A 288,358-nucleotide genomic window follows, 5' to 3' on the forward strand; every position below is an offset into this window, starting at 1 on the left:
AGTAAGCATGCTGGAAAAACTTGGGTATGTACTTTTTCAAGTTCATAAAATATATATATGCATGTGTAAAATACATATGTATATATATATACAGTCATGTAGCCCGCCAGGCTCCTCGGTCCATGGGATTCTCCAGGCAAGGACACTGGCGTGGGTTGCCATTTCCTCCTCCAGGGGGTCTTCCTGACCCGGGGGTTGAACCAGGGTCTCCTGCATCTCCTGGGTTGGCAGGAAGATTCTTTACCATTGAGCCACCTGGGAAGCCCTACACAGAACAAGTATTTCTAATTAAAATTTGCACCTGAATTGAGATGTGGTCTAAGTGTAAAACATATGTTGGATTTCAAAGACTTAGTATAAAAAGAATGTAGAATATCTTATTAATAGCTTTATATAGATTGTATGTTGAAATATTGCTTTAAGTAAAATATATTATTAAAATTAATTTCAGTTGTTTCTTTTCACCATTTTAAAATGTGGCTACTTGGAAATTAAAAATTACATATGTGGTTCACATTATATTTCTATTGGTTAGCCTTGGTTAGGAAGATCAGTTTCTCATTATCAATGAGTGCACTGATGGATTTGAAGTACTAAAATGCCTGTGTTCAAAATAAAACAAATTTTGTAAAAGGTGACCTCTTATTCTGAAAAGAAACAAAATACATTGAAATAAAATCATAATGCTATCCCTCTGTTGACAGTAAGGAAGGAGTGAAAGAAACGAGAGAAAAGGTACAAAAGTAAATCACCCTTAGATTGAAGAGGTATTGAAAAGAATAAAGGTACTAACCAGTCAGCTAAATATGTTTCCAGCAAGGAATCTTAGAATAGAAAACCTTCTGTTTGGAAGTTAGAAAGTCTGTGATGTTTGCTAAGAACTGGTTTCACTGCAATTCAGTGGACCTCATGGGTGGATCTCCATTTGGTCAGGGCTGTTTCGTATTTTCAAATAAAGTGTTTTCCAACACATCACTTAGGCTTTTTTCCTTCTTTTTGGTTGTAAGAAACACCTGGTGGCTCAGTGGTAAAGAATCCGCTGCCAGTGCAGGAGACAGTCTCGATCCCTGGGTGGGGACGATCCCCTGGAGGAGGGCATGGCAGCCCACGTCAGTATTCTTGCCTGGAGAATCCCATGGACAGAGGCGCCTGGCGAGCTACAGCCGGTGGGGTCGCAAAGAGTCAGACCCGACTGAAGCACCTGAGCCTGCATGCATGCACCACATCCAGCATAACTTAAGAGACAAACTCGGATTTTCTGGAAGTGACTTGGATAGTTCCCATAATCAAAGAAAATGCTGGAAATGCAAATCAGAGGAATGTTAGCAACCAGAGGCTCTGGAGCTCAGACTAAGGGACTCCATCTTCTCAGTCCCCCACAGCAAGGAAAGGGAAGCTGCGACCATTGTGAAGAAGCTGTTATTCTGTTCAGGATCAAATTTCAAAGCCAGAATATTTGATTGGCCAAGCTCCCTGGACGCTCAAGAGCTGAGAAGCAGGAAGGGAGGTCTGCTAAAGCGTAGTCAAGGTTCTTTTACCTAAAGAAGACAGAATGGATGTTGGCCTTCTAAATCTAAAATACTACCTCAAATAGCAAATGCCCACTCACCCACTGAGAATGATTAAGTTTGAACCACAGCATTTCCTCCTTCTTGGCAAACACTGGGTCTGAGCACTGATTTATTTAGTAGAAACTGGAGTAATAGATGCTTTACACACCACAATTGTATAGGTCTTACTAAAACAAACTGAATAATTGTTAAAGTTAGGAGTCCAAGCAAGAAGAAAGAAAGAGAGAAAGGAAAAATTCCAGAGAAGCTAGGACCGATAAGGATACCTTGGTAGCATTACAGTACAGCCCAGTGGAGCCAACCTGTGAACTGCTGGTCCAAGTCTAGTTCATGCCTCCACTTCTTCTCGTTTCTTCAGTTTAAGATACATACTGATGTTCTGCTGGAGAAAGTATTTCTTGTAGTTGTTCAGTCGCTAAGTAATGTCTGACTCTTTTTGACCCGGACTTGGCATGCCAGGCTCCTCTGGCGTGCTCCGCCAGGCTCCTCCGTGCTCCTCTGGCCTCCACTACCTCCCAGAGTTTGTTCAGAATCATGTCCATTGAGTTGGTGATGCCATCCAACCATCTCATCCTCTGTCGTCCCCTTCTCCTCCTGCCTTCAATCTTGCCCAGCATCAGGGTCTTTTCTAATAAGTCACTCTTTCCAACAGCTGGCCAAAGTATTGAAGCTTCAGCTTTAGCAATAGTCCTTCCAATAAATATTCAGGGTTGATTTCTTTTAGGATTGAATGGTTTGACCTCCTTGCTGTCCAAGGGACTCTTAAGAGCCTTCTGCACCTCAATTTGAAAGCATCAATTCTTCAGCATTCAGCCTTCTAATTTATGGTCTAACTCTCACATCCGTACATGACTACTGGAAAAACCATTGTTTTGACTATAGGGATCTTTGCAGTAAAGTAATGTCTCTGCTTTTTAATATGTTGTCCAGGTTTGTCATAGCTTTCGCTCCAAGGAACAAATGTTTTTTAATTTCACTGCTACAGTTACCATCTGCAATGATTTTGGAGCTCAAGAAAATAAAATCTGTCACTGCTTCCACTTTTTCCCCTTCTGTTTGCTATTAAGTGATGGGACTGGATGCCATGATCTAAGTTTTTTGAGTGTTGAGTTGTAAGCCAGCTTTTTCACTCTCCTCTTTCACCTTCATCAAGAGGCTCTTTAGTTCCTTTTTGCTTTCTGCCATTAGAGTGGTATCACTTGTGCTTGTGGTTGTTGATATTTCTCTGGGAAATCTTAATTCCAGCCTGTGATTCATGCAACTTGGCATTTTGCATGATGCATTCTGCATATAGTGGGCTTCTCAGATGGCTTAGCAGCTAAGAATCTGCCTGCAATGCAGGAGTGGTAGGAGTCTCAGGTTCGATCCTTGGGTTGGGAAGATTCCCTGGAGGAGGGCATGGCAACCCCCTCCAGTATTCTTGCCTGGAGAATCCCACGGGCAGAGGAGCCTGGTGAGCTACAGTCCATGGGGTTGCAAAGAGTAGGACACGACTGAGGGACTTGGCAGGCACTCTGCATATCAATTAAATAGGCAGGTGACAGTACACAGCCTGGTCATCCTCCTTTCCCAATTTTGAACCAGTCAGTTGTTCCATGTCCGGTTCTAACTGTTGCTTCCTGACCTACATATAGTTTTCTCAGGAGACAAATAAGGTGGTTGGGTATTCCCATCTCTTCATGAATTTTCCAGTTTGTCGTGATCCACAGCATTTCTTAAATTAGCTAAAATACTCCAACTTCAAATTTACTTTACCTCATTTGTTTCCTGGCTGATCAGAAGTTTTATTGCACTTTACAAGACATTGGAGCTATTGTTTTGGAAAAAAAAGACAGTATATATTGACGGAGTACAGACAGGACAAAACAGTAACACTGTTATTCGGAAGAGAGATGTTCGAACACTGAGCAAGTAGGCAATGCCTCTGATTATGAATCATTCTCCTGAACATTTCTGATATTCACAGGCTACTGAAGGCTATCTATACACTATTACTTATGCTATCAGGAGGGTTAAATGTTCCTTTTCAGCATCTAGAAAAAGTCTCCAATTCAGGCTTCTCTGTGAAGCACTGAAAGGGTGGCATGCATGTGGCATGATTTTATGTAGTATGTTTATTTTTATGAAATGTGTCTAAGTGGATCATACATGCTTATGTATAAATTATACACGTGTGTTAAGACATGTATAGGTGCAGTCGTGTCTGACTCTTTGTGACCCCATGGACTGTAGCCCACCAGGCTCCCCTGTCCATGGGATTCTCCAGGCAAGAATGCTGGAGCAGGCCACCATCTCCTTCTCCAGCAATCACACTTACTCTGCATTAATTCAGGATGTTTGTGTCCTGTACTCGTTGGAAAGTCTGCTGCATCTCGCCCTCCACAATTCTCCTGTGCTCCCTCCGTCCCAGCTCTTGCATCTGTTTCTCTTTGGAGGGCGGTCTTCTTCCTGACTCATAAATGTGAGTCTTTCCCAGATTTTTAATAATTCAGCTATTTGCTCTCTCTTTTCTATACTATTCATAGGTATCATTTTAAATTATAGCTTCAACTATCCTTTCTATGAGAGAATGACTGAAACTGCTCATATAAATTTATTCATTCAGTCATCTAATATTCATTACACACTGTCCTCTGAGCTCCGAGCTAGTGTGGGGATGAAAGCTGAAGCCGGCCCACTGTCGTGTATTTCTGGCCGTGACCTCTATCCCAAGCTCTGGGCAACTAGAGGCTAGAGGTTTACTTTAGTTTTCTTGCCATCACTTCCACATCAACATCTTTATCTTAAAGTCTACTTTGTCTGGTGTTTGTATAGCTACTCTCAGCTCTCTTTTGATTACATTTTGCATGGAGTATCTTTTCCCATCTTTTTATTCTCAATCTATATTTGTGCTTTAATCTACTGTGAGTCTTTTGTAGATAGCATAAAATTAGATATTTCTTTTTTTAATCCATTCCCCAATCTCTGCCTTTTAATTGGAGAAGTTAATCGTTCGTATGTAATGTACTTACTGTATTTGCCATTTTGGTGCTTGTTTTCTACAATATATGGCTATGTCTTTTTTCCCTTAATTTCTCCATTACTTCCTTCTTTCAAAATGTTAATAAATAAATAGCAAATAAATACAGTCTAGTGTACTATTTTAATTCCCTTGCAGCTTCTTTCACTACGTAATTTATTTTCTTAGTGATTTCCTTGGGATTACAAATAACACTTTAATTATAACCAACTAGTTCAAATTAATACAAACAACTTCAATATTATATAAAACTTGGCTTCTGTATATCTCCTACCCCCTTTATAGTGCATAAACTACATCTTTAGGCGTGTGTGCCCGTAAACACAGACTTATAGTGATTACACTTGTCTTTTATTTTTATTTTTTTATAAATTTATTTATTTTAGTTGGGGGCTAATTACTTTACAATATTGTAATAGTTTTTGCCATACATTGACATGAATCAGCCATGGGTTTACATGTGTTCCCCCTCCTGGACCCCCCACCCACCTCCCTCCCCATCTCATCCCTTTGGGTCATCCCATTGCCCCGGCCCTGAGCATTTGTCTCATGCATCGAACATGGAATGGTGTTCTGTTTCACATATGATAATATATATGTTTCAATGCTATTCTCCCAGAACGTCCCACCCTCACCTTCTCCCTCAGAGTCCATAAGATTGTTCTATGCATCTGTGTCTCTTATTCTGTCTCACAAATAGGGTTATCGTTACCATCTTTCAAATTCCATATATATGCATTAGTATACTGTATTGTTGTTTTTCCTTCTGGCTTACTTCACTCTGTATAATGGGCTCCAGTTTCATCCATCTCAGTAGAACCGATTCAAATGTATTGTTTTTAATGGCTGAGTAATATTCCATTGTGTATATGTACCACAGCTTCCTTATCCATTCGTCTGCTGATGGACATCTAGGTTGCTTCCATGTCCTGGCTATTGTAAACAGTGCTGCGATGAACATTGGGGTACACGCGTCTCTTTCAGTTCTGGTTTCCTCGGTGTGTATGCCCAGCAGTGGGATTGCTGGGTCATATGGCAGTTCTATTCCCAGTTTTTTAAGGAATCTCCACACTGTTCTCCATAGTGGCTGTACTAGTTTGCATTCCCACCAACAGTGTAAGAGGGTTCCCTTTTCTCCACACCCTCTCCAGCATTTATTGCTTGTAGACTTTTGGATAGCAGCCATTCTGACTGGTGTGAAATGATACCTCATTGTGGTTTTGATTTGCATTTCTCTAATAATGAGTGATGTTGAGCATCTTTTCATGTGTTTGTTAGCCATCTGTATGTCTTCTTTGGAGAAATGTCTGTTTAGTTCTTTGGCCCATTTTTTGATTGGGTCGTTTATTTGTCTGGAATTCAGCTGCAGAAGTTGCTTGTATATTTTTGAGATTAATTGTTTGTCTGTTGCTTCGTTTGCTATTATTTTCTCCCATTCTGAAGGCTGTCTTTTCACCTTGCTTATAGCTTCCTTTGTTGTGCAAAAGCTTTTAATTTTAATTAGGTCCCATTTGTTTATTTTTGCTTTTATTTCCAATATTCTGGGAGGTGGGTCATGGAGGATCCTGCTGTGATTTATGTCGGAGAGTGTTTTGCCTATGTTCTCTTCTAGGAGTTTTATAGTTTCTGATCTTACGTTTAGATCTTTAATCCATTTTGAGTTTATTTTTGTGTATGGTGTTAGGAAGTGTTCTAGTTTCATTCTTTTACAAGTGGTTGACCAGTTTTCCCAGCACCACTTGTTAAAGAGATTGTCTTTTCTCCATTGTATATTCTTGCCTCCTTTGTCGAAGATAAGTTGTCCATAGGTGCGTGGGTTTATCTCTGGGCTTTCTATTTTGTTCCATTGATCTATATTTCTATCTTTGTGCCAGTACCATACTTTCTTGATGACTGTGGCTTTGTAGTAGAGCCTGAAGTCAGGCAGGTTGATTCCTCCAGTCCCATTCTTCTTCCTCAAGATTGCTTTGGCTATTCGAGGTTTCTTATATTTCCATACAAATTGTGAGATGATTTGTTCTAGTTCTGTGAAAAATACCATTGGTAGCTTGATAGGGATTGCATTGAATCTATGGATTGCTTTGGGTAGTATACTCATTTTCACTATATTAATTCTTCCAATCCATGAACACGGTATATTTCTCCATCTGTTTGTGTCCTCTTTGATTTCTTTCATCAGTGTTTTATAGTTTTCTATATATAAGTCTTTTGTTTCTTTAGGTTACACTTGTCTTTTAAATAACATGGAAAAAAGAGGAGTTACAACTAAAAATACTCATACTGGTTAACATTTACCTATGTAGCTACCTTTACTGCTATTCTTTATTATTGTGTTGGTTCAAATTACTGTCTGGTGTCCTTTCATTACCGCTTGAAGGTCTCCTTTTAGCAAGTCTTGTGAGGCAGGTCTACTACCAATGAATTCTTTCAGTTTTTCTTTATTAGGGAGTTCTTAATTTCTCCTTCATTTTTTTAAAGAATAGTTTTGCTAGTTAAAAATTTTGGATAACAATTTTTTTCTCCTAAAAATCTGAATATGCTACTTTTTTCTGGGCACCATGGTTTTTGATGAGAAAACAGCTGTTAATCTTATGGAGGATTCTTTGTTTGTGATGAGTCTCTTCTGTCTTGCTACTTTAAAGATTCTTTGTCTTTTGACAATTGGATTAAAATGTGTATAGACGTTTTGAGTTTTTCCAACTTGAGTTTCACTGAGCTTCTTCGATTTGTTGATTCATATCTTTCATCAAAGTTGGGAAGTATTTGTCATTATTTTTTCAAATATTCTTTCTGCCCCTTCCTCTTCCTCTCTCTGTCTCTTTCTCTTCCCTCAGGCATCCAATTACACGTTACACTGCTTGGTGGGCTCACACAGGTCAAACGCTCTGTTCATTTTTTCCCCATTTTTCCTTTCAGACTAGATAATCTTAGTTGATCTGTCTTCAAGTCCACTGATTCCTTCTCTCTGCCTGCTCGTTTGCTGCTGATTTTCTCTAGTGAATTTTCATTTCAGTTATTATATTGTGCTTTTCAACTTTAGAATTTCTATTTAGGTCTTTTTTCATGAATTCTCTCTCTTCATTGATATTTCCTTTTGGTGAGAAATTATTCTCATGCTTTCCTTTAGTATTTTAGAAATGGTTTGTTTTAGCTGTTTGAAGATATTTTTAAATAGTCAATTTAAAATATTTGTCTAATAAGTCCAACATCTGGTTTGTTTTAGGGATAGTTTCTACTGATTGCTTTCCCCTTGTGTTTGGAGCGTACTGTCTGACTTATTTGTGTGTGTCATATTGTTTTGTTGTTGCTGAAAACAGGACATTTTGAATGTCATGTATGTGAATGTTATAATCCTTCCCTTAGCATTTGCTGTTTCTTGAACTTGTTTGCTTGCTTAGTTACTTTTCTGAACTAATTTTTCTGTCTGTAGTCTTCGTTGTGTGTGTCCAGTGAAGTCTCTGTTCCATTAGTAGTCAGTTAATAATTGAACACAGATTTCCTTAAGTACTTGGAACTAAAATATGTTGTATAAAACAAAATGTCCTGCACAAAGTGGTGTGCAGCACTCTCTGTGCCTTTTATGAAAGCATAATAACAGTCTACCTGATTGGTTAACATTTCAGCAAGCCTCCTGTTTCCTTGAGGGAGACATATGTACAGTCCGCACTACATGGGAAATAAGGTTCATATTTACTTTATACGTTCCCCAAATTATTCATTTTTTCATATATTCTTTCACCAAAGGCTACTTGATGATAGATATGTGAGCTTAAGCAAGACACAGATCCTGCTCTTAGGGGGGTCACAGTCCAGCTCTGTGACCTTGGGAAAGTTTCGTAACTTCTCTGAGGCTGAAATACCTTTATGACATAACAGGAAGACTATATCCTTGACATCACTGGATTATCACGAGGATTAAACAGGAATATATATGTAAAACTAGTACAGTACCTGGTACAAAATTAATGCTTAATAATTACTTTCTTCCTCCTCTTGCCAATTCTCAAAGCAACAGAGGCAATTTAGGTAACAATTGTCACCATCTGTCATGTGCTAATTCTATGCCAACTGAGTGCAAAAGGTCTTACTCAGTATTTCACTAGTTTGTAAAACATGGCTTTGAATTAGATATTAATTAATTAATATATGTAGTCATTAATAAATCTGAATGTGGCTCAAAAAGATGAAACAACTTTCTGAGGTCATACCATTGCTAATTAGGATGAAGAATTTGAAATCAAGTTTCCTTGGTGGCTCAGACGGTAAAGAATCTTCCTGCAATGTAGGAGACGTAGGTTCCATCCCAGGGTTGGGAAGATCCCCTGGAGGAGGGCATGGCACCCCACTCCAGTGTTCTTGCCTGGAGAATCCCATGGACAGAGGAGCCTGTCAGGCTACAGTACATGGGGCTGCAAAGACTTGGACATAACTGAGCGACTAACACTTTCACTTAGTTCAATACCTATATCCTTAACTTCTTCCCTGTATTTCTGCTGATACAAGTGCTTACTTCACAAGATGACACGGGCGTAAAATCCTTTAAAAAAAAAAAAAAAAAAAAGTTCCAGGCAAGTAGAACCTCAGAAAAGACTGTTCTTTGTCTTTCCTTGGCTGTAGAGGGCAGCAGAGGTCCGGACAGTGAACAAGGTGCGTGCGTCCTCCTAGTGTATCTCCTGGAAGGTTATTTTGTCCGCAAAGAGTCAGACACGACTTAGCAACTGAACAACAAGAACAAGATTATTTTACTTCGGGCAATGCAAAATCACAAAATTACATAAGCCTAAAACTGTATCAGAAGCTCCTGGGAAATTGGGCCAAATTGGTTGCATTTCTAATTAATTATTTTTCTGACTGAGTTTTTATTTTAATGAACATGTATGCTTTTTGCAGAGAAAGAAAGCAAACTTTAGCCAATAAAACTGAGCCAATATTAGCTCGAACGCTGACTCCCCTGAGTCCCTATTGGAAAATATAGCCCTTCTGTAGTTCTTGGTCAAGATTGACAAGTTCAAGATTATGTTTTCAAACGAAAGCTCAAAGGCACTTGAGTTGCTTTCCCTCTGACTTCGTTCCTGAAGATGCCTGGGGGCAGGACCTGGGGCATCGCCACGGCTTCTGACGACTGCAGCTCGCGAAGTCACGCAGTGCGGGTTACAGCGGGCAAGAGAGGACGTGTGTGACACGCACGCCCTCCACCCCAGGGTCAGCGCTGAGCTCTCTCTCCTTCTCTTAAAACACTTCATTTTCAATGGCTTTAAAGATATTTAGTAAAATAACATCAGTAAGACTTGGATCAGGCTTGTTATTTAAGGAGGAGAAATGTAACTGCTAAATTTTTGAGTTTCTAAAAACACTGATAAAGAAAACAAAGTCTAACATTAGATGGTTTTGGTATTGCTTGAAGCAACTAAATTGACCATTTCTAACCTGATCCTAAAGTCATGAGTTTAGATCATTTGCCTGCCCCTTCGAGGCAGCAGACTTGATTGTGAGGGTCCTGAGGGCAGAACTGTCAACAAATGATCCTAAGCAACCAAGCCAAAACACAGAGGGAAAGCTGACTGTTGAACACCTGTGCTGAGTACCAGGGATACAAAGAAAAGAGGGGCTTGTTTATCACAGGAGGGGTGCAGTCCAGGGCGCCACAAGCAGAGCCGCTGGTCTGCTCCAAGGGATCCATCATTTACTGCCTGCCAGACTCCTCCTGGAGAGCTTCCCTGGGAAGTTGACTCGGAAAAGAACACAGGAAGCTTAATGAGGATGACGTTCCGGCATCAAGGCCCCAGGAAGAGATTAGACAGAGAGAGAAGCTGAGAGGCAGTGCGGTCTCACGGGAGGCCTTGCTGACCCCACAAGAGCACCAAGAAGCGGCACCTCAGTGGGGGCGACCCCACAGCACCCACTCAGAGTGCGGCTGCCTGGCAGGGGGCATGGCCCTGGGGTGAGGAGTGCCACAGGCAATGCTGCCAGGACGTGAGCCCGTAAGTCCTCTGCTGAAGGGGATTTGGAAGTTACGTTATAGCTTCCACCGCAGTGACCTTCCATAATTGAACTTTGTTGATCTTCATTTTCTTCATGTCAGATTAAGTATTTAAGATATCTTTACATGGTCAACATTGGGATTAAATATAACAACACAGGCAACATCCATGCTGTGCCCGGCACATGAGAAGTTGCAAAAATTCTCCAGTATCACCTTGCTCACAACTTCTCCAGTGTATATAACAACCACTCTGGAGGGCACTGGGTTTTCAGAAACGGGTGAGCACAGCTTCTTGCCCTCAAGAAGTCTGGTCAGGGGAGGCTGGCACACCCAGCGCAGTACAGTGTGATGTGTAAGGGTTCCAGCGTGGCTTGGCTGCCTTGGGCTGGCCTTCCGGACCAGCTGTTGCCTGGTTAAGTACTGAAGGGTCTAGTCGGCGCTGCCTATGGGCAAGGCATCCTGAAAGAGAACGCTGGGCTCCAGGGGGAGCGGCACTCTGGGAGGGAAGCTTAGAGACGGCACGTGGGGAGAGATGAGGCTCCTGGGAGCAGGCGCTGAAGGCCTCAGATGCCTTAGGACAGGGTTTGGGTCACGTGGAAGGCACTTGGAAGGCAAGGGAAGATTTTTAAGTGCTGATCAATTCGCGGTTTACAAAGTGCAGCCTGTCACAAAAGCAGAGACACAACTGGAGAGGGGCAGAGTGAACAGAGGAGATCCACTGCGGGCTTCGTGAACTGAGCGCACGGCAGTGGGGTTTGCATGCAGAGGGAGGCCAGAAGGGACCAAGGGGTCAGATACGCTCACCTTCCAGTTCAGAGGCTCGGCGGACGCGGGGACCCTTTCCTGTGGGCGAGGGTACCAGGAGGCGGGCGGACCCGGGGGTGGGGCGGAGACCGGTTTGGGTTGGGCCATCCACACCGGGGTTTGGTGCCTGTCGGTGACCTCAGGGCTGCAGAGGGTGATCTGTAGAAGGGTCAGAGGCTGCAGCTAGTGATTGCAGCCGTGGAGAGAAGGCGGCGGGCTGGGAGAGGACCCGCTAACAGCCCGGGTGGGAATCGCAGCGGAGGAGGGAGTGGGTGCAGGGAAAGTCCAGGAGGCTTTCTGGCTTCTGCCCTATGTTTGCACAATCTGGAAAACCGTCCTACTTCCATCCAGTCAGGAAGCAGCCTTCCGTCTTTTAATTATTTGAGCAAAGCCATTTCTGTCTGAATATCAACCTCTCCTTCAAAAGGAAGAAATGGGGTAAAGAGGAAGAATTTCATTTTTTCAAAATAAGGTGACAAAAGCTATCAAGCATACAACGTTTAGAAAACTAGCTAAAGCGAAAAAGGAGCTAAAGCCCAAGAAAAGTTTTGAAAACGAAATGAAGAGAATGTGAGAAAAAGGTAATATAGAGAGTAGAATTATGAAAAACTTTTAGAAACAGGCCATTTTCAACCTTGTGTAGGGGCATCCTAAGTGAAAAATAGGTGAAATAATATGAACGGATACATTGAAGTTCGCTACAATGAAAAAGTAGTTGATAATGACTTTTGGAATTTCAGATACATAAGTAAGGCAAAAGTCAATTTTATGTTCCTACCTTGTAAAGGTAACAATTCACCAAAAATTCTATAGCAAATGAAATGCCTTCCTCTTTCTGCTCTTGGAGATCTGGATGGGATGATGGTAGCCTAGTTTTCTCAGGTGAGACAGTCACTCTAGAGAAGCCTCCTGGGCTTTACCTCCTTTCGGTCAGACAGACCCTGGAACTGCAGCCCGGCCCAGACCGCGGACCTCGGTTCACGGCCCCCGGAGACTCCGCTCGCCTCCCCGGGAGCCGCGATGCTGTCCCAGCCGCCTGCGCCCCTCACACCGTCGTCCCGCCCACCAGCGCCCTTCCCACCGCCCTCCCTCAAATAATATTTACTTTCAAACATTTTAAAATTAAAAACTCTCTATGCAATTGAGTGAGGCCTCGACCAAGGCACAAGGCATACTGTCTGTTTGGTCACGATGGCCGTTCTGTACCTTGAAAATAAATTTAGGAAGTGACTTCTGTATCAGCTTTTTATGCCTTGACAGCACACTGAATCAATAGTATTCCTCTGACATATTTGAGAGGTGAAACGAAACTAAAAGAAAAATGCTTCCAAGAATGTTTGAAGGGATTTGATACCTGACAACAAATACATCAACTCTTCTCATTTTCCTGTTTCTTTGTGTCCTCAAACCATATGCCTATTTGCTTTCCGTATTTACATTTACATTTTAAATTTCAATGTTTATAGAACAGTTTGTAAGCATCACTCATAAAACAAGACTTACTGGACAGACTGCAGAAGCAGGCAGTTGAGGTTTGCGTAGGTTTTGGCTTTATTCTTCTATTGAAAGACAGTGTAACAATAATGTTGTCTGTGAAGGTTTGGGGTGGGAAGGGAGAACACTGCAGGTGCTGAAAAGGCTAGTATGACTAAGAAGCGGGAAGCAGAGCGGGAGATGACCGCAGACTAACGGTCAGCTAGGGTGCCTTAAACGTGTGTGTGCACGAACATACTCAAACAGAGATCCCACCATCACCAGAGAAAACTATGAATGGTAGGAATATGGCTAGTTCAGCATTTCAGGGAGCTGTCTCTCCTCCTCTTAAGTCTCCGGGCTGTGGCTGAACAGTGCCCTCTCAGGGACACAGCTTGGTGGGCGCTGGTGAGGCGGGAGTGCCCGAGGGCGCACAGCCTCTCCTGCCACTGGGCGCCCGTGCCAGCCCCCTGCTGCCCGGGGCTCGGCTGCCGTTCCTAAGCCACGGGTGATGCCAGGGCCACAGCTGCGCGCTCGACACACCCTCTCAGTGTCCTCCTTTCAACAAAACAAGCTGGTGAGCACTCTCATTATGTCTATTTCAAATGAGTACTGAGGCTCAGAGAGGCAAGGTAACTTGCTTTACTTACAAGAAGCAAGAACCCAAGCTTGCTGCTGCTGCTGCTAAGTCATTTCAGTTGTGTCCAACTCTGTGTGACCCCATAGATGGCAGCCCACCAGGCTCCCAAGTCCCTGGGATTCTCCAGGCAAGAACACTGGAGTGGGTTGCCATTTCCTTCTCCAATGCATGAAAGTGGAAAGTGAAAAAAAAAAAAAAAAGAAAGTGGAAAGTGAAAGTGAAGTCACTCAGTCGTGTCTGACTCTTAGCGACCCCATGGACGGAAGCCTGCCAGGCTCCTCCGTCCATGGGATTTTCCAGGCAAAAGAGTATTGGAGTGGGGTGCCATTGCCTTCTCCAGAACCCAAGCTTAGGTCTGTTTAATTTTAAAGTATATTCTTAACTAGCTTCAGATGAAGAGGTAAGTGAACCTGGAAGGTTCTGGGGTTCCAAGAACTGGAGAAAATAAGGAAACATTCTGTAGATATGACATATTCAGAAAAGTAAACGCCACAGATTTTTACACAATATTTTGAGGATGGCATTATGAATATATCCACGTAAACTATATCAGGAGCTTCCCTGGTGGCTCAGATGGTAAAGAATCTGCCTGCAGTGCAGGAGACCTGGGTTCAATCCCTGGGCAGGAAGATCCTCTGGAGAAGCAAATGGCAACCCACTCCAGTATTCTGGCCCAGAGAATTCCATGGAGAGAGAAGCCTGGTGAGCTACAGTCCATTGGGTTGCAAAGAGTCAGACACGACTGAGTGACTAACACACACACACACACACACACACACACACACACACACACAATCTCTGTCAACCACAAAGGTTCCTCCATAAAGGAGAAATTAATGTATTATCTACCTAAAAAATGAAAGACATTTCTAAACATATTTTTATCTTTCAACACATAGAGTAAAATCTTACTTTGAACATAAAGCTGTTCACGTAAAATCAATTTCTCCAAGATCTGCTAAATAAATCATTGATGGAGTATCTAAAGGATTGAGGTCTGAAACTGAATTATCAGCCTTCCACGCTGAGTGCCTTCCTGTTTTTGTCTGTTCCACTTCTATCCACCGTATTTATCTGCTCATCTTTCCTTCATTTCTGGAGCATGAGCCCAGACGCTGTTGTAAGTTGCTCTTCTTTATTATGCGTACTTTCGTTAGTTCAACTATGGGCCATCTTTCACTTCTTCCTCTGTCTTCCAATTCCTGTCCATTTATCATAAGTAAATCATTATTAATCCGTTTTAAGCAAAAGCACAGCCCTTACTTTGATTAATGAGTTTAAAATTAGAGCTGGAGATTGATAGTCTTTTGTGAAACATGAATGCACGAAGACATTAAAAAAATAAAACTGTCAGGTAATCGTGGCACTGCAAGGGGTTCCACTGTATGGCGGTAGGCGGGTTGACATGGTTCCACGTCAGCTGACGGGCGAACACAGGGTGGGAACCAGTGGTTTCTCTGCTTCCGTGACTCCATGCAGGTGTTGCCCCGAGTGTGCAGCATGCGTCACCAGACTGGAGGCTGGCCTTGGAAGCGATCCTGTATCCTTCTGGCCAACCGTCTGCACTGCTTGTGGGCCCATTTAGGGTGGTTGAGGTGGTCCGACCTGTCATTTTTGAGCAGACTCCAAATCTGTATCATCTCTTTGTGTTTGGCCTGGCTCACTTGGAAATCTCCCAGTAGACTCTTTACAAAAGTCTCCACTTACCTTTCATCTTTAACTAATCTGCTTTCCTGAAGCCCTGTGCGTGGGTGCTAAATCACTGTCATGTCCAACTCTTTGCGACCCCCATGGACTGTAGCCCACCAGGCTCCTCTGTCCATGGGATTCTCCAGGCGGGAATACTGGAGTGGGTTGCCATACCTCCTCCAGGGGATCCTCCTGACCCAGGAATCGAACCTGAGTCTCTTTTTTCTCCGGTGTTGGCAGGTGGGTTCTTTACCACTAGCGCCACCTGGGAAGCCTCCTGAAGCCCTGTATGTCCACACAAATATTTGTTTTAAATTATTCTTGCTTAATCACCAGTTCAAACTTTATAAATTGTCCCATTGCAATCATTATGCAGATTTCCATTATCTTATATATTGAAAAGGAATTTTAAGATTAATCTGAGAGACCATCGTCTACCCCAGGTTGCGCTAATGATAGTCCACCTGCCAACACAGGAGACAGGAGAGGTGGGTTCGATCCCTGGTCGGGAAGAGCCCCTGGAGGTGAGCAGGGCACCCCACTCCAGTGTTTTTGCCTGGGGAATCCCACGGACAGAGGGGCCTGGCGGCTACAGGCCATGGGGTCACAGAGAGTCGGACACGACTGAAAGGACTGAGCACATGATAGACAGGGCTACCCAGATGGTGCTAGTGGTAAAGAACCCACCTGCCAAGGCACGAGACATAAGAGACACGGATTCGATCCCTGGTCGGGAAGAGCCCCTGGAGGACGGCATGGCAGCCCACCCACTCCAGGGTTCCTGCCTGCAGAATCCCACGGACAGAGGGGCCTGGCGGCTACAGGCCATGGGGTTGCAGAGAGGGGACACAACTGAACGACCGAACATGCAGTCTCAATGGATCACGTTATGGCGAAGCGTGGTTAAACAAAAACCATCTGTAAACCAGACAGAGCCTACTCGCGCTTTCAAAATGTAAAGTACAGGGTAAATGATGGAGTAACAAGGTTAGTTACTGAGTGACAGTCAGTCCGACCGCCACCGTCAGTTCAGTGAAGGGTTTTGTGCTCTTCCTGTTCACAGGCACACTCCTGAAGGGCCACAGTATGCTGTTCGGTGCGGGGGGTCGTCTGTCAGAGTCTGTTCATCTGCAAGTGCCTACTATGGGACAGGCCGAGTTGGGGATTTTCACACTCCATTTGGACCACCATAGTGCCATAGTTTGGATGGCACTGTCTACCTGTGATAGGAGTGAAGTAGATGAAGGAATCTGCCTTGAGTCAAACACACTGTAGATGGTGGGGTAATACACATACAAATTACTATTAGTTTAAACATAATTTAAAAATTACAAAGACTTTTTTCAGTACACGCTTATTATAAAAGAGTTAGAGAATACAGATTCATGACAGGAAGGAAATAAGATTCTTTCATAATTCCATCAAGTGGATAACTATGACTATGATTTAATTTTTTCTGTATACAAATGCATAAATGTTGTACACCTTTTTACTTCTAAAAGCGAGATAATACTATCTTGAAGTCTGCTTCTTTAAATTATATCATGAATATCTTTAAATCTTCTGTAACATTGCTTTATTGGGTACAGAACAGTCCACTTTTTATCTATCATAAAATATTTGACAAAATCCCCTCAGTACTGGAAACTGGCTGACGTGTTCAAGATAAATGTGATGTATATCCTTTAAGCAAAATTTTTAAACATTATATATATTTCTTTTGTACAAGTTCCTCAGAGTGTAATTGCTAGATTGAAGGCTATGAACATTTTTAGTAGTTTTGCTGTATGTAGTCAAATCAACTCCAGAAATGCTATTCTTGAACCAGTTCACACTCATACCAGCAATACACAGATTTCATTGTTCCAACTCTAGTGAAAACACATTAAGAAAAAATAGCAACTATATTTGATTACTAGTGAGGTTGAAGGATTTAACTTTATTGTATATTTGAGTTTTTCTTAACCTTTAAATGCTGAACATTAAATTAGCCAAAACAAGACAAAACTGTGGTACGGTGCTCTTATTGTATCCCCTCTAAAGGAAGAAGAGAAACACGGTTCTCTGATTACAAATTACTTTTGGAATGAAAAACACATTAACTGGATAAGACACCAGGGCCCATTAAGCATGTTTCTGACGCTTGTCCCAGCAGGACACCTGGGCTCAGGAGTTTCTGGTGCCCATTTTAGTGCTGCTAACGAGGAGGCCCTGATGGGTTTCAGATCAGTGTAGAATAGGCAACGGATGTGAAGAACAACGAATCCTTAGGAATCTGACCTCTGGACGACTGCGTCCAAATGCGAGAGAGCTCCACGTGGACGCCCCGTCGTCCTTCATGTCCAGTGTGTCCCAGGCTGGATGCAGCCCCCAGCCTCCCTCTTCCTGCATTATTCTCTTCTCAGTTGGCAGCGCAACAACCCATAGAGCATCAGTCCCCAAGACTTATGTTTTCCTTTCAAAGACCTCTATTTTCCTAACTTAGGCCTTTATAATCTTAATTATTCAATAAATATTCTGAGCTTCTGCCATTTCTTTCTAAGCTTGGTAGTTGTGGGGCAGGCAGGGATTAGATGAAATAGGCAAAGCCTTGCCTTTTGGGGCATGCTCTGGGGAGGCAGGCAAGTGGAACAGATAATAAGAAAATTGAAATCGAAGTGACTGTTTTGAGGACTATTTTAGGTTGCCTGAAGAGGTAACATTTAACCTGAGACGTGGAGAAGAAGAGCCAATTAGGACTTGGGGTATGGCTTTCTAGACAGTGGTTATGGAAAGGTCAGGCAGCAGGCCTTAACCGCGTCAAGGAACATAAGGTGGCCCGTGGGTGGGCGCTAAGGAGAGGAGTTGGTAGAGTGGAACCATGTTTGGAGACCATAGAGAGAAGTTTGGGTGTTATAATATTAAAACTGATGAGGAATCTTTGAAATTTTTTAGGTAGAGAAAAAAACATGGTATGATTAATGTTTTTCAAAAAGAACAGGAAGGCTATCATGGGAGACTGGATTAAAGTGGGGCAAAGGTGGAAGCTGACAGACCCTACCACCGCTGTATTTAATGAGGTATTTTTGGGATTTGCGTCAGGGTGATGGCAGCGAAGATGGAGAGAACTGGACAGATTCAAGGCACAAGATAAGCGATCCGCCATCACCTCCAAGCTCAGAGTACAGACATAATTTACCCGCTGAAGTTTTCCATGTTCTCTATAGAATAGGCTCACCAACACCCATGATAAGCTGAATGTTCATGGCTGACTGACTGCTAAGAACACCTGCACCCCTGTGTGATTGATTACCAAACTATCAGTTTTGTTTTCAAGATTGTGTGTATCAGCCGTACTTAAACTAAGTTTAAATACATTTATTAATAGTATATGCTATGCTAAGTAGCTTCAGTCGTGTCCGACTCTGTGCGACCCCAAAGACGGCAGCTCACCAGGCTCTGCCATCCCTAGGATTCTCCAGGCAAGAATACTGGAGTGGGTTGCCATTTCTTTCCCCAGTGCATGAAAGGGAAAAGTGAAAGTGAAGTCGCTCAGTCGTGTCCGACTCTTAGCGACCCCATAGACTGTAGCCTACCAGGCTCCTCCGTCCATGGGATTTTCCAGGCAAGAGTACTGGAGTCGTACTTAAACTAAGTTTAAATACATTTATTAATAGTATATAGAACAGTGAAATATGAGAATTATTTCTAGGAAAAACCAGGTCAGATGACACTTGGTAAAACAAAGGCAAAATAACAGCACAGGATTGAAAAAAAAAAAAACAGTAAGAAAATATGTTTCACGTCACAGATTCCTTCATACACGTCTTATGACTTCATTCTACAGGAACCAAAGCTAAGATTCAGACAAAGCGCTAAAGGTGTGGCTTATCAAGAGAGAACCAGAAACTCTCATACTAGTGAAACTATACCAAGTAAAAGTTTGAACCGCTGTTAGAACGTTGGTAAATGGATATACAGTATGTGCCCTACATTAACAGAGCCGGACACAACTGAAGCGACTTAGCAGCAGCAGCAGCAGCAGCCCTACATTAAAACATTTACTGTGTGTGTTGCTGTATGTCTCTGGTTACCTCAGGGAAGCAGACTTTTGCATTTTGGAGCTATCTCTGAGGCACGGGAAGAGGGGAGCATTAGGGCCAGTAATACTTGGGTCTTGTGTCGGCTGCAGCCGACTCTTCTGCTCGGGGTGCCCCTGTGTGCCACTTTAAAAAGCAGCTGAGCGCTGGACTCCACTGCTTGTCACGATTTGCCCCTTTCCAGTCCTCTCACTCCCGTAGTTCATCACGAGTATCTCTATTACCACGTTTACCTCATGCCGCTATAGATCACATCAAAAACTCCATTCACTCTAAACTCCTGGAAGGGATCATATACTTCTCAACAATTTTTATAACCCAGAGCAGATACACAGTAGATACTCAGTGTTGTTGAATGAACAAATGAAATAGGCTGGTTTTTTTTAGTCTCCTTTTATCTTTTGAACTGAGAAAAATCTTTGTAGACATTTAATGATGTCACATTCATTCAATACTGTTAGGGACTGAATGCTCATTTTCTCCCCAAATTCATATATTGAATCCTACCTCCCGAGTGTTGCCTGTGTTTGTAAATGGAGCCTCTGGCTTCTGAAGTGGCTCAGCAGCAAAGAATCCGCCTGCAATGCAGGAGCTGCGGGCTCAATCCCTGAATTGGGAAGATCCCCTGGAGCAGAAAGCGGCAATGCACTCCGGTACTCTTGGCTGGGAAATCCCATGGACAGAGGAGCCTGGTGGGCTATAGTCCAGGGGGCGCACAAAGAGTCAGACACGACTGAGCACACGCATGCATCCTCACAAGGGAGTAACTAAGGTTGAACCAGGTCACAAGGGTAGGGCCCTGATCCAACAGGACGACTACACCTATGAGACACACCCTAGGGAAGGGCCACGGGAGGCCACAGTGAGAAGGCAGCTGACCGCAACCCCAGGGGCAGTCTTCACCAGACGTCAACCCTGCTGGCACCTAGACCTTGGTGCCCAGCCTCCAGAACTGTACACTCGTTGTTTCAGCCATCCAGTCTGTGGTATTGTTTTAGTTACCTGACCAGACTAATATCTATACATAGTATAACAGATCTTTGCATTCATATTTGATTTGTCAGAAGGAGCCTCAAATGTAAAGTGACCTTTGATATGTCTAATAGATTTCTTATCTTCCCTCTAGCTTTCAAAACTTTTTTCTCCTTTTTTTCTTTGGTGACATACAGTATCATCACAGGAGGGCCTTTTACTTTCTCCTGAAGCTTACAATCTATAATCCAAATTTAAGATAAACTTTTATCTTGGCAAAAGTAGGAAGTCATGAAACACCTGGAGTAACAGGCAAATTTGGCATTGGAGTACAGAATGAAGCAGGGCAAAGGCTAATAGAGTTTTGCCAAGAGCACACACTGGTCATAGCAAACACCCTCTTCCAACAACACAAGAGTCTACACATGGACATCACCAGATGGTCAACATCGAAATCATATTGATTATATTCCTTGCAGCCAAAGATGGAGAAGCTCTATACAGTCAGCAAAAACAAGACCAGGAGCTGACTGTGGATCAGATCATGAACTCCTTATTGCCAAATTCAGACTGAAATTGAAGAAAGTGGAGAAAACCACTAGACCATTCAGGTATGACCTAAATCAAATCCCTTATGACTATACAGTAGAAGTGAGCAATAGATTTAAAGGACTAGATCTGATAGACAGAATACCTGATGAACTACGGATGGAGGTTCGTGACATTGTACAGGAGATAGGAATCAAGACCATCCCCAAGAAAAAGAAATGCAAAAAAGCAAAATGGCTGTCTGAGGAGGCCTTACAAATAGCTGTGAAAAGACGGGAAGCGAAAAGCAAAGGAGAAAAGGAAAGATATAACCATTTGAATGCAGAGTTCCAAAGAATAGCAAGGAGAGATAAAAAAAGCCTTCCTCAGCAATCAATGCAAAGAAATAGAGGAAAACAACAGAATAGGAAAGACTAGAGATCTTTTCAAGAAAATTAGGGATACCAAGGGAACATTTCATGCAAAGATGGGCTCAATAAAGGACAGAAATGGTAGGGACCTAACAGAAGCAGAAGATATTAAGAAGAGGTGGCAAGAATACACAGAAGAACTGTACAAAAAAGATCTTCACGACCCAGATAATCACGATGGTGTGATCACTCACCTAGAGCCAGACATCCTGGAATGTGAAGTCAAGTGGGCCTCAGGAAGCATCACTACAAACAAAGCTAGTAGAGGTGATGGAATTCCAGTTGAGCTATTTCAAATCCTAAAAGATGACGCTGTGAAAGTGCTGCACTCAATATGCCAGCAAATTTGGAAAACTCAGCAGTGGCCACAGGACTGGAAAAGGTCAGTTTTCATTCCAATCCCAAAGAAAGGCAATGCCAAAGAATGCTCAAACTCCGCACAACTGCACTCATCTCACACGCTAGTAAAGTAATGCTCAAAATTCTCCAAGCCAGGCTTCAGCAATACGTGAACCGTGAACTTCCAGATGTTCAAGCTGGTTTTAGAAAAGGCAGAGGAACCAGAGATCAAATTGCTAACATTCACTGGATCATCGAAAAAGCAAGAGAGTACCAGAAAAACATCTATTTCTGCTTTATTAACTATGCCAAAGCCTTTGACTGTGTGGATCACAATAAACTGTGGAAAATTCTTAAAGAGATGGGAATACCAGATCACCTGACCTGCCTCTTGAGAAACCTGTATGCAGGTCAGGAAGCAACTGTTAGAACTGTACATGGAAAAACAGACTGGTTCCAAATAGGAAAAGGAGTACGTCAAGGCTGTATATTGTCACCCTGCTTATTTAACTTATATGCAGAGTACATCACGAGAAACGCTGGGCCGGAGGAAGCACAAGCCGGAATCAAGATTGCCAGGAGAAATATCAATAACCTCAGATATGCAGATGACAACACCCTTATGGCAGAAGGTGAAGAGGAACTAAAGAGCCTCTTGATGAAAGTGAAAGTGGAGGGTGAAAAAGTTGGTTTAAAGCTCAACGTTCAGAAAACTAAGATCATGGCATCCGGTCCCATCACTTCATGGCAAATAGATGGGGAAACAGTGGAAACAGTGGCTGACTTTATTTTTCTGGGCTCCAAAAATCACTGCAGATGGTGATTGCAGCCATGAAATTAAAAGACGCTTACTCCTTGGAAGGAAAGTTATGACCAGCCTAGATAGCATATTAAAAAGCAGAGACATCACTTTGCCAACAAAGGTCTGTCTAGTCAAGGCTATGGTTTTTCCAGTGGTCATGTATGGATGTGAGAGTTGGACTATAAAGAAAGCTGAGCACCGAAGAATTGATGCTTTTGAACTATGGTGTTGGAGAAGACTCTTGAGAGTCCCTTGGACTGCAAGGAGATCCAACCAGTCCATCCTAAAGGAGATCAGTTCTGGGTGTTCACTGGAAGGACTGATGTTGAAGCTGAAACTCCAATACTTTGGCCACCTGATGCAAACAGCTGACTCATTGGAAAAGACCCTGATGCTGGGAAAGATTGAGGGCAGGAGGAGAAGGGGACGACAGAGGATGAGATGGCTGGATGGCATCACTGACTCGATGGACATGGGTTTGGGTGGACTTAGGGAGTTAGTGATGGACAGGGAGGCCTGGTGTGCTGCGGTTCATGGGGTCGCAAAGAGTCAGACATGACTGAGTGACTGAACTGAACTGAATTAACAAAAAAGCTACAACTCAAGAGTGGTTTGACAAGTAGCTGGAGTCTCTGTGATTCTCCTCCTCTTCCCCCATGCTTGTCAGACACCTCATTTGCAACATGGTTTTCGTGATACCTCTGGATAGCACCTGAGGTCAAAACAGGAGGGAGGTGGAGAGGCTAGGTCAGTAACACATTTACCTTCTTACAAGAAAAGCGAGACATCTCCCAGGAGCTACCAGCAAACGCCCGTTTGTGTCACTGACTATCTGTGTCACAGGCTCAAACGGAGCTGCAAGGGAGCTGAGACAAGTTTCTCCAATTCTTATTTTGGAGGTGGCGAAGAAGAGGAACGGAAATACCTGTTGGGTTAGTCATTACATATTTGTTATATAGGAAACTGGAAAACTAGACTGGCGGATCAGGTCATTCTTGAGTTCTCTGCTCATGAGCTTAATCACCCCAAGACGGTCTTTGTATTTCACACCGCAGCAAAGGATTTCAGGTACTAACACTAGTAACCCTTTGATTACAATTAGCTGGGTTGCAAGCATTACATGAGGACGTGGGAAGTCTATTCCTAATCTTCCCTGTATCTAAAATGCTACCTTTCATCTACTGAGTAGACATTGGATGTATTTTTAATAATTTATCTGGAGATAACACAACACTGTCCTATTGGGTTAGCCAAAAATTTCCTTCAGGTTTTTCTGTAACATCTTATGGAAAAGATCACTTTTGTCACTTTCTGATATTTATCACTTTCCTGTCAGTGAGAAATATCAAAATGGTAAGTACCAGCTGCTCTAATTTGAGGCAATGGTTAAAACCATAAGTTGAGTTTATTAATATTGTGCTCTGGCCAAGAAGCTACCAATAGCTTACCACTAGACAGCATTTTTAAATTTGCACTCATGTTTACTGATTTCACTTAAAGGCACCTTTTAAAGTAATTTGTATAATTACTGGCATTACTTAAGGGTGCAGTAATTGTTTCAGTGCAGGCTATGGCAAGTTCTTACCTAATGTAGTCTAAAATATTCAGATCTGAGACTTTATTGGAACAAAAATACATCTGCTCTAATTGAATAAGATAAATAGTGAAGAAAATTGGAGTTAAGAGAAAATGAGAGAAAAATAACGTCATTATTTACTACACAAAAGCATAACTCATAAGGTTCTATAGAGTAGCTATAGGTGAACTACAATTTGGCTTAGGGCTGCCCAGAAAACAAAACAAGACAGTAATACAGTCTTTAAGATAAAATCAAATCACTTGTTTAGGAGAAGCACAGGTTTTACTGGAACTGAGACCTAAGAGAATTTTCTCCTGTGAGTTCTCATAAAGGGTACACAATGTGATAGAGAAGACATCAGTTTTAAACACACATGTATTGAAAATACAAGTTTTGGTGACCATTTTTGCCAGTACAAGCCAACAGCATCGAAACAAATAGCAACAGAATAAAGCTACTTCTATGAAGAATCAAAATGTGGACTAAATATGTAGCTCTTCGAAAATCTGCCAGAAAATTTAGATTCCTTTCTTTACTAGCTGGGAATACAAACTTGTTTTAACATCACTGTAAGTAATAAAAACCCATTTCAAAACCAGACTAATTATTCTTAGACCTAAGGCAACTGTCCCTTCTAATCTCACAGACATGTGCAGTAAACTACATGCTTTACCTCAGGACCACGTTTTCTTCCTTTAAACAAACATTTGTTGATCTTTTAAACATAACTGTCTTTACTGATTTGGCAGGGGTGCGTCTCAGTGGTGGAAGGTGGAGTCTTTTAGTTGTGGCGAGTGGGGGGCTAGCTCCCTCCCCAGGGACTGAACGCAGGACCCACCACTGGAGGGCGGAGTCACAGCCACTGGGCATCTATTCACAGAGACTTAAAATGACCAGCAATATCAAGTATAAACTTAAAAAGAATATCACAGACTCAGTCCCCATCTGGGAAATGCGGCAGACGCAGCTACCAGCAAACGTCCATCTGTGTCACTGACTACCTGTGTCACAGGCTCAAACCTGGCTGCAAGGGGAGCTGAGAAAACAAGTTTCCCCAATTCTTATTTTGGAGGTGGCAAAGATGAGGAACGGAAATGCCTGTTGGGTCAGTCACTACAGTCCACTACAAGTCAATTTACAGTAATGTAAGGGACAACAAGAAGAACACAGAAACTGGAGGGGAAAAATGGCATTCATGATCTGACCAAGACAGCTGCTATTTACTGAAAAAATAATTTATTAAATGAATATAATACTGGGAATAAAATGCATTATAAAAGTAAAAAAATTAAATTCTAAATATATATAAATAATAGTGGTTTCCCTAATTAACAAGAGTCTTTCTTCACCCATTTAAGTTTTAAATACAATCTTCTGAAAGGCCAGATTTTGAAAGTGTATGGTTCACTTTAAAACAGACATATATGTAGCACTATAATACCTGAAATTTATTATCGTGTTTTACTAGACTAAAAATGATATTAATTTAAATGATTGTTCTCTTTAAGCCTTTTTAAACATTTTGAAATGAACAAGTAGACCATTTTATTATACTCTTTCTGTTTCCCAGGACAGCAAACATATTTCTAATACAATTTGTGGAAAATATTCTGAGATAAAGCATACCTGCTCATTTTGATGAAAACTTTAAAAAGTTTTTGGTACTTTGGTAAAAAGCAGCCTCCTTTTTAGGTCAAAGATTAACAATAACCATTGTATCTGTTTATCTATGTCAGCAGAATTTTAAACAACAGCATCTTAATATGCTGTATATTAAGACACTGATCAACTTTTAGATAGAGGAGAGAAAAAATGGAGATTGTTATTCTAATTCCCCGATAAATTTCCTTCAGTTTTTAGAAAGCATATGCAGTTCAATATACCAACTGGAACTTCAAAATGCTTACAATGCTTATTAACAGCAATATGCAAAACAGTAGAAATAAAAAATAAAATGAGTAACTTCATACTATAAAATGAAACAAGGCACTTTCGACAACTATATGCAAAGCTGAAATAAACATCTTCTTCATAAAACAGACTCACAGGACTCGAGGAGACTTTTGTAAAAGGTGAGATAGTGAAGGCACTATGTAATTCTTTTTCCTAACTCCACTTACTAAAGAAATTCACCAATTAAACTTGGCACAAAGGAGTTTAATTACCATAAAGTGCATCACTTAGCTAAATATATTAAGAAGAAAATCAGCATCAAGACATTATAGCAACATGTTTACATACACAGAAATAAAAATGCAATGCCAGGAGTTGACATAGAACTCTGCAGGATATATGGCTTTTTCTCTTTTATTTTTTCGTATAACTGCCTATTTGCTTAGAATCTATATTTTCAAGAGTAGGCCCTGATTAGCTAAAAGAGGTAGTGTTTTGAAAAAGGCAAACCCATTGATTCTATAGGTAGATATTTAAGATATAGATTACGTGGAAAATAAACAAGTATAACATATAATACACTGGTATACTTATTACAGTATTTGAATATTAATGAACTTGCTTTTCAAATCAAAGCTATTTTATCACTTTAGCTATGTTATTACAGCTCTTTCAGAGTTTTGCTTTGGTACTAAGAAGTTTTCTTCTTCTTGTAAATAGTAACATTCCAAATAAGCAACTTTCATTTAGAGATGATAAACATGTCAATATTTAAAATTCATTTTTACCACTCATTTAAACCATTAATAAAAATATATCAGGTCAGAGACACTAGGAAGTATATATTCAGCAGACAGCAACATGCAATTTAGTCCACTTAACTAATACAACTGGTGATTTAAACACATACATACAAAGTGTGCTCACCCATGTTAGTCTGGATCAATATATTGGCAAAATACCAAAATAATTTATGCACAGTATTTAAGGATGTGGGCCTTGATGACAGAACTCTTAACTAGATTTTTTTTTAGTGTATTAAATACAAAGTTTGTCTAAAAGACAATTTAAAGCAACAGTGAATATATTTCCTACACCAATAACTTAAATTTTCCGTTATGTAAACTTCATACATGTGCAATCTGGCTGCTTAATGTAGATGCTTCAGTCTCTTTTTCTTTTTAAATATTTGTCACTCTATTCTAAATTCACAGGAACTGAAGGAACCGTGGGAGTTGCATTAGTCTTCTGCATTATATGCCACTTCTGCTACTTCTATGTCTGATATGGAATTTTTAGGTTCACTAAAACTTGAGTATTGCTTATTATCAGCTCTGCAAAAAAAGAGAAACACAATGAAGAGAGCAGATGCACGCTATTTCACCTCTTACCTTATAATTTTTTTTACCTCATGTAAAGAATATTTAATGGAAAAATACTCAACAAAAAAGAATATCTAAATATTCAACCAGAAATTTAATAAAGTTATCATTGCCAGATAACACCTTTGGGGATGTATTTTTAACTCTTGCAGCTTTCTGAACTACTATTTTTCAATAAAAATCTAGTTTGTAATGACCTTTACCAATATAAAATTTGTTCGCATAGCTTAACGACCATCACTGAAGTATTAATGATGACCTTGGATTTACATGCAATAAAAATTCTATGTGTGTTCAAATCTACTATCTATTGATCATTCCTCTTATGTAGACAGGGTAGATGCTATTACAGTGTCCCACTTTTTGCCGGAAAAGACTGACACTGAGAGAGATTAAAGTGATTTGTCAAGGTTACAAAATTAATGAATTAACTGAGTCACACCCCTGTTAATTCAGACTATCTTCAAAACAAGTAATAAAATGTGTACCCTGGATGTCAAAGATTCATTTTTAGGGACAGCCTAGAATATGTGGAGTCTCCTTGTGTTTGCTCATCAGATTCACGATACAATGATACCAAATTCATAAAAACATACTCCATAAAGCATAATAACTATTTCCCGCCAGTTACTCAGATGATTAGGCTATAGTAACCCAAACATTATGTACCTGGATTCTTCATCCAGGACACCCTGATCAACCTCAAGCGCAGAGGGCTCCACCTTCAGGGTCTGTCTACCTTCTGTTTCTGACGTGAGCAGCGATTCTTCAGGTTTCAAAGATAATGTCCTAGAGGTAAAGTACAGTAACATGCTGTTTCTATGAGTAAAACAGGTATGTATTTATTGCTGCCAATGCCTGTGGCTTTAGCAGCTTTTGGCTGCTCTAAGTGGAGTCACATACTTAAACTGCTGACTCCAAGTGTCAACAGTGAAATCAGTACTTATGATTAATTTAAAATGGTTTTAACATCAATTTGCTATATGCTGACAAGAAGGCAAACCAGAAGTTTCAATATGTGAAAAGCTGGTATAATGACTAGAAACAAACATATCATTTAAATAGGTTAAAATAAATAATGTTTGCCTTGGTGAACAGCTAGTTTTATTTTCCTGTATTTCCTATCCTTCAAATTTTTGCCTTCTAAATAAATAATCAGACAACAATTTTCCCCATCTATGAGGATGTACACCATGAGTCTAAGACTTCTGGAGTCAGAAATTTCCTAAATTATATTAATGGACAAAAGGTATTTAGTCCAGAGTATTGAGCTGAACTTGTCGGACTGAAAATGCAGGGACCACAGCACATACCTGACTCTGTTTTCTAGAGTGTCTATAAGAAGTTGCTTCTCCCTGAGCAGTTTCTTCAGTGATTCCAACTCTCTTTGTTTTTCAAGTAGTTCTTTTTGAAAGCGGTAGTTAGTCTCTTCTAAAGTTTCACAGAAGGCCTTAAAACAAACAGCAAATAAACATCACATGCAGAAAGAGGACAACGTGAACTACTTATGCAGTACACTTCTGAGGAGTGTAACTGAAGAGTTCAGAACACAGATAATCAAAATAATATGGATACAACCCAGGTGATTCGTTCTCCACTCGCATCTTTTCAGGTCTCTGCTACCTTCGCTCTCACTTACTGGGGAAATCATAAATAAATACAAGTCCCTTTTCCTGAGAATTATTAAATAGTAAGTCAAGGTGCCAGAAATGAATACGTGATATGTCTTCAGTGTACAACTGGGAAAAAATTACCAGTAACCACTGTTTTAGTTTCTATTTTCCGTAGTCTGCTTTTGCCCACTCTGAGATGATTATACTTAAAAAACAAAACGGAAACAAACTGTGGTTACTGATTCCATTTGTGTTAGCTCAGAAGACATATCCAATAATCAGAATTTTCATCATAGTACCTTCAGTATTATTTCCCCTTGCTTCTCCTTTCACGATATTCAGGCAAGGACATTTTATCCTTTATACCAGGAAGTTAAACTACTGAAATAAAAACTAAAATCATACTGACATGAAGAATGATGTCATGAAAAAATATGGGTCACTTACCAGGCTGAGGTTTTCAGTATTGCTGATCAATTCTTTGAATGATCTCTTGTTATCTATCATTCCCTGTCTCCTGTATGACTGTCTGAACCCTTCATTCCTGCAAACTCCCTACAGTATGTTACTCCTGGTTATCCCAAGCCCAGCAGACGATCTTTATTCCCATCCCAGAAAAAAAATGCTTCCCTCCCAGAATCCTCACTGCATTTGTATCCCATTCCTGTCCTCAGGAAAATGTGCCTCTTCAAGCGAAGCCCCGTCTCCTCTGGAAGCCTGTCCCGTCCCATACACTCGCTCTTAAACTTTCAACTTGCTCCTCTCTTTTGGCTCTTAAGTTTATTTAATCAACTTGACTGGAACTGATTAAGCAAACTCTAAAAATCTCTCCACCGGAAAACAGCCATATTCACCACTCTCCTGATACGAGGCTCTCTAGCTACTCATTTTGTTCTTTTCAAAATAAAAAAAGATTGCCACAGAAAAAGTTTTTATCATCCAAATTTACCCCCTCCCTCCCATCCCTATCCATGGCTAAATTCACTAAGAGTTTTACTCTCTTTTCTATACTAACTGTGCTCAGGCAAATGTTAATAATGACTTCTAATTGTTAAATCCAAAATGCTGCTTTTCTCAACTACACAGCATGTCACTACACTTAAAAAGTAAGTAAAAAAAAAAAAAAAAAATTATTGGCATCTGTGAAACTCTGTGGTTCTCCTAACTTTACAGTGAGATTTCTACTTGTTCTTTGCATGTGGGCATTCAGAGTTTTGTCCTTGATTATATATTCTCTTGCTCTATATGACATCCTTGGGCAATTACTGTTACCACTTCAACTATAACCTATGCTATTTGCTATCAACTTCCTTTTTTTTCCTGCTAATCTCCAGCTCAGACCTTTCCTGAGTACATAGATGTCATTCATATGCCTATTGGTCCTCTTCCATCGGATGGACCAACAGTAGGTTAGAATGTGCTCCAAGGAAACATCTGCTCTACCTCCTAACCCCTGATCACCAAATCCAGCGGGCAGGCCTCTTAGATCACTGCATTCCACTCCTTTCTAGGACCCAGGCACTTTCCTCTTCTCCTCCTCCCCCGCTGTCTCATTAACATCTCTTATGTCTTTGTCATTCACTCCTGACACTCATTTCTACTGTGCAGTAGAAGGCAGCATAAGGATAACTGGCAGCATAAGGATAACTAATGAGATCAACGAAAGAAGAGTCCAGAAGTGAACCCTGTTCTTTACATTCACTTGACTTCTGATCAAGGTGTCAATATAACTCAACACAGGGCACCGACAATTAAATATTTATAGAAACTCAAGATCATTACTTCACACCTTATACAAAATTAGCTCAGGATGGATATAAGAGTTAAAACTATAAAGCTTCTAGAAAAAAAAATAGGAGAAAATACTTGTGGTCATATGTTAGGTAGTTCTTGTGATACAATACCAAAAGCATAAGCCATAAGAGAAAAGTGATAAAACTAATTTTTTAATAATTAAAAACATTTACTTCAAAATATACCTTTAAGAAGATAAAAAGACACATACAGACTATGAGAAAATATATGCAAAACATGTATTTGATGAAGGACTTGTATCGAAGGAATTCTCACAACTCAGTAAGACAAACAATCCAACTAAAAAAATAAGCAAAAAGCTTCATCAAGAAAAACATACAAATGGCATAAAGAGCACATGAAAAAGCAATTAACATGAAAATCATTATGGAAATAAAATTAAAAGTTTAATGAAATACCATGACATATCTACAAGAAAGGCTATAATCCAAAAGACAGATAATATCTAATGCCTGTGAGAATCTGGAGAAACTGGAACTCTCATACATGACAAGTGGGAACATAAAATGGTACAGCCACTTGAGAAAACTGTGTTTCTTAAAAACAGTTAACATAAATGTTTGGTTATATGGCAAACATAATTTGCCATATAACCAGACATTCTACTCTCAGGAACCAACCTAAGAGAAAAGAAAACATATGTCCACATAAAGTCTTCTTGAAATTGTTCATAGCTGCCTTATTCATAATAGTACAAAATTGGAAATAATCTAAATATCCCTCAGCTGGTGATTGGATAAACAAAATGTGGTATATGTATACAATGGAAAACCCTTCAATAATAAAAAGTAATGAAATACTGAGACACTGTAACAGGGATGGGCTTCCCAGGTAGCACTAGTGGTAAAGAACTTGCCTGCCAATGCAGGAGATGCAAGAGACCTGGGTTCAATCCCTGTGTTGGGAAGATCCCTGGAGTAGAAAATGGCTACCTGCTCCAGCATTTCTGCCTGAAAAATTCCACGGACAGAGGAGCCTGGTGGGCTACAGTCCATGGGGTCGCAAAGAGTTTGATGTGACTGAGAGGCTGAGCATGTTGTTAGCACACATAATATGGATGATGCTCAAAAACATTGTTAAAGAAAAAAGCCAAGATTTTATATACAACCTTTTATGTTATACATATTGTACATATGGTATTATGTATTTATACAGACACATATACATTTACATGCACCTGAGTTGGTGATGGACAGGGAAGCCTGGTATGCTGCAGTTCATGCGGTCGTAAAGAGTCGGACACGACTGAGTGACTGAACTGAAACATACTTATGTACACATGTGTGTGCTAAGTTGCTTCAGTCATGTCCGATTCTTTGCAACCCCGTGGACTGTGGCTGCCACGCTCTTCTGTCCATGGGATTCTCCAATCAAGAATACTGGAATGGGTTGCTATGCCCTCCTCCAGGGGATATTCCCCATTCAGGGATTGAACCTGTATCTCCTGCATTGCAAGCAGATTCTTTACCGCTGAGCCACTGGGGAAGCCCTATATACACACAGTAGGATTCTATCTATAGGAAATTCCCAGAAAAGAAATTCGCAGACTGAGAGCAGAACAGCAGTCGTCTGAGGCTGGCAGTGAGGAATGACTGCAAAATGGCTTGTAGAATTTTTAAGCTTGTGGAAATTTCTAAAATTGGAGTATGTTAATGAAGGCACAGCTTTACAAATTTACTATAAGTTATTAAATTGTACATTTACAATGAAATAGCAAATAACAAATTTTATGGATGAAAATGTTACTTCAATAAAGCTGTTTTTAAAAGCTATGGCATTCTTCTAACACAAAAACTGACTCAGTTTAACTGAACACATTAACAATTAAATCCGTTCCACTTAAAAGTCATTACACATTTGGGGAAAAACTTGTATAAAATCCTAGCTAATCTATTATTACCAAATCTGTGAATCTAGCCAATTTCTTCAAGAAATAGGCCACTTTAAACGTCAATTAGCGTAATTTGAGTAGCATCAAGCTTGAGCTGAACTGATAACAAGATAGTAACTTCAACTTCTGGAGATTAGTTTTTTGAATTTGATTTTAAATGTAGTTTCCTAACTTTGATATTTGGATGGAAGAAAATTCAACAAACTCATAATACTTTTGAATGTAAAATAAATTTCCAAGTAATTTTTTTGGTTTGCTGAAATGGTAAAAACATAAGAGAATAAATGCAGGATATAATTTTAGAGCTTCACTGACTATATGACATGTACGAATTTTTATTTTTTTCACTGAATTAGGTCCATGTACTTCAATGAAAGAAAGCTTTGACTCAAACATTAAAAGCTTTCTATGCAAAACTACCAGTCTGAAATTATAATTTTGCTGTTTGCTATTCCATTCAAGAAACAATGTAGTTATTGTACGGTATTATTTGTTCCTCTTTTCATGTGATATATAATACAGCACTTACCCTGCTTTCTTCTAAGCTATCAAATGGACCTGGTGGATCATCCAGACAAAGAAAGTCTCTCACTGCAAGGCTTTCAAAGGAAAAAAAAAAAACAGCTGTGGTACAAATAAATTTACAAAAGACAGCAGAAAGCAGAAGTTATTCTGAAGCTATGGTGTTTTAAGCAAGTTGGTTCTTCTGATAAGCAAGAAAATAAGCAAGATGGCTTATGTGTTTTTATACAAGTAACAAAATACAAATATAAAATCGATAGAAGATACAAAGATTTTAGGTTATTTCTAAGATCCTATGAACATAAATAGAGATTCTGAATTTGTTATATAGTCTATATGACATAAAACATAAATCTGAATAATGGTACAAGAGATAAACGTAAATGGTGAACAGGCATAGTATTACTTTCAGAGAAATGTTAATTTGAACTAGTCTAAAGAAGTCATTATCTTGTTATGAAGAAATACAATTTCTAATTTATACATATTGTTTCCTCTTCAGGAGATGATTCTAAAGTAATTACAACTTAAAGATTTTTCTTGCAATTATGTTTATTATAATAATTTACTTAAATATTTTCTCTAGAGAGTTCAAGAGAAAGAATTCTGACCATCCCATTTATGAATTACCAAAAATTTCAAAATAATATGATATTGTTATACTTATACTTTTCAATGATCAGAAACAGGTTGAGAAGGTAAAACATGAACTTCCTTGTTACACCACATTCCTCTTTCTAAAAAGTAGTTTGGGATCGAGAGACAGTTCTATGTGTGTGTTAAAAATGCGGATACTTAAAGTATGACTGGGCTTCCCCAGTGGCTCAGCAATAGAGAACTCGGCTGCAATTCAGGAGACGGTCAGGAAGATCCCCTGGAGAAGGAAATGACAATCCACTCCAATATTCTTACCTGGGAAATCCCCTGGACAAAGGAGCCTGGTGGGCTCTAATCCATGGGGTCACAAAGAGTTGGACATGACTTAGCGACTAAACAACACGAGTTCTACTCAAATGAAGTCCAATGGATCCTCTAATTTTTTTTTTTTCACTATAATTTCAAGGTTATATTCTATGCCCACTTTGTTTAATCTGTGGCATAAGAATGAAATTTAAAACTGGCATCACAACTATAATTTACAAAACACATTTTTAAGAGGTTCAATACATTTCTTCTGTTTCAATAGGACTCAGCTGATGGAGGAAGAAAGTTAACACTCTCAAGCTTTTTTTCTTATCCAAGAAAAGGGGCAGACAAGAATGTCTAACAGAGGGTAGTGTTTGAGAAAACTGCTTTATCAAAAATTCTGATACTTTTTACCTGTCTAGAAAATCAAGCTCTTACCCCTTCCTGAGAATCACTGACTAGAGAACTTTACTTAGATTTGATAAATATTTGATTGCCTGTATGTGCGATGGCCTGCTCAGTGATGTCTTATATATTATCAATATATGATTTATAAACAAATCAAGTAAATTCAAATAAAGCAGAAGTACCAAAGAGTCTATATTATTAAATGACCTATGGATTAAATAAAAGTCAATTCTTTTAAAAAAGTTTTACTTGTTCACTGGTAAGTTCAATACAACCCCTAATCTCTCTTCTGTATTCAATGCTTAATACTTTTCATTTGATCATGGTAACAAAGGTAAGAAAAATATCAGGACAGGAGAGAAAACTATCTAAGAGAAAATCCAATACTTTGGAATTAAAAGGTAAGAAAAGACTACCTTTCTGCTCTTTGGTACCTAGAGTTAACTTTTAGAGTGGTCGGGAAATCCCTATTTTAAATTTGTGATCAATTGCTGACTTAACATGCCCAACGATAAGGAAACCAGAGATGGTATCCTTCAGCATTGCTTTTATCAGAGCAAATTTGCCCTGTAACTTAGACTCTTCCTTGAGTCTCCTGAAAAAGTTTCCTTTAAAAGAGTTTCACTGTAATTTTCAAACTTATTAAAAAACTATTTCACTCAGTGAATCTTCACCTCGTATTTCATAATATATCTTTTTTTCTTTCATGGGTATGTATTTGTTTACATTCCAGTTTTCTAACAGACCAGTCAGTAGTCATGTATGGATGTGAGAGTTGGACTGTGAAGAAAGCTGAGTGCCGAAGAATTGATGCTTTTGAACTATGGTGTTGGAGAAGACTCTTGAGAGTCCCTTGGTCTGCAAGGAGATCCAACCAGTCCATCCTAAAGGAGATCAGTCCTGGGTGTTCATTGGAAGGACTGATGCTGAAGCTGAAACTCCAATACTCTGGCCACCTGATGTGAAGAGCTGACACATTTGAAGAGACCTTGATGCTGGGAAAGATTGAAGGCGGGAGAAGAAGGGGACGACAGAAGATGAGATGGTTGGATGGCATCACTGACTCAATGGACATGAGTTTGAGTAAACTCTGGGAGTTGGTGATGGACAGGGAGGCCTGGTGCGCTGCAGCCCATGGGGTGGCAAAGAGTCGGACATGACTGAGTGACTGAACTGAACTGTGCTCTTTATCTCAAAATTTATATTAAAAAAAGGCTAAAACTAATGCCTACAATTCATTAAAAAGTCAATAAAGAGCTAAGTAAAAAAATGTACTAAAATTCTAGATACGAATTCTGTCAAAACCAAATTAAGCACAAAAAGTCGTTGCATGAAAAAGTAATGAGGGATTTCAGATAGAAATGTTTTATCAGTTACTACTTCTCTTCAGTATTCTCAACTGGTAAAAAGAAAATAACAACATTTGATATTAACTATAGCCTTGAGGACAGGGACTCACAAGGCTGGTGGCAGTGAGGGTCGTGGTGCAGGAGCTGGGTTGGTGGGTGTGAGGCTGAAGGGCTCACGCTTCTGTTCCTGTGGCGGATGTCTGGGCCTGGTTGTGGGGCCTGGTTTACACCTTGATTATGTCTCACCTGGTTACTTGCAGCTCATTTGTGTCCTGACCTTCAGTTTTATTCCTTCTAATACAAAATGCTTCAAGAACAAATGTTTTATGTCAAACCCACCTTAAAATCCATCTGTGCCTCCTCTAACAAGAGGGAACAAAGCTGAGGTCTTGGTGTTGGCATAAAGTACCTGTGTACATTCAAACTTGAACTGCTTTCTTTATTTGACACTTCAGAAATAGTACCTCCTCCTGTCTGCTGTGTTGTTTCATGCCTGCCGCCCACCTCCCCTCTTCACTTGGCAGATTCATACCTAACCGTCGCGTCCCCTCACAGTCTTCTCTGACTAAACCCCTCTCCTCTACACTCGACCAGGTCCAGCGCTCTTACGCGCGTTACCGCACCACCCTGAAGAGAGCCTTTTCACAGGACTTGCACACGGTCTCATCAGTATTATCTGTTTAACCAAGCAGTCTTCAGCTTCACCAAAACGTAGAGGACACATTCCAGGACTGTACAAAATCTGCGCCAATTAGCACAGCACAGAGTTAAGTATTCAAAAATAATGAATTTATTTGTAAGAGCTATGCAATTAGGAAAAAAAAAAAGTAATGAAACTGTTAAGAGCATCAGAAGAAACTTCTAACCACTCTTGTAGATAAATAATATAGCAGAACTCTCAAATTTGAGATGGATTTTAGTTTTCAGCAGATATTCCTACTTTCATGAGAAAGTAAGCTTAGACAGCAAAATGTAAGACCAAAAGTCTCAAGAGTTCCAGGAAGGGGAACACATGTAAACCCATGGCTGATTCATGTCAATGTATGGCAAAAACTATTACAATATTGTAAAGTAATTAGCCCCCAACTAAAATAAATAAATTTATTAAAAAAAAAAAAAAAAAGAAGGTTAGAATCTGGTTGTTTCCGATGGTGTGACTTCAAGATTTATAAAGAAGCACAACAAAAAGAATAAGAAACTTAGACCTAAAAGGGGATATTTTTAGAGAACATTTAGTCTAATTACTTCATTTTCTAATTGGAGACATTGATTAAAATCAGTTAAGTAATTGCTTAAAATTATTTCACTACCAAGCTCAGAAAACTGAATTTTGCATAAGATCTTTGAGACTCAATTAGGTAAGAGTTTACATGTATCTGAATACAACAAACTTAGCTTTACTGCATTAAAAAGAAAACTATCTATAATTAAATGTCTACCAAACTAATATTTTGTGTAAAAATCATCCAACCAACCTTAGCAATGATGTGTTCTTTCTCATGAGCTGGCATTATATAAGCTATTGCTTATATATAAGTTATTGCTTATATAACTGAATTCTTTCATTTATAAAAATACTAAGGCTAACTCAACCTCTCTTGACAGTCTTCTTCACATATAAAGACAACTTAGACACATGAGATACGAAAATGTATAAAAAAGTTTTACATATTCTTGCTAAACAATTATAGATTTATTGAATTTTTACAACTAGAAGAGACCCCTAAGAAGTCATTAATTCAATATATCCCATGTAATAATTCCCTCTTTAATACCACTGATAGTTACCTAGCCTAGTCTCTTCTAACACTTAAGGTAAACTCACTTACTCAAAAGGCAGTACACATTTTCATACCAGACAGCTTGAAATGACATGTAACTTTTTTATCTGAGTTTAGGGGGGCTTCCTCTAACTTCTCATTTGTTCTACGTTTTACATGTTAGTCTTGCTATTCAAAAATGAGGTCCTAGGCCAGCGGCTTCAGCATCACCGAGAAACCCATTAGAAATGCTGCGTCTCCACTCCAGACCTTGCTAATTCAGAATCTGCGTTTGAACATGATGTGTGTGACAGTGGAGAAGCATGGCTTTAAAGCTAACTATCATTTGATTAATTCTTTTCTGAATGTTTATTTACTTATTTTTGTCTGTGCTTGGTCCTCACTGCTGCGTGGTACTTAGCTGTGGGGAGCAGGGGCTCCAGGCGCGGGGCTTTCTCTCGTGGAGCACCGGCTCTGGGGCACGTGGGCTTCAGCGGTTGCAGCTCCCAGGCTCCAGGCTCCACAGTCGTAGTGCAGGGACTGAGTCGCTGCGAGGAGTGTGGGATCTTCCCGGATCAGGAATGGAACCCGTGTCTCCTGCATTGGCAGGAGGTTCTTTACCACTGAGCCACCAGGGAAGTCCTCATTTGATTAACTCTTTTCCCCATCACAAGCTTTCAAACACTGGAATATGGTTATCATGTCTCTCCAAGTAAGTTTTCTTTTCAAAGGGTAAAGATTCTCATTTGTTTCAATTGATTCCTCATGTAAAATGTTTGGATAGTATTTTTTTTTAATCATGAGCTTCCATTAATCCAGATGTACCTGGACTTTTTTTCTTTTAAAACAGATGTAGAATTTAAAACACTGAATTCTGGCACTGAACCCTTTATAGATGAATGGTAATATAAGGAAAATATATATAATTTTAACCCTTGCATTTTAAAGCATTAAGAAGAAAAATCTGGTAAATCAGGATATACATGTAGTAATTCTGAAAACATGGAGTAGTAAGACATTTGCTGTGCTGATTAAATGATGCAATTATTTCTAAATAGCAGAAGCCGGAATAAAACAATAGCTATATTTTAACTATACAGCTACGAGAGCCCTTCCCCTTCCATCTGTCTCTACGCATTTGACAAGCTAAGTTAGATGCTGTTTCAGGTACAGGACTGTGCCTGCTTGCTTCTGCATTTTGATGTAATATTCCTTCTCATTTGGAAAGTCCTTCTTTACTTTCTCTCTGTCAGTTCAAATATCAGTAATTCTTTAAAACCCAGCTTAAATACCACCGTCTAGGAGGCCGCCTCTAACTCCTCCAGCTAAAAGTTCTCTCTTTTCTTCTTCCCCTTCTGAAAAAGACAGATATCCAACCTTCAGTTTTTTGGTGAGTCTTCTTCCTGTTTTGTTTTCTTAAATGAAGGATTAGAATCTAATGCACCTTTGTGTAGCTGCAATACCTTATATACCGCAAAAGACCTAAATAAACATTTACTGAACAAACAAAACCAATAAGAAATTCTATCATGAAAATATTAACATTTTCGTTTTATTTTGTATTTTCTAAATGTATCTGAAAATAATATTCTCTTAAAACACTTATAGCAACAATTCTTAATATCCCTTGGATCTCAACTGCGTTGTGAGGTGCTAAGGAATCAAAAAGCAACATGAAAGAACTGCATAAAAATTTAATATCAAACAATTATTTGGCCACATAAAGATAGTAACTTTCTGTGCTGCCATTCCAACTGTAACAGGATGCTAGCAGGCACACCAATAGGTAATGTAAATTAACTGACACTTTCAATAGTGATTCTTAGATATGCAATTTCATGTTTTTATAAAGAAGAGTTGGAATTCTGTCTTTTCCCTTTCCTCCCTTAGAAGAAACTCACGGATGGACCTGCAATCCTAAGCTACCATTCATGGTTCTCAAACCCCACTCCCTACTTCCAGGATTGTTTGGTTCACTGCAAACAGGACTGATCTTCCCCTTCGCTGAATTCCTTTTACTTTTACCATCTGTATCATGTCAAGTAGAATTTTATAATCCCCCTTATTTTGTTAGAAGAGAAACCTAATGTCTTCAAACGAATTAAGATTAGTAAATAGATCCTCAATTTGTTATACCCTTCTTAGTATGAAAAGGAACAAATGCTTAAGATATAGATTAATAACTCTTCCCTCTGCCAAGTCATGTTTTAAATAATAATTAAGAAACTGCTTAAAATGTGAAATAAAAAATACTACTCATCACTCATGAAAAAGATAGAACAAAACATACAGAAAGATAGAACAAAAAAAAGAATAGAACAAAACATACCCTAGAACAAATATAAGGTTTCTACGCTCACCTAACTTCCACGGGGTTGCAAAGAGTTGGACATGAATTAGCGACTGAACACCACCACCACATACATCATTTAGAGTTCTATTTAAGTTATCTTACTGAATTCCTTCAGTATCTGAGATACATGACAAAAATACACAGGCAAGTAAGCGTGAGGCACACTACAGGTTTTTGTGCAAGACTTTTTAGAACCTTTAATATTCTAGGAATGTCAAATGAAACCTTTCCCCAACTTATTTGATCAAGAAATCTTTCTTTTCCTGAAAACATCTATCTGTGAACTGAACAAGACCACTATCACTGTTCTAAGGACAGTTTTAGAAACTGTTTTAGAAACAGGATCTTGAATGTTTACTCTACAGAGATCTAGTCCCAATAATTAAAAAAAAGATACAGCTCAAACAAGATACACTGTTAATGTTTTAAAAAAATCAATAAATCATGAGTTTATCAATGTGGTTCAACTATATTTCATTAAATAAAAAGAGGATGTAGTCATTTATAGAATAAATTCAATTTTAATTTGCCATATTTTCAATACAAACATATAAAGGTTTACTGAATAAGGAGTAAGAGAAAAGGGACAGGATTTGTTGATTTCTTAGAGATGAAAGTCTTTTATGGTATGGTATAAAATATATTTTCTTCAAGATTTTCTCTATGATTTTAGAATTTGTTGGCTTTTATTCCTGCTTTGTATATCTGAACTAACACTAATATTATTTTTTCCCTTTGGAGAGATAAAAAAAAACCAAAACAAAACAGAAAAGTAGGGAGCATCCATCTTCCCACCACCCAGACAAGAACACACAACTGCTAAGTTTGATCATATTTGTTTCAGCCTTTTTCTTATAAACAGTATAATAACAACTATCAACAGTTCTGCCATTCATTCCACAAGGACTTTTTGACATGGACTGTTGCATTATGCTAATAGGCCCTGCACACGGCATGGTGGGTGAAAGAGCCACATGACCTACTCCTGTGTAAGTACCTTTCAGCCTGGTGGGAGAACACAATCAAATAATCACAGAAATAGTTACAAACTGAAATGCTACTAAAGTAAAGTTCCAACCAGCCTTTTTCAGCTGGGATTCCACATGAGGATTAAATCCTATTGCCAACGATATGAGTGACTATTTTCTCAATTCTCTTAAGACTGGTGGTATATAGCTAGTATCATCCTAGAGGGAAGTTAGTTACGTGCAGTGGGTGTCTTAAGGCATTAGGAACTGACTTTCAGAACCAGTAGAGAAGATACTATGAGAAAGACTTGACCTAATTTTTAGTGGTGGTGATGGATGAGGGGTTGGTCAGGATACCAACCTAAGAAAGTGAAGTCTGCCTGAAACCTGAAGGAGTCACCTAGGCCGGGGCTGGGGAGCAAGGGCAGTGCCTTTCTAGGAACAGCTTATTAAAAAAGGAACAGCTGACTCTGAAAAAGTACAAGGTCAGTTATATATGATGTAAAGAGAGTGGGGGCTGGGAGGAATAATGAAACATAAAGTTGGAAAGATAGACACGTAGGCAGGGACCAGAAATTGTATTAAATATTAATGTAAATTGCATTACAAAAGGTCACTGTGGCTCCAATGGGCTACAGAAATAGGAGTGGATGAGTAAGATAGAGGTGGGAAAGGAGTAATTTAAGTGAGAGGCAGCTGCTTAGACTAGAGTGGCAATGGCAGGGATGGAGAAAAGCTGACAGATTTGAGTAGTATTTAAAGTATAAAGGCAGGGATGTGTCCAGATGACTGGGTTTTGGGTAGACAACGATGCTGAACATTGGGGGAAAAGTGAGAGAACGAGCTGTGAAGTCTCGTCTAGGTTTGAGGTCACACTGAGATGTCTGAAGGAGATGGCAAGGAGGCAACTGCAGCAGTGAATCTGGAAACGGGAGGAGGGGTCCGGCTTGCACTTACCTTATTAGGGAAAGTGAGGAGGGATGGCAGAGATCTCAAGCAGTCACTGAGCTTAGCACACATTAAGAAGCAAGATGTAAATGTACAGGACATGTATTGTGTGTAATATAAGGGGATATAAATAAAAGACTAAGAAAAAAGGGTGAAGAAAGTGAGAGCGGTTTTGTTTTCCATTTTTATGTGAAAAATTGCCAAAGATGGTTACAAAAGTAGGTCTCTACATAACATGCTACTGCTGCACTGTAAACGCTCTCTGCTGTTGTTCAGTCACGAAGTCGTGTCTGACTCTGCGACCCCATGGACTGCGGCCCGCCAGGCTCCCCTGTCCGTGGGATTTTCCAGCCAAGAACACTGGAGTGGGCTGCCATTTCCTACTCCAGGGGATCTTCCTGACCCAGGGATCCAACTCCTGTCTCATATACTGGCAGGTGGATTCTTTACCACCGAGGCACCTGGGAAGCTATAAATGCTCTCTAATTTTTTTCAAAATGGTTCTAATTTATCTGATAATGTAAGTTCCAAGATTAGATACCCAGATGCAATCAGATCATACAGCAATTTTCTTGTAAATATATTCAGATACAAAAAATAAAGGATATAGATCCTTTCTTTCCCTTTCTAATAGTTTCTGGTATTTTTACTTCATTCTCTGTATAAATCAACCTGATTTCACGATTTTTGTATTTCTGTATTACTTTGGAGAATTAAAAATATTGTCAAAATCATATAGTGTCATATTTACCAAAAATCTACCAATGTTAGCTACTGTTTTAAGTTATTACTAAAATACTAAAATCAAGTTTATAGCTCGGTGGGTGGTTTGACTATATGGCACACTGAATTTTTAACTTTGCTAGACTTTTTGGAAGTGTTAATATAAATCAAACACCAAATAAGTCCTTACTGAAAAAAGCCAAGAAAATCACAGTTATTGCTTTTAGACAGGATAAGTAATTATACTCCTACCTTATATTTTTTTGTGCTTGAATAAATATGGTCCTAGATTTATTCTCTAGTTTAAGCCAGTTATTGGAATGCATTTATAACTCTTATTCAATTTGTTACATACCAGTTAGCAATGTCCTTGTGAGCTACTAAATTCTGAAGAAACGCTTGTAATCCTAATTGCCTATCTTCTAAAAAGTCGGCATTGTAATTATCTCTAAACCAGCGTTTTGGTGGAAGGGCTAATCGAAAGCCTGGAAACATCTCTTTTAACTGAAAAAGAAGAAAAAGAAAATACAATGTTCAACTAAATTACTTGAATTCCACAAAATCTAACCTGTTGACTCTATGAAACTATTCACAAAACAAGCTTATAATAAAAGATTTAAATTCAAATATGCTTTTTACGCCTTGACTGTTTTCCTTTGATTTCTACCAGCTGTGTGTGCACAGGAGTTAGTCGCTCCTTGTCCCCGCTAACCCTTGGTACTGTCCGTCTGTTTAATGGTAGCCATCCTACCAGGCATGTAGGAGTATTTCACTGTGGCTTTAATCTGCATATCTGTTGACAAATGGTGTTAAGTATCTTCTCATGTGCTTGGATCTATTCATATCTTCTGAACCCTCTGCTTTTCAAAAAACTGGGTACTTGTCTTTGGATTAAGTTGTCAGAGTCCTTTATATAGTCTAGATACAAGGCCTTTGTCAGGTATATGTACAATGAATATATTCTCCCAAACTGTGTTTTGACTTTTCACGTTATTCTTAACAGAGTACATTTAAAAGTCTTTGGTGTTTCCTAACTCATCCTTTTTTTTTTTTTTCCTTTTCTGGTTTATGCTGTTTTAGATACTATCTAAGAAACTTTAGCTCACTCCAGGGCTGTAAAAATTTTCTTCCATGTTTTTTCCTAGATGTTCATAGTTTTAACTTTTACATTTTGGTTTATAATCCATTTTGCATATTTGGCTTAAATTTTACTTTCTTAGGGAAGGCTTTTCCACCTTCTAAGCTGGGTGAGATTTCCCTTTATACACTCTGAGTAACTGACTATATTAATATAACTGGATAACAAGGTACCTCAAAATTCAGTGGTATAAAATAATCATTTATTAGGCCATGGACTCTGTGAGCTGGCAATTCCCACAGGGCATGGTGAGGATGGATCATTTGTTTCACAGTGAATTAGAACTTCAGCTGGACACTTGAGGGCGAGAAGCATCTGAAGTTCACTCCCACATCTTTACACTGGAGTAGGCTGTTTGCTGGCTGAGACCTTAGCTGGGGCTGTCAATCGCAAGCCTGACACGGCCTCTCCATGCATCGTGGACTTTCTCACCGCATAGAGACTGGGTTTCAAAGAGGGAGCATCCCAAGAGGGAAAGCCAGGATGAAGCTGTATACTTCTTATTATCTAGCCTCATTCACACAGCAGCAGTTCCACTGTCCTCTATTAGTTAGATCAGTCATAAGCTCACCAATGTTTGAGGTGGAGAGGGAACAAGATTCTACCCCTTGATGGTAAGTGGCAAGATTCCGGGAGAGCATACGGGACTGAGAATGCTTCTGCAGTCATTTTTGGAAAAGACACTCTGCCACACATTATCAAATCCTTCACTTATTTTTTAAAATGACATTTATCACGAGGCAAATTAAGTAATGTTTACTTAATTTTGGACTCTCCTACCAGACCAGTCGTTCTAAATGTTGGCTGCATACTGGAATCAGCCAAGGAACTTTTGAGTAGGAACTCACAGAGATTCTGAGAGGGCTCCATTGTAGAACAGCTCCCTTTTGTCTGAAGATGATTAATCAGGATTTATATTAATGACTGTGTCCTACCTCTGACATATTTGGATTTTAACTGGTTGGGATATGGCCTGGGCATTGTAATTTTAAAAAGCTTCCCAAGGAAGTGCAAAGTACAGCTAAGATCAAGAACCATTTTACACACAGTTGCACCCCCAAATGCCTAACATAATGCCTGCTACATTACAAGTAGTCAACAATCTACGTTCAATAAATGGACGAATGAAATGGAACCATGTACGGTCACATTCCTTTACTTAAACACAAGACAAAATATTACAACGTAAGAAAAAAGACTAGCAAAGGAGAAAAATTCACAGGGTAAAAAGCTAAATAAAAATATAAAACATTCGTCAATATTTCCATACTGAAAATTCTGATTTGATTTCAAGATGTAAATAGATATTTTGGGCCTTGGAGTCTGATTGTTTACTGTTTGAAAGTAATAAAAGCTGTAAGGATGAAATAAAAATCATTTTTTTAAAAATAATTAATTTTAAGCTTTAAAATTTAAATGTAACTATGTCCACATGCTTGGTTAGATTTTTTTTCCCCTTAAAAAATAATCCTCAGAAAACAGTGAGTTGTTCCCTAATTAGGCCTTCACAAAGTGTTTATAAGTGCTTATTCAAAAACTTTATTTTGAACAAAGTACAATTTGGGAACTATACATTAGCTTGAAATAACTAATAAATGGTAGTTTTTATATTTCATTAAACATTAATAGATTTCTCGTGAAATGACATCAAAATAGGCATTTGATATTTCTATTTATAGCCTTTAAAAAAATGGCACACATGCTGTGGGATTAAGATGGAGAACCGAGCACATCCATCTAATTCTGTCTTTCTGAGTTCTGCTAAAATTACAGTAAAGAGAAAAAAACTTAAGACAACATATTGAAAACTTAAAAAGCACCGAGGAAAGTAGCAATTGACTCAAGAGAGCCAAGAAACCTGAGGTGTAGAAAAACTTACTCCAAGTTTATACTTACAGAGACCTCAAACTGCTCACAAACTGGCAGCATGAGGCAGGAGACTGCAAAACACCTCTGGAGAGTCTGACCACCTCAGCAGGAATGACTTTAAGATCCTGAGATCAGAAGTTCTCCAGCAAAAGCCCACTGTTCCCATTATACAGTGAATCCTGAAGTCAACATAAGACTCTCCCATGAAGAGATTCCAATCAGCTATTAGTACCCAACTTTTAATCATGAGCAGACAACCAAGAATTACTACACACTAGTACTTAACATGGAAGACAAAGACAAATATCACAAGGAGAAAAACAAAGACAACACAGGAGGAAAAAGTATGAATAAAAATACAAACAATCACTAGTACATTCAATGGATTAAGATACTACATTAAGAAATAAGAATAAGATGACCAAAAGAGAGGACATTCAGAGAAAAGATGGTCTTAGAAAGAGAAAAGGAAAATTGCCTTCAAAATAGTGGGGAAAAAAAAAACAAACCAAACAGCAAATAGGGGGAGGAAAAGATCCAGAATCATGTAGAACCAGCCCAAAGGTCTGTTTCACAAGAGAGGTGACAGACAGAACATAGAAGGGAGGAGTTCACTAATGAAGCAATTCAAAAACATTTCTCTGAACTGAAAGACATGGACTGCACACAGTGTCTAGGTTAATACAAGAACCTACAAAAAGTCATTGTGTGTCCCCTTCCTCTTGAACCTCCCCCCCCCCACCCCAGAGGTTGTTAGAGAGCCCTGGTTTGAGTTCCCTGAGTCATACAGCAAATTCCCATTAGCTACTCATGTCGATGTTCGGCAGAAACAAACACAATTCTGTAAAGCAATTATCCTTCAATTAAAAAATAAATTTAGAAGGTGGCAAAAAAAAAAAGTCACTGTGAAATTTCAGATTAATTACACAGAGAAGATTCAGAAGACTTCTAAAGAAGAAAAAAACAGGTAACATGCAAATGATCAGGAGCAAGAACCGCTTTGGACTTCTCAAGGGCAATACACAGCACTAAGAACAAGCTAGAATAGCTTAATGTCTTCAAAATTCTGAAAGAACATTTTCCAACCTAGAATTCTATACCCAGCCCACATTTCAACCAAGTATGAACACGGAGTGAGCATTTTAGACGTGTGGGGTCTGAAAGACACCACTTCCCATGTGGTCTTCCTCAAGAAGCCACTAAAGGGTTAGTTCTGCCAAGAGGAGAGAGTGATCCAAGAAAGACACGACACAAAGGAAACAAACCCCAACAACGGAAAAAGTGAAAAAATCCCAGAAAGACAGTGAAAGGCAGCTGTATAACGGCCTGGTGTCAGTCAGTTTGGGACAGTTCAGGACAGTGTGACCCAAGAGACAGACATGTTGAAGATTACCATGAATTTCTTTTTAGTGGAAGGACTGAATGCTTGGTTGAGCTTAGCCCAGATTTTCATATGAGCTCTGCTTGTCTTGACAGTGGGCTGATAATGGTTCTGCTTCCTCTCTATGCTCTGCTGGGTGGAACCAATTGAGAATAATCATTTTACCTCAGAGAATTACTCAGCTTTAAACTACTTCTGCAAACTGGAAGTAGAAAATAGTGAGTTTTCTAGTAGAAAATAAAGAAAATCCCACTCTCATGGCCACATTTCTGCAAACTATTCATCACCAGTCTGCTCTACAACTCTGCCAGATGTCTCAACTCTGAGAAACTGCGTGTTCCAGATCTTGCTCATGACTTCGCCCTCTGACCTTCTCAGAAGAGGCTCTTAAAACTCCTAGAGAAGCTGAAGCCATATTATAACCCAGGAAATTAAAAAAAAGAGGAAGAAAAAATTTCTCTTTCTAAACAGTGTTATTTTAACTAAAATGATTTTCACATTGTCAACTGGCTATTTTTTTTCTCACTACTATAGAAAAATGGAAAGTGTAAACTCCTCAAAGTTAGAATCAGATCTGTATAGTTTCTATATGATACCAAATTCCTAGCACAGTGATGAACTCATAAACTTCATGATTGGTTTTACAAAATGAAAGATGCTAAGATTTTATTTTAACAATTATAAAAATAATAACTACCATTTAAACTGTGTGGCTGGTGGTGTTTGACACACATTTTTGATTCTTGCCAGTAAAATCAGGTGATGAATGGAGCTCTTTCTGGTACCTAGAAGACTGACATATACACTTATTAATTTTAACTGCCCACTTAGAGTATCAAGGAGATATTTACAAGACTTACATTAAACTTCTATTAACATCTTTTTTCAAAAGCTTAAGAGCAATCTAAATCCCAGCTTGCCAAAGGCAAGAAATATTTTGGCAATAAAGATGAATCTAGAGAGATAAAAGGAAGCAAACTCTAAATAATAGTTGAGTCCTGAGGAGAACAAAAGTCATAAAGGATGAAACAGCTCTGAACTGAAACTGTTAGAAATGAGTCTGTATGAACAAAAATTATAACAATTTCATAAGAAAGCTAAAAATTTCACTTAATTATGTGGTAACTTAATGAGTCACTTTGGTCTTCTTGTGTGTTTTAACCATTTAAAAAGATGAACAGAAGTAAAGAATTACAGGTTTTCAAATCAACAATGTAAAATAAGAACTCAGGAATAGAAAATAAAATTTATATATGACATAAATATCTTAGAAATAATATTAAGTATTTTGACATGTTGCAACAAGTCATCTTAACAACACTTTAATTAAGGATAAAAGAGTTTAGCATTTTACATTTTACCTTTTCATTGAAACTGAGGTTTAAGAATGGTGGAAGCTTTTTGGCATCCTGGCGGTTGCAAAGTTACATAAATGGAACTGCCCATCACCAAACATCTTAAGAACATACCAACTTGAGAAGTTCTGAGAGTCCAAGAAGGCGAGAGGGGAGATGGCGGGTGGGAAAGTAGGACCAACCGTTTCCTCTACTCAACATCTATCAGAATGAGGGAGTAATCCGTGGTCCAAGGTCATCTTACTTGGCCTCTCCGAAGCATGATAAACCACTTACCTCTTTTTCTCTTGGTTTCTTAAATACCAGTTGCCCCTACCTGTCCTACCTGGTTCTCCTCCAGCTCTGTGAACACTTCAGCTGCTGTTTCTCTACTGAATTCTTAGTGCAACTTACTCAATCAATTCCCTAGTGTTAGAAATTTAGGTTGGTTCTAATTTTTAACTTTTTAAAACAAAATAAAAAATGAAAAAAGAGAACAACAATACATAAAAACATCTTGAGAAGTATCCTTAAGGCTACATATCAATATCCATATCAATAATTTATTATATAGGATAAATCCCAGAAATGTAATTATTGTGTCAAATTATGCATAGCTTTAGGATGTCCTCTAGGAAGACTTATGTTTCTAACAATAGATATACCACTTAAAGGCTGTCAACTTGACAGGTGAAAATTAAAAGTTTTTCTTTCTTCTCTTTAACTGTAATTTTATTTATTTATTGGTGGTGCTGGATCTTCGTTGCTGTGCAGACCTTCCTCTAGTTTCAAGAGAGCGGGGGCCACTCTCCAGTGGCAGTGTGTGAACCTCTTGCTGGGGTGGCCTCTCCTGTTGCAGAGCACAGACTCCACAGCACACTGCCTTCAGCAGCTGCAGCACGTGGCCTCAGCAGCTGTGGCTCCCGGGCTATGGGGCACAGGCTCAGTACTTGGGGTGCTCAGGTTCAGCTGCTCATGGCATATGGGATCCTCCCAGACCAGGGACTGAACCCATGTCTGCTGCAATGGCAGGCAGATTCTTTACCACTGATCCACCAGGGAAGCCCAACAGGTGAAAAATAGTGTCTAATTTTCTTTTCTTGGAGTACTTGTGATAGTAAATGGTTTCCAAATTTATTGGTCATTTATATTTCTTCTGTGGATTACACTGTTCATATCACTTGCTGAATTTTCTATTTTGGGGTGGTTTTTGTTACTTATTTTTAAGGGTGCTTAATGTACTGAGGTTTATTATCTTCTTTGTCTGTTTCACATGTGCCGTGGGCACATGTGAATTCTAGATGGCCCCATGACCTTTGCCCCTGGAGTAGCCTCTGTGTTTCCTTGTTACACAGCAAAAAAGATTTTGTACATGCAATTAGGGTTACTATTGAGTTGACCTTAAGACAGGAAAACTATTTACATGAGCCTAATCTTATCACTTGAGCTCTAAAAAGGTAAAGCTTCTTCCTGGCTGGTGACTAAAGAGAAAGTCAGAAATATTCTAGCACAAGAAAAACCTGACCAGCTCTTGCTGACTTTAAAGATGGAAGGGTCATGTGCAAGAGCTGAAGAATAGTATCTATGGGCCAAGAACAACCTTTGGCTGACAACCAGCAAGGAAACAGGGACCTTGTCTCACAATCACAAGAAACCAAACTCTGCCAACAACAATGATACTGAAAGCTGATTCTTTCCCAGAGCCTCCAGATAAGAGGCCAGTCAAGCCAACATTTTGATTTTGACCTTGTCTGACCCTAAGCAGCAAACCCAGCTGAGCACTCCAAATCTCTAAATAACGAACAGGTGTGTTTTAAGCCACAAAGTTTGTGATAATTTGTAATACAGCAAAGAAAACTAACCATAATATGCTAAATTTTTCTTCTTCATTCCTCTACAGTTATATGATTTTGGGGTTCTTATACACATGCGTCTTTTCAAAGTTTTAAGATTATGTAAATAATCAATTATATTTCTGTTGCAAATTTTAAGGTTTTCACATTTTTAATATTAAAAATAATTTTTTGTTTCCAACAAAAGGGAGTTATATGTAGAGATGGGAGTTCAGACTCTTAAAATTAAGTGAAACAGTTGCTAGGAAATAGCAAAGATTTGACTTCACTCAAATAATTAACAAAGGAGAAAAAACAAGTAACAACAGTAGAACTCCAGGAACAGATAATAATTCAAAACTGAAAAATCAGTTTTAGATTTATTAAAGTACTTACTTTATCATTAAGCCTAGAGAAGTCAGTGTATCTTCTAAAAACTACCCAGCTTTCTTCTGGGGTCTTCTTTACTAATATTTTATATACCTATGGAGAGAGTGAGACAGAGAGTTTTAAAATACATTTATGTAAATATTTTAAAATTTAAGCCAAATAATTTTAAAACTTTTACTTGACACGCCAGATGGTAACAACTATTATGTTAAAAAATTCAGAAATTATTTAGGCCATCAAATGTTCAAATAATCAAATGTAGGAACCAAAAGCAAAGATTTTTTTCTCAGGACTGACAAATTTGAGGCAAAATGCTTTTCTGAAGCACACTAATAATAAACAAACTCATCAGCCTCTAAAATATATTTTATGCTAATACATTCTAAAATTAATATGAAAAATAGCCACTACTGTCTTACACAGTCAATTTAATTTTTAAACTCAATAACTGCCAAGCAAAGTTTTCAAATAAATTAGATGTTCTAATCATCAAGGATGAAATACAAGGTAGAAAATGTTGGTATTAGATGAAAGTTTACATTTCTATAATTATGTACAATTTTCTAGGCTACTGAATAGAAAAATTTGGTTGAAGCAAGTCAATATTTTAAAAGGTACTTAAGAAAAAGTTAGATTCTATATTTCCTAAGGATAATTTTAGAATTTATTGTGAGGAAATACTATTTACAACTGAATCTCAGAGAAACATCTCCTGATAGTTTTTGGTATAGTGTTTTGAGCTAAGCTAAATACATGACACACAAAAAGTACTCAATAACTATCTACTGAATGAGTGAAACTCTCTTAAAAAGAGAAACTTTTTTCCTTCAAGTTGGTGTGGAATAACTTTCAATTGTAGCTGTATAGCTGCACTCTAGCTGCAAATGGCTACAGAATACTTGAAATATGACTTTGACACATGTTGTGAGTGTAATATAGACCAGATTCGAAGACTTAGTATGAAAAAAGATGCAAAAATAGTTCATTAAAAAGATTATATATTGGTTACATGTTGAAATGATCTACTTTAAATATATTAAACAAAATACATTACTAAATATAATTTTATCAGTTTCTTTTTACTCTTTTTAACCATGAAATTAAAAGATGCTTACTCCTTGGAAGGAAAGTTATGACCAACCTAGACAGCATATTAAAAAGCAGAGACATCACTTTGCCAAAAAAGGTCCGTCTAGTCAAGGCTATGGTTTTTCCAGTGGTCGTGTTTGGATGTGAGCGCCAAAGAATTGATGGTTTTGAACTGTGGTATTGGAGAAGACTCCTGAGAGTCCCTTGGACTGCAAGAAGATCCAACCAGTCCATCCTATAGGAGATCAGTCCTGGGTGTTCATTGGAAGGGCTGATGTTGAAGCTGAAACTCCAATATTTTGGCCACCTGATGCGAAGAGCTGACTCATTGGAAAAGACCCTGATGTTCAGAAAGATTGAAGGCAGGAGGAGAAGGGGATGACAGAGGATGAGATGATTAGATGGCATCACCGACTCAATGGACACGGGTTTGGGTGGACTCAGGGAGTTGGTGATGGACAGGGAGGCCTGGCGTGCTGCAGTTCATGGGGTCGCAAAGTGTCAGACACGACTGAGCGACTGAACTGCACTGAACACTAAAACTTAGAAAATTTTAAATTACAAGTATGACTCATATTATAATCCTAGTGGATGATCTAGAGACAGTTTATGTTAGGGATTGTTGACCATCCTTACCATTTGATTCTTCTCTCTTACAGACTTCTTTTTCAGCTTTGAAGGGAGAGAATCAGGAAAGGTTAGGTTGGATTCTTTAGTTTTGAAGTAAAAAGTAAATAATTTATCTTTGTAACATATAAAGGTGAGGATGAAGATTATTTGGATACCCTGTAGTCTCCAGAAAGTCCTGATGTAAAATAGTCATGCAGGGGATAAAAAGTAAATATTCTTTTTAGAAGTTACTAATTCAAAAAGGGATAAACTGACTTTAATACTTCTGACTGTGAATAACTGATGCATGATAAAAGTCAACTTCATATGATAATTACTTCAACTATACACAATACATGTTAACTTTATTTTTTCTGTTTTAAAAAATGAGCCCTTTTCTAACTGCTACCCTTCACAGTGGTCTCTAAACACTCCTTTTTTTCTCTAGGAAAAACAGAAGAGATTTTTGCTTTACCTTTTCTAGAAAGCTCTCTTATCTACTTGTTTAAGTAGTACTTTCAATGAAAACTATGTACAGTGCTGATCATTGCTTCCTCCAAGTTCTAATAGCAGTTATTGTCTCTACTCTTTATTTGAAACTTAGTGTATACTACTTTGTACTCTTGTTTTATGTAGTCTCTGTTTTAAGTAAACAAATGTAGACACATATGCTGATCATAAAATACATATACAAAAACACAAAAACTTCTGTTTACAACTTCATGGATTTTCGCAGAGTAAACATACCATGAACCAAGTAACAAGAGGAAGAAACAAAATATTACCAAAGAAGTCTAGCTCATGACTCTTTCTGGAACCTGCTCACCACCTGTCCCAGTTACTTTTTGTTTTTAAACACTTTTCAAAGACGTGACACTCTCTATATAAGACCTTGCCAGTTTTTCCTAAACTTTCTTAAGAGATCAATTCAAAGAAATATACCAAGGTGAAATTATTTGACAAACCTAAGACTCTCAAGTTTGTAACTCTAGCTTAGACCTCTCCCCTAAACTGAACAGTGAATATATATCTATGTGTATATATAAAGAGAGATAAAATACATATACATGTGTACACCCTCATATGTACATACACATAACTGACATTTCCACTTGATGTCTAACGTCTCAAACCTAGCATGTGCAAAAACAAATTCTGGTCTTTCCCTCAAAATCTGCCATTTAACTAAATGGCAACCTTACTTTTCATATTGTTTAGATGAAAAGCTTGGGATCATCTTTGCTTTCTCCATCTCCCACATCCAAAGGCTCTCTCTTCAAAATATATACAGAATTTGATAATTTCTTAGGACCTCTTCCTCCGCCTGGTCCACACCACCATGTCTCCCACGGATTACTGCAAGAACCTAACCGTCTCCTGCCTTTCTTTTTCTCTCACAGAATCTAGTCTCAATTCATCAGCCAGAATAAGTCTTTAAAAAGCTTACGTCAGATCATGTGATTTTCCCTTTTAAAATCTTTCTGAGATTCCCAGCTCAAAATGGGGAAACTCTAAAGGCCTTATAAAGGCTTCTGTGCTCTACTTGATCCGAGGGTCACACTCCCTTGGTGTTACCTCAGTTCCTACATCTCTCCTCACTGATTATTCTGCTGTCAGCCATGAGGGTCTTGGCAGTTACACCACCTGTCTGGGAAGCCCCCTCCCCCCACCAACATCCTGGGAATGGTCATGGCTCATTTTCCCTTCAGTTCAGTGGCTCAATCGCGTCTGACTCTTTGCGACCCAGTGGACTGCAGCACGCCAGGCCTCCCTGTCCATCTCTGTCATTTTCTCTTAGTGCTACATCTCTTCTGTTAGGACATGACTGGCAGTGCCACTTAAATTGCAACTCTGGTTTCAAGAAACTATTTCTTTCCCCTCTTTTATTCTTCTCTATAGCACTTATCACTATATGACAAACTAACATTAAAAATAAAATTGCTTATCTATCTTTCATACGTTCAGTTGAGCTCCTGTACCACTATCATGTGGAAGAGGGCTTGGCACATAACAGGTACTCCAAAAACGCTAAATTAATAAGTAAGTGAATATGACTGATTTTATATATGTCATTTATTTCTTCCTCTGTATTGTCTTGAAAGACTTTATATAAACTTTTCACACACATTACCTCAGTGAATGCTCCTTCTTTCATACAGAAGGTAGGTCACTGTACAGAAATGAGCCACCAATTTATTATAATTTCCAAAAATCACTCACAAAAAGTCAGATCCATGCAGATTTGCCATCCATATCATGTCTTACAATATTTTAACTCTAAAAATTGCCTCTTCATAATTTCAATATTCTTTTTCCTAGAAGATCCTTCCAGACTGTCATTAACTATACAAGATGAAATGTTGAAGTAAATATGCGATTATTACTTCCAGAAGATCCAAGAGAAAGAACAAACATAGTTTCAAAGAAAAAGCTTATAAGTGGATTTAACAAGGTCACTGGATATATAAATATGTAATATATAATAAGGACAAAATAGATTAAACTAGCAATGAACAAACAGAAAACATGAAAAGATGTCGAGAATATCAAACAACATCCATACCCAATAATAAATCTTAGCAAAAGAGGCAAGACTTTTGCCCTGAAAACTACAAAATATTATTTAAAAAAGTTAAAGACTTAAGGACATGGTTTAGGTTCGTAGATTCAAAGACTCGGTACTGTAATTATGTCAGTTCTTCCTAGATAGATTTAATACAATCTCAATGCAAAGGGCCAAGACAACCCTAAAGAGGAACAGCAAAGCTACAGTACTTAGCTACCAGGCCTTAGTAATTAAGACAGGGTGGAACCAGTAAAGAAGGGAAAAATGGAACACAGAATCAGACCCATACATTTATGGTCACCTGATTGTGACATAGGCAACAAAGCAAATGCTAAGGAGATAGAGTTGTCTTTTCAATAAAAACCTGATTTTAGGGAGGAAAAAATGTTCCTTGACTCTTACTTCATACCACGGACGAAAATCAATTCCAGACAGTTTATAGCTCTAACAATGAAAGGTCCAACAATAAAGCTTTTAGAAGAAAACACAGGACAACATACTTGTATCCTAGGAGGAGGCAGATTTTAAAAACGGCTAACTGTAAAAAAAATTTAATGTGTTGGACTATATTAAAACTAAGAACTCTTGATTATCGAATGAACCATTCAGTTCAGTTCAGTCGCTCAGTCGTGTCTGACTCTTTGCGACCCCATGAACCGCAGCACACCAGGCCTCCCTGTCCATCACCAACTCCCTAAGTCCACCCAAACCCATGTCCATTGAGTTGGTGATGCCATCCAGCCACCTCATCCTCTGTCGTCCCCTTCTCCTCCTGCCCCTGATCCTTCCCAGCATCAGGGTCTTTTCCAATGAGTCAGCTCTTCGCATCAGGTGGCCAAAGTATTCAACATCAGCCCTTCCAATGAACATCCAGAACTGATCTCCTTTAGGATGGACTGGTTGGATCTCCTTGCAGTCCAAGGGACTCTCAAGAGTCTTCTCCAACACCACAGCTCAAAAGCATCAATTCTTCGGCACTCAGCTTTCTTTACAGTCCAACTCTCACATCCATACATGACCACTGGAAAAACCATAGCCTTGACTAGACGGACCTTTGTTGGCAAAGTGATGTCTCTGCTTTTTAATATGCTATCTAGGCTGGTCATAACCTTCCTTCCAAGGAGTAAGCGTCTTTTAATTTCATGGCTGCAGTTACCATCTGCAGTGATTTTGGTGCCCAGAAAAATAAAGTCAGCCACTGTTGCCACTGTTTCCCCATCTATCTGCCATGCAGTGATCGGACCGGATGCCATGATCTTAGTTTTCTGAATGTTGAGCTTTAAACCAACTTTTTCACCCTCCACTTTCATCAAGAGGTTCTTTAGATCTTCTTCACTTTCTGCCATAAGGGTGGTGTCATCTGCATATCTGAGGTGATTGATATTTCTCCTGGCAATCTTGATTCCAGCTTGTGCTTCATCCAGCCCAGTGTTTCTCATGATGTATTCTGCATATAAAGTTAAATAAGTAGGGTGACAACATACAGCCTTGACGTACTCCTTTTCCTATTTGGAACCAATGTGTTGTTCCATGTCCAGTTCTAACTGTTGCTTCCTGACCTACATACAGGTTTCTCAAGAGGCATGTCAGGTGGTCTGGTATTCCCATCTCTTTCAGAATTTTCCACAGTTTATTGTGATCCACACAGTCAAAGGCTTTGGCATAGTCAATGAAGCAGAAATAGATGTTTTTCTGGTACTCTCTTGCTTTTTCGATGATCCAGCAGATGTTGGCAATTTGATCTCTGGTTCCTCTGCCTTTTCTAAAACCAGCTTGAATATCTGGAAGTTCACGGTTCACGTATTGTTGAAGCCTGGCTTGGAGAATTTTGAGCATTACTTTACTAGCGTGTGAGACGAGTGCAATTGTGCGGTAGTTTGAGCATTCTTTGGTATTGCCTTTCTTTGGGATTGGAATGAAAATTGATCTTTTCCAGTCAAGGAAGGCAAATCACAGAGTGAGAGAGAATAGTCACAACACATGTTCTGAAAAAGGACTTATGTCCAAAATGCACAGGAAACTATAAATCAAAGTGGAAAAGACCTTCCAAAAGAAAAATGAACAAAAGTCTTGAACAGACATTTCAGAAAAGAGAATACTCAAATGGCAAAAAAAAAAAAAAAGTCTAAAAGGCAAATTAAAACCACAATGTATCATTCTATTCACTACAAAAGCTAAAAAAAAAAAACCAAAAAAACCAACTACATGTTGGGAAGGGGTGGAATAACTAGAATTCTCATACACTGCTTAAAGGAATATAAGTTAGTACAGCCGCTCTGGTACATTGTTCATCAGTATCTTCTAAAGCTAGGCAGATGATCCAGAAACTTTATTCTGAGGACTTTATATCAAAGATAAGTGAGTACATGTGTTTACTGAGGGACAAGTACTAACAGGTTTGCAGCTGTAGTATCCGTAAAAGACCCAAACTGGAAATCATCAAAATGCCCTTCAGCAGTAGAACAGATAAGCTGTAGTATATTCACATAAAGGAGTAACATCAGTAAGAAAAATGAGTTGCCTACAATTACATGCAAGATCAAGGATGAATCTTACAAACGTATGCTGAAGAGACCATACCCAGGAGTAAATACTCCATAATTCCACTAACATGAAGTACAGAAACAGGCAAAATTAATCCAGGCCATCAGGAGAGTGGGTATTGACTGACAGAGCATGAGGGGAAGCTTTCAGGATGTTGTAATGGTCTATTCTTGATTTGTGTGCTAGTTTCACAGCTGTGTCTGGTTTGCAAAAATTCATTAAAGTAAAGCAAAAGTACACCAACAGCATGACAACTTAAGAGGTATAAACCAATAAGACTTTTGTGTTCAAGAAATTACAAGTGCAGGCTAACATCATTCAACACAAGTTTAGAACACAGGTTAATAAATCTTTCATCTAATGATGTATAGCAGAAGTCAATACTCACAGTAAATTTAGCTCTTTCTTCCATCACCTCATAACCCAGGATAATAGGTGTAGAAGGTCTATCTTCCAAATCCACTGTTTCAGGACTTTGTTCTTCACTTTCTCTTGGTCTAGCAGAATACTCAATGGAAGAATCTGCACCGGTAAATTTAGTCCTAATGAGGGGACTGCTACAGACAGATGAAGTGCTTTCCATTTGGTCAGATACACTGGTCTGTTTAAAATTACCCATATTTGAGTCTTCTAACTGGCCTTTGGAAGAGTTTGAGCTTGTTGAGATGCTCCCAAAAGAAGAACTTCTTTGGTTTCTGTTGGTTGCAAAACTGGAAGCAGAGTTCCCTAGGGGCATAGGAACTGGAACATAAGGAGTTGCCATCTTCTTTTGGCTTTTGTAACAAACTTGCACACTTTTGAGTCCGAACAATTAGAGAACAAGTAATAAGCAATGCATTATTTTCTTCTTAGGAATTCACTCTCTAAAAATGAGAGGAACACATGAAAGATTAGTCTTTAATCAGGAGCATTATCCAAAAGAAAACAAAATGCTCATATCCATTTCTTTTAATTTTGTGACACTGTATTATTTTATTTGCAAAGAAAATACACCCTAAACTTCTTTCTTTAATCCCAAAATATCACCTCTAAGAACTCCTGTTTGCAAGATGAGAAGAGCAGAAATATTCTACACTCTTTTTCTTGGTCCTAATATTACATGTTATCCTTTTCCCCCCACTTTCTTTCTTTGTGACGTATTGCTATAAGGGTCATTGTAACCTGACGTCATGGACATAAGGGAGTTGAAAAGAGGAAAAGTGATAAAGATGGTCCTGAAACTTCATTCTCTTTATTATGATCCTGACACTACTACACATCGTACAGGCAGTGGAGGGTAAAGGGAAGGAACAAAAGGGAGAAAAATTATTTATATTTCCTTCTGATTTAACCAGGTACACTAAAAAATTACCCAGAGTAATGACAGTGAACCAGAAACTTAGACAGCTTGTAAGGTAAATAATAAACAGTTCTTAAAGCAACAGTTTATTAAAACCAGGATCAAACGGATTTGGGGGAAAAAAAAGTGGTCAAATTAAATTAATCGAATAAACCGCAATGAACGTTAAACTTATATCGAACAAGATTAAATGATTAAAAGTTTAAACGTTCTTCGTAGTTTCCAGACCATCCCTAATTCTGCTACACCATGAACTGCAGGTACTGAACAAATGTTCAAAACCCATACTCCATAAGCTCTGTTGTCAAAAGGAGGAGTTTATCTTGTCTCATAATTTCACAACGATACAGGAAAAAAGGTTTCCCACTAGAGTGTTAATAAACTAAGAAATGGCAGTGAAATGATCGGGGAAATGGCACACAACGGGTCTGCCTATCCAACTACGTCTACGCAACTCTACCGGTGAGAAAGGTAAGAGACAAGCCGCTCAGGCGCTGAGAGACGCGGAGACAACATTTCTAACCCAGCACGTGGCTCTGGGCACCCTTCCCCATCATCAGAGACTCGGGAAACCCATCTGCTGATTTACCGCCCCTCGGTTCCGCCCGACGGCTTCCCCCCAAAGAAGTAAATAAAAGTGAACTCTCAGCCTCCCGACGGCCGGCGGGGTCGCCCCGCCCTTTGGCCACTCGACCACCTGAGGCCTCAGGGCCGGGGAGCACACGGACCCGGACAGCCTCTGAGCTCGCGAGGCCCTCAGCGCTGCCCGGCGGTAAGACACCAAGCGGGACTCGCGCCGCGGCCTCGACCTGCTCTGAGAAGAACCTCTCCGTCCTCTGGAGGACCGCGGGCAGGTGAGGTGGCCCGAGCCCGAGCAGCACGGCGAGCGAGAGAGGTCGCGGCGTGCGGGCAGCGCAGAGCCGGGACCGCCCAGGACAGTCTGATCGGGTCTGCGCAGGCCAGGGCTCCTCGGCTCGGGGGACGGCGATCCCCCGCTCCCGGGCTCCCCGGGGCCCCAAGACGCCCACCTCCGCCCCGGCGCGCGGCAGAGTCGGCGGCTGCCAGGGCTCTGTAGCACTCCCGGCCCCCCGGGGGAGTCCCCGCGCCTGCCCCGGGGCGCAGGTGTCAGCCGCCGCGCGCTCCCTTCCTCAGCCCACTCCCCACCTCAGCGCGCTCCCTTCCTCAGCCCACTCACCACTTCAGCGCGCTCCCTAACTACCTCAGCCCACTCCCCACTTCAGCGCGCTCCCTACCTACCTCAGCCCGCTCCCCACCTCAGCCCGCTCCCCACCTCAGCGCGCTCCCCACGTCAGCGCGCTCCGTACCTCAGCGCGCCCCCCACCTCAGCGCGCTCCCCACCTCAGCCCGCTCCCCACCTCAGCGCGCCCCCCACCTCAGCGCGCCCCCCACCTCAGCGCGCTCCCCACCTCAGCGCGCTCCCCTCCTCAGCCTGCTCCCTACCTCTGCCTGTTCGGGCGCGCTGCCCCGGGAGGGTTAACTCCGACCCTGCCTCACGGCAGCTTTCCGTCTCCACCCACAGCGCCCGGAGAACTCACGTGACCCCCTTCCCGAAAACAGCGGCTCCCCGCCCGCCTCCGCGCGGGCCACGGGCCCAGAATCCCCTCCAGGCGGAGGGAGGGGCTGGGCCGCCGTTCCCGGAAGTGACGTCAGGCCGAGGGCGCCCGCCTAAGGGGCGTGAGTTGTGGTCTCAGGGGTCCTCGGCTCCTGGGTGGACCCTAGTTTTGTGGTAAGAATTTTACCTTCTTTCCCATAGCTTTATTTTTATCAGTTAACTTTTGAGAAATGGAGGCTACAGTCCCTGGTTTGAACGACAGGTGATGAAAAGACTACAATTCCCGGGAGCAACGACGGCCAATGTGGGCCGGGGCTCGCTTTGCATCATGGGACTCGTAGTCATCCCCTGCGGGGCTGGTTCTACTGGGTTACAGGCTGGTTTCCAGAAAGAGCCGCGTTTCAGGGGAGGACAGCTGATTGTAAAAGGGGGACGCAAAATGCTTCACTGCAGCCTGTTCCTCCTACTGTTCCTCACTATTCCTCCAAGGAGGAGTAATTTCATAGAACTCCTGAAATTGTTCAGTGTGGCAGTGTTTTTTTTTTTTTAATTTTTTATTTATTTTTTATTATCTCGAGAGAAATTTTGCTTCAAATAATATAGTATTAGGCTTGTTAGGGGCTTCCTTGGTGTCTTAGATGGGAAAGAATATGCCTGCAGTGGGGAGACCCTGGTTCTATCCCTGGGTCCCGTGGAGGAAGGCATGACAACCCACTCCAGTATTCTTGCCTGGAGAATCCTATGGACAGAGGAGCTTCGTGGGCTGCAGTCCATGGGGTCGCAAAGAGTCGGCAGGACTGAAACAACTTAGCACACAGGCTTGTTAGACGTGCATGTTTAAAGACCTGAAGATTATCAGAATAATGGTTCTTTGATAGGCAAATACTAAAATTCAGACCCGTCTGCAGGCCTGTTTATCATTAGACTTGAGCAATTTGATACAAAAATCACTCCATGAGTTCTAAGGCGTTGGAATAGTCCCAAGACTGGGACAAATTGATAGTTGTAATTTCAAAGTGAACATGGGAAGATAATCTGGCTTGTGGCATATTGATGGTTTTCAGTTGATAATATTGCTCTTTCAGTATGAATGAGACATAAAAAGAGAATTCTAGGGACTTCCCTGGCAGTGGAGTAGTTAAGACTCTGTGCTTCCAGTGCAGAAGACAAAGTTTCGATCCCTGGGTGAGAAACTAAGATCCCACATGCTGCTTCCTATAGTGGGAAAAATAAATAAAATTAAAAAATAAAAAAGAATTCTGTAGAGATGGTAGACTAAAACATGAGGTAGTTTTCAGGATAGACTTGGCAGCCTTGGCTGAGAGGTGGCAGGTATAGCCTTGAGTTCTGTAAGTTAATAAAGGTGTAGAAAAGAAAAAGGAGCTTTGGAATACTTCCCTCACTTGTCAGGACTGCAGCAAAAGATAAGTTTGAAAATGGAAAATCTTATAATCTAATATCCAGGAAGCAAAGGAATATTAAACTTTCAAGAAGCAAAGTATACACATACCTCAGTTAGGGATAGAGGAAAGATCTAGAAAAGATCATTGAAATTGTCCAAGAAGAACTTTCTTCACAAATTATTTAAAGGAGCATACAGGACATACGTACTATATGTATCCTTTGTCTTCCAGAATATCTGGAATAGATGAATGTCTAGATTTTACTTTTAGAAAATGAACTGAACATTTCTTAAACATATTTTCAATGAGATTCCAATTAACAGTATAAATTATACTAGTTTTAAGTATGCAGCATAATGACTTAATATTTGTACTCATTGTGAAGCAATCGTCATAGTAGTCTAGTTGACATCTGTCACCATACAGTTACAATATTTTTATGTTGAAGATTTTTAAGGTTTACTATGTTAGCAACTATTAAATATGCAATATAGTTTTATTGACTATAGTTACCATGCTGTACATTACATCATCATGACATTTATTTTTTTATAACTGGAAGTTTGTACCTTGTGACCCCCTTCACTCATTTCATCTACACTTCCCTCCTCTGACAACCCTAATCTGTTCTCTGTATTGGTGAGCTTTGTGTTTTTTTTTTTTAATTCTACAAATAAGTGAGATTACATGGTATTTCTTTTTCCCTGTCTGACTTATTTCACTTAACATAATGCCTTCAAGGTCCATTCATATTGTTCGAGAGGGGAGGATTTCATTTTTTATGGCTGCAGAGTATTCCCGTGTGTATCACATCTTATCCATTCATCCATAGATGGGCACTTAGACTGTTTCCATATGTTAGCTTCTGTAAATAATGCCACAATGAACTTGGGGGTGCCTGTATCTTTCTGAATTAGTGTTTTGTTTTCTTTGGATAAATACTCAGAAATGGAATTGTTGGATCGTATGATAGGTCTGTTTTTAAGTTTTTTAAGGAACATCCATACTGTTTTCTACAGTGGCTGCACCAACTTACATTCCCACCAGCAGTGCATGTGTTCCCTTTTCTTCATATCCTTAAACTTGTTATTTCTTATCTTTTTGATAATAGTCATTCTAACAGGTGTGAAGTGATGGCTCATGTGGTTTTGATTTGCATTTTCCTGGTGATTAGTGATATTGAGCATCTTTTAATGTGCTTGTTGGCTATTTGTATGTGTTTTTTGGAAAAATACCTGTTTAGATCCTCTACCCATTTTTAATTGGGTTGTTTGCCTTTTGGCTATTGAGTTGTATGAACTTTTTAAAATACATTTTGGATATTAACCCCTTATCAGATATATTATTTACAAATATTTTCTTTATTTTTTTTGATGGTTTCTTTTGCTGTGTTCAAGCTTTTTAGTTTGATAGCTCCCCTGGTTTATTGTTGCTTCTGTTGCATTTGGAGTCAGATTCCAAAAAATCATTGCCAAGACTCACGTTGAGGAGCTTACTGTCCATGTGTTCTTCTAGAATTTTTAGGGTTTCAGGCCTTACAGTGAAGTATTTAATTCATTTTGAGTTAATTTTGTGGATGGTGTAAGATAGTAGTTTAGTTTTATTCTTTTGCGTGTGGCTATACAGTTTTCCTAGCATCATTTATTGAAGAGACTGTCTTTTCCCTATTATATATTCTTGGCTTATGAACAAAGCTAGTGGAGGTGATGGCATTCTAGCTGAGCTATTTAAAATCATAAAGATAATGCTGTTGAACTGCTGCACTCAATAAGTTAGCAAATTTGGAAAACTCAGCAGTGGCCACAGGACTGGAAAAGGTCAGTTTTCAATCTAATTCCAAAGAAGGGCAATGTCAAAGAATGTTAAAACTACTGTACAGTTGTGCTCATTTCACATGCTAGTGAGGTTATCCTCAAAATCCTTCAAGCTAGGCTTCAGCAGTACATGAGCTGAGAACTCTCAGATGTACAAGTTAGATTTAGAAAAAGCAGAGGAACCACAGATCAAATTGCCAACTTTTGTTGGATCATGGAAAAAGCTAGAGAATTTCAGAAAAATATCTACTTTGCCTCATTGACTATGTTAAACCCTTTGACTGTGTGTATCACAACAAACTGTGGAAAATTCTTAAAGAGATGGGAATACCAGACCACCTTACTTGTCTTCTGAGAAACCTGTATGTGGGTCAAAAAGCAACAATTACGACTGGACATGGAATAAGTGACTGGTTCCAGATTGGAAAAGGAGTATGTCAGGGTTGTATATTGTCACCCTACTGATTTAACTTCTATGCAGAGTACATCATGTGAAATTCTGGGCTGGATGAATCACAAGCTGGAATCAATGTTGCCAGGAGAAATATCAACAACCTCAGATACGCAGATGATACTACTCTAATGGCAGAAAGTGAGGAGGAGCCAAAGAGCTTCTTGATGAAAGTGAAAGAGGAGAGTGAAAAAGCCAGCTTAAAACTCAACATGAAAAAAACTTAGATCATGCCATTCAATCCCATCAATTCATGGCAAATAGAAGGGGAAAAAGTGGAAGCAGTGATAAATTTTTTCTTAGGCTCCAAAATCACTGTGGACAGTGACTACAGCCATGAAATTAAAAGATGCTTGGTCCTTGGAAGGAAATCTATGGCAAACCTAGACAGCATATTAAAAAGCAGAGACATCACTTTGCTGATAAAGGTCCATGTTGTCAAAGCTATGATTTTTCCACTAGTCATGTACAGGTGTAAGAGTTGGACCATAAAGAAGGCTGAGCACTGAAGAATTGATGTTTTCGAATTGTGCTGGGAAGACTCTTTAGAGTCCCTTGGACTGCAAGGAGATCAAACCAGTCAACTCTAAAGGAAATCAACCCTGAATATTCATTGGAAGGACTGATGCTGAAGCTGAAGCTTTAATTCTCTGGCCACCTGATGTGAAGAGCTGACTCACTGGAAAAGACCCTGATGCTGGGAAAGACTGAAGGCAAATGGAGAAGGGGTGACAGAGGAGTCCATGGTTAGACAGCATCACCGATTCGATAGACATGCATTTGAGTGAACTCTGGGAGATAGTGGAGACTGAGGAGCCTGATGTACTGCAGTCCATGGGGTCGCAAAGAGTTGGACATGACTTAGTGACGGAAAAACAACAGTAACAATATTCTTGGCTCCTTTGTTGTAAATTAATTGGCCATATGCATATGGGTTTATTTCTGAGCTCTAGGACATCCTTAACAATCAAGAAAGAATATCGGCGATTGTCAAAATAAAAGTTATATTAACACAGATAGCATCTAATGGCTAGTGTCTGTGTATGGAATATTTAATTTGAGCTATGATGCATTTATACAGTGCACACAATCAAATTCAATTGCATTCATTTTGATTTTTAAAGTAACAGAAGACTCTTTTTCTTCCCTTTCATCATTTTAATTTTGTATAAAACATATACACATAGCAGGACATATGGAGCCCGCTCAAGGTATCATTTTATACAATGATATGTAGATATTGGTACATAGGGGTAGAGAGTTTAAGGGGGAGGGAGAATGAAGGTAAGAAAAAACACAGCAGAATAAAGTATGTGCAAATAGGCAGACATCTCTTGAGGTAGCTTCTTAGATCCCAACATTTCCTCCTTCTCTGAAGTTTGTCCCTCTTCTACAAGGATGGGTCCTCATGGCCATGTTCATAATATGTTACTCTTATAACAAAAGTCTTTTTTGTCATAATTGATTGTGTCTGAACAGGACTTTTGACCCAGTTATGTCCAAATGATACTCTCTTCTTCTCTCTTGTGGGAAGGTGAGCATACAGACTGGAAGTCACAGGAGCTAAAGTCAGATAAAGGAAATTTTGTGTGGAGGTCCATAAAGCCCCACGGCTGAGGTCCCTGGAGTTGGTCTGATTCTTCCCCATTATCCACTTTTTTTGGAGTTCATGACTACCTTAATGTTCTTCCAGTAGATTTGCTTTTTACTTAAATCTAGCTGGAGTTGGTTATTTTGCTTATAACTGAGAGTACAACTAATACGGCACATTGAAATGAGACAAACTGAATGCGCAAAGTGAAAGTTGATAAAATAGAAACAATCCCTTATCAATGATTTGAAATAACTGAAATAACATAAAATGACTCTTTTCCAAGTATTGTTGTTGTTCAGTCGCCCAGCTGTGTCCGACTCCTTGCGACTTCTTGGACTGCAGCACACCAGGCCTCCCTGTCCCTCACCGTCTCCTGGAGTTTGCCCAAGTTCATGTCCATTGTATCAGTGATGCCGTCCAGCCATCTCATCCTCTGACGCCCTCTTCTTCTGCCCTCAATCTTTCCCAGAATCAGGGACTTTTCCAGTGAGTCGTCTGTTCACATCAGATGACCAAAATCCTGGAGCTTCATCTTCAGTATCAGTCCTTCTGGTGAATATTCAGGGTTGATCTCCCTTAAGATTGACTGGCCTGATCTTACCGTTCAAGGGACTTTCAGGAGTCTTCTCCAGCACCACAGTTTGAAGGCATCAGTTCTTTGGTTTTCTGCCTTCTTTATGGTCCAGCTCTCACGACCGTACGTGACCACTGGGGTAACCATATCCTTGACTGTACGGACCTTTATTGGCAGAGTAATGTCTCCGCTTTTCTACACACTGTCTAGGTCTGTCATCACTTTCCTGCCAAGAAGCAGTTGTCTTCTGGTTTCTTGGCTGCAGTCATTACTTTGGTATAATTGCATGGATTCCCTGTTTTCCATAGGCAGTGTTTCTATAATCTTAATAGTCAGGATCTGAACTCCACCTGCCCTCTGTTTTCTCCCTGTCATGAAATTTCAAGAGTTCAGAAAAAGAACTGTAGGTAGTCTGTTCTTAGAGTAACAGGAGGTGACCAAAGTAGCAATGGAGCAACATGATAGCCAACTTTATTACAGTGAATTTGTGACCTGTGGAATGTCCTAAATCCAGGGTAGGAATTATATGGCATTTATAATGGCTCAGAGAAGAGCCTTTCATACTACTAGCATGGATTTCTGATTTTCTACTCCTGTTACATAAGAAAGACTTTGAAAGCATGTGTGAAAATCCTACTGGAAATATAACAAAGAGACCAAGTTGCTTCACAAAATCACAGTTAGTCTTCGGACTGAAAGGGACCATAATGATCTTTAAGATAAGTCTCCATTTTAGAGCCAAGACTCTAAAATGACTCTTCCATTTCCTCAAAACCTGAGGAAAACAGAAGCTAAAAGATCTGCTCGTAATCAGTTCCATTGCCCATGAACTCTTGGTTCTCAAACTGGTAAGCTTCTGATCCGGGATGGTAAGACGCCCTTTTCTGAGCACTTTGCATTTGTGTCCTAAATGCCTGTCACCCTTCCGATAGTGTCTTGCCCTTGGTACATTCTCAGTTAATATTTGATGCCTGGATTTTGTGCGTGAAGAGGACCTACATTGGGCTTAAAGGGTTGCTAGGAATTGAATAAGTAAAGGATGTAGGCAGGGCAAAAAACGAAAATGAAAGTGAAGTCGCTCAGTTGTGTCCGACTCTGTGACCCCCACGGACTGTAACCTACCAGGCTCCTCCATCCATGGGATTCTCCAGGCAAGAATACTGGAGTGGGTTGCCATTTGCTTCTCCAGGGGATCATCCTGATCCAAGGATCGAACCTGGATCTCCTGCATTACGGGCAGACTCTCTATGGTCTGAGCCACCAGGCAGAGCACACTGGGCAAAGTGAAAAACTCGAGAAAGGGCATAACTGTGTGGAGTGTTGTGAGACCCTGAGGACAGCCTGATTGAATCGAAGGGCCTTTGAATGTAGCTGGAGATAGAGATATGAGCTCCTACTCATCCCTCAAGTCCATCTCAGATATAACTTCATTAGTAATATCTTCCTGCTTTCTTCAGATGGAGTTAAGTAAGCACTTATACAAGCCTCTGTGAGCGCCTTGTATTTGGTACATGAGTGGAGGCAGTCATTGCATTATTTGTGAGGATTTCCCTGGTAGCTCAGATGGTGAAGAATCCTCCTGCAATGCAGGAGACCCGGGTTTGATCCCTGGGTTGAGAAGATCCCCTGGAGAAGGAAACGGCAACCCACTCCAGTGTTCTTGCCTGGAGAATCCCATGGACAGAAGAGCCTGGTGGGCTTCAGTCCATGTGGCTGCAAAGAGTCGAATATGACTGAGCAACTAACGCTTTCACTTTCATTAAATGTACAGCATAAGGGCCAGGACTGTGTATTGGACGTCCATGTACTGACCCTATATGGTACCTGACTAAGGCAGGTACTTTGGGCATGGGCTCCATAATAAGTACTTTTTAAAATACCTGGCTCGTCTTACTGGTATACATTTCCTATAATATTCTTCTAGACTTACGCGTTTTCCACTCCTGCTTTAGAGAATAAAATCTAAATTTTTGAGTAGGTCCATGAGCCCCTTCATGTAATGACTTTTATCTCTTTTATGGTCTATTTCCTCTAGATGTATTAATTAGTTAATTAATTCACCAGCTATTTATTGAGTACCTATCATATGCAATGAATCTCAAAGTCCAGCTATATCAATAATTATTTTCCATTCTAAGCTTTTCATTTTTCTGTTTGCTAGCTTTTCGTACAGCTTCTGCCTGGAATTCTGCTTCTCTCATCCCATTGCTGAGACTCAGCTTTAGGTGCCAATCTCTCCAAAGGCTGCTCTGACTCCCTCTCCACCATGTTCTCACAGTCCCTTCTTTAAGCTTCGGTTGTGGCCTTGGTCCCGTTGAATGTGGGTATTGCTGTATGACTGCCTTTCTGACTACAACATGTGCTCTTTGAGGCAGAGATCGTATCTTTTTCTTCTTCACTGGCTCACAGAACCTCCAGCATACGCTGTGGCTAAATCGAGTACATGAATGAAAACGGGCGACTACAGTTTTCTTATTGGATCAACTTGGTAGTTTAATAGAAACAAGCAAAAATACATGCACACATTCTCAGTGGAATTTGGTTTCAAAGAAACAGTAAAGGGAAATTTAGTCTGTGAAACAAAGTGAAACAACTCTGCTTAAAGAGAAAGGATCCCTTCATTTGCACAGAGTAATTTGTCAATCACTGCATTAGATAGATATCTCTAAGGTCCACTTCAGATCTAATGTTTTATGAGTTTATGAGTATCATTTGAAACCTTAAGGAGATACTGAAACAAACATCACAGCCTGGTTCAGATCTATAAAGTGCATTAGGCAGAGCAAAAATCAAATGAAATGCAAAAAAAAGCTGAACTATTGAAATTAAACAGACCAACGAATCAGGTGTTCTTGTTCTTTTAAGTCTTCGTGTTAATTAAGTTTGGGGTATGCTGCAGTTCCTGGGATAAACATAGAGAAGGGATTCTGAGGTCCTAGGGCCAGGTTTCAACATCCCACTGAGCAAGAGATCCTTCCAAAAAAGACAAAAAATGTATTCAAGGAAAAACTATAGCATTGGAAGAAGTAGCAAGTCTCTGGTCCATCGACACCAAGATTCCTGCTCATCTTTCAGGTGAGGTATTAACTTCTTCAGTGAGGGCTTAAATTATCTGGGTTACCCGTGGTCTTTTGTTTGGATTACTTCCAGCTTTTTTTCATCTGTAATGTGTGACAATAATAGTCCTTCCTCATAGGGTTGTTGTGAAAAAAAAAATTGATCTTGGTTGGTAAGTGCTTAGTACAGTACCTGGCAAAAGGAACAATAGATATTATCTGGGGCCAACTGGATAGCTCAACTACTTTAAGAGGGTAGACAGTATGATAGTAATGTGTATAGATATTTGTTGAATGAATGACTGAATAGTAGTTAACTATGAGCAGAGATCTGCACTATTTATTTTATGTACATGAACTTATTTAACCCTCAAAATAATCCCATGAGTCAGATACTGTTGTTATGATTGATTCTTTCCAGACTGAGTCTCTTAAGAGGCCAAACAGCAGCTCTTTATATATGAAAAGTTATTCTCTGAGAAATTATCTTGTTTGGAGGGGAAGGAAATGGCAACCCATTCCAATATTCTTGCCTGGGAAGGCCCATGGACAGAGGAACCTGGTGGGTTATAGTCCATGGGGTTGCAGAGTCAGACATGACTCAGCTACTAAGCCACAACAACAGCCTTGTTTGGAAAGGTTAAAGAACTCAAGCCTGGTTCTGTCTGCCTCAGAAGCCCACGCTCAGATTTCTCCTCCACCATCCTCTCTCTGTCATCTCACGGGTTGAAGCCTTGACCCTCAGAGGCCATACTTGGCAAGACAGAGATTGAAAGCGAAGTCTTTAGACTTAGTTCTAGAAACGCTTGGGGTCTCACTTCATTTAACGCTGTGGTAGTTGACCCAAATGATTTCATTTCTTTTACCTTTCCCTTTGACTCTTACCCAGCTGTAGTATAATTCATGCATCCTGGGTTTGGCTCCTGAAATGATTTGTCTTGATAGACTGATGTTCTCCCGTGCCTGTCCTGTCCTCAGATGCTTTCCTGTTGCTGTCATTTGCTGTTTATATTGGTTCTGAGCCCTTGCTTCTCTCGTCTTCCTTGTTGAAAGATTGGATGGACCAGAAGGGTTGGGAAGGAATTAAGCAGGTCAAGTATGTGTCTGGACAGGAAGTGAGGGGGTGTAGTTGGGAAGAGGAGTATCCTAGGTAGAAAAGGTGTAGAGGATTTTATATAGAGATTTTTTAATAATGAGAGACAAAGTTGTTTGAATTGAAATAAAGACAGACCTGCAGTTTTAATTTTTATGTGATACTAAATAGCCTTAACTCTGAGGAGCCAGCTCTTCCTCTTCATTTGATAGATCTTTGTTGCCTGCCTACCATATGTTCCAGTTATTGTTCTAAGCCTCTAGGAATTTATCAGTAGCAACATATGGAAAACCACTCTTCTCATGGAGTTCACATTTGGTAAATGTTTACGTGGGGACAGACAATAAACGTAACAAGAACTAAGTGTTGAGAATTTATCTAGGTTTATATTCTTTGAAGACAATAAAGTAAGAGTCATATGATCAGAGTCGCTGGGGCAGGGAAAGGTGCAGCAGTTATCCACTGGGGCATCGAAGCAGACCTCTCTGAAAATGTGTCTTGACTGCTGAGATTTGGATGTCCAGAAGAAAACAGCTTTGCAAACCTGAGGGTGTAGGCAGAGCATTCCAGGAAGGCTGCCTCACGTGTTCTGTAGGAGGGAACAGGAAACCACTTAGCTAGAGCACTCCTTTTTCCTTTTCCTAAGAACTCTGGATCCAGGAAATAAGATGCCAGCTGTTTCTCCAGTTTCATATGTGATCCATGTGTTTCTGACACACTGAATTTTAACGTTAACATCCCAATCTTGCTAGTTTCAAGCTCCCATTTCATTTTAAGGAATTCTGGTCTCGTGTCACTTTTCCCTTTTCTGCTCATCCTTAAAGTCCCCAAGAGACATCTTTGCTCCAGGGACTCCGTTTCGGTTATTACTCCCTTGTCACCATGGCTGGGTGAGCTGCTGTCACTGCTTTTGCCGCTGGCAGGATCATGCTTGTATTGACAGCTCCGCAGTAGCATTTCCATGAACAGAGGTGAGACATTCAGTGTCACTTGAGTCAAGCTCTTACACAGACACTAGCTGGAGGACTCCCAGTAGGGCTCCCTGCCCCGGCCGAACGGGAGACCCACCGGGCAGCAGTCTGCTGCCAGCTGAAATGGAGAACTTTCACTTTTGCTTGAGTCCCCAAGTGTTACAGAGTTTGTCGGGCACACCCTTTGAGTTTTGTTCACTGAGTCCTCTTTTCCCCAGGGAGCACCATCCATATGGGTGTCTGAGTTGGCCGCAGCTCCCCGTAACAGCTCTGCAGGGGACCCCATCGGATGCCAACTCTCTGAGTGTCTCTCTGCGTCTAGGGGATTTCTGCCCTGTGAATCTTGGTGAAAGGTCAGACCCACTTTCCACTCTCAAATTCTAGATTGCCGTATCCTTGCTTTCTCAGCCTCATTCCAGCTAGGGTATAGAACATGCCCTCAGCATTACCAATCAGAGGAATCTTCCCACGCCTGCTGTGTTGATTGAAGTACAGGGTCTAATGCTCAGAGTCAGCAGCCTGCTCACAAGACTCATTATATGGTTTGGTTTTGGGCTTGGCCTTCCCAGGTGGCGCAGTGGCAAAGAATCCAGTGCAGGAGATGCAGGAGGTGTGAGTTTGATCCCTGGGTCAGGAAGCTGCCCTCGAGTAGGAAAATGGCAACCCACTCCAGCATTCTTACCTGGAGAATCCTGTGGACAGAGGATCCTGGTGAACTATAGTCCATGGCGTTGCAAGGAGTCGGATATGACTGAGTGACCAACCATGATTTGTTCCTGCAACCCACTCCGGTGTTCTTGCCTGGAGAATCCCATGGGCAGAGGAGCCTGGCGGGCTATGGTCCACAGGGTCACAAAGAGTTGGATACAACTGAGCAACTTAGCATACATGCATGCAATGCCCCTAAGGATTTCAAAGTTCTGTAAGCTAGTCAATATCCTTCAAGTTTTTCTTTTTTCCTACCAACTTATTGACTGTAGAAATATTAGTGCATCTTTTGTTACCCAAACAGTAGTGACTGGGATGTTTCAGTATTTGCTGTATAACCAATCTCCAGCCACAGCTGTTCATTTCCTCAAAAACCCCCCAGTCAGTAATGTGTTAAATTTGACAGGACCACTTTTGAGCTGCTTGCTACATAAGCAAGTGAAGAGGAGGGTGAAGAGAAAGGCCAAGAAAAAGGAATGATTTAAACTGAGGGAGGGGAGTTGATGCCTTTGAACTGTGATGCTAGAGGAGACTCTTGAGAGTCCCTTGGACAGCAAGGAGATCAAACCAGTTAATCCTAAAAGAAACCAGCCTTGAATATTTCTTTTAAAATTAATTAATTAATTTTAATTGGAGGCTAATTACTTTACAATATTGTAGTGGTTTTGCCATACATTGACACGTATAAGCCATGGGCATACATGTGTCCCCCATCCTGAACCCCTCTCTCACTTCCCTCCCCATCCCCTCCCCCGGGTCCTCCCAGTGCACCGGCTTTGAGTGCCCTGTTTCATACATTGAACTTAGACTGGTGATCTATTTCACATATGGTAATATACATGTTTCAGTGCTATCCTCTCAGATCATCCCACTCTCGCCTTCTCCCACAGAGTTCAAAAGTCTGTTCTTTACATCTGTGTCTCTTTTGCTGTTTCACATATAGGGTCATCATTACCATCTTTCTAAATTCCACATATATGCGTTAGTATACTGTATTGGTGTTTTTCTTTCTGACTTACTTCACTCTGTATAATAGGCTCCAGTTTCATCCACCTCATTAGAATTGATTCAAATGCATTGTTTTTAATAGCTAAGTAATATTCCATTGTGTATATGTACCACAGCTTCCTTATCCATTTGTCTGCCGATGGACATCTAGGTTGCTTCCATGTCCCAGCTATTGTAAACAGTGCTGCGATGAACATTGGGGTACACGTGTCTCTTTCAATTCTGAAGAATTTATGTTTTTGAATTGTGCTGGGGAAGACTCTTAAGAGTCCCTTGGACTGCAAGGAGATCCAACCAGTCCATCCTAAAGGAAATCAGTTCTGAATATACATTGGAAGGACTGATGCTGAAGTTGGAGCTCCAATACTTCGGCCACCTGATGGGAAGAACTGACTCATTGGAAAAGACCCTGAGGCTAGGAAGGATTGAAGGCAGGAGGAGAAGGGGATGACAGAGGATGAGATGGTTGGATGGCATCACCGACCCAATGGACATGAGTTTGAGCAGGTTCTGGGGAATAGTGGAGAACAGGGAAGCCTGGTGTGCTGCAGTCCATGGGGTCGCAAAGAGTCAGACATGACTGAGCGACAGAACAACAACAACTTGAGGGGAAATATTCTCTTCTTCTCTGCAGTTGGCTATGAACAAGGAAGTGCAGAGTCCTGACTACCATTACCTGTCATCTTGCAACTGCAAGGGAATCACTTTGGAATGGAGCCAGTATGGGGATGGCAGGGTAGTGAAGCAGGGTAAGCATCCTGATGATGTCACAGCACCTTTGACTTTGCTGTCCCTGAAGTCTGCACTGCTTCTGGTTTTGACGTGGTCTGAGATAATAATTTTCCTTATTGATGAAGCAAGATTAATTGGGATTAATTAAGCAAGATTCATTGTGTCTGCTGAGTGATGAGGAGTGTTTGCCTGTTGTTAATAGTCCAGCTGGAAAAAATGGTAAAGCTGACCCTCACCCCCTGGTTTTTCTTTTCTAGAAGTGAACAAAAAAGGGAGGAACATTCCACTTGGGCTTAGTCCTTGAAGCTGGTTGAATTTCTACTTGAATGTTCCATAAGCGCTTTAAGACCAGTATCTCCATCCTCTCTACTTTCATTGGTGACAGTATTTTCACCAGCCAGATAACTTGAAGCAAAAACTTAAACATTGTCCCAGATTTTCATTTCTCTGTTCCTTCCACCCTGTCAGAAGTAGTCTGTTAGTTGTTTCTAAAAATATCTTTCAAAACTGTTTTCTCTTCACTTATCACTATAAATACCTTCCTCTGGGCATCCATATATATTGCCCTGGACTGAGACAATTGACTCCACATTGGTATTTTTGGCACCAGACTTTCATTCTCCTCTTTTGCTACTAGATTTAGAATTTTGGAACATAGATCTATATGCATCCTAATTCACCTGTTCAGATTCTTTTATTATCACTCATCGCTTAAGAGATAAAATGCAAAACTCTTTTGCTTGACAGCTGGCACCAAAGACTTTGTGATCTGGCTGCTGCCTGCCTCTCTAATCTCCTTGTTTTTGATTTTCTTTTTCTCTCTTTTTAGTCCATATATTGGATGAAGCACTTGTTATAAATGTGACATGTCTCCCTTCCTTGGTCTGCGCTGTTCCTTCTCTCTCTTTGAAAGATTCTGTTCATAGAGCTCACGTTTTAAACCTTTCATGTGTTTTCTCATGAGTTTCCCACGCTTAGTCGGCATTTCTTCCTGTGTGCTTCCACTTGTCCCTCGTGTAAATTTCGGCCTTGATCACACTGCACTGGAATTGTTTTCATATTTGTCTCCCCCTTCATTCAGTCAGCCCACATTTCCAGAGTACTTTGTGTGTGTGAAGCACAGTGCCAAGTGCCAGCCATTTAAAAGTAAACACTTAATGCTGGCCAACTTGATTTAGCGGTTAGATAGAGATAGGCATGTACATAAATAAACAGGAGCGTGTTCTGGATGGCAGGATGGCTCTCTCAGCAGCGCACCTGGCAGCATAAGGAAGAAAGGGGCACTGTTCCTGGAGTTGGGGTGAAAGTGTCAGGTCGTTGATAGTGACAGTCAGTTTACATGTGTTGTCCCATTTATTCTTTTTCACCAATACATATTTAATGAACACTTATGGTTACCATGCTCTGGACCAAGAGATACAATGGTAATTAAATCAGAATTAGTTACTGCCCTCATGGCGTTTTCAGTATAGTTCTAAGGCGGCAGACCAAACAGGCTATTAGAATACAGCATAGCAAGCACCATAATTGGGTAGACAGTTCATACAGAGGAGGTGGGCCAACCCAGGCTGCGGAGTGGGCCATCAGTGAGGACTTCCTGGAGGAAATAGCATCTATTAATAAGGTCAGACCTGAAGGATTATTAAAAGTTAGGCAGGAGAAGGGAATGGGGATTGGAAGTGAGGGAGGAAGACGTTCTAAGCAGGATAGTACTTTCTAAGATCGGGTAGTAAAAACCAGCATGGTCGAGCCAAGTGTCTTGGGGGCAAAACATTATGAGTGTGTGAATACGTACAATTTTCCATGTACCCTAGACCTTAGAGGAGTCAATCTTGCTTCTTAGGTCTTTCGTGTAATATGGTAATAGCCTGATTTTTCAAAAATAATTAAAGCAACCAAGAGGGTAGTTGTGACTGCCCTTCCCAGGAAGTTTCATGGGTGCTTCCTTTCTGAGGACTTGAGGGAATTCTCGGGCTCTGAATCGCTGGGCTGTCTGGCTGCCGTCCGCCATCCTAGGATGGACTCCCTAAGCCAGTGGGCCTGAGTGCCAGGATGGGGACCAAGAGTGCCCGTGGTGGGGGTGGGATGGAGTGGAGGGGGAGCCCCCCGGGGAGGAAGACCTTTGCCAGCTTCAGAGGTCATGGAAAACCCTCGGGGAAAAACGTGTGTAAGGGTAATGCCTAGGCAGCGTTCTGTGAAATTCTGTGTGAAAGTCCTGGGTCACCTCTTTAAGAACGTCACGGTTAAGACCTACCCTGTCCTTCGGCTTCTGGACTTAAGGCTCATGTTTCTGTGGCTGGGACACCACACAGAGACTGGACTGGCAATTCTCTGGATTTCGGAAGGAAGTGCAGGAAGAGAAAGTTCAGAGAACAGATGTCTCAGAGCATAGAGTCAGGGAAGGTTCATGATGAGGCCAGGAAGGTGGAGGACCAGGTCCCAGAGGGCCTTGAAAGCAAGGGTGGGAAACAGAGGAGTTTCCTCTTGGGAGTGGGCAGTGGGAAGACAGACAGACGGTCCCAGGATGACATTTGCATTTCAGACAGATTCCTCTGTCTCTGGCATCCAGAAGAAACAGGTGAGACGCAAGGCAGGGAGGTGACTTGCTAGGGTGTAGAGCGGCCCTTTGAAGGCAAGGGTTATTATTCACCTGGATTTTCCGGGTGAAGAAACAGAGCTCAGGGAGGTGTTTGGCAGTAACCAGGACTAGACTCGGGACTGCTGGACTCCAAAGTCCACAGCTTTTCTCGGTAGGTCACACTGTGTACCGTGACCTACCTGTGTACTTGGCTGTACTCCTCTTTGAAGGAAGAAGCTGGGTCTTCCTAGTGATGAGTTCAGTGCCTGTCCTGGTTACCTATTAGTGAGTGACTGAACATGGCAGAACTTAGTGGCTTAAAATGATAGCGTTTGTTTTGCTCATGCCTCTGGAAAGGGAGCAGGCATGGCTTGGGAAAGACAAGTTGGCTCTGTTCTGCTCAGCAACATCTAGGGCGGCTTGAAGGCGGGTCTGGGGTCACCTGTGGGCTCCTTCACACATATCTGCCAGTTGATGCTCACTGTTGCCTGGAACCTTAGCTGGGGCTCTTGCCCAGGACACCTCCACCCGGACTTCCCTTGTATCTTGTTCCTTGTTTCCTTACAGTATGGCATCTGGGTTCCAAGGGTGAGCATCCTAAGAAAGAGTGGACCATGCTGACGTCGTATTGCTTTTTTAAACTAACCTTGCATTCCTGCTTGTTGGGAACACCTTATTAAGGCTTGCTCATACCAAAAGAAAAGAAAATCCGAATTTTGATGGGAGGAGTGTCAAGGAGTTTGCTGATGTGATTTAAATTAACTACAGTGCCTAATTTTATAGCTAATACTTAAGTACTTAAACTTGGAAAGCGCTCTTTTACTTAGGTTGAGTATTTGATTTTCGTGGTAACCTTGTGTTGGTGAATGGTGGTTTAGTAGCTAAGTCGTGTCTGACTCTTGCAACTCCATGGGTTGTAGCCCGCCAGGCTCCTCTGTCCATAGGATTCCTGTCCAGGCAGGAATACTGGAGTGGTTTGCCATTTCCTTCTCCAGAGGATCTTTCCAACTTAGGGATCAAATCTGGGTCTCCTGCACTGCTTGCAGATTCTTTACTGACTGAGCTACAAAGGAAGCTTACATAGCTTGTATTACTGGACCCATTTCATATGTGAGTAAATATAGGTACATTAAGTTAAGTATTTCTAAGACACAGATAGTTAGGTGGGGGAGACTTCTACTGGAACCTAGACAGTTTGACCCCAGGGTCTATGTTCTGAACCATTCTGTTATGTTGACTATTGCAGAGTCTGGAATGTAGTCAGAACCAATATATAATTGTTGAATGGATGAATGTTTTGTATTGATAATTTGGGCTTCTCTCAAATGCTAGTTAAGACATCCCTTAAGTAAATTATTTCATATCTGACATTTCATATCCTATACCCAACATTGAATTGGAAATATACTCTTGGAAATATACAAGTGAAAAAGGTTAAATCATGGATTTCCATGTCAGTTGCCCTCTCTCCCCCGCCATGAACACACCAAAATCATTGAAAGAGTATGTAGTTGTATATATTTTTCTCCTTTCCCAGACTGGCTTTATTTCAATAGTATTCATTTTAAAAGAACATATAAGAGATAATATATTCTCTATGGAAATTGTGTTTTCAGTGCTACTTACATGATACAGTTAATTTAGAATATAACAAGAGCCACCTTGTGGTAATATTTAGCATTTCACAGTTATATATATATATATATATATATATATATATATACACACACACACACACACATATACACTCAGCAAAAAATTATAAGCAGCTTTTTTTTTTTTTTTTATAAATTTATTTATTTTAGTTGGGGGCTAATTACTTTACTATAAGCAGCTTTAAAAGCAATCACTGGATAGCAAAACAAAAGGTATTTAAATATATATTAATATATATGTTACATGCAAGTCACTTGATATGGTTTCTGGTATATACAGTTTGCTTTTAACATTAGAAAATTTTATCCAAAAATATTTATTGGGAATTCAAAAAGCCTAGAATAATTCATTAGTATATTGCATACAACACTTATGGATTTATATGTAAAATGCTCATTTCAAGGTTTCAGCTATTTCCTAGTATGCTCAGTTTCAACACTGATTTGGACCTTAAAAATGAAACTTTATTATGTATTTTAATATATTTATGTAACATTAGTTGTAATCAAGCATCAGTAATCAAGAATACTAAATTTCCTTGTAGGTTCAATTATTATGTTGACACCTTTGCAGTTTTTGCTAAGTTTCCTTCTTACATCCCAGCAAATCACTGAATTCTCCTTCCTTCCGCTGATCTCACATGTTCATATCTTCCATAAAAATCTTCCCCATTTAACTGAATGTGGTAGGAAAGAGTTTGCAGCTCTCAACGAGTGTTCGTGATGTGTACTGGAGTGTGAATTGCCACACCATTTTGGTAGAGCTTCCTGTCTCTTCTTCCTTCTTCACTGACACTTTGAGAATTTACTGGAAGTTAAGAGGTTACTTTGGCACCTCACTCTCTGTCCTTTCGTCCTCCAGCCTCTTCTGGTTTCCTTTATTCCTGTTCCCCAGATTTCATCTGACCGTCTGAATCCTGTCTGGTAGTGGTGGAGTCGAGATTGCTGGTGATGGCCTGGAAACGTAGCAGGGAGATCTGAAATGTCAAATATCCTAGTCTAGGGGGAAGAGAAGTAGGTGAGCTGGACTGAAAGGAAGAGAAGAGGAAGCCAGTGGCAGGTGCTGCTTTTCCTCCCTAACAAAGCCCTCTCTCCTGACTCTTGCCTCCCTTCTCATTTCCAAGTATATTTATCCCTCTCAGATCTCCAAAGATGTGTGGCTTTTCTTTGGGCTTTTTGTTTGTTTGTTTGTTTATATCTGTTCACTTTTCTGAGTTGCCAGTTCTTCACCTCCAAATCTGGGGTTCAGTTTCAGTTCAGTTGCTCAGTCATGTCCAACTCTTTGCGACCCCATGAACTGCAGCACGCGAGGCCTCCCTGTCCATCACCAACTCCAAGAGTTTACCCAAACCCATGTCCATTGAGTCAGTGATGCTATCCAACCATCTCATCCTCTGTTGTCCCCTTCTCCTCCTGCCCTCAATCTTTCCCGGCATCAGGGTCTTTTCCAATGAGTCAGCTCTTCACATCAGGTGGCCAAAGTATTGAAGTTTCATCTTCAACATCAGTCCTTCCAATGAACACCCAGGACTGATCTCCCTTAGGATGGACTGGTTGGATCTCCTTGCACCCCAAGGGACTCTCAAGAGTCTTCTCCAACACCACAGTTCAAAAGCATCAATTCTTCGGTGCTCAGCTTTCTTTATAGTCCAACTCTCACATCCACACATGACCACTGGAAAAACCATAGCCTTGACTAGACAGACCTTTGTTGGTAAAGTAATGTCTCTGCTTTTTAATATGCTGTCTAGGCTGGGCATAAGTTTCCTTCCAAGGAGTAAGCGTTTTTTAATTTCATGGCTGCAATCACCATCTGCATTGATTTTGGAGCCCAGAAAAATAAAGTCAGCCACTGTTTCCACTGTTTCTCCATCTATTTGCCATGAAGTGATGGGACCGGATGCCATGATCTTAGTTTTCTGAATGTTGAGCCTTAAGCCAACTTTTTCACTCTCCTCTTTTACTTTCGTCAAGAGGCTCTTTAGTTCTTCTTCGCTTTCTGCCATAAGGGTGGTGTCATCTGCATATCTGAGGTTATTGATATTTCTCCCAGCAATCTTGATTCCAGCTTGTGCTTCCTCCAGCCCAGCGTTTCTCATGATGTACTCTGCATATAAGTTAAATAAGCAGGGTGCCGATATACAGCCTTGACGTACTCCTTTTCCTATTTGGAACCAGTCTGTTGTTCCATGTCCAGTTCTAACTGTTGCTTCTTGACCTGCATACAATTTTCTCAAGAGGCAGGTCAGATGGTCTGGTATTCCCATCTCTTTCAGAATTTTCCACAGTTTATTGTGGTCCATACAGTCAAAGGCTTTGGCATAGTCAATGAAACAGAAATAGATGTTTTTCTGGAACTCTCTTGCTTTTTCGATGATCCAGTGGATATTGGCAATTTGATCTCTGGTTCCTCTGCCTTTTCTAAAACCAGCTTGAACATCTGGAAGTTCACGGTTCATGTATTGCTGAAGTCTGGCTTGGAGAATTTTAAGCATTACTTTACTAGCGTGTGAGATGAGTGCAATTGTGCGGTAGTTTGAGCATTCTTTGGCATTGCCTTTCTTTGGGATTGGAATGAAAAGTGACCTTTTCCAGTTGTGTGGCCACTGCTGAGTTTTCCAGATTTGCTGGCATATCGAGTGCAGCACTTTCACAGCATCATCTTTTAGGATTTGAAATAGCTCAACTGGAATTCCATCACCTCCACTAGCTTTGTTCATAGTGATGCTTCCTAAGGCCCACTTGACTTCACATTCCACGTATGAACTATGTGGTAAACCACAAACCAAAATCTGCAATAGGTTCACACGTTCATACATACAAAATAGAAAGGAACCTAAAAAACATAAAAGAAAATTATTCAATCACAAGGGAAAAGATCACAAAAAGAATGGGACAGATATAAACTAAAAACAGTTAACAAAATGACAATAAGTGATACCTGTCAATAACACTTTGAATAACACTTTGAGTGGGATAAACACTCCAGTCAAAGGACAGAGGGTGACTGAATGGATATGCTACCTACAATAGATTCACTCCAGATCTAGAGGCACACAAAGACTGAAAACGAAGGGAAGGAAAAAGATACTCCATGTAAATGGAAATGAGAAGACAGTTGGGGTACCAATATGCATATCAAACAAAATGAACTTTAAAACAAAGACTGTAACAGAAGCAAAGACGGGCGTTAACATAATGATAAAGGAGGTCAAGCCAAGACATGGATATAATATCGGCGAATGGTTATGCATACAGCACAGGAGCACCTAACATATAAAGTGAACAGTGACTTTAGATGTAGCGGGAGAATTTGACTATAATATAGTAATTGTAGGGGACTTTAATACCCCACTTACATCAGTGGATACATCATCCAGACAAAACCTCCGTCAGCAAGCATTGGCCTTAAACAATACATTAGATCAGATGTGTTTAATAATATCTAGAGAATATGCCAGTCAAAAACTTCAGAATCCTATCAGGTGTACATGGAACAGTCTCCTGATTTGATCACGTTAGGCCTCAAAACAAGTCTCAGTAATTTTTTTTTAATTTAAGTATAGTTTATTGATGCTATTAGTTTCAGGTGTACAGCATACTGATTCAGTATTTTTATAGATTATACTCCATCTAAAGTTATTAAAAATCAGTGAGTATATTTCTCTGTGCTGTACATTATACCCTTGTTGCTTATCTATTTTATATATTACTGTATTTGTATTTGTATTTCTTAATGCCATACCACTCTCTTGCCCCGTCTTTCTCCCCACTTTGTTCTGATGAGGAAATTGAGTGTTCTAGTTACTCTACCTTTGTTACAGATTACATCAAAGCAGCCGTTTGTTATGCTCATGGATTTGTGGACAAGAAATTCGGATGGGGATGGCTTATCTCTCCGTTCCACAGTGTCCGAGACCTCAGCTGGAAGCCTTGAAAACAGAGCCTGTGGTCATCCGAAGGCTCGTCCACTGACGAGTTGAGTAGTTGATGCTGATGGATGCTGAGGCCTGTTTTCTAAGAGCGTGGTGGCTGGATTTCAGGGGCGAGGGTTAGGAGTGGAGAGGGAGAGAGGGATGGAGCGGCAGAGAGAGGGCGAGGGGCGAGGGGCGAGGGGCGGAGAGAGGTCGTTGGTGTCAGCAGCCTTGGAAGGAACGGCAGCCTAACTGGTCACGTTCTGCTCCTTGGGGGCTGCCCACTTTCAAGGCGAGGAGACGCTGGCTTTTCCTCTTCAGGGAGAAGCGACAAGGTTCTGAAGAGAAGAGCTGGTGTGGTCACGTTTATGAAATGCAGTTCACCGCACGGAGGAGGCTCGGAGCTTAGGTGACACTCCCAAACAGCCAGTAAGCGGGGCGCCTCAGCAGATCCATGCACTGGTCTCTGAGTTTGTGTGCTTGTCGCTTGGTTCTGTCGCAGAGGAGAGTGTTGTGGGGTCAATACGACCTTAAAAGGACTGCTGTGAGTAAGCAAAGAAAGTGACATGAACAACTTGAATTCCCAGTTTTGACTCTTACAGAAGACCCCTAGGCTTCAAGATTTACACATCACTGAGACAATAGTTTGTATGTGTTTTGGTACCTTTTCAATGTCATCTATTCACTTTTTTCCTCAAATTGCATTCTTTGTGCATATATCTTGTAACTCACCACTTCTCCCTACACGTGCGCTCTGGTTGCTCCTTTTATTCAGGGTAGGATCTTTGTCCGATCTGATTCATCTCTCTACCCTGACAACACATATTATGAGAAGCTGGCTCATAGTAAAGCCTCAATAAATGCTTGTCAAATGAATAAAAATGAGTTTATGTTAGCATAAAATGGCAGAATAGTATAACTGGCTTTTGTCTGCTCTGGGGTACTTTGATTATGGGTATCGGGAGAACTGAGCGAACGTGCTTTTAAATGGTAAACATCAGATGCATTTTACGGTGAATATAGTAGTAGTGGATTCAGTCCTGAAGCGCCAATAGACCCGTGAGGGTAACATTTTAATTCTTGGTTTTCGAAATGTAATGTGGGCTCTTTTCTAGGAATAAAGATAAATCAGGTCACAAGATCTTTGGATGGTAAGAAGGTCTCCTTCTCAATATATCTATTTATCTATCAATATTCTATTTGTAATTTAACATAACTCATAAATAAGATCATGTTACTTGTGATATTCTATTTTTCTTTTACTCTTAAAGATATATCTTAGAGATCTTTTTATGTAAGTACGTGTAGAATTACCATAGTCTTATATTGTTATGTACAATTTTGTGGTGTAGGCACACTTTATGAATGAGATAGTGTGGTGTAGGCACACTTATGAATGAAATAAGGATTTCTGGACAGTAAGGTGAGCTTACATTTTATTTTTGAATATTATAAATAATGTTGCAATGGTATACTTGTGCATAACAGGAATTTCTATAGGATGGGTAAAAGGATACACTTTTTTTATGTTTAAAATTTTCATAGCTACTAACACATTACTCTCTTAAATGACTATCAATATTTTCTTATATCTTTTCAATGCTGACTTCGTTGTACTTTACCCAGGTAAATTATAGTATAGTACATTATAGTACGTTATAGTACATAAAGAATCTTCATGTCAGTAAGGGAAGGATTTTGAATTGATGTCTGGTTTGAAATTTTTACTTTGCCACTATCTGTATGACCTTGGGTAATTTGCTGCCTTTTTTTCTTTTCAGCTTCACTTTCTTCACCCATAAAATAAAGATAGTGATAACAACCTTACTGAACTGTTGAAAAGATTTAATGAGATAACTGCATATGTGAAGTGCTTGGTGAAATTCTTGGAGCTAAGAATTATAGTTAAATTTTTTTCCTGTCCTTTATTAAGTTTTTAATATATTTTAATTTAATTATATTTATTTATTATATAAATAATATATAATAATTTTATTATATATTATAATAAAATATATAATAATATTAATAATATATCATTTATTGTGCATTTATTATTTTAATTTAATATATTTTAATATATTAATATATTTAAAATAAAAACTTGATAAAGGAAAGGAAGAAATTTAACTATAATATATAAGCCCTATTTTGGCCCTTCCACATCTTATTGTAAAGTCCTGCTTGATTACTAAATTTTCAAGAGAGTAGCATTTCTTCTGAACTTATAGCTTAAACACACATACACACACATGCATACACATATGAAGAATACATTTTTATTTTCCTGACTTCAAAAATCCACACACCTGGGATTGTTTTTTTTTTAAACTTTCTTTTAATTGCTCTCTTTGATCATATACCAATCATTGTTTCTTGACAACATTTGTGTCTTACAAAGCATGTTTTAATGGTGCTATATCATGCTAATCCTGGAGAAAAGCTATAGTTTTTCTGAATATTGTTTTTCACTGCAAACGTACTACCCTAGGGAAATATTTTTAAAAGCTGGAGTTTCTACCTGTTAATGTAAAATGTTCCCGAGAAAAAGATAAACTACAAAATTAAAAATTCATGTTTATACTGTAACCCTTGATTGTGTTTCCAGAAATTGCCTGGTCTGAATGAAATTAGTTTATAATGAGTTTTAGAAGAAATGAAGAAAATGGAGATGTTGGAAAATGAAATGTCTCTTAATTGAAAAGCAACTCTGATTGTTTCTTTCCAATCTAAATCGAATTATTATGACAGTGGTTTCAAGCAATTGGACAGAGAAGAACTATTCTCTGGAAATAATGACTTCATTATATAACCTAAAAATATAAATAAAAAACTTTAGTTGTCTTTCTCCTGAAATAAATGATTTAAAAATGAACATGTTTTTATTCCTGTTCCTCTGCAGAATCCATTTTTCAAGTAATACTTATATTACTTTAAGTATATTATATATAATATATCATATTGTATTATATATATCATATTTTAATATTTATATTACCATTAGAAGACAAGTGTCTGGTCCTGTACTGAAATTTTCATTTGGGCTACTAGGAGGTATAAGCTACCTAGGCAAAGGAAGTGAAACTATACATATATATACACTATATATATATCACATATGTATTAGGGTAAATAAAATATATATAGTTTTAATTGAGTTGCTTTCATAGAAGTTTTAACAATTAATTTTTTTTTTTTAATAAATTTATTTATTTTAGTTGGGGGCCAATCACTTCACAACATTGCAATAGTTTTTGCCATACATTGACATGAATCAGCCATGGGTTTACATGTGTTCCCCCTCCTGGACCCCCCACCCACCTCCCTCCCCATCCCATCCTTCTGGATCATCCCATTGCCCCGGCCCTGAGCCCTTGTCTCATGCATCGAACATGGAATGGTGTTCTGTTTCACATATGATAATATACATGTTTCAATGCTATTCTCCCAGAACGTCCCACCCTCGCCTTCTCCCTCAGAGTCCATAAAATTGTTCCATGCATCTGTGTCTCTTATTCTGTCTCGCATATAGGGTTATCGTTACCATCTTTCAAATTCCATATATATATGCATTAGTATACTGTATTGTTGTTTTTCTTTCTGGCTTACTTCACTCTGTATAATGGGCTCCAGTTTCATCCATCTCAGTAGAACCGATTCAAATGTATTTTTTTTAATGGCTGAGTAATATTCCATTGTGTATATGTACCACAGCTTCCTTATCCATTCGTCTGCTGATGGACATCTAGGTCGCTTCCATGTCCTGGCTATTGTAAACAGTGCTGCGATGAACATTGGGGTACACGCGTCTCTTTCAATTCTGGTTTCCTCGGTGTATATGCCCAGCAGTGGGATTGCTGGGTCATATGGCAGTTCTATTCCCAGTTTTTTAAGGAATCTCCACACTGTTCTCCATAGTGGCTGTACTAGTTTGCATTCCCACCAACAGTGTAAGAGGGTTCCCTTTTCTCCACACCCTCTCCAGCATTTATTGCTTGTAGACTTTTGGATAGCAGCCATTCTGACTGGTGTGAAATGATACCTCATTGTGGTTTTGATTTGCATTTCTCTAATAATGAGTGATGTTGAGCATCTTTTCATGTGTTTGTTAGCCATCTGTATGTCTTCTTTGGAGAAATGTCTGTTTAGTTCTTTGGCCCATTTTTTGATTGGGTCGTTTATTTTTCTGGAATTCAGCTGCAGAAGTTGCTTGTATATTTTTGAGATTAATTGTTTGTCTGTTGCTTCATTTGCTATTATTTTCTCCCATTCTGAAGGCTGTCTTTTCACCTTGTTTATAGTTTCCTTTGTTGTGCAAAAGCTTTTAATTTTAATTAGGTCCCATTTATTTATTTTTGCTTTTATTTCCAATATTCTAGGAGGTGGGTCATGGAGGATCCTGCTGTGATTTATGTCAGAGAGTGTTTTGCCTATGTTTTCCTCTAGGAGTTTTATTGTTTCTGGTCTTACATTTAGATCTTTAATCCATTTTGAGTTTATTTTTGTGTACGGTGTTAGGAAATGTTCTAGTTTCATTCTTTTACAAGTGGTTGACCAGTTTTCCCAGCACCACTTGTTAAAGAGATTGTCTTTTCTCCATTGAATATTCTTGCCTCCTTTGTCGAAGATAAGGTGTCCATAGGTGCGTGGGTTTATCTCTGGGCTTTCTATTTTGTTCCATTGATCTATATTTCTATCTTTGTGCCAGTACCATACTGTCTTGATGACTGTGGCTTTGTAGTAGAGCCTGAAGTCAGGCAGGTTGATTCCTCCAGTTCCACTCTTCTTTCTCAAGATTGCTTTGGCTATTTGAGGTTTCTTATATTTCCATACAAATTGTGAGATGATTTGTTCTAGTTCTGTGAAAAATACCATTGGTAGCTTGATAGGGATTGCATTGAATCTATAGATTGCTTTGGGTAGTATACTCATTTTCACTATATTAATTCTTCCAATCCATGAACACGGTATATTTCTCCATCTGTTTGTGTCCTCTTTGATTTCTTTCATCAGTGTTTTATAGTTTTCTATATATAAGTCTTTTGTTTCTTTAGGTAGATATATTCCTAAGTATTTTATTCTTTTTGATGCAATGGTGAATGGTATTGTTTCCTTAATTTCTCTTTCTGTTTTCTCATTATTGGAGTATAGGAATGCAAGGGATTTCTGTGTGTTAATTTTATATCCTGCAACTTTACTATATTCATTGATCAACTCTAGTAATTTTCTAGTAGAGTCTTTAGGGTTTTCTATGTAGAGAATCATGTCGTCTGCAAACAGTGAGAGTTTTACTTCTTCTTTTCCTATCTGTATTCCTTTTATTTCTTTTTCAGCTCTGATTGCTGTGGCCAAAACTTCCAAAACTATGTTGAATAGTAGTGGTGAAAGTGGGCATCCTTGCCTTGTTCCTGACTTTAGGGGAAATGCTTTCAATTTTTCACCATTGAGGATAATGTTTGCTGTGGGTTTGTCATATATAGCTTTTATTATGTTGAGATATGTTCCTTCTATTCCTGCTTTCTGGAGGGTTTTTATCATAAATGGATGCTGAATTTTGTCAAAGGCTTTTTCTGCATCTATTGAGATAACCATATGGTTTTTTTCTTTCAATTTGTTAATGTGGTGTATTACATTGATTGATTTGCGGATGTTAAAAAAAACCTTGCATTCCTGGGATAAAGCCCACTTGGTCATGATGTATGATCTTTTTAATATGATGTTGGATTCTGTTTGCTAGAATTTTATTAAGGATTTTTGCATCTATGTTCATCAGTGATATTGGCCTGTAGTTTTCCTTTTTTGTGACATCTTTGTCTGGTTTTGGAATTAGGGTGATGGTGGCCTCATAGAATGAGTTTGGAAGTTTACCATCTTCTGCAATTTTCTGGAAGAGTTTGAGTAGGATAGGTGTTAGCTCTTCTCTAAATTTTTGGTAGAATTCCGCTGTGAAGCCGTCTGGTCCTGGGCTTTTGTTTGCTGGAAGATTTCTGATTACAGTTTCGATTTCCGTGCTTGTGATGGGTCTGTTAAGATCTTCTATTTCTTCATGGTTCAGTTTTGGAAAGTTATACTTTTCTAAGAATTTGTCCATTTCTTCCAAGTTGTCCATTTTATTGGCATATAGCTGTTGGTAGTAGTCTCTTATGATCCTTTGTATTTCTGTGGAGTCTGTTGTGATCTCTCCATTTTCATTTCTAATTTTGTTGATCTGATTCTTCTCCCTTTGTTTCTTGATGAGTCTGGCTAATGGCTTATCAATTTTGTTTATCTTCTCGAAAAACCAGCTTTTAGTTTTGTTGATTTTTGCTATGGTCTCTTTTGTTTCTTTTGCATTTATTTCTGCCCTAATTTTTAAGATTTCTTTCCTTCTACTGACCCTGGGGTTTTCCATTTCTTCCTTCTCTAGTTGCTTTAGGTGTAGAGTTAGTTGATTTATTTGATTTTTTTCTTGTTTCTTGAGGTACGCCTGTATTGCTATGAACCTTCCCCTTAGTATTGCTTTTACAGTGTCCCATAGGTTTTGGGTTGTTGTGTTTTCATTTTCATTCGTTTCCATGCATAATTTTATTTCTTTTTTGATTTCTTCTGTGATTTGTTGGTTATTCAGAAGCGTGTTGTTTAGCCTCCATATGTTGGAACTTTTAATAGTTTTTTTCCTGTAACTGAGGTCTAATCTTACTGCATTGTGGTCAGAGAAGATGGCTGGGATGATTTCAATTTTTTTGAATTTACCAAGGCTAGATTTATGGCCCAGGATGTGATCTATCCTGGAGAAAGTTCCATGTGCACTTGAGAAAAAGGTAAAATTGATTGTTTTGGGGTGGAAACTCCTGTAAATATCAATTAAATCTAATTTGTCTATTGTATCATTTAAAGTTTGTGTTTCCTTGTTAATTTTCTGTTTAGTTGATCTATCCATATGCGTGAGTGGAGTATTAAAGTCTCCCACTATTATTGTGTTATTGTTAATTTCCCCTTTCATACTTGTTAGTATTTGCCTTATATATTGTGGTGCTCCTATGTTGGGTGCATATATATTTATGATTGTTACGTCTTCTTCTTGAATTGATCCTTTGATCTTTATGTAGTGTCCTTCTTTGTCCCTTTTCACATCCTTTATTTTAAAGTCTATTTTATCTGAAATGAGTATTGCGACTCCTGCTTTCTTTTGGTCTCCGTTTGCATGGAATATGTTTTTCCATCCTTTCACTTTCAGCCTGTGTGTGTCTCTAGTTTTGAGGTGGGTCTCTTGTAGACAGCATATATAGGGGTCTTGTTTTTGTATCCATTCAGCAACCCTTTGTCTTTTGGTTGGGGCATTCAACCCATTTACATTTAAGGTAATTATTGATAAGTATGATCCCGTTGCCATTTACTTTGTTGTTTTGAGTTCGTGTTGAAACATCCTTTCTGTGTTTCCTGTTTAGAGAAGATCCTTTAGCATTTGCTGGAGAGCTGGTTTGGTGGTGCTGAATTCCCTCAGCTCTTGCTTAACAATTAATTTTTAAATTTACTATTTGAGATGAATATAATTTAATTTTTCAGAAATATAATTTTCATTTTATATTATATATACACACACATACACAATCCCAGTACATGAAAAAACACTACATTGGATGTAGCAGGATGCACCAAATGTTGATGCTTATAAAAGAAGCCTGATGAATTCATTTTCCTCACATAGTGAGAGAAAGAATACTTTTGTTTTTTTACCTTTTAGGGAAAATAATCTCCCCAAACTCCAATACTCACTAGATTTTGAATACTGTGAAATACTACCTAATTTTCATCTCAATAACAAATACTAATTGTCCAAATCCAGATGTTAGAAATAATTACTGAAGCCTTCAGTCATTTTCCTTTTCCCATTTACTGGTAAATGGACCATGCAAATCATTATTCAGGCATAGCCCTTAAACTCTTGGAGTCTTGATTGGGTTCTCACATTTTGGAAATTGAGAAATTTGATAAAAAATGTAATAATACTTATCTGACTATTTGCGTGTATGTTCGTTTATCTAGGTAATGTCTACCTACCCTATGAAGGGCTTCGCGGGTGGCGCTAGTGGTAAAGAACCCATCTGCCAATGCAGGAGATATGAGAGAGGCGGGTTTGGTCCCTGGTGGGGAAGGTCCCCTGAAACAGGGCATGGCGACCCAGTGCAGTATTCTTCCCTGGAGAGTCCACATGGACAGAGGATCCTGGTGGGCTACAGTCTAGGGTTGCAGAGAGGCGGACGTGGCTAGAGCGACTGAGTGCGCGTGTTCCTGTGAACCTCTGTCCGTCTCTCACCAGCTTACCTAGTGTGTGTACTATGCGTGTTACTCTTTCTTTACTAGACATTTACTCTGTGTGTGTGTGTGTGTGTGTGTGTGTGTGTGTGTGTGTGCTCTGTCAGTTACATTTCTTTTCTTTCCCATTTTTGTGTGACATTCAGTAGATTGACTTTTAGAATATAGGAATTTGGGAACAAATGCTCATAGAATCACACTTTGGGGAGTTGTAATTTGAAAATTCTTTCTTGTTTTGAACTGGAATTTTGTGCATTGAGCTCACGTTACTAGCAAGCAGCACGCCCAGTCTTTCCTGAAACACTGATCTCATTTCATAGTCCTGCTGTTCCTTTCTCCTTTCATCTTGAACTTAATCCGCTCCTGCAGGGTTTCACACTGGCTTTGGGGCTTTGTCTTAGATATGTATCTCCAAACAAGAAATATTTATATGTTCAAATATCTGTGTATCTCTCTCCCTGGTAAGTTTCTTTTTCTATATTCTGATTGTTAATCTTATTCTCCATAAATCTCAGTTGCAGGCAATTCTTAAAAATGTCACCTATGTTTATATCAGTGTGTAAAGGTAACAAACATAATCAATTAGAGATTATAAACTAGTATGATTAAAACAACCTTTAAGTCTAATTCTTATTCCTTCTGTATGCTTCTCTCAAGGATGAATCTTTTGAAAATAAGACTTGCCCAAATCAATATCTCAAAACTCCTCACCAAGTCTGTACCGTGTAGCGAATGAAGTATGAATGCTGTATTAGGTATTGCAGACCCTTTAATCCATCTTGCCAACTTTATCTACAGCTATTCTCTCATCAAAAACTTGATCAAAATAAATCTGCTCATTATTCCCTGATAGGCAGTGTATTTAGAGAGACCAGATTGTCTGTATTTGATTTCTGCTCTGCTACTTTCTCACTGTATAGCTTGGGTAAATTAATTAAACTATCTGTGTCTCACTAAAAGAGAACTAATAACAGTATCTACTACATAGGGTTATTATGGGGAGTAAAATTTTCTTACATAAAAGTCACAGAAAACCGTACGTGACACACGGAAAGAGTTTAATAGATTATATCATCAAAAATGGCAGATTTGACTGTATTTTCATATGCCACTTCTTTTTCCGAGAATCATTACATTTTTTCTTTATTTCAGCTCTCTTTTGCTTCAAGATACGTTTCAGATCCAATCTCCGTTCTTCAGTGACGTCTACTCTTCTGAACTGGTGTGTTTCTTTCCTTGTCGTTGATGGTGTGCTCAGTTAGAGCAGTTGCATTATTTATTGTTCAAGCTGAGATTGTTTTGATAGTGAAAGTGAGCACTGCCGATAAGTAGGCTGGGACGGCTGGCATAAACGGGGGCTGACCTGGGCAAAGAGACAGACGGTCACCTTCTGAGCGGTGAGCAGTGCAGCCCTCAGTTATCAGCGCTGTTATTATCAAGTCACAGCAAACTATCAGTATATGCAAATTGGTATGGCAGATCTCCCATACATTTATGTGACAGAAAATGAGATTCATTAAAGTGAACCTTTGGAGTCAGACACGACTGAGCAACTAAGCACAGACGTGCCCGCAGTGCCCGCAGCTCTCTCCGGCCGTTCCAGGAGCACCGTTGCCCGACTGCTCAGACCCGAACAGCCCAGTGTCTTCTGCTCAGTCCTCTTCATGAACCAAGCTTGATCCTCAGGTGTCTGCGGCCTTCCTGACCGCTGGTAACTGACGAGACGGCCGCTCCACGCGGTGCTCCTGCATTGCCTGGCCCCTGACTCCCTGCCTTACCCCTCCTGATCCTCTCAGGATGGGGAAGAACTACCCTCGTTCCTGTCATTCCTCCCACAGTGCTTGTACTCGGCCTTCTTAAATGATCCTCAACACAACTGAGACCGTGGTAATTCTTGCTGAGGTTTTATTGATGCACCAGGGTAAAAGAAAGAAGAGTAGGGAGGTTTAAGTTGGAGAATTCCCAACAACCATTGCTTAAACCTGTGCTCACACCTCTGAGCTTATGGCCTCATTCTTTGCCTAGCTCTCAGCCTGTGTCCTCTGACCGGGGACAACTCACGCCTCACTGTTGGAACCACCCCAGAATTCTCAGTCATCTTTGTACATTAGATGCTCCTTCCCAGAAAGAGACTAGTGTCCCTCATACCCAAGTCCCCTACCACCCTCTTCCCATTCCAGCTCTCTGGTTTAACCTCTTTTTCTATGATCAACACAGGAAAACTCCTCTTTTCTGGAAAAACCATCCCAGTACTCAAGGAAGTTGGTTTGGTTCTATTCTCTTATTAAAATAATTCTACTAGCCCAATATTGGTATATTTCCCTAAAACCAGGATATTTGGCTTGCTTCATTATTACCTGTTTTATACTTTTGAACTGTGGTATTGGAGAAGTCCCTTGGACCGCAAGGAGATCCAACCAGTCCATCCTAAAGGAAATCAGTCCTGAATATTCATTGGAAGGACTGATGCTGAAGCTGAAACTCCAATACTTTGGCCACCTGATGTGAAGAACTGACTCAGTGGAAAAGACCCTGATGCTGGGAAAGATTGAACGCAGGAGGAGAAGGGGATGACAGAGGATGAGATGGTTGGATGGCATCACTGACTCGATGGACATGAGTTTGAGCAAGTTCTGGGAGTTGGTGATGGACAGGGAGGCCTGGCGTGCTACAGTCCATGGGGTCACAAAGAGTCGGACACGACTGAATGACTCAACTGACTGACTGACTGACTTGTTATATAGTATCTACTGCTTTATTATGCTGTTTGCCACTTCATAAATATGTTCTGTATCCTCAACTTGACTGTTCCTTGAGAGCAGGTATTTCTGTTGCCTGGCAAAGTTCCTGACACTGAGCTGATGTTGTATGAAAGTTCATGATTGATGAGTGCGGGGTGGTACAGTAATGCAGAACACTCCTCATTCGTGAAATACCCCTTCCTTCCTGAAATACTGTTTTTTCCTTGTTGTTGTCTTTCAGTCTCTTAAGTTGTGTGTGACTCTCTGCGACCCCATGGGCTGCAGCACGCCAGGCTGCCCTGTCCTTCACCATCTCCCAGAGTTTGCTCACATTCATGTCCATGGAGTTGGTGATACAGTCTAACCTTGTCCTCTGCTGGCCCCTTCTCCTTTTGCCTTCAGTCTTTCCCAGCATCAGGGTCTTTTCCAATGAGTCATCTTTCCTTGCAAGATGTAGTTTGTGTGTAGAACAACTTTCCATGAATCTCTGGGTTCTCCTGGCAGAGCCGTGTTGTCTGTCAGTATACTCAGAGGCTTCTCCTTCTGGTCCGGACTGTTTGCGTTGTGACTTACTGTCCCTTCTGGGACAAGTCAGTCTTGTGGTTTTGGTATCAAGCACAGACTGGCTGAAACCGTGGTGAAAAGAGGGTTTGTTCAGGAAGTGAAATCCACCACCAGAGAGATGTGTCACAAAATCACCAATACTAATGCTGGGCTCACGGGGATTCGTGTTAGGAAATTTCCCCACCAGCCTTGTCTTTTTCTCAACAGGGCTGTCGATAGCACTCCAGTGGCCTGCTCTGGCAACTGTTCAGTTGTTTAACCCAGAAGTATTCCTCTCAGGTAGAAATCTTCCTCTTTTGACCTCTCATAGTTTCCACCTAATAGCATATCTTTGTCAGCCAGCACTTACCTGTGTGCTCCACTGGCCATCAAACGTGACACCAAACAAGGAAGGTCTTACTCTCTTATCAGCGCAGTGTTTTTTTCTATCATTGGAGCTGACCTGGTGTCAGCCGCTCTTTCCCCAGACGCCATCATCAGTAATCACAGTTAACCACAGAGATGTACACTCAGATTTTGACCTTTATTCTCCACACTGAGGACAAAGAAGAAGAAACAAAACTGGTAGTTTATCTGAATAGAAAATGATGGAAGACTCAGGAGGGGTAACACTAAGTGAAAAATTCCACCATTTATTTTAATCAGTTTTCAAGGTGGTTTTTAAGAATTACATACTCATTTTGGCTTAATAAATTGAAATCTTCCAAACAATGGTGGATAGATTATTTTTGGTTTTTCCTTGATTGCTATATAATTTAATGCTTTGTGTTTTTGCTGGGAATTATAACATTTACCTTTTTTGTGAAACAAATAATGAAAAAATCACAGCTTAGCTTTTGATAGTGGATGCCTGCTAAGTCACTTCAGTTGTATCCAGCTCTTTGACGCTATGGACTGTAGCCCGCCAGGCTCCTCTGTCCATGGAATTCTTCAGGCAAGAATATTGGGGTGGGTTTCTGAGCCCTCCTCTAGAGGATTTTCCCAACCCAGGGATCAAACCTGCATCTCCTGCATTGGCAGGAGGATTCTTTACCGCTGAGCCCCCGGGGAAAGCCAGTCTTTGATGGTAGGTTAATGATACTAACTTTATTAGTATTCAAGTAGTATAAATGCCAAGAAATTATGTTAGCAAAGTATGGAATTTGGTCTGAGCAACTTTTAACTTTTTTTGAGATCATGGAGGATGACAAATAAATACTACCTCTGTTCTTCAAGGAGCGAGGCAGATGGAAGTCCAAATATTATCTCTGATCTTCATAAAGCTTTTACATCAGAAAATGGCCTATCTTTGTATACTGATGTGTTTCCTCACACTGAATTCCGGAATTAGATCATTGTCCTCCCCAAGTCGTAACTGTCTGGATTAAGGCAGCCTTCTGCACACACAGCGCAAACCGGAGGAGCCGACCAGACTGCCTGCTCACGGTGGGCAGAGGCTTCCTGAAGGAGCGCACGGCCCAGAGGAAGGGTTCATACCCACTTTCTTGTGGACTCACCAGTCACGTGACATCATTTAGGGGGTCGTGAACTGGGGGGACGTGGGTGGAAAGACTCCAGCAGCGTTTCACTAATGAGGCGCCCTCTGCGTCCAGGGAAACATCGGGAGTGGCTGGTAGACTTCTCTCACCGTGAAAACTGCCTAAGCTTTTGCACCTTAATCCATTGGGAAGTGAAAGTGTTAGTCATTCAGTCATGTCTGACTCTTTGTGACCCCATGGACTGTAGCCCACCTGGCTCCTCTGTCCATGGGCTTCTCCAGGCAAGGATACTGGAGTGGTTGCCGTTCCCTCTCCAGGGGATCTGCCTGACCTAGGGATTGAACCCGGGTCTTCTGCATTGCAGGCAGATTCTTTGCCATCTGGGGCTTAACTATTAAATCTTTGGTCAGCTGGAGTCATGGCCCTGTGAGCCGGGAAGGGGAGCGGGCGTCTCTCAGGATGACCCTTCTCCTGAGGCTGCTCTGCAAAGGCTGGTTACTGCTCCTTTCAGTACCTCCTGGGACCACTCGCAGGCAAAACAATAACTAACTAAATTAATTCCTCCAAGACTACTCTGCATTGAAGGCTGAAGTTCACTTATATGTTACTTTGCATCCCAAATGTATCCAACCACATATCCAGAAGGGGCGATCAGAGGTTCTTCAAAGAGAGCAAATGAAAAAGCATAAAATACAGTCCTCTTTTTATTATCAGATTCCCAGGGAGAAATGTAACTTGTCCACTGAATTCCCTGCCAGGCTGTATCCATTAACTTCTAGTAGGAAGCAGATGGCAGCTCAAGCTGGGAAGTAGAGAAGGGTTTAATAAAAGAACTGTTGACTCCATTGGAGACAAGGCGTCTGGAAGTGAAGAAGGATGGGTAGCATCCTGGGGTTATCGGGAGGGAGTACTTGATACCACCCTGGGCCTGAGGGGCCCCGGTGGGGGAGAGCCTCAGACTCCAGAGAAAGGCATTGCATGGAGAGGGCCACCTTACACAGAGAGAGAAAAGGAGCTCCTGGCGACCTGGGAGGACCAGAGGGGATAAGCACGGGCCCCAGGTTCCCTCTTGTCCTGTGGGAGCTTCCCCGGGGGTGAGTTCAGTGGAGAGTCGAGGGCCAGGGGCCTGCGTAGCCTCTGGGGCACGAAGGATACAGAGAGATCTGGAGAGCAGGCAGAAAAGAACCAGCTCATCAATTCAAGTTTAAGACAAAGCGTGAAGGAAATAAAGTCCAAAATCAAATTCTGTTGCCCTTGTGTTGTAGAATGCCAGAGAAATTTAAGTGCAAAATCCATTCTGTTTAACTTAATATTCTGCTCAGTCTCAGCTAGAGTCATTTCTCAGTGCTTGGCAGAGTTGGGTTTCTTTTAAAAGCTGCAGGTTGGACTCTCCTCCTGCAATGGACGTAGATCCTTCAAGAGCCTCAGAAGTTGTATTTGCTTAATGCCAGATGTTTGTTTTACGAGCTGCACTTTTTTTTTTAAAGAGACCAAATTCGCATCAAAAAGTGTCAGCTTTAGGCACATAACAACAAATTGTGAAATGAGCCAATCCCTAGTTCCTAGAACAGTTATACAAGGCAAAATAATATTTCCAGAATCCAGAACCCAAGATCTAGTCTAAAGTAAGTGTTGTTTGTCGAAGACCACAGCATTGACTGAAGGACATGTAAGTGAAGGAACTCAGAAAAAAAATTTTTTTTTTCATTTTTATTAATGTATTTATTTTAAACTATATTCCTCAGAAAATCTCTGAACATCAAAATATCTGAATTTTGAAGCCTTCCCAGAAGATAAAACTGAATCTAGCATTGGAAGTATGAAAAAGAAAGATTTTGACTTAAAAAAAAGCCACACATGTACAAACTGATGTATTTAAAATGGATAACCAGAAAGGCCCTACTGTATAGCACATGGAACTCTGCTCAATGTTAATGTGGTAGCTTGGATGGGAAGGGAGTTTGGAGGAGAATGGATACATGTATATGTATGGCTGAGTCCCTTCTGTGTTCACCTGAAACTATCACATTAATCGCCTTTACCCCAATTCAGGGCTGCCCACGTGGCTCGGTGGTAAAGAATCTGCCTGCCAATGTAGGAGACATGGGTTTGATCCTAGGTCAGGAAGATCCCATCTAGGAGGAAATGGCAACCCACTGCAGTATTCTTGCCTGGAAGATCTCATGGACAGAGGAAGCTGGCGGGCTGCATTTCGCGGGGCCGCAGAGTTGGACACACTGAGTGACTGAGCATGAACACGATACCCCGATAGAAAATTAAAAGGTTTTTTTTTTTTTTTAAAGCTAGAGATTTTTATCAATTAAGAAATAAGGAATGACTTAAGAAGGATTCTTCGTTGGTAGATGTTCCAAATGATAATTTTCTGATGTTATGACTCTTGTCCTGGTGTTTCTTTGACCACTATTTTCTCTAAACTCCTACAGGTTTTATCTCATCCAAAATATAAATTAGCCGTATGTTTCTTAACTGCCTATCACAGAAAATATTCTTGATCGAGCTTTGCTGTAAAGCCAGTCTTGATAGTTGATCCAGAAGTCGTAAACTCAAATGGGAGAAATCAGTAAGAGTTTAATTTTTCCTTTACGTGTACATGGAGCAAAATCCACTTCTGTCTACCGTGTCCTCTTCCAGATCTTGCATTTGAGACATGGCTGCTGTTTTTCAAAGGGCTTCTCTGGTGGCTCAGAGGGTAAAGTGTCTGCCTACAATGTGGGAGACCTGGGTTCCATCCCCGGATCGGGAAGATCCCTTGGAGAAGGAAATGGCAATCCACTCCGGTACTCTTGCCTGGAAAATCCCATGCTGTTTTTCAGAGTTTAGAAACTTTTAATGGCGGACAGAAATTTTCAGACAGAAAATCTCAAGGAGTCTCTCATTTCCATCTCATGGTCACAGCCTCTTGTTTTTGCCTGTCTTCTTTGTACTGTTTATCTGTGGCTGCTGACATTGAAAATCTAAACCTGGAAACTCACTAGTGTAATGTAGCACAGGCAAAACTCGGGTTAGCATGAGGTAAATCCTTTCAGCACAGGGGAGGCAAATGTTCTGTCTCCTGTCCAATTTTAGGGCCTCTGTGTAAAAAGACTGCTTCCTGCAGCTGAGCTTTGCCCCAGCCATGGCTGCCTAGGAAGCCACACCTGTGTGGTCCAAGGAGCCCTCCTGAGCCTGCCGAGTCAGCTGTAGATCATCCTGGATGAAGCCGCAACCCCGCCTTTGTGATGGCCATCATCCTGATAGTCCTGGCGCAGGGGTCACCGCCCTCCCAAAGAGAACGCCTCTGTAAGGGGTGACCAACAGCAAGTGAAAAAGTGCCATCGTGCTTAAAGCTCACAGTCTCTCAGGCCAGGGCAGGAAAAACAGAACAAAACAACGAATGCATAATTGTAGATTCTAAGGTTGATAATTTCTACACAGGGTCAAAGTAAACAAAGAAAAAAGCCTGAAGCCATGGGTCATAGCTTACCCCAGACGCCTTCGTCACTCCTGGTGTATGTCAGTCCCCAAAGATTCATCCTCCTTTCTGTTACAAAGACCCTGGCGCTCTGTACCAGATATTTCCTCCCTGAAAAATAAACACAGGACTCCTTGCCCTCCATAGGGTAGATCTTATGTCCTGACCTGGAGCAGTAAAGTGTCTAACAATTTGTGGGGAGTCTGGTTCCCAAGAAAAGGAGGGGAAGGTGCGAGACAGCACACGCTCACTCTCTCCTGTGCTGAGCAGACGGATGCGGCGCTTGCCTCTTCTGAGGCAGGGAGCGTGATTGACTGCCCCACTTTCTGCCCTTTCTGGAGCCAACTCTGCCACTCTCCCGGGGCTGCTGCCACCCAGGGACTGAGCTGGGCTTGCGGACCAGTGCCACTCCCTCCTCAGGCTTTTTCGTGGGCAGCCTCCCTGTGAGGGCCCCGTTGACCTTGCCCGGCCTCTCAGAATGGCGCTGTGGTCTGAGACCTTTTCTGACTCTCCTTAGGTGCTGTCAGACCCGCACTGCATTATGAAGGCTGTCTTCTGCCTTCCCTGTCTCCTCTGCTCCCAGCCTTAACGGGCATTTCCTCCAGTAACCCCTTGCATGTCTCATCCCATCTTGCATAAGCTTCCGGGAGGACTTGGACTAACACTTTAACATTTTCCAAAGTCAATGACTTGTTAGGTAATCGAGCCCATCTCCCCTAGACTGAGTGAGGGGGAGGAGAAAGATAGGCGTGTGAAGCTGAACCAGTATCCCTTTACATGGAATACGGTATCAGGATTGGAAAATAAGCTGCCTGCCCTATGGTTTCATTACAAGAAGTTAGAGAGGCTAAAGGTCATCCCGTCTTCTGTCTAGCTTGTGTCTCCATCAAACTATGGCTTAATGGTGTTTTCAGGAGCAGAATATTAAACAGGCCCTTTATCGGCTTCATTTGACTTTTCATTGTGATGAGAAAATAGAGTTGATTGGTTCACTAGTTGAATAAAAATTAAACCAGTCAATAATTTAGTTTTCAAATTTTGAGTACTTTCTGTTGTGTCTTACAAATGCTATGATCGCCTGATTCTTTCTTTTTAGTGCATTTCAGTTTGGTTAAAGTTGCCAGGCATCCATTCAGTTGCTCAGCTGAGAAATTTTGATTCAGGTCTTTCTTCATGGTCCATAGTTAATCAGTTGCCAAGGGCTTTAGAAGGTTCTCTTCAAAGGTATCCAGAATCTGCTCCCTCCTTTCTGTTCTTTCTGACAATGTTCTTGTCATCAAGTTTGACCTGTTTAAATAGCCTTGTTATTGTCTCTCTTCAGTCTCTTCATTATTCCAATTGATTCTTTTTTCTAATCTATAAACCAAATTATACTAGTTTCCCACGTAGAAATTGCTTTCCATTACCTGGAAGATGAGGTTAAAACTCTTTTTCATGATGCAAAAGGGTCTTCATAATCTGATCCCAGCTTTCTTTTGAGACTCATGCAGGGAAGCTTCCATTCTTCATGTCCCCTCTTCTAGTCATGCAGCACCGTTGGATGCTCTTGCATTTGTCAGCTGTTACACTTTTTTTGTGTGTGATTGTGCATGTTTTTCCTTAGGTCTTGAGCTTTATTTCTTTCCTTTAATCTGATGACTTCCTCCATATGCCTTGAAGCCTGGCTCAAAATCACCTCTTCTAAAAAAAAAACCTCAAAGGTTTCCCAGGCAGAATTAATAATCTCTAATTCACCCTTAAAATGTTGTATATAGAGATCTACAATGGCACTTTTCAATCACATTTTAATTTTTTCCCCCTTTGTCCTTTTAGACTGTAAATTCCAATCAGGGTGGGCAATTCTGGTTGGCACACAATAAATATTACTGAGTTTAAGTAGAAATTTCAAGATATTATAGAAGAGGGATCTAGGAATAATCAAGATTAAAATGTATTTCTCCTTTAATAAATATATTTCTGTTCAATAAATAGTAAAAATTCTAAATAATGTATAATAAATAATACAAATTGCAGTAGCAGAGCCTTGCTACAACCTACTTTTCCATATTATGAAATTTTAAAGATTTTTGGTCTTCTTCAAAAGGACCGTATGTAACGTACAGAATTACTTAAATTATATTATTGCACCAGAGTGTCTCTTACATATTTCACTCCAAAGAAAAGTTTTAGCTTAGGGCATAGTGAAGCCATATGTCCCAAACTGACTGAATATTTTATATACATTATTTCTTCTTGTTGTCTTTTTTCTTCTTGTTTTATTATCAACAAACAGTAGCAAAAGTAGCTATATCTTACTTAGCAAAAAGAACCTAAATGCAGTTGAGTGTACTTGTCAATATTAAACTAAATTATGAATAAAAAATACTAAAATGTATATGGAGGTGATAAATCATAGGCATATATATTAATGATATAAGCGACATGAATGAAGCATTGATACTGAGTACAGATTCACTTTAGCAGCCTCTTAGTTGTTCTTACTGAACGACAGGAGAAGTGTGACCTCTCTGGGTCTCAGTTTCCTTAGTTGTAAAATAAAAGGGTTGGTCTAGGCTCATTCGTTATTCAGAATGCTTATGTGCCAGATGCTAGTGTTGGAAATACAGAGATGAGCAAGATAGATAGAGTGCTTGTCTTCTACTGATTTAAAAGACTTATGTGAATTTAGGGGTCGCACCGCGCAGACATGGACACGGCGGAGCCTTCCGCGCCCGAGTCGACCCGCGGCGCTAGCTGGTCTGAGGACCAGGCCGCGCAGGACACAGTCCCGCTCCCGACCGGTGTCTTCCAGGTTGCAGAAAGGTTGCAAAAAAGGATATGTGCACTCTGCCCCAAAGACCTCGAGTGTAGTGTCCTGTACTTTGCACAGTCAGAGAATATAGCTGCTCATGAAACTGTTTGCTGTATTCCTCAGCACTTGTGGAATGTGAGGACCATGATACACATAATAATGATAGAAATTTTGACGTGGAATCAGTAAAGAAAGAAATCAAGAGAGGAAGGAAGTTGAAATGCACGTTTTGTGGGAAAAAAGGAGCCACCGTGGGATGTGACTTAAAATCCTGTGCCAAGAATTACCACTTTTTCTGTGCCAAGAATGACCACGCAGTTCTACAAGCTGATGGACGTTCAGGAATTTATAAAGTGTTTTGCCAACAACATGCTGACCCTCAAAATGCCTGCTTTTCAGGAGTGAAAAGAAACAGAGGAAGGAGTAAACGTCTCTCAACAGGCAATCATGTACAGCCACCTGAGAGAATGGCACTGAAGAAGGAAAAGGACGACAGACACACAGATGCAATTGTGAAAGCTGCTTTTCTCAAGAAATGTAAAGAAGCAGGGCTTCTTGATGCTTTATTTGAAGAACTATTAGACAAACTTCATTTGCTTCAGGAAAGACTCATGGATGAGACCACTGCAGAATCAGACTAGGAAGAAATCGGGACTTCACTTTTTGACTGTAGATTGTTTGAAGACACACTTGTAAACTTTCAAGCAGCAATAGAGAATCAAATTCATGAATCTGAAGAGAGCCGACAGCAGCTGAAGGAAGAGATTGAGCTGCTCCAGGACTTAAAACAAACCTTGTGCTCTGGGCTTCAGTCAAGTTCCACTTCAGATTCTTCTGTGTCTTCTTAAGGACCATTTCCTAAGCCAGGAATTGAGCACAGTTGCAGACAGGGTGAAAGCTGGAGACTGGCCTGTGAAAGCCACACACCTTGAGCACCAGGCCCCTGGGGTGTCTCTGGTCCTTGCCCGTTCTTACCTGTTCTTGCTGATGGGCATCTGAAGCCTGTTTACTGCCTCCCCCTCCTTAGTGTCATCTCACTTCTACCTCTCTCCCACTAGTAAAATATTCCTCAGAGTCTACTTGAGTAAATTAGACCATGCTTCCCATGGCTCTTAAAAATCTTTTAGTGGCCTCCTCCCCTCCCCTGAGCTGAGTGGATGCCAGGTGCTCCCGCCCCAGGTCCTTTGCATGTTCTGCTGTGAGGTCTTCACCGAGATTGTCGTTCTCCTCACGTCTCTTCTTGGTGTAAGCCACTGTATTGCACATCAAACCACTAGAGTATAAGCAGCCTGTGGGCAGAAACTCCCATTCCTATGTTTTTATCTTTTGAGACTAGTTCCAGCCCATAATACCTCTTTGATATAATAAATTTAATATTATACATTACCAAAAAAAAAAATAAAAGACTTATGTGAATTTAAAATTCTTTCTCCTTTAGAGTTTCATAAATGTGGCATAATGGTTAATTGAGATGGATAATGAAATATCCATTTTTTTTTATTTAGAAGCATATTTTACTGATGTTCATATGACTAAAAGTTCTCATTAGAAGATATGTCTTAATGGTTAAATAGTGATAAACATATTGTCACTATTTTATAGTAATTGGCCCTTGTTATAATTTTTTTTTTTTGGCCCTTGACTTTAAACAGCAGAAAATTGGTTAATGTATTGATCACACATAAAGACTAGGGTTTAGTCAGACATATGTATTTTAAATCCAAGAATCCGTTATAGAGATTTCACTCTGCACACTGACTCTTATTCAATTCCAGATTGGCATTATTGTCTGTAGCCTTACATATGACTTGGAGATGGGAATAGGAAATTTTTCTGTTGCTTTTTAGTACTGTACAGACGGGACAACTGATTCAAAAATATAAATTATCTTGCCCATTTGAAAAATGGACAATGATGATGGATGCTGCTAAGTCACTTCAGTCGTGTCCGACTCTGTGTGACCCCATGGACTGCAGCCTTCCAGGCTCCTCGGTCCATGGGATTTTCCAGGCAGGAGTACTGGAGTGGGTTGCCATTTCCTTCTCCAATGCATGAAGGTGAAAAGTGAAAGTGAAGTCGCTCAGTCGTGTCCAACTCTTTGCGACCCCATGGACTGCAGCCTACCAGGCTCCTCCGTCCATGGGATTTTCCAGGCAGGAGTACTGGAGTGGGGTGCCATTGCCTTCTCCAATGATGATGGATAAGGAGGACAAAAATAAGCAAATATTCACTGTTTTAGTAAATTTACTCCATGGAAGTTTTAGGAATTACCAGAATGACATAAAGACACTAAGAGGAAGACGCTCTTTGAATCCATATTGTAAATGATTTTCATTTCACCTGCTAATTGTGTATTTATTAATACCATGTGAGATGTCTTCACTCTTATACTCTGATCACATCTAAAGGATATGAAATCCACATTCAAAGGAATCAGAAAACCTGCCAGTGTACTTTTAAAAATATGATCCCAATATGTTGCAATCAGATTATGTCTCCTGAGGGAAACAACTCAGTGGTAAAGCAGGTCCCTTTCTGCTCACTTTTCCATTTAAAGATTAGAAAACTGTAATATTCCATGTTGTAACAGGAATGATATTTTCATGGTATTAAGCCAAAATGGACTTTTTTTCCTAGTAGTTTTATGACTTTCATATGAAGAGCCATGCCTGGGATGTTCAGATTATATTATCTTTTAGTGTAGAGAAGATACCTCTTCTATTATTGAGGCTGGGAACTGAGGTTTCATGTCTCCTGGGAAGGAGTTATCAATAGGTAAAATGAAGAAGTGTTTGCTTGGGAAAAATATATGTAGGATACTCTCCTTTTCTGAACGTGTGGGTTTAGGAAAAGAAAAGAGAGAGAGAGAGATGTGGTCCAGAGGTGAGGCTTTCATGCCCTCATTTTTCTCCTCTTGGAAGTGGAACCCAGTGTCTGTGGCAGAAACATGCATGTGTGTGTGGAAGAATCTGACCACATCAGAGGGTCAAGTAGAAGGGAGCTCAGGGGAGACTGCAGAATTCAGAGAAGATCTCACATATATGGCAAGGGTGAAAACACAAGTGTGGTAAAGGGATGACACAGGCAGCCTTCTCAGTTCCCGGGTATGCCCAGAGTGGGAGGAAATTAAGAAATTTCCTTATCCTCTAGAGAGGAGATGTGGAGGGGCTGATAGTGTCAATGGTCCATCAGAGGGCCAGAGTTGAGACAAAGAGGTCTTTGTGTAAAGGACCTCAGACCTACATACAGGTTTCTCAGGAGACAGGTAAGGTAGTCTGGTATTCCCATCTCTTTTAAGAATTTTCCACAGTTTTTTGTGATCTGCACAATCGAAGTCTTTAGTGTAGTCAATAAAGCAGAAGTAGGTGTTTTCCTGGAGTAGTTCTTTTTCTATCATCCAATGGATGTTGGCACTTTGATTTCTGGTTCCTCTGCCTTTTCTAAATCCAGCTTGTACATCTGGAAGTTCTCAGTTCACATAGTGTTAAAGCCTAGCTTGAAGGATTTTGAACATTACCTTGTTAGCATGTGAAATGAATGCAATTGTATGGTACTTTGAACATTCCTTGGTATTGCCTTTCTTTGAGACTGAAATGAAAACTGAACTTTCCCAGTCCTGTGGCCATTGTTTAGTTTTCCAAATTTGCTTGCATATTGAGTGCAGCACTTTAACAGCATCATCTTTTATGATTTGAAATAGCTCCACTGAAATCCCATCACCTCCACTAGATTTGTTCGTTGTGATGCTTCCTAAGGCCCACTTGACTTCTCACTGCAGGATGTCTGACTGTAGATTAATGACCACACTGTCATGGTTATCCAAGTCATTAAGATCTTTTTTATACAGTTTCTTTGTGTATTCTTGCCACCTTTTCTTGACCTCTACTGCTTCTGTTAGGTCCTTGCCGCTTCTGTCTTTTATTGTGCCCATCTTTGCTTGAAGTGCTCCCTTGGTATCTCCAGTTTTCTTGAAGTGATCTCGAGCTTTTCCCATTCTGTTGTTTTCCTCTATTTCTTTGCCTTGCTCGTTTAATAAGGCTTCCTGTCTTTGGAACTCTGCAGTCAGTTGGGTATGTCTCTTTCCTTTTCTCCTTTGCCTTTCACTTCTCTTCTTTTCTCGGCTAATCGTAAGGCCTCCTCAGTTAACCACCTGCCTTCCTGTATTTCTTTTTCTTGAAGATGGCTTTAGTCAGCACCTTCTGTACATGAGCCTCCATCCATAGTTCTTCAGACACTCTGTCTACCAGATCTAATCCCTGAATCTGCTTGTCGCCTCTGCTGTACAATCATAAGGGATTTGTTTTAGGTCATACCTTAATGGTCTAGTGGGTTCCCCTACTTTCTTCAATTTAAGCCTGAACTTTGCAATAGGAGTTCATTATTTGAGCCATAGTCAGCTCTAGGTCTTGTTTTTGCTGACTTTATAGAGAGAGCTTCTCCATCTTAATTTGCAAAGAATATATAATCAGTTTGATTTCATTATTGATGATCCAGTGATGTCCATTTGTAGTGTCGTCTCTTGTGTTGTTGGAAGAGGGTGTTTGCTATGTGTGTGTTCTCATGGCAAAACCCTGTTAGCCTTTGCCCCGTTTCATATTGTACTCCAAGGCCAAACTCGCCTGTTGTTCCAGATATCTCTTGACTTCCTACTTTGAATTCCAATTCCCTATGATGAAAAGATATCTTTTTTTGGTGTTAGTTCTAGAAGGTGTTGTAGGTCTTCGTAGAACCGTTCAGTGTCAGCTACTTTGGCATTAGTGGTTGGGGCATAGACTTGGATTACTGTGATTTTGCATGGTTTGCCTTGGAAAGGAACCGAGATCATTCTTTTGTTTTTGAGATTGCACCCAAGTACTGCATTTCGAACTTTTTTGTTGACTTTGAGGGCTACTCCATTTCTTCTAAGGGATTCTTGCCCACAGTAGTAGATATAATGGCCATGAATTAAATTCCCCTCTTCTCATCCATTTTAGTTCACTGATTCCTAAAGTATTGATGTTCACTCTTGCCATCTCCTGCTTGACCACATCCAGTTTACCTTGATTCATGGATCTAACATTCCAGGTTTCTGTGCAGTATTGCTTACATCGTTGGACTCCACTTTCATCAGACACAGCAGCTGAGCGTCATTTCCGCTCTGGCCCAGCCTCTTCATTCCGTCTGCAGCTGTTTCTCTGCTCTTCCCCAGAAGCATATTGGACCCCTACTGACTTGCGGGGCTCAGCTTTTGGTGTCCTATCTTTTTTGCCTTTTCATACTGTTAATGGGATTCTTGAGGCAGAACCCCAGAGTGATTTGCCATTGCCTATGCCAGTGGACCACATTTTGTCAGAACTCTCTCCACCATGACCCGTCCGTCTTGGGTGGCGCTGCGTGGCATGGCTCGTAGCTTCATTGTGCTACAGAAGGCTGTGATCCACGCGATCATTTTGGTTAGCTCTCTATGATTGTGTTTTTCATTCTGGAGTCTGTGGGATTGTAGTTCTTGCTTCTTCTATCTGAGATTCCACATATACGTGATACCATATGGTATTTATCTTTCTCTTTCGTACTTACTTTACTTACTGTAATAATCTGTAGGTCTATCCAGGTTGCTAGAAATGGCATTATTTCATTCTTTTTTATGGCTGAGTAGTATTCCACTACAAACACATTTTCTTTATCCATTCATCTGTCAATGGACATTATTTTGCTTTCATGTCCTGGTTATGGTAAATAGTGCCCCTATGAACACTGGGGTGAATATATCACTTCACATTATAGTTTTTTTCTGACTATATGCCCAGGAATGGGATTGCAGGATCATATGGAAACTCTGCTTATTTTTTTTGAGGAACCTCCATACTGTTTTCCAAAGTAGCTGTACAAATTTACATTCCTACCAACAGTGTGAGATGGTTCATTTTCCTCCACACCCTCTTCAGCATTTGTTACTTGTAGACTTTAGTGATAGCCATTATAGCTGGTGTGTGATGGTACCTTATTGTAGTTTTCAAAAATAATTTTTTTTGGTTTGGTTGATTTACCACGTTGTATTAGTTTCAGGGGTACAGCATAGTGAATGAGTTATACATATAGCCACTCATTTTTTAGATTCTTTTCCCATATCAGCTATTACAGAATATTGAGTAGAGTTCCCTGTCCTATACGGTAGGTTCTTATTAGTTATGTGTTTTATAAATAGTAGTGTTATGTGTCAATCCTAGTCTCCCATCTCCCAATTTATCCCCCTCCCTTATTTCCTGGTAACCATAAGTTTAATTTCTACATCTGTTTTGTAACTAAGCTCATTTGTACCCCTTTTCAGATTTCACATATAAGAGATACCATGATATTTGTCTCTGTGTGTCTGACTCTCTTCACTCAGTATGACCATCTCTAGGTCCATCCACATTGCTGCTAATGGCATTATTTCATTATTTTGTTCTTTTTTATGGCTGAGTGATATTTCATTGTATGTGTGTGTGTGTGTGTGTGTGTGTGTGTGTGTGTGTACGCGCGCGCGCGCACAGCACGTCTTCTTTATCCATTCCTCTGTTGGTGGATGTTTAGGTTGTTTCCATGTCCTGGCTGTTGTAAATAGTGCTGCTGTGAACATAGGAGTACATGTGTCTTTTCAAATTAGGGTTTTCTCCAGGTATATGCCCAGAAGTGGGTTTGTTGGATCATAACGTAGTCCTGTTTTTAGTTTTTTGAGGAACCTCCATATTGTTCTGCATAGTAACTGTACCAATTTACATTCCCACCAACAGCAAAAGAGGGTTCCCTTTTCCCCACACCCTCTCTAGCATTTATTGTTGGTAGATTTTTTTTTTTTTTGATGATGGCTGTTCTGAGTGGTGCGAGTTATTATAATTTTGATTTGCATTACTCTAACACTAAGCAATGTTGAACATCGTTTCATGTGCCTATTTGCCATCTGTATATCTTCTTTGGAAAAATTAGGCCCCATTTCTTGATGGAATGTGGTAAGGTCACATTGTAGAAGAGAAGGTGAAATGGGAGATATTCTGATAGTCTTTGGAAAGTACAGGGAGAATCCTTGAACCACAGTTACTTGAAAAGAAATTTTGTATACTACGAGGAGACTAGTTAAACTTGAAATGACTGAGATAGTATTAATTGGAAAGTATAAATTTCCTTGTTACTCAGTGGAATGTGACTCATTGGAAGGATTAGATTTGCTTTCGTTTTCCCATATTGTAGTAATAGAGATTTATTTTGTGATCCTGATATGTTAGCCTAATTGATTTGGGTTTAATTTTAAAACCACTATGTTCTCTGTCAGTGACATTTTGACAGCTAGTCTATATCTCTAGTGCCTAGTATCAGTTTCAACTGTCCGTGAACAAACATTTCTCTCTTGAGCTACAGTCAGTCTTTTGAGTACCTCCAAATGATTGCCTATTTCTTAGGGTGCTCGAAAGTTCTTCACCTTAGATAACAGTCTATAATGTTTTTGAGAATACATGTCTCTTTTCAGTTGTCAGCAAATTCTGATTAAACAGCCTTTTATTCCCTTTTAAAAATGATTTCTTTCCTCACTAGTTTGCAAGTGACTTTTCCTCACCTGCCCCTTGCCTGCAGCCCCAGGTGAATTTTGCATGCGCCATCTCGTCTGTTGGCTGGACTTTCTAGTGTCCCTCCAGGCTTCCCAGGCGGCACAGTGGTAGCGAATTTGTGTGCCAATACAGGAAACGCAGGAGATGTGGGTTTGATCCCTGAGTCAGGAAGATGCCCTGAAGTAGGAGATGGCAACCCACTCTAGTATTGTTGCCTGGAAAATTCCATGGACTGAGGAGCCTGGTGGGCTGCAGTCCAGGGGGTCACAGAGAGTGAACACAACTGAGCACGCTGCCTGAGAGGAGGAGAGTGATTGTCCCTCAGTCTGTTGAAAACCATTCTCTGAAGGTTAGAGATGGTTCCTGTAACAAAGCCTAGAAATGGTAAGGCTGCCAGCATGCCGGTGCCTGAGGAGAGAGCTCAGGCCTCCTCGGGCCAGGCTGGGAGGGACGCCGAGAAGCTGTCTGCCTCCTGGTCATTGTGCCTGAGCTGACAGATGTTCCAAAGATGGAAAATTTTGCAATAAATAGCTAAGCAATTGGCTTAGTATCTGCATGTCATTTTCTCATTTAATGCTTGCTATTTATATTTTTATGTTAATAACTATGCCTATAATCTTCTGGTAAATATATTTAAATAGAACATGTCCTAGGTGCTTTGGTTATTGTTACAGTTTCTGTTGGAGGGTAGGAGTTCATGGAAGGCTGTCTTGACATGCAGCTACAATTCTCTATTATATTTATTGTATGCCATCGTTTATAGTATTCTGTTTTATGATAATGTAATTGAAAGGGCTTTAGATAGAAGACTGTATTTTGGTTATAATTTTTCTGTTAAATAAAAAGTATTTCTCTTTTGGGGGGCTTTAAGTTCGCAATGTTAAACAATAAAACAATATGTTAGATAAAATAATTTCAAAGTTTCTATCCAGTGTTGTCAATCTATTAATTTCCCTTATTTTAAGGAAGTGATGAAGAATAAAAAAAGATCTACATACAGTTTAATTCTGTACAAAACGTTTCTTACAACTCACACATGTTGGTCAGTTCATTTCCGTTCAGTCGCTCAGTCGTGTCCGACTCTTTGCGACCCCAAGAACTGCAGCACTCCAGGCCTCCCTGTCCATCACGAACTCCCAGAGTTTACCCAAACCCATGTCCATCGAGTCGGTGATGCCATCCAGCCATCTCATCCTCTGTCGTCCCCTTCTCCTCCTGCCCACAATCCTTCCCAGCATTAGGGTCTTTTCCAATGAGTCAGCTCTTTGCATGAGGTGGCCAAAGTATTGGAGTTTCAGCTTCAACATCAGTCCTTCCAATGAACACCCAGGACTGATCTCCTTTAGGATGGACTGGTTGGATCTCCTTGCAGTCCAAGGGACTCTCAAGAGTCTTCTCCAACACCACACTTCAAAAGCATCAATTCTTCGGTGCTCAGCTTTCTTTATAGTCCAACTCTCACATCCATACATGACCACTGGAAAAACCATAGCCTTGACTAGACGGACCTTTGTTGGCAAAGTAATGTCTCTGCTTTTTAATATGCTACTGACATTTATGAAGGAATTGTGTTGATGAGATTTTGACTATTTCTTATCTCTGTAACTTTAAATGGAATCTTGATGAAATTACTGAGGTATTTTTCATTATCAAGATGGAAACATTTTTCTATACAATAACATAGCACTTCAAATAAATTTAGAAATACCACAAATGAATAAATGTAAAATTAAATTATCCTTGAACTTCAGGCATATAATGTAATTTAATTTTGTTGTATGATAGGAATGCTTCATTTTTATTCACATAGAATAATAGAAAAATAAACTAATGGAGACAGTAGAATACTTTGGAGAGAAAATAGTCAATTTAAGTGCAAATAACTAAGAAACATTGAGAGGTGTGAAAAACAAAAGAAAAATTTACCTCATTTTGGTGATTATTGTGAAAGGTAATATATTTGTTTAAGGAAAAGGTATCTAAATATCTAGATTTTTTTCAGATTAAAAGTATGACTTAAATGGTTTGTGATATTTGATTACATTTGAGATTTCACTTAATATGAAATTACCAAACTAATAGCTGAACATAATTGAAGCACATTATCTTGGAAACCACTAAAAATAATTATTGTTTTTACAGGGTAAAGACTAGAATTAGATTTTCAATATTTTCCTTTGGTAGAACAGAATTCCATTAGAGGTAATTTACATATTTTTTTAGCTAGAAATTCTTTTTCTCCCCAAAATATTGTATGTAAGACTGTAATTTATGATAGATTTAAAAATTGATTACAATGATGCTTGTGGGCCCAATTCCCTTGGCCATTTAGTTTTCTTACTTTTTTTCACCCAAGTAGACTCCTTACACATCCCAGAACCATGGGCTTCAGGAGAGCAGTTTGAAAATCAATACCTTACTGTGTAAAGTAATTCTATGTTAGTACACAAATGGCAACATTAGTTTGTTACAACATGACCAATATTTAAGAATGAGAGACATTATTGTTGAAATTTCTTCTTTTATGTATATGGAATTCAAATGATTGTTGCCTCATTAATAGATATTAAATCTTTATATCTCAAAGAGATTGGCATGTGAAAGAAGGGTGTGTGCATGCATGCTAAGTCACTTCAGTTGTGTCTGACTCTGTGAACCTATGGGCTATACCCCACCAGGCTCTTCTGTCCGTGGGATTCTTCAGACAAGGAGTGGGTTGCCATACTCTCCTCCAGGGAATCTACCTGAACCAGGGATCAGACCCGTGTCTCTTAGGTCTAACCTGCATTGGTGGGTGGGTTCTTTACCGCTAGCGCCACCTCGGAAGCCTGAAAGAAGGGTAGTCAACTTTAAAATGGTGTTCCAGATCACCTAGAAATAATTAAATTAACTAGGGAGTTTATATATAAGAAATCAACGGGTATCTTCAAATGAATAAAGTAAAATATTGCTTGTAAGCCTGTTCAGATTGCTACACTGAAGTTCTCTCTAGAGTCAGATATTTGTGAAAAACACAATACTATTGATTTATCAAATAGTAGGAAACATACTTTGTTTTGGTGATTTTTATTGAATCTTTTCACTTTTGAAAGGTTTAAAGTGACTGGAGTGTCAGATGTGGATGGTTCTCTGGATGTTAATGAACTCTTCATATTTGCTCAGATGAGGTTAGCAGTGGCTGGAAATCTCTCCAACACATTTTATGGCATTTATATAATGTGTTTGTCTTTGCGAAATGTTTACCACTGAGCATCTTCCTGAGAAGCAGTTGATAAATGTTTGACTGACAGGCCACAGAGCTACTAGGCTGACAGATACTGCTGTTGGCAGGCTCAGGATAGCAAAAGCTGACTTGTCATGGTTTACGGGCTTTCCTAGCTTCCTCAGGTTTCTGTCGCCCTTAGTCATAAACACTGTACCATCTCCTCTGAGTATGTAATCTCAGATTCACCTCACCTTTTTCTCATCTCATATTCCAGCTGTCAGAGAATCAAGAAAAGTTATTATTTCCCCACTCCACAGAACCATGGCCATATTTTTGCTTTTTTGAATTTAATTTTATTTATTGTTTTATTTTTTGACTGCTGGCTCTTTGTTGCTCTGTGGGCTTTCCTCTGGGCGCAGCAAGCATGGACCCTTCTCTAGTTGTGGCGCGTGCGTCTCACTGCAGTAGCTTCTCCTGTTGCAGAGCATGGCTTCTAGGGCACTCAGGCTTCAGTAGCTGTGGCACGTGGGCTCCTTAGTCGCAGCTCCCAGGCTCCAGAGCACAGCTTAGTGGCTGTGGCACACAGGCTTCGTTGCTCTACAGTATGTGGGTTCTTCCTGGACCACGGGTCAAACCCATGTCTCTTGCATTGGAAGGTGGCTTCTTTACCCCTGAGCCACCAGGGACGCCCATAACTGTATTTTTCAACCAAAGTCTCCATGCCCTTGAATCTGAACTGGGTTATCTATGGGAAACTGGGAAAAGGCCTGTTGGTCCTCAGATTAGCTTGTTTTTCTAGAACGGCAAAAACAGCGTCACCCGCTAACTGGAACAGTTTCGCCTTTGGTAATGACATTACACGGGACATCACAAATCCTTGAAAACGTTCAAGGTAGTTTCATATTATAAAAATTGCCCAAGCCTCAGAGAAGTTCTCATGTAGATACTTGTGTTTGTGAGCTAATGGTGTAATTGCATCATGCTAGGAACTGCTAGAGAAAAACCAAACAAGTTCTCTCATTTTAGCAGTTTATAGATAATTGGGGAGGCAGTGCTGTGTTTTGGTTAAGAAAACAGATTCTAGACCCAGACTGCCGGAGTTCAAGTCTGTCACTGTGCAACTTTGGGCAAGTAACTTAACTTTTCTACCCCTTGATTTCCATATGTTTTAAATGAGGGTTATGAAAATCACCATCCCATGGAGTTGTGAGAATTAAATGAATTACTGTAGGTAAGACTTTGTCCCTGATACTTGCTAAGCACTGTGTTCTTGCTGTTATCTTTAGTTGGCAGGGCATTTCTTTGTCTGCTTTTCTCCATTTGGGGCTCATTGAGCTGAACTACAAAAATAATAATGCAAAAAGTGTGTGTGTGTGTGTGTGTGTGTGTGTGTGTTGCATATGAAAGAAAAGGAGCTGAAAATGAAGCCAGTGTTTGGAATCTGTTTCCAAGCAGGCAAATGAACTTGGTTTGAATTGAATTCAGTTCAGTTCAGTTCAATCACTCAGTCGTGTCTGACTCTTTGCGACCCCATGGACTGCAGCACACCAGGCCTCCCTGTCCATCACCAACTCCTGGAGCTTACTCAAACTCATGTCCATTGAGTTGGTGATGCCATCTAACCATCTTATCCTCTGTCGTCCCCTTCTCCTCCTGCCCTCAATCTTTCCCAGCATTGGGATCTTTTCAAATGAGTCAATTCTTCGCATCAGGTGGCCAAAGTATTGGAGTTTCAGCTTCAACATCAGTCCTTCCAATGAATATTCAGGACTGATTTCCTGGGTTTAAATTAGCCGTGTTTAAAGACTTAGCTGAAAGAGATGGGAATACCAGACCATCTGACCTGTCTCTTGAGAAACCTGTATGCAGGTCAGGAAGCAACAGTTAGAACTGGACATGGAACAACAGACTGGTTCCAAATAGGAAAAGGAGTACGTCAAGGCTGTATATTGTCACCCTGCTTATTTAACTTATATGCAGAGTACATCATGAGAAATGCTGGGCTGGAAGAAACACAAGCTGGAATCAAGATTGGCAGGAGAAATATCAATAACCTCAGATATGCGGATGACACCACCCTTATGGCAGAAAGTGAAGAAGAACTAAAGAGCCTCTTGATGAAGGTGAAAGAGGAGAGTGAAAAAGTTGGCTTAAAGCTCAACGTTCAGAAAACTAAGATCATGGCATCTGGTCCCATCACTTCATGGGAAATAGATGGGGAAACAGTGGAAACAGTGTCAGACTTTATTTTTTTGGGCTCCAAGATCACTGCTGATGGTGATTGTAGCCATGAAATTAAAAGACGCTTACTCCTTGGAAGGAAGGTTATGGCCAACCTAGATAGCATATTTAAAAGCAGAGACATTACTTTGCCAACAAAAGTCCGTCTAGTCAAGGCTATGGTTTTTCCAGTGGTCATGTATGGATGTGAGAGTTGGATGGTGAAGAAAGCTGAGCGCCACAGAATTGATGCTTTTGAACTGTGGTGTTGGAGAAGACTCTTGAGAGTCCCTTGGACTGCAAGGAGATCCAATCAATCCATCCTAAAAGATCAATCCTGGGTGTTCATTGGAAGGTCTGATGTTGAAGCTGAAACTCCAATACTTTGGGCACCTCATGCGAAGTGTTGACTCATTGGAAAAGACCCTAATGCTGGGTAGGATCAGGGGCGGGAGGAGAAGGGGACGACAGAGGATGAGATGGTTGGATGGCATCACCGACTCGATGGACATGGGTTTGGGTAGACTCCGGGAGTTGGTGATGGACAGAGAGGCCTGGCGTGCTGCAATTCATGGGGTCGCAAAGAGTCGGACACGACTGAGCAACTGAACTGAACTGAACTGAAAGACTTAGCAGAACGACTGCTCTTACTAAGATGTGGAAAGGTGCCCGGCAAGAGGTGATGGTCAGAAGCTGAGAGGACTCTTGAGCAGGACCTTGTGAACAGCAAACAGAGTTACTTTGGAGTGTTTCAGAAGAGCTTCTAAAGGCTGACTTTATTGATTTACTATCACTTTTTCTATTTCACTCTAGTCTACTTGCCTAGTTCAAGTAAATCAATACCCTTTTAACACTGGGCACTTAAACAAACAAATGAAAAAAAAACCCATTTAGTAAGTGTAGGCCCCAAATAGGAAAACCTAAGGATGAGTCCCGTTCTGCCACTTCTGGCTCCGGCGTGACTCTAGGGAATAAGGCATCCTATCCCTGGTCGTAGATGAATTGGGTGGCTCCAGTGCGGACGGCTTCCCCTGGACCTTGATTGAGTGGCTTGGATCCTCATCTTGCTAGTCCTTGGAGAGTTGGAGAAGGGTCCATTCTGAGGTATGGATGATACCACCTGTAGCAACCTACAGCTCAGACCTTTTGGAGCTTTTTCCCCTGTTGCGTTCTCAGGAACTTCTGCCTGTCACAGCAAAGGCTGAATCTCACTAGTTCCTGTCTCCCCAGCCTGTCATAATGAGCTTATGTCTCATTGGTTTATTTCCCCCTAGTGCGCAGACAAAGAGGGACCTCAACCACTTTAATAAATCAGACTATAGTAGATTCTTATGATTGGCTTCTGTTACCTAGGTGTTTTCAGGAACACTGAATTAGAGAATAGGGATCATTGCCCCGGGGGAAATACAGGGTTAGATGCCCGTGAGCCTGTAGTGACAACATTTTCATCAACCAGTTAGAGCCACTAGGCAGCAGCTCAGCACTGTGCTCGGGGCTGCTTTCAACAGGGACATGACCAACAGAAAGCGCAAGGTGTGAAAAATGCGGCGCTAAATACACTGGGGAAGGACGCTTTTTTAAAAGGACACTGTTTACACTGGGAGAATTAAAACGGGGACGCAGAGTGCCTCTCCGCCTTCCACGCGGAACGTGCGCAGAGGACGCATTTCTCACCGCTCTCCCGTGTCCATGTTGGAGTTACCGCGAAAGCACCGTATGTATGCATTTGGGCGCTACAAATAAACTGTGAGCAAGTGGGCAAATTTGCATATACAGAATCTGCGAATGATGAAGACTTACAGTATTTTTCAGATGGGTACAAAGTTACTTTGATTCAAGAAACTTTTTTGATTCTAAACATGCCCACTACTTGAATCTTAAGCATTTAGAATGGCTTTAGCTCCTCTTTTTACCAGAGGCAGATAAACTAGCTGCAGTAATTCCCATACACTGCCTCATTAAATTAAAAAAAAAGTTGACTCTCAGTTCTCCAACTTAAATTGTCCACCCCCTCCCCCTGCCCCCAGAGTAACTTGACAAATCTTGTCTGCAGTGTGACACGGAGTAGGGGCGGGGCCTCCCCTTTCCCTTAGCACTCTCACTGGTGGCCTCTCTACGCCGGAGTCTTGGCTCAGGCCCCATCGGTCACGGGACGTGGTGGTGGAGCTGGTCTGGAGTTTTCTCAGCGGCCTCACGGGCAGGAAGCACGGATACAGAACAGGACTTTGAGGAGCAGACGTATGGAGTAACTGGTTTCTGGACGATTGTCAGGGCTCTTTGGATGACCCAAAGTAACTGGGGACATTTTAGGAGTACCATTTTTTGGTTAATAAAGCTTGTGGACAGTTGGATCATGATAATTTAAACTTTAAAAGGATATATGGCCTTATTTTGTAGGCCTGTGAATTTATGGGCACTCGGATTACAAAATTCTGATTAACATGCCATAGAAATCCACGTAATAAAATATCCATCATTTATTGAATACCTACTGTATGCTATGCACACTACAAGATGTTTATGTGCATTATTTTATACATTAATGGAATTGCTATCATTTTATAGATGAGAAAATATAGGTTAGAGAAATTAATAAATATATTTAAGCTAGAAAGTTAGGAAACACGAGTTCAAAATTAAGTCTCTCTGACCTCAAACTCCACTCTCTTTCCAGTGTAGGTCTCCTCAAGTACCCTGTCAGAGGGTGAGCAAGCGGAGGTTTGTAGTGGGAACATTTTCTCAAATTGATTAATATATGGAGGAAATGTAGAAGTAAAGTGATAATCCTTTATAATTCTCTACCATAAGATAAAGATTCTTTCTAGGGCCGCATGCCAGTGGTTAATACACATCAACCTTCAACAGTAGTACACAGAGGAGACTGACTGTCAGAAAACGACAGTATTGATCTTTTGGGAAAACTGGAGCACTTTTTAATAAAGTGTGACATTTGAAAAAAGACGTATTTTATAAATTTACTGAACTTATTTTGAGCCTTATTGAACTTAAGAAAAGCAATCTGAATTTTCATCAGTCCAAAATACGTAGTGTTAAAAATCACAGTTTAAAAGCTTACGACCAAGTTCAGGCATTTTCTACATCCCTCCTCTCTACGCCAGATCCTGTCCCTTCAAGGGAGACTGCGTGTCCTTCTCTCTGTCCGTTTCCTGTCATTTCCTTCATATGTCCAAAGAAGCTGTTTCTATTGGTTTATTGATTTTAGATATCTACTAGATCTTGTTACTGTCAGGTTACCTGAAAAGTTGGTTCGGGTTTTTCCGTAAGGTGATATGGAAAACCAAACAAACTTTTTGGCTGGTCAATATTAAAGATTGACCTTACTTACATAAGAGTTCTCCTTCCCACTGTCTCTTGGTGTAATTTTATCACTATTCTTGGTTTTTTCATTTGCTGTCTGTACCTTCCTGTTCTCTTTGTTCTTGTGGGATTATATTTTTCATCCTTTACTGTTAATTTTGAGGGGCTTGGGAGTAGATATAAAATCATGTTAAAGTGAAATTCCTGTTTTATTATTCTTTTATGGCAGTTGTTGGATTGGAGATGTGACTTACAGACTTTACCTCCAGGTGTGAGTAAAAGTCAGAGCTCATTTCTGTCCTTAAGAAATTACTGAGGAAACATATGGCTTTCCTCTTTGAGACAGTCCATGAAGCACCAGTGAACTTTTTAGATTCTGCAATTTGCATTTTCTTGGCATTTCATTGGCTAAAATGTTAAAACTTTTTTCTCAGTTATTTTGAGTTAATTTATTTCTTACTTAAAAAAAAAAAACAACCACATTACTGACTGTTTATAATAGGAGTGATGTAGGTACAAAACAAGGAATATTGGCAGCCACCAGAAACTGGAAAGCAAGATGCATCTGAATGCTTGTCTATTCTGAAGATCTGCTAAATATTTAGAGCAGAAGTTTGTAACATATTCAGATATCACATTACATGGCCAACAAAGGTCTGTCTAGTCAAGCTATGGTTTTTCCAGTGGTCATGTATGGATGTGAGAGTTGGACAATAAAGAAAGCTGAGTGCCGAAGAACTGATACTTTTGAGCTGTGGTGTTGGAGAAGACTCTTGAGAGTCCCTTGGACAGCAAGGAGATCCAACCAGTCCACCCTAAAGGAAATCAGTCCTGAATTGAAATGACTGATGTTGAAGGTGAAACGCCAATACTTTGGCCTCCTGATGCAAAGAACTGACTCATTGGAAAAGACCTTGATACTGGGAAAGATTGAGGGCAGGAGGAGAAGGGGACGACAGAGGATGAGATGGTTGGATGGTATCATCGACTCGATAGACATGGGTTTGGGTGAACTGCTGGAGGTGGTGTTGGACAGGGAGGCCTGGCGTGCTGCGGTTCTTGGGGATTGCAGAGTTGGACATGACTGAGCGACTGAACTTAACTGAACTGAAGATAATAGATGATCCTTATGTCGATTTGTGAGATCTTTTTCTCTGCAGCTTCCTTGTCTACAATATCCAGCGCTTCAAACTTTACTTTCTTCGGCAATCCCTCTGCTGAGTGGTATTGCAGCGCTCTGCTGGACTCCACCTCGTATTGTAATCTGGAAATTTTCCCTGGGGCAGAAATTCAGGGCAATTATGGGACTTCTTGTGTGTATTTCCTTTCTCAGGGATTAGAGTTCAGTGCTGCCTTTTGACCAAGATCTGAAAATACTATTTCATATATTTTGTCAGTTTTATAATCATTTACTATGGGAAGAGTAGTCTGGTACCAGTTAATTTGTTAAACTTAAAATTAGAAATTTTCTCACTGTGAACTTGATATCTTTATTTGAATATTTTTAGGAGAGGGAAAGAGAGAGGGGCAAGATAAGGTAGGAATTGAGAGGTACATGGCATAAATGGTCTCATTTGCAAAGCGGAGATAGAGACACAGGCATAGAGAACATTGCCAGGGAAGCCGCAAGGACACTGGAGTGGGTCGCTGTTCCCCTCTCCAGGGGATCTTCTCTGCTCTGGGATGGAACCCAGGTCTCCTGGATTGCAGGCAGATTCTCTACCGTCTGAGCCACCAGGGAAGGCCAAATATATCGATGCCAAGGGGAAAGGGGGTGGAACTGGGAGATGGGGACTGACACATGGACACTCCTGGGACTATGTATGGAGTAGACATCTCTCGGGAACACGCCTAATGCACCGTGCTGACCTGAACAGGAGCCAGATCCGAAAGGGAGAGGGCATACGGATATGTGTATGTATGGCTGAATCATTCTGCTGTACAGCAGAAACTAGCACAACATTGTAAAGCAACTATTCTCCAATAAAAATTAATTTAAAAATAATAAAAAAATAAAGCCAAAGGATATATTGTATAGCACAAAATATTGGAGATATAACCAATATTTTATAATAACTTTAAATGGACTATAATCTATAAGAATATTGAATCACTATGTTGTACACCTGAAGCTAATACAATATTGTAAATCCACCAACTTCAAATTAAAAAAAGAACAGAAAAAACCAACACACACAAAAGCATTTCAAACGCAGTATGTCTCCCCCTGCCCCCAAATTCATGATTTTCCCTCCTTAAATCTGGTTTAGTGATACAAGACAGAAAGTTAGAAATTACTTTTGACACCTCTTCTTCCTCACCTCCCACATCCAGTGAATCAAGATTCCTAAGTATCTCTGGAATTTATACCTCTTTCCATCTCCACTAGTCACCTGGGAGATCAAGATACATATCTAAATAGCCTCCCAACTGACTGACTTAACTCTTACCTCCTTCTCTCCCTGTCTGTCTCCTCCTTGTAGGCCTAATTTGGTGTAAAGTCAAACCGGATCATGTTTGTTCCCTCCTCACCTCCTGGTTAGAATCCTTAAGTGGATTTTATGGCTGTATGATGCGGGTAAAATTCCTTAGCATAGCCTAATGTCACACTGTGGTCTGTTCTCTACCTACCATTCCAGCTTTATTGATGATCTCATTTACCTTATTCTCTTCACTTCATTCCATGAACTTTGCTCGTGCTGATTCTAAGAATGGTTAACTTCCTCACACCTTTAGGCATCTGTTCAATTCTCTCTTCTCTAGGGAAAATTCCTTAATCTCTTTGACTAGATCACATCTTCAATTAATATGCTCAAATAAATTCATATAAATCAGTTGAAGTTTCACATTTCTGTGATTTTTTTTTTTTATTAATGTCTTTATCCTTTACTAGAGTAAAGGATAAAATGTCATGAAAGCTATTTTGGTGCTAACGTTACTGCTCATATTTAGTAATAAAGGTGAATAAAATAAAAGAAAGAGGTGAAATGGAGGCGACTTGGGAGTATTGGTTGCTTGAATAAGCAAATCTGCTCAAAATGAATAATGCAGTGCAGTGCCCATAGATACATCACTGCCCATAACTGTTATCACTATGAGAATTGTAGGCATCATTTCCATTAGGAAGACAAAGCTCTTCTCTTCTGATTACAGAAGTATCACACCACCAATCTCCAGTTTGAGTGAAAACCCCTTTTCTGTGAATTCTCTTAATATAAAATTATAATGAACATTTTAAATTTTACTGCTATTTCTAGAATCTAAATACTACAGTCTCAAGGGTATGTGTAAGAAGTGTTTCTAAGATCATGCAAGTGTTAAATATACACATAAAATGAATAATATTTAGAGTTCCCGTCAACACTTGTGTACTAGGATTCCAGGTACTTAGGCTAGGTTTCTTTATGCCAGGCTTCAAGTGCTTTACAAAGATTAACTTGGTTAATTTTCAAAACACGTTAGCATTATGTGGTAGGTAGTGTTATTATCCCTATGTTTTAGATGAAGAAGCAGAGGTACATACATATTCAATAATTGTCTAATGTTCAACAGTAGAATCAAGAGTCACACTCAGGTTCTCTGGCTTTAGAGAGCTGAGTATTTGCTTAGATTCTCTTTGTGTGGCCTCTATCATTTAGCCAGTTACTTGAAAGCCATAAGAACTTGAGGGTAAAAGTTTGATGTTTCTTTTTGTTTTTTTAATATGTAGTACACTCTAGGTTTTAAAAATCGACATCTCTTTTTCATCTCAGCAAAGAAGCAGGTGCTAAAAGTGAGTACTCATATGAAGACAGGGAGAGATATCTTGCTAACATTCTCAAAGAGGTGTTTCTCTCACCTCCTACTTTACCTGTAGAAAGGTAGTGTGAATTGCAAAATATTTGTGGAAGCTGTGAAGTCACTGAAACTTAAGAATTTCAATGTGACTCACTAGATTGAATGAGAGAAGCCAGAAAATTAGTTAAAGATACTCAGTTTGCTAAATGGTCTGTCAGGATTTGATTTAAAAAATCCTTTTAAGCAGAGTGTAGCTTTTTGTAGCTTTGGCAAAGTGTCAAAACTTATGAAGTATTTGGAGGTCTCAGTTCAGCAGTGGTCTCAAAATAGATTCTCTTTAATGAAAGTTAAATGTTAAAAGGCAGAACTGAATACAGCCTGCCTTAATGTTTCACAAAACTGCCAGATTGCCAGATGATACTTAATTGGAAGCTCAGAAAATAATGATGAGCAACCTAATCAGGAAAAATCTATTTGGTCTAAATCTCTAGAGAAGGAGGTTGAACAGACAGTAAACAGTAAATTGGTGACATTTAAAGATTAGTCACACGATAAAAAACAAAACCAAACCAGCCCCTCTCAACAAAACCAGGCATAAAAACAACAACAAAAATAGAAAACAGCTGTTTAACTTAATATAGATCTACATTATTTTTGAGGAAGAAAAATTAGATTTTATCTAGCTAAGGAGTTATGAAGAAGGAAAAAGTAGCTCGTGTCTCTTTACGACTCCATGGACTATAGTCCACCAGGCTCCTCTGTCCATGGAATTCTCCAGGCAAGAATACTGCAGTGGGTAGCCATTCGCTTCTCTAGGAGATCTTCCCAACCCAGAGATTGAACCCAGGTCTCCCGCATTGCAGGCAGATTCTTTACAGTCTGAGCCACCAGAGAAGCCTCTATATAATAGTGTCTCTCTGAAATTAGCAGTAGCTGCTAAAAAATCTAATGTCTATGATGTGTGTGTGCATGCTAAGTCACTTCAGTCATGTCCAACTCTTTGCAACCCTATGAACTGTAGCCCGCCAGGCTCCTCTGTTCATGGGATTCTCCAGGCAAGAATACTGGAGTGAGTTGTCATGCTCTCCAGGGGAACTTCCCGACCTAGAGATCAAACCCGTCTCTCCTATTGCTTCTGCATCGCAGGTGGATTCTTTACTGCTGAGCTACCAGGGAAGCCCATAATATGTATGATAGATTTGCTCTATTTAAGAATTAGAGCTTGGAGTGCCATGAGTGCAATTTTGTCAGAACTTGAGGGAGAGAAAACGTATGGTCAATAAAGTGGAAATCTTATGCTGGAAATTCAGAGTTGCATTGATGTAACAACCATCTTAACCCCTGGGTATATTTTATTAGAAGCACAGAGAAAATTCCAGGGGTACTTTAGATCTGTACTACCGAATACAAATGGATATTTAAATGAGAAGTTAAGCTAATTAAATTTAAATGAAATAAAAAAATTCCTCAGTTGCATTAGTTACATTCTAATTGCTCACTAGCTGCTTGTGGCCAGCGGCTACCATGTGAGACAGAAAACACATAGACATTGACCATTTCCATCGTCCTAGAAAGTTCTGTTGCAGAGTCATGCTTTGAGCATTTATACTGGCCATGGTCCTATTCAGTCTGTCTGAAGCCCAAGGTGCTATTAGTTTCCCAAGTGGACATCCTGTAAGAGAAATCTCTTTCACTAGTCACTTCTTAAAACTCAATTTTCTAATCTGTGGAGAGTAAGACTTAACTTTTAGGGTTGTTGTAAGAATTAATGTGAAAATAATATAAGAAAACTGCCTGACATGTAGTAGATTCTCAGTAAACACTAATTTGTATTCTGTATAATGTAGTAATTTTTTCAGTGATAATAGATCTTTATTCTTGGAAAATCAGGAGATGATAGGAGAAATAAATATACTCTGAATCTAGAGAAAGCTTGTTCTGACCTCTATATGACACTCCTCTATTATTCTTTTGTCTTTTTTTTTCTCGTCCTGCCACAGTACGTTTTAGGGCGTACAGTCAAACTACCTAGTCATTTATGCCCTTCTCTAGTCACGGCTTCTATACTTGTCTGCTTACCATCAAAATCGAGCTAGGGAGTAACAAGCATTGTTGAAGGGTGCCAAACATATTTCTCCCTGCCTCCATGGTACGATAGTAGTTTCATCTCTTTCTAATGACCAGCTGCCTCTGCCCCGTCTGGTAACTTCTTGCCTGCTGGTCCTCCGTCATGTGAAGCTTACGGTGCCCATAGCTAAGATACCCATAGCTTAAAGTTCAGTGAGATTTTTGTCATTTCCCCTGGTAGAATTCCTGCTTTGGGAGTCAGGACTTCTCAACCCTTAGAGCCCCAAATTGTGAGGAAAAAGCAAAAATTCTCCAAGTGCTTCCCTGGGAGGGATATAAGTGAGGCTACCTCTTATTTCTGGCTTTCTAGGTGGCTCCGTGGTAAAGAATCTGCCTGCCAATTCAGGAGATGCAGGAGACTCTGGTTCCATCCTTGTATTGGAAAGATCCCAACTCACTCTTTCCTGGATCCCTCCTCCTTCCTGGAGGAGGAAATGTCACCCCACTCCAGTAGTCTTGCCTGGAAAATTCCATGGACAAAGGAGCCTGCTGGGCTACAGTCCATGGAGTCACAAAGAGTCAGACACGACTGAAGCGACTTATCCTGAATGCATCGCTCTACTTCTGGGAACTGTTTATATTCTGCCTATCCCCGGATATGGGTTCCTCACTGCCAGCTGTCCAATAGGTGATTAATTCCAGAATTCACTGGCGATTGCAGGTTGTATTCCCTGGGAGGCCAACTCTGAAATGGAATTGGTGTGAAGGAAATTTACTAGGAAGTACTCTCAGAATTAATACCTGTGGGTAAGGTCGCCAGATTTAGCAAGTAAAAGTAATAGGATGCCCAGTTAAAAATTTCTGGCAAGGGATGAGTTCAGTTCAGTTGCTCAGTCGTGTCTGACTCTTTGCGACCCTAAGCAATGAGTACTTTTTAATTAGAAATGCAGTCTTCAGAACATGATTATCTGAAATTCAGATCTGAGCGTCCTGTATTGTGTGTGAATATTGTGTGTGACGACCCTATGTGAGGAGGAGGGGGAGGGAGTGGACAAAGAGAGGTCGGACGGCTGGTCCACAGCAACCACGGCCTCAGCCTCTCTAGGGAACTGCAGCTGGAATTAAGCCCCATCCAGGTCGAGGCACAGAGACCGGATTTCTATGTCCTTGCATTGACCAGTCATGGGGTGCAGACTGTAGCTGGGAATGAATCGTGACCTTGGGGACGGCAACTCTCTTCTGCGGAGATTCCCTTGCCTTGAGGGTTGTCAGCTCGCTGCCTTCTCAGCAGCCAGGGGACTGCGGTTCTGAGGGGAGCTCCTGTGTGTGTGGGGGCAGGGCGGGTGGGTTAGGGGTGGGGTGGAGAGGTGTCCGTCAGGACGTATGTTTTCATCATCATCGTTGTAATGGACATTCTCATGTGTATCCCCTCTCATGTACATTCTCTGAATGCTGTGTGACAGCTCGCGTTGATAACAAGGCCTTCCGTGACTGTTCCCTAACCAGGGTCTTTGTCACTGGTGGTGGTGGTGGTTTAGTCTCTAAGTTGTGTCTGACTCTCGAGACCCCATGGGCTGTATGTCCATGGGATTCTTCAGGCAGGAATGCTGGCGTTGGTTGCCATTTCCTCTTCTAGGGGATCTTCTTCACCCAGGGATTGACCTTGGGTCTCCTGCATTGCGAGCAGATTCTTTACTGACTGAGTCAACAAGAAAGTCCCTGTAAAGGCTTTGAATGAAAGCTGTCTCTCAGAATAAGGCCCTTGGCCTCAGTTTCTGACACCCTTGCTCTCTTCCCAGACTCTATAGCAGTCTATCTTCAGATCAAGGTCTTGTCACTGCTCTGGAAACAGGTAGGAACCCTCGGTCAGAATAAACCTTTGTGGGCTTCATTGCTGATTTCTATGTTCTTTCCTCTGATATCAGTGGAGATTAAGATTCTTGATCGAGGCTAATCTATCCTTCTGTGTTCTTGACTTCATCTTGGCCTCTCTCCTGCGACCTTAATCCATTCTCCCCCCTCTCCTGGATTTTTAAAGTTCCTCTCTTCAGCTTTCAAGAATTCAAGTCTCGTATACTAAAGGTATGGTCTCCTGACCCACACCTGTCTTCCTAAGCTTTAATTCAGTCCGCCCTCTTCCTTCAGCCTTTAACGGAGTCGTCTTGACTTGCTCTCTATTTCCCCTCATGTTCTCTGCCTGTTGGCATTTGGCTTTCGGCTACACTCACCTACTGAGTGAGCAAAGGTCCTTCTGCTTCTTTAATTGCATAAGCAAATGACCATGCTCTTAGCTTTTACTTAGCTAGAGCTCTCATTTGAAATCATAGTCTTCACTACCTTGATAACTCTGCAGTCTCCTGGTTCTCTTCATTCCAGAGGGCTTCTCCATCTCCACCTTATCCCTTTCACCCTTAAATGTTAGTGTGCTTTATATTTCCCCAGTGTTGTCTTAGGGTTCCATGTATTCTTCCTTAACGATAGTATTTCTTCTATAGCTTCTGTGTACTATGTGCTTATTACTCGTGGTTTTATTTCTTCCAACCAAAATCTTATCCCCTGAGTTTCAAGTTTGTGTATTCAAGTCTTCAAAGGTTCTCTCCATTTGGATGTTCCAAAGATGCTTCATAGACGATATGAACAACAAAACTGCCATCACCTAGGTCCCCTTTCTCGTATAAGTTGATGGCACCCAGACACCCAAGCTTGAGTTCTTAACAGGTGTTTCTGACTCCTTCCTCTCACATTAAAAAAAATAAATAAATAAACTGTCTCATCCTGATGGTTTCAACTCCTAAATATTTCTGGAGCTTCTTCCTTTCATCAGTCTAACCTTTTTCACCTTCTTCTTCCGCAGGACTGCTGCAGTCATGTGAGATACAAAACTAACCATGTCCGTCTTCTGATTAAATCCTCTGTTGGCTCTCCGTCAGCTATAACTTGAGGTCCAAGATAAAGCTTTCGCTCTGGGACTGGACTTACCTCCTCCCATAAATAATGACGAGACGGGACGGTCTATAGGCTGCAACAGTTTTTGGACATTGGTCAAATAGTTGGCACAATAATGAAAGAAGGGAAACCAGATGAGCCCACAGTTATTCTCTCTTCAAACACTTTGTGGACTACGGTGTAGAGAGAGGGGTCTTGAACAGAGCACAGTGGTATCAGTGAGGTGAGTAGACAGAACTATTGTCCAGGAAGCTTGAGGCATCTGGAATTTATGGAGCGGAATAGCAAGGAGGTGGAGGCTGCATGGAGAAAAAATGTCAGAAATTTGTTTAGGAATCTCCTTGAATTTGTTGCTAAATACTAAGTTGTACAGGTATAGGATGAAACTGCTTGAGGTCAGGCAAAGAACAGCTATGAAGCTGTAAGTTGAAAAGTTTCCAGAATTTGTACATGGTTGGGAGACATTTGAGCTTTAGTTTGAATGAAGAGTCCTTGCTAAACACCTGGACCTTCCGAGAAACTTTGAAAGGGTCATGCCTTAGTAGTCCAGCTGCACTGTTGGTGTTTCTCAACTGGCATTCTGTGGAAAAAAAATTTGAATAACTATTTTCTTGTTTCTTTCAGGGTTGATATAATACCATTCTAAATACATTAGATATAAATTAATTCATTATGTTCAATATTGCCTTAGGCACTAGGGTTTAATTTTCTTGCAGAAATCTAATTGAGAAGGAGTATTTTATAACCACTCTGCAAAGTTTAAAAACAAACTTCAAAAGTATCATGTAAGTTAACTGCCTGTCAGATCAAAATCTAATCTCCAAAAATGGGAAAACACACACAATATCTATCAATAAATAAAAAATTACCAGACTTATGAAGAAGGAAATTGTGACCATAGCTAGGGGAAAAATCAGTCTATAGCAACATGCACAAAATGATGAATATTATAACATTAGCAAATGACATCATATTATAAATACACTCAGAAATCTAAAACATGAACAAAACATTGGCTATATTCCGAGCGTTGTGCATTACCTGCTTTTATTCTGTTGATGTTATACCTGTTAGTTTGTGCTTCTTAACCTGCTTCACCTCCCCTGCCTCCCCTCCCCTCCCCTCCCCTGCCTCCCCTCCCCCCAGGGTAACCACCGCTTTGTTCTCTGTGTCGGTCTCTGTTCTGTTACATTCATTCATTTTAGTTTTTAGATTCTACAAGTGAAAATATACACTATTTATCTCTCTCTGTCTGACATTTATAAAAATTTTGCTCTCTCTGTGGTGCACCTAATGCTGGTGTAATATTGTAAATTAACTATGCCGAGTCTCTCAGTCATGTCCAGCTGTTTGTGACCTCAGGGACTGCAGCCCGCCAGGTTGCTCTGTCCGTGAGATTCTCCAGCAAGAAGTGGGTAGCCATTCCCTTCTCCAGGGGAACTTCCCAACCCAGGGAGTGTGTTGTGGTCCTTTAATGGACCGGAACTTGGGGGTACAGAGTTGACCAATAAGAAAGTAAAAGAGGCTGGTATTCCCTGGTTTGCACAGTATGCCAATATAACTCTAGGACAAAGAGCTAGCACCGGCTACGTAGGCTCAGGGCGCCCTCTCGAAGAGGTCTTAAAAGCCTGGGCAAATAAGTAGACACGGTGGACACCTGTGCTCCGTGGAAGCAGCCTGAAACGAAGAGAGGGAGAGAGGGAGAGAGGGAGAGAGCGAGAGAGCGAGAGAGAGAGAAAATGAGGAAAGACACGGGAACCAGTGCTCTGGTGGAACACAGGCATTTATTCAACATATTGTGGGCATATATGTACTCTCTTACCAGATAGCCCTTTTTAGCAGAGATAGGGATCAAAGATCTAACAAGTCATCTAGAAAGCCGGAGGCTAGAATTATTCTCTGGAGAGGGGGTTGTAAAAGTAACTTTACATATCAGAAAGGAGGAGACTTGTAAATGGCTGCTGTTCACCATGTGGAATTTCCATACAAATGAGATACATGAATTTCTATTATCCCCGAAAGCTGGCTTGCCAGCTCTCTGGCACCTGTATTCAGGTGCTGTTAAGGAACATAGAATTCATGCAAGACTGAAAACAGCACACGGGAAGCCTCCTGTTAAATGTATCCTGACAGGAGTGGACCTGGGTCTCCTTCATTGCAGGCGGATTCTTTACCAGCTGAGCCACCAGGGAAGCCCAAATTAACTATACTTCAATACAAAAGAGGCTTAAAAGGTAAAAAAAAAGAAAGAAAAAAGAAAATGAGCATAATGAGAAAAGAAGTAAAAGATACAAACTGAAGTGGAAATTTTAGAGATAAAATCTGAAAAAAATTCAGTGGATTGACTTTATAGCCGGTGAGACCCCTCAGAAGGGATCAGTGAACTTGAGTGGATGGATATAGGGAGCAGAGACCCCGCAGAAGGGATCAGTGAACTTGAGTGGATGGATATAGGGAGCACAGACCCCGCAGAAGGGATCAGTGAACTTGAGTGGATGGATATAGGGAGCACAGACCCCGCAGAAGGGATCAGTGAACTTGAGTGGATGGATATAGGGAGCACAGACCCCGCAGAAGGGATCGGTGAACTTGAGTGGATGGATATAGGGAGCACAGACCCCACAGAGGGGATCAGTGAACTTGAGTGGATGGATATAGGGAGCACAGACCCCGCAGAGGGGATCAGTGAACTTGAGTGGATGGATATAGGGAGCACAGACCCCGCAGAGGGGATCAGTGAACTTGAGTGGATGGATATAGGGAGCACAGACCCCGCAGAGGGGATCAGTGAACTTGAGTGGATGGATATAGGGAGCACAGAAAGTGAGGCCTGGGGAGAGACAAAACTGAAAAGTGTGTAATCTCAATGACGGTGAGGATTTTACCAAGTGGTCTATCAAACCTGTAACTGGAGTCCTGGGAGAAGGGAAGAGCAAAGTAAAAAATATTTAAAATCCAAGACAGTTCACATGTCTCATCAGGCATTTAATGATCTGACTTTTGCCTGTCTTCAAGTTTCAAATTGAAACCAATTCCTGACTCTGGTTTTTCTCTTCAGGTCACTGAATGACTCACAGTTTATCTCACAAACCATGCTTTTTCTTGTCTCCATATCTTTGTTCATTCTGGTGTCTCTGCCTAGAATCCTCTTAACTCATACTCTTGAGCAATCTAACTCCTACTTCTATTTAAAGTCTCAACCCATGAGTCATGTCCAAGAAGTCTTCTTGTCACCATCCCTTCATTTTGCACCCAACCAGATATAGTTATACTACTTGGTGCTTCTGATATACCTTTGCCTATATTTACTGCAATGGCAACCCACTCCGGTGTTCTTGCCTGGAGAATCCCAGGGACGGGGGAGCCTGGTGGGCTGCCGTCTATGGGGTCGCACAGAGTCGGACACCACTGAAGCTACTTAGCAGCAGCAGCAGCATATTTACTGCATTATGTTACAGAGATCTGTTTTTTGTGTTTATTCTACTAGCTGGAGTATATCTAATTCATATTTCTATCTTCAGCACTTAGTAGAAGGATTGACACAAGATCAGTTAAAGAATGAATGAGCAATGACTTCATTGACCTAACTTTTGGTCCTGAATTTGATATTTTCATATACATGTTAAAAATAATAAGAATCTCAACCCCTTTAAGTTTCGTTTAGTATGGCTTACTTTATTTTGGGGGGCTCCAAAATCACTGCAGATGGTGATTGCAGCCATGAAATTAAAAGACGCTTACTCCTTGGAAAAAAAAGCTATGACCAACCTAGACAGCGTATTAAAAAGCAGAGACATCACTTGGCCAACAAAGGTCCGTCTAGTCAAGGCCATGGTTTTTCCAGTGGTCATGTATGGATGTGAGAGTTGGACGGTGAAGAAAGCTGAGCACCGAAGAATTGATGCTTTTGAACTGTGGTGCTGGAGAAGACTCTTGAGAGTCCCTTGGACTGCAAGGAGATCCAACCAGTCCATCCTAAAGGAAATCAGTCCTGGGTGTTCATTGGAAGGACTGATGTTGAAGCTGAAACTCCAATACTTTGGCCACCTGATGTGAAGAGCTGACTCATTGGAAAAGACCCTGATGCTGGGAAGGATTGGGGGCAGGAGGAGAAGGGGATGACAGAGGATGAGATGGCTGGATGGCATCACGGACTCGATGGACATGGGTTTGGGTAAACTCCAGGAGTTGGTGATGGACAGGGAGGCCTGGTGTGCTGTGATTCATGGGGTTGCAAGGAGTTGGACACGACTGAGTGACTGAACTGAACTTTTTTATTTGAAAATTAAAAAAATATAGTTAATGGGTCTGAGTTTGAACTCTTGATGTCTGATTATAATATTTTGCTAACTTATTTTATATATATGCTCACATAAATTTCTAATATATATATAATGTTTATTTTTTCACTTCTTCATAAAGCTTCAATTAATAAGTCTATAATCAAGCTAAGGAATTATGGAATTTATAATTTAATACTTTCAAATTTTAATATGTTCAAAAAGCTTTTGTGAAGCTTGTTAAAATGCAGTTTATCTTGCCTCCTTTTCAGAGATTCTGATCCAGTAAATCTGAAATAAAGAGAACTCCCCAGGAGATTCTATTGTAAGTGATAGATGATTTCTGGAGAGAAACAGACATTTATGTTCCATGGCTAGAGAAATGTAGTTTAACAGTGGATCCTACATTTGTATTTTGACTAGATAAGGGAAAAAATGAGGCTTGGAAGAAAACACTCAGAAAAACCTCTTATGATGTAATGAATCCACATCAGTTATGTTGTAGTTCTGAATAACCTTTGTAGTTGAGCAATTAATGGGGACTGAGTGCGACAGAGTATTTTTGTAGAAAAAGGAAGAAAATAGTAAATTAAGCAGGAGAATCCTCTTTATTCTATTTTAAAGTTTGTGCTCTAAAGAAGAAAACATTGTTTTAAAACTTTTACTTGATTTGAAGCACTTGATTCCAGGGGGAAAAAATTGCCCCTGAAAGCTCAGGGATAAAATGCTGGAGGGAAACTGCTACAATCTGTGCTCAGCAGTTACTATAGTCAAGAGCATGATTTCCCAGCTGATTGCACCATTCTAAATATTGTATTAAGTCAGTTACTTAAGGGTGTTTTAGAGAACACATTAATGGCAATCTTGTCATATTATATTACATGTAGCAATCACACTGTGCTAAATGGCAATATCTGAGAGAAACTTGTGGGAACTTGAGCCAAATCGAGAAGAGTTAAAAAGTTGTTTTTACATATGAAGGTGACAAGCCGTGAAATGTCCCACTTACATAGAATATTACATTTGGTCTGTGTAACTTGAGTAAATAACTTATTGGTGAAATCTCAAAAGTGAATTATTTTGGATAGAATTTTGAATTTAATTCTTTCCTTTTGACTACACAGTTTTTTTTTTTTACATCATAGTTTACATTCTATGTTCACAAGTTCTCTTAGAAATCTACCTACCTACCTATCTTTTCACTTATCCATCTATTAATCTAATATTTAAATGTATTTACAACTCTTAGAAAACAAAATTCTCAAAGATAGTATTTCAAATCCAAATGGTCTTGAAAAAATTTCTGTCCCAAAGTAGATCCAGAGTTATAGACTCTTGAGTCTTTTCAATCAGTTTGATTTTACTATGGTCTGTCTCCAAGAGGCTAGATAATTCCTTCTTCTGGAAGACTACAGAGGGTCTTATGGGTATCAGGTTCAAAGTTCAGCAAGTAGGGAAAATGTAATTGTAATTGCAGCCATAAAGCTTACAGAAAAAGAGAAAAACAAATGTCAGATTGAACACAGAAATGGGTATTAATGACCTATTAAACCTATATAATACTGAACCTCATAATTGCATCACCTCCCTTTACTATACAAATCTCGGTATATCAGTCTTTTTAAAATAAGATTAGATTCTTTAGTTTTTTAAATATACTTTCTCTTTTCCTTTCATAGTACTTTGTTTATGCATAGAAATAAATTTAACTTGTTTTATTAAAAAGTGAAAGTATTAGTCACTTAGTCGTGTCCGACTCTTAGTGACCCCATGGACTGTAGCCCACCAGGCTCCTCTGTCCATGCGATTCTCCAGGCAAGAACACTGGAGTGGGTTGCCATGCCCTTCTTCATGGGATCTTCCTGACCCAGGGATCAAAGCCAGATCTGCTGCATTGCAGGCAGATTCTTTACTGCCTGATCCACCAGGGAAGCCCTTATTAAAATATGCTATTAAATTAAAATTGCTTACAAATAAACTCTTAAAATATGTTCACCCTTACCTTTGCCTTTCTTGTATTTTGTTAATTGTGATTTATACCTAACTACTTCCTGTATCAGTCTTGAGTTTTGGGAGATATTTACAAAAGAGATTAAGGCACCTTTAAATTTTTCTTAGTACTAGCTCAATAGGTTGTTAATCCCCCCCTTTTCTTATTTTCCTTTACAACCCTTTTTTTGATGCCTCATGCATATCTTTTAGCTCAACTTCAGTAAAATCAGTCACATCCACTCTTTATATGTGAGTCTTTGTCTTGAGCTACGTTGTTGTTTACCTCTAAGTCTTCTCTGACCCCCTGGACTGTCACCCGCCAGGCTCCTCCGTCCATGGGGTTTCCCAGGCAAGAATACGGGCATGGGTTGCCATTTCCTTCTCCAGGGGATCTTCTCAACCCAAGGGTTGAATCTTCGTCCCCGGCATTTTAGGCGGATTCTTTACCACCAAACCACCAGGGAAGCCCCCTTGAGCTATGCAGCCGACTGCTTAATCATGTCAGATTTGGAATTCTACCATCTGCATTTGAATTGCTATTATACCATTTGCTAGGTATGGGCAAGTTAGATATCCTTTCCAAGTCTCTGTTTCCTCATCGATGAAATAAGGGTTGTGATAACACTTAGTGCATAGGAATTTCTGAGATTTAAGTAAGATAATATAGATAAATGTAAGTATAGGTAAACTATCTGATTCGTAAGTACTCAATACTTGTCCTTTAATTGTTGATACTGTTATTGCCTGTGTTTCTCAGGCTTTCTGGGGTTTTGCATCGTGTTTCTTGTTGGAGCTTTGCAGTTGTGTCATACTACAGTGCTTTATGAGAAGTTACAAATCTGTTTGCAGTACTGTTCACTATCACTCTCCTTTACTGTAACTGTTATGTTACATACTATGACTTATGATCTCCTTCCGTCCCTCCTTCTAGTAACTTTAATAATGCCTGGCTTCCCATAACTACGAACAAAACACACACAAACAGATTTCCCGTTCCATTTCCCCATCTTGGCGCGAGCAGTGTAACCTACCTAGTCATGCAATCCTTAGTCACTAACATAACAGAATCTACTTGAATGCACTTCAGAGCAGAAAGATTCTTTGGACCATACTACTTACCATAAGATATTGAGTAGCACCTAGATGGCTGTGTGAGAATAGTAGATTTTCCCTGAAATCAAGTTGCAGATATGGAGTACAGAAAATGTACTCATTTTTCAAGGTTGTGGTCAGAAATAGAATATCTACTCTTAGGAAGCAGGTGGAAATAAGTGTGTCCTGATAAGCACCTGATGCGTCATGGATGTGCTTACGGCTGAATCCAGTTTATGTGCAGAAGGGGTGAAGCTGAGAAGTTCAGTCCAGTCGCTCAGTGGTGTCCGACCCTTTGCGACCCCATGGACTGCAGCACACCAGGCCTCCCTGCCCATCGCCAACTCCCGGAGCTGGCTGAAACTCATTTGAAGCTGAGAGGACTGTAAGACAATTGGTGTTTTCAGTATTTAAGCTTGTTGAATAATATAAAATCGTGAACTTTTAAATTGCATCTTCCTTACATAGTTTGGGGTCTGAGGTTTCTAAAACTGTTAAAATAGCCTGGGCATTTAAGTGACATAAAGTAAGAGACTGCAAGTGAAGAGAAAGGCCTCTGGATCCTAAGATCTTAGCTTTGAAGGAGACATTTTCTCTATTATATTAATTGGTGACAGTCAAACTTTAATGAAAGCATTGTGGATGGCTCAGAAATTCTGCTGGAGACTGTTCTGGCTGACATTTTTCATTATTCATATATCTCATTATTGGAATAGAGTTAAACCTTCTTATGCTTTTAAGCATTTGTTGAAGTCCTTGACTTGCTGATGACCTGGGTCTTTTCGGGGGCGACTTAGCCCTGAAGCTGCTCTGCAGTGCTCTGACTCAGCGTTTCTCTTCGCTTGTACAAGAGTGTTGCTTGCAGAACTTTTAGAAGTAGAATTATTCTTGCTGTATCAATTTTTGTTTTATTGCTAATGAAATTGCATATAGAATAATTTACATGAATTATAGCCATTGTCTACCTCTTAAAGAAATTTGTTCTATTCTTGCCTTTATAGGCTTTTTTTGCTCATGTCAATGGCAATATATTCAGGGTATTCATTTGTTAGTCAAGGTTATATGCTATTATCTGTGAAATACTCTTTCTGTTTGTTTTATATTTTATTTAAAATTATTTGTTGCTATCAAAACAGAATGGGTATGCTAAAAAATTCCAGCAGTACAGAAAAGCTTATAATGAAAAGCTCCATCCTTTATACTCCCTTGTCAGAAACAATCATTTTCAACTGTTATTATTAGATCCTTTGTTGGATAATCCCATGCATCTAAATAATAAGGTATTTCTTGAAATATCAACTTTGGAAATATCAACTCTATTGCCTCTACTGTGAAACATTGGTATTTAACTCATATTTTTCAATCCCCTCCTCTTTTCTCAGTCATTGGTATTATTAATTATCTTTTATTAGCTCCTTTTATAACTTTAAGCATTATTTATCAACTTATACTTATTATTCCTCAAATTCAGACAGTAACTCTTCTCTGGTGGCTCAGATGGTAAAGAATCTGCCTGTAATGCTGGAGATCTGGGTTCAGTGCCTGTGTCAGGAAGATTCCCTGGCAAAGGAAATGGCTACCCCCACTCCAGTGTTCTTGCCTGGAGAATCCCATGGACAGAGTTGCCCCACAGGCTAAAGTCCATGGGGTTGCAAAGAGTCAGAAACGACTGAGTAACTAACACTTTCACTTTCGTAACTTTAAGCATTATTTATCAACTTACACTTATTATTTCATCAAAATCAGACAGTAACTCTTCTTGGTTTTGCACTAATGTAAGGCATAATTGTTAGTACCCTTATCATTCCTCTCCTAATTGTGCCATCTATAATTTTACTTTCACATTATTATTACTAATAATATTTATATTTGATTTTGCAAGCATAATGGGGTCTTTCATTGTTAATCTGTAGGTTGACTTGCGGTAACTACCCTGTGCTTCTGGATGAATATTTCATGTATTGTCTATATTTAAATAAATACCTTAGGATCTTTCATATATTGATTCTAAATAAATTTTATTTTAATATTTTTAGTTTCAGAATCATCACCACTTGCTAAATTTCCTTTCTAAAGGTCCACTGTTAATACTTCATGGTTAGAAAAAGAATATCACCAAGATTAAGGACAAATGGATTAGCTTTTTTTTTTGGATGTACCACAGCAGCATGTGAGATCTCAGGTCCCTGACCAGAGATAGAACCAACGCCCCTGCAGTGGAAGTTCAGAATCAACCACAGGACTGCCAGGGAAGTCCCTGGGTTAGCTTTTCTAACCCTTCATAAATTTCTGTAAATCATGCCACACTGTCATTGACTTCATATAACAAAGATGAGTTTTTCATAAACTGTATCTCTGTGTTGTTTCTTGTGGCTTTCTTTAGGAGGAATTTCTTCCTAGAGCCCACTGAGTTCCTCTTCTCATTTGGACCTGTTATTTCCTAGACTTGCTGCACAGCTGTTATTTTCACACTTCATTCTATCAGAATCCTGGGAAAGCTGTTTTTCATATCTCAAGTCTTCTTTCTTATTTTCCACTCTTACTGAAGTGGGTTTCTTGGAAAGAAATCCGGGGGCTTCCCAGGTGGCACTAGTGGTGAAGAACCCACCTGCCAATGCAGGAGACCTAAGAGACTCTGGTTCTATCCCTGGATCGGGAAGATGCCCTGGAGGAGGAAATGGCAACCCACTCCATTATTCTTGCCTGGAGAATCCACACGGACAGAGAAGCCTGATGGGCTACAGTCCATGGGGTCGCACAGAGTTGGACATGACTAAATATGCACACACACATTCTTGGAAAGAATAGTGTATTAATGTTTGAAGTTCTTGAATATCTGAAAGTATTTTTGATTTGTATTCACATTGGGTTTATAATTTGCCATGGTACAGAAGTGAGCATGTAATTTCACGTAGAAATTGGAAAATTTGCTACATTGTCATTTAGCATTTTTAAAATTAATTTATTTTTTAATTGAAGGATAGTTGCTTTATAGAATTTTGTTGTTTTCTGTCAAACCTCAACATGAATTAGCCATAGGTATACATATATCGCCTCCTCTTGAACCTCCCTCCCTTCCCCCTCCCCATCCCAACCCTCTAGGTTGATACAGAGCCCCTGTTTGAGTTCCCTGAGACATACAGAAAATTCCCGTTGGCTCTCTGTTTTACATACGGTGATGTAAGTTTCCATGTTACTCTTTCCATACTTCTCACCCTTTCCTCCCCTCTCCCCATGTCCATAAGTCTGTTCTCTATGTCTGTTTCTCTATTGCTGCCTTGCAAATAAATTCATCAGTACCATTTTTCTAGATTTCATATATATGTGTTAGTATACGATATTTATCTTTCTCTTTCTAACTTACTTCACTCTGTATAATAGGCTCTAGGTTCATCCTCAGAAGTAAGGGTATATTATAATTTCATATAGAATATGGAAAACTTGCTCCACTGTCATTTAGCATTTTGATGATGAGAAATCTGAGCCCAGATGTTGTTTGGTTGATGTTTTAGAAATGTAATTAATTTAACTAAGTAATTAATTACATTTTCAGCATGATTTGTTTGTGAAATCCACTTCAGTTCAGTTCAGTGCGGTTCAGTCGCTCAGTCATGTCCGACTCTTTGCGACCCCGTGAATCGCAGCACACCACGCCTCCCTGTGCATCACCAACTCTTGAAGTCTACCCAAACCCATGTCCATCAAGTTAGTGATGCTATCCAACCATCTCATCCTCTGTCATCCCCTTCTCCTCCTGCCCACAATCCTTCCCAGCATTAGGGTCTTTTCCAATGAGTCAACTCTTCGCGTGAGGTGGCCAAAGTATTGGAGTTTCAGCTTCAACATCAGTCCTTCCAATGAACACCCAGGACTGATCTCCTTTAGGATGGACTGGTTGGATCTCCTTGCAGTCCAAGGGACTCTCAAGAGTATTCTCCAACACCACAGTTCAAAAGCATCGATTCTTTGGCGCTCAGCTTTCTTCACTGTCCAACTCTCACATCCATACATGACCACTGGAAAAACTATAGCCTTGACTAGATGGACCTTTGTTGGCAAAGTAATGTCTCTGCTTTTTTTTTTCTTTTTTTTTTCTGTCTCTGTTTTTAAATAAGCTATCTAGGTTGGTCATAACCTTCCTTCCAAGGAGTTAAGTGTCTTTTAATTTCATGGCTGCAATCACCATCAGCAGTGATCTTGGAGCCCCAAAAAATAAAGTCTGACACTGTTTCCACTGTTTCCCCATCTATTTCCCATGAAGTGATGGGACCAGATGCCATGATCTTAGTTTTCTGAACGTTGAGCTTTAAGCCAACTTTTTCACTCTCCTCTTTCACTTTCATCAAGAGGCTCTTTAGTTCTTCACTTTCTGCCATAAGGGTGGTGTCATCTGCATATCTGAGGTTATTAATATTTCTCCTGGCAATCTTGATTCCAGCTTGTGCTTCTTCCAGCCCAGCGTTTCTCATGATGTACTCTGCATGTTAAGTTAGATAAGCAGGGTGACAATATACAGCCTTGATGTACTCCTTTTACTATTTGGAGCCAATCTGTTGTTTCGTATCCAGTTCTAACTGTTGCTTCCTGACCTGCATACAGGTTTCTCAAGAGACAGATCAGATGGTCTGGTATTCCCATCTCTTTCAGAATTTTCCACAGTTTATTTTGATCCACACAGTCAAAGGCTTTGGCATAGTCAATAAAGCAGAAATAGATGTTTTTCTGGAACTCTCTTGCTTTTCGATGATCCAGCAGATATTGGCAATTTGATCTCTGGTTCCTCTGCCTTTTCTAAATCAAGTTGGAGCATCTGGAAGTTCATGGTTCACGTATTGTTGAAGCCTGGCTTGGAGAATTTTGAGCATTACTTTACTAGCGCGTGAGATGAGTGCAATTGTGCGGTAGTTTGAGCATTCTTTGGCATTGCCTTTCTTTGGGATTGGAACGAAAACTGACCTTTTCCAGTCGTGTGGCCACTGCTGAGTTTTCCAAATTTGCTGGCATATTGAGTGCAGCACTTTCACAGCATCATCTTTTAGGATTTGAAATAGCTCCACTGAAATTCCATCACCTCCACTAGCTTTGTTTGTAGTGATGCTTCTTCCTAAGGCCCACTTGACTTCACATTCCAAGTTGTCTGGCTCTGGGTGAGTGATCACACCATCATGATTATCTTGGTCATGAAGATCTTTTTTGTATCATTCTTCTGTGTATTCTTGCCACCTCTACTTGCCATTTCTTCTGTTTCTGTTAGGTCCATACCATTTCTGTCCTTTATTGTGCCCATCCTTGCATGAAATGCTCACTTGGTATCTGTAATTTTCTTGAGGAGGTCTCTAATTTTTCCCATTCTATTGTTTTCCTCTATTTCTTTGCATTGTTCACTGAGGAAGGCTTTCTTATCTCTCCTGGCTATTCTTTGGAACTCTGCATTCAAATGGGTATATCTGTCCTTTCCTCCTTTGCCTTTTGCTTTTCTTCTTTTTTGAGCTATTTGTAAGGCTTCCTGAGACAACCGCTTTGCCTTTTTGCATTTCTTTTTCTTGGGGTTGGTCTTGATCACTGCCTCCTGTACAATGTCACGAACCTCCATCCATAGTTCTTCAGGCACTCTGTCTATCAGATCTAATCCCTTGAATATATTTGTCACTTCTACTGTATAATTGTAAGGGATTTGATTTTGGTCATAACTGAATTGTCTAGTGGTTTTCCCTACTTTCTTCAATTTAAGTCTGAATTTGGCAATAAGGAGTTCATGATCTGAGCCACAGTCAGCTCCCGGTCTTGTTTTTGCTGACTGTATAGAGCTTCTCTCTCTTTGGCTGCAAAGAATATAATCAATCTGATTTCAGTGTTGACCATCTGGTGATGTCCATGTGTAGAGTCTTCTCTTGTGTTGTTGGAAGAGGGTGTTTGCTATGACCAGGGCGTTCTCTTGGCAGAACTCTATTAGCCTTTGCCCTGCTTCATTCTGTACTCCAAGGCCAAATTTGCCTGTTACTCCAGGTATCTCTTGACTTCCTACTTTTGCATTCTAATCATAGTCCATAAGAAAGAATGTGACTTTAATATTGGTGTTTGCTTGGGTGTTTGAGCGTTCACTAGTTCCTTTTTTTAAACCATAGTGGAAATGAAAAGCAAAAGACACTCAGTCGTGTCGGACTGTTTTTTACCACATGGACTATACAGTCCGTGGAATTCTCCAGTCCAGAATACTGGAGTGGGTAGCCTTTCCCTTCTCCAGGGGATCGTCCCAACCCAGGGATCGAACCCAGGTCTCCCGCATTGCAGGCGGGTTCTTTACCAGCTGAGCCACAGAGGATGCCCAAGAATACTGGAGTGGATAGCCTATCCTTTCTCCAGGGGATCCTCCCAACCCAGGGATCAAACCCAGGTCTCCTGCATTGCAAGTGGATTTTTTACAAGCTGAGTTATCAAGGAAGCCCATAGATATATGCTAAATTTTCTGCTATGTTATGGTTCCCTTTTATTGGTAGACATGTAGTGGGTGTTTCTTGGAAACAGCCAATTTTTACTAAAATGTTTCTGGAAGAAAAAAAAGGCATAGGCTTTAGAGCCAAGTAGACAATGGGTTCAAATAACAACTCTTCTTTGTTTTCTGTGTAAATCTGAAAATTAGTTATTATTTTGAAGTTCCTCTTTTCTCACTTATTAAGTGAATCATTCCTGCCCATGGAGTTAAGAGGCTGTGTGAGAGATATAAGGCCTGACTTATTGCTGGCACCAATGTAACCTAAGCATTTTATATACATTTTCCTATATACATTATTCTTTTCAATAGCTTCTCGCAGTAGATATTATCAAGTAGTCCAAATTGTTGGCATTCATTTATTCAAAGGATTTCCTTTGAGGGCTCCGTCTCTCAGTCTTGTCTGACTGTGACCCTTTGGATTGTAGCCTGCCAGGCCACAGTCCACGGGATTTTTCAGGCAAGAATACTGGAGTGGGTTGCCATTCCTCCTCCAGGCGAATCTTCCTGACCCAGGGATCTAACCTAGTATACTGCATTTCAGGTGGATTCGTTGCTTGCTGAGCCAAAATATTTCCTTATTGTCCTTTTAATGTCTTCTAGATTTGTAGTGACAAGCCTTCTTTCAAAGCTGATCATGGTAATTTGCATTCTATCTCTTTCTCTGGATCAGTATAGCCTGGGGCTGATAGATTTCTTTGATCTTTTCAAAGAAACAATTTTTGGCATTTTGAGTTTTCTCAGTTGCCAGTTTTCTATTTCTTTGATTTCCACTCTTACGTTTGTTTTTTTCTTTCTTCTATTTATTCTTGGTTTCCTGAACTGTTTCTAGCTTCTTCTGGCAGAAGCTTAAGAAACTAGATTTAAATCTTTTTTCATATTCTAATATAAGCATTAAAGTTAAACATTTCCTTATATGCATGATTTCATTTGCATGTGGAAAATTCTTAAAGAGTTGGAAATACCAGATCACCTTACCTGCCTCCTGATAAAACTGTATGCTGTGTGCTGGTCAAGAAGCAACAGTTAGAACCAGACATGGAACAACAGACTGTTTTCAAATTGGGAAAGGAGTACCTCAAGGCTGTATATTGTCACCCTGCTTATTTAACTTATATGCAGAGTACATCATGAGAAATGCTGGACTGGATGAAGCACAAGCTGGAATCAAGATTGCCGGGAGAAATATCAATAACCTCAGATATGCAGATAACACTATCCTAATGACAGAAAGCAAAGAGAAACCAAAGGGTCTCTTGCTCATTGAAGGAAAAGCTATGGCAAACCTTGACAGCGTATTGAAAAGGAGAGACATCACTTTGCCGACATAGGTCTGTATAGTCAAAGCTATGATTTTTCACGTATGAATGTGAGAGTTGAACCATAAGGAAGGCTGAGTGCCGAAGAATTGATTTTTTTGAACTGTGGTGTTGGAGAAGACTCTTGAGAGTCCCTTGGACTGCAAGGAGATCCAGCCGGTCCATCTTAAAGGAGATCAGCCCTGGGTGTTCATTGGAAGGCCTGATGCTGAAGCTGAAACTCCAATCCTTTGGCACCACCTGATGCGAAGAACTGACCCATTGGAAAAGACTTTGATTCTGTGAAATATTGAGGGCAGGAGGAGAAGGGGTCAACAGAGGATGAGATGGTTGGATGGCATCATCAACTCAGTGGACATGAGTTTTAGCAACCTCTGGAAGATAATGAAGGACAGGGAAGCCTGGTTTGCTGCAGTCCATTGGGTTGCAATGAGTTGGACATGACTTAGCAACTAAACAACAACAGCAATATTTGCATCCCACTTATTTCATATAATATATTTTTATTATCACTCAGGTCATAGAAAGGATACACTTTGTCTGGAAATATGTTTTGTCTGATATTAATATAACATTACCTCAGTCTTTTCTTGCTCACTGTTAGCAATCCATTATATTTCCCACCTGTTTACTTTCAGTCTACATGTTCTTTATTTTTAAAGTTTATGTATGCAACAGCCAGCATGTAGTTGGGATTTCCTTTTTTAAAATTGAATTTAATATTTTAATTCTGTTAATTGGCATGTTCAGTCTATTAATATTTATTGTAATTATTGGTTTTGTTGGATATAGTCTATCAATTTGTTATTTATTTTCTCTTTGCCACTTCTGTTTTTGTTCCTCTGTTTCTCCTTTCTTGTCATTTATGATTAATCAAATATTTTTTTAAATCCATGTTTAACTTTGTCATTGGCATTCAAGAATTTGCTCTAGGAATTATAACATATATTCTTAACTTTCCACACCATACTTATTAGTAATATTTTGCTATTTTACATAAAATGTAAAGTTAAGATAAATTCTCAAACATAAAAGAACATGCCTTTAGAATCTTAGGGTCCGGGATTTCCCTAGTGGTCCAGTGGTTGAGAATCCGCCTTGTGATGCACGGACACAGATTTGATCCCTGATCGGGGAACAAAGATCCCACATGACTCAGGGCAAGTAAATCCAAGGGTTACGTGGAAAGATCCCACATAATGCAACTAAAACCCCACAAAGCCAAATAAGTAAATATTAAAAAAAAGAATCTTAAGAGCATGCTACGCAAATAGTTGCCTTTAAACAGTAACACTTTCAAGGGCGTGGTGGTCTTACAACAGCTTCAGAGGTAGCTCAAGTTAGAGGAGGCTCACTCTGGCTCGATTTGTGGATGTGGCTTTTGTGTGACAGACGGAAGCACACAGTGTTTCCAACAGTAACTGCACTGTTGGAAACGTGAACGACTGGAACCGATAGGGATGAAGTTAGTTAAAAATAAAATAAAACGATGAAAAGAGGCTCCTGCACCTCTAAATATATTGGGTAGAAAGCACGCTGAGGTGTATACTGTCTGCTTTATAATTTTGTCTAGGTTAGTCGTGGATAGAGCAATTAATTAAGATTAATTCTGAGAATGTCTTATATTTCACTTGGTGAACTTTACATATTAAGGCACATTGTAAACCCTGATAATTTTGCAGTTTAAAATAGACCACACAGAATAAGACATTGATTAATTCATTTGCAGAGAAACTATTTCAATTTCCTTAGTAAGTGTTTCTACTAGGTCTTTATTAACAACATCTATAAGTAAATAATGATGGGCATGCTAGCTGTGATTATGAACATCAGAGCATGCATTTTAGAAGATTCAGAATTGGCTATTAACATTTACTAATTTTGGTTGTTTAGAATCCTACTTTGTCAAAGGCTACTAATGAGACACCTAATGAACAGCAAAGCTGTCATATATCTTCTTGTGAAGATTAGAAATGCCCATTAATGCACTAAAATTAAAAAGGAAGCAGTTACATATGGAATACTAATTATAAAACAGATTTTTTATTTCAATGAAAATGTTCACTGCCTCTTTGCGATACATCTGAAACGTTTACTGAAATCATTTTTTTCCTCCTGGTGGTGACAGCCGGACTGTTGAAGTTCATGACATGTAATTTTCCAGATATTCTTTAAAAAGGCTGCTCACTAATATCATTTGGATGTGGATCAAGGCGTGTATGGATGCCACACACTCTACTCAAAGCTGCAAAACAAATAAGATACCTCGCAAAAGTGTCCTTTGGCAGTCCATATTGTTGAAAGATGGTCAGTTATCTATATGAAATGATAAAGTGTAAGCCATAGTATAATTTAAAAAATTATGTCCATGTGCTGTCTCCTTGTGTGAAAAATACACTAAAGAACTTAGGCAATCTGTGTGTGTGGGTAATTCAGACTGAACAATGCTTTAGATTTGAGGGAAATACACACCCAAGAAGCCTGAATTATGGAGGAAGCCACAAGTCTTTTCACTGTGTAGACAATTTGTATGAAAGTATGTAGGATGTGTGTGTGTCTGGTTGTGTGCCTAGGCTCAGTCGCTCAGTCTGTCCGGCTCCTTGCAGCCCCAGGGATTGTAGCCTGCCAGGCTCCTCTCTCCCTGGAATTTTCCAGGCAAGGATACTGGACTGGGTTGTCATTTCCTCCTCCAAGGGATCTTCCTGACCCAGGGATCAAACCTGCGTCTCTTGTATCTCGCTCATTGACAGATGGGTTCTTTACCACTGTGCCACCTGGGAAGCCCCTGGTATGCATCCTGTGGACCAAATCCAGAAGGAATTTTGTAAGAGGCATCACTTGTGTTGAATTTGGCGTCACCGTAAGAATCTTGACTCTAGTTGTCATCTGATTCAATCCAAGAGTCTCTATCAGGGCGTTTCAACCTTGGCCCCATTGACATTTGGGGCCTTCTTGATCTGGGCTACCTTGTACATTCTAGGCTGTTCCATATCATCCTTGACCTCTACTTACTAGATAGCTAAGTGGTAACAGCCAAGTGGAAAGTCCCCAGATATTGCCAAATATTCCATGTGGGTGGTGGAGAGGTGTCAAAATTGACTGTAGTTGAGAATCACTGGTCTATATATAAACTTGCTCTAATGAAATGGTGTATAAGGACAATTAAGCATTAAAAAGAAACACTGTACTTTAATTTGTATTTGATCAAGAAGCTAACTGGAATTTAGAAAACGATGCTGTTAAACTGCTGTAGTCAATATGAATATGTGAGCAAATTTGGAAACTCAGTTGTTGCCACAGGACTAGAAAAAGCCAGTTTTCATTCCAATCTCAAAAAAGGGCAATGCTAAAGAATGTTCAGACTGCCACACAATTATGCTCATTTCACGTGCTAGGAAAGTAATGCTCAAAACCCTTCAAGCTAGGCTGTAGCAGTACGTGAACTGAGAGCTTCCACATATACAAGTTGCATTTAGAAAAGGCAGAGGAACCGGAGATTAAATTGCCAACATTCTTTGGATCATGGAGAAAGCAAAGGAATACCAGAAAAAACATCTGTTTGCTTCACTGGCTATGCTAAAGGCTTTGACTGTGTGCATCACAAAAAACTGGAAAATTCTTAAAGAGATGGGAATACCAGAACACCTTACCTGTCTCCTGACAAATCTGTATGCGATCAAGAAGCAACAGTTAAAACTGGACATGAAACAATGGACTGATTCAAAATTGGGAAAAGAGTATGACAAGGTTGTATATTGTTACCCAGCTTATTGAATTTATATGCAGAGTACGTTATGCAAAGTGCCAGGCTGGATTAATCGCAAGCTGGAATTAAGATCGCCAGGAGAAACATCAAAGCCTCAGATATGAAGATGATACCACTATACTGGCAAAAAGTGAAGAGGAACTAAAGTGCCTCTTGATGAGGGAGAAAGAGGAGAGTGAAAGAACTGGCTTAAAACTCAGCATTCAAAAAACTAAGATCATAGCATCTGGTCCCATCACTTCATATTAAATAGAAGGGGAAAAAGTGGAAGCGCTGACAGATTTCAATTTCTTGGGCTACAGAATCACTGCAGACAGTGACGGCACCCATGAAATTTAAAAACGCTTGCTCCTTGGAAGGAAAGCTATGAAAAACTTAGACAGCATATTAAAAAGCAGAGACATCACTTTACCAACAAAGGTCCATCTAGTCAAAGCTATAGTTTTTCCAATAGTCATGTATGGATGTGAGAGTTGCACCATAAAGAAGGCTGAGCACTGAAGAATTGATGCTCTTCTTTACTTTATAGGCTAGGTCAGGATTCAGCAAATTTTTCTGTAAAGAGCCAGATAGTAAATATGTAAAGATTTTCAGGCCATATAGTCTCTTTTGCAACTGAATCACAAGCTGGAATCAAGATTGCTGGGAGAAATATCAGTAACTTCAGATATGCAGATGACACCACCCTAATGGCAGAAAGTGAAGAGGAACTAGAGAGTCTCTTGATGAAGGTGAAAGAGAGTGAAAAGCTGACTTCAAACTCAGCATTCAAAAATGAAGATCATGACATCCGGTCCCATCACTTCATGGCAAATAGATGGGGAAAAGAATGGAAACAGTGACAGACTTTATTTTCTTGGGCTCCAAATTCACAGTGGACAGTGACTGCAACTATGAAATTAAAAGATGCTTGCTCCTTGGAAGAACAGCTATGACAAATCTTGCCAGCATAGTAAAAAGCAGAGACATCACTTTTCTGACAAAGGTCTGTATTGTCAGAGCTATAATTTTCCAGTAGTCATGTATGGATGTGAGAGTTGGACCGTAAAGAAGGCTGAGTGCTGAGGAATTGATACTTTTGAACTGTGGTGTTGCAGAGCACTCTTGAGAGTCCCTTGGACAGCAAGGAGATCAGACAAATCAATCCTAAAGGAAATTAACCATGAATATTCATTGGAAAGACTGATGCTAAAGTTGAAGCTCTAATCCTTTGGCCACCTGATGCAAAGAGCTGACTCATTCTAAAGGACCCTGATGCTGGGAAAGATTGAAAGCAGGAGGAGAAGGGGGCGACAGAGGATGAGATGGTTGGATGGGATCACCGACTCAATGGACATGAGTTTGAGCAAACTCCAGGAGATAGTGAAGGACAGGGAAGCCTCGTGTGCTGCAGTCCACGGGGTCGCAAAGAGTCAGACACGACTGAAGACTGAACAACAACCCTGCTGCTGTAGTACAAAGACATTAGCTTCGCAGTATGTGAACAAATGAACACGGTTGTCTACCAAGAAATCTTTTATTTTCCCAACAGGTTGCAATGGGACTAGCCTGTGGGTCTAAGTTTACCAACTCTTGTCCTGGAACACCAGGAATAGCTTTCATCTTTCAAGTTTTCTTCCTATATCTTACATCTCTGCCTACCATGGTAATCACTATTCACATTTCTGTTTCTACTTTCTATTTGGTTATAAATGAATATGTATCAGTCATTTGCTTTTTCCCCAGTGGCTCAGTGGTAAAGAATCTGCCTGTGATTCAGAAGATGCAGGAGACCTGGGTTTGATCCCTGGGTCAGGAAGATCCTCTGGAGGAGGGCCCAGCAACCCACTCCAGTGTTCTTGCCTGGAGAATCCCATGGACAGAGGAGCCTGGCAGGCTACAGTCCATAGATTACACAGAGTTGGACATGACTGAAGCGAATGAGCATGTATGCATATATTATAAATAATAAATTGTTTAATTTCCATTGGTTTTGAGCTTTGTAAAATTGTGTTGCAATCTCATACAGGTTATTGTGGAAACATGATAAATTATGAAAGCATTTTTAGGAGTTGTTATTGTTGAAGATACAAATTATTTAGTAGTGATTGCCTTCCTACATCTTTGCATTCTGCTTCTTTTTGTTGTTTAGTTTAGCTTAATTTTAATCCTTTAAGAAAAACTGAATAATTTTTCAATAAGTATTTTAGAAGAAGCAATGATCAGAATGTAATGGGATGTATTTTTTTTTTAGCATAAGACAGTAAATGCTTATCTCAAAATATAATCAATTTTACAAAGAAGTTCTATAATTAGTCAGAGATACAAAGTTAGATTTTTATTCTTTTCATGCTCCCATTTTATTCCAGGCATAAGTTAGGTCTTTAGCCATTTCAATTCAGTGTCAGTTCAGTTCAGTCGCTCAGTCGTGTCTGGCTCTTTGCTACCCCATGAATTGCAGCACACCAGGCCTCTCTGTCCATCACCAACTCCCGGAGTCTACCCAAACCCGTGTCCATCGAGTCGGTGATGCCATCCAACCATCTCATCCTCTGTGGTCCCCTTCTCCTCCTGTCCCCAATCCTACCCAGCATTAGGGTCTTTTCCAATGAGTCAACTCTTTGCATGAGGTGGCCAAAGTATTGGAGTTTCAGCTTCAACATCAGTCCTTCCAATGAACACCCAGGACTGATCTCCTTTGGGATGGATTGATTGGATCTCCTTGCAGTCCAAGGGACTCTCAAGAGTCTTCTCCAACACCATAGTTCAAAAGCATTGATTCTGCGGCGTTCAGCTTTCTTCACTGTCCAACTCTCACATCCATACGTGACCACCGGAAAAACCATAGCCTTGAGTAGACGGACTTTTGTTGGCAAAGTAATGTCTCTGCTTTTAAATATGCTATCTAGTTTGGCCATAACCTTCCTTCCAAGGAGTAAGCGTCTTTTAATTTCATGGCTGCAGTCACCATCAGCAGTGATTTTGGAGCCCAAAAGAATAAAGTCTGACACTGTTTCCACTCTTTCCCCATCTATTTCCCATGAAGTGATGGGACCAGATGCCATGATTTTAGTTTTCTGAACGTTGAGCTTTAAGCCAACTTTTTCACTCTCCTCTTTCACCTTCATCAAGAGGCTCTTTAGTGCTTCTTCACTTTCTGCCGTAAGGGTGGTGTCATCCGCATATCTGAGGTTATTGATATTTCTCCCGGCAATCTTGATTCCAGCTTGTGTTTCTTCCAGCCCAGCGTTTTTTATGATGTACTCTGCATATAAGTTAAATAAGCAGGGTGACAATATACAGCCTTGACGTACTCCTTTTCCTATTTGGAACCAGTCTGTTGTTCCATGTCAGTTCTAACTCTTACTTCCTGATCTGCATACAGGTTTCTCAAGAGACAGGTCAGATGGTCTGGTATTCCCATCTCTTTCAGAATTTTCCACAGTTTATTGTGATTACACAATTCAGTGTAATGAAGCATAAATCTAAAGAATGATGTATCACTACAGTATATTGAAAGAATTAAAAGTGAATTCATAGCTGATTATCTTACTGGAATTCAGTTCACTCAGAAGTTACTCCTATATCAAAGCAGTGAAAGAGAGGAGACACCCAAAGGACCAGCCGCTGGCTCTTTGTTTTTGTCTGCAGCGCTATTCAGCTTTCCCTCCTTTAGCCATTCGCTCATGCCCTCGGGCCGAATGCGCCTGTTTGGTGCCAAGTGAAGTTTATGGGTAGCAGCTGAAGCCATGGAAGTTCGTTTTTGGGAAACTGAATATTCAGAACTGTATAACATTGAACACATGAACATAAATCTGCCTCATGCATTTGTTGTCAAAATACAATATATAACTTCTATTTAGTTACAACTAACTGCAAAAAGCAATAGTACCAATGGGCAAATGTTATGCATTACCAAGTGAAAACTTGTAAATCAGACGTAATGGATGCAAAGAATATCGGGCCACAGTGGAGTGCTAACACTCTCTGAATGACAACTTTAAACAACTTCTCCAGATTGGCCTGTTGCCATAGGGTTAATAACAGTTCCATAACTATGGATGGGTAATTTTACAGCCTTTGCACATTCTGTCTGCTGCATTTAATGTGATTTCTGTTTTAGGGCTCTGATCTCCTGGCTGTGAATAAGTAATGTGAATACATAAATAGATTTCAACAAAAGTATAAAATAGCATGTGGCAAATTGGAAGATTCATTGGGGGAGGGTTGGGGGGTGTCATGCAGATTGTTAATGATTCTAAAAACAGTTTTCATTCAGCTAATTCATGTCTTGACTTACTTGTTTTCCAAAAGAGCTCAACGTGTAATCATTTCTTAAGATGTGCTTTTTTAAAATACTAGTCTTAGAAGAAGAAAGTCAAATAATTTACTTCCGTGGGTCTAATTCTGAAATATTTCCAGGCTAACTCAGAGACATATTATTAGTACTTTCTAAGGAAAAAAAAATCTGCTTTTTTCTTTTTTTCCCCTTCCTTCTTTTCAGCAACAATAGAGGCAAGTATAGAGCTGTCTGTAAAGTGACATGTCAGCAAGGCCTAGTGGCATCACCGACTCAATGGACGTGAGTCTGAGCAAAGTCTGGGAGATGGTGAGGGACAGGGAAGCCTGGTGTGCTGCAGTCATGGGGTTACAAAGAGTCAGACACGACTAAGCGACTGAACAACAACAACAAATGTGGCTTGAGGACATGAGAAGTACTTTTTGACCATAAAAAGTTTCTCTTTGTAAGTTGACTGATCTTTGACATTCTATAGTTAGAAGTTCTTTGCTTAAGTTTTTGCCATCTAGTGTCCTGGAAATGGAAACATTAAGTAGTCTTTTATTTACTTATTTATTTTGGCCCATTCTTCTTTTTTTTTAATTTACTGATTTATTTTAATTGGAGGCTAATTACTTTTAAGTAGTCTTTTATAAAAATGAGCCATTAGCTTATTATGTGAGTTAGCTTTTAGAGCAACAATCAGAGCTAATTTATGTTAACTACTTTATAATGTTCCAGGTATTCATGTCTTATCTCATTTGGTCCTCACTTTAATATTATGAATGTGTTGATTACAGTATCCTATTTTTGCACGTAGGGAAAACTGACGTTCAAAGAGGTAAATAGTGTTGTTCAAGGTAAGAGAACTAATTGGGCAAAACTGAGGCTCTAATTCAAGTCTCTGACTCCAGTATTCATGTTCTTAAACGCTACATGGTGAGGTTAGGAAACTAGGGGAAAAAAAATTTAAACACTAGGCACTGGTGGAAGTGCTGAAGAGGGTGATGGCCAGGAAGGGAGAAATGAGGGTGCTGGAAGGCGGTCCTGGCCTCAGCATTGTTCTTTCTTTTTGCTCTTTTTTTTGGAAAGAGAAGGCATGGATTGACGGCTCTGCTATGAAGGTAGTACAGGGTTTTGTAAGCTATAAATTATAACTTAGTAGGTCATGAAGTCAACTTAGTAGATTATGAGCAGCATTTGGTGTGGGAGCTGGCAGTCTTAGGAGATTGTATTAAAATACGTCATAACCCATATGACAGAAGTTAATGTTAAGGACCAAAGCTCAGAAAAAGAGAATTTCCCAAAATATTTACTCATAGAGATGTGGTAATATGTGTATGATAGCGGATATTGGTGAGGTCTTCTCAGCATCCTTCCCACTCCTCCCCCATCGTGAAGCAGGATGCACTTTGGGGAATTTATCACAGCTCCAGGGGCAGGAACTGATTAATTCAAGCAACTCATTGTAACTCTGCCCAGCATTCGCATCATAATTGTTTCAGGCTTCCAGGTCTAAGTCAAGAAGCTGAGACAAAAAAAAAAAAAAAAAAAAATTCTCTAGAGGAAGAGTTGTGTGGCCAGCATGTTAATAAAATCAAATAGAAAATAATAGAAAATATTAGAGTGCATTACAGGCATTCTTAGCAAGAACAGGGCACTTTATAATTTATGCGTACCCACTTGTGAGTTGTGAGACAGAATATTAGTGGAAAGGATGTTGTAAACGCAGCATACTAGACAGAAAGAGCTCTGTTCGTTTGCTCATTAGTGTCCTATCTGAATTTGTGGCATATATTTAATAATATAATAGCTAATTAATGCCAACAAGGTCTTTCTTTACATTATACCAGGGATGGTTCTAAGAACTTTCGCTACATTAATTTTTAAATCTTTAGAGCAAGTCTATAATCATAGGGACTCTTCTTAGTCCCATTTTACAGATGAAGAGATGAAGGGCAAGAGAGATAAGTAACATGTCCAGGACACACAGCAAGTGTGAGAAGAAGCTGGGTTCAACACTTGGTGTTTGACTCTACAGTCTATATTTATAATCATGATGCTATACCAGCCATCACTCGGCTGAGGCGCCAATATTGTGTGGATTAATTTTATATTAACAAGATTTACATATAATTGTGAAACAAAGTGAAGAATAAACTGACTCACAGTTGGCAAAGCATTGAGACTGAGTTTCAATGCTTATGTTAATTTTATTGAAAGAACATTATGGAATATGACTTTTCAGAGTCTGAGATAAATAATAACATTTTAGTTGAAATAGCACAATTACCTTTAGATAAGTAGTTTTTATTATTAGAATGAAGATAATGAAGTAAAAATACAGAGGCATGTTCATGTTTCAGCTGTTGGGGGTGTGTGTGTATTACTTGCTCAGTCATGTCCAACACTTTGGGACCCCATGGACTGTAGCCCACCAGGCTCCTCAGTCCATGGAATTCTCCAGGCAAGAATATTGGAGTGGGTAGCCTTTCCCTTCTGTAGGAGATGTTCCTGACTCAGGAACCAAACACAGGTCTCTTGCATTACAGGATGATCCTTTACCATTTGAGCCACCAGGGAGACCCTCAGCTGTTGGGTATGGAAATATAAATGGTCAACATTGAGAAAATGTTGACTATTGTCAAGGTTTGGTCAGGAAAAAACAACCAGCATGAGTGATACAGAATAAAGGATTTATTATAGGCTTCAGACCTTGTCATTATGAGACCTAATGGATACGTCTAAGCAAGGATTCTTGAGTCTGGTGTGAGATTTGATGTTGCTGTGGACCAACCAGGCTGGCTGTTGGGGAGGATAATAGGATGTGAAATGGGAGCAAGGACATGCTAGAATCTGGTCTTTCATCATCTCCAGCTCAATGAGATGGTGTGGGTGGCCTGCAATAGAAGCTGGCATCCTTTGTCATAGAACTACACATGAACCTTCCCAGCTTGTAGAGAAGTGTAAGGGGGGAATCCCCTAGAAGCCGGGAAGCTGTAGGAGATGCCGTGGGCCTGGCTGCTACCTCCTACCAGTAAGATGAGCTTGCAACAGATCAGCAGTAGGGTGCCTGAGATGCTGTACTGCCTGACACTCTTACGATGACCTTCAAGATGGACAAAAAGAGAGAAGGAAGAAAGGGATAAAAGGAGGAAAGGAGAGAGAAGGGGAGGGAAGTGTGGTTTCCTCACTTTCATTTTCAAATATTAATATCATGCAAATTTCTACTGTGGTCAGTATCAGTTGGAGCCATACAGGAAGAAGATTCTAGGAAATGCTGATTTAGATTAGCTAAACTGATACAGTCCAATGCCACCATAGTTCTGGTCAGTAAACTTTGCTTTCTTATAAGCTATAGCCCCAAGAGACAACTTAAGGGCAAGACTTGAAAATGAATGTTATTTCAAATGTGATTTTATGAAAGTATAAAATTCAGTGAAAATGGCAAACCTGTTAGTGACAGGTCATTATACATGTTGTTGTTCAGCTGCCCAGTCATGTCTGACTCCTTGAAACCCCAGGGACTGCAGCATGCCAGGCCTCTCTGTCCCTCACCATCTCCTGAAGTTTGCCCAAGTTCAAGTCCATTGTGTTGGTGATGCCATCCAGCCATCTCATCCTCTGATGCCCTCTTCTCCTCCTGTCCTCAATCTTTCCCAGCATCAGGGACTTTTCCAATGAGTCGGCTGTTCACATCAGGTGACCAAAATACTGGAGCCTCAGTTTCAGCATCTGACCTTTCAATGAGTATTCAGGATTGATTTCCTTTAAAACTGACTGCTTGGATCTCCTTGCAGTCCTAGGGACTCTCAGGAGTCTTCTCCAACACCACAGTTTGAAGGCATTAGTTCTTTGTTACTCTGCCTTCTTTACAGTCCAGCTCTCACAGCTGTCTGTGCCCACTGGGAAGACCATAGTCTTGACTATATGGACCTTTGTCAGTAGAGTAATGTCTTTTCAACACGCTGTCTGGTTTGTCGTAGCTTGCCTGCCAAGAAACAATCATCTTCTAATTTCATGGCTGCAGTCACCATCTGCAGTGATTTTAGAGCCCAAGAAGAGGAAATCTGTCACTACTTCTACCTTTTCCCCTTCTATTTGCCATGAAGTAATGGGGCTGGATGCCATGATCTTGTGATTAGTCAGGCAGTCGTGTCTGACTCTTTCTGACCCCATGGACTATAGCCCACCAGGCTCCTCTGTCCATGGAATTCTCCAGGCAGGAATACTGAAGCGGGTTGCCATTCTCTTCTCCAGGGGATGTTCCCAACCCAGGGATCAAACCCAGGTTTCCTGCATTGCTGGTGAATTCTTTACCACTTGAGCCACCAGGAAAACTATAATCTTAGTTTTTTTTAATATTTAGTTTTAAGCCATATTTTTCTCTCCCCTCCTTCACCCTTCTCAAGAGGTTCTTTAGCTCCTCTTCGCTTTCTGCCATTAGAGTGGTATCATCTGCGTGTCTGAGGTCGTTGATGTTTCTCCCGCCTATCTTGATTACAGCTTGTAACTCATCCAGCCTGGCATTTCTCATAATGTGCTCAGCATATAGGTTAAACAGACAGGGTGACAACAGACAGCCCTGTTGCACTTCTTTCTCAGTCCTGAATCAGTCATTTGTTCCACACAGGGTTCTAACTGTTTCTTCTTGACCTGCATACAGGTTTCTCAGAAGACAGGTCAGATGATCTGGTATTCTCATCTCTCTAAGAGCTTTCCACAGTGATCCACACAGTCAAAGGCTTTAGCGTAGTCAGTGAAACAGAGATAAATGTTTTTCTGGAATTCCCTAACTTTCTCGATGATCCAGTGAATGTTGGCAATTTGATCCCTGGTTCCTCTGCCTTTTCTAAATCCAGCTTGGATGTCTGGAAGTTCTTGATTGGCGTAATGCTGAAGCCTAGCTTGCAAGATTTCAGGGATGACCTTACGACTGTGGAGGATGAGTGCAATTGTCTGATGGTTTGAATATTGTTTAGTACTAGCCTTCTTGGGAACTGGAATGAGGGTTGACCTTTTTCAGTCCTGTGGCCACTGCTGGGTCTTCCATATTTCCTGACACGTTGAGTGCAACACGTGTCGTTATACATAGCTTGTACATAGAAGCTTTCTCTCTTGTTTTTGTGTATCTGTTAATTTTGATTTGTGGTTACCTTAGGGTTGTATATGCTGACCTATAATTACGTCTGCTTGTTTTAAACAGGTAGTCATTTAAGTTCAAACACAATCTGAAAGATCTAAATAATACCCTCCCCCCACATTTTGTGTTTTTGATGTCATATTTTGCATCTCATGCTTATCCTTTTCTTGACTATTGTGGTTATAGTGGATTTGACAGTTTTTCTGTCTTTTATTCTTCATACCAGCTTATTTAAGTGGCTGACCCTCGGCGTTTATTACACGTTTACTTTTGCTAGTGGGAGTTTTCCTTTCCCATAGGTTCTTACTTCTTGACGTAACCCTTTCTTTTCTGCTTAAGAAGACTCTAACATTTCTCTCTGGGTAGGTGTAGTATGGATGAACTCTTAGTTTCTGCTTGTCTGAGAATTTCCTTACCTCTCCTCAGTTCTCAGTGATGATCGTACGGTGTTAAGTATCCTAGTTGCGGGCCTTCCGTCTCAGTGCTTTAGATGTGTCATGCCACTCCCTTCTGACCTGCAAATTTTATGCAGAAAAATCACCTGATAGTCTTATGGGCGTTCCTGTGTATATGACTCTTTGTTTTCTCTTGTTGCCTTTAAATTGCCTTTCTCTTGTTGCCTTTAAATTCTCTTTAACTTTTGCCATCTTAATTATGACATGTCTTGGTGTGGTTCTTATTTGGGACCCTCTGTTCTTCCTGCGCTAGGATATCTGCTTCCTTCTTCAGGTTTGTAAAGTTTCAAGCCATCATTTCATAAAATACATTTTTGACCCCTTTCTTTTCTCCTCCTGGGACCCAGATAATGCAAATGTTGGTATGCTTGACACTGTCCTAGAGATTCCTTAAACTATTCTCATTTAAAAAATGGTTTATTATTATTTTGCCGTTCTAATTGGGTGACTTCCATTATTCTGTCTTCTCGATGATCACTTAACGTGTTTTTCTGTATCACCTAGTTTTCTGTTGATTCCTTCTAGTGTGTTTTTAGTTCAGTTATTGTGTTCTTCAGTTCTGACTACTTCTTTTCTGTGTTTCTAATTCTTTGTTAACATTCTCACTGTGCTCATCTATGCTTTTCCCTAAGTCAGTCAGCATTCCTATTACCAATGCTTTGAACTTTTTGGTAAAGTGTTTCTTTTTCATTAATTGTTCTTTCAGAGATGTTTTCTTCCTCTTTCAGTTGAAACAAAGCCCTTTGTTTCCTTATCTGCTTATCTTCCTCTCTTGAGGAAGCAGGTGGAGCAGTTATTATTGTGGTCCTGAAGGATGTCCAGGGATGTAGGGGAGCATTTCTGCAGTCTGTGTGCCGGGGGCTGCGGCGGGAGGGCTGGATTCGGTGTGAGCCCTGGTTTCCTCTTCCCGCAGCCTGTGCTGGCGGCCCTCACATCGGTGAAGGCCAGGCTGGAGATGAGAGAAGCTCAGGCAGTGCCGGGTGAGGGCTCCTCCTCGCCCAGCTGCTGTCACTGCCCCGTCAGCGGCCGGCGTTAGGCCCGAGCTGCTGGAGCAGAAGCTGAGCGTCGGGTCTGAGGTGCCCGTCCCCCTGAAGTGTGAGCACTGCCCTCTCGCGGGCTTCCCTGGTGGCTCAGACGGTGAAGAACCCGCCTGCGGTGTGGGAGGCCCGGGTTCCATCCCCGGGTCGGGAAGATCTGCTGGAGGAGGGCATGGTGACCCACTGTAGTATCCTTGCCTGGAGAATCCCATGGACAGAGGAGCCTGGCAGGCTACAGTCCACTGGGTCACACAGACTCAGACATGACTTCACACACACACACACACACACACACACATGACTTCACACACACACACACACACATGACTTCACACACACACACACACACACACACACACACACACACACATATAAAGTTAAATAAGTAGGGTGACAATATACTGCCTTGACGTACTCCTTTTCCTATTTGGAACCAGTCTGTTGTTCCATGTCCAGTTCTAACTGTTGCTTCCTGACCTGTATACAGATTTCTCAAGAGGCAGGTCAGGTGGTCTGGTATTTCCATCTCTTTAAGAATTTTCCACAGTTTATTGTGATCCACACAGTCAAAGACTTTGGCATAGTTAATAAAGCAGAAATAGATGTTTTTCTGGAACTCTCTTGCTTTTTCAATGATCCAGCGGATGTTGGCAGTTTGATCTCTGGTTCCTCTGCCTTTTCTAAAACCAGCTTGAACATCTGGAAGTTCACAGTTCACATATTGCTGAAGCCTGGCTTGGAAAATTTTAAGCATTACTTTACTAGTGTGTGAGATGAGTGCAATTGTGCAGTAGTTTGAGCATTCTTTGGCATTGCCTTTCTTTGGGATTGGAATGAAAACTGACCTTTTCCAGTCGTGTGGCCACTGCTGAGTTTTCCAAATTTGCTGGCATATTGAGTGCAGCACTTTCACAGCATAATCTTTGAGGATTTGAAATAGCTCAACTGGAATTCCATCACCTCCACTAGCTTTGTTCGTAGTGATGCTTCCTAAGACCCACTTGACTTCACGTTCCAGGATGTCTGGCTCTAGGTGAGTGATCACACCATCATGATTATCTGGGTTGTGAAGATCTTTTTTGTACAGTTCTTCTGTGTATTCTTGCCACCTCTTCTTAATATCTTCTGCTTCTGTTAGGTCCCTACCATTTCTGTCCTTTATTGAACCCATCTTTGCATAAAATATTCCCTTGGTACCTCTAATTTTCTTGAAGAGATCTCTAGTCTTTCCCATTCTATTATTTTCCTCTATTTCTTTGCATTGATCACTGAGGAAGGCTTTCTTATCTCTCCTTGCTATTGTTTGAACTCTGCATTCAGATGGGTGTATCTTTCCTTTTCTCCTTTGCTTTTTGCTTCCCTTCTTTTCACAGCTATTTGTAAGGCCTCCTTAGACAGCCATTTTGCTTTTTTGCATTTCCTTTTCTTGAGGATGGTCTTGATTCCTGTCTCCTGTACAATGTCATGAACCCCCGTCCATAGTTCATCAGGCACTCTATCAGATCTAGTCCCTTAAATCTATTTCTCACTTCTACTGTATAGTCATAGGGGATTTGATTTAGGTCATACCTGAATGGTCTAGTGGTTTTCTCCACTTTCTTCAATTTCAGTCTGAATTTGACAGTAACCAGTTCATGATCTGAGTATGTATTTTTATCCATGTTCGTATTTTTAAAAGTAACTTGTGTTTCTTTTTACCAGAGGGCGACAAAAACATCAGCAAAAAGATATAATGAGGGAAGAGAATAGAGGCATAAAAACGCATGGTGAGCTTGTTGTGGCAAAGTTAAGATTAGTGCTGAGATGGGTGCAGTAGTGGAACAGTGAAGAAAGGGAAGCGGCCGTGACTCAGGCTCGGGGCTATATCAGGAGAATGTGCCAGAATAGGAGACTTACGGCGCCGCAACGCGCTTGCCTCCTGGTGCGGAGATGGCCGAGTTTGCTGCGGAGACAGCGAGCTCCTTGTGTTTAACAGACGAGGCCGTTTGTGCAGGACATGGAAGAGACTCACCATTCTGCTTATTCTATTTTTTAAGAAATGACTCTGGTAAAATAGATGGAGAAAGAAGCACATATTACTTTTACTATTCTCTGTTCCACAGTATGTGAGGTCAAGAAGATGCAGAAAATCACTATAATGCATTTCTTTGGAGCCAAGCTTGCTTATTGTGCTAAGAGTCTATTTCCCTAAGGTAAATGTGAAGGGTGTTGGCTCAGGGGTTAGGATTAAGGACCAAGTTCTTGATCGTGTCTAGCCAGGTGACCTCTAGCTCCTTCAGTGATGGATTGGTAAGGTTATGGCTGAAATCATGTAAAGAGAAATGGAGATGAGACAGAGAGTAGAGAGCAGAGACCTCAGGAACAGGGCTCAGGGAACGCAGGAGAGGGGTTTGTGTGTCTCTGATGCAACCACACAGACCTGTGAGCGCAGGGTGTAGGGAGGGGAGGCAGCTCTGCCCCCGGAGATCCTCCCGGGCTGAGACCCTTCCATCCCAGTGCTCCGCCGACTCCCGCGGTGCTGTCCTCCTGGGGGGCTGGAGTCGGCATCACATGTGCCTTGCAGCCTGCAGAGAGAGAGGGGAGTAAGAAGAATATGGACCTTAATTGCGGCATCTGGAGGGTGTACCGCTCAGTTACACTCACTACCTGGTGGTCAGAGCTTACTCAGATGGAAATGTAGTCTCTAGCTTGAGTGCCCTGTGCCTTGCTAAGCTCTGAGAGATTTTATTAAAACTAAGGGAGGACGGGAGGAAGGAGAGGCTGGGAGGTATGGAGAGAGGAAACTTACATTACCGCATGTAGAATAGACAGCCAACAGGAATTTGCTGTCTGACTCAGGGGACTCACACCGGGGCTGTCCTAACAACCTAGAGGTTGGGATGGGGAGGGAGCTGCGAGGAGGGTTCACAGGGAGGGGACCTATGTATACTTGTGGCTGATTCATGTTGCTGTTTGGCAGAAACCAACACAATTCTGTAAAGCAGTTATCCTTCAATTAAAAAAAAACTTTAAAAAAATTACACACACACACACACACACACACACACCCCAAGGAGAAGGAAGGACAGTTCAGGGATGCTCAGTGAGTGCCATGAGTGAGAAAATGAATACATACCCCATCGGGATCCGTGTCAGTTTCTTTACCTGTGAAATGGGAATGAAGTCTTATTTCAGAGTATTATTCTGAGAAACATGTAACATGTATATTGGAAAAGTGCTTTATAACTGTAAAATACTGTTACTGTTTTTAAATTTCTGTTAATTATTGATACTAGTATCCATAAGACATGTACACATCTTAGCCTATGTGCTTATTTGTTCTTTTATATGGTAGTCCATCTTGCTTTCTAATTATAGATTTCTTGATGGCAGAGTCTCAATTTAAGTTGCCATGTATGAGACCTAACTCACTGTTATATAGAAATAATAAAACTTTATGAATAAAAATTACTTATCAAAATAATAATGTTTATAAAGCTTACAGTGCCTTGAGTACTCCAGTTCCTATGTAACCTGAGAAATGAATGAATAAAATTAACGTTGACTACATGGGGAGAGTCAGCTCACTAAATCTGATTTGCCTACACCTATTGGCCTTTGCCTGCTAGATTTATTGAACATTTAGAAGCCTTCAGAAAATGTGTGGATTAATTTCCTTTTTATTTTATTTGTTTCCTTGGGGATGAAGGAAAATAAAATGTTTGGCTATGAAGTTTCCAAATATTCTCTTTTGGTGCATGCTTCATCATATTTGTTTCTGTAAGAAATGCATTAAATGTATCTTAATAAAAATTTTTATTGGCCATTTGAGCATACTATTATTTTAGAAGTGCTTCATAGAATCTTTTGCTCTTCTCCATTTTTATCTCAGTCTTTTTACTGATTCCAAAGAGTTATTTACCTATTGTTTTCCCCTTAATCTTTATTGAGGTATATTTGATAAATAAAAATTATGTATATGGATGTACAAAGTGATGTTTTAATATATGTACAGATCGTGAAAAGTGAAATTGAAAGTCACTCAGTTGTGTCTGACTCTTTGTGACCCCCTGGACTATACAGTCCATGGAATTCTCCAGGCCAGAATACTGCAGTGGGTAGCCTTTCCCTCCTCCAGGGGATCTTCCCAACCCAGGGATCAAACCCAGGTCTCCCGCATTGCAGGTGGATTCTTTACCAGCTGAGCCACGAGCGAAGCCCAAGAATACTGGAGTAGGTCGCCTATCCCTTCTCCAGCGGATGTTCCTGACCCAGGAATTGAACTGGGGTCTCCTGCATTGCAGGTGGATATTTACCAACTGAGCTATCAGGGAAGCCCAGACTGTGAAATGATTACCACAGTTGAGGTAATTAACATATCCATCACCTCACATAGATACCATTATTATTACATTCTTTTGAGAACACCCAAGGTCTATTCTCTTAGCAAATGTCAAGTATGTGATAAGTGTCACTAACTACAGTCACCATACTGCACATTAGATTACCAGAATTTATTTATCCTGTATAGCTGAAATTTTGTACCTGGTGACCAGCATCTTCTCATTCCCTCCAGCACCCATGACCTGGCAACCACCAGCATCGTTCATTTTGGTGTATGGAAGTGCTGATTTGGATGTTGATTTTGTGTATAACTTTGCTGGATTTGTTCATAGTTCTAACAGTTTTTTGGTGGCGTCTTTGTGGTTTTATAAAGTATAGGTAAAACAGCCAAGTGTAATCTGGCAGTAACTTAACAACAGTTTGATCAGCCGTGATGGTCACGTCGGCCTTCTGGTCGGGGCATGGACGTAGCAGGCCTCTTGGGCAGTGTTCCTTACAGCTGTGAAGGTGGACATTTACTATGCTGTCACTTTCTTCATGGCAGAAATCGTGGGCTAAGAGGCTCTCTTAGCCCTGAACTGTGCCATCTTGGCGAAGGCTCCTATGGATAAAGTGAAACTGTCTCTTACCCTCTTTGATGTATCTGTTCTCAGATTTGTTGCTTCACTGGGGTGCAAGGCCCTTTCCGCTGGACTTCCAAGCTCCCACAAAGATACTCTCATCTGTGTTTGTCAAAATCTGTGTCTCTCTAGGTGGGGAGAGAGGCTAAAAGGTACTATTCTACTATCTTGTTGATGTCACTCTATTTCCCAAATAAAATCTTATCCCTGCCCACTAACCGAACTGCAGATCAGGTGTGTGGTGAGAGAAAAAGTTCCATGATAATAATTACCCACTGAGTACTTCCTACGGGCTCCCCTGTGGCTCAGGGGTCAAGAATCCACCTTCCAATGCAGGAGATGTGGGTTCGATTCCTGGGTTGGGAAGATCCCCTGGAGAAGGGAATGGCAACCCACTCCAGTATTCTTCCTTGGGGAAATCCCATGGATGGAAGAGCCTGGTGGGCTATAGTCCATGGGGTCACAATAGTATCAGACATGACTTAGGAACTAAACAACAACAGCTTCCTGTATGCCAGGCACTGTGCATTGGTCATTTACCAGCGCAATAATCCTTTGAGATGGGCAAGATTACTATCCTCATTCATCCAAGGGGAAAGTTTAAGACCAGGGAGGAAATGTGAGTGTGACTTAAAGGCTTTAGGCATTGACTCGTCTGCAAGCTCAGTACTGGTATCCATGTTGTTAAGTACGGTGATATATAATGAGAATAAGATGTGCTGAGGTGATTTTGCCCATAACTAGATCACTGAATTCCATTCAAGGTCAATAGCCAAATAACAGTTCATTTCATGCTCACGATGGACCCCCTGGGATAAATCCACATTGTAACAGTCATTGTGAAAGATGAGGTAGGACTGTTGAGTTGCATTCATGAGACTTGGATATTTTTTTCTGTAACAAATTTTAAGTAAGCTTAACTTCTGGGTTTCATGTGAAAATATAATAATGAGATGATTTTTTGGGTCCTTTCTGTGCTTCAAAGGGAGCGTTGAGAGAAGAAGCAAATTTATGCCATCTTCTGGTATAAGATCTCGTATAAATTAGGCATAATAAAATTTCTGTTGAGAGAAACTTTCTGCTAAATAGCTTTAATAATAGCTTTTTCAATCTGTTCAATGATTTTAAGCTTTCTAGTTTATAGAAAGGAGTGATCTTTTAATGGCTGGTTGTAATTATCAAATTTGAAAAACATTACTATAATCAATGGGCAACATTATGATATAATGCAAGTGAAAGGGTTTTGTCTCATTTGCAGTTTGCAGCAGAAATTGATGGAGAAAATGTTGCAGGTCTTTTATGGAGTGGACATAAATAGCATTATAAATGATATATATAGAGGGCTGAATCATTGCAGTAATGAGGCTCTGACTCTAGAAATCTGTTATTCAAATTATACAGTGTGCCTTCAGGAAAAAAATTGGGAAATGGAAATAAATCAGTATTCCCAACTTTAGGTTGGCTTGTGAACTAGATTAGGCATGGGTAGGGAAGTCCGATGTTAATGATTTTTCACTGACATCATTGCCCCGTTTAGGAGTGTGGTAGGCTTACTAATGGTGTAAGGGGCAATGATGAGTTTGTGTCACTGGTAATGACAATCTCTCTCTCTCTCTTTTTTTTTTTTTGGTGAACTCTGCTTCCTGTTGCAGCTGCTACCTCTACTGTCAGGAGTCAGAGATGCCGTATTAGATGGGAGGGCGTAAGATCGCCACATAGCTAGTAGAAATGTGAAAACAGCAAAAGTAAAGAGTGGTTAGACTCCGAAAAGTGCTATGAAATATTCGTGTTCAAATTTGTGCTTTCCCTTCCTTTCCTGATCATTTTCTTTACTTTTTAATTAATGTATTTACCATGCCTTTGCTTGTGATACTTTTAAAGAAAGATGCTATCATCAAGAAGCTTTGTTATATGGTAAAGTCTTACCTTAAAATAATATGGGTGTGTGTGTTTGAGGGTGTGTGTGTTGGGAGTGTGGATGTGTGGGTATGTGTGTGTATTTTTTAACTGTTTTGAGAATAATAGTTGGAAATGGCAGGGGGGATTAAGGAGGACTCCTAGCCCACTTCTAGGTCCTGTGGCGTGTGACATGAGAGGGAAACAGCCTTGCTTTGCCTCCAGGACTCAGAAAGAAACAGTGTGGCACTTTCCTGGCGGTCCAGTGGCTAAGACCCCACACTTGCAATGCGGAGAACCCACCTGAGTCTGATCCCTGGTCAGGAAAGGAGATCCTGCAGGCGGCGACTCGAGATTCCCCATGCCTCCCAAAGGAGAACAAAGACCCCTGTGGCCCAGCTGAGACCCAGCACAGTCAAGTGAATTAATACATTTTTTTAAAAGGAAAGAAACAGTGGCAATAGGGAATAGTCAGTATTTCCTTAGGCAGAAAAGGCGAAAAAAATACCAAGAATGATGTTGAGGGCATGACATATATATATATATATAGTCAGAGGACTTCAGAAAATCACACGGAGTTTCCCGCTCGTCCGCAGAGTGGGGAGCTTGGGCTTTCCTGTGCACTCACTCACCACGGGTGTTTTTACCTTTTCAGTCTTTTCCAGTTTGATACATGAAACCTACTAGCTTACTGCCTGACATTTTATTAATTTTATTGGTGAAAATATTTGCTTTGAGCATGACTATAGACGTTGTACATTTTTAATATGTGAGTCAGATAATTGTCTTTGCCATACTAGTTTACCCATGGCTGATTCATGTCAATGTATGGCAAAAACTACTACAATATTGTAACGTAATTAGCCCCCAACTAAAATAAATAAATTTATTTTAAAAAATAAAAATAAAAACAACAACAACAAAAAAAAAAACAAAGTTTTTGAATTTGTGCACCATTCTCCCCTCATTGTGCTTTTAAAGTTAAGGTGTTCATTGCTTTCTTTTCATACTTTTATTAAATTATCAGCTATGGCTTATGAAGTTATATAAACTACTTTATTGAAGTCCTTAATAGTGTATTATTCAGCCCAAATACCCAACATTTTTGTTAAATGAAAAAGTGAGTGAAGATCTGAGGTTAAACTTGGACAAAAGTCATTGGAGATAAGCAGATATTTAGTGACATGTGCTGGATATTTTGCTTTGCTGACATGCCTTCCTTTAAAGGTTTATTGCATTAATCTCTGCTTTACTGTATCGAGAAACATGTTTCATGGATTTATAGCCTTTTTCACTGAAGTGAGATCAATTTTTGTTTTATTGAGGACACTTTTGTTCTTTAGGACAATAACTTTCATTTTTGACAAAGCACTTTATTTAATCTTGAAAGTTTGTACCATGAAGGACCCGGGCCCCTTCCCCTGCCATACCCACCTGCTGCATTTTTCAGGCTAGTGATTTGTGAATGGGCTCTGAGAGTGAATCAGTGTTTTCACCAGGCTGGAATTCATGAGGCAGACTGGGAAAAATAAACATCACAAACTGCTTTATTTGGCAGCCTGTGGGAAGGTTCATAATTCTCATCAGTGATGTTCACACTAAAATGATTTATGTAGCTAATGAAATAGAATTTTGTTTTCTACCCATTCTGATTCCCTTTAAAATTACCTTTTACCTGATATTTCATTGCACCATCCTAAGATTTCTCTTGTTAGTTTTTCTTTCATTTTTTTCCCTTTAAAGTCTCTTTTCTGATGTTATTGCTTGATATAACATTTAAATTTCACTTACTATGTGTTATTTGAGGTTGAGTAAAATAGGAAAATATAATAGGAGGAAGAAAAAATACATGTCTTCCAAACGGCCGTAATAAATCATTCTTTATAGGTACTTGCACTAGACGCTGGGGCGTAGCTCTGATAGTTCTTGGCCTCGGACACATGTTTATACTTCTTGACATAGCTTTGTCCTTTCCTCTGCTACTTCCTGGGAAATGTCTTCGAGTAGTAAAAGACTCCCACATTATTTCTCTTCACATCATGTATTAGAAATAAAAATTATATAGATATATATTTATAAATAAAGCATACCCAGATATTCCACTACCTTCATTATCAATTTTTGTCATTGATTCATTTAACAGAAAAATGACTGACATAACTAAGTGTCAAATAATACATAGATGCAACTGGCCGGCGCAGAGAGTCTGGCGTCTAGTTGGGAAGGAAGGAGTACACCATAAATGCTTTGAAGGAACTGGACTTGGAATGCTAGGGGAGCATTTGAGAAAATCGTCCATTGTCTACGGGATGCGTGGCCTGGGGAAGTGCATCCTGAAAGAGAACCTGGGATCTGACTCTTGAAGTTACAGGAGGACTTAATCAGGAGAATGGGATGGGGCTAGAGATGGTGGGTGTCAGAAGTGGGGAAAATGACAGGAGAAAAGAATGAGCCGTGGGAGAGAAAGCAAGTTGCTTTCACAAAAGGAATTTGGCAAGATTAGATCACAGCCTTGAAGGGTGAACATGAGGAAAGATGATCTGTAAGAGATATGTGAGAACCAAGTCATGATCTTGTGTGTTACACTGAGGGGTGTGCCACCGCAGGTCAAAAAATAGGGGAGTGATATGAACACTTTACGGTTTATTAAGATGGCTTTGTAATGGAATAATTTATAAAGACTGAGATAAATACATTTAATTATTTGAACATAAAAGACTGCAGGTCCAAAAAAACAAAAACTAAAGTGAAGAGTCAAGCTAAATTAGGGCAAGTATTTATAATAAATGTGAGGAAGGTTAATTGTTTTAGTATTTAGTATTTAAAGAGTACTTTCAATTATTTAGTATTTAGTATTTAAGAGTACTTTCAATTGAACCATAGCATTAAGAAAATCCTCAAAGATAGCAGTGTGACACTAATAGACAATTAGGAAATAAAATAGGCTAGCAAACTTACCGGTATACAAATTAAAACAAGAGGGAGGTCTCATTTTTTGCTTGTCAAATGAAGAAATTTTTGAAAAAAGAATGATAGACTATCCAATGCTAACAAAAATATAGTATGAAAGGAGTTTTCATGCATTGATGGTGGGAGCATAAATTAATATAATCTTTGTAGATACATCTGTATTTTGAGTTTACAAATTGTCCACAGTTAGTGATCCAGGAATCTCTCATCTTGGAATTTTACCTGAGGAAGAAATCTGAAGTATAGAATGAAATGGTCTTTCTTGATGCTTAAATGAGATAATTCATTTTAAACACTGGTACATATAAGCACAAAGTGAATATTATTGTTATTGGCACAAATATAGGCCATAAAATACATTCAAAATTCACTTCCAGTAGCATTCATTTAGAATACTGTGGTACAAATAATAACAAAATTTAAATTTGTTTCACCACATTATATTATTTTAAAAGAGGTCTCAGGAGATAATTTGACAATCATGACAAAAAATATCTGTCTTGAGACATTTTGCATCTAGAAGGATCCTTTTACATGATCGTAAGTAATATTACACTTTATCATTGATGAAGAGTGACACTGTTTGAAGAGAAATTTGAAATAAAAAAAATTCAGTCTAACATTTAGTCAGAGAGAGGAGAATAGTACAGTAGACTCTCAAACAAATATGTGCTCTTATCTGAAATTATCTTAAAATGGGAGAATTGAGGTAAGACTTGAGGCAATTTTTCTTATGGCCAGGAGGTTGTAACCTAGCTGGAAGCAGGAGAGTAGAAAGCAAAATTATAAGTGAATGATGGAAAATGACTTAAATTATACTTCTGGAAACTGCATGTGGTCCAAGATTTGGGACAAGTCATTTTTTCTTTTTTTTTTTTTCTGTTTGAAAGAACTTTCTCAGGCTTGAAACTGCATAATGAATCAGACTAACTCAAATCAGGCAGCAAATAGCGATTGACATTTGGTAAAATATACACAGTTGCGAGTTTCAGTGCTCAAGACTAATTTTTCTTTTGAAATGCATTTGTCCTAAAGAACTGTGATGTGCACAGCATGTTATAGCCGATAAAGTGGAAGAGAAATTGAACTGTTAGATTGGCTCCCACCTAGGCACTTACCAGAAAGGCACACACCTGCCTCACTTAATTGCAGCCCCCGTGGAGTTATTTTGAACTTGAAATGCACCCGGGGTGGAGTGGGGCAGGGGACTGTTGCTCTTCTGAGTCCCCTCCAGCCCCTCCTTTCCCCATGTCCTCCTTCCCTCTTTCCTTCCCTTCCTTCTTTCTTTCCCTTAACATTTCACGTTAGGTTCCTAGCTCACCTGATCTAACTCTGAGTCAGTCTTCGCTTAGGGAGGGTTTGAGAGCCTAGGACAGTGACAGGTGCCCCTGAAGATGGATGGCATATGTCTTGATACTGTGCATCATTATTTCTGTGAAGTGACCGTAAGCTTTAGAGTGAGACGGTTCTAGCTGACTCCCAGTTCTACTGCTTAGTAGCCGTGTAGTGTTCTACAAGTCACTGGCTTCCACTCAGCTTCAGTTTTCTTAATTACAAGTTGGATTCCACAAGGCCCAGTTTGCAAGGCTGTGGGCAAGATTTTGACATACGGTAAATGTTTAATATTTGGTGCCAAATATTTCTATACCCCCAAACAAAAACATCTTGGATTTCATTAAAGAAGAGTTGATGCATAGATTAAAAAATAATTATCCGCCTTTCTTGTCACTGTAGTAGATGGCTCATATAACAGTCACAGAAACCTACTCCTAAGGTGTAAACATAATTTTGAAATTCCTGTCTCTAAGTGTATACCATCCGTTTATCTCCCATTTAGGAAAGCATATCATAAAAAAAATGATAGTTTCAATGTTCCAGAAATAACCTTGGATGTGATCCAACTTATTTTTAAAAGTGTCCATAAACTTTTTCTTAAAATTGTGCATTGTTATTAAAATGGTAAAGAACCTGCCTGCCAATGCAGCAGACTTAAGAGACACCAATTCGACCCCTGGGTCGGAAAGATCCCCTGGAGGAGGGCATGGCAACCCACTCCAGTGTTCTTGCCTGGAGAATCCCATGGGCAGAGGAGCCTGGCAGGGTATGGTCCATAGGGTTGCAAAGAGTCGGATATGACTGAAGAGACTTAGCACATTAAAATTGCTTAAGAGTACACAACTGACCATTGGTGAATCACTATGAAAGAAAGAGTGGCTGAGAAGTGCTCAGTTTGAAGATATATTCAGCTCCCTGCTGGTAGCCTTATCCCATAAAACATCATCCTGACTGCCTCTGATGGAAGAGGAGAAGAGCAAAAAGTTTGGGATGTAGATTTTTTTTTAAAGAAATAGCTAAAGGCAGAGATGGAGCTTTTATAGTTCAAAGAAAACAGATAGGAAGATAACGGAAATAGCAAGATTAAAGACCTGGAAGTTACTTTTAAGATGCCAGTAGTTTCAACTCTATATCACCAGGTTATTTACAGCAGAAAGAAAGGGAGAGTGAGATAAAAAGGCAGCAGAAGACTTTCTTATGGTAAGTATTTTTAAATTTTAAAAGGTGGTAGGAATAGAAATTCCAAAAACTTCCTTATAATTTTATTTACTTTTGCCACCAGATCTGAAAAGAAAATGAGAAAGCAAAGTCACTTTACTGTTGATATAAATTAGGCTCATCTTTGTCCTTATAGACAGATAACAGACAGCAGGTTTTTATGCCGTACTTGTTGCCCTTTCAGTGAACTAAAGGGTTGTAGTCAGTGCATCTCCCTACATCTCCTTTGTCTTATTTTCTTATCTGCTATTTGAAGGGAGAGATAAGTTGATATAAGGTAGCTTGCTGTAATATTTGATATTTCTATGAATATTAATGATCAGAAGGGCTTCTTGCAGCTACAAAACCATCTAATCATAAATAAGAATCCACAGTTCCTACAAAGATGCAGAGAGTCAGTGTGGTTGAAAGAAGGAGCGGTGAACTGGCTCCATCAACAGCGCTCAATTGGGGCGAGTCACTTCGACTCAATAATTAGACATTCCTTGTCTAGAGAACAGGGTGTTCATGAAGGTGAAAGAAATGAAACATGCAAAAACACTTTTCAAATCAGGAAACTGTATAATTGTCATCCTATTAGGTGAAATAGAGCAATGCAGAATTATGAATCCCCAAGATTAAATAAACAAGGAGAGCAACAACAGCATTTTTACCTGTCATCTAATTTTAACTTGAAATGAGAAATAGATGCTTCTTCCTTAATAAGCAGTGTATCATTACCGTTAGGCTTATTATTCCCTTATGTAACTAGGAGATTACTGCAAGCATTTAATGTGGAAAAATTGAAAACAATTCTTCTAGTGAGAAATTTTTTTCCATTTGAGTATTCACTTATGATGCAAATAAAGTTTTAAAAGTTATCTGTTACTTACAATAGAAGTATTGTATTATAATTTCATATGAAACATTACTGACTCATTATCTGTAAGGTGGGTTTCCCCAGTGGCTGAGTGGTAAAGAATCCACCTGCAATGCAGGAGATGCAGGAGGCATGGGTTCGATCCCTGGGTCGGGAAGATTCCCTGGAGGAGGGCGTGGTAACCCACTCCAGTGCTCTTGCCTGGAGAATCGCATGGACAGAGGAGCCTGGCGGGCTAGAGTCCACACTGTCCCAGAGTCGGACGCGGCTGAAGGCACTAGAAAGGCTGATGCTGAGGTGGCTTTCCCCACTTCTGCCTCCCTCCCTCCTCCCTCTCTCCTTTCCTCCCTTCCTCCCCCCTCCCCGCCTCCTCCTCTCTCCTTCCCCCTCCCTCCTCCCTTTCTCCTTCCCTCCCTTCCTCCCCCCTCCTCCTCCTCTCTCCTCCCCCTCCCTCCTCCCTTTCTCCTTCCCTCCCTTCCCCCCTCTCCCCTCCTCCTCCTCTCTCCTTCCCCCTCCCCCTCCCTTTCTCCTTCCCCCTCCTTCCTCCCTTCCTTCTTCTCTCCCTTCCTCCCCCCTCCCCGCCTCCTCCTCTCTCCTCCCTTTCTCCTTCCCTCCCTTCCCCCCTCTCCCCTCCTCCTCCTCTCTCCTTCCCCCTCCCCCTCCCTTTCTCCTTCCCCCTCCTTCCTCCCTTCCTTCTTCTCTCCCTTCCTCCCCCCTCCCCGCCTCCTCCTCTCTCCTCCCTTTCTCCTTCCCTCCCTTCCCCCCCTCCCCGCCTCCTCCTCTCTCCTTCCTCCCTCCCTCCTCCCTTTCTCCTTCCCTCCCTTCCTCCCCCTCCTCCTCCCTCCTCCCCCCTCCCTCCTCCCTTTCTCCTTCCCTCCCTTCCCCCCCTCCCCACCTCCTCCTCTCTCCTTCCTCCCTCCCCCCTCCCTTTCTCCTTCCCTCCCTTCCTCCCCCTCCTCCTCCCTCCTCCCCCCTCCCTCCTCCCTTTCTCCTTCCCTCCCTTCCCCCCTCCCCTCCTCCTCCTCTCTTCTTCCCCTTCCCCCCTCCCTTTCTCCTTCCCCCTCCCTCCTTCCCTCTCCTCCCCCCTCCCTCCTCCCTTTCTCCTTCCCTCCCTTCCTCCCCTCTCCCCGCCTCCTCCTCCCTCCTCCTCTCTCCTCCCCCCCTCCTCCCTTTCTCCCTCCCTCCCTTCCTCCCCCCCTCCTCTCTCCTTCCCCCTCCCTCCTCCCTTCCTTCTTCCCTCCCTTCCTCCCCCCTCCCCGCCTCCTCCTCCCTCCTCCTCTCTCCTCCCCCCTCCCTCCTCCCTTTCTCCCTCCCTTCCTTCCTCCCCCCGCCTCCTCCTCTCTCCTTCCCCCTCCCTCCTCCCTTCCTTCTTCCCTCCCTTCCTCCCCCCTCCCCACCTCCTCCTCTCTCCTCCCCTTATCTTCCTCTTTTCTCATCGTTACTGCTGTTCAGTTGCTAAGTCATGTCCAACTCTCTGCAACCCTGTGGGCTGCAGCACACCAGGCTCCTCTGTCCTCCACTATCTCCCGGAGTTTGCTCAAATTCATGTTCATTGAGCTGGTGATGCCATCTAACCATCTCAACCTCTGTGCTCCTTCTCCTTTGCCTTCAGTCTTTCCCAGAAGGTCTTTTCTAGTGAGTCAGCTCTTCCCATCAGATGGCCAAGGTACGGGAGCTTCTATTTATCTCAGATCATCTCGAATCTTCTTATGGTTTGCTTCTGTGGAGACATAACCCAAATCATCCCTCTTAAATTTTATACTGTGTACTTTTCACTCAGGCATAGAATGTTTTCTTTAATTGACTCTCAAGAGGAAGGCAAAATTAAGATACCAAAGAGTTTTGGGTCAGACATGTTAAGATTTATAAAACTTGACTGTAAAGGCAAGGGGAACCAGAATGTTTTCCAGCAATGAAATGGTAAGATCAGATGTTCTTTGGAGGCTAGATCTGAGGAAGGCAAGCCATGGGGTGGATATCGACTTAGGAGTATGCTCCTGTGGTATAGGCAAGAAATGGTGGTTTTGAGAAACATTATGGAACGGAGTTGACAGAGCTTGGTTGTTGGTATTGAGTAGGTGTTGAAGGTGAGGGAATATCAGGGTAAATGTTGGTGCCATTTTTCTTCTTAAGGAAGGAGAAAGTTTGGGGAATGGGAGGAGAAGCTTTTGTTTTTAACTTGTTATACTTGAGGTCTATGTGTGAGCCTGAAGAAGCAGACGCTGTTTTAGAGTCAATGTAAGTAAAGCGTGTTTATGAAGCTGATACGTAACTTTCATCTTACTTGTTCCAAAGTGCCTTCCACTTTCTCTCTGTAGTGTTTGTTATCCATATCATTTTTACATCAGCAGTGTTTGATATTTTCTCATTACTAAAAATTATATCATGATGTAGCTATTTGGACCAATTTCTATTTGCATATCAGTTTACACCTCTTGGGTCCCAGGAGACTAGATAGAGCGTCAACAAATGTGAAGCTTGCATCTGTAAGACATTTAAATAGATGAAATAATTACTATGTGTTTTTGTGCAAGAGAATGGTGTGTATACAAACTACTTGGAAAAATAACTAGAATTGAAGAAGAAAACGTGTTTCATAAAATTTGACAACTCTCTTTGGTCCTCTGCTCAGATGAGACAAGTACTATTTTTTAAAATGTATTTTACTGAAGTATAATAGATTTTCAATGTTGTGTTAATTTCTACTATACAGCAAAGTGATTCAGTTATACATATATACACATACTTTTTCAAATTCTTTTCCATTATGGTTCATCACAAGATACTGAATATAGTTCCCTGAGCTATATAATAGGATGGGCAAGTACTATTTGATATAAATAAACATTAACTACGTTATGAAATAATTTTGTTTTTCTCCCTTTTCATATGTGTTCCTTGATAGACCTAGCCCTGTTTGATGAACAGCAGAGAAGAGCACCCATCCTCATGCAGCTTACACGAAGGAGGGGGAATAGAAAAAAGACAACTAAACAACGAATGGATAAATCTTTGCTATGATAGGTGCTGATATGTCTGGAAATATTGAAGGAATAACTCAGGGCAGAGGGAATGGGTGCAGGTGGCCAAGGTGGAGTGGGGAGAGAGCAGTCAGTAGCGCTGGGATGGGTCTGCTGAGAAGGCGTGATCTGAGGGAAGTTGCGGGAATCAGTCACCCAAGAGTCCCTTTAGAGGAAGAGCGTTCCAGACAGAGGGATCAGCAGAGCCAGGGCCCTGAGAGGGAGACTAATCTGGATAATGGAGAAACGGCAAGGTCGGTGAGCTGGAACAGGGTGAGCAAGGGTAGAACCAGGGTGTTGGGTGATGTAAGGTCTTGTAGGTATTGTGAGAACTCTTGTAGTTGTTACTCAGCTGCTAAGTCATGTCTTACTCTTTGCGACCCCATGGACTGCAGCTAGTCAGGCTTCCCCATCCTTCAATATCTCCTGGAGCTTGCTCAGACTCAAGTCTGTTGAGTAGGTGATGCTATCTAACCATCTCATCCTCTGCCACCCCCTTCTCCTCCTGCCTTCAATCTTTCCCAGCATCAGGGTCTTTTCCAATGAGTCTGCTCTTCACATCAGGTGGCCAAAGTATTGGAGTTTCAGCTTCAGCATCAGTCCTTCCAAAGAATATTCAGAACTGATTTCCTTTAGGGTGGACTGGTTGGATCTCTTTGCTGTAAAAGGGACTCTCAAGAGTCTTCTCCAACACCACAGTTCAAAAGCATCAATTCTTCAGCACTCAGCCTTCTTTATGGTCCAGATCTCACATCCATACATGACTACTGGAAAAATCATAACTTTGACTAGATGGACCTTTGTCGACAGGGAAGCTATAGGGCTTTCCTGTAGCTCAGTTGGTAAAGAATCTGTCTGCAACACAGGAGATCCAGTCTGATCCCTGGATCAGGAAGATCCCCTGGAGAAGGAAATGGCAACCCACTCTAGTATTCTTGCCCAGAGAATCCCAGGGACAGAGGAGCCTGGAAGGTTGCAGTCCATGGGGTTGCAAGAGTCGGGCACGACTTATCAACTAAAACCACCAAACCACCCCCTTGGTCAACAAAGTAATGTCTCTGCTTTTTAATATGCTGTCTAGGTTGGTCATAGTTTTTCTTCCAAGGAGCAAGCGTCTTTTAATTTCATGGCTGCAGTCACCATCTGCAGTGATTTTGGAGCCTAAGAAAATAAAATCTGTCACCGCTTCCACTTTTTCCCCTTGTATTTGCCATGAAGTGAAGGGATCAGAGCTTAGCTTTTATTGTGAGTGAGCTGCTGCTGCTGCTAAGTCGCTTCGGTCGTGTCCAACTCTGTGCGATCCCATAGACGGCAGCCCACCAGGCTCCGCCGTCCCTGGGATTCTCCAGGCAAGAACACTAGAATGGGTTGCCATTTCCTTCTCCAGTGCATGAAAGTGAAAAGTGGAAGTGAAGTCTCTCAGTCATGTCTGACTCTTCGCAACCCCACGGACTGCAGCCTACCAGGCTCCTCCGTCCATGGGATTTTCCAGGCAAGAGTACTGGAGTGGGGTGCCATAGTCTTCTCCGTGTGAGTGAGCTGGGAGGCAGTAAATGGCTAAGACCAGAGCAAAGATATTTTCTGATTTATATTTTTAGAGGATCACACAGGCTTCTTTACTAAGAATAGACAATCGATGGTCTAGTGTGGAAGCAGTGACCACTTGAGAGTTTTTGATCACTGCCCAGGTGAGAGGTGATGAGAGACCTGAGTCAGCATCACTGTGATGGAAACGATGAATAGTCGCTGGATTCTAAATTTATTTTGAATGTAGAGTCAGAGGGATTTGCGGTTGGATTGTGCATGACGTGTGAGAAGCGGCAGAGCCAGAGGCGACTTTTAGGTTCTTGGGCTGAAGAACCAAGTCCGTTTTTTGATGTGCTGTGTTTGAGCCACTTATTAGATAACCAAGAGGTTAAAAATAGAATAATGCTGAACATATGAGTATGATAACTCACCCACATTCAAGTTTTTTCCTCATCATTTATTCATTTTGTTTTGTACCAAATAAATGGCAGTTTATTTATAACAGGAGGCTCAAGGCAATATCATTATAAGCCTGAATTTGTGTGAGTAGATCAGAGAGACTCGGTGTGCGGAGAGATAAATTTCGAAAGATGGACTGAAGGACCTCATAGAGAATAATCCATACTAATAGGAAAGGCAAAGAAAACAAACTTGACCCAATAGCAAAGTACAGAATTGACCCAGTAGCAGAACTGGGTCAATCGCCCTGGCAATTCTGTCCACAGAATGGTGCTCATCTCTCAGATTTGTTTCAAGTCCAACTTCTTCCTTCCTTCCTTCCTTCTGTGGCAGGCTCATTTTTGGATATTATGAGCATGAATGCTGTGAATAAAAAGTGAAAGGATTATTTCCTCTAAAATCTCTGTAGGTTATTAGGACAGAAGAGATGATTACATTGGTTCATTTCTGACAGATTGTTGTGGGTGAGAAAAGGGATCCGTTTCTCCCCATGTTAGCCTAGAGCACTGAGTAGCTTTGGTTGTCAGCTGGCAAAGGCCATGACATAGGAAGTGCCGCCAGTGTCACGTACAGGCGACTTGAGGACTGTGGTGCCCAGTGGAAGCAGTAGCTGAGTCTAGAAAAGATAGTGGTGCCCAGTCCAAGGTAGACATTATGGATGGAATGTCTGTGTCTGCCTCAGATTCGTGTATGGTGTCCTAACCCCCAGCGAGGTGGGGTCTTTGGGAGATACTTAGGTTTTGCAGGGTGGGGCCCTCATGAGTAGGATTAGTGTTCTTTGAGACACAGAGTGATTCTCTCTCTCTCTCTCCACCATGAGAGGAAACAATTACAAAATGGCCGTCTACAAAACCGGAAGACTGCCTTCAACAAGAAGTCAAGCATGAAAGCACCCTGATCTCAGACTTCCAGCCTCCAGAACTGTGAGGAATAATCATTTATTATTTAAGTCTCTCATTTTCTGGCACTTTGTTTTAGTAGTCAGTCCTAACAGACTTGTATGAGATTCCCACTGCATACTCATAGCCGTACTTATGGGGTGTGTGTGTGTGGACTATGCAGACTATTGGCTGCAAGATAGCAGATGAGTTTGAAAACCAGAGAAATATTAGTTGTTACTCTCAGAGTGATTTGATTATGGCCTCAGTCTGGGATGGACTAGTGCGTTCACATCTCTTTGTGCAAAAAGATGTTTTATTTTTGGTCACCTTGGTTATTTAGCATAGGGAGCTACTGAAATAAAAATCATGAGTTCCATTTCTGTATGTGCTGGTTGGGAAAGAGTTATTAGGAAAGAGATATTGATGAGGTTCTACTTTGTGTAAGACCTTACCATGGATGTTTTACACAAGTTCTTTCATGATACAAGCTACCATTGACTCAGTGAGGCCTAGACTATTATAGAAGAAATGACTTGATTGTAACACTGATGATGGTGATGACAGGAGCTCTTTACAGAGGAATTTCTTGGGCACATACAGTCTGTTTTACATACACCGTGATATTTAATCTTTACTGCAATGGTAGTAGGTTGACACTGTTACACTCAGATTTACAAAATGAGGATAGATACAAAATCAGGTAGATTAAGAAGTTTGCACAGTTAAGCTTCAGAATAATTGTTCATATCGAGACCTCTCTGACTTTGGAATCCACATTCTAAACATTAAGAAACCTATTGTTTCAATAATGCTATACAAACCATCTCAGAATTCAGAAGCTTTCAGTTATCCATACTTAACTTTCTTCATCTCTCTATCTGCGGGCTGGCTGAGTCAGCTCCGTTTCAGGCTGTAGGTCAGCAGGGTTTGACTCCAGCTGTGGGTTGGGGTCAGGTCTGCTCATGTATCGCTTTTTTGTTGTGCTAAGGGTGTCCTTTCACCCAACATCAGAGGTGCCCAGGTGACCACACATAGGCATCCCTGGTAATCCCCTGGGAGGGGGAGGAATTGGTTACAGCACCCCCTACAGATGCAAATTCCGAGGTTGTTCAAGTCCCTTAGTCAGCCCTCTGTATCTACAGATTCTACATCTGTGGATTGAACCAATCGCGCACTGTAAACACAGCGCTAGGCCCGCAGGTGGTGGGATCTAGGGATGTGGGGCCTGGGGAGGTGGGGGGCCCCTGCACACCCGCAGGTGGTGGGATCTAGGGATGTGGGGCCTGGGGAGGTGGGGTGGCCCCTGCTCACCCGCAGGTGGTGGGATCTAGGGATGTGGGGCCTGGGGAGGTGGGGGGCCCCCGCGCAGTTTCCTCTGCTCTGTCACTCCGCAGACACTTCGGAGCACTTCGGAGCACTGCGGCCAAGCCCAGTGTCAGTGTGAGTGAGGAAGCCTCCCCAGAGAGGGCAGAACTGTAACATGACACAGCTAAAGGAATAGAGTGATAATTTTATACTACGGAAGGAAAAAGGGATTGAGAACAACGGTCTGATTTACCACAGTACTGCATCACACTGCTTTCCTGTAGCAAAAGGAAAGTGATCACTACTTCAAAAGAGTCGTTCTAACTGTATTATCCACTGATAGTGGGTTGAAAGTGCCATCTTTCTAAATTAAGAGATGCATCATGCAAAATATTAGATCTTAATACGTGCTTGAAAAGGCTAATGATGACACAGAGTTTTCTGGTTAACTGGCAAGCGCAAAGGCATATTTTCTACTTTTATATTACTTATATGAATTTCTCTTTGAATAAGTTTAAAGTTTAACATTGCCGTCAGTGTTCAAGTTGGATCACTTTATAGTTGCTAGACTTACTCCTCACCCACTCTGCGTAATCATCAATTTCATATACATCTGAATGTATCTATAATACTGAACTTTACCTCTTAAGTTTTTCCTATATGATAAGAAGGCAACTGTTTGATTCACCAAAATCAGAAAAACAGTGTGATCTAACAAGTTATTTTGCTTTATCTCTACCAAGCAGTACTTGTATTGATTGAGGCTTTTATTTTTCATCTCATGTGGTTATTATGACTTCACACAGACATTGCTTTTAGTTTATGGAGATTATGCACATTCAGAACCGCTGGCACATTAGTTAACCTCCAAGTTCTATGATTTTGAAATCTTTTAGGAGGTAAATTTAGTAACTCTGAATTATTGTTTGTTTGAACCGTGTTGGATGGAAGAGCATTCATCAATGTTCAGCTGGACTCTGAGGTTCTTTTCTTGAATAATCTTCCAGCTGAGTCTCTAAATGTTTGTAGAACTTTCCAAATAAATCTAAAGCATTTTAAAGGAGAGTTGTAGCATGGATTTTTGTTCTCTATTTGTATCTTTGGCTTTGTAAGGGGTCCTTTTCAAGAGGTCACCATGGTGGAGTGAGAGGTAGTTACAATAGAAGATAGTTTCTTGCAGAGAGAAAGCTTAGTTTAGACATTTCACTTCTTTAACATTTCTTTCCAACGTTCTATCAAAAGTGTCCATCAGGGGGCTGTTAAAGCACGTGGGGAATATGCTGTGAAAGACTGTCCACCTTTGATAGCCAAGAGCAAAAATCAGTCAAAGGTGACCTTTTTTTCCTATTATGTAGCTCAGCTGAGGAACTTGCTTTTTGAACTTGGGCAACTTAGCTTCTCCAACCCTACAGTCCTCTCAATAGCCCGTATATGACAGCTCAGCAGGTGACTTAATCGCTTCTCATTGTAAAAAGCTGCAAAGTTCGCTTTGCAAAACACCCCGCAGTTGGTGTGAAACTCGCCTCCAAAAGTCGGGCAGCAGTCCTAGTGACCAGGAAACGGGTCTTCTGTTCCTTCCGTTTGAACACAAGGACGGCGTGGCTTAACTGTCCCCTGCTCCTTGCCCGGCTCTGAGCCGAGGGCCCTATGTAACGGCTTTATGAAGTAGGCAGTATTCTTCGACCCATTTTATAGGTGAGGAGTCTGAGAGGTAGAGAAGTTACAATTTGCTCAGGGTCACACAGTGCTGAAGTGGAGGAATCAAGCTTTTGACTCTAAAATATGTTTGTAACCGCCACAGCCATCTAGCCTCTTTCTCAGTATGTCTCCTCTTTCTCAGTATGTCTTCTCATCGGGAACGCATCATACATGGACGAGAGCCCACCACAAATGATTAATTGTCTTAACTTTAAAACCTTTTGCATATTTTCGTATGTGTGTGAGCATGTGTGCACATGTGTGCATGTATGCGTGGTGTTTCTGTATCAGAACTAAGTTGAGGGAAAATGTGAGGCTCTCCTGATTCCCTGAAATGTTGTTTCAAGAATAAAGCTCCTGGAAAAACAAACAAAAAAGAACAAAGCTCTATAAAAGGAGAGTCATGGTGTGTAAATAAATAGCTTGTAGAAGCAAAGCACTTGAGTTCATATCCAGAGTCCACCTTCCTAGTTGACTGATCTTTGGAAAAATCATCTTATGTAGGAGACTCATTTTCCTCCTCTGTAAAAATAGAAATATTAACACTTATATCCCCTCTTTGTGAGGAGTCAATGAGATAATACACACTGTAATATAAGCCTGTAAGCCTAATGTAGTAGGACTCTGGCAACGTTAGATGATTTCCATTTTCTGTAATAAAATATGTCCTCTGTGTGTGTGTGTGTAGAAGAAAGGGGGACTGTTTAACCCATTGTTTTGACCAGAATGTCAACTTAATTTTTATAAAGTATTTTATAACAAATAATTTCTGAAGGAGCTGATCAGTGACCCATATTAAGAATAGGAAAACAGTGGAGAAAAATGTTAATACCACTGCATGATAGGATTTTTCTTGGACCACAATTGTGTTAGTTATACATTGATGCTTATGAGATTTTAGTATGATTGCCTTGTAGATGTCTTATTTGCCAAATTTACCTCACTTGAGTTTTTTAAAAAGGTGCCATTGTTAGAAATTGTTTATTTTTTCACTTGGTAAAAGAACAGCTCTTTTATATAAAATTTTATATTAGGAAAGAGCAATAATAATCCTAAATAAAACTTATATAGCCTTTTTCACTATATGTATTTGACACTTAAATAATGTTGCTTTTTTGATATTTCCAAAAGAAAGAAAAATTCAATTCTATCTTAAATTAGAAAACTATATATTAGCAAATACACATAGTTATCTAGAGCTAGCCTAAAATTCTGAAAAATACATGATGGTACATATTTTTAACTTGTTTTGGCACACATTGTATCAGCATTCCCTATAAAGAATACATCCTTTCCCATTCAAAACCAACTCTTTTGTGAGTAAAAGATTTAAATCCTTTCTAGAATATTGTTCATTTGACTCATAGAAAAGGATGTACTGGGCCATAGGAAATGCTGTAGATAGTTGAGAACTGGAGATGCATCTGGTAGAATACTTCTGACACCAGGTTATCCGCTCAGCAGTCATAAACGACTGGAAGAATTGAAAGAAAGCCTCGAAGGTGTCTGCTCTTCTCAGTGCTGGAAGTTGTTGAAAATGGGGATGAAAGAGACACAGGCCTTTTTGGATCTTACATGTAACCAGATCTACTTTCATGCATTTTCTCTTCCACTTAATTATAGGACTGACGTTACATCTTCTTTCTGCATGAAGGTAGCACAGGAGACTGTGATGAAATTATCTATATTATATTTTCAGCTTTATTAAGGTCTGATCTCATGTAAAACAATAAGAATTCACATCTAACCATGATTTTGATTAATCTGGAAAGTTTCTGGAAAAAAACTCAACTCTTAAAATTCCCAAAACTGATTCATGTGCTGGACAGGTCATTTAATTTGGCACATTTCATCGACCTTGACAAAACAGATCTTCAAATACCACTAAAAATCCTTAGCACTGGGCAGCTCTTTAGGGACTCAGGGTTTAAGACCTCTCCATGTTTGGCAGGAGTTTCTAACATGTCAGCTGAACAGATTTTCTATTCTGTGTCTTTGATCTCATAAAATCAGATTGCCCATACCTGTGTTTTGATCCCATCACTTCTTCTCTCACCGTTACAACTGTTTCCTGGCGAGGTGTGTGTATCTGTCTATCGTAGCTGATTCATGGGCACTCTGGCTGGCCTCAGAAAGGACAGAGTGAAATTTCATAGAGCACTTTGGCATGTCTCTCTCCACCATTTCTCATAGACTCTGGGCATAAATAATTTGTTAGGCACAGAATGTGCAGAAATATAAAGAGGAGTGGCTGATGAGATAGTGAGTCAGGAGACATTATTATGTGTGGGCATCCAGTGGAAGATTTAGGATGCCAAGGAGTTTGGAGTTGATCTGATAGTAGCGAGGAAGTCCTTGAGTATGGGAATAGTGTAATAAAAACTACATTTTATAAGAAGACCTTGATATAGTGTCTTGGATAAGCTAACATGAAAAAAAAGTAGGACATAATTACAAGTTATTATAGTGTGGACAGGAGATAATGAGGTTTTAATGATTATTTCAGATTCCTCTGCTTATGTAGAATATGATTAAAGGTAGAGATAATATTTATAAGTTTTTGAACAACTTTAAAGCAAAAAGATTTAGAAAGTCTTGAAAAAATCGAAGTAATGAATTTAAGGTTCTACTGATCTTCACCTTCCACCGTCTGTCCTAGATTTTTTATGCCATGCCTCTGTCTGTCTTGATTATACAGTTCCTACCCTGAATTGAATGATCTAGAAGTAATTTTAGGTTTCTGTAAATTTTACTTGGAGGAAAAGTTTTGGATAACTCATAGTAATATCTATCTGTTTGTTTATTTACCATTAATGGTTTAACAGAACACATAATAAATCTTTGCCAACAAAAATACAAACTATAAAGTTATGAAATATGAATTTTATCCAGTTATACATTCTTCATCATCATCTCTTTGCTCATTCATTCAGCAAAGACCTATCTTCTTAGATATTGTAATTAAAATTTAAAAGCATTTCAGGATGGCTTTTAAGGGCAGATTGCTGTGGGCTTTGATCTTGTACGCTGGGTTTCCTCTTGAGAACCACTACTTCAAAATTCTCCCTGGTAGTTTTAGATAAGACAATTGCAGCCATTTATACCACCTAGATTATGCCCAGGAACTGAAGTAGATTAAAAACTGACTCAAAAAAATACATTAGAGTTTGTTAGCTCAAATGGTGCTAAATAGAGATATATGGTCATTAAAAAGGAACACTAAAACCCAGTCTACTTATATTATTTCATATCAAATCTTTAAATCTGAGCTAATTTACTAGCAACTAACTAAATGTTGTTAGTCTGAATTGAGATATGCTATATGTGTAAGATGGCTTCCTAGGTGGCTCTTTGGTAAAGAATCCGCCTGTCTATGCAGGAGACATGGATTCAGTCTCTGGGAGGAGATCCCTGGAGGAGGAAATGACAGCCCACTCCAGTATTCTTTCCTGAGAAATCCCATGGACAGAGAAGCTTGGTGGCTGTAGTCCATGAGGTTGCAAGAGTTGGATATGACTTGGCGATGTCACAGACACTCATATGTATGAGATACCCTATAGATTCTTAAGATTAGTACAAAAGAAAGAGTGTAAAATATTTCATTAATACTTTTGTGTTGATTACATTTTTTTTCCTTTGGCTAAAACCTGTGACTTGCCAGATTTTAGCTCCCTGACCAGGGATTGAACTCGGCCTGGGCCCAGCAGTGAAAGTGCAGAGTCCTAACCACTAGATTGCCAGGGAACTTCCTGATTGCATCTAGAAATAATATTTTTGAAATATTATGTTAAATCAGATATATTTTTTATTGTGTCATTTATTTTTTAATATAGCTACTAGAAAATCTAAAGTTCAACAAATAGTTCACATATTTTTATGTGACAGCGCTAATCTAGATTAAATATTCTTGGGAATTGTTCTACAGATGAGTAGGCCTATGAAAATTGTATTTGCCAGATTTTGTTTGGCTTTGTCCACAGTAAAATGCCACATTTGTTGAAGTCAACATCTGTTCTTCCAAAATACTACCCTAGTGATTCCCCATATCATTAGGTAAGAGAGTAGAAGCATCTGCTTGAAGCAAGTACAAATGTGTCTTTCTATGAAGACCAAACAGAAAAAATGATAGGAAGGAGAGGCCGCTATTCCCACTTTTAAAGAATGGCTAATTCATTTCTAGTTGGCTTGTGCTTGCTCTGTCTTGCCAGCTCTCACAGTGCATTTGGGGCTGTCCTTGAGCGTGATCCAGTCTGCTACAGGCCATCGCATTTCACTAAATTCAGTGAATCTTGGGCAAGGTACATTGATTTACATAATCTCAGTAATACAAAACCCTGAGGCCCAAGAGAGGAAAACCTTCCTCTTCCTTTTATTTTTTTCAACTTAGAATTTATCCCAGTTACCTTCACCTGATGAGATACGTGTTGGAGCAGTCAGTCCTTCCCTGGGGTAGACCAGTTGCCAACTCAGCCTTCGCCTTTGCCCCAGACTATGGCAACACAGACGAGCGTTGTAGGAAGGTTGAACTGACCTCAATGACACTAGTCTTAAAAGGGAAGCATGGCAACTTTTATTGAATATTTCCTCTGTGCCACGTGCTGAGTGATATTTACACAATTCTCTCAATCCATATTCCAAGCTCATGAGATCTTTTCCCCTAATATTTCTGTTTTATTGGAACCACCCATCCCGTGAATATCAGAGAGATTCTCTAACTAGCATGGATGGAGCCTAGATTTGAAATCAGCTGTCTGTAAGCCCATTCATGATTTTTCCAGTTATCATGTAGCTAGGAGTGTGTCCCTTGTTTCATTAGTTATTGTTTATTATTTGCGCTTATTCCCCAATGATAAATAAGTTAGAATATAAACAGATGATTACTTTTTAAGTGCCATTACTTATAATTTATTCACACTTCATTAAGTATAGGAGAAGGCAGTGGCACCCCACTCCAGTACTCTTGCCTGGAAAATCCCATGGACGGAGGAGCCTGGTGGGCCGCGGTCCATGGGGTCGCTAAGAGTCTGACACGACTGAGCGACTTCACTTTCCCTTTTCACTTTCATGCACTGGAGAAGGAAATGGCAACCCACTCCAGTGTTCTTGCCTGGAGAATCCCAGGGACAGGGGAGCCTGATTGGGTCGCACAGAGTTGGACACGACTGAAGCGACTTAGCAGCAGCAGCAGCATTAACTATAGACTTCAGGATTCACTTTTATTTATCTTGAACAATTCTTGGTCATTTGTAAACTGTTACTTCTTTTAAAAAAATAATGCCTAACAGGTATATATACTTTTAATTACATGCCAGGAACAATTTTCAACACTTTATAGATATCTTCTCATTTAATTATTTGCCAAATCCTACGATGTATGTACTATTATTATTCCCATTATACAAATAATAGAAGTTAATGACTACTAAGTAGAAGAGCCAGAATCAAGACCAGCTAACGTACTTCCAGCATTTACAGGCTAAACTTCTACGTTATTCTGCTATTTTTAAATTGATGGGTTACCTGTTCTTTATAGTTCTCTCTTCAGAAATATTTCAATTTATTGCCAGTTTCCATTTCCCAGGAAGATATAGGACCAGCCAGAGAGACACTGGAAGATGAACTGAATTTAAGTAGTTAAATTTCAGAAACAAATATTTACACCAATCTTAGTGTTTTTATTCTTCTACATCTGTATCTTGTGAATTACATATATTCTTTTAAGTACTCAATAACAATTCAAATTCAATTCAAGTTTATCTAGTCTTGATTTAAATTAATGATAAATTATCGAGGAATTCTTGCACATTGCCAGTAGTTGGTATTTATATTTTCCTCTGGGTCTCTGATCTTTCAGATCAAGAGACAGAACAGAATATAGTAGTTGAAAGACAGAATTCCCAAGCCCAGTCTCTGCCAAATCGCAACACACCAGTGTTAGTGTTGTGACAAAGTCTCATCTAAACTATAAGATGTTTGGATATTAAAGTTGAAAAGACAAATGGGGAGGAAAATGGCAGGTTTTCTCTGTTTAGACAGTATATAAAGCCTTCTCAAGGTGAATCAGTTAAGCTGACTTTTCAGCTTCTTTTTAAAGACATCTTCTGTACCATATTTGTACAGGTGTCTAACACGATGTTCATTCAGTTGACCAGTTTTGCTTACTTTGAGCCAGTTTTTTAATCTGATTGAATTCCTTTGACAAACTGACTTTCAGAATCACATCAGCTATATCTTTGAGCAGAGATTTCCTTTGCTTTCATAAAATGTAGCTCAAAGTTTATTAAAGGCTTTCAGTGGCATTAAGAATTTTGTTTTCAAAATGTACAGTAAATTGCACAGAAAATGGTTTTTAATTTTTCTAATCTAATTCTGGAGGTAATTTCCTGAGTTTTTTCCCCATTTTTCTGAGAATATGTAGAAAATGGTACAGAATTTAACAGATGAAAGGACTTAATGCATAGTCTATTTCCTTAACGTTTCTATGCTTTGAAATGTCTTAACATTACAGCTATTTTTCATTTTGAAGTCTGATGTATGAATTTTAATTCAAATGTAACAGTCCTCTCATTTTACTTTCTATTATGAGTGTGTGTTTGAAGACAGTAAAGGCAAGGCAGCCTTGTTTTGAAATTTGGTTATTGTATTGATAAAGACAATCAGCCTGTGGGCTTCTGCATTTGTCAGAGAATGTAAGGTTTAATTGCCAATTTGTGATTCAAATTATTCTTCAGGTTTTATAGCATTTATATTACTTTTTCCCTGTTTCTGAAGTTCCCTGTTCCACTAAATATACTTGGGAGTGTATGTTATCAGGCAGCTATAGTCTCTCCACTTTTATGCACCTGCAAAGCAAGTTAGAACAGACTTAGTTACCTCAAAGTAAGGAAGCATTCAATCTATTAGACAAGAGATGCCATACCATCATTCTGCTAAATTCCCAAACTTCAAAATTTCTGTGCAAAAACCAAATAAGCAAACACCTCAAGAATACATCATAATGAAACTACTGCTTCGTTGCTGTTTTATTTCTTTCCTGAAGACTCCCATGTCACTTTGCTTCAGATTTTCCAGTATCGGTCTCCTGCACGCTGACCTAATCGAATCCTCTGCAGTGACCTGCAAAGCGACCCGGCCCTGCCTGCCTGTTAGCACGTATCTCTGTGAGTCCCCCTCGCTGACCCTCTTTCTATTCTGACTGAGAGTCTTCACACTGGCTATTCCTTCTATCCCAAATATTTTCCCTGGATCTTCTCAAGCCTGAGTCCTTCTTGTCTTCATTGTTTCAGCTCAAATATTCCTTCCCCAGGGAAGTACTATCTCTCTACTCACTTTGAAGTAACTGCCATCCCTACCCTAAGTCATTTAACCCACTTTAATTTATCTTATTTATTTCCTTACTTTCATTCTTATCTCCCCACTGTAGTCAATTTCATGAGATCAATAATCTTATAATTTTTGTTGACCGTTACATTTCCTTATACTTCCTGGCGTATAGTAAGTGCTCAATAAATACCTGAGTTGCTATATGGAATAGTCACAACACAACTTACCCTTTACATGGGTCTGCTTGTATTTGGGCAGGACTTGTACAAAGGTTATAAAATAGCTTTCATCAAAGGAGACAGTGGAAGAAAATATGTCTTTCAGAAGGACTGCAATTCATTAGAAAGTGAGAGTTAACAAGTTTTCTTGAAGAAATAAAAAAAATACGAAACAGTTCTAAGGCAAAAGGAGACTTAACATTAGTCATGTTGTAGCACCTCTAAAAGTTAACAAAGAAATTGGACTAATGGCATGAAGGAATTTCTATATTTGACTGTAATCATTATTTGTAATCACCTGTACCCCAAATGTATCTTAGTAGATTACAGAAAGAGAAAGACAATTACTTGGGCACAAATGCATTTTCTTCCTTTCTTACTGTGAAGCTTCAGTGCTTTTGGCTTGATAAATTGCCTAAACTACCTGGCTGGCTTGAAGGGAAAGTTATGTTTTTACATTTATATTAAACAAAAAACTTGGGCTTTAAAAATAAATCACCACATCTGATGGTATTGCCTCTCTTTCATTTGTTTGCTATCCGGTGTGAGTTAAAGGTTACGTGCAGAACAGTCCCTGGAGTGCAATTTACACTTGCAGGTAGCAGTAAAGCCTGCAACCAATAACCATCACAGACAGAGGAGCTGTCAGGGACCAGATTCATTGCCCCCATTCCCAGAGTCCTTTTGTTTTTAGAAGACACTGAAATATGTTCTCTTTTCTTAGCCCACAAGAATTTCAGAGATGACCTTTGACCCGTCTTTTGGCACCATACAATAAATACAGAAAAACCTCCCAGCACTGCCTTAAGAGCACTTACTGGAGGAAAGAGTGGGCACACAAAAATGATACCGAATGACAAAAACTGTATCGTCTTAAATCCAGTTTTAAAATTTGGTGCGGAGCGTGGACTCAGCATAATTTTTGGTCGACAACATTTCCTTATTATAAGCCTTCCCTGGGAAAATAATATAAACGGTGATATGTGTTAGCTTTGTTGTCGGCCTGCCTAAGGTGCGCTGCCGTTTGCGGTGCTAGGAATTCCCAGGACCTGTGATGACTGTGTACGTGGAAGTTCGTGATGAATTTTTCCTAGCCTTTTCTTCAAAGTTTTATCTTTCTAGTCTTTCCAAGTGACTATAGTAATCAATATTCAACTTTCCAGCTGCTTAACTTTTAAAATTCCTGTAATTTTTCTGTACCTAGATATTCTCATTTGTAGAACATTGCCACTGTAGGCATTATCCAAGATCTTTTCCAGCATTAAATACAAACTCAAAGTCATCAGGGAACTTCTCCACATAAGACAGGTCTTTCTGACAAGATGTTAGTTACATTAATGTATGAGAGCCTGTGTGTCATTTTTTTTATCCAGAAAGAAGTGGATTAACTGTTTTTTGATAACTCTTATGAGCAGTCTTTACTAAATCAAAGAAAGCATTCAGGATAAAAGTATTATGAACGTAGCAAGGGTTCTATTTTGAGCACAAGCTGGTCTTTCAGTATGACAAACAGCAGTGAGGACAGGGGCCAACCTGGGAGACAGTAGAGTGTATTAACTGTAATAACAGTGAGGTGATCCTTTGAAAAGAACTGGTCCTGAGGAAATCCATCAGGGAAATAAACTTTTCCCAAGAACAAAATTTTTGACATCAGAGGAGAGAGCCTCTTCTGAAGACAGCTGCAAATTTCTGCTTGAAAGCCTACGTTTCAAGGTATATCCTGATACCATGTATCAGAATGCATGGACCTATGTCTGTGTGTTAAGAATAGAAAACACTGTGAGGAAAAATAGACTTGGTTTACTAAAATATGTGAACTACCGGGGCATAGGCCCCGCAACTTGTCCCCACCAGCAAAGCAGAACAAAGAGGGTGATGTTAGTCCTCTCTATCACCATAGCAAGGGACCTTGAAGTCTTCATATATTGATCCTATTTTACAGCAAGAGGTGGCAGAGAAGGGTTAATACCAAATGAGAATGGATTTCCTCATGAGAATACGGAAGACATCTCTTGGCAATCCTCAAATACTTGAGGGTAGCTGGGGGCAACTTCAATGGGTCGAAGTTCAGCCTTGGCAGATAATCTCAGAACCAGTGAAAATTTCAGTTACGACAATGAATTGGACCTCATTTGAGCATTGTAGAGGCTCAGGGTACTAGTATACACATGAAGTCCATTTGTCCCAAACCAGGAGGTGTAAATTTAACCTGATCAGATATGTGCAAAACTTAACAATAGAAATTCAGATGTTTGCAGAAATAATTTAAGCTTTCATCATTTAAATATTAAGTTTTCAGCCAACAGAAATTGGCTCTTAGCAATTGCATAAATGATTGCCCAGAGTAGTATGACATCTAAAATATATGAAGATAAGTTATGAAATATACATTAGAGCAGATGGCCGTGAGGAGAGCCAGTTGGACAGAATAATAAGCAATACAAATTAAGAAATTCTTAGTTAATTAAAGAAGATTAAAGGTACTTAAAGGGGACATAAAGACCTAGGGATCTTCTCAAACAGAGGATTAGTATGTTGGGGCTCTGCCATGCTCTCCTCTCCAACGTGTTGCTAACGAAAGGACAGTCATGTGTAGAACAGATGAAAAGAATTCATTAGGATGCTATCTTCAGTAACCCAAATCCCTTGATTCAACATACAGGGACAGAGTGTCATAAATTCTTGTGTAATTTGGTCTGAGCAGTCCTCTCTTTTATTCTGCTCTATGCATTTGGATCCCATTAACTTTTAAAAGGACTTTCATGCGCAGGCGATAATAGGCACATTTAGTGGGCGCAGTGACTTAGTACACTTTATGGTCTTCAACTCTGGGAAGCACTGCTTTACAGAATGTTAATTCTCAAGGGCTTTGCCTTTAGCACATGCTCTTCAATCAATACTTGTAGAAAGCATACACAGTTTTATTAAAATTTGATTGGTTTTACCCCAGAATTTCATTTTTGAGAAATAATCTTAAATCTTGATTTGGTAAGTTCCTGCTCTCAGGGATATTTTACCTGAAGTGTGTCTTTTATGCTTTCATATCAGTCTAGGTCTCAGTTTTAAGTCATGTGGTTTATGGTAGGACATTTTTTCTCCTAGACAAGGATTTGTTTTCTAACACACTTTGGACATGGTTGCCTAGCTAACAGTGTCCACTTAACTACAGATTCTTGGTTCTCATTTCTCTGCTTACAACAGCATGAAGAAGATTTGGAGTTGATGCACTAATTCTGTTTCACTCAATTCTACCCTCTGAGGGGAGTGGCTTTTTCTGTATCATATTCCACAGAACCCCACCCTTTCATCCCTTTTTGGTATTCCTGACACAGATTCCAGGGATTATGTCTGGACTAATAGACAGGACTAGCACTGTGTCTTGTTTTATTACTACTTTATGTTCAGTGTCTGTGATGGTGTTAAGATGATGTGGCGAGGATTCTTCATTTCTACTTTTTCCATTCAAGTAATGACATATGTTGATCTTTTTAAAAAATGTATGGAGTATAATTGATTTACAGTGTCATATTAGTTTCAGAAAATGAAACTGTACAGAAAAATGAATCAGCTGTACACATGCTTATATACACTCTGTTTCGTGTGTGTGGATTCTTTCCCCATTCAGGCCGTTACAGAGTAGTGTACTCTGTAATTAAGTACTCAAGTAGAATTCCTTGTGCTATACAGCAGGTTCTTATTAGTCATCTATTTTACATGTAGTAGTGTGTATATGTCAGTTGCAATCTCCCAATTTATCCCTCCCTCCCTTTCCCCTGGTAACCAGAGGTTTTGTCTTCTACATCTATGACTCTGCTTCGGTTTTATAAGTAAACTCATCTGTACCCTGTTTTTTAGATTCCACATGTAAGCAATATCATATTTGTCTTTCTGTGTCTGACTTCACTCAGTGTGACAATCTCTAGGTCCATCCACATTCCTGCAAATAGCATTATTTTGTTCTCTTCTACGGCTGAGTAATATTCCATTGTATATATGTACCACATCTTAATCAGTTCCTCTGTTGTGGACATTTAGGTTGCTTCCCTGTCCTGGCTGTTGTAAATAGTGCTGCAGTGAGAATTGGGGCACATGAGTCTTTCTGAATTATGTTTTCTTCTGGGTATATGCCCAGGAGTGGGATGGTCTTATGGTAGTTCTATTTTTAGTTTTGTAAGAACCCACCATACCATTCTCCATAGTAGCTGTATCAATTCATATTCCCACCAACAATGTTGGAAGATTCCTTTACTCCACACCCTCTCCAGCACTTACCAGTTTGCAGAGTTTTTGATGATGGCCATTCTGACCAGTGTGACTTGGCACTTCATTGTGGTTTTGATTTGCATTTCTCTAATAATTAGTGATGTTGAGTACCTTTTCATGTGCCTCTTGGCCATCTTTTTGTCTTCTCTGGAAAATGTCTATTTAGATCTTCTACCCATCTTTTGACTGGGTTATTTGTTTAAATGTGAGGCTGGGTTATTTGTTTAAATGTGAGGCTGGATGCTATAAAACTATTAGAGGAAAACATAGGCAGAACATTCTTTGCATAAATCACAGCAAGATCTTTTTTGACCCACCTGCTAAAGTAATGAAAATAAAAACAAAAATCAACAATTGGGATCTAATTAAACTTAAAAGCTTTTATACAGCAAAGGAAACCATAAACAAAACAAAAAGACAACCCTCAGAATGGGAAAAAATATTTGGAAATGAAGCGACCGACAAGGGATTAATCTCCAAAATGCACAAACAGCTCTTGCAGCTCACTATCAAAAAAGATGTGTGTTGAATTTAAAAAGAGACAGCAGACACAGTGTTCATTGGAATTCAAAGTGTGAGCATATGCTAGTAAGCATTTTGGATCGATCTTGTGTGAGCTATGCATTAAGACAATTTGAAAGGAAAAGTCACTAGGTCTAATTTTAAATAACTGTAGAAGTGACAGCCCCAATTTTTCTCTCTCCCTCTCTTATCCATAGAACTAGGAAGAGTATGAGCCAAAATTTACTTGTGATGGAACCTTTCTCTTTGAATATATGCTATAAAACCAGAAGGATCATTGGAATTCTTTCTGACCTTAAGTTTCACGTGCGCTGAGGAAGAGTACCAAGCTGTGTACTCTCTGCACTTACAAGAGACCCTCGATCTCTGGACCTTGAAGCTGCAGTTGGTTCTGGTGAATATTACCCCAAATTGTTTTCCTAATGGCAGAAAGTTATCATTTAAGGTCACTGTTGATACCCTTTGGAAAGGCACTTCGGACCTATATTAAATGGTGTAATATCTGCTCCATTGTCAAATGCAGGAGTTACCTTTCCACTCTCCCCAGTCATCCTACATTACTGACGAGTGAATATGGTAAGAAGCAAATGGAGATGAAAAATACAGATGTTTAAGTCGAAGAAAAATCCATTTAAACTTCTCTACACAGAAGTAAATTATAGGCTTTCAAGCTGAGACAAAAACCTGTCTGTTTATCAGCTTAAACTGCAATCCATATGGAAGATGGGAAGGCCCTTGAGGATTTTGAGTAAAAGTCATCTTCTCATAAGGTGATTCCTTATAATCTTTTCGTGAACTCTGTCCCCAGATACTACTAAGGATTTTTCTTTTAGAAAGGAGTAGAATTAAAAAAATTGAATATTACTCTGAGAATCCATCTGTATCTGCTGATTTTAAATATTCCTTAAATAGAGCGTGCGTGCGCTCAGTCATGTCCCCGTCCTCGTGACCCCGTGGACTGTCACCTGCCAGCTCCTCTGTCCTGGAGATTCTCCAGGCGAGAATGCCAGAGCAGGTTGCCGCTTCCTCCTCCAGGGGGTCTTCCTGACCCAGGCGTCCACCCCGCGTCTCATGTCTCCTGCACCCGCAGGCAGGTTCTTTACCAGTCGAGTCACCAGGGACAGAGAACAGGGCGTCCGTCTCTCTTATTGGAATAACTGAATACAATGACTTGAAATGCAGCAGATTTTTAAAGATGGAATTCTAGCAATGTTTTGTGAGATGATTCACTGACATGGGTAATTAGGAGCTATTGTAGAAGGAGGAAAAACCAGAAGGGTTGAAAGCGTGAGGGGTAATAGATGCGTTTGACCACCAGACTGTAAAGGGGAGCAGTGACTCAGCTTTAAGTGGTATTGACCCGTGTTTTTCTTTTAGTGAGCCTGACTTACTTTATGCTGAAGAATACATCCATCTACCTTTGCCTTCATGCAACTAGAATCTTTAGCTACGCAAAGTATACAATTTAAGAATAACTTATCAGAATATGATCCATCGTTACTGCAGCTATATACTGCAAAATTTATTAATTTTCATGAAAACAGATATAGTAATTATAATTATTGCAAGTGGTTTTTGTCTCGGAGGGGTATGCTTATAGTAGATTAGATATTGCGATATCAGAGGCACTGACTTAATCTTGAAGACTGCATAAATGATTCATGTGATACTGATTCATAAAAGAGCAGTATCCTATAAGTGAGGATGACTTTTCATTAAGTTGAAATGTAAAGTGGATCAAGATAAAGTATAATCATGGAAACGACCTTGCTAACCATCAGCAAGGAGAAGCAGGAAGTAATATCCAGGGCAAATCTCAAATTGACTGAATTGCCTTTTATTTTTTAATTTCTTGTTACATATTTTTTAAAAATTGAAGATAGATTTCTCTGTTGGTTATTCATATGTAAAATAATCTAGAGAGCAAAATTAAAAAAAGTATAATTTTTTTGGGAAGAGCAAGTGTTAAAATGAAGTTGGCATCTGTTTTGTAACCATTATCCTAGGACCTTCGATAAACTAGAGATAGTCCTTGAATCAAAGGTGGATGGAATGTTAAGGTAGTTTTTCCATAGATGCTCACCACTCAGTGAAAAGAGAGAATATGAAAGATCATAAAGATTAGTTTGTGAAGAACAGAAACTGTAAAACTCTTCTAGGAGAAAGGGCCTATCCTCTTTGGTTATTTGTTTTCTAGACTTTTCTGCATCTGCATATGTCCAAATTTAGTCAATTTTATTTTTCAGTACCTTTCACAAAGGAGAAGTTTATTGTTTAAAATAGAATATAGAAAAAGATTTGGGAATAAAACATCACCTTCAGGAAATAAGATTCTTTTTCAATTAATTTTGTTGCATATATTCACATAAAATAAATGAGCATGCTAATACAAATATGCTAACTTTCATAAAAATACACTGTTTTTACGCTGGTAATCTCCAGTAACTTCTAGTCTATCCAGCTAAGTGTGTTGATTTTATGAATGATTTTGTCTTCTTCAAGATTTGTAGCACAGATTCTAAAGACTATTTACTACGTCTCTCAGAGTAGTCAGCCACTGTTTGCACTGTTTCCCCATCTATTTGCCGTGAAATGATGGGACTGGATGCCATGATCTTAGTTTTCTGAATGTTGAGCTTTAAGCCAACTTTTTCACTCTCCTCTTTCACTTTCATCAAGAGGCTCTGACTGAACTGAACTGAACTGATGAGTAGTCATACAGGTGATATCCAATAGGCACTTTTTGGGGACTGAGTCATTAAGAAAGGGTCAGTAGGGCACCTACTGAGCATTGCTGTCATTCTATTAATTTGTGTTTTTGTATTGGCAGTAATAAAATGGCATTTTTTATTCTTTAAAAATCAATTGTTTTCAATAATTTATATTGGCTCTCTCCACATTTTGATGAGAACTGATTTGAGATTCCTCTATCCTTGAGAGAGAAGTGATAGGAACAACATTTAGAAAATCACAATATTTAGGCTAGCTCTAACATGATTTTGGGGTATGACTTTTGGTTGAGAACAGATGACAGATGTTATGGATCCATGCACACTATTTTTTTCAGTTATTCATTTTCTTCATTCATTAAGTCAGTAATCAGTTATGTACTAGGAACTTGTATGGGTCAGGAATGTAATAAACATGAGATTTTTCAAGTAATGCGTGAACCCAGAAAAACTGCAGAAGAACATGTGTTCTCTAGAACATTGATAAGGGTCTTCAGAGAACTGGGACTGTAGAGAGGAGTTTAACACTGTGACCAAGGAGCAAGAGGCAAACAAACCGTGTCAGGTAGACATCCCATGGGCACGCAGCTCGCCAAGCTCACGAAGGGATGCTTGGTTCCTTTAAAATGCAGCCATCGCATTTTCCAGTTTCCAGACCATCACAGATGGTTTGTTTTGTCTGAAGTACTTGTTTCCCCTCTTCTTTCAAATAAATCCACATCATGCTTGTGTCTTCTGTCTTCAGGGAGACCTTCCTGGACCCCCTGGCCTAGCTTAGACTAAGTCAAGTCCTCTTGATATAAGGAAATGTCACCCTTCATTTCATTTTTCTTTTAAATTTTACTACAGTTATTCCATTTCTTAATATTTGTTTGATGTCTATTTTTCTTGCTTCATTTTCCTTTTTTAAAAATTCTGTTAACTAGGATAGCCTGGGTTAAGTTATAGTGACAATTAACTCCACAACCTCAGGTACACAGCACAGCGAAGATGTATTTCTTGCCTGTGCTTTGCTTCCAGTGTGAGTCAGAAGTGAGTCTGGCTTTACACAATCCTTCAGAGACTCAGGGCAGTAGAGGCAGGCTCTGCCAAATACTGCAGGTGAATCTACCAGAATGGAGCTATAGGGGTGTTTCGTGGCTTGTTTGTCTGTTTTGTTTGTTTGCTGTCTTGTTTTTGGTTGCTTGGTCCGGGCAGCAGGAATAGACTAGCTCAGGTCTTGACACTGCCCGTTGCTGCATCAGAGTCATAGTCCCGCCCAACTGGCATGAGCTTGAGTAATGCAGTTCTCTTTGTGCCCTGAAAGAAAGAAAGGGAAGTCACTTAGTCGTGTCCGACTCTTTGCGACCCCGTGGACTGTAGCCCACCAGGTTCCTCCATCCGTGGAATTTTCCAGGCAAGAGTACTGTAGTGGGTTGCCATTTCCTTCTCCAGGGGATCTTCCCAACCCAGGGATTGAACCCAGGTCTCCTGCACTGCAAGCACACACTTTACCATATGAGCCACCAGGGAACCCCCTTTCTTTCTTTTCTTTCTTTGTGCCCTGAAAGGAGAAGAATCTGATGTTGGTGAGTGAAATCCCAAGAAAACAACAATGGTGAAAAGGAAGTCATTAGGGCCAAAATTGATAAAAGAATAGCTAAAAAGCTATTCTAATTAGATTTGGTTCAATTATACCATGTACTACTAAAAGGATTTGCCTCGGGGATTGCTAATTCATTGTCAACTGTAATTGAGTAATTATTTGGAGGAGAAAAAGATTAAGAGAAATTGAGAGGGGCAAGCATAATCCCTTTTGTAAAAATTTATAGGAAATTGGGTTCATAAACTATAAACTGATGGATTATTGCTGGGGTTGTTTATGGAAAGTTGCAGAAAAAATTGCCCAAAGACAGATACTTGTCTGCATAATGTTACTGCTCCAATTAAAAATATATAAATGAGAGTAAGCATTTAGAAACTTTTGTAGACAGTTGTCAGAGAATTTTACATCTATCAAATGTAATAATAATGATTTTAAGATATTTTAAAAATATTAAGAAATGTACTTGCGTTTTGTGTCTTTGCTTTGTATGTGATTTCATTTTTCTAATGAGTCACTTATTATTGTATTTTACAAAAGTTTCAGTCCATGATAGGTGGAAAATTAAAAAAAAACAACCAGAATAGTTCATCACCACAGATGATGTGTGAAGGACTGTTTTGAGCACTTCCTGAAGGATATGAAGGAAAGTGATCACTGGGGATTAGCCTGTGTTGATACACAAAGACAAGCAGTAATCTCAGACCACACATATTTTTCTTTTCAATGACTAATCTAGTAATGTTGGAGAAATGCAGTATATCTAATGTAGGTGGATCTTGGCCCATTGACAAGTTTCTCACCTTTTTTGGAAAAGTCACTGAAATGTGGGCTACGTTATTAAATAGGCTATCAGTTAACTTTGACAGCAAAGCGCTCTGGTTTCTTGGCCCAGTGTCCACCTCCCCAGCTGCCTCTCCGCTCTTCCTGGACACTGCTCCCCTACGATGGCACCTTCAGGTCCTCTCTACATTTCTAATCCCCTACTTTCCCCTAGTTGTACTTTTGCACCAGGTCTGAGATGTGGAGAATGAGAAGTAAATAAAATAATTTTTAACATTTAAAGGAAAAGATGGGGGAGACCTATGTAAAGCATACATAATAAAGCATATATTTCAGTAGATGAAGTTAATGTGCAACTTAATCAAAATAGTGAAAGTCATCTTAGATTGCACTGTAAGGAGATTTATTGGTCTGTCTACCAATTTATATTCCATTTTTCTGCCAAACTAAGTTAAGTCGTTTTACTATCCATGCATCTTGAAAGATATCAAATAAACTATTGAAGTATGTTCAAGATATTTTATTGCATGTGTGTATACACACTTAGTCGTGTCTGACTCTTTGCAACCCCATGGACCATAGCTCACCAGGCTCCCCTGTCCATAGGGTTTTCCAGACAAGAACTCTCGAGTCAGTTACCGTTTCCTACTCTAGGGGATCTTCCCTACCCAGGGATCGAACCCCTGTGTCTTGCATCAGCTTCATGGGCAGGTGGATTCAAATAGATTGTTGAAGTAGGTTCAAAACATGTTATTACATATTGTAATATTACAAGACAGGTGGTCTCACATTTGTTGCTGAGCTATCTAGTAGCCAGAACAAAGAGAGAAGTAAGAATTATGAATAAAAGTGAAGCTTTTTTTCCAGGAAAAGCCAAGCTTTTTCCTGAAATCCATGCTTTCTGTGTTCCCACAGAAAGGAAATTGTGTGATATAGCAGTCAATATCCACTCACAAATACGTAAAATAATTTGAGGAGTTTATATGTCTTTTTCTTTCTGTAGCTCTTTGGTAGTCTGGCTTGGTCAAAATGTAACAAAACACATCTAAAGTAGTTTCTCAAGTTTTAGATTGTCTAAGGATTGCCTGGGTAGAGTCTGACTCAGCAGATCAAGGGTGGGGCTCAGAAATCTGTTATTAAAAAGCATCTCGGTTGATTCTGATGCCCACGGTCCAGAGACCACAGTTTGAGAAACAGTGATCTAGAGGAGTCCTTGGCAATTTTCCGTGTGGATGGCTTATCACAATTGAGCCTTAGATAAAAATGTCTGGTATTTGTGATTCTGCTATTTGGCAAGAATCTGGACTGCAGAAATCAAACCTGGCTAATTCTGGAAGCAGCCATGTGAAGTTTGATCTTAAATGCTGCCTGTTAAATGTACTTAAAAAAAAACACACCAGTTTTGCCTTATTAATGTTACTCTACACTCTGTGCAATCAATAAATACCATAAATGTAGGAATCTTATGAAAGTGAGAGAGCCTACACAGAAAAATTCCTGTTCAAAACACTGATATGAAGTATTGCCTGAGGAGCTTCCCAAGTAATATGGAAGAGTTATTTAAAATATTATCCTAAAGATCAAATTGACAAATACCACTGCTTAGCCATTTAAAAATGAAGAGACTAATTAGTTTTATGCTTTATATTGGATTATTTAGAATATTTAGTAATCTTTCATTTAATCTGTAGCATGTTATATTGTAAAAGAAGTAAATAGGCTAATGTCTCTTTTTTGAAAAAAAACTGTGGTTCAAAGTAATGTGTTTGATAATAGAAAAATAAGTCATGTGTTTTGAAGATTTTAGGTCCTCTGGCTGACCTAGCAGTACGTGGCAGGGGGTGGGTACTAAATTTCTTAGAATTTGTGTTATTGATCCCTTGAGAGGATGTTTGAACTAACCTCAAAAGGAAATATCAGTCGCCTTCTTACAAGTCAGGTAGTATGAAGAATCACAGGATAAAATGAAAAGAGTATGCTTTGTGCAAAAGAAAAATCTTTTGAAAGAAATTTCTGAAACGTTACATAAAAAAGAATAGATTTTCTAGATAGTGGAATTTCTTTCCATTTTATTTATAAATATGAAATCAAATAATTCTCATATCCAAGTTAATTCAACTTTTTAAGGCTCCTACATGTGGGCCTATTAACTATATGTTTTCTTAAGGTTGCTTTATTTTATGAAACACATTAGCATAACACACTTCAATCAATGTACTGAACATGGGACTTTTTTTTCCCTTACATAAATGTGCTGCCTAAATTGTGGTGATTCTTGAAGGATTGCACATTTTTGATACAGAGTCCAAAATGAAAATCGTGTTTTATGGAGATAGAGATTGCAGCTTTTGTACATGAAATCAAAGCATCTTGGAGACCAAGCAAATCTTTTCACCCTCCTTCTCTGTTGCATGTTAAGCACGTCAGCAGCAGCAGCAGTGGCCTCAGTATCCGTGCCTCCAGGTAGAAATCTTTGCTACAATATTTCTTCCAGCGTCCATCTACCCTTTGATGGGAAGTCTGTAAGATCGAGTTTCAGCGCGTGATGCACTGCGTCCCCTCTCTTGCTGTGCGCGTTGGCATGCAGCATTCTTTAGTTCCCTACCGGTATTTCAGGGAAGACTTTGTCAAAAGATCGATTTTATCATTATATAATCTTTTAAAAAGTGATTTTCCAAACTATTTGTCTAATTCATTTTGTTGTTGTCGTTCAGTTGCTATGTCGTGTCCGACTGTTTGCAACCCATGGACTGCAGCACACCAGGCCTCCCTGTCCATCACCAACTCCTGGAGTTTACTCAAACTCATGTCCATTGAGTCGGTGATGCCATCCAACCATCTCATCCTCTGCCGTCCCCTTCTCCTCCTGCCTTCACTCTTTCCCAGCATCAGGGTCTTTTCAAATGAGTCAGCTCTTTGCATCAGCGGCCAAAGTATTGGAGTTTCAGCGTCAGCATCAGTCCTTCCAATGAACACCCAGGACTGATTTTCTTCAGGATGGACTGGTTGGATCTCTTTGCAGTCCAAGGGACTCTCAAGAGTCTTCTCCAACACCGTAATTCAAAAGCATCCATTCTTCAGCGCTCATTATTCTGTCAAAAAAGGAGATGTGAGGATTGGAGCTTTTCTTGGTGACTCTCGGCTGGCTTCTGGAGGTCAGTGCTTTCTAAGTTTCATGCAGTACTCTGGAATTCTTCTAGGGATCCATGCCACTAGTATACTCTGGATAATTTTCTCCTTCTTTTTGTAAAACTACTGACAATATCTGTCTTTAATTCTTAGATCCTCTTATACAAGCTAGGTTTCTTTCCTTCCCCACCTCCTCCCACCCCTAGAAGATTCCAGTATAGAGACATTCTAAGTCTTGTCAGTGTTCTCTGTTATTGGGTAATATGAAACGTGAAATTGTCAACAAGGGAAGTCTAGAGTTTACCAGCTGTTTAGGATTTAGAAAAAAATTAAACTTACCAGATACCTTTATAGGTGAGATTGTCATCTGTGCAGTTTTGAAATCTGTAACTTTGGTGTGGTCAGGCACTCTGTAGGCCATATCCCTATGATGCTGCTTTTACTCTTTCTTCCTAATCTAACCTGTTGGTTTCCAGTTGTGCTTCTATTCTTAGGTCTGTGGATTTCTCTACAGTTTGTTTGGTCTTCCTCCTCACTGCTCTTTGTGTTACAGACCCACTGCTTTTTCCATCTCCCACCAGTTTTCACTGGCATCCATGAGATCAGCTTGTTTCTTTAGATTATATTTTAAGTTTTAATTTATCATTTATTGTTGCTGTTTGTTGAGTCACTAAGTTGTGTCCAGCTCTCTATGACCCCATGGACTGCAGCACGCCAGGCTTCCCTGTCCTTCACTATCTCCCGGAGTTTGCTTGAACTCATGTATACTGAGTTGGTGATGCCATCCAACCATCTCACCCTCTGTCATCCCCTTCTTTCCCAGCATCAGGGTCTTTTCCAATGAGTCTGCTCTTCGCATCAGGTGGCCAGAGTGTTGGAGCTTCAACTTTAGCATCAGTACTTCAATGAATATTCAGGTTTGATTTCCTTTAGGATTGACTGGTTTGATCTCTTTGCTGTGATTTTAGCATTTAGTATTAAAATTTCTAATATAGTCACACCTGTGATCAGGCTTTTCTTACAAGTAGGAACCTAAATGGCAAAATGGAAGTAATTCTCTAATTCAAAATAGAACCAAACCCTTTCCCCTAATTATTTGGCAAATGGAATCATAGTATATTTCTTCTGGGGAAATTAGTATTTCAGGCAAAGGTGATTGTTGGCTTTCACAGTCTTAAATAATTTTCAAATATTTAAAATAATTTGGAGTAAAATACCATCATCATTTTGTGAAATAAGACAGTGAACTTAAAAACCTTTAAGTTCAGACAAAAACACTGTAAGAATCGAGATTAACGTTTTTGTTCTATATTGTATCACGACTAAAATGCCGAATTTCAACTCAAATCTTGAAATTATATGGAGAAAGTTTCTCACCCCAAAATAGACTCTCATGTAAAAGTTTTAAATGAGATCTTTTATTCCTTTGGGGGGGCACATCTTTCATATGGTCAATCGTTAGATGTAACAGGCAAGTTGCACTATAAATATATATCTGTATACGCACACACACCAATCCAGAATGATACAGCATATTGCAGGTTTCAATTAGCCTTAAAAGAAAACGAAACTAAATTTAGCTACAATGGTGGTGGTTTAGTCACTCAGTCATGTGCGACTCTTGCGACCCCATGGACTGTAGCCCTCCAGGCTCCTCTGCCCATGGGATTCTCCAGGCAAGAACACTGGAGTGGGTGCCATTTCCTTCTCCAAGGCATCTTAGGGCCCTCCAGTATATCCTACTCTGACCTTTATGTCAGTAAATTTTAATGGGAAGTTAGAATTTGATCCTAATACTAATTTGGGGCCTAAAAGTTAACTAAGAAAGAATTGATATATTATTTTCCTCTCTCTGGTGTTGGAATGCATAGTATAGCCAGGCCATTGGGTTTTTGCTATGCTAAACTCAACCTGTGGAGAAGGAAATGGCACCCCACTCCAGTACTCCTGCCTGGACAATCCCATGGACAGAGGAGCCTGGCGGGCTACAGTCCATGGGGTCGCAAGGAGTTGGACACGACTGAAGCAACTTAGCACGCAAGCTCAACCTGAGAACCTGAACTGCAGATCTTTATTGTCTGTCAGTGTGTGTGTGTGTGTGTGTGTGTGTGTGTGTGTGTGTGTGTGAGAGTTGCTCAGTTGTGTCCGATTCTTGCGACCCTACTGCCCATGGGGTTTCCAGGCAAGAACACTGGAGTGGGTGCCATCTCCCTCCTCAGGGGACCTTGCCCGTCCGGGGATGGACCTGCATCTTCTGTGTCTCCTGCGTTGATCGGCAGGCGGATTCTTTATCTACCGGCTGTCTGTCAGCAGACCGGACTAATACACAAACGCTTATTATTATTTGACACAGGAAAAAGCGAGATAATCAGCTCGTACAAAGGCTTTTTTTGCAGTGTGGTATCTTTGAATTTTGAACTCTCAAGGAGTAATTTCTGAAAGTGTCTCCTGGTATTTTGTTATCTGCAAATTATGGCTGTATTACCTTAAGAAAATTCAATATCTGGAGATCATTATTTAACAAATACATGGAGGAGAGAAAACTGTACTATTTGTGTTACATAAAGATTTTTTTTTACAAAATGATGCCACTGCATGATTCCTATAAACAGGGAGCTTCTCCAGTGCATTTAAGATGTGAATTGAATAACAGAAATGTGATGTATATAGAAATTTCCAGCCAAACATTTGCAGTGAAACAAAAAGAAAGATTTTTAAAGTGTTAAGACTGTTTCTGATTAATTCATGTTAAGGGAGAGTTTAAACCATTTAACAAAAATCACAATCCATCTTTGGGAATCTGTTGTTTTTTTCACACTAATTTTATCGTAGCTTTCACCAATCAGTGTGATCAAATTTAGCTTTCAGTTCATCTAGGGCTTACTAAATCTCTCTGAATTTGTATCAGTCAAGATGCTAAATGAGGATATAGAACATCCATGATCTTCTAATGCATCGGTTGCCATGGAAGCTGCTCTTCTGGCCTGATTTGATCAATTTTTTTTTCAAGCAAGTAATTTGATAATTCTTTCCAAAGGGAAAATGTTATAATGTTGTTTTTCCTAACTGAAAGAACCAAATTGTGTCTTTAAATTCATAATGGTCTCCTCATAACCTTGATATTTTGGTCATTTTATTTATATTCAGCAGATGCTAATCCTTGAGTTTGTGTATTTTTAAAAGTGTGTCACAAAGTCTTTCTACTTTTAACTTCCTTTTTCTCTGTTTATAAAAAGATGATCTAAAAAATCCAAATCTTTATGATGTAAACATTGGTGATGTTTTCCTTGAGAAGCAGTGGCTGCTTGCATCACAGATAATGAAACATTTAGATAAAAATACTTGCTGCCAGCCAGCACTGTCATCAGAAGCCTTCATTAAATGCTGCATTTGCATATTAGATTTATCTCAATTAGCAGAACTGGGATCCTTACTCAGAATTTTTTGACCACCTAGTCCTAATATGAAATGGAACAGGAATGAAAATGTGCCATGCTATGAAATGTTATGTGCAGGAAGGGACTTTTTCAGTTTTCCTAAAACAATCTCAAACCCTAGGCAGCGCTTTTATTTTATGATTATAGACATAAGATCCAGTGTGCATTTGCATAGTTAACTTTAATGCTGCATGAGAAATAGGGGAATGATGAAATTAATTAGGACATTTCCTTTCAGTCCTAAGAAAGAAAACAAGTTCCTCTCCAGCAATCGCGGGATGGCCTGTAGGTGGCAGTGTGTAGCAAGGAGAGGCTGACTGATCCTCACCACGTGAGCTGTTTTACAGCAAAAGTGAAAAGAAAAATGATCAGTTTCTTGTCAGAAATGCCTTCTTGCATCTCTTGCATTTGGCTTCTTCCTCTAATGAATTTCTGAACATATGTGTGCCGTATCATCGATAACATCACCATTCATTTTCTTTGGTTCAAAACAGTGCTTTTTCTTTAATATGTACCTCCAAGTGCTCACAATAGTGTTATGAGCCTTGTGCGTGTTAAGAAATTTTTTTTGCCTGACTGACTGTCAATACTGAGTTGAAAGTAAACATCTCAACTGCTTTATCATTTTCTGTTTCTCAAAATTTGAGTACAGAAGTTATCTGGAGAGGATTGCCCAAGATATGAAGAACAAATATATGGACACACTGTTTAAAAAACGTTCAGAAGTGGGAATTTGTTTTTGCATTCTGGAGGGAAGCTCCTGCGAGCTTCTCTCTGTGATGTGCGGCTCCATCTGGTTTTGTTGGGAGTTGGGCTTTGCCAGCTCTGTCCAAATGCTTTGTCATAAATTCAAATATGAAGCCATGTTTATCTCTTTTCATTATGACTGTATATCCATGCCATCTCCACTCTCTTATGGGGCTATAATTTTCATAGCAAAAACATAAATATAGAAAAAGTCCCCAAGAATTTTTTTCCCGATCGTCTTTTCTCTTATCCTAAACAGGAATTGTTGGCATTTTGGAAACAATGTGTTTCTAACGACCTGTGTCTTTTGTACAAGAAACAATAAAGAAATTAGAGCAGTCCGAACACTGCTGTTCCAAGTCTTGATCGGAGACTTGATTACTTTTTACGTAATTGTATTCTATCCATGTCTGATTCAGTTAGAAGTTCTTTCCAACAAAGTAGATTACGGCATCTGGAGCTTTTGATCTCCTTTAAGCCTCTGAGGTAATCAGGCAAAATGATCACTTCAAAAAGGGAACGTAAACCCTCAAAACCCATCTCCCTGATTTCTAATGATACTTTTAACCCTCTGCGTCTGTTGCAGCTGTCACCCTAAGATCATAGCTGGGTTTAGTTCTAAGCTGCAGGCTTAACTATTGCAGAACATTGAAGGGTCTTCTAATGCTGTGTTTGTCAACACTGGCTTATTTCTTTTGCCTACTTGTTTTTTTTAAAGGACGCTGAAATCAAGCTTATTAATTCAATTATTAAAAAGCAAAACTCTTGCAAAAAAAAAAAAAAGCTATTTAAGATGGCCTTTCCCAGTTATTTGACGTCTATAGCCCTGATAAGTTGCAAAGGTCATCTTCTGTCTCCCTGGTCTTGCCAGCGTGTTTAGATTCATAAATCAAGCTCTTTCCTTGAGTCTAATTTGCTCTTTTCTGTCTTCAAGCGGTAACGCCTTTCTACTGAGTCTCTTGTGTTTTATCAGATGTCACTTGGTTTTGTGCTGTTTATGCTTTATGTACTTTATGCTTTTGTCCTTTCAAACTGCTGTAGATGTTTGTGGGTTTCAGCTCCCTGGCACAACTGTTCTGTTCCTTTGTAAGCTTCCTCTTGTGGGTAGAACACCGATCTGTTGTTGTTTAATAAAGCAGGAATCTGATTTCATTCCTTTCACATCCATCAAAACGTCTTTTCCTAGAACTGGCATTCTTCCACTATTATTTGGTTAACTTGCCACATACAAGTGATTTTTCATTTCTTGATTGGGGAAAGAAGCTCTCAAGGGTGATGTCGAGCTGGAGAACACCAGCTTTCCTCCTAGAGACAAAGGGCTTGCTTCTCTGCCATTTTGGTACCCATCCAGCCTCTAGCACCATGAAGCTCCTGGCTTTTGTGAAAGTTAGTGATCTTTGGAGAAAAATGTCTCATATTTAAGTTCATCTTGAGTTAAAAATTATTACATAACCTAAATGGATGAACTGCTAAAATTAATTACATAATAACGATTCTGAATGTTCATGTGTGTGTAGTTTTCTTTATTTGTAACAGTCTCAGATTGTAGCCTTTCTCTATAGACTCCCATTTCTTTTCCTCCTATTACTGTGAAGAAACAAACAAGTGTTATTTTTCTCATTTTTGGGGTGGTCAAAATGAAGCCAGGCTAAGTGAGCAGAAATAGAGTAACAGAGAAGGGAATAAATGTCTCCTGATTCCAAGCGTGCTGCCTCCAGCACTTTGAAGCTGCTGGCTTCTATGAAAGTTAGTGATATTTGGAGGAAAATGTCACCATTAAAGCACACTATAGCTTCTACTGGACCAAAGGGATGCTGTGTCTCCCATGGGAAGGCAATGTGATGATGTGTTTTTGAAAAGTCATGTAGATCTTTACCTGCTAGAGGGAGGCAGTGTTCTTTGATTACTGCAAGAGTCTGTTAGCTGATTAGAGAAGGTTCTTAATAATAGAGGAGGCATGAGAATTCCTGCAAGCTTCTCCTGACGGTGCAATCCGTTTGGGGACTCATTACTGAAATACTGTTTAAGGCCTAAAATAAGAATAGTGAGCATTTTCAGGCAACACCTTATGTAAGGACTATGAACGACCAATTATTTTTTCCCAAGGAGGAGATAAACATTTTATTGAAAAATATATATGTTTAACCTTTTTTCCTAATTACGATGTATATTCATAAAAGTTTAGAATATGCAAAGATGCAAAACTGAATTGTCTGTAATTCTCTCACTTTGATATAATTGTTTTTTAGATTTTTAAGTAAACATACATTCAAGAATTTTACAAAAATGGGTTTGTGGGTCTCTCAAGAAAGCTCTAACAAAAAGCATCCTTTCTCAACATCTGAAAATATGTTGAGAGAAAAACCCCAAAGATCTATGGAGGCAAAAATAATGTTCATTACTAACGGAGGGTAGGCAGAGCACGTAGACCGACACCTGCTGCCCAAATAGACTTGAAACCAGAAATTCCAAGATCATGCAGATTCCTTGTTCTAATGTCTGGTTCTGCTCTGGGTTGTGGCTCATGCAGGAGACCTACCAAAGTAAAACTCCCAACCTGGAGGAGAGGCAAGTCTGTGTTCTCTGTAGGAACACTCCATCTCAAGAAGAAGCGAGGGGAGCTAAGCAGAGGTATCAGCTATTGTATTCACATTTACCAACTAATTAACTCACAGGGCCAAGAAAATGTGCATTATACAAATTAGTTTCCCTTCACTGCAAGGACATTCAACATGGACATTCAAGTATTTCCCATCAGCAGAGTTACACAATACCTCTTGGCTTATATTTTGTCCCCTTTTCCCATTTAACCAGGAAACTTGACTTTTTTCTAGATTCTAGGTGAACCCACTAGATTTACATTAGCCAAGCATCTTCTTTGGCATATAGCATGAATCATAGCTGAAAATTATTATTTTTATTATTAATTATGATTATGAAAAAAGAAAAAAGTCTAAAAAAACAGCATGAGGGGAAGATTGATGCTACCCCACTTCAAGACATACTTTAAAAGGACAGTAGAAAAGCATAAACAAATGAATCAATGGAGCAGAGTAGACAGCTCAGAGATGGACCTCCATAAAAATAGTCAACTGATGTTTGACAAAGAAGCGGAGGTAATGCAATGGTGAAAAGCTAGTCTTCAACAATTACTATGGGAACAACTGGACATCCACGTGCAAATAAAAATTGAATCTAGACACGGACCTTGTACCCTTCTCAAAAATTAATTCAAAGTAGATCATAGACCTAAATGTAAAATGCAAAACTATAAAACTCCTACAAGGTGAAACAGGAGACAACCTGGATGACCTTGGATTTGTCAGTGACTTTTCAGATACAACACAAAGGGTGTGATTCAAAAAGAAAGAATTGATAAGTTGGATTTCATTAATTTTAAAAATTTCTGTGTGAAAAACAATGTCAAGAGAAAGAAAAGACAAGTCATGGAGACAGTTTGAAGAAGCCTGATCAACCTGATAAAGAGCTCTGACCCCAGTATACAAAGAGCTCTTACAACTCAACAACAAGCAAATAAACAGCTTAAAACACATGGGTCAAGGTCTTAACAGATCCCTCACCAAAGAAGATATACAGATGTCAAATAAGCATATGAAGAGTTGCTGCACATCAAATGTTATCAGGGAACTGTAGATTAAAGCAAAGAGATACCACTCACTTCACCCCATTAGAGTAGCTAAAAATCTAGAATACTGACAACACCAAATACTGGTAAGGATGTGGGGCAACAGAAACTCATTTATTGCTACTAAATAAATAGTAGCAATTTGTACTATTTTGTATTTAGGAATACAAAATGGTACAGTCCCTTTGGAACATAGTTTGGTGGTTTCTTACAAAACTATGCCTACTCTTACCATATGATCCAGCAGTCACATTCCTGGGTATTTACCCAAAGGAGTTGAAGACTTATGTCTACACAAAAACCTGCACACCTGTGTTTACAGCAGCTTTATTCATAATTGCCCAAACTTGGAAACAACCAAGAGGCCTTTCAATAGGTGAATGGATAAACTGGGATACAGGTAGACACTGGATTATTACTCAGTGCTAAAAAGAAATGAGCCATCAAGCCAGGAAAAGACATGGAGGAATCTTAAATATATATTACTAAGTGAGAGAAACTAATATAAAAATGACTGTATACTGTTTGACTATATGACATTTGGGAGAAGGCAAAACTATAGAGACAATAAAAAAGAATATCAGGGGTTGTCAGGGGTTAGGAAGGAGGGAAGGATAAATCAGCAGAGCACGCACGATTCTTACAGCAGTGAAGTTACCAAATGTGATGCTATCATGGTGGATACGTGCCATTGTAAACATGTCCCAACTCACAGAACGAAGAACACCAAGAGGGAGCCCTAATATAGATGACAGACAACGGGCAATGATGTGTTGGTTCAGTTTCATCAGCTGTAACAAACGTACTGCTCTGATGGGGGATGTTGATAAAGAGGGAGGCCATATGTGTTCAGAAGCAGGTATATGTGGGAAACCTTCGTACCTTCTGGTCGATTTTGCTGTGAACCTAAAACTTACTCTGAAAACAGTCTACCTAATTCTATGCTAAATTGGTTTATTTAAACTCTAAATGTTACAAGTTGAAATACATTCATATTGGTTTAAATAATCGAAAAGGACTTAATGGAAGAAGTTGGATATTTGACCCATGAAAGATTGGATGCACTTTGGCTGTGGCTCAAAGGGGGAATAGCATTCACAAAGGCAGAGAAATATCAGAGGCTAAAAGAACATAATTATGTCAAATTACAACACTAATCTAATCCTTGGTTTTCTTCTTAAAGTGGCTTTGGAAAATATATGTTGAAACTTCAGAGCCGTACTGGGAGAATTCAGTCCAGTACCTTTACCATTATAATAATTCTGCTTTTCTCCCCCTATTCTTTGGTCTATCTTTTGTTTCCTTATCTTTGTAACAAAATAATGAAAATAATAAAACTTGAATCTGAATTGTACTAGCAATTAGAAGATTTACCTCTATGGGAGCTTAATTTGAAGTCTCATGAAACAATCATAAGTAACCCTAAGTAAACTTTCGCTTGAACGTATTTGTGTGACCACTAAGTTATAACTCTGACCTAACATTTAGGGTTACGTTGCACAGTAAATAGCAGCTACAGTTACCAAGTATTTGTAATATATAGAGAATGCAGTGAAAATTGCTGAAACCAAAAACATTAGTATCTAAAAATTGTTGTTCACCAGGGACTAGTATAAATTCTGTGGTAAAGAGGGTCCATTGCACTTTCACATGCATAATGATTGTTCTTATGAAATACTGAATTGACCATAATCATTTATATTCATGAATTGTGATTTCTTGGTACTTTTGATGCTATGTATACAACTGTGGAATTATTTAACATTTGGTACCAGTTTATTCTATGAATAATAACAAAAAACATTATATTAAATAGTCTCTAGAGCAGGGAAATATTTTCTACTGGAATAAATTCTAGGGGTAGATTTCTGATTCATGAGTAGAGAGTTGAAAGATTTAGTTAGAATTAGGATATTGCTAACCATTATTTTTCTTCCTCTTGGGAAAATCTCAAACCCAAGACAAAGCTTCTATCACATAATCTGGACTTCCCAGGTGGCTCTAGTGGTAAAGAACCCACCTGCCAATGCAGGAGATGTATGAGAGGCTTGTTTGATCCCTGGGTTGGGAAGATCCCCTGGAGGAGGGCATGGCAACCCACTTCAGTATTCTTGCCTGGAGAATCCCATGGGCAGAGGAGCCTGGCAGGATACAGTCCATGGGGTCACAAGAGAGTTGGACATGACTGAAGGGACTTCACACACATGGACACATCACATAACTCTGTCCATGGGATTCTCCAGGCAAGAATCTGGAGTGGGTCACCATTCCCTTCTCCAGGGCATCTTCCTGACCCAGGGACTAAACCTGCATCTCCTGCATTGGCAAGTGGATTCTTTACCACAGCCATCTGGGAAGCCCAGTTCTTCACATAGTAACTAATCTCAAATCGTCAGCTTGTAGATTAAGCTTTTTAAAAATGGGTTTCGCTTTCAACATAACTCATATTTAACTTCCAAAAATTCAATTATTATAATCCTGTCTTCTGCCTACAGAGCCAACAATTTATAAAACCTTTTAAACTCATTTCTGCCTGATATACCATTAAATGGTATATATAAGATAGGCTATCTAATATATATATTAAAATCATTTTTTTTTGCATTGTAAAATATTTTGAATCTAATTGTGATTTTTTAAAATAAAACACATATTGTATCTTTTTAACTTTTCTACCCCACAGATCTTGGCTGTCATTTGTTTGCTAATGTGGCTTTTCATCTCTGCATCGTATCCATTGAAAAGATGCTTATGAAATATTTGAACTCAGCCTCACTGGATACATTTTTATTTCACACTGTTTGAGCATTCTGTTGGTTAATTTTTTTCTTTAGATAGCAGACATGTCTATTTAAAGCTTTATGTTATGATAGTGTGATATAATATAATTTATTAATTTCCTAATAATCATTTTGGCATTGAATAACTTACTCTTGTAGAATGTATTTATTTGTGAATCACTATGGATACCATAATGATGTATGACTTTATAAACTTGCATAAAGGTTTACACTTTTCTACAAAGCCTTGTGACAAATGTTTAAATGCTGTATGTTTTCCAAGAGACAGTAGCTTCCTACCGGGAAAATTAAAGAATTGATTCCAGGAAAATCCAGGCTTGATAACATAAATTAGCCTCATGATGACACGGAAGTTAAGTCTCTGTGTGGTGCGAGTGTGGTTAAAAAAAAATAGCAATTGTGTCTCCAGTTGTATATGACACAGAATTCCTGTAAAAGGTGTCTTTTGATTTGTAATTGTAGTATTTATTTCTCTTTCTTTTGATTCAATGTCTATGTTGTTGCTCAAGAAACAATGAAAGAAGTCACCTTCCCATCGGGCATAAGAATGAGTAATTGATAGGTGAGCCTGCCATTGTGGTTCAGTAAACATGTTCCGGCAGTGCCGCGTCTTTAATAGTTGGGATGCGTTAAGTACTCACTAGGGCTCTGCGTTTGTCTCGTTATATGTTAGCTTTTGAGCAATTTCTGTTGTTTATTCTCTAGCAAAACTAAGCCAATGAGATTGTTTGAAAGCAATCATTCTTTCAGAACTGATAGCTTGTCTTTGTTTTAGGATGTTAGTTGGTGACTTTGTTTTTTCTGCAATACACGTGTTATTACTGTTGGATGATATTGATGAAGTTTGACTAGAAATCAAGGACACTGTCAAATAAAGATGGGCTTCTATGGGGCTGAAACAAAGCGTGCTACCTGGGAAGCCTTAAGATGGAGCATAAACTTTCTATTAACACGTGAGAGTCATGCTGTGTGAGTCAGAATCATGTATCATATCAAAGTTACAAGAAGATAATGATGGCTATTGGAATGATAATGTATGAGAACAGTCAGATCAATTCATATTTGTGTCAAATATAAGGTTTTAGAAACTTTGTAACAATTCTCCACAGTATACCTGTCTGACACACTACTGCCTAGGAATAGAAGAGAGAATGATTTCAATAGATTTGCCTCAGGTTAGTCACCTAACACGTAAGTTAGTGATTAAGAAAACATTTTGAACATTTTACCTTTAGGAAGGATATGGGCTAATTTCCTCATTTTTCAAAGCATCTTTAGATACTGCCTGAGATAATTAATTCAGAGCTAGCAATTTAATAACATAATTTAAAATTATAGAGGCAAACACTGGGGATATCTCAGATGAGTAATAAATAATAGGCGGAGGAGAGGCAGGAGAAGAGCTGGGTAGGCAACCAAATCCCTCATCTCACAATGAGGAAACATGGAAAGCTGCCTGGCCTTCGTAAGTGAAGAGAGACGTGGAGCTGTATTGTGGTGATGGTAACCAGCAAAATAACTAAAAATAAAGACGTTGAAATATCTGTTTTAGGAGAACAGTGCTAGAAGGTTGGATCTGAGGAAAGAGATCTTGACTTCTCACTCTTAAATTTCATATCGTTTGAATTTATTTTTTCGTGTGTATCCTCTATCTTTATTTATTTTTTAATTTATTTGTTTATCTATTTTTTTACTTTACAGTATTGTATTGGTTTTGCCATACATCGACATGAATCCGCCACGGGTGTACACGTGTTCCCCTTCCAGAACCCCCCTTCCGCCTCCCTCCCCATCCCATCCCTCTGGGTCATCCTGGTGCGCCAGCCCCGAGCACCCTGTATCATGCATCGAACCTGGACTGGCGATTCGTTTCACATATGATAATTTACATGTTTCAACATATATATGGAATTTAGTAAATCGATAAAGGTAACCCTGTATGCGAGACAGTAAAAGAGACACAGATGTATAGAACAGTCTTTTGGACTCTATGGGAGAGGGCGAGGGCAGGATGATATGGGAGAATGGCATTGAAGCATGTAAATTATCCTCTATCTTTAGAAAAGAACTCTCCTTTGGTATTTCCATTCTCTATTCTCGTCATCTGTGTTTTATAATCACACGTAGCTTTACCCTCAGGTGGCGCTAGTAGTAAAGAACCTGCTTGCCGATGCAGGAGATACAGGTTCGAGGTTCGACCCCTGGGTCAGGAAGATCCCCTAGAGAAGGAAATGGCAACCCACTCCAGTATTCTTGCCTGGAGAATCCCGTGGACAGAGGAGCCTGGCAAGCTGCAGTCCATGGGGCCGCAAAGAGTGGGACACGACTGAGCGACTAACACTTTACCCAGATCTCAACTTCCGCGTCTCTCTGTAGGAAAGAATCATCTCGTGTGACCTCCAGGAGAATTTTCACTATGTTTGTAGCCCTGCCAATCCTGTAGGTGGGACTGCCCACACTGTCTACATTGTCAGATTGAGGACTTGGCGGAGGAAAACGTTTGTTATAAAATATGATTCCAAAGGTTAGAACAGAGCTTACTTCAAATAAAAGGAATTCCTTCCGGGCGTACTAAGGACCTGTCACCAGAAGCTTCAGCTCAGGGTCGGTGCACCAGCTTCATTCATACGTGGGCAGTGAGACAAAACTGTGGCTGGGTTTTCATCCCATTAGGCTGTAGGTTTATTCAGGGACTCTGCTTGCTTCTGATGCAGAAGATGCAGAGCACAGTCTCGAGGGATGTGTTTCTCCATGTGCGGGCCATATGGGTGCTGAATGAGAATCACCCTGGGGTGTGTGGATTTCACAGGCCCCAGACTACACGTGCTGCTTCAGAATCTTTTGAGTCCTGGGAATCTTCACTTTTAATAAGCTCCCCAGATGGTTCTGGGGCCCACTCAAGTGAAAGAGTCTCTGCGTGGAAAGTAGAAACACATATGAAAACTGTTCTAGATAGGTGTGTTTCAAGAACGTGGTTCTCATCTGACCATCACACTGTGGCCTGAAACAGCGTCTGGGGAAAAGATGGTCAATGCCAAGATTTTTTTTTTTTTTTTTGATTGTGTACACTATTTGTAATTTTATCTTCTCTTTTTATTTTAATACTATGTTTCTTTCACTTTATGCTAGAGTGGTGAATGCTGATGAGGCAACAGTTGCTCCAGCCCCAGACTCTCATTTCAGGCAATTATTTGAAACCGACGCTGCCTTACCTCTTTTGGGAGATGAGCTAATTAAAAGCTCAAGCAAGTCAGGCTCTTGTTTTTGTTTCCTTTTCTAAGCTGGTTAAGGGGAAGAAAAGGGAAAAAATAAGAATATTTTGCTTTCTGATGTTTTTCTGCCATCATTTTATATTAGTAAAATATGGAGTGTGTTTCTGATTTTTCTGTTCTGAAAAATAGGATGGCAGATTAATATGAAATGGGGGAGGAGGTACAACTGAAAAATGAATAAAATTGATTCAGCCAGAATTATTTAAAAAGATACAGTAGAAGACAGCAGTGTTTTAGACCAACTGTCCAGATGACTGAGGGGGAGCAAACAGAAGGCTTGGATCTCATTAACTGAATATATCTCTTAAGCTGTGTCAGACCAGTATACTCTGTGGACTGTAAATCTGAGTCCCAATTATCATTGTGCTAACTGAGCTTCCCTGGTGTCTCAGCGGTAAGGACCCACCTGCCAGTGCGGGAGTTCAGTTCAGTTCAGTCGCTCAGTCGTGTCCGACTCTTTGCGACCGCATGAATCGCAGCACGCCAGGCCTCCCTGTCCATCACCAACTCCCGGAGATCACCCAAACCCATGTCCATCGAGTCGGTGATGCCATCCAACCATCTCATCCTCTGTCATCCCCTTCTCCTCCTGCCCCCAATCCTACCCAGCATTAGGGTCTTTCCCAATGAGTCAACTCTTTGCATGAGGTGGCCAAAGTATTGGAGTTTCAGCTTCACCATCAGTCCTTCCAATGAAAACCCAGGATTGATCTCTTTTAGGATGGATTGATTGGATCTCCTTGCAGTCCAAGGGACTCTCAAGAGTCTTCTCCAACACCACGGTTCAAAAGCATCAATTCTGCGGCGTTAGCTTTCTTCACCGTCCAACTCTCACATCCATACATGACCACTGGAAAACCATAGCCTTGACTAGACGGACTTTTGTTGGCAAAGTGCTGGTTCAAATCCTGGGTTGGGAAGATCCACTGGAGAAGTACATGGCAACTCACTCTAGTATTCTTGCCTGGGAAATCCCATGCATAGAGGAGCCAGGTGGGTTACAGTCCAGGGGGGTCAGAAAGAGTCGAACATGACTGAGCAACTAAACAACAAGACAGATTAATGGGATACATGGTATGGTACAAGCCATCACTTTGTTGATTTTACAAAAACAAATGCCACTATCTTATCACTGGTATGAAAGAGGATTTTTTTTTTTTTTGGTTTGGATTTTTGTTTTGCTTAAGAGAACCATCAAATCAAACCTCAGTGTATTTCCCACAGTCTTATTCTTGGCCAAGTTGGTGTTGAGAACGTGTCTTCCTGAGAGCTCTTGTTCCACTTGGGTGCCCATTTCCTTTTGGAGCGACTTAGCAGCAGCAGCAGCAGCATCAAGCTATATTTTGTAACGTGATCTATCAATCCATATTTTCAAAGCAAAATCCATCTCAAACGACAGTGTCCTATCTTTTAAAAGTTCCCAGCCAACTTACCATTGTAAGAAAAGCAAAAATACCTGACATAGGCAGCAGGACTTTGGCTAAATTTCACACATGATTGATCTTATGATGTTCACTCATAAAGCCTAGGTGGTCTGGTTGCACTTTTCCTTTTCATGTGCACTTTTACACTGTGTAATGTTGTTCCGCTCTCCCCCAGAGGAGTCTGTGATATTGTTGTGTGGGAAATGATCCTGTTTATAGTTTTGATGTCATCTTGTTCAATCTGGGAAGTGATTAGGGTGTTCTTAGTTTGAGAAACATGTAAAGATATTGTGACTTATTACCATTTATGAATTCAGATGCATCCATGTAGATTACATTCCTTTCTTCTTTTGCTTTTGAAATGAAAATACGAGGGCTTTTAAAATCATTCTTTAAGATGGTATGTGCTTTTAGTGGAATCTGAAATGGAGCTGTAATAAATATTCATCTCATCTACAGGACTTGCACACATGGTGTATCACCATTTCCATTGCGAGCTTTCATTATCTGCCTTTTGCACTGTTGCTTTGGACTAGCTCATTTTCCCCCCTTTGATAGTGACAACAAAAAGCTAGACTCTTTTTACAGTTTGTGGTTGTGTTTAGGCTTCGTAAAAAACCTTATAATATTCATTCATTCATGCATGCTTGTCTCATGGGATAAGGTAACCATATCATTTGCTTCAGTTCTTTCATTTTCTTGTTTAAATTCGGAAGCTCTTTATTTCTAAATTTATTTTCTTTAGCACACCGAATTCTCTCCGGCACTCCCGTGAACAGCTGTGGGTGGTGATGGGGCGATGTTTTGAGATAGTGCTTCTGCATTCTGCATGTCCCCCCTGAGCGGCTTTATAGAACATGGAAAGTACAGTCTAGCTCTGTGGCAGATGGACTTTCAAATAGCATTCACTGAGATCTTTCCCTTTCATATCAAGAAACACAAGCTATATACCTACTTAGTATGCTGACATTTCACAGTTGATATCCTCATATATTTTCCCTTTCACTTGACGGCAGGGATGGGAATTGAGGTGCCCTTTTCAAACAAAACGTGCTTTCTTTTTTAGCTTCTGTGAATGTTGACTACAACAAATCTATTTGGCTGAATTCTATGTGTTTTCCAAATTCCTATGCTGTGCAACTAATGCAATGACTACTTTGTGTTGGAAAAATGCTTAATAGTTTTCTAAGAGTTCATTAGCATTTGGCTCATCAATTGCTATATTTTAATATATATTTAGTAATTGTTAAAAGAGTATTTTTATGTCACCTTTTGTTTTTTTCCCTTCATTTGTTTGAGTATTTGCATTTTATTGGTTTAAAAATGTACAGAAATTGGTGCTAAAAGAATTCTTGAACAGTTCAGTGACATCAAATATAGTGTTTAAAAATCTTAACAGTGGAAACCATTATCTAGTTTAATTTATGTCCTGTGTTTTGAAATGATTTTTACTTTGTATTCTGGAGGATTTAGATGGCCAAGCAAGTTTTCCAAAATGGAAAAAAATGAGTTTTGCCAAAGAGATGAGGAATTGCACTACGTTTTAAGCTTCTTTATAAAAGGCAGTTTCAAATATCAAAAACTTCCAGCACAAATATTGCATGCTTGTTCTCAGTTCTGCAGTAAATTTGGTTATGGAAAATTTAATACAGTCTGTGTGAAGAGTCTGGAGATAAGTAAGTGTGTTGTTTCCTCTTGGGTAACTCCAAATTGTTTTCTTTAAACTTGTGATTTAGCAGGTAATCCTCTAGGTGAACCTTGACAATCTGGTTACACTGTGGCGCCAGGCCCTCTGAAAACAGTAGGTGATTGGCTAGCTGCCTCACCATTTTCAGCTCTGGGCCTGCGGGAAAGAGACATATAAATCTTTATGATGAATATTAGTGTGGGGTTTATTTAGATTGAAAAGTATCCATGGAGAGTCATAAGAGAAGTTTTTAAGGAGTCTAAGACCCATTAGTGAGTGGCAGTTTGAAAATTTCATTTGTACAAGTATAACTCTTGGTACTACCTCTCCTGTTTATTTGAAAAGGAGACAAGTGTTTTTGAAATTTTAATATTAACCAGTTGGAACAGAAAAATTTGTTCTCTGAGAAACAGAAAATAACCTGCAATAAAGAAGGGTTCAAAATTAGTGACCCTGACCATTTTGTGGTGGTATAAAGTGGGTTTTGTTAAAAGTGAGTGGGCAGCACAGGTATAGGTTATTAATTATGAGAGTAGCTCACAGTTTTAAGGCCACAGTTATATGCCAGGTGCTGGGCCAACTGCTTCACGTATATAAACACATTTTATCCTGATAATCCTATAAAGTAGGAACTATTATCTCTCCTGTTATACAGATGAGAGAATTGAGACTGGGAAAGAGAAATGCAGAAGACAGAAGAATGGCTTCCCCAGATACGTCCACACCCTAAGCCCTGGGACCTGTAACTGTCTTATACTAGGAAAATGACACTTTTCAGATGTGATTAAAGTTAAGGACCTTGGGATGGGAGGGGGAAATTATCTTGGCTTATCTGGGTGCGTCCATCCTCATCACATAAATCTTTAAAAGGGGTTCAATATCCAGCTGTGATGATGAGGAAGGGTCAGAGAGGTATGAAACTGTGGCTTGGAAGACGGAAGAAGGGTGCCCTGAGCCGAGGAATGCAGGCATACTGCAGGAATTGGGAAGTCCCTTGCTTTCTGTTTAGTGTCTGTTTTAGTGTCTGTGGATGCTAAAAAGCCTAACACTTCAGGCTTTAGAAAGTGTCTCGGTCCATTTAGGCTGCTATAACAGAACCACAGACTACAGGGCTTATAAATGACAGAAACATATTTCTCACAGTTCTGGAGACTAGAAATCCAAGATCAGAGTGCCAGCATGATTGGTGGAGGGCCCTGTTCCAGGTCACAGACTTCATGTTATCTTCTCACATGGTGGAAGGTTATAGAGAGCTCTGTGAGATCTGCTGTGTAGGAGCAGTAGTCCTATTCATGAATGCTTCAGCTTCATGACCAAAGGAGATCCCAAAAATTTCACTTACTAATTGTATCACACCAGGCATTAGAATTTCAACGTATGAATTTTGGGAGGCCACCAGCCTTCATACCATAACAGAAAGGAACAGAACGTTGCAAACACCTGGATTTTAGTCCAGTGAGACCCAAATCAGACTTCTAACTCCCAAAACTGTAAGATAATAAATTTGTGTTGTTTTTAAGCCACTACATTCAAGGTAATTTATTATAACAACAATAGAAAATTAAATCAGTTCTGGTATTTGTACCCATGGAAGATCTGTGAAAGCCTTAGTATCCCTAACAGAGCTGACAAGAAGGTATTTCTCTCCCAAAGTCAGTCAGTAAAGACTAGAGGTGATTGCTGCTTCAGATGTGAAGACAACAACTCAAAGCTTCAAGAAACATGAAAAATTCAGGAAATATGACACCACAAAAGGATCACAATAATTTTGAGTAACATAATACGAAAATGTGAACATCTGCAATTCATAGATAAAGAAATAAATATAACTGCTTCAAGAAAGCTCAATGAAATACACACACACACACCACAGAAAGACAAACAAAATTAAGATAACAACATATGAACAAAATTAGAAGATCAACAAAGAAGTAGAAATAATAAGAAGAAAACCGAATAAGAATTCTGGAGCTGAAGCGCACAATGAATGAGGTAAAGATGTACTGGGAGCATCAGAGCATCAGCACTGGAATGGACTGACCGCAAGAAAGAGTCTGCAACACGAAAGACAGGACTTTGGAAATCACTGAGTCACAGGAGAACAAAGGAAAAAGGATGAAAAAGGGTGAAACAAGCCCATATAAATTACGGGTAAAGTCATCATAAGTCGTCTAAAATTGCTGAAATCCCAGAAGCAGAAGAGAGGTAGAAAGGGACAGAAAATCTATTTAAAAAACTAATGACTGAGAACTCCCCAAATCTGGAATAAATTTGGACATCCAACTTCATGAAACTTATAAATCCCCAAGTAAATTCAACTTAAAGAGATCTTCTCCAAGACACTCCATAATAAAATTTTCAAAATTCAAAGGCAAAGAGATAATCATAAAAGTAGTAAGAGTAAAGAAGTTTGTCACTCACCTGGGAATGCCAATAAGCCTATCAGTGGATTTCTCAGCAAAAATCTTATAAGCCAGAAGAGAGTAGGATTCTATATTCAAAGTGCTAAAAAGAAGCAAAAAACTGCCAACAAAGAGTATTGTATCTTGGAACGTGTTCCTTCAGAAATGAAGGCAAAATACATTTTTTTTTTTACAGGACTTGAGGAATTCATCATTACTAGACCTATACCGCAAGAAATACTGAAAGGAATTCTTCAAGTTGAAATAAAAGGATGCTAACTGGTAACATGAAAACATATGAAAGTATGCAACACACTGGTAAAAGTAAGTATATATTCAGATTCAGAGTATAATTAGCCCTTTGTATCTGTAGACTCCACATTCATGGATGCAAGCAAATACAGAACAAACACATTTGAAAAATAATTCCAGAAAATTTCAAAAAGCAAACCTTGAGTTTGCCATGAGCCAGCAACTATTTATATAGCATTTACATTTTATTTATAGCTATTAACATAGCATTTACATTGTGTTAGGTATTATAAGTAATTTAGGTATGGTTTATGGACTTCTCTGGTGGCTCGGATGGTAAAGAATCTGCCTGCAATGAGGGAGACCTGAGTTCAATCCCTGGGTTGCGAAGATCCCCTGGAGGAGGGAAAGGCTACCCACTCCAGTATTCTGGCCTGGAGAATTCTGTGGACAGAGGAGCCTGGCGGACTACAGTCCGTGGGGTCTCAAAGTCAGACACGACTGAGCAACTAAGCACAGCAAGCACAGATATGATTTAAAATGTATAGGAGGACGTGTGTAGGTTCAATGCAAATACTATACCATCTTATATAAGGCACTTGAGAATCTGTGGATTTGAGTATTGTGTGTGTAGGGGGGGGTTCTGGAACCAATTCCTCGTGCATATGAAGGGATTGGTTCTCTAATATTGTTATATGGTAGTATGTTAACCACTTAACTCTAGTGAAAAATTAAAGGATACAAATATTAAAAATAACACTAACTATTAATGTAATAATTTTTTAATGAATGCTCAGCATAAAAGAGGTAAATTGTGACATCAAAAACATACAGGAGGGGAGGAGTAACAGAACAGAGTCTTTGTTTGCCAAGTCGCTGTTATCAGCATAAAACAAACTGTTAACATCTACAAGATATTTTGTGTAAGCCTCATGGTAACCACAAAACAAAACCTACATTAGATACACTAAAGGTGAAGATATCGAGAGAATCAAAGCATACCACTATGTAAAATCATCAATTCACAAAGGGAGACAGCAAGAAAGAAAAAAAGGAACAAGGGAAGTACAAAACAGCCAAAAAGCAATTAATATATGACCTTAGTAAGTTCTTATCTATCAATAATTACTCAAATTGTAAGTGGATTAATAATAAAAAAGCAGAGTGACTGAATGTGTTTTTAAAAAAGACCCAATTGTATATGCTGCTTACAAGAGACTAACATCAGAATTAAGGACACACATAGGCTCAAAGTTAAAGAATGGGAAAAAATTTATTCTGTTCAAATGGTAACCAAAAGAGAACAGGGGTAACTATACTTATATCAGACAAAATTTAATTTAAAAGAAGTGCTCAACATCATTCATTATCAGAGAAATGCAAATCAAAACCACAATGAGGAACCATCTCACGCTGGTCAGAATGGCTGCTATCAAAAAGTCTATAAACAATAAATGCTGGAGAGGGTGCAGAGAAAAGGGAACTCTCTTACACTGTTGGTGGGAATGCAAACTAATACAGCCACTATGGAGAACAGTGTGGAGATTCCTTAAAATACTGGAAATAGAGCCGCCATACAACCCAGCAATCCCACTGCTGGGCATACACACTGAGGAAACCAGAATTGAAAGAGACACGTGTACACCAATGTTCATCGCAGCACTGTTTATAATAGCCAGGACATGGAAGCAACCTAGATGTCAATCGGCAGATGAATGGGTAAGGAAGTTGTGGTACATATACACAATGGAATATTCAGTTCACTTCAGTTCAGTCACTCAGTCATGTCTGACTCTTTGCAACCCCGTGGACTGCAGCATGCCAGGCCTCCCTGTCCATCATCAACTCCCGGAGGTCGCTCAAACTCATGTTCGTCGAATCGGTGATGCCATCAAACCATCTCATCCTCTGCCGTCCCCTTTTCCTCCCGCCTTCAATCTTTCCCAGCATCAGGGTCTTTTCCAATGAGTCAGTTCTTCGCATCAGGTGGCCAAAGTATTGGAGCTTCAGCTTCATCATCAGTCTTTCCAATGAATATTCAGGACTGATTTCCTTTACGATTGACTGGTTTGATCTTCTCGCAGTCCAAGGGACTCTCAAGAATCTTCTCCAACACCACAACTCGAAGGCATCAATTCTTCAGCGCTCAGCCTTCTTTATGGTCCAACTCTCACATCCATACATGACTAGTGGAAAAACCATAGCTTTGACTAGATGGACCTTTGTCTGCAAAGTGATGTCTCTACTTTTTAATGCGCTATTCGGGTTTGTATATAAATATATGAATTTTGACAGAATATGATATTAACTGTGATTGACTTTCTAAATGATTAGAGACGTCTTCTTTGAAGAGGTAAATTTTACTTTCAGATTATGTGTAAATTGAGAGGCATAGGAAAACCAGCATTTGGGAAGTTGGAGTATTAGGCATAAGAAGGACATATGCTAATGTCCCAAGGAAGGAAAGAGCTTGTTGGTGCGTCTATAGAATGAAAAGAACATCTTTAGTATTGGAAAAGAGTAAACTAGAGAGAAGACTCCTGATGAGGTTGAAATTTTGAGCCAAATCAGGTAGGACTTTCATAAGCTATACATAAAATTTGGGGTTTTGTTCTAGGCTCAGACGGTAAAGCGTCTGCCTACAAAGCAGGAGACCCAGGTTTGTTCTCTGGGTCAGGAAGATCCCCTGGAGAAGGAAATGGCAACCCACTCCAGTATTCTTGCCTGGGAAATCCCATGGACAGAGAAGCCTGGTAGGCTACAGTCCATGGGGTTGCAAAGAGTCGGACACGACTGAGCAACTTCACTTTCACTTTATTCTATTTACTGTAAGAAGTCATAAAAGTGTTTGCATGGCAAGGAAAAACAGGAATTAATTTATTTTTTGTGAAAATTGGATATGCAGAACAAAGAAAGCTGCAATCCACTACACAATCAAAGTACCCCTTCCCCAGTTTGCAGATTTAGTGAACTGGCCTCCTGAAGGAGATTCTCCATGATTATTGTCTCTAGGAAAAGGAAGAGAGCCTCTGTTACATGTGCGTTATCTTCTAGTAAAGATTTCAACTGCCAAAAATATGAACTCCCTAAATGACTGGACATAAACACAAAGATTTCTATCAACCTTGATGGCATAGTAGTTTACCCTTTCTTTCATAGACAATTATGTATTTTCCCCAAAATTTGTAGTGTTATTTGGGGGCAAATATTAATCTAGTCCTGAGTTTGAAAGCTAACATGAAGAAATAACTCTTTGATACCACAGCTTATATGAGAGTTATTCTCATTATCTTCTTCTGACCCTTGATATAATTTATAAAATTCAGGATAAATAGCCTAGTTTATTAGTTATGAAATTGTATCTGGTACAGGGCTAATATCTCTACATATGTCTGTTAACTCTGATGATATACTTACTTTTATATAAGAAGCTCTGTTTTGCTCTAAAACATGACATGGAATTTAAAAGATGCCAAAAATACAAGTGAGTGCTACTTCTAATTTCATTTTGAATTAAAAAACCATCACTAGTGCAAAACTCCACAATAATGACAAGCTAAGGCTTTATATGGAATGAAAAAATCCTTTACGAAATTAAAAAGCTAATCATCTTACAACATAAACAATTACCCACACTGTTTATGCGTAGTATTCTGCTTGTTAAAGAGATTTTGAGAGTCTGCATTAGCCTGTAGAGTTAGTGCCATGCTGGTGAATTAGAGTTGCTAACTACTTGAATTGTCAACTGTGCATTTTGGTAGATTTCCGCCTTGAATGCTAATGTGGTTTTTTAAGTCCCATTTTGATGAATTTCATTGTTACATTAGGTGCGCTCTGGTTTCTCCAATCAGTCATGTCCACTTCATCACTGTCAGCGTGCTATCACAACATTAAATATGACCAGAGGTAAACATTATTGAAAGATGTGCCCGTTACTGCTGTTTTACAGTAGCATAATTTTGTTTTTATTTCCTTTGATTTTATGCTGATATGGGCTTCAGCAGTATTTGCCTGCAGCCTCTTTCAACTTTTCCTTTTAATTAAAAAGCCTAATTGGGAGTAATAAAAACTTCCAATTAAGCTTTTTAAATAAAAACTGAAAGCTGAAAGTGGCTGCGGTTGCAGATAGAGGCTGGCGCTGACACTTGCATTATGGCAGAATTCTATTACCGCAATACAATTTGTGGTTTCCAGGTTTGACTTGAGACCTTTGAGCTAGGATAAGTGGACCTGGGGAGAGATACCCAAGCAGATAATTATACAGTTAAACATTCATTTTCTTTGAGGAGGCTTTATTTTTGAGGCAGGAAGGATACTGAAAGAGACCTGAAATCAATCATCATCACGGAGGATTCATTGGATAAAAAAAAAATTCAGTAATATTGCATATTTAACAATAAAAAAAGACTTCATTATTTGAACAAAAAGATAAAATACGGTAGCTTATTTAATTTAGGTATAAGATAATCTAAAAACTTTGGACTTGCTTTATTTATTTTTTTCTTTTCTCTCTTCTTGCGCTAGAGAAATGTGCTAGGAAAAAAGCTTCCAGTGAAGCCTAAAATCACATAATCTGTAACTGGACAGATTGGTGCTGGTCTTTGTATATGAATTGAGTAGTAAAAGAGTGAGATAAGTTTTTTATACTATTTGAAATGGGTAACTATGACTTTCTGGGATATTCCTGTAAATATCGATGTTACATATTTATCAAACATAAATTTTTGTTAGCCTGTGTTATCATGTATGTTTGGGACCAGGAGGGAAGGGTATGATGGGAGTTAGATTGGGAAGGAAGGATATTTTAGCTTTGGTTATGATTGTTTCTCAGTTGATTTCATATATTTTGGAAAAGGTTAAAGCAGGGGAATGTTTTGTGTCTGAATGTCTCATTTAAGTAAAATACTATTTTTAGAAAAATTGTAACTATTCTTCTCTATGGTCACCATTCATACCAAACAATCAGCCTTATTTATTTTCTCATGCAAGTAGTACCTGTTGCTTCAGAAAATTTGAAATGTATTTAAAAACTAAATTCATATAAAAATCAAATTCATATATAATCTTACCTGAAACCACACTTAACATATTGGGTATATTTTGGTCAGCTGGTTTTTTATTAATTTTTAATCCATTCTTTCTACACACATTCAGTTACAGGTGGGTAAAAATAACAAAATGAGATTATATCACACTTACAGAGTTCCATTTATTCCTTTTTTCATTTAACATGATATATAAGCAGTTTCCATTTTTCAAAGACATATATATTTATCCTTCCCAGGTGGTGCTGCTGGTAAAGAACTCGCCTGCCAATGTAGGAGATAAGAGACATGGGTTCGATCCCTGGGTTGGGAAGATCCCCTGGAGAGGGAAATGGCAACCCACTCTAGGATTCTTGCCTAGAGAATCCCGTGGACAGAGGAGCCTGGTGGGCTATACTGTCCATAAGGTCACAAAGAGTCAGACCGACTGAAGTGACTTAACACGCACACCTATATTTATCCCAATGTTTTTGACTGGTCTCCAGTTTTGGGACATTTAACATTGAGAGTCTGACTCTCACAGCAGGTCAGAGCATGGATTTTGAAGTCATGCTGTCTGAATTTAATTCTTGGTGCCCAGATATACTAGCTATGTGATGTCGGGCAGTCTCTTTTTTCTGAGTTTTATTTCCTTCTGTATAAAATGCAGAAAAGCATAATATGTACCTAAGGGGTAGATATGATGATTATATGGGTTAATCTATGTAAAAGTGCCATGGCATATAGAAAAGGCTACACACTTATTAACTGTTGTTTCCAATTATTTCCATTTCAATAGTTTATGAATTTCAAATAATTCACTAATGTTTCTACTTTGTTAGGTTCGGCAAAATTAGCTCATTCTTTGTTACCTTAATCCTGGTAGATGCCTCTAGAATGATTTATTTAGATCTTCGATTATTCTCAGTAAAGAGCTTGGGAGCTCACTTCCTATGGGACCACATATTGTCAGAATTGCTCTTCAATATTTTATATGTTTTTGGTAGCTATTATAAAGAAAATCTTTCTTCATTGCATTTTCAATTGCTTTGTATTTGTATGCTTTTCACTTATTGATTTTTAGATATCCATACACTAAAAATTTATTACAATTTTTCTTTTTAGGTTTTTATTTTTCTTTAGGTAATTTTTGAAATTTTATACTTTTCCCCAGGAAATTATCTATTTCATGTTTTTTTTTTTTTCAAATATCTTAACATACAGTTTTGCATTTAAATCACTGGTAAAAAGAGCAGTCTTTTTACTTGTTATTGTACCCCCCTCCACCTTTTTTATGCTTAATTTTACTTATCTATTATGTGATCTTTTATTCTTGACTAGATTTCCTAGAAATTTATTAGCAATATTATTTTTTAAAAGAAAATATGTTTGGATTCATTTTATTGTTTACCTTTTATTTCAAGTTTACTTTTATTTTTAAACTTAATTATTATTATAACTTCTCCAGATCAATGATTAGCTTATTTTTAAAAAGAAACCCAAGGATTGAACTTGGGTCTCCCACATTGCAGGCAGATTCTTTACCATCTGAGCTACCAGGGAAGCCCAAAAAGTTGGCGAATGTACGTATCAAATTTGCCTCCAAATTTTTCTTTGCTTACAGCTATTGCAATTTTCTATTTTGTCATTTTTTTTGTATGTTCCTATATTTTATAAAAGTGTCTTTTGACCCTAATATTATGTAAAGTACTGTTTTATAATTTTCTCATGATTTCTTCCCTCAGTTATTGGCTATTGTGGCAGTGTCCTTTATCTATGAGTTTCCCTGTTATGCCATGCTCCAGACTGCCACTGAAGTGTCTTTTTAAAAGCAGTATACTCTCCACAATAGATGTTGTTTAAAGGTATAAAATTGCAACTGGTAGATAAATAAATACTGAAGATCTAATGTACTGCACAATGATTATAGTCAGCAATACTGTATTATAAATTGATAAGAGATTAGATCTTAATTGTCCATGCCACAAAAAAAGAAATAAATCCATGATGTGATAGAGGTATTAGATTTAGCTAACGCTATGGTGGCAATCATATTGCATTAGTAAATGTATCAAATTAACACATCGTACACCTTAACTTTTAGTGTTATATGTTAATTGTAGCTCAATAAAAAAGTAAAAGTGGGGACTTCCCTTGCAGTCCAGTGGTTTTAAGACTGCATGCTTCCAATGCAGGGGACCTCAGTTCGATCCCTGGTCAGGGAACTAGGATCCCACCTGCCACACAGCAAGACCGAAAAATAAAAAAAACAAGTAGTAAAAGTAATTTGTTCTGTTTCTCCACTGACTCCCTATATGCTGTAAAGTATAAGTCCTTACAAGGTTTATTAGGGCTTCTCTAATTCAGCGGGAAACTTCATCTGTACTCTCACCTGCATTTTGTCACTGTCACCTCCTGAAAAGCCCTCACCATTCCCATCGGAGGAACCCCTTCACTTGGTTGCTTACGTTCTTGCTGAGCTTCTCTGGGGGCATGCTTTATTATGTGTGGCAGCCTCTGTGCAGCTTCCCTCGTATCCCCAGGAGTAAGTGAACCGTCCCAGCCGGCTGCTCTCAGACAGTTTAGGTCCTTCCGATGCGGCACGCGTCACATTCAAAGGCAAATGCCTCCAAGCTTGTCTTCCACAGTCTCTATCACTGTTATATTTAATTGTTAAAATATTTCTGTGAATTACAGGTTATTATCTATTTTGGAAGATAAGGAACTTGAGATTCTTGGAACTTAAAAACAATTTCCAATATCACAGAACTAGTCAGTAACATATATAGATTGTTAATGATCCAGATTTATATCAACTACACTAATGCTTCATAAGCTTTGTCAAGAATATCTTCTGAAGGCTGAGTAAATGTGAGGATGGAGCGGCATCCGTGGGTCGAGTTTGAAAGTTCAATGCAGGCACATATTCTTTTGAAGTACTTTCATACTAAGCATCACTAGCTTGTTCTACTCCAAAAATATATTTGTTTCAATATGAAGCAATATTTTATTATTCTCCGTTAGGAAAATTAATCATCTCTTCCCTTGTTTTGATAGTTCTATGATGTACTATCTTTATGATTGTTAGATTGAATTTATAAAGAGATGAAGCCATGTTTTAAATTCATCAGTGAGGTAATTGTTTTTGTATTAATCCAGACTCCCATAAAAGTACGGAGAGAAATTAGATTCACACCTTCAGTCATTTGAAAGAACTACTCAGAATGCTGCTAAAAGGTGATATGGTGCAAAGCTTTAAAGCTATTCTTGGTGGAAATTTCCATATACTTATCTTACTGAGATATCAAACTAACTTTTCTCTATGGTGAACTGAAAGTTTACTTGAACTCTGGCTCTTTTATTATCCAGGAATATTATTATCAAAGGATATTTTAGTGGAAACAAGACTCTTAATTTTGTCGTTAATCCTGTCTTAAACAACTGATAGCATGTACTTAAAATCAACTTTCTCTGTCAAATTCTCAACTTCATTTTCACTCTAACAGTTGTGTTTGCGGTAAAAATTCTCATATTTTTGTGTAGCAGTGGTTAAGCACTCAGCCTTAGGAAAACATTAAGGATAAAAGTGAATCGACAGCATTGTCATTATATTTTTGTTTCCTCATAGAGAAAGATAACACACGTCAGCAATGAATTAGAAGTCTCTGACTGCTGCCTTTGTAAAGCCTAGGAAGAATCTGTGTAGTAGAGCAATTCTTCATATTCATGTTTTGTATATAGATGAAAATTCATCCAGTGTTTAAATCAGTTCCCTGTTCCCATACTTACCGCCTCTGTTACCGTATTGAACACACTGAGATCATCTGTATACAGATCGTTTGAGTTAATTGTTCGTGGCTCTCAGTATGTGACCTCATCTCTGCCGAGCGCCTGCTTAATCTGACCCCAGCTGACTCTGGTGACTGTGGTGCGACTCATAAACTCAGCTCCATCCGTGTCATCCATCTGTTTCCCCAGTCAGTCGTGTTCCTCCTTGTAAAACCTGTCAGATAAAGTCTGGAGAAGTTGTTCAACAGTTATTTTATCACCAATCGCTTTCAATAGCTAAGTATTTTTATAGACATCATCACCGGAAATATTGTGCTATGACCGACACTATCTGTATTCTTGTATAACAAACTCTTTCATTTATGTAGTGAATATATTCAAGACCTGGAACATGTGATAAGGCATCTGACTGGCTAGTCTTCCTCTGAGATCCTTACCCATCTTCTGCAACACAGTTGGTTTTGAAGGAAGCTTTAAGCAATTTTAGTTTACTTACTTGATTACAATTTTTATTTTCTTGCTCCAGACCCCTCCCTGGATTAGCTCTTGACAAAGCACTCTGGTGATTTGACTTCAAAGTTTTCTTTTTTTTTTTTTGTCAGTGGAATTTTTTTTTTTAATTTATTTTAGTTGGGAGCTAATTACTTTACAATATTGTAGTAGTTTTTGCCATACATTGACATGAATCAGCCATGGGTTTACATGTGTTCCCCATCCTGAACCCCCCTCCCACCTCTCTCCCCATCCCATCCCTCTGGGTCATCCCATTGCCCCAGCCCTGAGCATTTGTCTCATGCATCAAACCTGGAATGGTGTTCGGTTTCACATATGATAACATACATGTTTCAATGCTATTCTCTCAGAACGTCCCACCCTCACCTTCTGCTCAGAGTCCATAAGACTGTTCTATGCATCTGTGTCTCTTATTCTGTCTCGCATATAGGGTTATCGTTACCATCTTTCAAATTCCATATATATGCATTAGTATACTGTATTGGTGTTTTTCTTGCTGGCTTACTTCACTCGGTATAATGGGCTCCAGTTTCATCCATCTCAATAGAACCGATTCAAATGTATTCTTTTTAATGGCTGAGTAATATTCCATTGTGTATATGTACCACAGCTTCCTTATCCATTCATCTGCTGATGGACATCTAGGTTGCTTCCATGTCCTGGCTATTATAAACAGTGCTGCGATGAACATTGGGGTACACGTGTCTCTTTCAATTCTGGTTTCCTTGGTGTGTATGCCCAGCAGTGGGATTGCTGGGTCGTATGGCAGTTCTATTCCCAGTTTTTAAAGGAATCTCCACACTGTTCTCCATAGTGGCTGTACTAGTTTGCATTCCCACCAACAGTGTAAGAGGGTTCCCTTTTCTCCACACTCTCTCCAGCATTTATTGCTTGTAGACTTTTGGATAGCAGCCATTCTGACGGGCGTGAAATGGTACCTCATTGTGGTTTTGATTTGCATTTCTTTAATAATGAGTGATGTTGAGCATCTTTTCATGTGTTTGTTAGCCATGTTTATGTCTTCTTTGGAGAAATGTCTGTTTAGTTCTTTGGCCCACTTTTTGATTGGGTCGTTTATTTTTCTGGAATTCAGCTGCAGGAGTTGCTTGTATATTTTTGAGATTGTCTGTTGCTTCATTTGCTATTATTTTCTCCCATTCTGAAGGCTGTCTTTTCACCTTGCTTATAGTTTCCTTTGTTGTGCAAAAGCTTTTAATTTTAATTAGGTCCCATTTGTTTATTTTTGCTTTTATTTCCAATACTCTGGGAGGTGGGTCATAGAGGATCCTGCTGTGATTTATGTCGGAGAGTGTTTTGCCTATGTTTTCCTCTAGGAGTTTTATAGTTTCTGGTCTTACGTTTAGATCTTTAATCCATTTTGAGTTTATTTTTGTGTATGGTGTTAGAAAGTATTCTAGTTTCACTCTTTTACAAGTGGTTGACCAGTTTTCCCAGCACCACTTGTTAAAGAGATTGTCTTTTCTCCATTGTATATTCTTGCCTCCTTTGTGGAAGATAAGGTGTCCATAGGTGTGTGGATTTATCTCTGGGCTTTCTATTTTGTTTCATTGATCTATATTTCTGTCCTTGTGCCAGTACCATACTGTCTTGATGACTGTGGCTTTGTAGTAGAGCCTGAAGTCAGGCAGGTTGATTCTTCCAGTTCCATTCTTCTTTCTCAAGGTTGCTTTGGCTCTTCAAGGTTTTTTATATTTCCATACAAATTGTGAAATTATTTGTTCTAGTTCTGTGAAAAGTACTGTTGGTAGCTTGACAGGGATTGCATTGAATCTATGGATTGCTTTGGGTAGTATACTCATTTTCACTATATTAATTCTTCCAATCCATGAACATGGTATATTTCTCCATCTGTTTGTGTCCTCTTTGATTTCTTTCATCAGTGTTTTATAGTTTTCTATATATAAGTCTTTTGTTTCTTTAGGTAGATATATTCCTAAGTATTTTATTCTTTTCATTGCAATGGTGAATGATATTGTTTCCTTAATTTCTCTTTCTGTTTTCTCATTGTTAGTGTATAGGAATGCAAGGGATTTCTGTGTGTTAATTTTATATCCTGCAACTTCACTATATTCATTGATTAGCTCTAGTAATTTTCTGGTAGAATCTTTAGGGTTTTCTATGTAGAGGATCATGTCATCTGCAAACAGACGTATGCAGATGTATGTAGGTCATGATGTATGATCTTTTTAATATGTTGTTGGATTCTGTTTGCTAGAATTTTATTAAAGATTTTTGCATCTATGTTCATCAGTGATATTGGCCTGTAGTTTTCCTTTTTTGTGGCATCTTTGTCTGGTTTTGGAATTAGGGTGATGGTGGCCTCATAGAATGAGTTTGCAAGTTTATCTTCTTCTGCAATTTTCTGGAAGAGTTTGAGTAAGATAGGTGTTAGCTCTTCTCTAAATTTTTGGTAGAATTCAGCTGTGAAGCCATCTGGTCCTGGGCTTTTGTTTGCTGGAAGATTTCTGATTACAGGTTCGATTTCTGTGCTTGTGGTGGGTCTGTTAAGATCTTCTATTTCTTCCTGGTTCAGTTTTGGAAAGTTATACTTTTCTAAGAATTTGTCCATTTCTTCCAAGTTGTCCATTTTATTGGCATATAGCTGTTGGTAGTAGTCTCTTATGATCCTTTGTATTTCTGTGTAGTCTGTTGTGATCTCTCCATTTTCATTTCTAATTTTGTTGATTTGATTCTTCTCCCTTTGTTTCTTGATGAGTCTGGCTAATGGTTTGTCAATTTTGTTTATCTTCTCGAAAAACCAGCTTTTAGTTTTGTTGGTTTTTGCTATGGTCTTTTTTGTTTCTTTTGCGTTTATTTCTGCCCTAATTTTAAAGATTTCTTTCCTTCTACTAACCCTGGGGTTCTTCATTTCTTCCTTCTCTAGTTGCTTTAGGTGTAGAGTTAGGTTATTTATTTGAGTTTTTTCTTGTTTCTGGAGGTACGCTTGTATTTCTTGAGTGTCCCTTTAGCACTGCTTTTACAGTGTCCCGTAGGTTTTGGGTTGTTGTGTTTTCATTTTCATTCGTTTCTGTTCATATTTTGATTTCTTTTTTGATTTCTTCTTTGATTTGTTGGTTATTCAGAAGCGTGTTGTTTAGCCTCCATATGTTGGAATTTTTAATAGCTTTTTTCCTGTAATTGAGGTCTAATCTTACTGCATTGTGGTCAGAGAAGATGATTGGGATGATTTCAATTTTTTTGAATTTACCAAGGCTAGATTTATGGCCCAGGATATGATCTATCCTGGAGAAGGTTCCATGTGCACTTGAGAAAAAGGTGAAATTGATTGTTTTGGGGTGAAGTGTACTGTAAATATCAATTAAATCTAGCTGGTCTATTGCATCATTTAAAGTTTGTGTTTCCTTGTTAATTTTCTGTTTAGTTGATCTATCCGTAGGTGTGAGTGGGGTATTAAAGTCTCCCACTATTATTGTGTTATTGTTAATTTCCTCTTTCATACTTGTTAGCATTTGCCTTACATATTGTGGTGCTCCTATGTTGGGTGCATATGTATTTATAATTGTTATATCTTCTTCTTGGATTGATCCTTTGATCATTGTTTAGTGTCCTTCTTTGTCTCTTTTCACAGCCTTTATTTTAAAGTCTATTTTATCTGAAATGAGTATTGCAACTCCTGCTTTCTTTTGGTCTCCGTTTGCGTGAAATATCTTTTTCCAGCCCTTCACTTTCAGTCTATATGTGTCCCTAGTTTTGAGGTGGGTCTCTTGTAGACAGCATATATAGGGGTCTTGTTTTTGTATCCATTCAGCCAGTCTTTGTCTTTTGGTTGGGGCATTCAACCCATTTACATTTAAGGTAATTATTGATAAGTATGGTCCTGTTGCCATTTACTTTGTTGTTTTGAGTTCGTGTTTATACACCCTTTCTGTGTTTCCTGTCTAGAGAAGATCCTTTAGCATTTGTTGGAGAGCTGGTTTGGTGGTGCTGAATTCTCTTAGCTTTTTCTTGTATGTAAAGATTTTGAATTCTCCTTCATATCTGAAGGAGATCCTTGCTGGTACAGTAATCTGGCTTGTAGGTTATCCTCTTTCATTACTTTAAGTATGTCCTGCCATTCCCTTCTAGTCTGAAGAGTTTCTATTGAAAGATCAGCTGTTATCCTTATGGGAATCCCCTTCTGTGTTATTTGTTGTTTTTCCCTTGCTGCTTTTAATATTTGTTCTTTGTGTTTGATCTTTGTTAATTTGATTAATATGTGTCTTGGGGTGTTTTGCCTTGGGCTTATCCTGTTTGGGACTCTCTGGGTTTCTTGGACTTGTGTGAATATTTCCTTCCCCATTTTAGGGAAATTTTCAACTATTATCTCCTCGAGTATTTTTTCATGGCCTTTCCTTTTGTCTTCTTCTTCTGGGACTCCTATGATTCGAATGTCAGGGCGTTTCATATTGTCCCAGAGGTCCCTGAGGTTTTCCTCATTTCTTTTGATTCTTTTTTCTTTTTTCCTCTCTGCCTCATTTATTTCCACCGTTCTATCATCTACCTCACTTATCCTATCTTCTGCCTCCGTTATTTCTACTATTGGTTCCCTCCAGAGTGTTTTTGATCTCATTTAGTTCATTATTCATTATATATTGATTCTTTTTTATTTCTTCTAGGTCTTTGTTAAACATTTCTGGCATCTTCTCAATCCTTGTCTCCAGGCTATTTATCTGTAACTCCATTTTGTTTTCAAGATTTTGGATCATTTTTATTATCATTATTCTAAATTCTTTTTCAGATAGATTTCCTGTCTCCTCCTCTTTTGTTTGATTTGTTGGGCATTTATCATCTTCCTTTACTTGCTAAGTATTTCTCTGCATTTTCATCTTGTTTAGATTGCTGTGTTTGGGGTGGCCTTTCTGTATTCTGGTAGTTTGAAGTTCCTCTTTATTGTGGAGGTTCCTCCCTGTGTGTGGGGTTGGATGATTGGCTTGTCAAGGTTTCCTGGTTGGGGAAGGTTGCGTCGGTGTTCTGGTGAGAGGAGCTGGATTTCTTCTCTCTTGAGTGCAATGGAGTGTCCAGTAGTGAGTTTTGAGATGTCTGTGGGTTTGGTGTGACTTTGGGCAGCCTGTATATTGATGCTCAGGGCTATGTTCCTGCATTGCTGGAGAATTTGTGTGGTATGTCTTGCTCTGGAACTTATTGGCTCTTGGGTGGAGCTTGGCTTCAGTGTATGTATGGAGGCTTTTGGATGATCTCTTATTAATTAATGTTTCCTGGAGTCAGGAGTTCTCTGGTGTTCTCAGGTTTGGGGCTTAAGCCTCCTGCCTCTGGTTTCCAGTCTTATTCTTGCAGTAGCCTCAAGACTTCTCCATCCATACAGCACTGATAATAAAACTTCTAGGTTAATGGTGAAAAGATTCTCCACAGTGAGGGATACCTAGAGAGGTTCACCGAGTTACATGGAGAGGTGAAGAGGGAGGAGGGAGATAGAGGTGACCAGAAGGAGAAGAGGGGGACGCAAACGTGGAGAGAGCAGTCTAGCCAGTAAGCACTTCCCTATGTGCTCTCCACAGTCTGGAACCCTCAGAGAGGTTCACGGAGTTACATAGAGAGGAGAGAGGAAGGAGATAGAGGTGAGAATGAGTAGAAAGGGGGGAATCAAGAGGAGAGAGAGAGATCTGGGCAGTACTCTGTTCCCTAAGTGTTCTCCAGTGCCCAGAACACCCACAGAGAGTCACAGAATTGGGTTGAGAAGAGGAGGAGGAGGAGGGTAGATAGAGGTTCCCTGGGGTAGAAGAAAGAGAGTCAATAGGGGGAGAGAGTAATCAAGCCAGTAATCACACTCCTGAGTAAAAATGGGTACTAAAGATTGGGTTCTTAAATGTACAAAATTGATATCAAATACTATAAAACAAAGATTAAAAATCTAGAGTAAAGGTTAGACTCTTAAAAAAAATACAATTTTAAAAAAACCCCAAATCCCCAAAAGTATAAGATATATGTATGCAGTTTGCTTTAAAAATAGGGTCTTTTTTTTTTTACAAGATAATAGTGGGTTATAAAAATGAAAATTAAAGGTGTAATAGAGGACTTAAAGAAAAAAGAAAAAAAATTAAAAAAAATGATAATAGTAAAAATATATCCAGGACTTTCTCTGGAGCTGTTGTGAGCAGTGTGGGGTCAGTTAAGTTTCAGATGGTTCCTTGTTCATGCTTATATTTTTCAAGATCTATAGGCCCCTTTCATTGTAGTTGGTGTTAACTACAGGGATTTTAATCTGTTGACCTGTCACTTCCAAAGCGGTTCCCTCTGTTTGTTTGGCTTCTGTTTGCAGGTCTCTTCAGTGTCTAATTTCCACCCTGACACAAAGGGGCAGAGGTGGTCTCTTTAGGTTCCCTTGTTCAGCCGTGCTGTGGGGAGGGAGGAACACTGCAAACCAATATCACTGGCGTGTGTGTGGAGAGCTCGCAGTGTCTCGGCCGCACTGGGTTCGCCCCCGCTCACGGCGTGTGTGCTTTCCCAGTCTACCCTGCTCAGGCTTCAGGTTACTCTGCCGGGGAGTGGGCCCTGAGATGCGTGCACTTCCCAGGTCTAAGCCGCTCAGGTTCAGGTTCCCAGGTACTCCACAAAGGCGCAGACTCGGTTGGGCCCGCGGTTTGTGCCGTTTCGGTCGGAGCAGCTCAGGCAGCCAGGTGTTTGGTGAGCGCACTCTCCCCTGTTGGGGCAGTGTGGCTTATCACCTCCCCGGTCCCCACCTTGGTTTCTGGGCGTGCCCGGCTCCAATGTGCCTTGTGTCAGTTCTGGGGAGCTGGCCTCCGTCTGCGATGCTCCTGGCAGATGTCAACCCTCCGGAATCTCAAGAAGTCTTTGCTCTCTGGGGCTGAGTTTGCCCCTTTCTGGCTCTGGCGGGCTCCGCCTGCCAGCTGAGTCAGGCGGGGGATGGAGCAGTCTGCAGCTGGCTAGCTCTTCTCTGGTATTGCTCAGTCCTTTGTTCTGTGAGCGGCCAGCAGTGCCTTAGATTTGGGCTTTTCGCGGGATAGTTCTCTCTCTCTCTCTGGCTGTCCCACAGTTTAGGTTGCTATCTCACGTTAGCTCCCTCAGATTGCCCTCAGGGCATTTGGGCCGGTCCTTACCCTAAGCAGTGCCGCCCGCTCCTCTCCGTTCAGCCCCCACTTGCTGGTGGTGGATGCGAGCGTCTGGAGTACTTTGCAGGGAGTTGCCTTTAGGCACGTAATCTATGGGTTTTATTTATTTATTTTTCCTCCTGGTTATGTTGCCCTCTGAGATTCGAAAACTTCCCCCAAACCTGCCGGTGAGAGGGTTTCCTGGTGTTTGGAAACTTCTCCTCTTTTACGACTCCCTCTCCAGGACGGTCTCTGTCCCTAACTCTTTTGTCTCTCTTTTTATCTTTTATATTTTGTCCTACATCCTTTCGAAGACAATGGGCTGTTTTTCTGGATGCCTGGTGTCCTCTGCCAGCGTTCAGAAGTTGTTTTGTGAAGTTTGCTCAGCGTTCAGATGTTCTTTCGATGAATTTGTGGGGGAGAGAGTGGTCTCCCCGTCCTATTCCTCTGCCATCTTAGCCCCCTCCCTCCAAAGTTTTCTTGGTGTTAGATTGTAAATGGCATTGCAAGGTCCCCCTCTGCAGTGTCGTGCATGTCTTGTCAATCCCTCTGCAGGGCTTTCCTGTAAAGATTCAGGCCCTTTTGGCTTTTCCTGTTAGAAATCAGTGCTATAAATAAACATGTAAAAATATCTTGCTAGGTTTATATTCATTTATTGCCAATTTGCAAATCATGGTTGCGTTAGGATTATCATCTCTTTTCCTATTAAATTTATTTGATGGAGCTACAGGGATAGAACCAGAAACTGATTGAATTTCTCTCATTATCGTGAATGTCTCCAAGTTCCAAGCTATTTCTAGTGTTATATCCTTCTTTCTGAAAATAATTAACAAAATTATTAACCCTTGAAAGGTGAATGAAAAATTACACAGAAATAATCAGTTTCTAGTACTTTGGTGTTGACAGGGAAGGAAAAGTACTAAAAAAATAAAATTATATCCTACATTTTGTAAACTACTAGTGAATTAACAACTTTGTCATTATATTTTTGTTTCCTCCATGGAAAAAAATAATACACTTCAGCAATGAATTAGAAGCCTCTGAAAACTGCATTTGTGAAGCCTAGGAATAATCTATGTAGTAGTGCAATTCTTTGTATTCACCTTTTACGTTTTATATTTAGTTTCTAGTACTTTGGTGTTGACAGTTTCTAATACTTTGGTGTTGACAGGGAAGTAAAAACAATAAAAAAATAAATTATATCCTGCGTTTTGTGAAGTAAATTTTGATCAAAACAATTTCATCAGAAAATTGAACTGACTTATAGAAACCACTATTTGTGAGTGTGTGTGTGCATGATTTCATCTTCAAAAACTATAGCTTACAAGGTGTTGACCTCATTTAAAACAAAGAAAAAAAAATCATACAACAGTACATGTGTCGATGGACTTGTTGAGTCATTATACCATAAGCTCATGTGCTCTAGTGAACCACTGGCATTAGAATAATGTGTTCCTCAAGCTGTGGCTCTTTTACTTTTAAAGATGCCCTAGATATTGATATCTTTGATTTTCTCATAAGAGAAATGTACCAAATTTTATACTCTTTCATTACACTTATAAATATTCTGTTAAAAAGTTTTGATGAAAAAGCATGGATGGATAGTTCAGTATGGGTAAATAGAATTCTGCTGTATATGTTTGTGAGCTAATATGACAAAACCCTACGCCATTCATTGGCAGCCTCCTCACGCCCTTCTCTCCCCGCTCTCCCAAACTTACACACGTTATTTTGCCTTAGTGTTTATTGGGAGATAAGAGATCTTGTCTCTTCTTCATTTGGGAAAGCCATTCCCATCCAAGCTATGCTTTGTGCCTCTGCCTCGGCCCCCACCACCCCTGTGCTGTTTGTTGCCGGTTATTCCTGGGTGTAGTCCCCTCAGCAGGATGCTCCTTACTGCCCAGCAAAGCTGGTAGAGAGACTTCTACTCCCCTGTAGTGTCCCCTCCCTTTCTTTCCCCCAACACTGTCAACAAGTCAGTGCACATTTATCAGCCTTGACTAAAGTGTTGAGGCTTTCCTGAGGAATGAGAAGCCACATGCTTTCAGCTGCCGCCTCCTGTGACTGCCTCATTGTTGCGAAGGATACACCTTTCTCATCCGCTGCCCTGAGTTGGATCTGCAGGTCCTATCTTTGTTCTCCAGACCTCGGGCATCCTGACTCTTCCAGAATACCTCCTTCTTTAAACTTCTGTGGCATGAGTCTCCATTGTTTTAAAGGAGGACTCATGAAGCAAGTGCCCCCAAAGTAGGACATAACCCAAGTGTTCAGCCATTTAGTCTTTGAACCTGAGGAGTGCTTTCAGTAGGACTGTCTCCATTATAGATTCTGGCAAATTGAACTCAAGAGAGATGGACCCTAATAAATTGAAATATGGTGATATGTCGTATGTTGATATTTTTCTCGTGATAAGAAATGTTTCCTAAGTTAATGTAAGTTTTAGTAAATAAAACAATGCTTTGAGTATGCTAGAGATGTTTGATACTTGAAGGAAAGGTATGATGAATCATCTTGTAAGACAAATAACCAATTTGTAACCCATCTTACCATGCGGTCTTGGTTTACATATGTCATCTTAAAGTTGGTACATAGGTGCACAGAGTTGTCTGGCTTGTAGTTGGTCAATCACTGGACATATTGTTTGGGGGCTACTATCAAATAAAACATCAATGCAAAGTCAGAGTTTTTTTCCAGTTTTGTGAAATGTTATTCTACATGGTCCTGGGAGTGTGTATGTGAGTATGTGTGTGTGTGTGTAGGGGAACACTGGTGTTTCTGTGCTGTGTGCTAAGTCATTTCAGTCATGTCCAACTGGGTCCATTTGCAACCCTATGGACCATCATTGGCCAGGCTCCTCTGTCCATGGGATTCTCCAGGCAAGAACACTGGAGTGGGTTGCCATGCCCTCCTCTGGGGGATCTTCCCAACCCAGGGATCGAACCTGCATCTCTAATATCTCCTGCATTGGCAGGTGGATTCTTTACCGTTAGCACCATCTGGGTGTTACTAGTAAGTATTAACTTCCATCAGTCATTCTTATTTCATTGAATTCTTAGGCTGTGGCTATTTATAAGGCCTCCCATAAAAAGTGGAGGAGCGTCATGCTCCTCAGCTCTCGTGTCCATCTGCCTTCTGTGTCCACAGACCTTGCATTTGTGAGGTCTGGCCTTGAGGATTGAGAGGCTGGAAAAGAGTCTGACAGAGTGGGGGGACATCAGTGGCTGAACAAAGAGCTCTCTTTCAAAGGAAGAAATCATCAGCTGAGAAGCTGAGATGTACGAGGGTTCAGCCAAGAAGCAGCAAACTGTCTAGGCATTTCAAATAGATTTTCATACCCAAACGGTCACACAGATGATGAAGACCTAAGAAGCCAAATAAGAGATGGCAAGTCAGTCAAAGTACTAGCAGCAGGAGAAAATCATTTCCAGCTGTGCCCAGGGGAAGCAGGAGGAAATATTACCAGAGCTTCCAAAGCTGGAGCTCTAGCTGGAGCCGTGGCAAAGGCTGTGGGATCCAGGTCTTTGAAGCGAGGCGCTGTTGTGGGTGGGCTGGGGCCTTGTGAGGGGTATTGAGAAGCCCCTCTAGACTGCGGAGAGAGGCTGTCAGTGGAAGTAAGATCGTTTCTCTCTTCCTCTCACCTTACTTTTTCTTCCATCAGTCAAACCTAGGTGGAAATCAGTCGGCATGGGTGTCTGGATCACTTATGGGGTTATTTCCCCTAATACGGGGAACAAAGCAATGAAGGGCAGAGAACGGATTAAGCAGAATGACCAAAACATATGATATTAGCATTTTTATTTTTCCTTGGAAATCAAACATCATAGACCTGCAGATGGTTTGTTTGGTTAAGGGGAGAAAAGATAGTAAGAATATATGGGGATTTGGTAATTACCAAACTTCTCCAGAGAATGCATCTGGAAACCAAGTGGTTTCATAACCAAGTCACTAAAGCAGAGTGAACCCGAGCACAGCTGTGCAAGATACTCTGGACTGGGAATGAAATGACTCAGCATCTCCCGGTTTGTTCTTGAAAAAATCTTTAACCTTTGGCATCGTTTTCGTCCATCCTGGGGCCCTCATGGTGAAGGGTGGTGCAGTGAAAAATCCCCACCTCGAGAAAGCATCATTTCTTCTTAAAAGTCTCAGTTGTCTCTCTTCCTTCCTTTGGATTCCTTTTGTTCCTCCATTTCTCTTTTCCATTTTCTTGCTAATATGCACTTAGGGCCTAATACTTATAAGCTAGAAAAAATTTAAGTACAATATCCTCTAAAAGTTTCATGGAAGAGTTATATATTTATCAGAAAGTGAATATGCAGAACATGAAAGCAGTAATGCGATTTATACACACTTCATTACTAAAAATTTGACTTCAAAATGTAATCATTAGGTTAAAAGGGTAGCAACTATGGTGTAGGAGACAGGAAGAATAAAAAAAAAGTAGGCCCCAGCAAGGGCCGCAGAAGAAATTTATAATTATTGATAAACTGGATGCTAGAAGGCATGAGACTCTTGGAACAAGTCTAGAGGGAATAGTTCATGGTCTTGAAAACAAGATATGATCCTGTGGTCAGAAAACCGACCCCAGACTGTTTCTCTGCTGGCGTCTCAGAGTCACATGTTTTACGTATCTGGTGGAAAATCTATAGGTAAGAATATTAGTGTTAGTTATTGATTTGTTATTGATTACTGTTTCTTAGTTACTCAGTGGTTAATGATCATTTTGTTCTTTGGCCCTGAAGGCCACGTGCTGCTGCTGCTAAGTTGCTTCAGTCGTGTCCGACTCTGTGTGACCCCATAGACAGCGGCCCACCAGGCTCCGCCGTCCCTGGGATTTTCCAGGCAAGAGTACTCAGTGCGTTGCCATTGCCTTCTCCAGATGGCCATGTGAGTTATAGCTTAACTCCCCGCATATTCTTTCATTCACGGCTGAAAGTATAATAAAGCTGGCTTGGGTTCAGTTTCTGCACCTTCACCTTGGAGCGCGGTTGGTCCCCTGATCCTGGTTTTTCACCGAATTCTTGTGTCTTATTGCTCATTCGCCGGCCGTATCGCGCTTTCGGAAACCTTGCTTGTCGAGCAGGTCTCAACACTATGGCTGGACTTGCTTTTCAAAAACCCAGCTTCTAATGAATAATCACCTTTCCCAAAATTTCATGCTGGGGCTTCATTCTTCTAACCTGTTGATTTGGATCATCAGTGAAATGTAAGTGGTATTGGACCCCAGCACTGCATTCCACGAAAGCTGATCGAGCACACTTTTTAGTTCATCTGGATACAGACACCCGAGGGAGAACGGAGCAGGGCAGCCCCGGGAGAGGCAGAGATAAAGCCCCAAACAGGCGTCCTGGGAACTGAAAGAAAGCCTCGCCTCCTTCCGAGTTCACTTTAAGAGCTAACTGTGCAGCCAGGGAAAGGCTGGTTCTAATCGGGGTGAGGGGCTGAGGCGGATGCCTCTGTTCTCTCCTGCCTCTTTCAACCAGCTCTCCTCGTTTTCTCCTCTAGACCCAGCAAGCTCAAATGCTTGGATGAGCTGCTAAGTAGAAATAAAAATGATAATTCTCTTTTATTTCTTCTTTTTCTATGCAGTCATAATAGGTGGATTTTCATTAAACATGGGAAGATAAAAAATGGGAAATGCACTTTCCTTGAACTCTCTCAATGTTCTATAAAATGTTCAATTAACTGTACTTGCCACTGTCCATATTTCTTTCCCTACTATCTGGACTGCATGAGGGCTCGCGTGTCTCGGTTAACATTAAAAAGAAAGCCAATTTATTATTTTTTACTGAACTCAAAAGAGCTGGGTGAATCAATACCGCTACTCATCATTTCATTTGCTTCATGACCTGTTGTTTAAACTTCCGAGGAACCATAACACAGTAGGAACTAAAACTATCTTACGAGAAAAGTCAGCTGGTAGATAATAGGAATAAAACTTGATTTCTCCATGCCTTTGTGCACCATATCCAGCCACCACGAGAGAGCCAAGCAAGTAATTCCGTTCCATGTACCGCATACAGAAATAAGAATAATAAAAATTTCAAAGGAGGATAAAGGGCTAGTTTAAGGATTTGAGGCATTTCGAAAAGAGGAATTTGAGTGAACCCTAGCTCTGTAATGTAATAGCTATGTGACCAGGGACAAGTTATTTGCTATCCCTAGGCATTAAGTTGCCTCATTTGTAAAGTGGGGATAATAATACTTAACTCACAAGTTATTTTAAGGATTGAGATGTTGAATAAAAACCATGGACAATTGTTAAGTGTTGCAAGGAAATAGCTCAATAATACTGTTATCAATGGAAATGAAGCAAAAACCTTTTCTGTCATTGTTATAGTTAAGAGACTATTTTACCATAAGAGATCAAAGGTCAAAATGGTGATTTCTCTTTTTATTTCAGAAAATGTGGGTCCACTTAGTTTCTATTAAGAGTGTGTGTGTGTGTGTGTGTGTGTGTGTGTGTGTGTGTGTGTGTGAAAGAAATTGAGAGAAAGCAGGAGGTGGGTGGGGGAGTGGGCAGCTATATACTGGCATAGTGGGTGGTGATGATGCTGCTGGGGGTACTGGAATTGATTGCTTTAAAACATTATTTAGTGGCAATGTAGGGGAAAGAGCAATTGACTTGGAATAAGAAAACTTAGGTTTATGTCTCTGCATTGCCAAATATTGATTGTATTAAATACTTGATTCATGTAGGTACTCAGGAAATGTTATTAGGTTTAAGGACAAATGAGTTGTTCATCCCTGAATATTGGAGTTGGATATAAGTGCAGTAGCCTGCATTCTTTTCTTTTCTTTTTTTTTAAAGATTTTGAGGGAGTGATGAGAACTTGAAAGCAAACTTAGGTCAAGTAGGTGTCCATGTCTGTGAAAAATATCAAAGCTGCTAGAAATGTCACATATTCCAAAATGTTTTCTTTGCTGACCTGGAACTGCTAGAAAGGACTTCATTATTATTGAATAAATTATCAAGGTCAGTGATTCTTACATTTTTGTTTTAGGACACGATTATATTTTTAAAAATGACTGGGAATTCCAGAGAACTCTTGTTTATGTGAGTCGTAACTATTGATATTGCCGTATAAAAATTTAAAGCAAAAATTTACAACTATTATAATAAGATCATTACATGTTAACATAAAGAATATCTTCATGAAAAAAGACTACATTTTCCAAAATAAAAACAATTAGTGAGAAGAGTGAAATCCCCAACCCCCTTCATTTTTGCAAATCTGATTAATATCTGGCTTAACAGAAGGCACCGAGATTCTCTGATCTATTTCTGCATTTGGTCTGTTGAGATGGGATCTATCCTGTAGCTTCTGGGAAGCGCTTGTAAATTACTTGCAAAATAAGAAGACTGAAAAAGGTGATGAATGTCTTAAGATTTGTTATGAAATAAATCTTGACCCGTCTCCTGAAGAGATCTCAGGGACTCTCATGGGCCCTAGCCCACACTTTGAGAGCCAGTGACATTAACTCTCAGCTGTCTTCTTTTAAATTCAGACTCAAAAAGGACGTTACCTTTACTCAACACCTAAGGGTGAATTGATTAACTTTTTGAGTCCTGAGTGGAAGAGAGGGAAAAGAATGAGAACGATGCAGACTCGAAGGGAATGTGGCCTTGAAAACTGTGGGAAATGAGAGGCAGTGAATCCTAGCATCACTACTTGTTGCAGTCAGCAGATTGGCTACATTACTTAATGGTAGAGGCTGATTACTTTGGAGCAGCCCCTGCTGTCATAGGGCTTCCCTCGTGGCTCAGCTGGTAAGGAATCTGCCTGCAATGCGGGAGACCTGGGTTCAATCCCTGGGTTAATGGGTTAATAGTGGCTTAAATTTGGACCAGTTATTTAATCTTTCTAGGTCTTGGGTTCTCCATCTATAAAAATAAGGATAATAATACCTGATTCATGGTGTTGTCATGATGATTAGTTCAGATAATATTTATAAAACACGTGGCTTAATGCTTGATACATAGTGAGTGACTCACTATTAAGCTATTATTTTTATTGTTATTTTATCAAGGATTTGACCTGTTTATAAACATATGTAAATTCTGTCTTCAGGGTTACACATCTGTGTGGCATTAAATATCTTTGTGCAAAAGATTTCTATATTTAGAATAATGTCCTTTCATTAGAATCCTATTGGAATTACTGACTCAATAAACATTTTTAAGGCTTTCAATATATGTGGGGAAATTATTTTCCAAAGGGCTGTATCATTACCACTCCTGTGAGAAATGTATGAGTGTCTGATAATTTTGTGTAGATTCTGAGCCCTGGGAAATAGCAGTAAGCAAGATAGAAGAGCTGTATCCTTAGCTGTAGCAGGCAAAATAATGTAAATTTTACAAGTTATGTATGTAAGAATAAGAATGTCTGCTGAGTACAGAGCAGCAACATAAACACTTGGGAAATAGAGGTGTGGTCTATTTTACAGACAAGTTTGTCCCTGTTGTCTCAGTCAGCATTTCATAAAAGTGAGTTTATGATGTCTTCCTGAGCTCAGCCCTGATATTACAGATTTTGTTGTGTCTTGGCTAGCGGACCTTTAAACATGGTCAGAACATACTTAGTGTATGTGCTCAGTCACTCAGTCGTGTGCTACTCGTTGGGAAACTGTGCACTGTGGCCCACCAGGCTCCTCTGTCCCTGGGATTCTCCAGGCAAGAATACTGGAGTGGGTTGCCATTTCCTCCTCCAGGGGATCTTCCCGACACAGGGATCGAACCCTGCATCTTCTGCATTGGTGGACTGACTCTTTACCACTGAGCCACCAGGGAAGCCGAGGGCATACTTTATCAACTTATTTATTTTTCAGACAGGAGCTAACCCTTGGGCAAATACATTCTAAGGGTTCTAGTCGTCTCCTGTTTTAAAATCCCAGTAGAGATAAAGCAAGAATGAGGGCAATGTGGAAGAGAGAGTGGAGGTTGTAGACTGGGGTTGAAGTTCTAGGATGGGTTCACGAGACAAGCTCTCAAGTATGACTGTGTTAGTAGGAACATGAAGAGGGGTTCCAACGGTGTTTTAGGCTAAACTGTGTGTCTTCCCAAATTCACGTGTTGAAGTTCCAAACTCTAGTGTCTCAAAATGTGACTGTATCTGGAGATAGGTTGTTCAGGGAGGTAGTTAAGAGTAAATGAGTAGGACTGACATATATACACATCACGTGTAACCTAGACAGCTAGTGGGACCTGCTGAATGGCACCAGGGGCGCAGCTCCAGGCTCCGTGATGACCGGGGGCGGAGGGGCGGGAGATTCCTGAGGGCGGGGGTTTGTGTCCAAGTAGCTGATTCACTGTGCTTTACGGCAGGAGCTAACACCACACTGTAAAGCAATTATACTCCAAAAAAAGGGGGAAAAAGAGTCAAGGAGGTCACAGGAAAAGGGAACTGTTCGTTGCTTCGTCACGGTCGTGAGGCTGGGCCCTGATCGGATCCGTGTGCGTGAGTGCTGAGCCCTTTGGCTGTGTCAGACATTCTGGGCTCTGCGGACCGCAGCCCGCCAGCTTCTCTGTCCATGGGATTCTCCAGGCCAGAAGGCTGGAGTGGGTTGCTGAGCCCTCCTCCAGGGGGTCTCCCTGACCCAGGGATCCAAGCCTCCTCTCTTAGTCTTCTGCATTGGCCAGGTGAGTTCTTTACCTCTAGCACCACTTGAGAAGCCCAATTTGATATGAAAAGTAAACAATGAAAATGTTATTGCTCAGTCGTGTCTGACTCGTGACCCCATGGACTGTAGCCCGCCAGGCTCCTCTGTCCTTGGAATTCTTCTGGGAAGAATATGGAGTGAGTAGCCTTTCCCTTCACCAGGGAACCTTCTTCCCAACCCAGGGATCGGACCCATGTCTCCCGCATTGCAGGCAGATTCTTTACCATCTGAGCCCCCAGGGAAGCCCACTGTCTACATAAGAAAAGGAGTTTAGGACAGACGCCTGGAGAGAAGAGCATGTGACGTCGCTGGAAGCAGATGGCCATCTACGAGAATGTCCTTACGCCCTCACAGGGAGAAACGCGGAGAGGAAACGTTCACCTGCTTCCTGTAAAGTGAAGAAACAGAAATCCCAGAGCTGGGAGGCCAGTAAGGGGAGCTCTCACACCCTGTGATAAAAGCAGTTTCCAAACGGCAGAAGAGAGCTTTCCTGGCAGGGACTCTGTATGGAGAGCCTCGGGCTTTTTCTGCTGTCGCCTCCCTGTAAAGGCGCCCTTCCTCCCTGCTGTGCGGGGACCTCCACACGGCTCACCATGGTTGCAGACCCCAAACCGCAATTCTCAGCTGGTCCCAAATAAACCCATCTTTGCTGGAGAAATACCTGGCAGCCCGTTTGTCTTCAGTCACCGTCTCTGTGCTGAGCCCTAGGGGAACCGCCATCATAGAGAGCTGCTAGCTGCTTGGCAACCGCTTCCGTGTTTGCTCCCGTCTCCTGGGACTCAGGGGTGCTGAGCCCTCTCGGTGATCAGAGATGGGTGATTCCACCACTGCTCCCTGAGGCATCCACCTCAAAAGCTGTGTGAACAAGCTGTTTCCAGGGGCATGCTGCCAGCTTGGTTTTTTTTTTTTTTTTTTTTTTATTTATTTTTATATAAATTTATTTATTTTAGTTGGGGGCTAATTACTTTACAATATTGTAGTGGCTTTTGCCATACATTGAAATGAATCAGCCATGGGTTTACATGTGTTCCCCATCCTGAACCCCCCTCCCACCTCCCTCCCCATCCCATCCCTCTGGGTCATCCCATTGCCCCAGCCCTGAGCATTTGTCTCATGCATCGAACCTGGAATGGTGTTCTGTTTCATGTATGATAATATACATGTTTCAATGCTATTCTCTCAGAACGTCCCACCCTCGCCTTCTCCCTCAGAGTCCATAAGACTGTTCTATGCATCTGTGTCTCTTATTCTGTCTTGCATATAGGGTTATCATTACCATCTTTCAAATTCCATATGTATGCATTAGTATACTGTATTGGTGTTTTTCTTGCTGGCTTACTTCACTCGGTATAATGGGCTCCAGTTTCATCCATCTCAATAGAACCGATTCAAATGTATTCTTTTTAATGGCTGAGTAATATTCCATTGTGTATATGTACCACAGCTTCCTTATCCATTCATCTGCTGATGGACATCTAGGTTGCTTCCATGTCCTGGCTATTATAAACAGTGCTGCAATGAACATTGCGGTACACGTGTCTCTTTCAATTCTGATTTCCTCGGTGTGTATGCCCAGCAGTGGGATTGCTGGGTCGTATGGCAGTTCTATTCCCAGTTTTTTAAGGAATCTCCACACTGTTCTTCATAGTGGCTGTACTAGTTTGCATTCCCACCAATAGTGTAAGAAGGTTCCCTTTTCTCCACACCCTCTCCAGCATTTATTGCTTGTAGACTTTTGGATAGTCTGACGGGCGTGAAATGGTACCTCATTGTGGTTTTGATTTGCATTTCTCTAATAATGAGTGACGTTGAGCATCTTTTCATGTGTTTGTCAGCCATCTGTATGTCTTCTTTGGAGAAATGTCTGTTTAGTTCTTTGGCCCATTGTTTGATTGGGTCGTTTAGCTTGGTTTTCTTACTGGAGCAAGCTGGCAGGAGGAAGGCGGGGAAGTCAGACCCTCGGGCAGCAGCCTGTAAAGTCTTCAATCAAACCTCTTCCAAGGAGGGACCAGGGGACAAGGATTTTTGCCTGTCCCTCTGTGCTGTCCCTGTGGGGACAGCTTCATCAAGCGCTCAGAGGCCCATTCATACCTGCATCTTTTCTGTACTCAGGGGGGACTTGTGCTCTCGAGCCCTTCTGGCCATCAGAGCTGGGCGCTGGGGCACAGAGGCGTGGTCCAAGCACTTCTGTCAACAGGAAAAGCCGTGCGCAGCCTCATTGTACTGGACTGTCCAGGGGTGGCCAGAGGTTATCGCAGTTTTTCCCATCCTTTTCAATGTGAATATTTTCTTTTTAGCTTCATACCTAAGAGTCCCTCAGCTAGTTTTTGGATTTCTCCTGGAGGGAACTGCTGCATATGTGGCTGTACATTTGGAGTGCGCACGGGATAGAGGAAAGTCAGCATCTTCCTACGATGCCTTCTCGGTTCAGAGTCCCACCAATGCCTCAGGCTGGTGCTTGACTGTCTGGGGGCATAAATGTACTGTCAGACGTACAGCTGGGAGGACCTCTCTTTGAGCAGGTAGTTGTTAGCACAAAGTAGGGACTTAATCCATTCTTGTGATGAAAATGTTTCATTAGCTGTTTATTCTCACAAGTACTTGCTCATTGTCACAAGCATCAACATTTGTACTTGGTCATTTATTTTACACATGAACTTTTGTTTCCCTTTAAAAAAATTAAATTCACAGCTAAAGGTCTTCTGACAGGTTAATTTTTGCCCTTGTTAACTTTTTTCCTGCTAAACTCATTTTTGCAAGTGTTTCAAGCTGACTTGGAATAAATTTAAACTTCCTTCATTGAATTAGGTTTTTATTAAAGTTATAGAACTATGGATAATTAAGTCATGAACAATAAACTACAGAAGATTCTAGAGGGAAAAAAAATCAATGCATGCAAACCTGCTTGTGGTTTCTCCTAGAGACACTAAATTAGGAACCGTGAGGACACAGAGTGTGCAGTACATCTGCAGCTTCTCCTCTAGCCAGTCTCCACAGCAGAGAAACCGGAAACAAAGTTAATTTAGCTGATGGCTTCAACGTACATTTTTCTCTTGCTTGTCTAACTTTCTGAACTGGGATACCAGATTTTCAAGTATTTTCCTTTTAAAGGAGACTGCTATTCATATCACTAGTTTCTTTTCTTTATCAAACCAGGTAGAATAATATTTAATGGTGATTTGAAATTCAGCCAAGAGACTGAATGAAAAGTTCTACTTTTTTTGAAATAAGTTTTTAAGAAAGAATTTTTCTGAAATGTTTGATTATTTTATACTGTTTAATCATTTATTTATTAGTACATTACTAAGAACTTTCTAATTTCTTTTTGAGCTATTTTAGAAATTAAAATGGTGGAATATCTTTATTTTTACAGGAATAACTGGAAGTGTGTAGAAGGGTGTTTATTCAAAAGAAGCATAAATCCCTTGAATAATGAAAAGTTTTCTGCCTTCTTTATTTCCACTATCTGAGTCAAGTAAGCTGGATTGGATTTGTGTAAAGGATGTGGAGAAACTTAAGTGGAAAATTAGAAAATGTAGTCCTAAAAATATATAATATCAGAAAAGTTGACTATGTAGCTACAGTTTCCCATAAACTTATGCTTTACTTGTATATCTAAATTATACATATTTATGTCCTAAATATATCTTAATTTCAGCTATTAACCTCTCTCTCTCACTCTCATTCTAACTTGCCTACAGGTTTATTTATTGTCCCATTTCAGGGGTGCCACACATAGTGCAGGGCTTCCCAGATGACTCAGCAGTAAAGCATCTGCCTGCAATGCAGGAGATGCAGGAGACGCAGGAGACACAGGAGATGCAGGAGACGCAGGAGACACAGGAGACGCAGGAGACGCAGGAGATGCACGTCATCTGATGGATCCAAGACACGCTCACTTACTTGCTGCAGTTCAGTTCAGTTCAGATGCTAAGTCGTGTCCGACTCTCTGCGACCCCATGGACTGCAGCACGCCAAGCCTCCCTGTCCATCACCAACTCCCGGAATTTACCCAAACTCATGTCCATAGAGTCCGTGATGCCATCCAACCATCTCATCCTCTGTCATCCCCTTCTCCTCCTGCCCCCAATCCTTCCCAGCATCAGGGTCTTTTCCAAGAAGTCAGCTCTTCGCATGAGGTGGCCAAAGTATTGGAGTTTCAGCTTCAACATCAGTCCTTCCAATGAACACCCAGGACTGATATCCTTTAGGATGGACTGGTTGGATCTCCTTGCAGTCCAAGGGACTCTCTCAAGAGTCTTCTCCAACACCAGAGTTCAAAAGCATCAATTCTTCGGCGCTCAGCCTTCTTCACAGTCCAACTCTGACATCCATACATGACCACTGGGAAAACCATAGCCTTGACTAGACGTACCTTTGTTGGCAAAGTAATGTCTCTGGTTTTTAATATGCTGTCTAGGTTGGTCAAAACTTTCCTTCCAAGGAGTAAGCATCTTTCAATTTCATGGCTGCAATCACCATCTGCAGTGATTTTGGAGCCCCCCCAAAATAAAGTCAGCCACTGTTTCCACTATTTTCCCATCTATTTCCCATGAAGTGATGGGATGCCATGATCTTAATTTTCTGAATGTTGAGTTTTAAGCCAACTTTTTCACTCTCCTCTTTCACTTTCATCAAAAGGCTCTTTAGTTCTTCTTCACTTTCTGCCATAAGGGTGGTGTCAGCTGCATATCTGAGGTTATTGATATTTCTCCAGTAATCTTTATTCCAGCTTGTGCTTCTTCCAGCCCAGCGTTTCTCATGATATACTCTGCATATAAGTTAAATAAGCAGGGTGACAATATACAGCCTTGACGTACTCCTTTTCCTATTTGAAACCAGTCTGTTGTTCCATGTCCAGTTCTAACTGTTGCTTCCTGACCTGCATACAGGTTTCTCAAGAGACAGGTCAGATGGTCTGGTATGCCCATCTCTTTCAGAATTTTCCACAGTTTATTGTGATCCACACAGTCAAAGGCTTTGGCATAGTCAATAAAGCAGAAATGGATGTTTTTCTGGAACTCTCTTCCTCTTTCAATGATCCATCGGATGTTGGAAATTTGATCTCTGGTTCCTCTGCCTTTTCTAAAACCAGCTTGAACATCTGGAAGTTCACAGTTCACGTATTGCTAAAGCCTAGCTTGGAGAATTTTGAGCATTACTTTACTAGTGTGTGAGATGCGTGCAATTGTGTGGTAGTTTGAGCATTCTTTGGCATTGCCTTTCTTTGGGATTGGAATGAAAATGGATCTTTTCCAGTCCTGTAGCTGCTGCTGAGTTTTCCAAATTTGCTGGCATATTGAGTGCAGCACTTTCACAGCATCATCTTTGAGGATTTGAAATAGCTCCACTGGAATTCCATCACCTCCACTATCTTTGTTCATAGGGATGCTTTCTAAGGCCCACTTGACTTCACATTCCAGGATATCTGGCTCTAGGTGAGTGAACACACCATCGTGATTATCTGGGTCATGAAGATCTTTTTTGTACAGTTCTTCTGTGTATTATTGCCACCTCTTAATATCTTCTGCTTCTGTTAGGTCCATATCATTTCTGTCCTTTATTGAGCCCATCTTTGCATGAAATGTTCCCTTGGTATCTCTAATTTCCTTGAAGAGATCTCTAGTCTTTCCCAATCTGTTGTTTTCCTCTATTTCTTTGCACTGATCCCTGAGGAAGGCTTTCTTATCTCTCCTTGCTATTCTTTGGAACTCTGCATTCAGATGGGAATATCTTTCTTTTTCTCCTTTGCTTTTTGCTTCCCTTCTTTTCACGCTATTTGTATGGCCTCCTCAGGCAGTCATTTTGCTTCTTTGCATTTCTTTTCCATGGGGATGGTCTTGATCCCTGTCTCCTGTACAGTGTCACGAACCTCTGTCCATAGTTCATCAGGCACTCTGTCTATCAGATCTAGTTCCTTAAATCTATTTCTCACTTCCACTGTATAATCATAAGGGATTTGATTTAGGTCATACCTGAATGGTCTAGTGGTTTTCCCTATTTTCTTCAATTTAAATCTGAATTACAATAGCTCCTTAGTTGGCCTCTATGAATTTTCTTGATTTTCTATTCTGAATCCAAGTACAGAAACACAGATTTAAGCTACGTGATAGCACTTCCTTGATATGGGGTACTTCCAAACAGTGAGTGACTCCTTGGGTAGTGTGTCCACAGGATACACCCCAGACTTCCTTAGTAATCACATCACCAGGGCATTTCACTCATCTGTTTTCCCAAAGTATTTAAAACTCTTCTAAAGAGACCTTGTAGTATCTGAAAGCATCCTTGGGAGCTTAATGCTCACTGTTATTGGGTTGGGTAGCAAGAATCTGGGGGGATCTTTGCTTCCATGTCTGCAAAATGCAAGTTTGTGGGATTAAATCAGAGCTTTTCAGACTCTAAAATAGCATAAGACGGTTGTTAAAAAACATAGGTTCTAGGGTCTGTACTTTAAGACTTTGAATTATGAACATCAAGGACTTGGACCTGAGACTGTAATTTTTTTTTTTTTCCGGCACACATTTGCTACCCCATGGACTATAGCCCGCCGGGCTCCTCTGTCCATAGGGATTCTCCAGGCAAGAATACTGGAGTGGATTGCAATGCCCTCCTCCAGGGGATCTTCCCAACCCAGGGATCGAACCCAGGTCTCCCGCATTGCAGGTGGATTCTTTACCATCTGAGCCACCAGGGAAGCCCTCATTTATTTTACAAAGCAAAAAGAACTCAAAATTATTTTTAATATAAGCAAAAAAAGATAGATATCAGAAGCTTCTTCTCATACTTTTTGGTGGTTTTTATCATGCACTAGCCCCTTTAAAATTCCAGTGCTCCACACATGTATACAGATATTTTTGACAACAAGAAGAACTCACTTTATTATTTATTAGAAGCAGTACCTCCCCCTACCAATGTATTTGGAAGTCTATTACATCAAATGCCATTTGCTGAAACCAAAGTCCGTTGACCTCTGACATTGTATTTCTAAGTTGCTTTTGAGGTGGTTCTGATTTGGAAACCATTGCAACAAGGATTACAATACTTGTACACATACCAACTGCCCATGATAATTTTTTTCTTTTACATTTATAGTTGAGATTTTTGGTAATATCTTCCCCCTTCTCTTCCTTTTCGTCTCTCCCTCCCTCATTATTTTGAACTTGGCTTGCTATTCATTCTTTTACTAATCTGTTTTTAGTAAATGCAGTGTTACCGCATTGATAGCATGTGTTGTACCTAGAGCTGTTTTACCATATGTCTGCTTCCCACATTCGAAATGCCATTGCTATTTTGAGTTATTTATTAATTTCTGAGCTTAAGTTATTGTATAGACCTACTTTGATCTCAATTTATTATTCTTCATTGATTAGATGGTTTTTCCTTGATGAGGATCAAATATTTCCTGAATAGGTGTAGAATAGAAAATACTAAAATGATATCAAGAATGAAACTATTTTAGCTTGGCTAACTCTGATAATAGGCAATGTTGTGATAGATAAAACATTAGAAATAAGAAAGACCTATGGATGTTTCACATTTCAAGGAGACTCTATGATGGGAAGACTCTGTTGCTGAAAGATAATTAGGCTCACTGATGGAGTCAATGGTTATTTATGGGACACAGACTCTACAACAATCCATGCTAAGGATGCAGGGGTGAACCAAAGAGGACAGGTTTTGATCACCTAGATTAGATTCATGCTGGTGAGGAGGCAGAGAGACGATCAATGATGAATTGATAATTAATAAATAAATACTAATTTTAAAATAGGTAGTGGCTGAGTGTTAAAAAGAAAATTTTAATGGGATGATGTGACAGAAAGTATCTGTGTGGTCACTTTCATGAGGATGCTAGGAAAGGCCTCTTTAAAAAAATAACATTTAAGCATGGAATTTATTTACCAGAAGGCATAGAGAATTTTTTTTTTTTTGGAGAGAATTTCCATACCTTAAATTTAATCTGTACAATTCAATGAGTTTAGTGTATTCACAGAGTTAGATGACCATCACCACAGTCTATCTTAGAACATTTTCATCACCTCCCAAAGAAATGCTGTGTGCATCCACCTTCACCCTCGTCTGCCCTCTGCCCTACCTGTCCCCTGCCAGGCAATCACTCGACTTTCTGTCTTTCTTTTCTGGCGCCTCTTATAAGGGGACTTACACTATATATTTTTTTGTGTGTATGGCTTATTTCACTTAGCATGATGTTTTCAAGATTCATTCACACTGTTAACATGTATTAGCACTCCATTCCTATTTATGGCTGAACACTAGAAAACATAGAACATTTTGAGAGAAGAGAGCAATTTAGTGCAAAGGCTCTAAGTCTGAGGATGAGCTTGGTGCATTTGAAGAGCCAAGAAAAGGTCAGTGTGTCAAGAGAGAAGCAGATAATGGGAGGGAATACTGGCAGGTGGCGTGTACAGAAAATAAATCTTGTAGGGCTTTGCAAGTATGACTTGTGAACCAAAATGACCAAAGTAACTGTAAGGATTGGCACAGTTTTATTTAATTTATATTTTTTGACCACCAAATGAAGAATACACTAGAAGGGGCTGTCAGTAAAGTTAGAGAGCCCAGCTGGGCATCTGTTGCATTGGCCAACAACATGTGGTTGGTTACTGCTCGGGCTAGAGTGATAGCAGAAGTGCAGTAGGGGCCACGTGCCTACTCAGTCATGTCCGATTCTCTGCGACCCCAAGGACTGCAGCTTGCCAGGCTCCTCTGTCCATGGGATTCTCCAGGCAAGGATACTGGAGTAGGTTGCCATTTCCTCCTCTAGGGCATCTTCCCAACCAGGGATAGAACCTGTATCTTGTATGTCTCCTGTATTGGCAGGCAGGTTCTTTACCATTGTGCCACATGGAAAGCCTTGCAGAAATGCAGGGGTTTAAAACACGATTTCAAGGTAGAGTAGACAAGGCTTGTTGATAGGCTGATAAGGAACTGGGGGGGAGAGACACAGAGGAAACAAGTCTTGCGTAGCTGGGAGAGTGGTGCTGTTCTTTTCTCAGGTGTGGATGGCCGGCAGCAGCCTGTCACTCCCCCGTTCTTCCTGTGTAACTCTCTTAGGCACTGCGGTACGGCATTCCACAACCAGTTTTGTGTAGAGAAAAGATTTGATTTTGAAGCATTTATACTTTGCCTTTCACCGACCTTGGGACATGATAAATTTACAAAGATGAACACAGATTTTTAATTTGTGATCCAAACCATTAAATGAGATCACGAATGTGCATAGTTGAAAACCTGTTCACAGTAAGAGTACAATTCTCTCTTCTTTTTAAACTGAAGTGTAGTTTATTTACAACGTTGTGTTAGCCTCTGGGGTACAGCAAAGTGATTCACATATATATTTTTATTTTTCATATCTTTTCCAGTATAATTTCTTACAGGATATTGAGTATAGATGCCTGTGAAGAGCATAATTCTTTACATATGAATTCAACCTTACCAACTGTATTCTATCTTCTCAGTATAGAAGATGATTTTGATCATTTAGATGCCGTTAATCAAGGTTGTCGCTTAATGCTCTTTTTAGTAGATTGTATCTGAAATGATGGAGGACTCGGAAGATTTTTATAACATTGAACGATAAGCCTATCTTTAATATAATTACTATTTGAATTTACTTCTTAAGAATAAATGTTTCTCTAGTTTTCAACTCACAACAATGTGACCTTATTAGAAAGACTGTTTTGTTCTTCCTACCTTGCATGATCTGTGTCTTCTTTTTTTCTAGAGACATAACTGATACATAACATTGTGTAAGCTTACAGTGTGCAGTGAAATGACTTGGTTGTACTATGAAATATTTACCCCAATGAGGTTAGTTAATACATCCTTTACATCACATAATGTTATTGTTGTGGTGAGTGAGTGTGTGCAGGTCACTCAGTCGTTCCAACTCTTTGCAACCCTATGGACTATACAGTCCACGGAACTCTCCAGGCCAGAATACTGGAGCGGGTAGCCAGCCTTTCCCTTCGCCAGGGGATCTTCCCAACCCAGGGATAGAACTCAGGTCTCCTGCACTGCAGGCGGATTCTTTACCAGCTGAGCCACGAGGGAAGCCCAAGAATACTGGAGTGGGTAGGCTATCCCTTCTCCAGGGGATCTTCCCCACCCAGGAATTGAACCGGGGTCTCCTGCATTGCAGGCGGATTCTTTACCAACTGAACTATCAGGGACCCATGGTGGGAACACTAGAATTCTACTCTTAGAGCAACTTTCAACTATGCAGAACAGTATTGTTAACTGTAGCCACCATGACCGTTAACTCTCCAGACCTTACTTATCTTAAAACTGAAAGCTTGTACTCTCTGACTAACATATGTCCATTTCACCCACCCCTCAGCCCGGCACCCACTCCCCTACTCTTTCACTGAACTCGCTGTTTTCAGAGTTCTCATGCCAGTGAGGCCATACTGTCTTTGTTTTTCTCTATCTGACTGATTTCAGTTAGCATAACGCCCTCCAAGTCCATCCATGATGGTGAGAATGGCAGAATTTCCTTCTTTTTATGGTTGAATAACATTCCATTGTATAAACAATGCCACATTTTAAAATACGTTCATCGATTAAACGATTAATCAAAGACTGTTTCTGAAAATGTCTTGGCTACTGTGAATCATGCTGCAATGTACGTGAGAGTCCAGATATCTCTTCAAGACAGTGGTTTTATCTTTTTCAGATAAATACCCCGTAGTGGATTGCTGCATCATGTAGTAGTTCTGTTTTTGGACTTTCTGAGGAGCTTCCACACTGGTTGTCCCAGGGGCTGCACCGGTTTCCGCTCTCACAGCGGTGGACCTGCAGTCCTGTGGCCGCCGAGCCGCCCTGACGGCCGCGTCTTGCTCCAGGCTCACAGCAGTGGGTGCTGGTGCTGGCGGCTGCATTGGCTCCTGCTCGCTTCAGTGACGGGGGCCGCTGGGCTTGTGTGCAGAGCAGGTCCCCGGGAGCCCCGATTCCTCCGGCTGTGTGGCTGCTACTGGTGTTCCTGCTTCTCCTTCTTGTCCTTAGTCATCTCTGTATGCCTCAGCTCTTCAGGTCTCTGAGCGGGATGCAGGCGAGGAGGGACCTTCACACAGTGACCTGAAAAGCTAAGGAAGCCGGTTGCTCACCTTGTCCTTCCCTGCCAGGGCAACTTTTTCTATTAATAGCCTGGGAGCGCCTTGTTAGTGCTGAGGATGCTGGCTTGGGGGTGGGATAATACAGGCAATATGCAGCTCTCTTTCTTCCCTTTTTGTGGCAAATAATTCTCAGGGTTTTTTGCCCCAATCTGTTCTTGATAGTTCTTAACTGAGCTCCAGAGCTTTCCCGGAGCTGTTTGTGTCTGTGGATAGCTGATTTTTTATTTTTGTTGGGGAACAGAGGCTGGGGTCTCTTTTTTCTCCATCTTGATGACGTCTGTGGTAAACTCTGTGAGTTCTGAATTTACCGAAGGAAAATCTCCGCTCCTGGAAGCATGAGTCGAGTAGTATCAGAAGACTCATGCAGAATGAGACAGCTTGCCAGTTGAGTAAGCTGATGAAAATGTAGTTATGGCTCACAAGCAGGGTTTACAGGTTTGTTTGCAGACAAATACTTGAATCATATGTGAAAACAAAGCAATAATAAATGGGTGTAAGTGATGTATAAACAATCTGAATGCTGCTAGAAATGTACTTTCATATTCTTTTTTTTATAGAATATAGAAACAATTATAAAATAGGCATTTAACATAGAAAATATGCATTTCCTACCTTTGTATATGATTTATATGTGATGTAGCATCATATAGGCTCCTAATGTAGAATTTTGCTCAGCTATATCTCAGTGGATATGCTCTATATTTTGAGTATATTCTCTTTGGGATTTGAGATTTTGATATCCTGAATCATAGCTCTGGGCTCACTCTTTTTTCATGGATGTTGAACAAATTGAATTATTTTTAAAAAGGCAGTAAATGGGGTGTTTTAAGAAGTCTGTATAACTTACCTTTAGCTCCGGTTCTATATTTAAATATATTTTAAAGAGAAAAAAATCACAGTAGCTAATACTTTTAAAGCTAGAATTAAAGTGCATTAAGGTCTCTTGATTCTTGTTATCTGTCAGTCTAAATCCTCTTGAAGTTAGGTATAACGAATAATAGATATATATTCAGTCAGGATACTGAAGATTTTACTGGTTTGCGGATTAGAAGATTTTCAACTATCAGTGTTTAAGCTTCAAGTTGCTGTCAGTTAGTCTTGACAAGGCCAAAATAAGATTCTAATAGCTGTGATTGTGGAGAGGTTGCTTTTTCATTAGATGAGGCAACGTGTCAATTAAAAGGGTATTGAGATAAAGAAATTGAAACTAGATTAAGTTTATACTTTTTCATGGATGATAAGAAAATCCATTTTCAAGTTACATTTCATTGAGGGTATACTATCAGAGGCAAAGCTGAAATACCTTTCCCACTTAAAAGACTGCCTTTAGTTCTCAAAGGACATTTGGAGAGAATTTTTATATATATAAAACAGGCATATTTTAAATAAAATGAAATGTCAAGACCAAGTAATGGCAGTTACTTTTAAAGAAGCTACAATCAGCAATCTTATCTTCCCTTCAGTCTTTCCTAGTGGGTATCTGCCATTCAACATTTTCAGTCTTTCACTGTGGTTTCTAATCTTATTAGGAAATCTAAAAGCTATATTGATATGTATATCCATAAAAACTGAATACTGTGTACACACATTTCCCTGGAAGAGGCCACAACAACCCACTCCAGTACTCTTGCCTGAAGAATCCCATGGACAGAGGAGCCTGGAGGGGTAATGTCCATGGGGCTGCACAGTCTGACATGACTGAAGTGACTTAGCACGCGCGCATGCACACGCATTTCCGGCACTACTGTCCTTTTTCAGGAGAAATGCATGGTAAGGCTACGCTTAAGATTTTACAGCATGAAACACTGAGCATGCTTCTGTTAAATATATGTAACCCCAAGCTGGGATGCGCTGTCCTGGCTAATCTATATAAAGAAAATTAAGTTTCTCTCTGGTGGTTACTTCATATAGTAAGTGGTTAGACAGATTTTTCTCAAATTTAGAAAGCCTTCTCAGGACTTAATGTGTAGGCTACATACTAAATAAGAAATTCACTTAGGGAAGACCCAGGAGACTCAAAAAATGCCTCCGGTGAGCTTCAGGCACTGATTTGCATGGAGCTGCTTCTCACATCTGCAAGTTAATCTACTTTGCTTCTAGGTAAGTACCATCAGAGATTTATCTATGTATTTCCCTGGTGGCTCAGACGGTAAAGAAGCTGCCTGCAATGCAGGAGACCCTGGTTTAATCCCTGGGTCAGGAAGAGCCCCTGGAGAAGGGGATGGCAACCCACAGTATTCTTGCCTGGAAAATTCCATAGACAGAGGAACCTGGTGGGCTACAGTCCTTGGGGTCACACCGAGTCGAATTCAACTGAGCGACTAACACTTAGTGATAGTTAATGATTCTGTTATTTAGGAAAGTAACACAGCATTGAAAGTTAGCGACTTCCTTCTATCCTTTATAGTTCATATGGGAAATCCTGTCATTAGAATGAATGTTCTCCTGTAAGTAATGCCTCCCTTCTCTCTGACTGCTTTCAGGGTTGTCTTTTTTTTTTTTTTTATAAATTTATTTATTTTAGTTGGGGGCTAATTACTTTACAATATTGTAATAGTTTTTGCCATACATTGACATGAATCAGCCATGGGTTTACATGTGTTCCCCTTCCCGGACCCCCCACCCACCTCCCTCCCCATCCCATCCTTCTGGATCATCCCATTGCCCCGGCCCTGAGCCCTTGTCACATGCATCGAACATGGAATGGTGCTCTGTTTCATATATGACAATACACAGGGTTGTCTTTTGTCTTGATTTTCAGAAGCTTACTTATGGGTCTTGCGAAGGATTTCCTTGGGTTTACCCTGTATTAAATTTCACTTGTATTTTCTTTTTTCAAAGACTTTTTGGATGTGGATCATTTTTAAAGTCTTTACTGAATTTTGTTACCATCTTGCTTCTGTGGTTTATGTTTTGGTTGTTTGGCATGAGGCATGTGGGATCTTCGCTTCTCAGGGATCAAACCTGCAACCCCCTTTATTGGAGATGAAGTTTTAACCACTGGACTACCTAGGAAGTCCCTCAATTATTTTCTAGAATCTTTGGGTTTGTGTCTTTTGCCAAATTTTGGAAGCTTTCAGCCATTATTTCTTCAAATACCCTTTCCAGCCTGCTCTGTTTTTTCTCCTTGCCGTCCTAGGATTCTGATGATATGAATGTTGAGTCTTTTGTTATATTCCCAGGAGTTTCTGAGTCTTTATTTATTTTTCACGTTTACTTTCTGTTTTTCATTCTGATCAAATTCTATTGATCATTCCCCAAGTTCACTTATTCACTCCTCTGTCATCTCCACTACTATGGAGCCTATCCCCCAAGTTTATTGCTCCTATTATCATACTTTTCAGTTCTGTAATTTACATTTAGTTAATTTTTATTATTTCCATTGCTCTGCTGAGGTTTTCTAATGTTTTCCCATTTGTTTCAAGAGCATTTGTAATTGATTGTAGGAGCATTTTTATGATGGCTGCTTTAAAATCCTTGTCAGATACTTTGCATATCTGGTTCATCTTGTCATTAGCAAAAGTCCATTGTCTCTTCTTATTCAAGTTGTGTTTTCTTGATTCTTGGCAAGAGGATTTTTGGTTGTATACTGCTCATTTCCTCTGTTAGAATAGGAAACTCTGGATATGATTCAAATCGTATACTTAGCCGGCAATTATCCTTCGTTTAGTACCCAGGCTCTGACTTACTGTTTGGGGCTGTGATTCCAACAGCAGTTTAATTTTCAGAGTACTTGCAATATTATTTTGGTCTGCTGGCTTGCCGGGCACTGCCGTGGTAGGTATTAGTCCTTCCTGGAAGGGAAGAGCCTCAGCCTCAGGGAGGATAAGACCTCCCTGGCCAGGGAGGGTTGCGATGGGATCCCTCTTGCTAGTGTTGTCTAGCTGCCTTGTATTCTAGGTGAAGGGGGAGAGCGTCAGACTCTGTGAGAGGAGAGGCCTCTCCTGCAGCTTACTGTTCGTGGGGTCCCCTCTCCATTCCCTGCGGGTGGTGCTGGGCTCGCCTGCTGTTATCAAAGGGACTGCTGTTCTTTTGGGGGAAGCAATGAACCTCCCTTGCCGGAAGGCTCTTGCTAGATCGACAGGAGAAGGCATGTAGATCGCCCTCCTTCTGCGTTATTTTTCTGGCTCTGGGATTCCAAACCAGTGTGCCTTCTTCCTCTTCTCACCTTCCAGAGTTTTTCTTTGATTACCTTCTGTGTTGTCTCCAGAATTTGTCATGAACCTTAGTGTGCAGAAGCAGGGAGAAAGGAGTCTACGTGTCTTGTCTTTACCTCAAGTTGCCACCTACCTTGGCATGTTGGGGAAAGAAAGGAACTTGAAGTGAAACAGTGTCAGCTTGGGTGCCTTGTTCGGCCACTCATCTACATGACCAGTATGATCTTAGCAAATTCATTGAGCTTCTCTGAGTCTCATTTTCTTTATCTGTAAAATGGAGATAACATTTATTCATTCATTCTTTATTCAACACAATGTCCACCCTTGTGGTCTTCCTTTAATCTAGGCACTGTTCTAGATGTCATGGAGTGTAAGAGAAGGATGACCCCTGCTCTCATGACACTTTATTCTTGTGAGATACTCAGATAACCGGCAAGAAACCTGAAAGTAAATAATTCCAGAGAATGGTTATATTCTGTGACAAAACTAAAACGTGGTAACACTAAGAGTTGGACACGACTGAGCGACTTCACTTTCACTTTTCACTCTCATGCATTGGAGAAGGAAATGGCAACCCACTCCAGTGTTCTTGCCTGAAGAATCCCAGGGGGGGCGGAGCCTGGTGGGCTGCCATCTATGGGGTCGCACAGAGTCAGACACGACTGAAGTGACTTAGCAGCAGCAGCAGCAGCAACACTAGAGAATGGCTCTGATGCGTGCTTAGGTGGGTGGATTTCAGGTACTCAGTGAGGATCTCTCTGAGGAGGTGATGTTTCATTCATTCATTCCATCGATTCAGCCACGTTTATTGAGCTCTTACTCAGTGGGTAAAGAGTCTGCCTGCAATGCAAAAGATGCAGGAGATGCAGGTTCAATCCTTGTGTTGGGAAGATCCCTGGAGGAGGGCATGGCAACTCACTCCAGTGTTCTTGCCTGGAGAATCCCATGGACAGAGGAGCCTGGAGGGCTGCAGTCCATAGAGTTGCAAAGAGGCGGACACGGCTGAAGTGACTGAGCACGTGTGCATGCTTTGAGCTCTTACTAGGCCCTCAGTATGTGTGTGTTAGTTGCTCAGTTGTGTCTGACTCTTTGCGACCCCATGGACTGTAGCCCTTCTGTTCATGGGACTCTCCAGGCAAGAATACTGGAGTGGGTTGCCGTTCCCTTCTCCAGGCCCTAGGCATACATTGGAACAAAAGCCTCAATGATGAGAGGGCCCTGACTATTTGAAAATATGTGGGAGTAACCTTCTAGGCTAGAGAGGACACTGTGAAAAACCCCCAAGGCAGGAAGAATATTGGCGAGATTGGTGAACAGGGAAGGATGACCTGTGTAATTGGACTGTGTAAGTGAGGGGACAGTGTTTACCAAAGTGACCTGAAAAGCAGGCAAGAGACCGTTATGTAGGGGCTCTGGGACTTGAGGTCAGTTTTATCCTGCCAACGATGAGAAGTCTTTAGAGGGTTTAAACAGATAAGTGATACAATCTATGTATATTTCACAGTGATTACTCCAGCTGTTTTCCAGTGAATGGAATATAGGAGAGCAAAACTAGAAGCTGGGATACCAGTTGAAGAACAATTTCAGTAGTCCAAGTAAGAAGTACTGAAACTTGAGAGGCAACTGTAGGGAAAAAAAGCAGTTGCATATTGAAGAGAGATTTTGCAGTTTGAGCAGGCGATGTTTCCTGAAGGATTGGCTCTGTGAAGTTAGGAAAACTGAAGAATCAATTTCAGGCTTTGACTGGATGGTTGGAGCCATGTGAGTCAAGAAGATTGCGAGAGGAGCTTGTCTTTGAGGTCGGAAATAAATATGTGTGTCTTGGATAAGTAAGCTTTGAAGTGTCTATAAAACATTCATGCAGATTCACTATAAGGAGTAAATATCATGGGTTCAGGGCTATAAGTCTGGGTATTACAACATCTAGATAATATTTAAGACAGTAGGACTGCAGGAAATCATCTCAGAGAAGATTCCAGAAAGAGAAGGAGCTGAGCTACACCATAATTTAAAAGTCAGGAATAGGAGATGCAGCCAACAGAAAAAGACCAGGAAAGAGCAAGTAAAGGTGTGGACAAAAATCAGATAACTCGGTGTCAAAAGAGCCAAGTGAAGGAAACATTTCAAGAAGGGAGATGGGTCGAGAATTCCCTAGTGGTTCGGTGGTTAGGGGTCACCGGTTTCATTTCTGGAAATCATTTAGCAAGATGAATACAAAGAAATAACTGATAAATTAGGTAACTTGAAGGTATTAAGTGGCCTTGACAAGAGTTATTTCAGTGGAATGGTCATGGTTAGTGTGAAAATCATTTACATAAGTTTGGCATTTTACTAATTCTAGTTATTTTTCCTTCCCTCAGTTTCTGCATGTGTAAAATGGTTTAACATTTTCCCTCCCTCGGTTTCTGCATGTGTAAAATGGTTTAATATTTAATTTTTTTTGTATATTTGGAAGTAGAACTGTTTAAAGCAAATGCATACTCAACACTACATCCAATAAATGGATGCGTATTTCCATAAAAAAATATATGAATTTGATCCGATAGAATTGCCTCTATATCATGGATATTTAAATACTCAGACTTGTCTTTAAATACACATGAAGATACGCAAAAAATTGCATTATTTTAAAGCCAGGTATTGAGCTATACTTTTCAAAAGTGATAGATATGAACATTTTAAGGGTGTATCCAAAGTTTATTTTCAGAGGTTACCTTATTTTTATAATAACCACTGCATGCGTGAGTGCTAAGTTCCTTCAGTTGTGTCCAGCTCTGTGCGATCCTGTGGACTGCAGCCCGCCAGGCTCCTCGGTCCATGGGATCTTCCCAGAAAGAACACTGGAGTGGGTTGCCATGCCCTCCTCCAGGAGATCTTCCCGACCCAGAGATGAAACCAGTAGTAGCTCACCTGCCTTCTGTCTCTCTCTGTCCCACTCTGTTGCTGAGTAACATTGAGGGATTTCTTGGACCAAAAGCGTAAGAACCAAAAACAATTCCAAAGATAAATAGTTTTATCCCATTTTTTCAAGTCACATGTAGTACTTTGAAACTCATTGAATTTCTCAATAAAAATGTATTGAGGACTTGGCAATTTGCTGGTTTATTGACAGAACAAACAGATAAGCTATCTTCAAATAATATGATTTAGCTGATCCAAAATAAGAAATACATTAAAACCGTTCAACTCAAGGTGGGCATATGCTGCGTACCAAAATAAATGATTCAAGCAAAAGCGTCATAGGATGATATAGATAGAAGCCTGAATTATTTTTCTGTCAGGCAGCCGAATGAAGATTTTCTTGTATGTGCTATCTAGGAGTACGACTAAATTTTCTAACAGATTACATCATGTATAAGGTATATAAAAATTCCAGAAAGCCACCTAGAATTCATCTCTCTTTTGTGATTCTCTATACACAAGTATGTCAGTATTATATCATTGAAAATCACTGCTGTAGGTGCCTCGTTGGGTAGAATGAAAGGTTTTTGGAGATTTAATGAAGTCAACAGGCTTTATGTTATACATGTTTTAGGTGAATTGGAAACAGTGGGTAAGATGTAGGGGAAAAGAGAAGGAGAATCAGGAGGGATAAATCAGGAACATGGCATTAATAGATACACACTAATGTATATAAAAATGAGCAGCGAGGATTTACTCTATAGCACATGGAACTGTATTCAATATCTTGAAATAATCTATAATGGAAAAAACTGAAACTGTACATCTGAAACTAACACAGTATTGTAAATCAACTGTACTTTAATAATTAAAATTTTAAAAGGCCTAAAACCAAAACCAAAATCAATTCCAAAGAGCTTGAGGATGCAAAATTTAGCAGAAAAACAAATAGTGATGAAATGAAAAATGAATGGAAAATTGTTGAAATAAGTTGTTGATTAGCTGTGTGGAAAATATTAAAAAAATACATATATTGAATTGGTTATAATTTCATCCAGATTTTCTTAGAAAAGTGAGTTGTAGTCCACCTGAAGGGAATGTGATTGTTCCTATGAAACTTGAGAACCTCTTACTTGTCTCCTGAGAAACCTGTATAAGGGTCAAGAAGCAACAGTTAGAACTCGGTGTGGAACAACTGACTGGTTCGGGATTGAGAAAGGAGTATGACAGGGTGTCTGCTGCCTGTGAGGAGTAAGAAAGGCTGTCTGCTGTCGTCCTGTTTATTTAACTCATGCGCTGAGCGCAGCATGAAAAATGCCGGGCTGGATGAGTTACAGGCTGGAATCAACATAGGCAGGAGAAACATCAACAACCTCAGGTATGGGGATGATACCACTCTAATGGCAGAAAGTGAAGAGGAACTAAAGAATCTTTTGGTGAGGGTGAAGGAGGAGAGAGAAAAAGCTGGCTTAAAACTAAATATTAGAAAAACTAAGATCATGGCATCTAGCACCATCACTTCTACGGGGCAAATAGAAAGGAAAAATGTAGAAGCAGTGACAGATTTCCTCTTCTTGGACTGTAAAATCACTGCAGATGGTGACTGCAGCCATGAAATCAGAAGACAATTGCTTCTTGGCAGGAAAGCTGTGAGTAACCTAGACAGTGTGTTGGGAAGCAAAGACATTAGTTTGCCAACAAAGGTCCGTCTAGTCAAAGCTATGGTTTTTCTAATGGTCACGTATGGTTGTGAGAGCTGGACCGTAAAGGAGGCAGAGCACCAAAGAACTGATGCTTTTGAACTGTGGTGTTGGAGAAGACTCCTGAGAGTCCCTTGGACTGCACAGAGATCAAACTAGTCAATCTTAAAGGAAATCAACCCTGAATACACATTGGAAGGACTGATGCTGAAGCTGAAGCTCTAGTGTTTTGGCCACCTGATGCGAAGAACTGGCTCATTGGAAAAGACCCTGATGCTGGAAATCTGGGAAAGATTGAGGGCCAGAGGAGAAGAGGGCATCAAAGGATGAGATGGCTGGATGGCATCACCAAGGCAATGGACATGAACTTGGGCAAACTTCAGGAGATGGTGAAGGACAGGGAGGCCTGGCGTGCTGCAGTCCATGGGGTGTCAAAGAGTCGGACGCCTGGGCAACTGAACAGCAGCAACATGAAGCTTAAACATCGAGATTTGTATTGCTTAGTCCTCCCCTTTCTCAGTTTCTGTGATGCTGGTCAGAGACCACACATTTTTAAGTAAGTACTTTGGTAATTGTTAATTATCTTTTATTGTGTTCCTAATGTTTTTCCTCCTTCTTACAAAAATAGGCTGTAAGCCCAAGATAATGAGTTATGTCTAGATCCCTTATGGCATCTAGCAAATTCTGGACATACAGTACCCAGTAGATATTAGGAGATCATGAATTTGTTGCTTTGAAGAATCTTAAAGAGTTTCTAATATCGTCCTCTTGTCTTGCTGGTGAAAAAACAATCTTGGGGGGTAAGGTGGTTATCCAAGGTCAGAGGTGAGGGGCTGAAGGGGCCACGACTTGGTTTGGTGCCTGGCTCTTCTTACCAAGCATTTTGATTAAGAGATTGAGTAGTCAGTGCTTGTACCAGCTTTCTTATGGGTTTACTAAGCTTAAAAAAAAAGATAAATTTATTTTAATGCTTTACAAATTCTAATTGCCCATCATTATATAAAGTGTCTCAGATGATATAATTTTAACTCAGCTTTTATTCTGTCATTTGTCTTTGATATAGATGACAGGGATAGAATATGTGTCACAAATGTCAAGTGTATTAGGATGATGGCATTTTATGTCAGTGAGTAATTAAACTGTATTTTGGAAGAACTGATAATCCTTATTTCCAAAGGAAGTGATTTATAGTTGAGAACACTTTGAAGGGTCTCCAACTGGCATTTCGTAACTCAGACCAGCTTTGTATATTACCCCAGAGCTGCCAAAGAAGAAGGCAAGATGATACTGTCTGTGGCAACATAGAAAAAGGCTATGTGAAATGTACAGGTGTCTGGATGTTTCCCCAAGGCACAGTGGAATTTGCACATTTTATTTCTAACAGCATATCCTGAGGCCAAAAACAAACTGCTCACCTTCGTTACAAACACTGACAGAGGTATGATCCAATGTGGGATTAATTGAAAAAAAAAATGTTTGCTTTCTAGAAAATAATATTACTCATAGGGCTGCAGATGATACTATTAAAAATGGTATTTTGTAGCACTGCTGTTTGGCAACACCTGTGTTTCTATCCTAATTGTATATAACTCTCAAATTGCCAAACTCTCTACTCAGTTCCTTGTCAAAAGAACAGAGGACTGGTGATGATTATTGAAAATTTGAAAACATTATAATTCTATATTACAGTTATCCAAGCCTGAGCCTATTGGGCAGGGAATGTTAATAATATCAAAAGATTTGTGGCACATTGATGTCAACACTTGCTCCTGTGCTATAAACACATGAATGAAGGAAGGAGGAGAGTTAATGAATACGAGCAAAACTGTCCTGGTGAGACGGGGTGACATAGTGCTCTCAGCGGACCAAAATTTTCGTAGATGAAGTTCAGTCAGGAGTTTCCCAAATCCAGTCTTTTTCTAGTGGATGTTGAAGTTCTAGGGGAGTGCAGTAGATGGGATGGGGAGTGATGCAGCTTTTGAGATGATGGAGCTTTAAAATTTCTAAGGTCAAAGAAGATGGTCAAAGATGGCCAAAGATGGCCAAATTTCTAAGGTCAAAGTGAGATGATGGCACTTTAGGAAAATTTATTTCAGATGATATGGGGGAAGAGATAGAATGGTTGGCTTGAGAAACCACAGAGACACAGGTCCATCAGACCATTAGAGTTTTAGGACTCTGAGAGTCAAAGAAAATAGAGAATCCTTGGGTATCTGAGAAGCACAGAAAGTTGGGGTCAAGGAAGCAACCCATCTTTCCCAGAGTGGATTACAAATGGCTTTAGAATTTAGAGGAAGTGTATCAAGGTGGTACAAAGATTTTTCTAAAAGTTGCCATTCAATGGGGCAAGGGTTTTGGTAAATTGTCTTACTAGCACCTCTTTGGTTTTAGTTGAGAGGCAAGCATACTAAATTAAAGCACAGGCTTCCAGGAACCGAGTACTCCCTGCTTAAGGCTCCCGAGTTTCATTCTGCCTTTGGAGGTTTTTAAGTCCTTAATTATCACTGCAGCTGCCATTCTGTCTGGAGGGCTCGAGGTCACTTTTGGTTCCCTCGATCACACTGCAATGCTTTATTCTAAGCGTAGCTCACTTCGGTACAGTGGATACAGGACAGACGGGGAATAAAAGATACACAAACACAGAGAGAAATGTGGGTTTCCTTATGATCAGCAACAGTCTAAAGTTAGCATGAGTAACTTACTGCAAAGGCCACAGCTCTGTTATTCACATGACAGCCCAGGAAAACAAAGTTTGGGTTCTCAAAAGTAGAAATATTATCTATTGTTTTAATATTTATGGCATTCGGGCACCATGGAGAGTTCAGTAAATATATGGAGGATATAGATTTTCATATTTCTCTGTCTCTTTTGTTGTTGTTGCATTAGAAGAATGCAACTATTTCTTTACTCAGTATCTAGTTGTATTTGAAGATAAAGCCAAAAAGGAATTTATTTTCCTTTATTTAATCTGAATTTAAAGGGTCACTAAGTACTATTGTTAAAGAATATGAGAAAAGAGAAGAGTTTATTTAGAAACTAGAAAGGAGAAGAGGATTTGCAGAACAAACAAAAGATTTCTTCGGCAGAAGAAAATACCTATCTGTCCATCCAGAAATATCTGTCTGTCTATCCTCTAGCTCCTCAAGCCACACCTGGCTTAATCACTGCATATATATGTATATCAAGGAGAGGGTTTCCAGAGACAGTGTTCTTTGAGAGATCACTAATTCTAAGAACATTTCCCAAGAAGGAAATCTGGCACCTGGGGAGAGGCCGGTGCAGAGACCTGCACGTGATCAATGCAGTTTTGGCTGGGTATCCGGGCCCCACACAGGAACTGAGCCATTGCAGACTGTTCTGCCTTCACGTGATCAGTGCAGTCTTGGCTGGGTGTCCGGGCCCCAAGCAGGAACTGAGCCATTGCAGACTGTTCTGCCTTCACGTGATCAGTGCAGTCTTGGCTGGGTGTCCGGGCCCCAAGCAGGAACTGAGCCATTGCAGACTGTTCTGCCTTCACTTGGGCGGGCACCTTCCGTGGGCTGTTCCCAGCTGGAATCTGTCCCACCAAGTCCTGTCAGTATCTCGTGACCCTGACTCACTTCATCATTCAGGGTCCCGTGGTGTTTTTACCCAGCAGGAGAGGCACTTGACCTTGCCTATGACATGTTTATTCCTCTTTGATTGCCCCTGCATATGCCTACCACAAATTTTTACTTTTTGCAATAAAAATTGGGGGTTGAGAGCTGTGCTTCCTAAACATATCCCTTTACTCGGAAGACTTGATCTAAATCTCCTCGAGACTTACTCAGGTATTGTAAATACAGTCAGATGACACTTCCATCACCCCGTTTAATACTCATAATTGGGATACATTCAGTTATTTTTTTAGGCCAATTTTAGGAAACCCTTTGAGTGGCTACACAGCTTGCAGAAAATAGGCCCACGTGAACAATTCTGTTTAGTCAACATCAAAGCCACGTTCTTGATCATTGTTCTTTTACCTTCCTTTTTCTGGTCACTCCCTTCCTATGTCTGCAGGCAAAATATCAAGTTAGTATGCATCGTCTCTACTTTTAAGCAAAGTCCTTCCGCATTGCATTAGTCTCAGCTGACTAATAATAGGAGTGATGCCGCTTCATCATATGACCCTGACTCTTACATCCATGAATCAGCCTTCTGCCAGAATATAAATATCTTAAATATTTAACAAATGTGCTTTCATGCAAGAGTTATGCAATGCATGGTTTTTCATGACAGGCCCGCATATTTGAGCTTAAATGCCTTGCTGTAAACATCTGAGGGAAGAGATGAAAAAGATAAGACAGAGAAAACACTCACAAATTTAGAGATTCAGAAGTCTAGGAATGGTCATGAATGGCTGAGTTGGTTCCCTTTAATGGGCCATTTCTAACTCACCATCCCATCAAAGGACCATCGAATCCCACCTAAACCAGTTGTGTTCCCTATGAAAACTATTTCATGTTATTTATTTATAGTTTACTTTAGATCTTTTGACTTATGTTTTGATCTATATTTCACAGAATGTGTAGAATTCTGGATATTTTTTTGACGTTTTATTTTTCCTGAGGCAGGAGATAGGCCCACTCTGGATTAGGCATTTATAGCTGGCTTCCTGTTTACATTTCTTGGGAAATGGAAAAAAGGTAGGCTTCAGGCCGGACACTTCAGGCCGGTAGCCTCCTGTTTGCAGTTCCTGAGACAGGAGATAGGTGAGCCCCAGGTTAGGCATTTACAACCAGCCTTTGTTTGCGCTTCAGAATAGAAATGACAGCAGATGTGGGGTGAGCTGCCAGGCCCTGTCCCCCATGGACACCTTTCCATAGCAGTCCTGGCAGGAACAGAGAGGGGCTGAACGCTGTGTGAAGAGCGGAGCAAGAGACCACACATTTCCCCTTCCTGGGGCAGGGGAGAGACTCCTCACGGGCAGAAAGGCTCCTCAGGGTCAAAAGGCAGGAAAGGCCAGGCCATAAGTCTTGCCGTCCTCCCCCACTCCAGACGCCCTTGGGCTGAAATCTGTCTTGGCTAGGGGTATGTGTGCACCTTGGGGAGGGTCCTGAGATGAATTAGCCAGGGGGGCAAAACAAGACAGTTGGCCAGAAGGGAGGCAAAGATTCCCCAAACTACCCCCTTATAAATGATGGAACCTTCCCGAAGGCATGACTCTTCAAACTCTCTTGCAGAGTTTGACCTGTATCTTTTCACGTGTACTCCCCTTTCCCAATAGACACTTTACTTTTCTCTTTACCTGCTGCCTCCTCATCAGAAATTTCTTGTCAAAGCAGGCAAGGACTGGGGATTTAGGCTCTCTAGCCCAGGCAACCAAGGTTCAATTCCTGGTCAGGGAGCTAAGGCCACACTGCTAGCTGCTGCTCACGGCCGCTGCTTCGTGCAAGCTACCAGTCACTGCCGCGTGCATCTGAAACCATTGCACTTATATCTAACCATCATAATATACGGCTAAGAATGATGGCTTTTTCAACCACGTCTCATGTCTCTCTTTCAACTCTATCAGTTGGGCAATATTAAAAAGAGAACCATGGTATCGTGTATCATGAGTACTGAAACACTAATTTTAAAATACCTATCTTATAGCTCACTATCAATAAACTAGTAAGAGATAAGTTTGAAAGTGGTATTTTCTTAAAAAGTTTGTTACCATTGCACATCAAGGATAATACACTGGTTTTGTTTCTTGTCTGTGTGGTTTGAACTTGAATGTTAAATGCAGCTGTGAGACCAGATTGAAATGGAGCTTGATTGCGTTTGTGAATTTGAGGGAACTTACCTTGCAAATGACAACTTCTTGGTAATCCCATTATGCCCTAAAGTAATGAAGGGCATCTATAGACCTTGATATGTAATTGAATTATTTACTTGTTAGTGATAATAGTGCTGGTGGTCAAAGGAGCTGTTTCACAATTAACTAAAAACACACTTAGTCTTGCTTTTAACATAAGTCATATACAATACATAGGTAACATCTAAGATAGTTACTTTTTTATTCAGCATTTTTCTCTTAATTTCCTGTTGTCAGTAGAGGAAAAGCAAATCTAATTTTTGCTTGTCCCAGGAATATGGGGGTTTTGTTGTCAATATGAAACTGTCAGTGTGTCTGAGGTAGGGCACTTCTGCTGAAGAAATCACACTTTAATCAAGAAGGTGCAATCTGGCCTTTCTTTGAAACAATAGATAAGTAAAAAGTAATTGAGAAGAATAGCAGGAGCAACATATTTACACAGGATTTTATCCACAAGTCAGACTAAATCATGATCAACTCTACTATTAAAGTGGGACAATGGTTTCTTGCAAACTGGGAAGTTACTCGGGGAAGGATAAATGGAACAGAGGTCCCTCCCATGAGACCCTCTGCCGGTTTTGTGTTTATCCTTACTTCTTTACACTGGCACAGTCTAACACGTTTATCTGTCCCACAGGAGTTACTCTGATATGCATTAGACATTAATATGCACATTTGAATGAGGAGTCAGTTTCCAAGTTATAATAAAAACCACTTGTGAAGACTTTCTTCCCGAATTCAAGTCTTTAAAACAGCCACAACAGATTAGATTATTTTTAAGGCATGTATGCTGTGTTTTATTACTTCTTTTTAAATGCTCAAAATTTATTTTATTAGTTATTTTATAGTGTGTCCTTAATGAATACATTTATATCAGACCGAGGGGAATGAAGCCCGTCACTGAGAAGGCTCTCTAATGAGCCATGGAGAACTGAAATAACTACATATGCATTCCACAAATGGACCATTAATTGGAAAAAGAACCAAAGTGTGAAGATAAAATCCTTTAGGATGGAACTTAAAATGGAGATGTATTTTAAGGCTTTAGAATTTTTGATTCACTTATGTGGAGGAAAAGGTGAATGAAAATGTGCTTTTACCTCTATCTAAAATAAAGCTTTTAGATGGGGGAAAAAATGGAAACAGTGACAGACTTGATTTTCTTGGGCTCCAGAATCACTGCAGATAGTGACTACAGCCATGAAATGAAAAGTTGCTTGCTCCTTGGAAGGAAGGCAATGACAAACCTAGACAATGTATTAAAAAGGAGAGACATCACCTTGCTGACAAAGGTCCATCTAGTTGAAGCTATGGTTTTCCCAGTGGTCATGCACAGATGTAAGAGTTGTTAACGTAAAGAAGGTTGAGCACTAAAGAACTGATGCTTTTCAACTGTGGTGTGGAGAAGACTCTTGAGAGTCCCTTGGACAGCAAGGAGATCCAACCCATCAATACTAAAGGAAATCAACCCTGAATATTCATTGGAAGGACTGATGCTGAAACTGACGCTCCAATACTTTGGCCACCTGATGCGAAGAACTGACTCATTGGAAAAGACCCTGATGCTGGGAAAGATAGAAGGCGGGAGGAGAAGGGGACGACAGAGGATGAGATGGTTGGATGGCATCACTGACTCAATGGACATGAGTTTGAGTCAACTCCAGGAAAGGGTGACGGACAGGGAGGCCTGGCGTGCTGCAGTTCTTGGGGTCACAAAGAGTCGGACACGGCTGAGCGACTGAACAACAACATAAAACTGTCATTGTAACCTAATTTGCAGAAAGAACTATTTTTTGAGATGTGGTTAATTTAATTAATAAGAACTTTCCCCTTGATCTGATACTTTCCCCCTTATTTAATTAGCACGTTTCATGACACTGGTGCTCTACTCTGCCTCTGCTGGTGCTGCAAGGACAGCTTAGGTGAAGTATACTCACCTGAGGAGAAACAGGGGCATCCCTAGACTGCTCTGCCCACCAGAACAAAGCTGGTAAGAAGGCCTTCTGTGAACAAGTGGTTTATCCTCCTCCACCCAGGGGGCAAGGCAGCACTGGCAGACCGTGTTAAATCAGCCCCTTCTCCCATCCCCCACCCTGTCGCATGGCCTCTCTGGTGCTCTGTCCTCCTCTGGCGGCTTTCACCCCCAGCCCCCAGTGACCTACCCAGGGTCACCCTCAACAAGCAAACGACTCCCCAGCCCCGCAGCCGGGGCCTCCTTCCGTCTCCCCTTGCATCTCTTTTCAGACAAATACAATCTCTCCCTGCTTTGTAAAAACAGCAACAAAAACAAAATGCTGAGTGCATATGTGGGTAAAAAAGGAAGCTTTTAGTGTTTACAGTTGGACCACAGACATAAACCTGGTCTGTCCTGGCCTCATTAGAATACATGGCTGTATTAGGGTTCATCCATGTTCTTTATATGTATACTATACACAAAGAGGGCTTCCCTGGTGGCTCAGAGGGTAAAGCGTCTGCCTGCAATGCGGGAGACCCGGGTTCAGTCCCTGGGTTGGGAAGATCCCCTGGAGAAAGCAATGGCAGCCCACTCCAGTACTCTTGCCTGGAAAATCCCATGGACTGAGGAGCCTGGTGGGCTACAGTCCATGGGGTCTCAAGGAGTCGGACACAACTGAGCGACTTCACTTTCACTTTTCATACACAAAGAGATCTATTATGAGGAACTGACTCATGTGATGATGACAGAGGTTGGAAAATCTGTAGTGCTTGTATTATGGTTCCAGTCTGAAGGCTGGGAGCTGCTGTAGAACCAGGAAGAGCTGATGTCCCGATGTCCCAGTTTGAAGGTCTCCAGGCAGGAGGATTCTGTCTAACTTTGGGAGGATCTGCTTTTTTCTGTATTGTAGACCTGCAGCTGATCAGATGAGGCCACTCGCAGTATGAAGGACCGTCTGCATTAGCTAGTCTCCCGATTCAAGTGCTAATCCCATTCAAAGACACATCATAGAAACCCCCAGAATCGTGCATGATCAAACATCTGGGCACCCTGTGATCCAGTCAGTTGACACACGAAATGAATAATTGCAGGGGCCGCCCAGCTGACTGCTAAGCAGCTGGTCACTTGCTGTCTCATGTTGAACTGTCCACAGTGATACCCACAGGGTTTTCTTTTACCTTTACTGGAATGACTGTAGTCTCGGCTTGTTCTTTGTTACTCTTAGCTTGGGTCAGAACTGCTCTGGCTCCAGCCCCATCATGATCACTTACCTCTCTCTTGCGTGTATTTAATTTTATCACGTCATTTTAAGGCAGTCATTTACAAATGATGCTCTGGGAAGCAGTGTGGTGTGTGCGCTCAGTCGTGTCCGACTCTTTGCAGCCCCTTAGACTGTAGTCTGCCAGGCTCCTCTGACCCTGGAATTTTCTGGGCAAGAACCCTGAAGTGGGTTGTCATTCCTACTCCAGGGGATCTTCCCGACCCAGGGATTGAACCTGCGTCTCTTGTGTCTCCTGCGTTGGCAGGCGGGTTCTTTACCCCTGCACCCCCGGGAAGCCTGGTGTGGTATGGAGGTGGGTAGATGGAGAGCTCAAGGCAACAAGTGGCTTGTCAGGCTTCACCTTTGCTTCACCCGTGGTGGCTCTGAACATTTTATTTTCTGTTTTATTGGTATTTCTTCAGAGTAAGCTTTTGTCTGAGTACAGATTCGTTGACTAAAATACATTTGAAAATCTCTTCATTTTTTAAATGTCTATGATTTTGCATAAGACAATCCATGAAACTGCTAAAATTGCATATAATCATTTGTTTCTTCACGCAGATGCATTTTTCTGAAGAGATGGCACACAAATTTCTGATTTTTTAGAAAAGGCTTGTCACTCACAACAAATTAATCACCAATAGTCAAGTGTTATGTGTGACATCATGTATTTTAAAAAGGAGATCTGATTTAGAAATTGCATTCAATGACTTTGAAAATATTGATATCTAATAAATGATGTTTTTTATTTCCATTGGGTCACTAATGATACTGAGATAATACAAGGATTCATCAGCACCAGAAAACAAAAGACAAAAAAAAAGTTTTTCATTCCATATTTAGCTGTAGACATTCCTGGCTTCTTGGTGGTGTTTTTGAGATATGGAGAATTAGATATCTTGCTGCTCAACAGCCTTCTCTGAGACTTGGCTAAATAGAAAAGTCATCGAGTCAGATTAAGTTCAGACAGTAACATTTCTGTTTTCTGTTGTTGCATAGCAAACATTCCCAATGTTTAATGGCTTTAGATAATAACATTTATTATTTCTTGTGGTTCTATGGCTGGATGGTTCATGCACCATGTTTTGTCAATGGCGTTTAGTTGGGGGCAGGCCAGGCCTCCTGGGTTCTCCATGTGCGGCTTTGTCCTCCAGAGTGTTTCCACGTGTTCTCTCTCCTCAGGAAAATAGCCTGGAATTCCTTACAGCATGGAGACTAGGTTCCAAGAGAATAAGTCCCAGGGTACAAACACCGACCAACCCTGTGATCTCATCAGGTGTGCCGATGTGTGGCCAAAGTAAGTCTCCTGGCCAAGCCCAAGCTCAGTATGGGATAGAATTACACAAAGCCTGAATACTGGGAGCTGTTGTGTAATATCTAATACATATAGGAACTTGAGAAAGTTGTTTGCATAAGCAAGCTGGTAGCTCATGGAAAGAAATTAAATCTACTTTTAGAAATTAAAAATTATGTCATTTGGAACACTGAAGTTTAGGAGATGCATTCATACATATAAAAATAGAAAAATTCATACCTTAAAATCTTTAAAATAATTAAGTGTTCCATTCAAAAAATATATATATTTTTAAATCCAGAAAATAGATACTAAGGAAAAGACAGGCTTCCCAGGTGGCTCCGTGGTAAAGAATCTGCCCGCCAGTGCAAAAAATGCAGGAGATTCAGGTTCAGTCCCTGGCTCAGGAAGATCCCCTGGAAAAGAAAATGGCAGCCCACTCCAGTATTCTTGCCCAGAACTGCTATGGACAGAGGAGCCTGACGGGCTACAGTCCGTGGGGCCACATGGACACGACAGCGTGAGCGCGCACCAGCAGGCATAAACCGTGAAGAAAGGGAAATAGTTTAATGATCTGAAAAATCTTCACATGTGGTAGGTAAATACCAAAACCTGCTTTCTGGAAAACACATATGGAACTTGCTCAAAAACCTGAAACTAGGATTGCCGTGTGATTCAGCAATCCCACTCTGAGCACATATCTGAACAGAACTGTAATTCAAAGAGAGACATGCACCCCTGTGTTTATAGCAGCCCTGTTCACAACAGCCAGACATAGAAACAGATGAATAGATAAAGAGGATGTGCTACATATATACACACACACTCATACACGCACACACACACACACGATGGAATACTACTCAGCCATACGAAGGAATAAAATAATGCCATTTGCGGCAAGATGGATGGACCCAGACATGATCATACTAAGTCAGAAAGAGAATGACAGATACACTGTGATACCACTTTTATGTGGAATTTAAACTATGACACCGATCAACCTGTGTATGAAACGGGAACTGGCTCACAGACGTGGAGGGCTTGTGGTTGCCGATGGGGTGGCGGAGGCGGAGGGCTGAACCGGCCGTCTGCGGTCGGCAGATGCAGGCGATTATGTACAGAATGGGTGAGCAGCAGGTTCCTACTGATAGCATAGGGGACTATAGTCAGTGTCCTGTGACAAGCCGTAATGAGAAAGAACACGAAAGAGGATGTGTGTGTGTGTGTATGTGTATAGATATAGATATATAACTGAACATCAGAAATTAATATGACATTTTAAATCAACTATGTCAATAACAAAGAAGAAACTAGGACACAGACGTGCACAGGGAGAAGACAGCTGTCTACACATCAAGGAAAGGAGTCTCAGAAAAAACCAACCCTGCTGACACTTGCGATCAGACGTCTAGCCCCCAGAAATGTGGGAAAGTAAATTTATGTCATTTAAGTAGACAAACCCTACCCCCTGCTTTCTTGAAAAATAATGAAATAGGCAAAGCTTTCATAATTAACAATGAGGTAAAATGGAAAACGTACACAAATGAAGCATGAAAATAGGGACAGAACTTATCATAACTAATTCTGAACTTATTAATGTGCACTTTTAAATACTATTCTAGACTCTATTACTGAATACTATAAAGACATATTTGAAGTAAAAATATTCAAAAGAATGGTGTGAAATTTTCATAATTTATAGATAATGTGATTTGCTAACTAGATAACTTGAGTAATTTGAAATTAAGATTAACAAGAAATTGGATATTTTAAAATACATGTAGAAAAAGAAAAACCTGTATTATGTATCAGCAATGATAACAAAATAAACAGTTTACATTTGCATTGGTATCCAAACTTTATTTATCTAGGAATAAATTACCACATTGCCCGATCCATGAAAGGCTTTCAAATATATTTTCTGGAAGATCAAGAACTATTGAAAGTGAACAAGGAGATGTAGAACCTATATAAATAGAGCTAATACACTTTACTTGAGACATAATAAAAGCCTCAATTAAATAAACATATATCAGGTTCTGAGAAGGGAAGTATGAGTGTTATAGAGATGCTAATTTTATCCCACTAAAGAGTTAATTCAATTCCATTCTGTACTTCCAAAATTTTTTTTTTGGAACTTAAAATCGTACAGAAGTTTAATGGAAGAACAAAAGAATGAAGAATTGCATACGTTTCTTTTTAAAAAATAAGAGTGCTACCAAATTCTTGAATTAAAACTGGGCCATAATAACCAAAGCAGCATGTAATTAGCACCAAATCTCAACAGTCAGATTAATGAGACTGAAAAAAAATGTCAGGAACAAGCTTCATTGTAAATAGAATTTTATATAATGTAAAGAAAAATTTCATACCAGTGGAAAATAACTATTTAAACAGCAATGCTGAAAGAAAAAACATAAAAAATAAGATCTGTTTCAAGTCATCATCCATAGTAAGTAAAAACAATGGTAAATGGCATATTTGACTATATAAAAACTTAAAATCTTTATATGTCAGCGTATTATGAATAAAGGTTAAAAATATGTTCCAGTTATGTAAAATGAATTAAGTTCTAGAAATCTGCTGAGCAACATCATGCCTATAATTAACAAGATTGTATTGTACACTTGAAATTCTTCTGAAAGGGTAGATCTCATGTTAATATTCTTACTGTAATAAAAAGCAACTCAATAAGGTGCTTTTCCAAAAAACTCCCCAAAAGTGAATAAATATTCTCATTAAATTAAGAGCCCTTACAAAAAATAATGAAAGAATGAGTAATAAATAAATAACAAAAACATTCATAGGACATGAAACAACAGAAAAGTACAAAATTAAAAGGAATGTGAGTTGTTTAATCTCAAGTTGGTTAAAGAAAACAAAAGTTTATATACTTTACATTTAAAATATGAAAAACTGAGTAAAAATGATAGCTAGTATTGGCAATAGGTATACACTTTATAGAGGAAAATACAAGTGACATGACATCTGTGTATGTGTAGAGCAATATATTTTAAAAGATAATATGTCTTGATCCAGTAATTTCTTCTATAGCAATTAACTCTAAGGAAATAGTCATAGATGTGAATCAGAGCATTAATATTTAATAGCAAACATACAACAACCCACATTTAAAATATGATTGAAGGACCTTAACTATATGATAGAAATATTTGTAGGCATTAATAACATATGGCAAAAGAATATATACTTCATGATAGACAATAACATTCAGGGTGATTCATGCTATGTCTCTAAGTAGTTTACAAAATAGAAGGCAATGGCACCCCACTCCAGTACTCTTGCCTGGAAAATCCCTTGGACGGAGGAGCCTGGTGGGCTGCAGTCCATGGGGTCGCTAAGAGTCAGACACGGCTGAGCGACTTCTCTTCCACTTTTCCCTTTCATGCATTGGAGAAGGAAATGGCAACCCACTCCAGTGTTCTTGCCTGGAGAATCCCAGGGACGGCGGAGCCTGGTGGGCTGCCGTCTATGGGGTCGCACAGAGTCGGACACGACTGAAGTGACTTAGCAGCAGCAGCAGCATGTCTTGTGTAATCCCAGTGGGAAAAAATCTTGGAATATACATACCAAAATACTGATAGTGCTTATTTCTTATTTGTGGCATTATGAGTGATTTTTATGTCTTTTTAGTGCGATTATCTGTTATTTCCCCCAAATTTTTAACAACTGTTTTATTTTTATAAGAAGAAAGCTATCCAGGTACTAAACATTATATACAAAAGATGATCGAGCAAGACTTCCCATTCTGCTTGCACAAGCGTGTGCTAGCGTGCGCACACACACCTCCCTGGGTGCAGACCTCTGTGCTCTGCGGCATCAGCCTGTACAGCATTAGCTGCAAGCCCGCAAGTGCATATGCATCCACGAGCACGTGCGCGCGCGCACACACACACACACTCACACACTCACATGCCTCTTGTGCACTTTACTGGAAGCTCAGGGAAGTCAGGGGAGCTTTTGCCCGGCCTCCTCAAGTGTATGTCTTGCAGCCGACCACTGAGCAGGCCAGCCTGACGCGGTGACGTTTCTGGAGTTACAGCACCTGTAGCACAGGTGAAATGTCTGGACGTTCTTGGAGTGTTTCCCCAAGCACACGAGGCACTGAATACACTTTTGACTACTTGGTGAAGAGAGATTTGTTCCGCTCCGGGCAAATCTGATATCTGAGGAATTTTCTTGGTCCAGCCCTGCCAATTCTCAAGTATTCAGAATTCTATTGGTCTAAAAGTTATTTTTCCGTGGCCCTTCAGTGACTCCCTGAGAAGTTTTCTATCTGTGAATGATGAGATTTGCAGTCTCGTGGAAGTCAAGCAGAAAGCCTTGTGAAACCTGCCTAGCACGCACTCACTCACTGCTCCTCCCGTTCGTGCCTTCCTTCCTCCTCCCCGAGCCCGCTCTTTCTTCCTGTTTCTTTTCCTCCACTCCCTGCTTCTCCCCAAGCGTCTACGACGTGCCAGGTGTGAACCTGGTGTTGGCCAGTGATAATCAGACCTCTTTCTTTGCCTCCTACGCCCTCAGTTAGTTGGAGACGGGTGTTAGTAAATAAATTTGCCATTAAGGTGCTTTGTTTCTTCAGAAATTTTATGAGAGAATAGTTTTCAGGGGCTAAATTGAAAAATTCTCAGGAGAATTTCGTGGGAAAGATGTTGAGAAGCCTACATGTTTTGACAGAATACTTCGAGAGGAGTCAGGCAACCTGCCTCACTATATGACAACGCTATTACTATGGAACAAAATGTCTTTGTGAAATGATCAACTTAAAAATTGTATTCTGTCTAGTTGGGAGCTTTTTGTCTGCAGTATCATGGTATGGACCAAATACTGCCCTGCCTTAAAATTCAAATGCTGAAACCCAGTCCCCAAGGTGATGGTTTTAGGAGGTGGGACTTTTGGGAGGTGATTAGGCCTTTTGAGCAGAGACCTCATGAGTGGTATTAGTTTCCTTGTACAAGAGATCCCAGAAAAATACCTTGGACCTTCTTTCATGGAAGATTGTAGCAAAAGGTTAGACAAATGGGGAACTGCGTTTTCACCAGACACTGAATTTGCCAGGTCCTTGATCTTAGATTTCCAAGCCTTCGGAAATTTTTTTTTGTCGTTTAGAAACTTCCAAGTCTATAGTATTTTGTTATAGCAACTCAAACCAAGATATGTCCCTTGAAAGTGTTTTCCAGCATATCTTGACCAGGAATAAACTTTCCTCCCCATTTGCTATTAACTATGTATAAAGTCATCTCCCAGCTCCAATCCCTGATACCTGCAAACTCTGATTTTATTCTGTGTTTTCAAATGTCATCCTTCACAAAACATCTGGATTTTCTAGGGGGATTAAGAAAGTAGACTTGAACTTTTCCCTGTTTTCCTTTGCTTCCCATGATTAATGTCTTTCGTGCATGCTAAGTTGCTTCAGTCGTGTCTGACTCTTTGCAGCCCTATGGACTATAGCCCACTAGGCTCCTCTGTCCATGGGATTCTCCAGGCAAGAATATTAGAGTGGGTTACCATGCCTCCTCCAGGGGATCTTCCTGATCTAGGGATCGAACCCACGTCTCCTGCAGCTCCTGCATTGAAGGCAGATTCTTTACTGCTCAGCCATTGGGGAAGCCCCATATTAATCTCTTTTACCATCTTTTAATTTCTGAAGATTCTGGATGTGGATATATCAACTTGGGAGCTGGTATGAAAAGGTGAAACAAGATTTCAATTTGTGTTTTGAAAGCTTCCCTTAGAGATGGAAGAAAGTCAAGGTCATGCTACTTTTCACAGTTCAGATAGTACATCCCCTCATGAATTAAAGATAATGTAGTAATGGTAGGCAAGATTCAAATAGAAGAATGTTCTGATTTATTATACTTGTCTTTCTAAGTAAGATAAAGTAGTTGAGCTAATAGACAATCCAAACCTTTTCTTCCTAAGTCTCAGAAGGAAATAATTGTGTGGTACGAGCCTTGGGAGAGAGAGAACTATAAAAACAGGTTCCACTCTGATGGACAGACATTGGAAGAGGGACTATATAATTTTGTACATCAACTGAGGCTAATTCAAAGAGCATTAATTGCTGGAAGCAGAACTTCCTGTCATGGTGATGCCCGAGACTCAACACAATTCGCCTGAGTCCCCCGCCCAGCACTGAGAGTTCTGGAAGCTGAACTGGAGTCCAGGAGGAGTGATGGTGCTGGCTCCAGCTGTGTACCCCGCCCATCGCAGTGTGCCCTGGGTACTGGCTCCAGCTGTGTACCCCGCCCATCGCAGTGTGCCCTGAGGCCCGGGCTGGGAAAGCAGAGAAGGAGGCAGGTGCTGGTATCACTTCTATCACTTTTTGTCACTGATTCCTATGAGTTAACTTTTGGTATTAAAGGCTGCTTAATTAATTTAACTGTGCAGAGAGATGAGGGAGAGTTGGCATGGGCTATAGTGTTAATAGCTTAAAATCTTTTGTTTGGTTCCCTTTTGACCTTCTGAGTTTCCTCCACTAGGATTTACCTATGTAGCCATGCAGCCAGGAAGAGATTTCACGTCTGATCCACTAGGAAGTTTTTTGCATCTATACTTTGCCTTGAAAGCCAGGTTATTGTTAGATGAACTGTTTATGGTTCGTATCCCTTTAGGCATGGAAGAAATCTGGTTTGGTAACCTAGATCCCTGTGTTAAACAGGGGAATTGTTAAGAAGGAGGGGAGGAAGAAAAGGGGAGAACTCGCTCTCCCAGTCTCGATGGATGGAAAGACGGAGGCAGATGAGAGGCAGAGTAGCGTGAGAAGGTGTCAGCTGCAGGGGCCTCACTTCCCATTCTTCAGGTTTCAACCCAGAGTGGTCACGTGTCAGATAGTAAGGGTATCGCCAGGCACACAGGGTCAGGCCTTCACACTGTGTTTGCGCTTTGCAGACTGACAAAGGCCGTGTCACTGAACACATGCCTGGGAAAGAAGTCTTGACAAACCCTGGGCCACAAGCCTGGCCCTGCAGCGGTGGCTGTGGGATCAGGTGTCTGTGCCGGAAGGTATTGGGTCCAAGTTAGACCCTGGCACTCTCTTCAGCAGCAGCAGGAGATAAACTGAAGCCTGAGCAGAAACAAGGGTCCAGAAATGATGCAAATGAACTTACAAAACAGGAACAGATTTACAGATATTGAAAATAAATTTCTGGTTACCAAAGGGGAAGAAGACAGGGAGGGATAAATCAGAAGTTTGGGGCTGACACGCCTCCACTGCTACGTGTAAGACAGAGAACCAGAGAGGACCTACTGGAGAGCACAGCGAACTCTGCTCAATGTTCTGTAATAATGTACATGAGAAACGAATCTGAGAAGGAATGGATGCCTGTAGATGTATAACTGAGTCACTTTGCTATACACCTGAAACTAACACAACACTGTAAATCAACTCCAATAAAATAAAATAAAAAATAGAGACATAGATCCAACCAAAGAAGGACAGACTAAAACTTTACCAAGGGCTGACATCTTAGAGGAGCCTTAGAGGTTGGTGAGGAACCTTCATTTAAGAATCATAAAGTGTTCCCCTCTGCCTCTATCCGACTGCTTTGTCTTAAGGAGAGAAGCAGCTGGAAGGAAATTATTTTTGAGATTGAGCCTTTTTATCTAAAAGACGGAACCTATCCTGAAGGGCTCTTTCTTGATATCAGACTAAACTTTAAACTATTTACTCAACACAGATAAAGAGGGACAGAGTAGGAAGACAAGATTTGTTTTAGAAAAAATAATAAACTACATATGTAAAAAGTTTTTATATAACAAACTTTTAGTTCTTTAGGTTACAGCATAATAAAAATCGGCAATTGCTCTTTAGATGTAAATTACTGAATTAAACCACAGATATCATTTTGAAAAATTGTCTACTTTCCCCTTTAGCTTTTTTAAAAGTTAAATTCTGATTAAAGTTGATTAAATTCTGATTAAAATTCTGATTAAAGTTACTCCTTTCTCCAGTATGGAGAAACCTCCATACTGTTCTCCATAGTGATTGTACACATTTACATTCCCACCATTTAGGAGAGTTCTCTTTTATCTACACCCTCTCCAGCATTTATTGTTTGTAGACTTTTTTGATGGCCTTTCTGTCTGGTGGGAGATTTTGGTTTTGACTTGCATTTCTGTAATAACTAGTGATTTTGAGCATCTTTTCCTTGGCTTTTTGGCCATCTATATGTCTTCTTTGGAGAAATATCTATTTAGATCTTCTATCCATTTTTTGATTGAGTTGTTTGTTTTTTTTTTATATTGAGTTGCATGAGCTGTTTGTATATTTTGAAGATTAATACCTTGTTGGTCAATTCATTTGCAAATATTTTCTCCCATTCTGTGGGTTGCCTTTTCTTTTTGTTTATGATTTTCTTTACTGTGCAAATGCATTTAAGTTTAACTAGGCCTCATTGGTTTAGTTTTGTTGTTCTTTTTATTACTCTAGGAGGTGAATACAAAAAGATATTGATGTGATTTATGTCAAAGAATGTTCTAGCTGTGTTTTCCTCTAAGAGCTTCATAGTATCCAGTCTTACACATTCAAGTTTTTAATCCATTTTGAATTTATTTCTGTGTTTGGTGTTACAGAATGTTCTAATTTCGTTTTTTTTGCATGTGGTTAGGACTTCCCTGGTGGCTCAGATGGTAAAAGCGTCTGCCTACAATGCGAGAGACCCTGGTTCGTTCCCTGGATTGGGAAGATCCCCTGGAGAAGGAAATGGCAATCCACTCCAGTACTCTTGCCTGGAAAATCCCATGGACGGAGGAGCCTGGTGGGCTGCAGTCCATGGGGTCACAAAGAGTCGGACACGACTGAGCGACTTCACTTTGCATGTGGTTGTCCAGTTTCCCCAGCACTACTTATTGAAGAGAGTGTCTTTTCTCCATTGTATATTCTTGCCTCTTTTGTCTAGACTAATTGACCATAGCTGTGTGGGGTTATTTCTGGGCTTCCTATCCAGCTCCATTGATCTGTATTTCAGTTTTGTGTGTGCGTGCATGTGTGTGTGAGTGTGTGTGTTTGTGTGCATGTGTGTGCGTGCGCACACTGGTACTGTACTGTCTTGATTACTTCAGCTTTGAAATCAGGGAGCCTGATACCTCCAGCTTCACTTTTCTTTCTCAAGATTGCTTTTACTATTCAGGGTCTTTTGTGTTTTAGACACATTTTAAAATTTCTTGTTCTAGCTCTGTGACAAAAATGTCATTGGGAATTTGATAGGGATTGCACTGAATCTATAGATTGCCTTGGGTAATATAATCAGAACAACCTACCTAAGGAGGAAGTATGTCTTTATGAACATAGGAAAACTTTGCTTTCTGATTATAACATAAAGGAGAAAAAAGTGAGAAATTTTATATGCCTTTAAAGGCATAAAGTTGTTTCGTTGTGTGTTCCTTGGTTTATTTTGTTTAACTATATGTCTTTAGTTATTTTAAAGCAAAATAAACACATAAAGATAAAACCAAAAAAAAGATCAACAAACACCCTTTGGATTTCTTTTGATCTTAGAAAGAAATACAAGAAGTGAATTACTACTTTTAGGAAATTGTTTTCCAAATAGAAACACCACTTTTAAAAAATATTAAAATAATAAATTATGTAAAAAGAACATTTAAAACATTTAAATTTTACTTGGAGGAGAATATGTATATGTCCTAAAATCTTGCCACCCAGAATGAACCACAGTATATCTTAGAAAAAAAATCAAATATCTTTTGTATTAACAAAGAGTTTAAAATAAATGGGGTCACAATATAATTTGTATTTTGTAATCTGTTTTTCCCATTGAGTAATATGGTTTTAGAAAAGGCAGAGGAACCAGAGATCAAATTGCCAATATCCGCTGGATCATTGAAAAAGCAAGAGAGTTCCAGAAAAACATCTATTTCTGCTTTATTGACTATGCCAAAGCCTTTGACTGTGTGGATCACAATGAACTGTGGAAAATTCTGAAAGAGATGGGCATACCAGACCATCTGACCTGTCTCTTGAGAAACCTGTATGCAGGTCAGGAAGCAACAGTTCGAACTGGACATGGAACAACAGACTGGTTCCAAATAGGAAAAGGAGTACGTCAAGGCTGTATATTGTCCCCTGCTTATTTAACTTATATGCAGAGTACATCATGAGAAACGCTGGGCTGGAAGAAACACAAGCTGGAATCAAGATTGCTGGGAGAAATATCAATAATCTCAGATATGCGGATGACACCACCCTTATGGCAGAAAGTGAAGAAGAAATAAAGAGCCTCTTGATGAAGGTGAAAGAGGAGAGTGAAAAAGTTGGCTTAAAGCTCAACGTTCAGAAAACTAAGATCATGGCATCTGGTCCCATCACTTCATGGGAAATAGATGGGGAAACAGTGGAAACAGTGTCAGACTTTATTTTTTGGGGCTCCAGAATCACTGCTGATGGTGACTGCAGCCATGAAATTAAAAGACGCTTACTCCTTGGAAGGAAGGTTATGGCCAACCTAGATAGCATATTTAAAAGCAGAGACATTACTTTGCCAACAAAAGTCCGTCTAGTCAAGGCTATGGTTTTTCCAGTGGTCATGTATGGATGTGAGAGTTGGACGGTGAAGAAAGCTGAGTGCCGAAGAACTGATGCTTTTGAACTGTGGTGTTGGAGAAGACTCTTGAGAGTCCCTTGGACTGCAAGGAGATCCAATCAATCCATCCTAAAAGAGATCAATCCTGGGTGTTCATTGGAATGTCTGATGTTGAAGCTGAAACTCCAATACTTTGGGCACCTCATGCGAAGAGTTGACTCATTGGAAAAGACCCTAATGCTGGGTAGGATTGGGGGCGGGAGAAGAAGGGGACGACAGAGGATGAGGTAGATGGTTGGATGGCATCACCAACTCGATGGACATGGGTTTGGGTAGACTCCAGGAGTTGGTGATGGACAGAGAGGCCTGGCATGCTGCAATTCATGGGGTCGCAAAGAGTCGGACACGACTGAGCGACTGAACTGAATATGTCATGGTCATTTTCCCACAAAAGAGAAAATCTAAACCATCATTTTCAATGCTATGTCTATTTCAATTTATTATATATTCACATACCACAATTAATTTTATCTGTTTTGTATTAAAAGTTTATTTTAGTTTTTCCTAGTTGTTCACTGTTAAAATAATATATTCATGTGTGACATTTTTGTTTATCTCTATATTTTTATTTTAATTTAAAAATTTTATTAAGATTTTCAGACATACAAAAAATATAGAGGAAAAGGTAGTGGACATCTCTATACCCACTACTAAACTCAAGATGTAAGTCCCCAAGATGGGGGCCCAGAGAATTGAGCCCCTAGATGTACTGACATCTTTATATAGTCATCTAACTGGCTACTTCAGATAAAATTCCTAGAGAATGAATTTCAGCATCAAGAGCACAGTGAAGTCATTGTTTTAAACACAATTTATTATTGGTACTTATTTATTCAGTAAGTATTCTGTGCCCGTTGAGTGCCGGGGGCCTATACTTAGGTCAGGAATCAACAGATTAAGACACACGGAGGGTACAGTCTTGAGTCAAATAATTTGTCAAATAATATAAGTAACATATCACATGAATAGTTATGAAGGACTAAGTGTAGGATATAAAGGAAACATAGGGAGTTGGGCTCTCCTGGTGGCTCAGACGGTAAAGAATCCGCCTGCAATGTGGGAGATGCAATGTTTGATCCTGGGTTGGGAAGATTCCCCTGGAGAAGGGGGCAGAGGGTGTTGACCTCACCGAATGGTCATAATAGATCTGGAAGATGAAGTGGTTAGATTTGGATCAGTTAAGACATGAAGGTGAACATGGAAAACTTTTCAAGTGTGGAGCATCATTTGCAATACAAGACTTGCCACCACTGAGAAACAGTCTCTAGTCAGGGCTGGCTGTGACACGAAGTTCTCAGGATGAAGGATGGAGGCTTTTATAAAAGGAGGTGGGATCTGACTGTTAGACACAGGAAACAGTAGATAGGGCCACTGGTATCATAAGCTGACTTTTTTTTTCTTACTAAGTTGATAATTAGCATGATAGAAGGCAGAAAGGGAAAATTTATAGAGGGAGAGACCAAGGACACTGAAAAGCCGGTGAACTAAGTGGATTTTAGGATGTTTGTTGCTCCGCTTCTGTGTCATGACTACTTAAATTTTAAACCGTTTCTTTTGAAGTCAGTATAATACACATTCATTTCTTCAGCTCGTATCTAGGGCTCAGCTTGCAAAGAGAGTCGATGGTTCTCCCTTTGCGTCCCTTCCCTCCTGGCTGTGCGTCCGCAGGCAACGCCAGGTACTAGGCGCTTCCTGTCTGGACAGCCTCCGTGTTCGTGCTGAGCGTACAGAGTTGGGTGATGTGAAGATTGGAACTAGTGAAATCATTAGGTCTCTTTTCTCTAAAAATCAAGCATCCATGATCATCCCCAAAGAGTAAATCGGCATGCGTAGCAAATTGTTCATGTTATAGGCCATTTGCTTTCAAGTTTTATCCTATGGCAAGTTCTGTATAAAATGCCTTGCATTTCAGGTTAATGCTGTTGATCACCAGGGAAGACAGTAAAGATTGAGAGCGTGTGCAAATAACCTTCCGTAAGAGTGAGCGTGCCTCTTCACTGATTCACTGACCTTTGATTGCCTAGACGTTGCGGGCTCGCTGTACTGGAATGCCAGCAACGCCCAGGACCTTCTGAGTCTTCGCATCTGCTTGAAGCTCAACGACTCGCGTCACTCTTGGCAGCTGTGCCTTGGACTTGGAGCAGTAAAGCTGGCTCATGTGGATAATGGAAACAGTTTTCTGCTCTTGCGGTAGTAAATGGTCTCAAATGAACTTTGTTCGAAAAACTTTTCCGTATAGAACCATTCACACTGCTCTGACCTTGTACAGAACTCATTCTCCACTGCAGAAATGGTCATTGCTGGTTGGAGAGATAAAATTACTTAACTATTATACACAGCTGGCATAAACTGAACCATGAAAATGGAAGAACAGGGATTTTTAAAAAATCACTTTCTTTCCTTGCTAAGCAGAAGTATTCTTTCCTCTGTTTTCATGTTTGAGAGCAGCTTTTTGGGGATTTATATTACCCAAGTAATTGCCTATCTAATTTCCCTTGGGAATTATTAAACTGCCTAATATACTAAACTGTTTAATGTCATTTTTATGTGTTTTGACTTTTAGGTATTTAGAATTCTAATGAGGGATTGCAGTTGTTCTAATTTACCCCAAAAATAAGTAACAATACTTCAATTTTGAATTTTAAGGAGTGCTTACTTAAGAAATGAAACATTACAATAAGTACAATAAGTATAATACATTATTTTATGTTTTTAAAATTAATTCATTTGTTAAATATATGTGTGTGTTTGTGCATTGTATTTGACAAGGCCTATGATAGTGACATATCTGAAATATTACAGAAAAAATATCAGGAGTCTGAGGAAGCATTTGAATCTATAGAAAACATTTAATTTTGTAGAAAAACCTTACATGAAACCAAACAAACAGTGAACTCATTGAAAATGACAAAGCTAGAACTGAAGTTGCTAAATGGATCATTTTAAGGATGTAGGAGCATTGCTGGAATATTGTTCAGATATATTTTAGGAGCTGATTTTCATTACATTCTTTATAAGAAAATATTTAGATTTGTATGAATTCAGATCTTCCCTTTTAAGATATAATAAAACTTAGCATCTGTTAGAAAATTTATTCTAATTATTGTTCTCTTATTTCACAATTTTTTAATTGAGCATTGTCTACTGTGAGTCACTGGAAGCTTTTAGTGAGTTAAAAACGAAATCCCTTCTGT

General features: G+C 40.1%; 3 protein-coding genes and 1 long non-coding RNA gene across 7 annotated transcripts; 3 read left to right on the forward strand and 1 right to left on the reverse strand.

Moving 5' to 3' along the window:
• Window positions 1–25,419: 25,419 nt before the first annotated feature.
• On the reverse strand, window positions 25,420–60,076 carry SNX16 (sorting nexin 16). Of its 4 annotated transcripts, none has more exons than XM_081504902.1 (9): window positions 59,993–60,076; window positions 57,790–58,055; window positions 57,581–57,714; window positions 50,391–50,477; window positions 42,796–42,944; window positions 33,033–33,102; window positions 28,498–28,634; window positions 27,854–27,973; window positions 25,420–27,136 (listed from the first exon to the last, which is right to left on the reverse strand). In XM_081504902.1, the coding sequence occupies exons 2-9, from the start codon at window positions 57,953–57,955 to the stop codon at window positions 27,043–27,045; spliced, it is 957 nt and encodes a 318-aa protein (XP_081361028.1). In that variant the 5' UTR covers window positions 57,956–58,055; window positions 59,993–60,076; the 3' UTR covers window positions 25,420–27,042. The 4 variants fall into 4 exon arrangements, with proteins under 4 accessions (XP_081361028.1, XP_081361024.1, XP_081361025.1 ...); XM_081504898.1 differs by lacking the exon at window positions 59,993–60,076 and adding exons at window positions 52,110–52,145; window positions 59,727–59,825 and having other exon boundaries at window positions 57,581–58,055; XM_081504899.1 differs by having other exon boundaries at window positions 57,581–58,055.
• LOC145511495 (uncharacterized) lies at window positions 50,337–58,057 on the forward strand. Its single transcript, XR_014057898.1, has 2 exons — window positions 50,337–51,513; window positions 56,665–58,057. It is a non-coding gene; the product is annotated as an uncharacterized LOC145511495 (long non-coding RNA).
• Window positions 58,944–191,222, forward strand: LOC145509421 (uncharacterized). The gene is made up of 8 exons (XM_081498046.1): window positions 58,944–58,993; window positions 59,092–59,385; window positions 60,072–60,278; window positions 91,103–91,172; window positions 172,050–172,168; window positions 174,971–175,073; window positions 185,097–185,194; window positions 190,558–191,222. Exons 1-5 carry the CDS (start codon window positions 58,944–58,946, stop codon window positions 172,053–172,055), a joined length of 627 nt encoding a protein of 208 aa, XP_081354172.1. The 3' UTR covers window positions 172,056–172,168; window positions 174,971–175,073; window positions 185,097–185,194; window positions 190,558–191,222.
• On the forward strand, window positions 100,892–101,924 carry LOC145511492 (PHD finger protein 11-like). Its single transcript, XM_081504903.1, is given in 2 exon segments — window positions 100,892–101,093; window positions 101,096–101,924. Coding segments are annotated over 2 exon segments (951 nt in total). The 3' UTR covers window positions 101,845–101,924.
• Window positions 191,223–288,358: the final 97,136 nt, after the last annotated feature.

Source organism: Giraffa tippelskirchi, chromosome 6 (genome assembly GCF_054371585.1).
Source record: "Giraffa tippelskirchi isolate mGirTip1 chromosome 6, T2T-mGirTip1v1.2.pri, whole genome shotgun sequence".
NCBI classification, from domain to species: Eukaryota; Metazoa; Chordata; class Mammalia; order Artiodactyla; family Giraffidae; genus Giraffa; species Giraffa tippelskirchi.

What these genes read in the sequence shown, in the direction of transcription:
- SNX16 (XM_081504898.1), bottom strand. Translation starts at nt 57,955, where the DNA reads ATGGCAACTCCTTATGTTCCAGTTCCTATGCCCCTAGGGAACTCTGCT. An exon ending in TAAGAGAGAAGAATCAAATG is followed by an intron (nt 50,478 to 52,109) that starts GTAAGGATGGTC and finishes CTCTCTCCATAG; the next exon opens with GTATATAAAATATTAGTAAA. An exon ending in CACAAGGACATTGCTAACTG is followed by an intron (nt 33,103 to 42,795) that starts GTATGTAACAAA and finishes TTCCTTTGAAAG; the next exon opens with CCTTGCAGTGAGAGACTTTC.
- LOC145509421 (XM_081498046.1), top strand. Translation starts at nt 58,944, where the DNA reads ATGGCACACAACGGGTCTGCCTATCCAACTACGTCTACGCAACTCTAC. An exon ending in ACGTCTACGCAACTCTACCG is followed by an intron (nt 58,994 to 59,091) that starts GTGAGAAAGGTA and finishes CCCCATCATCAG; the next exon opens with AGACTCGGGAAACCCATCTG. An exon ending in CTCTGGAGGACCGCGGGCAG is followed by an intron (nt 59,386 to 60,071) that starts GTGAGGTGGCCC and finishes CTCCACCCACAG; the next exon opens with CGCCCGGAGAACTCACGTGA.